Source organism: Ahaetulla prasina, chromosome 1 (assembly GCF_028640845.1).
Source record: "Ahaetulla prasina isolate Xishuangbanna chromosome 1, ASM2864084v1, whole genome shotgun sequence".
In the NCBI taxonomy this organism is placed as follows: domain Eukaryota; kingdom Metazoa; phylum Chordata; class Lepidosauria; order Squamata; family Colubridae; genus Ahaetulla; species Ahaetulla prasina.
Window position 1 is genome coordinate 295,497,901 of NC_080539.1, and position 225,351 is coordinate 295,723,251.

Consider the following 225,351-nt stretch of genomic DNA (forward strand, 5'->3'; position numbering starts at 1 on the left):
CATCGCCGCTACTGGCTCGCCTGAACCGAGGAGAACCGGTAGAAACCCACCACTGAAAGGGTCATTTTAATTCATTTTTCTGTACAAGGTAACACAATTATTTGGGAAGGGTTTGTTTTTTTTTACATTTATATCCCGCCCTTCTCCGAAGACTCAGGGCGGCTTACAGTGTATAAGGCAATAGTCTCATTCTATTTGTATATTTTTTTTTACAAAGTCAACTTATTGCCCCCCCAACAATCTGGGTCCTCATTTTACCTACCTTATAAAGGATGGAAGGCTGAGTCAACCTTGGGCCGGGCTTGAACCTGCAGTAATTGCAGGCTACTGTGTTCTAATAACAGGCTTCGTAACAGCCTGAGCTATTCCGGCCTTTTTGTCAAGAAGAAAGAGTTGATAAAGGCCACTGTTACTGTAATATGAAGTCTTGTTGCTCAATTTGCTGTAAATATGCTCTAGTCTTGTTTTTCTGTACAGGTAGTCTTTGACTTACAACAGTTCATTTAGTGACCATTCATAGTTACAACAGCACTGGAAAAAGTGACCATTTTTCACACTTAAAACCATTGCAGCAGACCCTTGGTTACGTGATCAAAATTCAGATGTTTGGCAACTGGTTCATATTTATGATGGTTGAATGCCCTAAGGCAGGGGTCTGCAAACTTGGACTTCAACTCCCAGAACTCTGGGAGTTGAAGTCTACAAGTCTTAAAAGAGCCAAGTTTGCAGACCCCTGCCCTAAGGTCATGTGATCAGTTTGGTAACTTTCTGATAAAGTCAGTGGGGAAGCCAGTCACTTAGCAACCATGTTATTAACTTAACGACTACAATGACTCACTTAACAACTGTGCCAAGAAATGTCATAAAGTGGGGCAAAACCAGGGGTGAAATGCTCCCGGTTCAAACCGGATCGCCAAGTCCGGTAGCGATGGCGGCGGATGGTTCGGAGAACCAGTAGCAAAAATCCCTGCCCCACCCCCACTCCCACCCACGGCCAGCTGAGCTGCATGATCATCAGAGGGGTTTTTTTTTTTACTTTTAAAAGCATTTTTTCTTTGGCTGAAAAAATGCTTTTAAAAGTTTTTTTAAAAAGCCTCTGATGATCGCGTGGCTCAGCTGGGATCGTCAGAACCCTTTAAAAGCATTTTTTCTACAACTTCTTCCACCGAACTTGGCCACGCCCACCCAGTCACATTACCCACCCACCCCCACCAAGCCACATCTACAGCACCAGTAATAACAAATTTTACATTTCACCCCTGGGCAAAACTCACTTAACAAATGTTTTACTTAGCAGCATAAATATTGGGCTCAGTTGTGGTCATTAGTAGAGGACTAACTTTACTACAGTTTTCATTATAATAATATATTGGCAGGGGCCATACATGACAATAAGCCATGATTGGCTAGGTTCACTCAATATATTAATACAAAATCAAACTATGGTATGACTTAGCAATGAACCAAATCACTATGCCAACCAGTTAATCTATCCCTTTAAAAACCCATATCAACACAAGTTCAGATCCCAAACTACTTGTCAATAGATAAGTTTGAACTCCGCCCTTATAATTGTAAATAAGATTTATATTTTAGCGCAATGGATGAATAGTACCAGGCTTTGACAAGCCATGGTTTAGTGTAAACTGTAAGACCCATCAGTGGCATTCCACAATTAAACATAGGCTTCAATATTTATCAGCATTTCCATTGTACCTGTATTTTTAAAGTATAATTGTTCTCCATTTATCATTTAGTTGCATCTTACTTGTTTATCTAGGATGGTTACTTGAAATTTATTTTATTTAATTTATATAGCAATAGCACTCAGACTTATATAATGCTTTATAGTATTTTACAGCCCTTTCTAAGCAGTTTACAGAGTCAGCATACTGCCCCCAACAATCTGTATCCTCAGTTTACCGACCTCAGAAGGATGGAAGGCTGAGTCAATCTTGAGCCGGTCAGGATCGAACTCCTGGCAGTCGACAATCAGCAGAATTAGCCTGCAATACTGCATTCTAATCACTGTGCCACCATGTCTCTTAATCCCTTATTCCTTATTATTTTTATAAACAACTCAAGGTGGTGAACATATATAATATTCCTCCCTCCTATTGCCCTCACAACAACAACAATCCCATGAGATGAGTTGAGAATAAATGGCCCAAGATCACCCAACTGGCTTTCATAGCTAAGGCGATGTTAGAACTTACAGTCTTCCAGTTTTAGCCTGTTGCCTTATCCACTATCATATGAATTGTTTAAACAAAGTCTCCTGTAATTCAGGTAATACAGAGGGAAATGTCAATACTAAACCACATTACAATTCCCTCACTACCTGCACCCAACTGTTAGATCTGATCAGTTTTCATTCTTAGAATTCACAACCAAATGCTCCAATTCACTATTCAAGTACTATTTTTTTTTGTTTAAAAATACCTCACCCAGAGTTTCTTTTTGTTCGAGCCATTACAATTTCCATGTGCTGCTGCAAATAGAGTGGCTGTGATTGAATGATGTACCTACGGTAACTGTGGTTTAATGAACTCAATTCTTCAAGCTTATATGACACACTGAACATTATTTCCATAAGTTGTGTTTTCACAATGCAAATTGTGACTGGCCAATTTATGTAACGCAAACATAGACGATGAGTTTTGGAGATGCAATATATTCTCACATTTATTTATGGGTGCTGCTAGGGGAAAATTCCACGCTAGGCAAAGTTGGGTTGTTTCTACAGACACCTCAAAATTTACTAGAGGAAGCTGGTTTGGATCAGGTTGATTTATGAAGTTCACCAGGAAACAAACAAAGCTTGATACTAGGAACATGCTGTATCCAGGTTGAAAAGCCTACGCTTATTGCCAATTATTTATTGAACATAATTTATGGCTTTAAACTGTAGCATGTGAAAAGACTTTATGTCAGAATGGCTAAAGAACCATCTGTTTTAACATAAACTTTATACTGGAGTTTAAATGTTTATATATTATTATATTGTTCAGCCCCTTGAGTACAGGTAGTCCTCAACTTACGATCACAATTGAGACCAACATTTATGTTGAGAATTTTTTTTTACCCCATTTTACGACTTTTCTTGCCACAGTTGTTAAGTGAATCTCTGCAGTTGTTAAACTGGTAACAGGGTTGTTAAGTGAAACTGGTTTCCCCATTGACTTTGCTTGTCAGAAGGTCGCAAAAGGGGGTCCCATGACTCCTGAACCCTGCAACCATCGTAAATATGAGTCAGTCGTCAATGCTTCCAAATGTAAATCACATGATTATGGGGATGCTGCAATAGTCAAAAGTGTGAAAAATGGTCACAAGTCACTATTTTCAGTGCTGGGAAGTGGCTCACCAGGCTAATGCAGCCTGTTATTAACACACAGCTGCCTGCAATTACAATTACTGCAGGCTCGAGTCCCACCAGGGCCAAGGTTGACTCAGCCTTCCATCCTTTATAAGGTAGGTAAAATGAGGACCCAGATTGTTGGGGGGGGCAATAAGTTGACTTTGTATATAAATATACAAATAGGATGAGACTATTGCCTTACACAATGTAAGCCGCCCTGAGTCTTCAGAGAAGGGCGGGATATAAATTCAAATTAAAAAAAACACTATTTTCAGTGCCGTTGTAACTTTGAACGGCCACAAATGAACTGTTGTAAGTCAAGGACTACCTCTACTCTGTAGGTAAAAAGTAGATCACAAAAATAAAAATAAAAAGTGTCAAGGAAAAAACAGCAGGAAGGGGACCTAAACCTTAATTTTCTGAATAGACCTGTTTTGGGGGTTTCAACCTTCACCTAATATGCTAGAGAGGAACAAAATTAGCTGACACCTGATTCACAAATCGAAAACTGGCTAAGAAAAGCCACAACAGCCTAGCATCAGCTGCTGCCCAGAAATACATGACCACTGGATCATTTTCTAGCACCACCTACTAGGTATGAAGTACATGCCTCATACTTGCCTCATACTTGCCCTATTTAATGTGGTAAAAAGAGAACCCATCCTATTTTACGGATATGGTGGAGAAGTCGCAGGGCAAACATTAGCTGGCCTTTTGGGGAACCATTTTCAGCAGCCATGTGATTTTAAGTACCATTTGGAAGACCTTTTTGCCAGCTTCTAGTTCAAAGCCAAACTCCCACACCTGTGAATGATGTGTGCTCACATCTGGTGGTTATTTCCCCAGTTAGGATTTCAAATGTGATGAAGGCGGGGCTCAAACCGTTGTCCTGTGACTTCCCCACCAGCTGGGAGTTTTACATTCTGAGCCGAGCTTCTCATTGTGCCAAAGATTTGTGTTTACATTTTCTGGTGGAACCAGATGGAAGGGCAGTTTTATTTCACTTCCCTCTCAACACTTCTTTGCTCACAAGGGGATATCATGACACCACTTTGTCTTCCTCATTCCTGAGAAATATAAACATTACTGGTTGAAAACACACCCTAACCATACTTACTTTTTTGCTGCTCCTCCAACTCCAGCTAGATTCCTGCAGAAGAATTACTGACTGACTGATAAGAATTTGGCTCCAGTATCTTTCGCAGCAGTTTAATATTCAAGGATCGGCACAGATAAATTTTCACATTCTAGAAAGAAATGATATTGCTCTTAAAGACATAGAAGCAAGCCAGGTGATTTTCTTCTGATCAGTTGGCAATTTTGTAAAAAAAAAAAATAGTAATGAACATCACTTAGCTGCAGTAATTTTCTGTGTGCTTACTTAGCTCCACAATAACTCTGCTTGTCGCCTTCACTTTGCACTGTTCTTTTGACGCATTAAGACATTTTTATTCTTAGCTTCCTAAGACTTTTGGAAAAGTGCTTGACAGTCCTGTTCCATCTGACTTCCTATATGCTGCAGAATGCTGAAAACTGGAAACAGATAATCATATCCTTTACCTCCCAGCTCTTAGATGTTGAATACAGTTCAAATGTTATTGCGCATTGTGTGCCCAGTCAACCCACTTTGCCCCTGATGAATTGATTGTGCAATTTAGCTTCCATTTCAAAACTTAGCAAAAGGTTGTATTTGACCATAAAGGTGGGTGGGATTATTTGGCACCATCATTCTACCTCATTGAACTTTCTTAAATGTGTGCTTAATGTTTGAGGGGGCATGTTTGGAACAGGTGGACTTCCAAATGCTATTTAATGTTTTGGAATAATACAATAAGTAAAAGGGACAGAGAAGAAAAGGGTTATGTTGGTACCCATCCAGCAGAATGAAGGATAGATTAGAAGAGAGGTGCTTAAAGGTTGAATTAGCCCCTTTTGGTGTTTTCTCTCAGCTATTTAATATTGTAGGCCGGAGGCAGGCTACATAATTTGGTATATCGCTGGGTTCCTGGCACTCAGCAAACTCCCCACCCCAATTTATGTATTTTATTCTTCTAATTTTTAAAAAAAGCAAATGAGAAACGAAATAATTTTTCCACACTTCAAGCAATTGCTTTCCTTAGCTTTTAACTCAGAATGTATTTCTAACCCTAGTGTATAAATCTTTGTTGCAGTTGAAGAGAACTGATCCTCCTAACAATTCCATTTCAGATCTTTTTTGACTAATCCTCTAATTTTTAACTCATTTTCCTCTTTAAAAAGCAATGTGACTGTGATGGAGCTCTAGAACAATTTCCCTCCCACTTACATGCCATTTGAAATGGTGATGGAGTCCTGGTTGCCAGGCAGTATAACTCTGCTTTATCCTTCCACTAAGTTTAGATCTAGAAGTCAGAGGGCAGATTGGAGAGAAGTGAATTTGACTTCTCAGCAAAGAGGGATTGTTCCAAAGTCCACAAAAAATGGCATATCCAATCTAAACTACGAATGGCAACATTAAAGCTTCAAGCCGATCAATATCCTTGAAGTTCAGGAAATACCTCTCCTAGTTGCTGTTATTTCACTGGTTAAATCTAGTAATATTTTGAATCTGTAATCAACAGTCACTCCTAAAATATTATAAGAAACCAGACCTTATGCTTATTAATGTGGAACCTGTATTTTGTTCATTGGTTTATGTATATAAATTTCTGTTTGACAGTACTTAGAATTCATCTCAACCTCAAAGGATTCTCAGTGACATATAATATCAAACAAAAAGAAAACAAACCATAATAAATAGCTAAACAATGACCACAAAAACTAAGATGAGATCCAAATAAAACTTTAGATTGGTACCTCCAATCACTCAACTGAATCTAAAAGGACATTGAAATAAAACAACCTTAACCTGTTTATGAAACTGCAGCAAGTTGCATTTTGTCTGTGGTTTGTTTAATAAGTGCCAATGGCCAGACTTGTATTTTAAGATATGATTAATAATGGATTCTTATTAATAAAGACTCAGACAACATTGTAAGGCAAAACTAAATAAAACCCAATGTGACTAAGAATAGGCATGAATCCAGGGATGAAATCCAGCAGGTTCTGACAGGTTCTAGAGAACCGGTAGCAGAAATTTTGAGTAGTTCGAAGAATGGCAAATACCGCCTCTGGCTGGCCCCAGAGTGGGGAGGGATTGGAGATTTTGCAATATCCTTCTCCTGCCATGCCCACCAAGCTACACCATACCCACCAAGCCACGCCCACAGAACCACTACTGCATGAATCCAGCTGCATTATTTTTTTAATGCACAAAGTATTACTGCAATTTTCAGCATTCAAATCACCAAATATCCAAGTCACAACTTCTACCCTGGGGTGGGAAATCTGAAAATTATAATCATAACATATCCAAGTCAAGGAAGGTTGATCTAATGCATTCTACTTTAAGCCTCAACAGTTCCTGTGCAATTCCCACATGGTCAGATAGTCCTTGACTTACCACAACAATTGAGACTGGAATGTCCGCGAGGGACCTCACTTGTGGGGTGCCGCAGGGGTTGATTCTCTCGCCCCTTCTGTTCAACATCTATATGAAGCCTTTGGGTGAGATCATCAGTGGCTTTGGGGTGAGATACCAGCTGTACGCTGATAACACCCAGCTGTACTTCTCCACCCCAGGCCACCCCAATGAAGCTGTTGAAGTGCTGTCCCGGTGCGTGGAAGCCGTACGGGTCTGGATGGGGAGAAACAGGCTCAAGCTTAATCCCTCCAAGACGGAGTGGCTGTGGATGCCGGCACCCCGATTCAGTCAGCTGCAGCCGCGGCTGACTGTTGGAGGCGAGTTATTGGCCCCAAAGGATAGGGTGCGCAACTTAGGTGTCCTCCTGGATGAACGGCTGTCGTTTGAAGATCATTTGACGGCCGTCTCCAGGGGGGCCTTCCACCAGGTTCGCCTGGTTCGGCAGTTGCGCCCCTTCCTTGATCGGGATGCCTTGTGCACGGTCACTCATGCGCTTGTTACCTCTCGCTTGGATTATTGTAATGCTCTCTACATGGGGCTCCCCTTGAAGTGCACTCGGAGGCTTCAGTTAGTCCAGAATGCAGCTGCGCGGGTGATAGAGGGAGCTCCGCGTAGCTCCCATATAACACCGCTCCTGCGCAGACTGCACTGGCTACCTGTGGCCTTTCGAGTGCACTTTAAGGTTTTGGTTACTACCTTTAAAGCGCTCCATGGCTTAGGGCCTGGGTACTTACGGGACCGCCTGCTGTTACCACATGCCTCCCACCGACCCGTACGCTCTCACAGAGAGGGACTTCTCAGGGTGCCGTCCGCCAAGCAATGTCGGCTGGCAGCCCCAGGAAGGTCCTTCTCTGTGGGGCTCCACACTCTGGAACGAACTTCCCCGGGTTTCGCCAAATACCTGACCTTGGACATTCCGTTGCGAACTGAAGACACATCTTTTTATTCGCGCGGGGCTGGCTTAAATTGAATTTTATTAAATTTTAAATTCTTATTAACTAATTTTAAATGGGGTTTTTAGTTCATTGTATACTTTTCAGGCCAATTTTAAAATAAGTTTTTTAATTGCATTTTAAATTGTATATTGTACTATCTGTTTTATTTTTGCCTGTAAACCGCCCTGAGTCCTTCGGGAGAAGGGCGGTATAAAAATCAAATAAATAAATAAATAAATAAATAAATAAATAAATGTCTATTGCTAAGTGAGGCATTGTTAAGTGAGGTTTGCCACCCTTGTTAGGTGAATCACATGGTTATTAAGTGAACCCAGCTTCGTCCACTGAGTTTGTCAAAAGTCAGTGGGAAGATTGCAAATGGCAATCACATAACCCTGGGACATTGCATCCACCACAAACCAAGTGTACAAATTTTGATCACGTAGCTCTGGGGACGCTATGATCGAAAGTGGAAGGACCAGTTGGAAGGAACTTTTTCAGACCTGTCATAACTATGAAAGGTTGCTAAACGAATGGTGATAAGTCTAGGACTATCTGTATTTCATTTCATTTGCTATCTTCAAGTCCAGGTTTTGAAGGGAGCCTGCAAATGGCCAACTCTTTTCAGAGCAGATCTCACACTCCCTTGCCAAAGATGGCTAGCAACCCAACCCACTGCTGAGTGATGGGATTCCTCCATTCCCAGGTATCCTCAGTTTCCATCTGAGACATTTGCTTCTCTGACCTGACCGAAGGCAGATTTGTCTGCTAAGGTTTTTTTGTACCACTCCAAAAGCTCTTGTTCTAAGATCAACACTGCAGCTTTTATCAACTGCAGCAAGAACATCAAGGGAAGAAAATGTCACCTCCAGGTGACTGGAAATCATGCCTTGCTCTCTCTGTTGGTTGCTTTGCTAATTAGCTCTTGGGTGTGCTGTGCAGGTGTCAGAGGAAATGTCACAGGATCAAAGACATTAATGAAATAATAGATTATGGATTAGCCCAGAGAAACTCTTGAACTTCACATATAGGCTCTCTTCCTGAGGAAAAAAACAAGATTATCCTGAACTCCCATAGAGCTTTCCTCCTCCAGCGTGGATAAATCGGAGCTTTGAATCAGAGATATAATTTGGATCTCTTTATCCATGAAATATTTACATTGTGGGATAACCATCCCAAGTTAAAAATAGCATCTCAGCTTGCTTTGCAGTGGAGATAAACTAGACCTCTTACATGATGACTTTGGATTAACTTAATTATGAGAAGACTGTTTCTAAAAGGTTTGCAAAATAATTTTAATGGGAAATTGATGGAATCAATGTTAATTATTTGTGTGATTCTGGAACAACGGATTTGAATGTCCTCACATGATAAATCAATGGCTATTTGCTTTACACAATTTACCATTTAGTAGCTATGATTTCAAATGAACTCAGTACAAGTAAAATTGCTGCATATATATCAGACAAGAATGTATTAATATGTTGCAGCTATCTCGCTCTTGGAGATGCACCTCAGAAGCTGGAACATTAATTCATATGATTTGTTTTTGTCCTATTGTCACATTTTAGGTAGACCTCAACAGGATTAATATAACTACATCAATCACATTGTGATAAGATGCACATGTTCCTCTTGGCTGCAAATTAAGAATTAAGAATCTAATAAGACATCAAGCATTGCGGCATTTGGGGCTATGAGGCCAATTGAATTATCCAACATTCTTAGAAGGAAAACTTTACATCTAATTTGTTTTTTTAATAAATATTTAATTAGATTCTTTTTAAAATAAAAGGGCAAAGAATAAGAGTTTCAACCAATATGGTTAATTTCTTTTGAAGTTGTTTGTAACATCAGCGGCCATAATTCATTTTTCTTGTTACTTCCTATTAATTCTGAACGTATATTATTTTGTTAATATTGTATGTATCTATACTTTGCTTCTGTTGAAAAGTTTTGCATGACAGTAGTTTCTTAAAGATTCACTTAAACAATAAAATTGATTTATTTAAAAGATAATGAAATAAAATTAGCTTATGGGATGATTGGAGTTTCTGGAATGCGCTTCTCAAATCCCATATAGTCCTTGACATACGACCACAATAGAGCCCCAAATTTCTGTTGTTAATGAGATGTTTGTTAATTGAGTTTTGCCCCATTTTACGACCTTTCCTGCCACAGTTATTAATTGAATCACTGCAGTTGTTTAGCTAGTAACATGGTTGTAAAGTGAATCTGGCTTCCCTATTGAGTTTGCTTGTCAGAAGGTCGCAAAAACTGATCACATGACCTTGGGACACAGCAACAGTCTGAAGCAGTGGTGGTTGCTACCGGTTCGCCCTGGTTCGGGCGAGCCAGTAGCGGCAGTGGGAGGCTCTGCCCATCCACCCGGATGTCATCAAAAATGCTGTGCGCATGCGCAGAAGTGCCATGTGCTCCCAATAGCGAAGCGGTAGTGAAGAAAATTGAAACCCACTACTGGTCTGAAGTATCAAAAAGTTGCCAACCACCTGAATTTTGAGCACATGATCATGGGGGTGGTGCAATTGTGAAAAACGGTCCTAAGTCACTTTTTCAGTGGCATTATAACTTTGAACTGACACTAAATCAGGGGTGTCCAAACTTGGTCCCTTTAAGACTTGTGGACTTCAACTCCCAGAGTCCCTCAGCCAGCAAAGCTGGCTGAGGGACTCTGGGAGTTGAAGTCCACAAGTCTTAAAGGGACCAAGTTTGGACACCCCTGCACTAAATGAACAGTTGTAAGTCAACTGTATTGATGGATCCTCTTGTCCAAATCTTCTTAAAACCTCCTACTAGAGGCTTGAGAGCAGATGCAAATTGCTCAGCATCAAAGAAGGCAGACAGTACTGCTGCTGTCATTTTTTTTTTAATTGGCTCTCCTCCTGGGCTTATGAAGAGCAGCCTGACAAGCAGACATTAAGAAAGTGAAATCTAAGCCAAATAAATTAGTGCTAAAATGAGAGCTAGAAACAAAGCTACAGCTGCAAGATTCAGACTGAAATCTGATTTCAAGCTTGCCAGGAGCAAATTCCCCTTTAATTCATTAAGACTTACTTGTAATCCAATATGGATAAGGTTGCGTTATTGGTTGTCTTGACTGATAGATAAATCAACTAGTCAAGCAATCTTAGGCAGCTTTATGCTGAAGTATATCTGTAGGGGATTGTTTTCAGAACATATTTGAGCATGTTTAATTGTATTCTGATTTTATTATATCCCTAATTAAGTTCTGAAAAGAAAGAAAATATTATACATCAACTTTCCTTCAACAACAATTTGATTCTTATTAGTTGAACTTTGTTCAAGCTCAAATATTTAAATGTACATTTTAAAACAAGATAACATGCAAATTGAGTTAAATATAAGTATTTGAAATGTATAGTTCACCCTATCCTGCTATCAGCAGAAAAATCAAAAGAACAGCAGCTTAAATGCCCATAGAAATTAAATATTCAGTATGATTTAAAATGAATATGAAAACTGTATAAACACTGTTAATATATAACGATGCTGCATAAACAATCACAGCCCTAACAACCAGATAAGCCAAATCATATTGCATCGGGTAATTAAATAAAAGGCAGGTGAATAATGAATCACAATATTAGTGGTGTTAGCAAACTCATAACTGCAATAAAAGGAAATAAGGAAGCTTCATGGATGTTGTAATTGAATCTACATATTTATAACTGAAATAAATATAGTTCTTTTTTGAATCTCACTGAAATAAATATTTTTCTTTTTTTTTAAATAGCAATAGCACTTAGATTTATATACGGCTTCATAGTGCTTTATAGCCCTCTATAAGCAGTTTACACAGTCAGCTTATTGCCCCCAACAATCTGGGTCTCATTTTATAGACCTCGGAAGGATGGAAGGCTGAGTCAACTTTAAGCCTGGTGAGATTCGAACTGCCAAACTGCTGGCAGCAGGTGATCAACAGACGTAGCCCGCAGTACTGCACTCTAACCACTGCACCACCATGGCTCATTAAATCCTAAAGCTCATATATTGTAATCTCTTAAAACAAGAAGGGTATGTTCTGTATGTAAGAAGCGAAAAATTGATCACTTTCATTTAGAATAAGCACCAAAATTTTATTAAAATGATCAAAAGAAATAAAAAACAGAACTCCCACAGACAGCTTTTAGGAAAGAATGAAGTAAGTATTTGCTATTCATCTACAGCTTTTTCTCTGAGTTGCTTTATATCCTATTACCCAGTTCTTGTGCTAGCAGAAAAATATATATCAGCACAATATTTGCTGCCTCTCAGGCACAAGGTGAGTGAATGGTGCTGTCTTTATGATGCCACAGGCACATTACAGGCGACAACTAATCGGTTCTCTTGGCTTTGTTTTGTTCTGTGATCAGCTTTGGGGAAAATATCCATCAACTGCACTCCTTGGTATTATGGGAAGGGTTGGGGCTGTGAGGAGGTAGCAATTTTTAACAAAGTTAAACAAGAAGCATCAACAAGGGTTTGCTGATGTTGGGTAAGTATCAAGCTCTCTTTAAATGCATCCTCACAAAAGCAGTCAGGCTAAAGCACAGCTGATTATTGTATTCCTTTTTGACACAGGTTTAATGCTATATTATAAAAAAGGTAGAGCCATGTTCAAAAGCAGCTTGGAACAACACTTGACAGCAGGAAAGAACAGCATTTCTTCATTTATTGTGAAGTCATAAACAGCCGGTTCTTTCTTTCTTCCACTTCCCTGGGTAATCCCCCCTTCTTGATCAGCAGCAGCTCTTCTCTGAGTCAGTAATCACCTTGGTCACCTGGAAAGAGGCAGAATCCAATTTGAAAGAACCAGACTTTAGACTGCAACCTAAAGCAGAATGAGCCTAAAAGACAAATCACAGGGTTTGGAGAGAAGGATGGAGGGAGGGTAGCTGTGCCAGCTTAAAATGGCCAGGAGATGCCACCTGGGAGTTTACCCTAGCAGTCATCTTAATGGTTGATATGTAAAATCATAACCACAGTGTAAGTACCATTGTTTGGTATATGTTTAAAATGTAGAATCCTATTTAACCTAGAACAGCTGAAGACAAATTTTAAAAGGCCTAGATATGGATTGAGGATGACACGAAGACAATGTCGTGAGGCCAATGGGTAGGAAAAGAACATGCTTGCTGGAATGTGCTTGTGCACATAAAGAAAAGCCCTAATTTGATTCCTAAACTATTTTGCAGTAGATATTCTTCATTTAAATTAACGAAAAAGGAAGTATTCTTTAAATACAATACTTCTGCAACGACTGCATATGGCAGTGGTTCTCAACCTGTGGTCGGTGGAATGCTGGGGAAGCGAGATGTCAAAGGGGATCCACGAAAACTTGAAGAAATGTTATGATTTAAATCTTGAGTTAAGTCTTGGTGGTCCATGGCTATAGTCCGTGGCCACAAAAGGTTTTTAAATGGGGACCGTGGTGAAGAAAAGGTTGAGAAACATTGGTCTATGGTATATTGGTTATGGTATTAGATTGATTCTTGGCAACTTCATGGGCAAAATCCTGCAGTTTTCTTGACAATTTTTCAGAAGTGGTTTGACATTGTTTTCTTCCTAGAGCTGAAAGAGAATGATTGGGCTAAAACCACCCACTTTGTATTGAAAAATAGGGCTAGAATTTGTGGTATCCTGGTTTCTAGCCTACTGCTTTAACAAGTATGCCAGACTGTCTCTCAGGCAGCAGTGGGTTTCAAATTTTTTTTACTGCCGGTTCTGTGGGCATGGCTTGGTGGGTGTTGTGTCTTGTCCGCTCTCACCGCAGCCGGGGTCTGCTTATCTGCTCCCGAACACGGAGGAATGTATGCCTCCCGGCCCCAGTTCTGGCTCCATGCCCAGACAAGCTGCAGAGGAGGGGGCACCTCCCGGTCCCAGCCCTGGCTCCATGCCCAAGCAGGCTGCAGAGGAGGGAGCATCCCCCGGCTCCAGCCCTGGCTCCATGCCCAGGCAAACGGAGCAGCTAGACCCCTCCCCCTCCTCCACAGCATGTGAGCCTGAGGAAAGTTTACTTCCAACAACAGCTGATTGGAGTGACCCTCGCATCAGAAGATTGGATAGGCGGAGGCAACAGAAGGAAGGGAGGGGCAGGCCTTAATGAGTGCTGAGTCATGGAGCCACACCCCATGGCCTATATAAAGAATCTGCTTTCTGGCAGTCTCTGAGTCAGGCAAAGTCGAACTTATCTTGCTGAAGTCACTTACTGGTCTCCTGCCTGCTCTGAGGACTTTGCTAGGACTTTGGGCAGAGCTGCAGAGGCAAGCCTGATTCAGATTTCCCTGACCCGGCCGTCAGCGGAGGAGTGGGACACGACAGTGGGTGTGGCTTGGGCATGGCAAGGGAAGGATATTGTAAAATCGCCATTCCCTCCCCAATCCAGGGGAAGGTTACTGCAAAATCCCCTTTTCCTCCCAATCAGTTGGAACCTGGAAGGCAGAGAATAGATGGGGGCGGGGCCAGTCAGAATTTTTACTACCGGTTCTCCAAGCTACTCAAAATTTCCACTACCAGTTCTCCAGAACTGGTCAGAACCTGCTGAAACCACCTCTGGTCTCAGGGGATACTAAATTAATACTTGGCAAATCCAATGTCAAACTCCTTCAGTTGCTTAGGGTCAGTCTTTATTTTTTAGCCCAAACTTATGCAAGGACAAAATTTGAGGAAATAACTATGTACCTTAAACTCTTAGAGAAAGATAGAATAGAACTCTAATAAACAAGCAGTTAACTTGAACCGGTGAAACTCACTGAAGAAGAATAGTTACTCTGGGTTGTTGTTTTTTTTCTTGACCCGGTGCTGCTGTAGCATATCACAAGGCATGCACTGGTGGGCAGAGGGCCATTTGGAGAGAAATGGCACCAGAAGAAATCATCATAATGAAGTTTATAGGGAACAAGCTATGCTTGACAAATTCAATCACCTTCCTTAATAGATTCTTCAACTCCTCATTGGGAAGATATTGTGAGTTAGGAGGCTTTCAGATACATATATCCCTATAGACATATTAATTTAGACAGGAATCTTTTTCCTGCAAATAAATTTCTGAACAACAAATGGCTCTCTCAGCCAAAGGGAACTGTGCCATCAATAGCACAAAAGTCCATCCTAGTAGAAATTGAATAACTGCTTTCCAAAGTATAGGAGTTTTTTAACTGGATTTCTAATTGTGGCAGGTGTTCACCAAATGAGAGTGTCTTTCTGGGCGACAGCAGAGATAATAAGGACACTGGCTTTTTAAGCTGCCTCTCTCCATCTCCAAACAAAAAAAATAAAATAAAGATTTTAAACAGTAGTTTTCACCACCCAGCAATTCTTCCTTGATTAATTTTGCAGGCTTCTATTGATTCTAGTCAGCAGATTATAATAATGGAGGCTATTTGTGGTATGACATTTAATGCAATCTTTCCATCAAGAACTTAAAAGTAACGTACAAGATTATTCATCTCCATCTCCCAGGTAAGAGCCATCATGAACATCTGAAGGTCACACTTAACGTTTCATGGCTAAGAAAGGCCATGGCTGAAGACCATTTTGTCTCCCTTTTCTAACCCCTACAGTTTAGTCCAGGGGTGTCAAACTCAATTTCATTGAGGGCCACATCAGGGTTGTGTTTGACCTCGGGGGGCCAGGGTGAACATGCCCAGAGTGGGCATGGCCAGCTTGACGTCACTTGTGTCAGGGGCGCCTGTGGGGGCCTGTGGTGCCTCTGCCAGAGAAAGCAGGCTCCTGAACTCCATTTTCAGCTGGGATGGACCTCCGGCAACCCTCTGGCAGTGAAAACGGAGCTCAGCCCTCCTGAGCTCCATTTCATTGGCAGAGGGTTGCAGGCAGCCATCCCAGCCAAAAACAGAGCTTGGGAGCCCATTTTCTCTGGCAGAGGCACCACGGGCCGATCCTTTGCTTTTCCAAGGGTGGCCCCGCGGGCTGGATCTAAGCACCCCATAAGCTAGATTTGGGCCCCAGGCCTTGAGTTTGACATGCCTGGTTTCGTCTATTAAGATTCCCATTCGCTTTGCCTCACCCAAATTGCCCCTGCATCCTTTGCAGGCTTTTTGCTCCACTATCCCACTTTCTGTGCTCCCATCAATCCTCCTTCTAGAGGACCCTTGGGAAAAGCACAAGAATGGCAGCCAGCCAGCGCCTCAACCCAATTCTCCATCTCCCCTGAGCCGTGTGCTTTTCATGGAAAGGAAAATATTTTCTTGGGGAAGCACCCAAGCCCTGCCTCAGAGCAGCCAGAAACAAGAAGGATGGCGACAAAGCAATGCAGTCATTTGGTTTCAGGCAGGAGGGGGAAACCCTGTAGAGACAATAGACGGGATGGGATGGGAATTCCCACCCAAGGGAAATAGCTTACCCTGCTGCTTCGGAACGACTTTTGCAGCTTTTCCACTGAGCAGCCGATTAAGTAAAAATCATTCAATGTAACTGCAGAAGACATTTGCAACCCCGCTGGTTGCAAAGCAACAGAGTAAAACCTATTGGTAAAAACTCAATTTTTATACCAAGTTTACACTGGAAATATGTAAACCTTGATTAACAACTTCTGACATACAGGACAGGTAGTCCTCACTGTACGACCACAATGGAGCCCAACATTTCTTTTGTTAAGTGAGACATTTGTTAAGTGAATTTTGGTCCATTTTACAATCTTTCTTGCTTCGGTTATTAAGTGAATCACTGCTGTTTGATAAGTTAACAACCTGGTTGTTAAGTGAATCTGGCTTTCCCATTGACCTGGTTCATCAGAAGGTCACAAAAGGGGATCACATGGGCGGGGGCAGAGGGGCACAGGGATTTTTGCTACCGGTTCTCCAAACCACCTGCCGCCATCGCTACTGGATCAGGTGATCCGGTCCGAACCGGGAGCATTTCACCCCTGCTTAGTTTAATACGCTGAGTGAATTTCAGCCATTACGTTTCAACAGTCCTAATTACAGCTTAGATTGATAGAATCAGTTGTGATTCCTAAAACTTGCTTAAGCAAGTCTGGCATAAGTCTAGTGCGGTTGCCTAGTCACCATCCCTTTCTAGCTCTAAAGCACAGGGAGGAATGAACAGATGGGGGAAGGAATCACTATTTGCTTTGGTGAATATGTTCTAGGGGACTTCCAATGAGCCTATAATAAAAACGCATTAAGCCTTAGGAGGAAAAAAAGTACAAAATCAAAATGTGAAATCACCAGCCAAAATGGCTCCCCTGGGTTAGCATATGCCAGGGGTCTCCAACCTTGGCAACTTTAAGCCTGGAGGACTTCAACTCCCAGAATGGCTTTCTGGGAGTTGAAGTCCGCCAGGCTTAAAGTTGCCAAGGTTGGAGACCCCTGGCATGTAATATGTGGATCCAACAATTGTCTATCTTTGTATCTTTCTACTTTGATGAAAGTTGATGTAGTTTTTGGACACAGAGGGACATCATCCATCAACTTGCTGCTAAATAATTTAGCTATACGGGTAGTCCTCGACTTACGACCACAATGGTGCCCAGCATTTATGTTGCTAAGTGAAAAATTTGTTAAGTAAGTTTTGCCCCATTTTACAACTTGTTAGGTGAATCTCTGCAGTTGTTAAATTAGTAACACGGTTGTTAATGTCTTCCCCATTGACTTTACTTGTCAGAAGATTGTAAAATATGATCATATGATCCCGGGACACGGCAAGCATCATAACTATGAATTAATCGTCACACAACTGAATGTAAATCACGTAACTATGGGGACGCTGCAATGGTCATAAGTGTGAAAAATGGTGACAAGTCACTTTTTTCAGCTGTTATAACCTCGAATGGTCACTAAATGAACTGTTGTAAGTTGAAAACTACTGTAATTCTAAATTGCCTAGGCTTAGATTCCTTCCTAGGCTAGTGGGTGACAAGATCTAGAAAACAAATTATGGAAACCGATCAGAATTCAAACTGAATATGAAGACCCCTTGAGGCAGGGTTTATACAATACAACTCGATGAATACATGTTTCCCATATTGAACAGTATTGAAACTGCAAATATGTGGATAGCTACTAGCAAGAAATTAAGAACAAAACAGCTCAGGCAGTTACAGGACCAGTCAGTTTATTTACTTAAATATCATTGCTTCAAGAGCGGTACTGGTTACTAGTGTACATCTGGGTGCACATCAAGGTGTTTTTTGTAAACCCTTCATTAATCAGGACCTGAATATCTTTGGGTCATTGGCTTCCCAGCTGGCCTGGCATGCCTCTTACCCCTCAGCGGCATCTCCATGCTGCGCTCTCCTCTAGGCCTCCTGAGGCAACTCACCTCCCTGATGGCAGTTCCTCCTTTTCATCCTGGCTGCTCCAGTATCCCAGCCAGAAATGGCAGCATGAAAACCACCGCCACCCCCTTGCTCCTCACGGTGGCAGGAACAGCGAGCAGGACGGACGGCTGCCCAGCCAGCAAATGATGCCCCGCTGCCCCGTGTGCCCGAGCCAGCCAGGCACTCCGGACCGCGGATGCATCAGTGCCATAGGTTGAAGGGCTGGGGCCACACAAGAAGCCCAGGATGGGGAGGCCCCCCAGCCTCCCATCCTGGCTGGCAGCTCTGCTCCCCTTACTCTTCCCGTTTTTGGCGCACTGGCCACCTGGTCTTCATGCGCATGGGAGTGCCAGAAACCAAAAGAGCAGCCACCCGGTACGCATGCGCACACTGGAAAGATGAACTTCCCATTTCTGGTGTGTGCATGCGCACTGGCCAGTTGGTCTTTGCGCGTGCATGCGTGCCAGAAACCGGAAGACCAGGTGACCAATGTGTATGTGCGCGCCGGAAACCGGAAGATCATTTCCCCACCATGCGCATGAGCACCTGGCGGCTGCACTTTTGGTTTCTGGCATTCCCACGCGCGTGAACACCAGCTGGCCAGCGCGCAGGAACCAAGAAGAGCAACAGGCGATGGCTCTGCATGCCACTTCTGGCACGCATGCCATAGGTTCGCTATAATGGGCCTAGTGCATTAGATTACATTTTTTTTATTTACATTTATATCCCGCCCTTCTCCGAAGACTCAGGGCGGCTGAGTTTTCCACAGTATTTTGTTTTTAATCTGATTACTGCACTGTATTGGATACCTACACTGCTCAGGGTCAACTCTCATTGGAGGGGCATAAAAACAGGGCAAATGAACAAACCAATAGAATTCTCTGTATCACTTTGCTGCCATCTAGCGGTCGTATGGATTTTTGCAACTCAGACCTGGCAATCTATTAATGTTATCTGGGGGTTGGTGGGACTGAGTCATGGGAGGAATTGAAAGCTTAGAGTTTGGCTGAATGACAAGTCACGACAAGACAGGCGGGAGACGTGGGAAGATTGTGTGTGGGGTTAGAAATATCAGGTGAATGATGGGCAAAACCCTGGAGAAAATCAGAAAAAGCAATGAACTATCACAAGACAGAGATTTTTTTTTAATATAAAAAAGAAGTTATTTTTATATGAAATCCTTGCTCTTCTTTGCAAGATTTTCTTGAGGGACTGTACAAAAAAGGCTCTCTTTTGCAAAACTCTGAACATATGGTAAGAGAAACGGGTGCACATCTGTTGCAGAAGGCACAGAGTAACTAATTCCCATATAGAGATAGGCAACTGAGCTTCATGAGAAGAATAAAGAAAGTGAAAGCTGGCAGAAGACAATTTGCTGCATTTCTCTAGTAGAGAGAAGCTTACAAGCAGAAGTGAAATTAATTTAGATGAGAAGGAATGCTAGGAACAAAAGTCACAGGAGAGCTTAGTGGTCAAGAATTCTCTATGCCAGGAGTGTCAAACTCAAGACCAGTGGACCAGATTTGGCCCGCGGGTGCTTAGATCTGGCTCATGGGGCTGCCCTGGAAACAGCAAAGAACTGGCCCGCAATGCCTCTGCCAGCAAAATTGGGCTCCAAATCTCCATTTTCGGCTGGGATGGCCTCCTGTAACCCTCTGCCAGTGAAAATGAAGATTGGGAAAACTACATGCAACCCTCCCGAGCTCCATTTTTGCTGGCAGAGGGTTGCAGGAGACTGTTCTAGCCGAAAACGGGGATTGGGAGACCATTTTTGCTGGCAGAGCACTCGGGCCACCACAGGCATCCCAGACACGAGTGATGTCAAGCTAACCACACCCACCCTGGCCACACCCACCCTGGTCCCCTGAGATCAAACACAATGAAATTGAGTTTGACACCCCTGCTCTATGCAGTTCTAATTAAGTGATATCCAATGAATTACACCATCTATCATAAACTGCAGGACTGCCAGGAGCCTCACTCTCCCAAATGCAAAGAAGGGAGAATCATACTGCGGCAGAGGTCATTTGTAATCACGATTTACCATTATCTTCTCCTGGCTTTTTTCTTTACACTTTCCAGTCTGACCTTTAACCCTGATATGAGTGTATTTCCTGCTATTTTTTTTCCACCCAAGTATTAACCAGGTTAATACCCAGCACCTCCAGTCACTGTGCTTTCTAAATCATAGCTTAGAACTTAGTGCAGCATGTGAACCCAGTCAAATGTAGTTTGTTCAATGTGGCTCAGTTTCAGCCCAAAATGTGGATTTGATTAGTTGCTGAATTCAGATAAATATAACTCAAAATAGTTTGTTTAATTCCATAAAGTAATTTAAGATGAAAAAAAAAAACCCTGGGGGTTGCATAAATACGAATCTGTGCTTTAAAAAAAATATCACCATGATCACATTGGTTATATTGACAGTAAAGACTATGCCTCCCTTGTGGAAAATATTTTACCTCAGCCAAAGAGTTAATACTGTATGGATGGCAAGACAGACATCATTATATAACTATTTCCCCTTTCTTCTGACTGTCTAAGGCAGCCTTAGACAGGTGCATAAATCCGTTAGGTTTGGTCATTTGAAGGAAGTGAGGTGATGACAGTAACTGGGAACAGAGACAGTAGTTGATTGGTAGGATTTGGCAATGTCATGTGGCAATGTCATATTTTCTGTGAATTCAAAAATGGGTGGGGAAGATTTCATCTCACCAGTGTGGAAAGACTCCATGAGAAAGGAAACAGAGTAATGATAGAGAAGGTTATGCAGCAAACCTCTACTTGGTTTAAGATAAATTATATAGTACTCCATAATTCCTTTGATCCAAAATCAGAGGGTTTATATGAAAGATTTTTGAGCAATTACACTTAAGCTAATCCCTGTCTTATAACAGAGTAATTGCAGCTTTGTAAAAAGAACGGAGGTAAATAGCTTTCTTACAGGACACATTAAATTGTGGTGAGCTATTATTTTTTAAAAAAATCTGTTTGCTCCCTCAAATAATCAAGCAAAATAACTGAACATTTGCTCTTTGGTGTTAGAAAATGAAAGTACATGGACAAGGAGGTGGAAGAAACAAGAACAAATTAGGACTGAAATTACTCAGAAGCGTGTTTGTGTATGGTGTTGGTGTGCGGCTTTTTTTTTTTTAAATTATGGGTGATTATCAGTGACACCATGGGCACCATCTTCATGACAATAAATACCCCTGACAGTGGCTCAACTATATTACACACTGCAATCTCAGGGGGGGAAAAACTGGGTTATTAGCTCTGGAGAGAATCACATTTAGCAAGCAATGCTGAATTGCTCTTGCAGTCAAGGAAAAATTGGATTTCAGAGCAAGATGATTTTGTCAAGGAAAGGGAGGGGAGGGAGGGAGGAAGGAAGGAAGGTAGGAAGGAAGGAAGGAAGGAAAGAAGGAAGGAAGGAAGGAAGGAAGGAAGATAGGAAGATCATTTGTTTTGCAGTAGAAGAAGCCCTGCAAAGCCCAACTTTCCCTTTTCATCATTTTGATAGAACCTTGGGATTATTTCTTTTTAAATTTCTTTGAATGTCCTTGTCAAAATAGGCTCAATATTATTCCAGTCTTACAGATGAAGAACTGGGATTACATTATAGTATTTGAAGAGAGTCCGGAAGAGGCCCTTGAGGGAAATAGGCAAAGAGGGCTGAATCATTCCTTAAGTCTGAGAAACAAGATAGCATTCAGAAGAGTTCAAGCACACTCCTCTCCGATTCGTATGGGTGTGGGGAGGTAAAGCACAATCAGGCTTGCAAGATTTCATTACTATAGTCTGTCATAATAAAGTATAGCTCTAATCTTCCTATGGAGTTGGTTCCCTGATCGGGTCTACCTTCTAGGGCTGATCGTGATTTACCTAAGGCTGGAGAATAAGTGAAATTCTTCTGTAGCTCATTTTCTCTGGTATTTCAGAGAGTTGCTATGTTCATATTTAACACTATACCATGATGTGTTTTGTTTGTTTATCCTTAGCCACCTGTGTGACTCCAACCAATTGTGGCTCGTTCATAGACCATGATTACACCAATGGCAATTTCCCAATATGTGGGACTCAAATCAGATATTCTAGCTTAGATATTCTTCCCCATTTCCAGGAGGAGCAAGCAGAACAGGAGGGACTGTGTATTAACAATTGAGACATGAGCTTTATGGCTCTTAAAGTTTGGTTTGTACATTTAACCTTCTGGTAGAATAAATGGGAGTGTTGAATGTCCTCCCTTGAGAATGAGCAAATGTGTGTGTGTGTGTGTGTGTGTGTGTGTGTGTGTGTGTGTGTGTGTGTGTGTGTGTGAAACCATTCCAGATCAATAGTGGAATTGTCATTTTTGTCTTCTCCACCTTAAACTTTCCAGATTGGGAGATTAATGTGGAAGCTATAACATCTGTCAAAGATGTGACAATAGTAGAAATAAAATGACTGCTGCAGTGATGAAATCCAATTTTTTTTACTACCGGTTCTGTAGGCTTGATGGGTGTGGCAGGAGAAGAATACTGCAAAATCTCCATTCCCACCCCATTCCGGGGGAAGGATATTGCAAAATCTCCATTCCCACCCCACTCTGGGGCCAGCCAGAGATGGTATTTGCTGGTTCTCTGAACTCATCAAAATTTCTGCTGGCGGTTCTCCAAACTGCTCAAAATTCCCACTACCGGTTCTCCAGAACCTGTCAGAACCTGCTAGAGTTCACCCCTGGTCTGCTGGTAATTCCCTGGGAGAAGAACAGGACAAGGTTTTGGAAGTCTGTTTTGCAGCAATTATGAAAATCGAATGACCACCCACTCTCAGCCAGCAGTCCTGGTCCTCCAAGCAATTCCTCTTCCTAGATCCAATACATTTAGCAGCTGTCTTTTGCACCATGTTGCTGGGCAACTGGATTTCCTGGCTGACTGGCTGATGTGCCATCAGGTGTTTAGTGACTTTTAGGGACCATATAGACAGATTTTCCCTAAGACAATCAGTCCCCAACCTGGCTCGTCAGAGACTTCCAAAGGTGCATCTATTGCTATTGCAATTTAGTCCATTCGCCTTGCTGCTAATTATCCTCTTCTCTTTCCTTATACGCTTTCTATCATTACAAGCTTCTCCAGAGAGTTAGGTGTTCACATAATATGCCCAAAGTAGACGTCTATGGAGATTCTCAATCATCCAAGTCATGGTTGTCCCAAAGGTGTTTTTTCAAGAGGCCACTGGACTTTCTGGGTTTTTTTTTCCTTTGAAGATGTTTCATTTCTCATTCAAGAAGCTTCTTCAGCTCTGACTGGATTGTGGGGAATGGAAGGATTTATACTCCTTGCAGACAGCTGGTCATTTGTATTCTTTTAAGCAAGTCATGGTTAAGGTCACTTGGAAGTTTATCTGTGTCATCAGGATCACCTGAGTGGTGCAAATGGGTGTGAAGTCCGTGTTATAGACTGGAGATAGATGTTGTTGTATCCCTCCTCTTCTGTTGAGAGAAGGCTGTTCAATTTTGACATGGATGGCCTCTTAACCACTCGCTTTTGTTGTTATTAGTTGCGAAGTGGTGTCCGACCCATCCAGACCCCATGGACAATGTTCCTCCAGGCCTTCCTGTCCTCTACCATCCTCTGGAGTCCATTTAAGCTCATGCCTACTACTTCAGTGACTCCATCCAGCCACCTCGTTCTCTGTCGTCCCTTTCTTCTTTTGCCCTCAATCTTTGCCAGCATTAGGCTCTTCTCCAGTGAGTCCTTCCTTCTCATTAGGTAGCCAAAGTATTTCAGTTTCATCTTCAGGATCTGGCCTTCTAAAGAGCAGTCAGGGTTGATCTCCTTTAGGACTGACAGGTTTGATCGCCTTGCAGTTCAAGGGACTCGCAGGAGTCTTCTCCAGCACCAGAGTTCAAAGGCCTCAATTCTTTGGCACTCAGCCTTTCTTATGGTCCAACCACTCACTAAAAGAATACAAATGACCAGCTGCTTTCAAGGAGTACAGATCCTTCCATTCCCCACCATCCAGTCAGAGCTGAAGAAGCTTCTTGGATGAGAAGCAAAAGGTCTTCAAAGAAAAATCCCAAAGTTTTCAAAGTTGCCTTTTGAAAAACACCTTTGGGATGTCCAAAGTACATTCATTTCAGCCTGTTTATTTGTGACTCAAGTGAAGACTATGGCTTGATTTGCTCCACGATCCACCAGTTGGCTTCCTTGGCTGGGTGCGGTATTTTCAGAGGTCTTCAACATTCAAAAGTGCCCACTCTCTTTCTGTCCTGCTTCTTCCAAGTCCAACTTTGAGTGTCTCGAAGGTGATTTTCAGGAGGCAACTGGACTTTCTTCGGGTTTTTTTCTTTTGAAGATGTTTCGCTTCCCATCCAAGGAGCTTCTTCGGCTCGTCTTCAGTAAGAAGCTTCCGCGGAGCTGAAGAAACTTCTTGGATGAGTGAAAAGCGAAACGTCTTCAAAACAAACAAGCAAACAAACAAGAAAGTCCAGTTACCTCCTGAAAAAGCACCTTTGAGACAACCATGTCCTGGATGACTGAGAATCTCTACACCAGTTTCATAGAGCGCAGCCGGCAAAACCGTGGCCCGAGCTGTTCTGATTTTGGCCGACCTGTCCTGGATCGGAGGGGTGTGTGTGTATCTCTTGAGCCCCGAACTTACTTTCTTCCGGGCTTCCCTTCTCCTATGGCTAGTCGGGTAAGGGTTAAGAACCCGTTTCCGCGTGTCTCTAAGGTGACACTGCAATCTTGGGTAGCGTGAACACAGCGACGCCCCCCCGCCACCTCTCTCGCTCGCTCGCTTTTGCCTGCCTCTTCTGGTCTCCGGAGCTGGAGGATCCGGCGCTTCGCTTGTTCCGCTTTGGCTCTTCTGCTGAGGGTAATTACCCGGAGGCTCCGGATTTGGGAGCCGAGCGTTTGGACCGGAGCCGCCAAGCCACCTGCACTCGCCTCTTGCCCCCGCCGCCGGCAGAGGAGACGTCGCCGCTTTTCTCGCTTCTTGATCGGGTTTTCTTCTCCGCGCCTTCCATCCCGAGCCCTTCTCGGACTAAAACTTCAGCCTTCCCTAAAGGGCTCGTTCGCGGTCCTTCTTCCAGAGCGCCAGAGACGCCCTGCCTGGGCGCTTATTCCATCTTAATTAAGTTTTTGGGATTTCATCCCCGCCGTCCCCGCAACTTGGATTCCACAAAGAGGGGAGCCGAAGACGAGGTTCTGAGTCGTCCCCCCCCACACCTCGCGCCTCACGAAAGGCTGCCACACGCCGGGCTGCCCCAAAGCATCCGAGATCAACCGGAGCCCCCGAGAGAGCCGGCGTGGGACGGGGAGGTCGGTAGAAGCCGAGCGCAAAAAGAGCCGCGCAAAGAGAATGGCTGAAGCGCCCCAGAATCGGAGCAGCTGGGATGCTGTTGAAGCCGGGGCGGCGGCGGCGGCCAGAGAGATAAAAACACCCCTGCGCAGGCTGGCCAGAGACGAATGGAGGGTCCTGGGAGCTGGGAAATCTCTGCCGTCGAGTCTGGGGCCCACCTTGAAACCCTCCGAAGTTGCAGCAGGTCCGTCTTTGGGGATGGACGACCAATTCCTGCACTTAGCGATCAGGAAGCAAGTCTCCTACAGGTAAGCTGCTGCACAGTGATCTGGGTCAGTCCTAATTTTAAAACAGACCCTCCTTCCTTCCTTCCTTCCTTCCTTTGAATGGTTTACATCTCAATACTCTTGGGCTTTTCCTGAAATAAATCCCGCTGACCTCATATAGCTCCCCTGCCATTTAATCTTACACACACACACGTGCACACACACACACAGGTTAAGTGAGAACTTTCTCTCATAACAGGGCTTGGTGAATACACTAGATTTAAGAGTAGCTCATAAATTCTACTGGTTGGCTAAATCAAGATAATAGCCTCCAGCAGCCATACAATCTGTTCCTTAGTTTTGTGTCCAGCATCTCTTCCACACTTAAATCATAAAAAGGATAGTAAAACTTCTGGAGTTTAGTAAATAGGAAACTGGGGATACAATGAGGTATGGAGGAGGGAGGTTGACTGAACAAGCAAGCAGTCTGGATTTACATACAGCTGGTGTATGTGTATGTAATACAGCTGGTGTATTACATAGAGCTTTTGACTCTTGGGTGATAAGGCTGCTGGCACTGATTTGTGTCTGAGCCAGGGATTGCCGTGTGCTCATATTTGTCTCATCTCCAGCAAAGCACTTTATTTCTTGGTGCCCAGGATAGGGAACCCTTTGTGTGTTTATACTTTTTATGTAAAATGTTGACAATACTAATATGCACTTATATTGTATGAAGGACTGTAGAAAACCCACCTGCACATTTTCTACCAAGATAGTGAATTGGAGTGATCAAGTGAGAAGAGCCCAAAGTGTGAAGACTGGAGAAATGAAAGAGCCTCATTTCTCCTGATATAAAGCAATCTGTTCATGTGACTTACAGAGCTGCATCTTGAGTTTCTGAAGGTGAAAATGTAAACACTTTGAGTGTCTCTGTATTCCTCATCAGGAAAGCTAAAAAGAACGCCAAGCTTCTTTGCTTTACTGTGATTAAAAAAAATATGCACGCATACTTACATTTAAACAACTTAAATCTACTTCAAAAAGAGCGGTACAACATTTTTTTCCATCTTGCACTGCGCTACCAACCCTCTGTGGTTATTATCATATAGCTGTTTTAGCTATTAATAACTTCCAGCTTGGCTGGGGAGATTGATACCGAGAGAACAGTTCTCTGTTCTGAAAATCTGGTCTGGTTGTCCATTTTACACAGAAAATAAGGTGGCTATGCTGACATTGGAACCTCCTGAGGGGCAGATTTCCCTTATTTCCTTCATTTAGCAAATGCAGATGCATTTTGAACTCGGACCTGATTTTCTGCAGAGTTGCACTTAGACCCAAGACCAGCCTGAGCCTTTTCTATAGATAGGATGACTGCTAAGGTAACTAAGGCGTTTGATCAGGCATTCTTGAAAACCGCCTTCTGATTTTCAGGATGTTAAGCAAAAGCCATTCGTTCAGCCGGGCTTTTTATTAACTTGGCATTTTAATTATCTGCTGCCCTGTTTCAGCTGTTGGGGGGGAGGGAATGGTTTTTAATTATTTAGATTGTTTAAACACTGATTACTCTGCTTTGAATGCTGCTGTCCAGCTACGATTTAATAATAATAATAATAATAGCCTTTATTGCCATTGTACATCATGTATACAATGAAATTGGTTTAGCCTCTACTGGTGCAATCCATAACAGAAAATATAAGACATTCTATCAATAAATACATTTGAGCCACGTTACACTCAGAAACACGCCAGTTGTGCAAAGAGTGTTGAGAAGCTTCAGCCAGGCTCCCCGTGTGAATTGCTATCCTACGCAATGGTTCAAGAGGCTAAGATAAAAGTAGCAAAAGAAGGGAGCTGTGATCGTTCGTAAAAATCTGGGACAGATTCCCTGGCCATTAACCCTCATTAATCAGCCTGAAACAACTTTTTTGGAATATGCAGCTGAACAGAGGGAAATGTTTTAAAACCAGAGAAAGATGAAATGCCATAAAATCCTGCCCATAAGAAAATTGCTCACTGAGACTCTGAAGCTGTAAAGGCATTCTAGCCTGACTATTATGCAGAACAATAGATTATCAAGGATTAATACGAAAAGAGAGTAGGCTTATTTTTCATAGCATTGTCACATTCTGAGTACATCAGCTGATAATGATTATTCAAAATTCTCTGGAAGAGAGGTGCAGTGCTATAGGGTTGGTTCTAGACTCTTATTTGCACTTGTTGACACTGGGTGCCTCTTTTTTCCCCCCCTATCTGGCCAAAGATTCTTTTAATGTTCTTCTGCCCACACCACTGCACCCTTGGTTTGCTCGGATCCGGATCAGTAACAGACTTTATGTGTGTCTGCTTGTAACCCAGAAAACATCTAACACGCTGATATCCTCCATGCCTTGCCATTTCTAGTTATAATTAATGCAGCGATAGCTGTTGAGAGTGACTCACTGAGTTGTCAGTCAGGACAAAATGTTCAAACTTTGTTTCTTAAACAGTTAAGAATAGATGCAAACACTTTTTTCTATAATGCAAAAAAGGCATACAATATCTGGGGGTGCTAAGCCCCATTTATAATACTCTAAGAATACAATGTGTTGGTCCATGGTGGGGTATCTATTATTAACACATGTTAATACATGGGAAACAATCACCTTTCAAATCAGAATATAGGAAAGCTTAGCATATTTGTCAATATTTTACCTACAATCAGATGAGGAAAATGAAACAGAGACAAGATGTTGAAGAGGTGTCTGTGAGCTTTTGGTCAGAGGTGGCTTTCAGCAGGTTCTGACCAGTTCGGGAGAACCGGTAGCAGAAATTTTGAGTAGTTCAGAGAACCGGTAAATACCACCTCTGACTGGCCCTGCCCCCATCTGTTCTCTGCCTCCCGAGTCCCAGCTAACGGGAGGAAATGGGGATTTTGCAGTAACCTTCCCCTGGAGTGAGGTGGGAATGGAGATTTTACAGTACCCTTCCCCTGCCACGCCCACCAAGCCACACCCACAGAACCGTAGTAAAAAAAATTGAAACCCACCACAGCTTTTGGTGTACTTCCTGTGTGCAGCTTTCAGAAAAATCAGGTTCCATCAAAAATATATGCAGAATGGTGACAAATTACAATTTGCTAGAATCTTCATTTGATTTCCATTGAGTAGACACATACATTACTCTGCATAGTAGGAGACCATATTTACAGCCCTTCCCGCCACTGCAGGCAGGCTATCACTTCCTGATCCATATTATTATTATTATTCCAATCCAGTCCAGAAAACATTCATAGAAGGACAATTGGCTACCATATCATGGGCGAATTGCGGGTGGGGTGGGATGGGGTGAGAGGGATTTTGGCCAATTCAGACTAACTTCTGTTCACATTTTACCCTCCTTCTCATATGGCTAAAGGGAGTGAAAAAAACAACACAACTGCATTTTTCATATAGCCTCTCTAGACTTAATGTTGAACACAGGAAAAGTAAGGATTAATAAACTTCAAGCTCAACAACTCTTATTATTCAGAAACAACCCCCACCTGAACCTAGTTAAGGATGTTGTAAGGAACAGGGATGTGGTGGTTGAGTGGCTAAGACACTGAGCTTGTTGATTGAAAGGTCGGCAGTTCAGTGGTTCGAATCTATAGAGGTGAGCTAACAGGGTGAGCTCCAGTTACTTGTCCCAGCTTCTGCCAACCTAGCAGTTCGAAAGCGCATAAAAAATGCAATTAAAAAAAATAGGAACCACTTTTGGGAGGAAGGTAACAGCATTCCATGCACCTTTGGTGTTTAGTCACATGACCACGGAGACATCTTTGGACAGCGCTGGCTCTTCGACTTTGAAACGGAGATGAGTACCGCCCCCTAGAGTCGGCAACGACTAGCACGTATGTGCGAGGGGAACCTTTACCTTTAAGGATTCCTTAAGTATGTTGTTGTGGCCCCATCCCTGAATACAACCATTATCGGATTCTTGACTGGTTCTTATTAGGATGCCCTCAGTCTTCCCTGTTCAATAGTTCAATGTTCATCAGCTGAACATTTACTGTGTATATTCTCTAATGCAGGGGTCTCCAACCTTGGTCCCTTTAAGACTTGTGGACTTCAACTCCCAGAGTCCCTCAGCCAGCAAAGCTGGCTGAGGAACTCTGGGAGTTGAAGTCCACAAGTCTTAAAGGGACCAAGGTTGGAGACCCCTGCTCTAATGGAATGTAGGAATGACCTTGGAGTCAGGAGAAGAGCCACATCCAGGGAAAAGTAGGATATGAGGCATCTTAGCTTAGACAAGGAATGTAGGCATGGCAAACATTTCTGATTAGATCATCTGGGCATGCTTTCTGTCTGGACTACCTCACAAGTTCACATATACCGTGTATACATTTTACAAACATACATTAATGTATCAGACACACATTTAGAAGTAATTACTCTAAACAGAAATCTAGCAATAGGATTCAATTATCAGGCTGCTACAACAATGCCTCTGCCCAACTGATCGTACGCTTGTTCTTTTTGCAATGCAGTTGATACATCTTAATGAGTAACTCCAAGGCTTTGTAAGCATGGCTTTGTAATTAAGCAAGGAATGGACCAGATAACCTTCAAGTTAGAATGTTCTTTGTAAAAGTTGGAAGATTATGCGCTTGACTTTACTCTCCCCTCAGTTCTGGGTTGGACTATTCCATGATTAATTCAATGTATTTTGAAATGTTTAGATCAAGGAATGGATTTCTTGCAAACATTACAGGTAGTCTTTGATTTATGACTGGTAGCTTAATGGCCATTTGAAGTTCCAAGTACCAAAGTACGTGGGGGTACTTATGACCTGGATTTGAAGTTCTGATTATTGCCCCCAACATCACATTGGGTCCCTGGCAATAATTATAGCTTTTTGCAGTGTCCTATGGTCACATGACCACATTTTACGATGGCCGAAAACTGGCATTTATTTTTGGTTTTCGACAAAATCACCCCCGTAGCAAGCTATTGGTTCACTTAATGTCTGTGGCATTCATTAATATGTTCATAGGCACAACTATAACTATAGATATAGTTCCTTTGACCTCTCTCCACACATCCACCACGCCGTTTCGAAGCATCCACGTATTTAAAATCCCCATTTTATTTGCTCCTCCACAGCGGGTGGGGTTAGTACTATCTATTTTATCTCTGATTAAATTAAAATCCCCAGCCACAATTACTTTCCCTACACTTTCATTCTCCAAAATTTTTGTTATTTTTTCAAGAAATTCTCTTTGTTTCTCATTCGGTAAATATAAATTAACAAGTGTCACTTTTTCCTCATTAAGATTTCCCACAATTATTACATATCTTCCATCCTCATCCAAAATTACCTGATGTTTTTCAAAATACACCCTATCTGATATCAATGTTGCAACTCCTCTGGCTTTTGAAGTTCCAAATGCTTTTTCATATATTTGCATACCTTTTATATACATTCTATTTGAATCTTCAGATTTCTGATGGGTTTCTTGTAGAAATAAAATATCTGGTAAATCTCTTTTAATCTTAAATTCCAATCTTCTTCTTTTAATCTGATTCCCTGTACCCTTCACATTCCATGACATTATTTTTATGACTCCCATTTAAACTGTAAATTTTTCAATCCTATCCCCGCCTCTTCCTTTCTGTGCCCAAAACCCAACATTAAACTCCATATAACCAACATTTAGCATAAAGAAAAAAATAAAAAAACCAGAAAAAGACAGAAAACAAAACAAACAATAGAAAACAAACAATCTTCTTCCCCCACATCCTCGTCGGTTTCGCCTCCATAAAGAGAATGGGGGAGAGGGGACGTGCCAATGTCCGGGTCACTTCTTTCGGGCTATCTATTTAAATTCGTCCCTCAAGAAAAAAGAAAGTGCACTGCACTCCACTGTACGTTTGGGTTTCCTATCAAATGCCATAACTGAGGGAGAACAATTTAAGAAGAGCTTTATCTAGAAGAAAGGACAATACTTGTTGAGCCTCTGTCTGTTCCACCTTCATGTATTCCCTGTTCTGCATCAGCAGCTAGCAAAAGGGGTGGATGGCATAAGCTTTTTACATAAAGGCTTTAAAAAGAACACCTTTGATAAATAAAGTTGGTGGAATTAAATGTTTCTTCCAGAAATAGACAGACTGTGGTGTGTGGAGGTGTCTCAGGCGGGTGGAGTGTGGGTTGAATGCACCAGGTTATATTTAGCACTTCCAGAGCCAAAGCTCTTAGTAAGAGTGGATTTACAAGGTTTATTGGCATCAACCTTTGCAGAAACTGTTGTGTTTGGAATGAAGGAGGTTTCATGTTTGTGAACCTACTTCCTGAAGTTTCAGAACTACCTTGTGGAAGGTAGTTAAAAAATAAATCTGGACTAAGGCTTCTCAGTCCAATTCCGTGTTCCTCTATATTACATTTTTTAAAATATATGCCATTCTTTGAAACAAAGCTTTCTCAAGGCCCCTTTGTAATCTGCAGATAAATGACCATTATAGGATTGTCATTTATCTGCAGCATTACAAAATTAAAAGCATAGAGGAGGGGTTGCAGTGGATGGATTTCATAAAACTAAAAAAAGTTGAACTGAGATTCAATTATGGCAAGGCCTAATTTTTTATTATGCCAGCTCAAAGATTGATCTAAAATTAGATATATTAGGGAGCAAAAACAGATTTAATTGAGATATCCCCTTGTTTTCCTCTTTTTAATTCAATTGGTAGATTTTTTCCATATAATGGTGGGCAGCACATCAATAGTATCCAGGAAAAACAATAATGTCATATAATTGTTTTTTGGAACTGCAAAGTTTCCAGCTGTCTCAGTTTACAATTCCTAAAATTGTATGCATGACCTTGAACTGAGAATCCTTCGGGAGAAGGGCGGTATAGAAATTGAATAAATAAATTATATGAAATGGTTCAACATATCTAGTGGCTATCAGGTTGGAGCTGGTCCAACAATTTTGAAATGCTAAGCCATGGTATCAAAGTCAAAGTGCATAACCTCAAAACAAGCTACACTTCTACACCTAAAGACCAACTGAATAACATGATTTTACATTTTAACAGAAATCATAGGACTGTGCTGTTAACCTGTGTTATTTTTTCTGTTTTATGACATTGTTGGAGTAGGATACTTGCTGTTCTGTTCCCACTTTATTATTTTATTATTCTTTAATAAATTTTACAGCTATGTTTGCCCTGCCTCTCATACATTTTTATGCTTTTTGCTGATTTGTTATTTTTTGTAATTTTACATTCCTACAGTGAAAGCTGTCTTATAAGGGCTTGGCAGTTAAAAACTGAAATAAAGGAATAATCTTGTAAAAGGAGATATTCTGTGTAAATAAGTTACGTGGTCAAATCAAACCACCAAACCTCCCCTGGCAGTATGAAAGCTGAACCTACAAATGTCCCAAATGAACAGATTTCCCCCTTTCATCATACTGTATGTACGTTGTATCTACATCTCCAAGATGTAGAGCTAAAACCCTTTCCTTATCCTTTTATAAACTTCTTTCATATTTAGGGTCAGTCACATAAGACATTAGGCATTCTTTCCCATCAGTTAAGACACAGTGTTCCATGCTAATGAAATTTTTATTACAATATAAGAGAATATCTCAATAATAATAGCAATAATTCATAATAAATTATTTATTCTGTGACATGCAAAACCAACTGTCTTACTGTGCCTAATGTTATTCTTTTCCAACTCATTCTTCATCTTTCCTTTTCTGCAGTTTTCTTTTTTAACACAAGTTTTTTTTTTAGAACCAAACTTCTTTTTACTTTTTATTCCTTGTTCCTTGGCATTTATGCTCATTATTTCATTCTCCATTTCTTTCCCTGAATTCCTTTCCTTTTCCTACCCATCTTCCTTTTCCTATCCATCTTCCTTTTCCTTTCTCTTTTTACTCTATCCTATTTCTTTTCTTTTTCTTCCCTTCTCTGCCCTTCTTTCCTTCCTTCCTTCCTGCCTGCCTGCCTTGCCTTGCCTTATACTCCATCTCCCTGTCCCTTGAATCAGTTCTTTCCAGATCATCATTCTATATACCATCTTTCAAAATTAGCTCTGAACTTCAGTTGCTTGAAACTCACTTTTGAGTTAAAAACACACATGCATACCATTCACAAGGTGAAATAATGGTGACAAGAGAGGATATTTTCTGTACTTTGGTCCTCTCAAAATCTCCCCTTCTACTTTTCTGTGCATAGAAAAGAAGTTTAATAGCCTGGGAGAAAAAGTGTTAAATTTGTAGTCTCAGAAGGCTGCTTTCATTTAAAAAAAAAAACAGCAGGGAAAATAACTAGATGTAAAACGTGGTTTGGCCCTTAGCTTTGAAGAACATGAAGTAGAAATAAACAGAAAACTATATTTGTGAGCCAATGTACGGTGCCTTTTCCAGATCACTGAATAATCATAGCCAGGAGCAATTATTCTTCATGAACTTTAGTGCCCTATAGGCAGAATGTACAATATAAAGTGTAATTGTGTGCTTGGATGCATCCTTTGAAATATCATTTTTATTATTATTATTATCTCTTTTATTCATTAAACATGATACTCAGTCAACTGAACATTTAAAAATAATAATAATAATAATAATAATAATAATAATAATAATAATAATAATAATAATAATAATAATAATATCTTTTATTCATTAAACATGTAACTCAGTCTCACTGAACATTTAAAAATGTATCATAAATACCATTGACTGGTGCTACTGGTTGATACGGGTTGCTGCCAACGTCCTAGGTATCAACCAAGTATCTTCTTAAAATATATGATGTTCCAAGTAGTGCAGTTTTTTGCAATTCCATTGGTGTTATTGCAGGTAGCTGCAATTTCTTGATCTGTTTTGTAAAATTCCTGGACATGGTACCAAGTGCCCCAATGACAGTGGGTGTCACTGTTACATGTTTCATCCATAACTGTGTAGTTTCAATGGCCAGGTCACAATATTTCATGATTTTTTTTCCAGTTCTTTTTCTTCAACTCTGGCATCTCCTGATACAGCAATATCTGTACACTTCGGCCCTCAACAATTGTGATATCTGGTTGTTGTTGTTGCTGTTGTTGTTGTTGTTGTTATATTTAGCAACGGGTCAGGAAACAGTAAGAAGATTTTTCTCTTCTCATTTCAACTATGTTTCCAGCACTTAATATAACTCCAAATCCATCATCTAAAAGAGGTCAATGACTTATTTACTGCAGTTCTGCAAGACAGGATTACATCTACAAGAGACTACACAAATAGATGGCAAGAGCAGCTCAATCATTCAGTCAATCATTTGACCAATCAAATTTATGTTACAACCATAGACCAGAATAAGAGAACCAATTTCTTAGAGATAGAGTGAGTTCTCCCTGGCTAGAAATGTTCAAGCAAAGATGGAATAGCTCTCTGTTGCATGCACTGCTTTGCCTCTATATATCCTACAGTGGGCTGGTCTGTATGTGATTTGTAAAACTCTCTCCAACACTTTGACTGTTAGGAATTAATGGGAGTCCTTTTTTTCCTTCCTTAAAGATCATAAAGACAATACTCGCCCCTCTCAACACATCCCTATATTAATCTTATTTATATACTAGAAAGTTCACTTGTGCAACCAGAGCAGATCTTTAGCTCCCTAAAAACCTACATAGCCACAGAATCCCATTTGTGTTTTTTGGACTCCAGCAACTCTACCACCAACGCTGCCTCAGTTTCTCTCAAACTGGCAACAAGCCCTCCCTGAACCATCTGGAATCTATCCTTACTGAATCCAATTCCTTTTCCAGACTTATGGAAATGTTTAGGATTCAGTTATTCTCCAGAGCTGGTGTTTTTCCAGTGCAGACAGCTTGCTACTTCATTTTAGCATCTGTTAGCTGTGCATCTCTGTTACAATAAGATCCTGAATACGTTTTCTTGAATTCGGTGAAAAAAAATTTCTTATTTAGGACTGCAACCTTGATGACATAGAAAAAGCAAAACAACAAATACATTTATTAAGGAATAAAATGAAATACTACTATGTGATGAAACGCAATGTTACTTATATTCCAATCCAGTGTTTTTCAACTTTGACTGCTTTAAGGTGTGTGGACATGCTGGCTGGGGAATTCTGGAAGTTGAAATTCACACAGTTTAAAGTTGCCAAGGTTGAGAAACACAGATCTAATCTTACACATTCAATTTATCTGTCAATAATTTGCTGTGAAGATTCCCCTATTTCATCTAGGTATAAATTAACACATGCATATTGTATGTATCAAAATATATGGTTTCTTTTGATCACTTTTTTTTTTTGCCAGTACATTTCTTCTTTTTTGAGAATGGGAAAACGCTGTCCTAATTTACAAGAAAGACCACAGGTTTAGCCAGATAAAATTTCTGAAAACTGGGCAGAAAAAATCTTCCACGCTCCAAAACCAAAACAAAATAAAACTCTTACTCCAAACTCAAAAAACTCTGCCAACTGTAATAAATTGGAAGAAACTATATTTACAAACCACAATGTACTTCTATTTCCTTTCTCATTTTGGACATTGTTTGCTATCACATTGTGCTCTCTTTCATATTCCGTCGCTTACAGATTTTTTTAATTCTCTGAGGATGTTATGCTAACAATAACCTACGTATGACAAAGAGATAGGATGGAGAGACACAAGGGAGTTTTTTCTTTTTATTGTTGTGCTTATTAGTTCTGAGGCTGTGTTGATGCTGTTATATGTATCTGTACTTTTCTGTTATTGATTGGTTCAGCATATTTTTTGTATAGGTATGACCAGGATGTGGTGCTTCTGCTGGGACCAATTTCTGCTGTTACCCCATAGGCGCTCTTTGTGTCCTTCCGGAGTCCCATTTTGACCACGGTGAAACTTATGGCATTTTATTTATGGACTGAGAGATGAGCTGCGAAAGCACATTGTCTGGGTCCCAGATGGGTAGCCAAGTGGAGCAGAGTAGATGCTTTATGGGTATAAGCTGATTAATAGTTTTTCTAGTTCATCCTTTCCTCTGAATCTATCAGCCTTTTAAATCATTTTAATCAGGCTTCCTAGTGCTGTCCCAGGAATGCTGGAAGTTCTTAGCCTGGTGAGCTCTGCCCAACTGAGTTACACCAAACGTAAAAATCTTTGTGAAGCTTTATTCTGTACAGAATAATTGATACTTGGGAATACATTCCAAATCAAGCACGTTGCCCTCTAAAATCTGAGTTCCTTTTATACAGAACAGAACAAATCCCCTTAAAGGAATATACAGTCATAAATCATTAGATCTCTTACTGCCTTTCCACTCCCACCATAGGAGTTGATAGGGATCTGCAATTACCTTGTTTTCTGTTTACTTCGATCTATGGAAAATATCCCATTATCCTGACAGTTTTCTCAGCTTTCATGTCCTGTTAGTTTGTTTCCTTGCTATTTTTATTTTCATTTATTTTTTACTACTTATCAGCTTTTATAACTCTGAGGGACGTGGTGGCCTAGAGGCGAAGACGCTCACCTCCCACTTGGAAAGTTGAGAGTTCAATCCAAGGCAACAGACAGATGTTTCTTTATCAGGGCGCAAAGAGAAAATACCTGCTGTAAACTCCGTGTAGGTGACAGGAAGGGCATCCAGCCAGTAAACACTCTGTTCAGTCTCTCTTCTGACTCCATCCCAATACAACAATCACAGGGCCATAAAAAACAACAACCACATTTTATAACTCTAATCTACAATTTGTTGTTGTTATCCTGAGATTTGTGTGCTCTCCCCTCCTTCTCTTTCTGGCAAGCTGGCTGTATCAAACTTGAGGAAACATCCTGTCTTAAATGTAGATGAATAGGCTATCATCATCTATCTCAGGTAAACAGAATAACAAAACAGAATAACAGAGTTGGAAGGGACCTTGGAGATCTTGTAATCCAACTCCCTGCTCAGGCAGGATACCCTATATCTGTGATGGTGAACCATATGTAGCCATATCGGTGAGCACACGAGGCTTAGGTGGGACCGGAAGTTGGCAAACGAGCCGTTTCTGGCCTCCGGAGGGCCTCCGGGGGGGTGGGGAAGGCCGTTTTCGCCCTCCCCAGAATCCTAGAAAGGCTCTGGAGGCTGGGTAGAGCAAAAAACAGGCCTACCATGCCATCGCAGGCCAGGAGCGGGGGGAGGGGGGGTCACGTGCCCATGCGTGGGGGCAGGGTGCATAGAATTATGGGTGTGGGCATGTGCACGCGCAACCAACTCCCCCCTGCCCCCCCCGTTCCTGGCACACAATGGCAAAAAAGTTAGCCATCACTGCCCTGTACACCATTTCAGACAAATGGGTTGTCTAATCTCTTCTTAAAAATCTCCAGTGTTGGAGCACCCACAACTTCTGGAGGCAAGTTGTTCCACTGATTAATTGTTCTAACTGTCAGGAAATTTCTCCTTAGTTTTGGGTAGCTCCTCTCCTTGATTAGTTTCCATCCAATGCTTCTTGTCCTGCCTTCAGGTGCTTTGGAAAATAAGTTGACACCCTCTTTTTTGTGGCAACTCCTGGTGATGAGTGTTGTAAGGCCAGAAAGTAGTTTGTTAATCATGTTTAGTAGTGAAAGTTACTCTACCATTACTCTAGCTTCTGTCTTCTGAAGCAGACAGGACTTCAAGCTGGTGGTTATCAAAGGTGAATATTAAATACAACAGCAGCTAGCTATCCCAAAGCATACAGTGAAAACTAGAAAGAAAAATAAGGATTTTAGCTAGCCAAATCTAGGAAGCCAAGATGTCAGTCAATTCCAAAAGTAAACATCTGATGAGCCAGATGTCACAGATACTGAGTTATTTTTCATCAACTTCTCCATTTCATGTATGGTTCTGTTGACGTCAGCCAGAGAGTTATTAATATATGTGCAATAGTGTGTATGCAGAAAGGCACATACTATCCTGTTAGCAGCGAAAACAATGTCTAAAGCTTGCCTATTCGGAAGTACCATCTGATAAATTTGTGCCTGTTCCTCATTTAGATCCATTAATGCTGTGATGGTTCTGCTGAATATGCTAAATATGTTTCCTAATGCTAAAATATTTCTGTAATTTAATATGACATCCATAGAGGGTATTAGTCCTCGGCCAATGGTTTTTCCTATATTTATTTATTTATTTATTTTATTTATTTATTTTATTTTTATACCGCCCTTCTCCCGAAGGACTCAGGGCGGTGTACAGGCAACAATAAAATACAAAACACCACAATATACAATTTAAAATACGAATTAAAAAACTTATTATAATTAGCCTAGAACCTTAAAATTTATAAAACCAAACCCCATTTAAAATTAGTAGAAAATTTAAAATCGATAAAATTTATGTAATTTAAAATTTAAAATTTAAAATTTAAAATATAAAATTTAAAATTTAGGCCAGCCCCGCGCGAATAAAAAGGTATGTCTTCAGTTCGCGGCGGAAAGTCCGAAGGTCAGGTATTTGACGTAAGCCTGGGGGAAGCTCGTTCCAAAGTGTGGGAGCCCCACAGAGAAGGCCCTTCCTCTGGGGGCCGCCAGCCGACATTGTTTGGCGGACAGCACCCTGAGAAGTCCCTCTCTGTGAGAGCGTACGGGTCGGTGGGAGGCATATGGTAACAGCAGGCGGTCCCGTAAGTACCCAGGCCCTAAGCCATGGAGCGCTTTAAAGGTCGTAACCAACACCTTAAAGTGCACTCGGAAGGCCACAGGTAGCCAGTGCAGTCTGCCGTGGGGCGGTGTTACGTGGGTGCTACGCGAAGCTCCTCTATCACCCGCAGCTGCATTCTGGACTAACTGAAGCCTCCGAGCGCACTTCAAGGGGAGCCCCATGTAGAGAGCATTACAATAATCCAAGCGAGAGGTAACGAGCGCGTGAGTGACTGTGCACAAGGCATCCCGATCAAGGAAGGGGCGCAACTGCCGAACCAGGCGGACCTGGTGGAAGGCCCTCCTGGAGACGGCCGTCAAATGATCTTCAAACGACAGCCGGTCATCCAGGAGGACACCTAAGTTGCGCACCCTATCCTTTGGGGCCAATAACTCGCCTCCAACAGTCAACCGCGGCTGCAGTTGACTGAATCGGGATGCTGGCATCCACAGCCACTCCGTCTTGGAGGGATTAAGCTTGAGCCTGTTTCTCCCCATCCAGACCCGTACAGCTTCCAAACACCGGGACAGCACTTCAACAACTTCATTGGGGTGGCCCGGGGTGGAAAAGTACAGCTGGGTGTCATCAGCGTACTGTTGGTATCTCACCCCGAAGCCACTGATGATCTCACCCAGCGGCTTCATATAGATGTTGAACAGTAGGGGCGAGAGAATCGACCCCTGCGGGACCCCACAAGTGAGGCACCTCGCGGCCGACCTCTGCCCCCCTGTCAACACCGTCTGCGACCGGTCGGAGAGATAGGAGGAGAACCACCGATACACGGTGCCTCCCACTCCCAATCCCCCCAACCGGCGCAGCAAGATACCATGGTCGATGGTATCAAAAGCCGCTGAGAGATCTAATAGGACCAGGGCAGAGGAGTACCCCCTGTCCCTGGCCCGCCAGAGATCATCCACCAATGCGACCAAAGCTGTTTCCATGCTGTATCCGGGTCGAAAGCCGGACTGGAACGGGTCTAGATAGACGGCTTCATCCAGGTATTGGGGTAGCTGTCGCGCCACAGCACTCTCTACAACCTTCGCCACAAAGCGAAGGTTGGAGACTGGACGATAGTTACCCAAAATAGCTGGGTCCAGGGAGGGCTTCTTGAGGAGGGGTCTCACCACCGCCTCTTTCAAGGCGGCAGGGAAAACCCCTTCCAACAAAGAAGCGTTGATAATCCTCTGGAGCCAGCCTTGTGTCACCTCCTGAGTGGCCAGTACCAGCCAGGAAGGACACGAGTCCAGTAAACATGTCATGGCGTGAAGCCTCCCCAACAACCTGTCCACGTCCTCGGGAGCCACAGGGTCAAACTCATCCCAAACCGGTCCAACAAGACGTGTCTCCTCTCTCTCGCTTGGATCATCCCAATTTCGGTCCAGACCGTCCCGGAGCTGAGCGATTTTATTGTATAGATAACCACTAAACTCCTCGGCACGTCCCTGCAAAGGGTCATCCCGCACCTCCTGATGAAGGAGGGAGCGGGTCACCCGAAACAGGGCGGCCGGGCGGTTATCTGCCGACGCAATGAGGGTGGAGGCGTAGGAATGCCTCGCCTCCCTCATTGCCACCAGGTAGGTCCTAGAATAGGACCTAACTAGTGTCCGATCAGCTTCGGAACGACTGGACCTCCAAGTGCTCTCTAGGCGTCTTCTCCGGCGTTCCATCTCCCTCAGCCCCTCAGAGAACCAAGGGGCCGGACGAGATCTGCGCCGGGTCAGAGGCCGCAAAGGCCGCAAAGGCGCAACACGGTCCAGGGCCCCAGCGACTAGTTCCTCCGTCGTGCCGCGGGCCAGATCCTCAGGGAATGGCCCAAGCTCCGTCAGGAACCTCTCAGGGTCCATCAGGCGCCTGGGACGGAACCAACGTATAGGCTCCGTCTCCCTGCGGTGGTGAGTGGCGGTCCGGAAGTCTAGGCGAAGGAGAAAATGATCAGACCATGACATAGGTTCTGTCACTAAATCACCTAACTCCAGATCATTTAGCCACTGTCCAGAGATATAAATCAGATCCAGCGTGCCTCCCCCCATGTGTGTAGGGCCATCATTTACTCGAATCAGGTCCAAGGCCGTCATGGAAGCCTGGAACTCCCGAGCTGCAGTCGATAACAAGCCGGCTGATGGTAGGTTGAAATCCCCCATGACTATAAGTCTGGGGGTCTCAACCGCCACCGCGGCAAGTACCTCATATGGATATGATGAGATGAGTTTATTAGGGAAAAATGTCTATGGAGATTCTCAATCATCCAGGTCATAATTGTTCCCAAGGTGATTTTCCAAAAGGCATCTGGAATTTCTTGGGATTTCTTTGGGGCTGTTTCTTCTGAAATCAGTCTTCGATCCCTATACTTCCTCGAGGTATTATGAAAATATCAAGTATCAGTGTGATACTTTGTACCACAAAACCCCAAATGCATTTGCCATACCAATTAGGAGGTAGAATTTTTAAGGCTTGTCACCTACCTAAGAACCACGGTCCTGGATAACCAAGTCCCAGAAAGAGGGCTCTGGCTTTTAAATGATGTCAATTTGGACTGCTTCATGGGCTAATTCACAATGTAAAAACATAATATGTGCTGCATAAGTCAGTTTTGTACAGTTTATTCCAAAGGGGCAAGAAACATGAACAATGCCATATCTCCTTTCAGGTGATGTTACCTGTTAAGGAACACCTTGAATAAATTCCAGCATAGGTGGGTCTTTTGGTTGCTAGTTTGCTTTTTTGGGTGAGAAAAGCATAATCGTGCTTTAGTTACGTAACGAGTCCCCAGAGCTAATAAAAGTTGGTTGTAATAGTTTCCTCAGGGCAGCTTTTTTATGCAAGTGGCATTTTGGGTATAGTTCTTTGGTAATCCTGTATAAATATGAACAATTCCTAATGGTTAAGTAAATGTTTTCTCATTCTTTACCTTCTAAAACCATCCCCTTTCCAGATTCTGATGATAGATGTACACATATCCAAAATCAGTATTGTTAGTCACCTTTGCCATTTCCTCAACAGTTCCAAAGTGATTGTTTCCGTTCAGGCTCCTAAATTTAAAGTCTACATTGAAGTCCCTATGGTTGTTAATATTGCCAACTTTATTCAGAGGCTTTCCGTAGACCCTTTCTATTTTGATCTTTTTTTTGTTTTGTTTAAATTAAAAACATCATACCTTCTATAGCAGAGGTCTCCAACCTTGGCAACTTTAAGCCTGGTGGACTTCAACTCCTAGAATTCTGGGAGTTGAAGTCCGCCAGGCTTAAAGTTGCCAAGGTTGGAGACCCCTGTTCTATAGAATATATTTTATTTATTTTATTTGTCACAACAGTAATATATAAGTATAAGCATGAAATAACTATACGAATTGGATACAATCAAAGGGAACATTAGGACAGGGATTTTAGGCACACTGGTGCTCTTATGCACGCCCCTTACAGACCTCTTAGGAATGGGGTCAGGTCAATAGTAGATAGTCTTTGGTTAAAGATTTTGGGATTTTGGGATGAGACCACGGAGTCAGGTAGTGTATTCCAGGCATTAACAACTCTGTTACTGAAGTCATATTTTTGCGATCAAGATTGGAGTGGTTCACTTTAAGTTTAAATCAATTGTGTGCTCGTATATTGTTGTAGTTGAAGCTGAAGTAGTCTTCGACAGGAAGGACATTGTAGCAGATGATTTTATGAGTTATGCTCAGGTCATGCCGAAGGCGGCGTAGTTCTATATTTTCTAAATCCAGAATTTCAAGTCTGGTGGCATAAGGTATTTTGTGATCAGAGGAGTGGAAGTTCCAACAGGACCTGGAGCAAGGGAATTTGGCAACTTAGGGAAAGTATATACTATCTCAGACTCGAAGTAAAATGGGGAAAGTCCTGGGACTCTTGAGAAGGAATATAGTAGCCTTGGTTTCCAGGACAGTGCCTCTTCTGCCCACTCTTTGCAGGTTTTGCGCAGAGGGGTCCTTGGTGCTCTCTGAACGGTTGTTTTCTTACAGACATTTCATTACCCAAATTAGGCAACAGCATCTGTCACTGATGATGTTACCTAGTTTGGATAATGAAACATCTGCAAGAGAACAACTAAGCTCAGAGAGCGCCAAGGACCCTCATTTTAGTCCTGAATGACAAATATTCTTCCTTATAGGTTTTGTTTAGATCAACATACGATAGAAACATGTACAGCATTACCAGTCTTGTTAATTTTACTTCACTAGCACTCACTATAATTTATTTTGATCTCCTCTCTATGAGTAAGACCAACTCTTGTTCTTCATAAGTGACTAATGTCAAGTGGAGGAAAGTACTGTATAATATGGTATCTTACAATGCAACAAGGGATGTGGTGACTCAGTGGCTAAGACGCTGAGCTTGTTGATTGAAAGGTTGGCAGTTCAGTGGTTTGAATCCCTAGTACCACGTAATGGGGTGAGCTCCTGTTACTTGTCCCAGCTTCTGCCAACCTAGCAGTTCGAAAGCACGTAAAAAATGTACGCCTTTGGAATTTAGTCATGCCGGCCACAAGACCATGGAGACGTCTTTGGACAGCGCTGGCTCTTTGGCTTTGAAGCAGAGATGAGCACCACCCCCTAGGGTCAGGAACGACTAGCACATATGTGCGAAGGGAACCTTTACTTTACAATGCAACACTTTGGGTTTGAAATCAAACCATTTTTTTAGTGTGGGCCTCTGTGGCTAACAGACTGGTAAGACAGTCTGTTATTAACACAGCTGCCTGCAATTACTGCAGGTTCTAGTCCCACCAGGCCCAAGGTTGACTCAGCCTTCCATCCTTTATAAGATAGGTAAAATGAGGACCCAGATTGTTGGGGGCAATAAGTTGACTTTGTATATAAATATACAAATAGGATGAAGACTATTGCTAACAAAGTGTAAGCCGCCCTGAGTCTTCGGAGAAGGGCAGGGAGACGGAGCCGATACGTTGGTTCCGTCCCAGGCGCCTGATGGACCCGGATGGGTTCCGGACGGAGCTTGGGCCATTTCCTGAGGGTCTGGCTCACGGCTCGGTTGAGGAACTTGTTGCGGCCTGGGAACGGGCCGCGGCGGGGGCCTTAGACCGTGTCGTGCCTTTGCGGCCTCTGACCCGGCGCAGGTCCCAACCGGCTCCTTGGTTCTCCGAGGAGCTGAGAGGGATGAAGCGCCGGAGAAGACGCCTAGAGAGTTCCTGGAGGTCTAGCCGTTCAGAAGCTGATCGGACACTAGTGAAGTCCTATACTAGGACTTACCTAGTGGCATTGAGGGAAGCGAGGCGTAGCTACGCCTCCTCCCTCATTGCATCGGCAGATAACCGCCCAGCCGCCCTGTTTCGGGTGACCCGCTCCCTCCTACACCAGGGGGAGCGGGATGACCCGTTGCAGGGACGTGCTGAGGAGTTTAACGGTTATCTATACGATAAAATCGTTCAGCTTCGGGATGGTTTGGACCAAGATTGCGGTGATACGGGTGAGACGGCTGAGGGTGGTCTTGGTGACATTTTATGGGATGAGTTTGACCCTGTTGCTCCCGAGGACATGGACAGGTTGTTGGGGAGGCTGAATGCCACCACATGTTTACTGGACCCGTGCCCCTCCTGGTTGGTGCTGGCCACGCAGGAGGTGACCGAGGCTGGCTCCAGGCGATTACGAGCGCTTCTTTGGTGGAGGTGTCTTTCCGGCCGCCTTGAAAGAGGCGGTGGTGAGGCCCTCCTCAAGAAGCCTTCCTGACCCGCTGTTTTAGGTAATTATCGTCCGGTCTCCAACCCGCCGCGGCGAAGGTTGTTGAGAGTATGGTGGCATATCAGTTTCCTTACACCTGGATGAAACTGTCTATCTAGACCTGCTCCAGTCCGGTTTCCGGCCCGGTTACAGCACGGAGACGGCTTTGGTCGCGTTGGTGGATGATCTCTGGAGGGCCAGGGATAGGGGTTGTTCCTCTGCCCTGGTCCTATTAGACCTCTCAGCGGCTTTCGATACCATCGACCATGGTATCCTGCTGCGCCGGTTGGAGGGATTGGGAGTGGGAGGCACCGTTTACCGGTGGTCCTCCTCCTATCTCTCCGACCGGCCGCAGTCGGTGTTGACAGGGGGGCAGAGGTCGGCCCCGAGGCCCCTCACTTGTGGGGTGCCGCAGGGATCGATCCTCTCGCCCCTTCTGTTCAACATCTACATGAAGCCGCTGGGTGAGATCATCAGTGGGTTCGGTGTGAGGTACCAGCTGTACGCGGATGACACCCAGCTGTATTTTTCCACACCGGACCACCCCAACGGTTATCAAGTGCTGTCCCGGTGCCTGGAGGCCGTAGGGGTGTGGATGGGGAGAAACAGGCTCAAGCCCACTCCCTCCAAGCCAGAGTGGCTGTGGATGCCGGCATCCCGGTACAGTCAGCTAAATCCGCGGCTGACCATCGGTGGCGAATCATTGGCCCCGATGGAGAGGGTGCGCAACTTAGGCGTCCTCCTGGATGAACGGCTGTCTCTAGAAGATCATTTGACGGCCGTCTCCAGGAGAGCGTTCTACCAGGTTCGCCTGGTGCGCCAGTTGCGCCCCTTTCTGGACCGGGAGGCCCTTTGCACGGTCACTCACGCCCTTGTGACGTCTCGCCTGGATTACTGCAACGCTCTCTACATGGGGCTTCTCTTGAAGGGCATCCGGAGCGTGCAGTAAGTTGAGAATGCGGCTGGGGGGGTGATAGAGGGAGCCCCTCGTGGCTCCCGCATAACACCCATCCTGCGCAGGCTGCACTGGCTACCTGTGGCCTTCCGGGTGCGCTTCAAGGTTTTGGTGACCACCTTTAAAGCGCTCCATGGCATAGGGCCGGGTTATCTATGGGACCGCCTACTGCGACCAGATACCTCTCACCGACCCGTGCGCTCTCACAGAGGGACTCCTCAGGGTGCCGTCAGCTAGGCAGTGTCGGTTGGCGACGCCCAGGGGAAGGGCCTTCTCTGTGGGGGCTCCCACCCTCTGGAACGAACTCCCCCCAGGACTCCGTCAACTTCCTGACCTTCGAACCTTCCGTCGCGAGCTCAAGACACATTTATTCATCTGTGCAGGACTGGCTTAGATTTTTAAATTTAGAGGGGTTTTAAATTGATTTTAATATTTATATTTGATATTTATATTTCTATTTTTAATAATTCGGGCGCTAGAATAAGTTTTTTAAGGATTATTTTAATTTGTATATTGATATTGATGTTTTATATGCCTGTAAACCGCCCTGAGTCCTTTGGGAGATAGGGCGGTATATAAATTCGAATAATAAAATAAAATAAAAATAAAATAAATGCAAAAAAAAAAAGTGTGTGAATCACATATTTAATGCTTGTCTACAACTCCTTAAACAGCATGCATCTTTTCCTGGGATGGCAAAGAATCACTTTAATAAATTTCAGACTGTACTAGATTTATGATCCTGCACACTTGAAGCACCTTTTAGCATATGATTCCACAGTGTTGCCACCCCAAATGTACAGTATATGCAGGAGAAGCGCCCCAGTATATCACACTGCCTGACACAAAGCACAAGACGGTGTTCTCTTACTTGAAAACTGAGGGAGCCAGGCTATTTAAACCAGATGCAGAGCAGCCCACGTGGAACACGTAGTTCTGACCTTCAAGAGAGCTGAAAGGCCAGGTGGCAGCTTCTGGTGCCCCATCTACACTTGCCTTCATCTGTTGTGTGAGGCAACTCCCTCACCCTTCCTCATGGTAGGGCCAACGCAGTTCTGCCAGGAAGCTTTCCTAAGCCCACTTGCAAACAGTTTTGTTTGCTGAATAATTTGAGGTAGTCGCCCCCATGTTTTTTATCTTCTCCTCTGACAGATGGTTTTCACTTGCTAATGCTTCCTTCTTCCTTTGGCTGGATGAGACTTTTTGAAGAGACTGAACACATGCAGGAACCAACACATGGTGCACATCTCTGTTCTGCTCTCTTCCTGCCAATTCCACCTCTTCGTTCAGCTAGTTGCCCTTTGCTTAGTAGTATGGTCTCTTACCCTGCATATGGCTGTGCTTTCTCCTCCCAGCTGGTGGGCACAGCTTCTTCCATGCAGCATTTGAAGGTATATAACTGAAGGTATATAAGTGAACAAAGGAACAATCTGGCTATTACATTTTAACCACTGACTGTAACTTGATGCTGTGTTGATCAGGGAAGCTTGGTACAAATATCTACAAGATTGCCTGGGTGAAATGATATGACACATTCTGAAGTATGTGCTTGCTGACTTGGCTGTCTGGACTAGATGAGTTGGATTCTGTGATGTATAATGTCACTTCACATAACCTGTAATAAGGTAACTGCCGCCTGGCTATTTGCAAATCCCATGAAGCCTAAATGAGTTTGTTTGAAAGATGACTTGAGAGAAGGCTCGATTAGAAAAGAATTTATTTTCTATGGAATGATCACTGTGTATGATGGCTGCACAAAAAATTGAAATCTCCAAAGTGTCCTACAGCATGCATCTCCAAAAAATAAATTGCTAGGATGTCTGCTTTTAGTCCTGCGTTGAAATGATCCAGCTTCAAGACTCCAAGTTCAAAGATTATAGGCTGATATGAATATCCAGTCTTTAAAAAGAATACTGATAAACAATAATGTTATTATTGTTTAATAAATCAAAAATGGAACATGTCAGTTTTAATAAAGGCAGAAACATTCTGTTCTAACCATCTTAGCAGTGTTGATTCAGGCATTGGCATTTTGCATTCATCCCTTCCCCATGTACAGTGGATGACCATATGGTCTCATCAGCCAAAGTTCTTCCAGGCTGCATCAATGTTCAACTTTTTCCTATTCTCTAAGGAAGGTTGCAGTTTCCATATCAGTAACTGCTGGGATAACATGGGGTACTTCAAAACATTTCAGAGTGCTACAGTCTTTTAACTATTGGTTGTCATAGTTAGAAATGGAAATCCTGCCCTTCAATGCACTTATAAGAACACAGTTTAATACTTGCAAAGAGTGAGATCATAATGTACACAATGTAAGCCGCCCTGAGTCTTCGGAGAAGGGCGGGATATAAATGTAAATAAATAAATAAAATAATATATTGTTTCATAGTTAAAATCATTTTACGCCCAAATGAAATGCTAAAGCTGACACATTACTCGAACACATCAATACAGCTTGTGTGAATGGTTCGGGATAGCTCAAAATGTCTTATTTGATATTGTTCTGTTTGCCTTTTGGTAAAATTGACATGGATAAAAATAGTAAAGAATACATGCATGCACATACACACTTGTGATTTCCCCTTCCATCAAGATAAGTACAAACAACTTCAATAATTTATTTCCTTCCTTGATATTTCAACAAAAGCTCTCTTCTTCACATATATCTCTTATCAATAAACACATTGTAAAGCCTCATCATTCAGTTCTAATCAGCAAAAGTCCACAAGAGTTACCAGAAATAACACACATATTTTAATCTTAATCAAATAAATAAAATTTTATTCCTTTATTTTACTTTTAACATAGTAACTGATCACTTGTCTAAAAATACAGCAAAAAAAATCTTTTCTCATATGCTATTTCTTACAGTATCTATAAACAAATCTTTAAAGCCTTACCCCTAGTCAAATAAAAGGCCATTCAGAGGCCAGAAACAACATATTTTAGTATTGATCAAATCAATAAACTGTGTAATCCATTTACTTTAAGAATCTTGATCTTTAACCTCTTTAAATAGTACCTCAAAAGATTATTCCCTTTATCTCTTCTCAGAAAGTCCTTCATAAGTTTAGCATATCCCTTTTGTAAATCCAAAATAAGAAAGATATCCAAGTCTGTCTTCTTATGTATTATTTGTGTGTCTTCTATAGCGATCAGTCAGCTTCATTTGTAAATCCAGTGTAGCATCTTTTTCCATATTATTCTTGCAACTTAACATTTTTAAATACACTTTTAGTTCCATATTCAAATCAGCCTCTGTTTAGTTCGATAAAATCTGTTCCTCTTCTATAACCTCCTCTAAATCCATTTTTATAATAACAGATAATCTGAAGAGTAATTTCTGAGCACATTGTTTCCAAATATCCTTGCATTCTTTCAAAGTCAGATATTTTTATTTCATTCTGTATTAATGAGTCTCTCTTCCTTCCTATTATAATATTTAAGCTTGTCTGTTTCTTGAATCCATTTATAACTTTTCAAAACCAATGTTCTAGTTTTGCTGTTTATTTTTTTTTAAAAAATATTTTTTCAAGTTCTTAGACTTCTTTTGTCAAGGATAGAAGGAAACCCACTTGCTATAACAAAACTTGCTTTTCTTAATATCCAAAAAGTCATTAACAAGCAATTTCCAGAAGAGATTAAGGAAGGAAACATGTGAACCTATGTCCATAAAGGCTCTGAACTGCAGCATTGGTAACGATAATGATTTCTGGGCTGACAGCACTCTAAAATCCACCAGAGATCACTGCCTTATGGTATCCTAGTGGAGAGCTGTTGTATGGAGCACTTATGGGTAATTATGGTCCTCTCCTTACACTAGAAAGGAATTCCAAGGTGCTGATCTATTTCCCAGCTCCTCATTCCACTGCAGTCCTCAGCTCCACTCTTATGGAGTCATCTTCAGTCCACTTATACTTCCCTTGAAGTCTAAGAATGATGTGTCTTACAAATAAAGCATTGGACTAGAAGCAAAACTGTCGCATCATACAGAGGACACATTTTTTCAGGTTCACTAGTGATCTGAAGCTTAGTTTGGAGTATATGTACTCCCTTATTATTTTTTAATCAAGGATTTGATTAGCATGAGGTGTCATAATTACAGAACCTTGCACTCCATCCCACTGACCTAGGAACAATGATGTAATGCTATTAGATATATTATGATATATTATTGATATATATGTTAGTTATATTATGCTCAAAGCTTTGGTTGCAAGGTAGACTTACCATTTTTAATACAAAACAGCTGGATTCATAGAACATCTAAACCAGATTAAGAAAGCATAATTACTGGACTCATAAAACATGCTATATCCAATCAAACAGACCATATGATGGCTTGGTTCGTATGAAAAAAAAAACCCACATAGGGTCGTTTGGTTCCTACAAGATTCAAAGAGTTCTCCAAATGCATTAAACTTCAAATTACACAATTCCATTTAATTTTATACAAGAATGTTTTGCACACACAGCCATTTACACACACTATGTATGTATGTATGTATGTATGTATGTATGTATATATGTATGTATGTATGTATACCAGCCCTTTAAAGTAGTAGACTGATACCATTAATACTAACACTATTTGGTAATGTTATAACAATAATCTTGCAAATCTGAAAACACACCTCTCTCCACTTGCCTTTACTTTCCAGGGAGCTAGGAAAGGTCTCTTCTGAGATGCATTTCATACAACCTTTCCTTCTGTGGTCAGATAAATGCCTCTTATCTGACCATTGCCTTGGCTGCTGCTTTTTCTCCTCCTGTCTCTCAAGGATACTACCACAGACCACTGAATATAATTGAAAGAAGGAACAATATTTGAGCATGTCAATTTTTTTAAAATTTGTGTGATACCATGATGTTATGCAATTATCACTTCTCTGGAGAGTTAGGTGTAAGAATCTCAAATTCTGTTTCACTACATACTGTCAATAGCTTTTTAAAAAATCATTAGATATAACTGACATGCGATACCAAGCCTGAAACAGTCTTGTGAGCCAGTAGCCATTGCAGAATATTACAGAAGTTACTGTTTCTATCTGATCAGTGATATCTTTAGAAAACTGCTATGATGCTGTAAAAATAACACATATATGGTGACATTATGACATAAATGGTGCTATATGTCTGATGCAAGTATATGAAGGTAATCCACGACTTAATGACTGCTTGTTCAGCAACGGTTTGAAATTGTGATAGCTGAATGAATGAACAGAATGAACTTAGAACTTGTACCCTACATTATGACTGCTGCATAACATAGGGTAAGGACTCTGTAAGTCCTGTTTTGCCTCCCACGCCCAAGAATCCTACCCCTTCCTCCCCATCCCGTCACCAATTGGTCACTTATTTATTTATTTATTTATTTTTTCAAATTTATATACCGCCCTATCTCCCTAAGGACTCAGGGCGGTTCACAGGCAGTTAAAATACATATAAATACAAATTAAAAAACAACAATTAAAAAACTTATTCTATTGCCTAATTTAAAAACAATATAAATAATAAAAAACCCCTTAAAACCAATAACTTTAAAATCTAATCCAGTCCCGCGCAGATGAATAAGTGCGTTTTAAGCTCATGACGAAGGTTCGGAGGTCCGGAAGTTGACGAAGTCCTGGGGAGTTCGTTCCAGAGGTGGGAGCCCCACAGAGAAGGCCCTTCCCCGGGGTGTCGCCAGACGGCACTGCCTAGCTGACGGCACCCTGAGGAGTCCCTCTCTGTGGGAGCGCACGGGTCGGTGAGAGGTATTTGGAAGCAGTAGGCGGTCCCGTTTTCAATGTTACCTTTTTCAATGTTACCTTTTACGTTTTCCCGGTTACCTTTTCAATGTTATAGATCTCCTTCTGGAACCAGGTGTTTCGCTGCACAACCTTCTCACACAATGGAAACTGTACAGCCTCATCGCAGAAGCAGATGCCATTTCAGAGCAGCCACAGTTAATCTGGACCACTTCCTAAATGGTGTCCACATCTGGAATACAACCTCCACTGTATAGGGAGGATGAGGGGAAGAATGAAGGTTCTTAAGTGAGCTGATCCCATCAGGACCTCGTTCAACAATCGTCATGGCTTGCAACTGTAATGGGCAGGGTCCATTATGGTCGTAAATTGAGGATTACCTGTAAATCATCGCATTTATCTGATCACATCTTCACCAACATTTTGTAATTTACTCCCCACTATCTTTCCTGCTGATACCCATGAGGGTTTTGAATTGAAGATTTGGTGTAATTATAATTTAGCTTTGGGTAAACACCCAGATTATTCATTCTTATTTGGGATATTGTTGAAATGATGACTGTATATTATAGTGGAAAGACCAGAAAAATATTTTTTATTTTAAACTGCTGCTTCTTTATATTCTACTCTGTACCTGCCAGAAACCTAGACAGCTTGGATGTATTTTTGTAGGGGTATGGAGATTCATTTGACAGAAAATTTTGACAAGGGTCTTTTGTATATAACATCCAAGAACATAAAAAAAACAATAGCATTTCAAGTTTTACATATGTGAATCCTATGTTTGGGGATTCCAGAGATGAAAATAAGTATAATCTTATCAAATGACTATCAGCAGGTATTTATTGCTGACCATTTTGTTTATGCTGATGAAATCTGAAGAAAGGCTGTAAAAGGCCTGAACATTTTCAGGGCATGAAAATAGCTGTTATTATTTTCCCATTGCCATTAAAAGAACATGCAGGTTATAAAATTCTGTGGTTTGACATTCAGATTATCCTTTCTGGAAGCAGCCAGTGTATTTTTTCCTCCCATTACTTCTCCTTGATCTCTTTCCTGTATGCTTTTCAATTCCACGTGGAATTTTTGGCATATCACATAATTCCTGCACATGCTACTTTTCTTCTGTATACTTAACATCCTATGAAATCTTGGAGATGCAATCACTATAGGGGTCACAACCTACTACATATGTCACTTCAATTTATTTTCATTATGTGAAGGTTGCAAAATAAAGTTAGCAGAAGCTTCACTTTCTTGTATATTTCCCATCTTTGACTCCAGTAGAGAGCTCTCAAAGAATGGCATATTCCAAAGGCAATAAAAATCAACAAAACAGACATAAAATCGTAAAATAACCAGAAACCAAACCAATGGGTAGCAATTGTGGCAAACAGAAAATCATAGAAGTAAATTACTTCTTCTAAATAAGGAATTGTTTGGAGACAAAAATTTCATAACCTGATATTACTCTGAGTTATTAAGTTATTAAGACAATGAACAAGGGCCCATCTGAGCACTGAAAAGTGAAATGTACAAGCAGTCTACATATTATTTATTTATTTCATCAATTTAATTGAGTGAAGGCAACCTTTCAAATATCCAGGTCCCTAACATTAATAAAGTGGATGGGCGGGGAGTGGGGGGGATAAAGCATTTGAAGAGGAAAAAAAGAGCAAGCAATACTTAATTCAGAAAGAAATTGTGAGCTAACCAAAGTACTATATTGTGAAATTGATGTGATAAGTAGAACTAGTTCCTAGCTGAATTCTAACTGCTGCATTTTGCAACCATTGAATTTTTTTTGGCCATTTTCCAGAAATAATTTGCACAGAGGATATTTACAGTGTTCTAGCGTAGATGTTGTGTTACTGTGGTGGTTTCCTCAAAATTGGTTTGGCACCATGTGAATAAAGGGTGAATGCTTTTTCAGCTTCTGCATATCATCATCCAGTTCTTCTCGCTTCCCCAAAGTTATGTATTAATTTAAAAATACACAGCTAAAAATGTCTTTGTCCTTTAGCTTTTCCACATCTTTTTTTTTCTGAAGTTAGAAAATATACAGTAGCTCTGAGGGAATAATAGCATTTTGAGTGGGTTGGTTACTTCTTCTGAAGTTCGAAAATATACAGTAACTCTGAGGGAATAATAGCATTTGAGTGGGTTGGTTTTGGCTATTGTTTTTGGCTGATGTTGATATTGGAAGATGGGGAAACAGCCACAATTATTGAATGAGTTTGAGTTGGCCATCTCTCCAATTCAGTTTCCCTATTTATAAAATTGGTAGAATAAGAGGTCCTCCTTCCATGCTCTTAAGAGAGTGTTGAAGAAAACATCCATCTGGGTTCAGTTCCAAGTGAGAACAAAGACACTGGAAACATGGAGGCTGCTTGGAAAGATGGTTTAATGGTGGTCAGTATCACATGGCTTGAATTCCTGAACAGAAAAGGGTGAGGTATTGTGCGCACCCTGGCTTTATGCTCTCTCTAAGCTTTGAACTTCCCAGGGCACAGGAAGAGTATCCTGATTGGTTGTCAGACTCCCAGGGGGTGAGGGTCTTAGCTAGCCTTGCTGGCTGATGTAATCTTCCCAGGTTCCATGTGGTGAGTTTCTGTTGCTAGATGGGTCCTATTGTGTTGCAGATGATGGTCCCATTGACAAAGATGGGGAGAATGAGTTTCTGCCTCTGGCCCATTGACAAAGATGGGGGGAGGCAGGAAGCTGCAGGGAGCTGCTTTGTCCTTAAAACATGTTTCTCCATTTCTCATCCAGGGAAATATAATATTCTGCCCTTTTTAATATTTCCTAAAATATTTCATTCTTCTAGGAGTGGGGTAGGTGCTAACTTCCTACAAGAGCAAACACCCTTAATTATCACAAAAAAGTCTTTACAACTCAGGTATTTATGGAAAACTTTCTTTTGCTGAAATGCAAGAATGTGGGTGGGGGTGGGAAATGGCAAACAGTGACTGACGTCAAAGAAAACTTCAAAAGTAGTACTGTATGCATAGACAATGACAGTCACAGTATTAACAGCATAGCCAAATGATTGCTGCTCACAGAACAAACATTTGGACATGTTGGTCTCTAAGATGCCACACACAATTCACTGCAATTGCTAGACAGCTCTGTTCCTTTAGAAACTATTGCAAGGAAGTTTGCAATTTGACCTATAGATTCAAACTACAGGGAAAGTAAATAAAAGTGTTAGCCCACTAAAAGTCTGTAGAGATTCTGTCATCCAGGTTGTAGTTGTCACAAAGGTGCTTTTTTTCAGGAGGCAACTGGACTTCTTGTGTTTTTTTCTTTTGAAGGCATTTGGCTTCTCATCCAAGAAGCTTCTTCAGCTCTGACTGGATGGTGGTGAATGGGATTTATATTCCTTGCAGAAAACTGGTAATCTGCATCCTTTAGGGTAGTTGAAGCATTTGGAGGTTTATCTGTGTCCTCAGGATCACCTGAGTAGTGATCTTGGTTCCTGTAGCCAGCAATTTTTTCCCCTCTGGAAACCCATTCCTATTCCCACACCATTCAAAAGGTGTCCATCCCAAATTGTTAATCCATTAGAGACGCGTGTGTAAAAGAAGAAGGTCTCGGGGGACCTGGCTGAGGATTTCTGGGAGTTGAAGTCCACAGGTTTATTTATTTAAATTTTTTAAATTTAAGGTCTTAAAGTTGCCAAGGTTCGAGACCCCTGTTTAAATTGTTGGTTTAGAACTGGGAAGAAAATGAAAATGATGGTTCTATGCCGCCTTGAGCTCCAGGAAGAAAGCTGGGATAAAAAAAGAAGTAGCATCGTGACCAGCCCCGCCAACCGTGGCTCATGGGACCTGTGGCCGTGCCTTAGAGGGCGCCAGGTTGGACAAGACTTCGCTTCGTTCTAGTGTGGCGAGAGGGCAGGACCAAAGCCCCTCTCCCAACTGGCCCTTCCTCCCTCAGAGGGCGTGGGACCCGGCTGCCCCGCTGCCTCTGACGGACGGGGCTTTACTGTCCTGAGGGGAGGATTCCGTCCCTCGTCCCGGAGCCTTCGTAACGGCGGGAACTTGTTCTCACTCGCCCGGGCTTGTGCAGAAGGCTTTCCCTCCGAGAGACTCGGGGCTGTAATTGTGCGGGGTGCGCGCGCGCCTATTATTTTCCACGGCTTGGGGCCGCGGCCGTCTTTTGGGGCTACTTGCTACGAGCGGCTACCTTTCGGGAAGCGCACAGAAAGAGGAACCGGACGGGGGAGAGAAGAGTGGGAACAAAGCCGCTGGCCCGAACTGCCGGACCGATGGCAGGGAGCTGGCGAGGCTCTGCACGGCCGCCGATGAGTCCGGAGCCCATCCGCGTGGGCGGGAAGAAGAAGAAAAACGCGAGGGGGACCAGGGGGGCCTCGTCCTTCTGAAGAGGACCTGCCGAAGTGGGCAGATGTGGTGGCATCGGTCTTGGGATGTTCCGCGGAGCCCCCCCGGGAAAAGCGCCGCTGCCAGGTACTTTTAAGCGGGGATGGCCTCGGCTGGTTTCCTTTTGCCGTCTGGGCTGACGCCCTGGTCTGCTCTCGCACGGGAGAGCTGTTGTTTACATCCTGCTATTGTAAGGCCCTTTGCCTTGCCATATTTCTTCCCCCACCCACCCCCCAACCTCCCTTCCTCTTCCTTTGGGGCCGTTCGCCGGCTGCGTGTAGGAAGGTAGGCCTGTTCAGCCGGGACACATGGAGTGGGTGGCCAGGCTGGCAAGCAGGCAATCTGTTCCTCTGGAGACAGGAAGGGCTTTAGCACATGGAAGCATAGTGGGATGCGGAGTGTTGGGAGAAGAAAGAGAGAAACTCCGAGGGAGGGGAGGCAGGAAAGTCTGGGGTCTTATCCTTATTAAGGATCCCTACCAGAATGAAGCGACCAAAGATTAAGTTGTTCCACTGACAATTAATCAGTGGAACAACTTGCCTGCAGAAGTTGCAAATGCTCCAACACTGGAAATTTTTAAGATGTTGGATAACCATTTGTCTGAAGTGATGCAGGGTTTCATGCCTGGGCAGGGGGTTGGACTAGAAGACCTCCAAGGTCCCTTCCAACTCTGTTGTTGTTGTTGTTGTTGTTGTTGTTGTTATTATTATTATTATTATTATTATTATTATTATTATTATTAAGAGCATCCTTCTTCTTCTTCTTCTTCTTCTTCTTCTTCTTCTTCTTCTTCTTCTTCTTCTTCTTCTTCTTATTATTATTATTATTATTATTATTATTATTATTATTATTATTATTAAGAGCATCCTTATACGGTATCTGTAGAGAATGGTACTATGGGCACCAAACTTCTTCCTCCCAAAGCAAATTTTTTTCTCTGTGGCCTCTGCGTGGTAATGAAGGGGAAGGAGTCAGTTCTCAAAGACTTTTTTTGCGTTGCAGAAACTGCTGTTATCTCCAAGGAACAGGTGTTGAGTTTCCTAGGTGCTCTTGTAGAGTGCACATAGTGGGGATGTTGAATAAGAGGACACCGTGATGTGCGTATAGTTTCTATTTTTGAAAACCACAGACCAAGACACAGTCCTGGAGTCCAATTGAAAAAAAGAAAGAAAACAAAACAGTCGCCTCCTTCAAAAATAGCAAAATGTTCAGAGCTTTTCGATAGCCAACCACATACTATACAGTATAGTCTCATTTCTCTCTTAACGTGCCTGTTTTGCTAACACACTGTGCTGTAGTTTTTCTCACTTCCCATGATCCTCTGAGGATGGCTGGATGTAAAGTTTTGAGTGTCCATGCAAATGGCACATGTTTTCAAAAACAAAAGTTATTTTCAAAAATAGTTATGAATTAGTGGAGGGCTTTGAGACAATCCCAGACAGCCTGGGCAAGTACAAGTACAATTAGAATAAGTCATTTAGTTGAGCCTAATGAAATATTTTAGGATTGAAATAACAAAGTTTAGTAGGAGAAAACAAAGCCATCTTTTCAGTGATATCAGGCTGTAGTTTTCATTCAATTTCACTCCATATTCTAAACATCCGTATAAATACTTATACAGATAAATCCACGTTAAGTAAACTGCAAAGTAATATCCGAGGCATTAACTCAGCCCTAATTCTAATTTCATTGGATTTTTACAGTTTGATTTTGCATTTTTCAAGGATATTGTATCTTAGTATATTGTAGGCCAAGAGCCTTAAGAGGTGAACTACAATAATAAAACAGCGTATTCAAATAACTTTGCAAATTTGTCCTCAGGAGCCGCATTTCCTCATGCTGGTATTAGATAGATGACCACACTAGATGAAATATGAAGGAAGGCTTTCTGTTCTGGAGCTCCCTCTTTGCTTCTCTTTTTTAAGGAGATTAAGAAGATAAATGTAGGAGTATTTGAATCAATCAGCAGAGGTTAATTTCTGCAAGGGCCAATCAATCCTTTTCGTTTATCTATTCTCAGTGGTTTACATAAGTTTCTTCCTGTTATTTTGTCTAGCTGTACTCTAGTATACCTTCTTGTTCTTCCTCTTTCAGGTATGTCCCTGCCTTTGATTCTAATTCTCCACATGCATTATTGACTAAATGAGTTTCTAGACCACTTTAAGTCATCTGACTCTAAGTGTGAATAAAAGCTATAACTAATGCAACAGTAATAATAGCACGCAACAAAACAAATGTGCTATGTAATTACAGTTGATAATTTCAATTAATCATAGAAAAAAACATTGTATCATTTCTGGCACTAGGAAATTTATGCGACTCAAGTTCCAAAGATCTTCTGAAACAGTCAGGTTTTATGAGCTTTCAGAATGGGAATTATCCTTGCCTTGTGGGACAAACTGTTCTTGATAAGGACTGCAAAATCCAGTTCATCACAAGATGGCTGAAAAACATTCATTTTTTAATGTTATTCTATACAGGTAGTCCTCAACTTACAACTAATGAACCCAAAATTTCCATTGCTAAGTGAGACATTTGTTAAGTGAATTTTGCCTCATTTTACAACCTTTCTTGCCACAGTTGTTAAGTGAATCGCTGTAGTTGTTCAGTTTCTAACACGGTTTGTTAAATGAATCTGGCTTCCCCATTGATTTTGCTTGTCAGAAGGTCACAAAAGGTAATCACATGGCTCCGGGTTACTGCAATGATCATAAATACATGTCAGTTGCCAAGCATCCAAATTTTGAACACCTGACCATGGGAATGATGCAGGTATGTAAAATGGTCAAAAGTCTTCTTTTTTTTCAGTGCCATTGTAACTTCAAACGGTCACTAAATGAATAATTGTAAGTTGAGGACTACTTTTAGTAACCCACCTGGGCTAGACTTCTATTATGGCTTCAATGAAACAAAAAATAGGATGAGCCCCGTGGGGAAGCAGCCTTTAGTCACGAGGGGATGATTAGCAGCACAAATACAGGTATTGTCAGCACCACTAGGTGGATCAGATCAGGAAATCAACTTCACAGAAAGACTAGAACCATGATGGCGAACCTATGGCACATGAGCCATATCAGTGGGCACGTGAACTCAGCTCCGGCATGCATGCGCTCACTGGCCAGCTGATTTTTGGGCCTTCTGGGTCCACCGGAAGTCAGGAAAAAGGCTGTTTCCAACCTCTGGAGGCCCTCCGGGGGTGGAGGCCATTTTCACCCTCCCTGGGCTCCTAGAAAGGCTCTGGAGCCTGGGGAGAGCGAAAAATGGGCCTATCGAGCCCACCATGCCAAAAGCGGGGGGAGTGGGGGTGAGGTCTCGCGTGCATGCATGGGGGTTGGGGTGCATAGAATTATAGGTGTGGGCATGCATGCACATGACCCCCCTGCACTCCCCCCCCTTATGCACGTGATGGTAAAAAGGTTAGCCATCACTGGACTAGAATTACTTCTGTTGAGATTGGTTATTACTACAAATAATAGAATCTCGCAAGTCTGGCTCTGCCCCCTTCTCCTCTTTCTCATATTCCAGTAAATCAGGGAAGTATCTGCCAGAGCTACTTCCAAATATTACTTCTTTTCTCAGGATTTAAAAAAATGTTTCAATCTCTTTTGCTTAGGTTGCATCTTTCTGTCATGGTAATTTCCTTACTTTCCGCAGTTGTGAATGAGTAAGAATAGAGTACATGATATTTCTGAGTGCTCTTATTTTGTTTATTATCGACCCTTTCCTTTTATGGTGGAAGTAGGAGATCACTTTGGCTGGGAACATATTTCCCCCTTGGATGTTGTTGCAGAATTTACTTAAATATGGCAGTAATTTCTGCACTGTACATGTAGATTATGCTCCTGCAGTCATGAATGCTCAATCAACATCACCAATGATTAGGAGAAAGTGTCTGGTGTTTTCTGATAGATAATTCACCTGTATGTATGTATTTGCCTATGTGGGAAACTTAATTTGTTGTAGAGGAAACATTATTATAGTTAAACAGTAATAGCAGGATAAAAGTCCTAAGCCATCATATGGTTTGTTTGGTTCTGATTTAGCACCAGGGGTGAAATCCAGCAGGTTTTGACAGGTTCTGGAGAACTGGTAGCGGAAATTTTGAGTAGTTTGGAGAATTGGCAAATACCACCTCTGGTTGGCCTTAGAAGTAGGGTGGGAATGGAGATTTTGCAGTATCCTTCTCCTGTCACACCCACCAAGCCATATCACACCATGCCCACCAAGCCATGGCCACAGAACCAGTAGTAAAAAAAATTGGATTTCACCACTGCTTAGCACAGTGTGTGATCCTAGCTAGTATGGGATTTTTTACCCACCATTAATGATTAGTACAATGTGTGAACCCAACCACTCCATTCTCAAGGAGCAAAGAAGGAGACATAGAAAGATTTTGTACTTTACTCTCTTCTTTCTTCCTATGCGCAATGTTTTGTCCTGGGTAAATAAGTTTGGAGTATTTGTCTTTGGAGTACCTAAGGGTTTGACAAGAAGATTTTGTAATGTTCTCATTTTAGAGGCAGAGTATAGGTTGTCCTCGACTTACAGTACATCTGGCAGTTTAGCAAGCATTTGAAATTACAACAACAACCCCCCCCATCAAAAAAAGGGTACTTACAATTCAATTCCAATGGCTGCCCCGTGATGTGACCACATTTTAGGCGCTTAGCAACCAGCCCACATTTACGGCTATTTGCAATGTCCAATGGTCAGGTAATTGTAATTTACAATGTTTTTGCCACAAACCAGCATCTACTTCTGGTTTCCAGAAAAAAACAGCTCATAGTAAACAACAGATTTGCTTAATGACCATGGTGTTCACTTAATGATCATGGCATTCGCTTAATAACCATGGCATTTGCTTTACGATTGCCATGTTCTCCTAATGACTGCTACAAAAAAAGGTTGTAAAAATAGGTCCAGCTGCTTACAAGTCCACTTTACGATTATCTATAACTTATGACAGAAATTTCCAGGCACAATTATGGTCTTAAATTGAGGAGTACCTGTATACTTGAAGTCAGTGATTAGAGGATTTTTAAAAATCATAATCTGAAGCTGGTGCCAGCCATGAATGTTTGTACAATAGTCTTGTGAGACACATTGTGTTCTATTCTCTCCACATTATTTTCACAACTTTAGCTATATCTACACTATAGATATATAGGGTAAATCAACTGAATATTGATACAGGAAGGTGGCACTCTATCGTGCAGTGAGACATCTCACATGTCTTACAATCTCTCAGGCAGCATATAGCACTTGATTATGTTCATGGATTAGCCTGTTATGTTTTCAAAATCATAGAGAGGTAAACAGGATGATACTACTTCACCAGTTATTAATGACTGCTTAATTGTAATGTAAGGTAATGCCATTTCATACATGCTCAAGCTCAACTAAATTTAAGATAAAATTTGGGTTTTTTAAATATAATACCATCTGCAGCATTTTTCTTATTTTAGTAAACTTATACTTTCCCCACTAGGTGGCAGAAATTTTCAATATTCTCTTTATTATTATTTATAACTGCTAATTGGGCTTGATAGCCAATTATTATTTTCAGAAAACAGCAAGATTCTTCACTTTGTATTCCACTAAGACAAAGTATCACAGATGTGGTATCTGTACTCTTAAACTGATTTCCCAACATGGACATTTTTCAGGAGAGTGGACTGTAGAGATTTGTTCCTTCCATTTTTATCGCATTGAGATGAGTGCCTTTTGGAAAGTAATATCCACTCATTCTTTGTGAACCATAATTTGAAAAGATATGAGTCCAATAATAAGAGATAAAGATGCCCTCAAAATGATTTCTGGTTATTACCTCAATATTCATGCTAGGGGTATTTTTGTCAATAGAACAGAAGTGTAATTCTATTATCCTCATCTTTGTTTTTTTACTTCCTATTCTAGCCTAAATCTAGACATGGAATTCCCCGATTGTCTATCATCCAAGTACTAATCAGGTGCAGCCTTCATAGCCCAGAGAAAAACTGACTCTCTCAACTGACTCTCTCTCTCACACACACAAAATGCCACATACAGCTTTGTGAGATTTTGTGTGTTTGTGTAGTTAGAGTGAAACACTACAGAAACATACCAAATCTCAGAAAACTGCACAAATATTTTATTTTATTATTTTATTTTATTTATATTTTTTAGATCTGGGGTCTCCAACCTTAGTAACTTTAAGGTTTGTGGACTTTAACTCCCAGAGTTCCTCAGCCAGCAAAGCAGGCAGATTGAGTTGCTCAATCTGGATAGATTGGATTGCAGGCAGGCAGATTCAGTTGCTAGCTGATGCAATTGATTGCAGAAGCCGAAGGAAAATGAGCCTGAAAGGAGCAGTAATTCTGTAAGTGGGGAGGAGGGATTGGGTGGGCCAGAGGAAAAAAAGATTTTAAAAGGATCCTCTGATGATCCCAGCTGAAGTTGCCTAATCACAGCACAGAAGCTCTTAACTCAGCTGGGATCGCCAGAGGAGCCTTTTAAAAGCCTTTTGTTTTCGGCCGAAGAGGTTGTTAAAAAAAAAACTTTTAAAGGGTTCTGATGATCCCTGCTCAGCCCCGCGATCATCAAAGGCTTTTTTTTTTACTTTTAAAAGCCCTTTTTCGGCTGAAGAAAAGATGCTTTTAAAAGTAAAAAAACCCAAACTTCTGATGATGGCGCGGCTTAGCTGGGACAGGAGGTGGGGCCAGGGATTTTTGCTGCCAGTTCTCCGAACCACCCACCGCTATCCAGGAGCATTTCACCCCTGGCTGCTTACTGTCCACGATGGCTAGTTCAGAGTCAGGAACGCAAGCTGACCCAAGTTTTCAGAGGCACTCAGCCAACCATCGCTGCTGGAAAGCGGCTGGCCAGGAAGCCTCCAAAAAGGCTTTTTTGCCAGCCGCTTTCTCCTCAGGCTGCCACAAAGTACTGGCATATTCTTTGCACATGCGCATTGACTTGCAAGGCAATGGGATGCATATGCACAAAGAACATGGCAGTGAGGAACATGGCAGCCGGGGAACCGGTTCAGGGGTGTGGCCGGCCAGCCAGCCATTACTACTGGTTCTCCGAATGCCAGCAGATTTTTACTACCGGCTCTCCCGAACCGGAGAGAACCGGGAGCAACTCACAACTGGGCTGAATTCTAGTCCCATCTTAAGCATGAAAAACCACCTGGGTGACTTGGGACAGCCATTTTCTCTCAGCCCAACTCACCTCAAAAGATGGTTGTTGTGAGGAAAATAGGAGGCGAAAGGAGAATTAAGTAGGTTTGCTACCTTGAGTTGTACAGGTAGTCCTCAACTTACAACAGTTCATTTAGTGACTGTTCAAAGTTACAATGCCATTGAAATAAGTGACTTATGACCATTTTTCAACACTTACAACCATTGCTACATCCCCATGGTCATATGATCAAAATTCAGATGCTGGGCAACTGACTCATATTTATGACGGTTGCAGTGTCCCGGAGTTATGTGATCCCCTTTTGCGACTTCCTGACAAGCAAAGTCAATGGGAAATCCAGATTCACTTAACAACCATGTTACTAACTTAGCAACTGCAGTGATTCACTTAACCACTGTGGCAAGAAAGGTCATAAAATGGGGCAAAATTGACCTAACAAATATCTCACGTAGCAACAGAAATGTTAGGCTCAACTGTGATCATAAACTGAGGACTACCTGTATATGAAAAAAAAGGTGGAATAAAAATCTAAACAAGCAAAAAAAAACCCAGAGGGAAATACCAGCACAATTAGATCAAGATTCGTAAGGTTTGCAGAAATAATAGTAAAATAAACCAAAATAAATCAAAATAACTAAGGGGACAATTACTCAAAACAAGCTGGTGAGTTTTAAACATATTCTATAGGACTGTGCAGTGATTTGAAAGAGGTGTTAAAAGCTTAAATGGAGTACCTGTGACCCATTACTGCAGTTAAATCTCTTTCCAAGCTGCACACTCTTAATGCTACTATCCAGCTCAAGTGTTGTTTTAAAAAGATAGAAAATCTTGGATACTCTGGTTGATCATTAAGACAGCATTCTTGTTGAGAAATCAGGATTACAGTGTGAGATTTTGTTTAATCTATTTTGGAAAAGTAAAATATCCAGAATGAAAGTATGGTGATAAGCAAAATCCCTAACAAGGATTTCTGCCTGAAATCTATATGTTCATTCTGAAATTTAGAGTATTTTATTTATTTATTTATTTATTTATTTATCACATTTGTATACCGCCCTATCTCCCTAGGGACTCAGAGCGGTTCACAGGCAAATAAAAAGGTACATATAAATACAAAATAAAATAACAATTAAAAAACTTATTCTACATAGCCGAATTAATTAAAAAGAACAATATAAATAATAAAACCCATTAAAACCAATATAAATTTAAAATCTAGTCCAGTCCTGCGCAGATGAATAGATGTGTTTTAAGCTCACGCGGAAGGTTCGGAGGTCCGGAAGTTGGCGAAGTCCTGGGGAGTTCGTTCCAGAGGTGGGAGCCCCACAGAAGGCCCTTCCCTGGGTGTCGCCAAGCGGCACTGCCTGGCCAACGGCACCCTAAGAGTCCCTCTCTGTGAGGCGCACGGTCGGTGAGAGGTATTCGGTAGCAGCAGGCGGTCCTGTAAGTAACCCGGCCCTATGCCATGGGCGCTTTAAAGATAATTACCAAAACCTTGAAGCGCACCGGAAGGCCACAGGTAGCCAGTGCAGTCTGCGCAGGAGAGGTGTCACATGGGAGCCACGAGGGCTCCCTCTATCACCAACAGCCGCATTCTGAACTAACTGAAGCCTCCGGGTGCCCCTCAAGGAGCCCCATGTGAGAGCATTGCAGTAATCCAGGCGAGGGCGTCACGAGGCGTGAGTGACCGTGCATAGGGCATCCCGGTCTAGAAAGGACGTTCAGGTTTAGAGGTTGTTCGATCTGTACGGTAAGTGGGAGAGGCAGATATGGCGGGGAGGGCCGTGTCGAGTTATGGGGGCACGTGTTCGATGTCTGAGAGCGATCACGTGCTCCGGCCTCAGTCCCCACCCGTTCCTCGGTGGCCATGATCCTCAGAGCTTGGATCTTGACTGATGTTATGTAATGCCGGTCCGTGGTTAATAAGGCTCCCTGATTTGTGATCTTATTCAGGGGGTCCGCGGACCTCATGGGCATTACGGAGACCTGGTTGGGCCCTGAGGGGGTCCCCTGGTGGAGATGTGCCCTCAGGCTTCCGAGCATTTCATCAGCCGAGGTCCAAGGTAGGGGTGGGGGTGGCGGTTGTTATTAAGGAAGATCTAGAGCCGAGGAGACCACTGTTCCTCAGATTGCGGCTGCGAATCCCTCTGTGTGCGTTGGGGCTATAGGAATCAGTTGGGCTTGGTGATCGCGTACCTGGCTCCTTGCTGCGTGACCACAGCCCTGCCCGAGCTGTTGGAGGTACTGGCTGCTGTGGCGGTTGAGACCCCAAACTTATAGTCATGGGGATTTCAACTTGCCATCAGTTGGCTTGTCATCGGCAGCTCGGGAGTTCCAGGCTTCCATGACGGCCTTGGACCTGATTCGAGTAAATGATGGCCCCTCGCACAGGGGAGGCATGCTGGATCTGATTTATATCTCTGGACAGTGGTTAAATGATCTGGTATTAGATGATTTAGTAACAGAACCAATGTCATGGTCGGATCATTTCTCCTTCGCCTAGACTTCCGAACCGCCATTCACCACCGCGGGAGGCGGAACCTATCGGTGGTTCCGTCCCAGGCGCCTGATGGACCCTGAGAGGTTCCAGACGGAGCTTGGGCCATTCCTGAGGATCTGGCCCACGGCACGACTGAGGAACTGGTCGTGGCCTGGGAGCAGGCAGCGGCGGGGCCTTGGACTGGGTCGTGCCTGCGGCCTCTGACCCGGCGCAGATCTCGTCCGGCCCCTTGGTTCTCCGAGGGGCTGAGGGAGATGAAACGCCGGAGAAGACGCCTAGAGAGCACCTGGAGGTCCAGTCGCTCCGAAGCTGATCGGACACTAGTTAGGACCTATTCTAGGACCTACCTAGTGGCAATGAGGGAAGCGAGGCGTTCCTACGCCTCCACCCTCATTGCGTCGGCAGATAACCGCCCGGCCGCCCTGTTTCGGGTGACCCGCTCTCTCCTACATCAGGAGGTGCGGGATGACCCTTTGCAGGGACGAGCCGAGGAGTTTAGTGGTTATCTATACGATAAAATCGCTCAGCTGAGGGACGGTCTGGACCGAATGTGGGATGATCCAAGCGAGGGAGAGGCACGTCTTGTTGAACACGTTTGGGATGAGTTTGACCCTGTGGCTCCGAGGCGTGGACAGGTTGTTGGGGAGGCTTCACGGCACGACATGTTTACTGGACCCGTGCCCTTCCTGGCTGGTACTGGCCACTCAGGCGGTGACACGAGGCTGGCTCAGAGGATTATCAACGCTTCTTTGTTGGATGGGGTTTTCCTGCCGCCTTGAAAGAGGCGGTGGTGAGACCCTCCTTAAAGCCCTCATTGGACCCAGCTATTTTGGGTAATTATCGTCCAGTCTCAACCTTCGCTTTGTTGCGAAGGTTGTAGAAATGCCGTGGCGCGACAGCTGCCCCAACACCTGGATGAAGATGTCTATCTAGACCCGTTCCAGTCCGGCTTCCGACCCGGATACAGCACGGAGACAGCTTTGGTCGCATTGGTGGATGATCTCTGGAGGGCCAGGGACGGGGATATTCCTCTGCCCTGGTCCTATTAGACCTCTCAGCGGCTTCGATACCATCGATCATGGTATCCTGCTGCGCGGTTGGAGGATTGGGAGTGGGAGGCACCGTATATCGGTGGTTCTCCTCCTATCTCTCCGACGATGCATGAGCAGTGTTGACAGGGGGCAGAGGTGGGCCGCGAGGGGCCTCACTTGTGGGGTCCCACAGGGGTCGATTCTCTCGCCTGCTGTTCAACATCTACATGAAACCGTTGGGTGAGATCATCAGTGGTTTTGGGGTGAGATACCAGCAGTGCGCTGATGATACTCAGCTGTACTTTTCCACCCGGACCACCCCAATGAAGTTGTTGAAGTGCTGTCCCGGTGTTTGGAAGCTGTACGGGTCTGGATGGGGAGAAACAGGCTCAAGCTTAATCCCTCCAAGGCGGAGTGGCTGTGGATGCGGCACCCGATTCAGTCAGCTGCAGCTGCGGCTGGCTGTTGGAGGCAGTTACTGGCCCCAAAGGATAGGGTGCGCAACTTGGGTGTCCTCCTGGATGATCGGCTGTCGTTTGAAGACCATTTGACGGCCGTCTCCAGGAGGGCCTTCCACCAGGTTCGCCTGGTTCGGCAGTTCGCCTTCCTTGATCGGGATGCCTTATGCACAGTCACTCATGCGCTCGTTACCTCTCGCTTGGATTACTGTAATGCTCCCTACATGGGGCTCCCCTTGAAGTGCGCTCGGAGGCTTCAGTTAGTCAGAATGCAGCTGCGCGGGTTATAGAGGAGCTACGCGTAGCTCCCATGTAACACCGCTCCTGCGCAGACTGCACTGGCTGCCTGTGGCCTTCGGGTGCACTTTAAGGTGTTGGTTATGACCTTTAAAGCGCTCCATGGCTTAGGACCTGGGTACTTACGGGACAGCCTGCTGTTACCACACGCCTCCCACCGACCCGTGCGCTCCCATAGAGGGACTTCTCAGGGTGCCGTCCGCCAAACAATGTCGGCTGGCGGCCCCAGGAAGGGCCTTCTCTGTGGGGCCCCCACTCTGGAGCAGGCTTCCCCGGGTTTCGCCAAATACCTGACCTTGGACATTTCGTCGCGAACTCAAGACTCATCTTTTTATTCGCGCGGGGCTGGCTTAAATTGGGTTTTTAAATGTTGAATTTATTAATTTTAAACGGGGTTTTTTAGTATGGTAAATTTTAATTGCTGGGCTAATTTAATAAGTTTTTTAAATCGTATTTTAAACCTGTATATTGTATTGTCGGTTTTATTATGCCTGTACACCGCCCTGAGTCCTTCGGGAGAAAGGCGGTATAAAAATCAAATAAAATAAATAATAAATAAATAAAATAAAAAAGGGGCGCAACTGGCGAACCAGGCGAACCTGATAAAAAGCTCTCCTGGAGACGGCCGTCAAATGATCTTCAAAAGACAGCCGTTCATCCAGGAGGACACCCAAGTTGCGCACCCTCTCCGCCGGGGCCAATGACTCGCCCCAACAGTCAGCCGCGGACTCAGCTGACTGTGCGGGATGCTGGCATCCACAGCCACTCTGTCTTGGAGGATTGAGCTTGAGCCTGTTTCTCCCCATCCAGACCCATCGGCTTCCAAACACCGGGACAGCACTTGATAGCTTCGTTGGGGTGGCCCGGTGTGGAAAAGTACAGCTGAGTGTCATCAGCGTACAGCTGGTACCTCACACCGAAGCCACTGATGATCTCACCCAACGGCTTCATATAGATGTTGAACAGAAGGGGCGAGAGAATCGACCCCTGCGGCACCCCACAAGTGAGGCGCCTCGGGGCCGACCTCTGCCCCCCTGTCAACACCGTCTGCAACCGATTGGAGAGATAGGAGGAGAATCACCGATAAACGGTGCCTCCCACTCCCAATCCCAATCCATTGAGTATGTCAATGACATCTTGCATAGTAATGTTAAGAATTACGTAATGTTCTATTTTAAAATAAAATACATTTGATTCTAGCTGCAGAATCTTAAAATAACTTTTTTTTTTTTTTTTTTTTTTTTTTTTTTTGTTTACATTTATACCCCGCCCTTCTCCGAAGACTCAGGGCGGCTTACAGTGTATAAGGCAATAGTCTCATTCTATTTGTATATTTTTACAAAGTCAACTTATTGCCCCCCCAACAATCTGGGTCCTCATTTTACCTACCTTATAAAGGATGGAAGGCTGAGTCAACCTTGGGCCGGGCTCGAACCTGCAGTAATTGCAGGCTACTGTGTTCTTAATAACAGGCTTTACCAGCGTGAGCTAAACCGGCCCTTCTTTGAGAGGGTGTTGTAATTTCAAGTGATATTGCTTGATATGCTGAGAATGCATCTATGTTTACGTAATATCTAGATGTTTTTGAAAAGCTTTGTGGTTACACAGAATTCCTTTTTAATTTCCTTTTATTTATTCTCTGCAGGCAGTGATTCTCAGCATTCTACTTGGTGGGAAATGTAGAAACCAGAATGTACAATATAATCAGGAAAAATTATTCAACAGCCAGGCATCCACTCCCACTATATGACAAATCCATTTAATGTACCCTGTTACAGTGACCAGATTAGAGGCTTATACAAAATGCTTGATAGTTTCCTTTCCTGTGATATAGACTTGTGTGCTCATCTAACAATGGTACAGTCACCTTTAACAATTCCAGTTTTTCCTTCTTACTTCACAGAGTTGGTCTTACCTCACCTTCTCAACTTCAACTTATAAACTATATTAATATAAAAGTATTCCCCAATGCTCTGACTTAGGATGTGTAAAACATATTTCATTTGCTACCTATTATACTTGTACATGTTACATGTAGATATGATCCAAGATGTGTTGAGAAATATGGGCTCACCCTCCTTTTGTGCTTATCACCTATCCTCTTTTGCAATTATTTCTCTCTTTCTGTTTGCACTTTCCATTAGCACTTTATTTCCTGAATCCCTTTCATATCTGGGCTTCCTCTTGTTCTCTTTGATACCAGCTTCTCTCTTCCAATAAGAGCAAAGAGAGGAGAGCATATATCTCTATACTTTCATTTGAGGAAGAATGGTGTCTTTGTTTATGCTGATCCATGTTAACAGTATTTTAAAATATATCTCTACTACAGCCCCATTTTTCTCTCACTGCTGTATTTGAAAAATCAGGAGAGATGTTGAACTGGCATTTCTTGGTTTATTACTTACACTTCAAGTAAAAGAATGGTTACTCAGCAACTAGTGACTACAGAACAAAAGCAAGTTAATCTATAGTCATCAAAAATGAGGAGTCTGGTAGCCCCAGACCTACTATGTAGGAATTATTAGTCTGAAATAGGAACATTTTCCCCATCCCAATTTAAATACTACATCAGTCCAGTTACTCCAATACATTTGATGAAGCTTATAGAATAGAATAGAATTTTTTATTGGCCAAGTGTGATTGGACACACAAGGAATTTGTCTTGGTGCATATGCTCTCAGTGTACATAAAAGAAAAGATACGTTCATCAAGATTTATTGCCTTTTACAGTAATAACATGTATTAGTTTGAAAAGGTGCTACCAGATTATTTCTTCTTTCAAGAAGCTGTTGGATGCCTGTTCTTTTTCTCTAGTTGCAAAATTATGGCACAGTCTGCCCTGCTTCTCTCTGGATTTATTCTTGCTACGGCATCTTCCCATTTCACTGCATTTCATCTTGTTTGAACTCGGAAATGGGCAGAAAGACAGACAAGCCAGTTTTCGGAAGCCAGATAACCTGAAGTCATCAAGATCCCCAATCCCTGGCTTTACGACAACTGATTAACGTTCCCCTACACTTTAAAGGAGGGCAGCAATAGAAGGACGCTATCTCCTTGCCTATCAGAGTGGGACACCATAATTTAGGACAGCACCAACCAAAGCAGGATAGGAATTGGCTACAAGGTCAGTCAAGGTTATGTTTGCCTGGCAACTCTTCCAACTCTTGATGGAAATTCGCTCCTAAACCTCTCAAGGTAAATCTGGGAAACTGTAACTCACGCACCACTTCTACACGTCTTCCGTGGCTCTAATTTATCTGGTCGCCTCAGTTGTTGCACGAAGGCGGCCGGGCCCGAGTATTGCAATGCTTTCTAGGAAGCGGCAGATGGAGCCACTATCCCGCCTTTTCCCTTACAGCAACAAGGAGGCAACTTCCCGGGCAGCTATCTGGGGTCCTTAGGCGCTTTACCTTGCTTTGTATTGATACTTCCTGCACGGCTCTAATTTCTCGGCGAGGCGCGCTGGGGATCGAGTAACTTGAAGGCGAGCATGCACCACCCGCCTCGGGGATACGCTAGTCTTTGGCACTCTCGTTTCTGCGGCTGCTTCGAAGGGAGGCGTCCCGGATAAGCCCCTGGCAGAAGGAGCGAGGGCAGCACTTTCCCTTCTTCCGCCCGCCTGCCTTGGCAGAGCAATGAGTCCCGCGTTCGAGCGAGAGACCGACACTGTCCTCGGGGCTTAAATCGCTGGCTGCTCGCCCCCGCGAATATGACTGGCCCTCTCCCGAGCAGGTGAGGGGAGAAGCACCACCAGCGGGGTTATGGAGCTGCACGAGGTCAACGAAAAGGGCTCGAATGGCGGGGGTGCCTCTGCTGCCGCCGCCGCCGCCTCTTCCTCCGTTGGCTCCAGTTCGCCGTCCACCGCTAGTTCGGAGACGTCCGTGTGCCCGGAGCCGGACAAGATCTCCACGCTGGGACGAAGGCATAGCAAAAAGAGGTTTGGGCTCAAGATCTTTGGGCGCAGGTGAGCGAGAGGTGCGACCCAGGCTTTTAAAGTGAGCTAGTGTGAAATGGGATAGGAGGGCACACTACTAACGCATGGTTCTTCACCACACAGCAAATCCCCCCAAAAATATGTCCAGGTAGTGGAATAAAATGGTTTGGCTAGTTTGTGGCTCACTTGTGTGTTGTGCAAAAGTTACTATCTTTTGAGTAGTGGGAGTATCAGTTGTTGTGACGCGCGTGGATGTTTTCCAGTCTGAGCCAGGTGGTGAAGCTCAGTTGACAACGCATGGGTTACTTCGATGGACCCCAAAACACGCATATACAGACTCGGGTATATTTGCTTAGATATGAAATAGGGATTCTTGTCTGTGCTACGTTTTTGAATGTAATTAATAGGTATCGCCAGTCGGATAAATAAAGTAATGATTCAGTTTGAGAGAAACAGCACTTTTATCTTAGGTGTAAAAACAAAAAAAACCTTAATCCTGTGTCATTCAGGAATGTAAAATTTTGATTGTCAGCTGTAATGATGAGAATGTCATTCTTCCTTTTCACCCTTCCCCTCCAATTCATTTTAGCTCATTGGGCTAAGGTTTAGTCTCTGATCTCAACCAATAATGCTATTTTTCTTTTGGTAGGAACATGGGCTGGGTATTTTTGTAATTAGTTAATAGTTTTCCGTGGGATTAGGATCTGCCTCTCCTTTCCCATACCCCATTTACTCATCTTCCTCTTTGCCCAATTTATTGTTGAATTAAGATGTGTTTATAAATACAGACTATGGGGTTCCCCAACCTAAGGCCCTTGGATGGATTGATCAGTAGTTCCCATCATTTACGTTCATAATGGAAAATATAAATAGGAGATGACTGAATAATCCAATAACAAAGTTAGATATAAATTCTAGAACAAAATGTTTTGCTAGTACTTAATTTGAAAATGGTGATTTAGATTTGCGTCTGTTTCCCTCTGTAGCACAAGGAAATACAGCAGTATCCAGATATATTACTGAGGTATTTGCATTTTGTTTCTGCTGTCCTTTGACCATGCTGTTGCATACCTTTCAACATTATAACCACCTTTCCGACAATCAGAAATTTGGTATGTAATCTTTTGGTAGCTTCTTGGAGTTCTATGCCACACATTTAATGTTAATGTGTAGCATTTAATATTAAAATTATTTTGCTTTATACAGAGAGAGTCTAAAGTTTGAGGGAATTCATAATTCTTTAGTTTGAAATATTATTTCTTTAGTATTGAAATATTTCTTGGATCAAAATAAACAAAGTTGAATTTTTTTTTTTGGCTTTTCAGCCAATAGTGACAGGCTTTTGAATTTTTTTTAAAAATCAAAACATTGTGGTTTGTTAGCTACAATAATTATATAAACTTTGTCAGAGAAGGGAACTAAAACACTCTTTCATTGATAGTATTTTTGCAAATACAGACAAGTACAGTGTTAGCTGAATATGATAGGACACTTTATGAAAGATCAGCTGCACTAATCCAAATGTTATGGGAATGACATTTTTTATTTATATAAAGAACCAGTACTTAATGTAATAGAAATGTGTGTAGTCAAAATTTATATTGTAATTATTGTTATAATTTATATTGTTATAATTTATATAGTATAATTAATCTGCGTATTCTATCACACAGTGCATATGTATTTGGAATTACGGAAGAAGTCACAGTAGGAAGTGACTTTTCATTTTACAGAAGGGGACTCCTGAAGCTTAGAACATTTGGTGAACTCAGAACACATATGGGCTACATTGATTAAGAAAGTGAGCCAAGCTTGTTAGGACAGAATATACAGATGGGAACCAAAATAAAATTCAAGCAAAGACAGTGAGAAGGGTACAAGAATGTATTTACATGTCACATACACCAGGCCATCACAATTTATTGAGGGGAAGAGGCCATATGGAAAAATTAAAAATCCTTGTAAGCAGCAAAGAGATACCTTGAGTACCGATCAGCAGCTAGTGGAGTAGAAGAAGCACTAGAACTGAGCATGGCAGCAAGGCTTGGAGGTGCTTGACTGTGTATTTTGAGCTGGTGGCAGCGGCTATAAATTTACTATTTTAAAAAGTCACCAAGTTTTTATGCAGGTCTGACATAACACACAGCAACACATGCACAGAAGCATGAAAATGTGGAGGAGTTGGCATTACAACTTGGTCCCCGTTCTTTTAGAGGCTGTTATCATTTGGCAAAAATTACCATTATGTTTAGGGCTTCCATCTACAATTCCAAACATAGGTAATGTACAGGATGTCTAAAAATAATTTCATTTCCAATCCAGAGACTGGAACTAAACAAATTAGCTAACAGGGCTCACTTAATATCCTAGTCTCAAAGCCTTAACAGATGAGTACAGGCAGGAAAGTTTTGCTGTCTCTGTTAGAATTGACGATCTGGACTGAACTCACTCAAATTCTCCTTGTCCAAATCAGTGGAATGCATATGTGTACACATTTATAGAATTTCCCTTGCCCAGTATTACTGCCACTGAAGGCACATTTGTGCAAAATAAATCAGCACTAGATAGAGGAGAAACAAGGGCTCACGTTGTTCCCAATGGTCAAAGTAGATCTCAGGTGGGTAGAATGTGGTGCTAGCCATGTTCTCCCACCATCTCCGTAGCCAACTTTTAAAAAGGAAATGATGCATGAATTACAGTTCTCCCTTCCAAAAGAAGCCATTGTTTTGTAATTTCTGAGATTTGGTGGAAGGGTAGCAGCGTTCCATGTGTCTTTGGTGTTCAGTCATGCCAGCCACATGACCATGGAGACATCTTTGGACAGCACTGGCTCTTCGGCTTTGAAATAGAGATGAGCACTACCCCCTAGAGTCGGGAACAACTAGCATATATGTGCGAGTGGAACCTTTACCTTTACCTATGTTGTTTTTGAAGTAAGAAAAGCATGGCAGACTTGATTCTTTGGCTTATACTAAAGGCATTTCTACTCAAATAGAAATATGTGACAATGATGAACAGCTATTTTTGTATTAAATACTGTTACAAAACTTGCTTAGTCTAAACTTTAGAAACATTCTGAGGGTGTGAATCTGGTTCATTTGCCCCTGAGCTCACTGTTCATTCTCATCCAGAGCCCATTTAGTAAATTTAGGAAATAGCTTTACTTGTGGAAATGGATTGAGGATTAGGCGTTTGTGTGGGTAAAGACTGTGTTACATTTTTTCCTAGCGTAGAATAAATCCAGCGTAAGTAGATGACCTGAAAAACATAGTAAGCATAATTTGTCAAATCTAGTAGAACCAGTCCTACATTGATGGATCGCTGGAGAATAGTTAGGAGAATTTAAATTCCTAACAGGTCTTTCATTTCCCACGTCTAATTCTTAAAGAAAGAGACTTTTCCTTCCTATCCCAGCAATTGCTTTGCTAGTCTTATAGGGACTGAACATAACCAGGGCACCCATATTAACTGAGATACAAAAAGAGTCCTTGATGAATTATTTCTGACTGGGACTGCTGCTGTTCTGGTGTTATACCCTGTATGTCCTAGTTAGGAGTACTGCCTGATAAGATAATGAACAGAGATTTTTCCTTTATGATCCTTTTTGGTATAATTAGAACAAGGCTAATTAGGTCTTCTGTTCCTAAAGTTTGAATTGTGCCAAGGCTTAAAGCCAATTATGCTCTCTTATTTGAGAAAGCTGGTACTTGATAAAGAGAACTTTGATATTGAAGACAGTTACAACTTTTATTAAATGCAACAGAAAACATTAGTTTTGGTTTAGTGTAAAAGTGAAGATATTGGGATAGAAGGTTGACTGGTTGCTGTTTTCTGTAGCTGAACAAGGGTCTGGATTCCCATCTTGCATACATTCCTTGCATGTCACATTCACACCAGAGTCTATACAGCCTGTAACCACACCCAACTGTTTCTAGGACCAGATGGCTGATTCTTGCCTCAATGTGCCACCTATTAATAAAAGATAGGAGAATATGTGAACACTATGTAAGAGTTAGGATGTGAATAGGTGCAGACTCCAACTGTTGCCAGAATCAACTAGCAATCATTTTTTGTCTCACTACTCTGTCTGTTAACTGAATATAAGTTACTTCGTTCATACAGGAAAGTCTCTCTTCCTTTTGCTTATAGGAGATGCCTGTCTAACAGAATTATAAGTCTTTGTCCTTTTTCCTTTCCTTTCCCATCCTTACCCTGCCATACTCGGCAATGTATGACAGTTGCAAATAACCGTTAGAGAGGCATCTAATGAGATCCCCAAATTAATACTACATGAACTAAATACGTGTATTCCTTGGTTAACAATGGTAATTTGGATCGGAACTTCCTTTGGTAAGCAATGCGGCTGTAAAACGCATGGCCATATTAGTCCCAGTTGACATCATAAACTGGATCCCACCTAGTTGTTAGATGAGGGCCCACCCCAATCCAAGCCATTCCATCCTGGCCCATCCCAATCCAAACCATTCCCTGTTCCCAGTTTTGAGCTATGGTAAGGTATTCAGTTCCTCCCTCCCATCTATCTTTCTTCCCCCCCCCCCCCCGGCCCCATCTTTGCCCTTTTGGTCATCCTGTATTCTATCACCACCAGGGAGCTACCAACCCTGTCAACCAGCTTTGCCATTGTTTTCCTCCCATTGCTGACAAGGCACGCCCAGCATGGTCCTTCACAAAGTTGGCCATCCTAGACTTTTTTTCCTCAGGCGACATGTGCCTTTAGATAAGGGTCAGTGGTGGGTTTCAATTTTTTTTACTACCAGTTCTGTGGGTGTGGCTTGGTGGGCGTGGCATGGCATGGCATGGTGGGCACTTGGAAGGAGAAGGATACTGTAAAATCTCCATTCCCACTCCACTCCAGGGGAAGGTTACTGCAAAATCCCCATTTCTTCCTAATCAGCTGGAATTTGAGAGAATAGATGGAGGCAGGGCCTGTCAGAATTTTTATTACTGGTTCTCCTAACTAATCAAAATTTCTGCTACCGGTTCTCCAGAACTGGTTAGAACCTGCTAAAACCCACCTCTAGCCCTTATCTAAACAATGTATGGCCTTCCTGCTAGGGTTTGAAGCCTTCCAAAGCCTCATGAGATGGCCTCACCCCAATTTGGACTGACAGGAGCTTAGTGCAGGGTTGTCAAAAAGGGGAGGGACAGGTACATAGGAAGATTGCAATGCCCCTGTGGTCATAAGCAGGGTGGATTTTATTCAAGCCGATTTAAATCAAGGCTTGAATAAAGGCTTGATTTAAATCAACTCAATTTAAATCATAATTTTTAAAGAGCAACTATCATCTCTGTCCTGCAGCAGCTCCTCCTCTGACCCACTGTTGACTTACCGACAGTCCCAGTATTGCAGAATATACAGCCTCATGCTACATAACTAACCTCCATTTCATGCTAAATAAATTAAATTATTAATGTATCTTGAATAGAAAACTATATTTAGATAGATTTTTACTCCAAAAGCATTTTATTAAAATAAATTTGATAAAAATAAAAAAAATCTGATTTAAATAAAAATCCATTTTTTAAAAAAAATCATCGATTTTTATCTCCCCTGGTCAATAAGCGTGGGTGGGCTGCCAAGTGCCTGAAATTTGATCATGTGATCAAAGGGATGCTGCAATGGTTATAACAAATTGTCCTAAAAGAATGTGAGAAATGGTCTTATCCTAAGATATTGTGGAAATCCTTTGTAGCTTCTTTAGAAGATGCCCAGAAAATATATTTGATAAACTGAGGGTTAAGACACTTGTGGAGCAGGCTGTTTTAATCATTTGTCTCTGGTTTTATCCTTCAGTCTCACAGGCCTTGGTAGATCTTCGTGCACATTCTATTTCACAATGACTAGGATTGTGAGACTGATCCCAAGGTCACTCATGTTCTCCTTGATCTACATTTCTGCAGCTGAAATAGGCTATTTGGAAAGCTGAGGATTGTGGATTGCAAACTTTTGAGATGGTGTTAGCCCTAAGGACTAAAAAGAGAACTCATGCCTTACACCCTGACACCTGAGGTGGTGACAAAACAGTGGACTGAAGATTGGAGATACAGTATTTCAGCATCTCAAAATGGACAAACCAGATTCATATGTAGCTGCCTTATCCACTATGAATTTGGAGACAACACTTTTGTTTCTCACTTCATCAGCATAGGTGACAAAGTGAGAATACAAAATAAGAGTGTAAATGGCTCGAGAGAAACATGTGGAGAAACAAGAATTCTAGGTGAAAAGGACAGTGGCTAATCAACCAGTAAAGACAAAATCTTTTATCTTTTTGGCCTTTTAGCTAAGAATAGGATAAGTGATACCCTAATGAAGAGATGGATATTGTTTCCTGCGACTATCCTTTTCATCTTATACTTTCCAATCTTGCATTCATGTAAAAAAGAACCTTTGTATTATTCATCCCAGCAGATACTGTGAATGTATTTTCTGTTTATCAATAGTTGCAAAATTCGATCCATCTTAAAATTCTTCAGCAAGTAGTATTCAGCTAGGATGTTTCTGGCAAGACACACGGAAAGTGAACCTAAGGTATTCTAAGATTATTGTGGTGTTGCTGCTTTAATTTCACTACCATTTCACTACACTGACGGAAGACCTCAGTGTGGGAAGCTGTTGCTGTAGATTAGAAGTGAGCTGTAATTTCAGCCTTGAGGGTTGTAATTAGAACCCAGAAAACAGTGGCCTGGTATCTGATTAGCCTGTCAATGATATATTATGGCAAACGACTGGGCTTGAATAAAAGTCATGATGGCTGTTGGCCAACTTTGATATGTAACATATTAGCAGATATTTAAAGAAAGGCTATGGTGAACTTGCCATTGTGACATATGAAAACATTATAAATGCAGTAGTATAAATATATTTTTGGGCGGCTGACGCAAGGAATCTTCAGTGGATTGTGATATTCGGTTAATTTGCCTTTTCATTGGTCCTAGTTTTCCCTTGGTTACATATATATTAGGCCCTAAAAAATCCACAGGTGCTTGCGAAAGATGCGGACGTATGTGTGATGTTCTGAAAGGGTACATGTGCGTATTGCCTTTATTCTGTATTGCCCTAGATTATATGATTAAAGCTCATAAAAATATTTAGTAGTAAGAAAAAGCATAATAAGGGTTTACCTTTAAAGAAGGAATAGTGATTCTTTAATCAAACCCCTGTGGGTGATTGAGTCTTGTTATATTTTATTTATTTATTTATTTACTTATTTATTTTATTAAATTTCTATACCGCCCTTCTCCCGAAGGACTCAGGGCGGTGTACAGCCAAAATAAAACACAGAATATATACAATTAAAAGAATTTAAAAAGAACTATTACTGTGCGGCCGATTATTAAAACATTTAAAAATTTAAAATATTATTAAAACCCCAATTTAAAAACAACTATTTATGCCAGTCCTGCTTGAATGAATAAATATGTTTTAAGCTCACAACGAAAGGTCCGAAGATCAGGCACTTGACGTAAGCCAGGGGGGAGTTCGTTCCAGAGTGTTGGTGCTCCCACAGAGAAGGCCCTACTCCTAGGGGCCGCCAGCCGACATTGTTTGGCGGACGGCACCCTGAGAAGGCCCTCTCTGTGAGAGCGTACGGGTCGGTGGGAGGCATATTTTATTCCTAGGAAAGGTTAGGTTTGGTGCAACCCCAACTCGAATGAATAAAATATTGCCAGGAACTATTAAAAGCTGCATTTGGAAGATTGACTCTTGCATTATGCCACGTAACTTTTTTGTCTTTGGCCTTGCGTTTGAATTAGAGGAAGGATGGTTTTGTTCTGTTTCCCATCCCTCCAGCCACAACCGAGAAGACACGCGAGCTGACTATATCTGCCAGCAATTTATTCCTACGACAGATATCAGTTCTGGCAACGAACCTGCGATTGCCTGCCAAGTTCTCTTATCTCCTCAGAAGCCAGCGTAACTGCAGTTCGTTGCTGGAGCAACCAAGAGTTCAGAAATAAACAGAAATCCAGAAGCCAAATTCTTAGTCTCGAAATATTGCAGCCAAAGTTTCCAAGAGTCAGTTTTTGTCCATCACTAGAAGTTATAGAGCAGCTCCTCCTGCTTTTATACCGTGTGAGGTGTGGCTCCGTGACTCAGCACTCTTTAAGCCTGCCCCACCCCTTCTTTTGTTGTTCCCGCCTCTCCTTTCCGCGATGCCTGGGATTTAACCAGGACTGATTGTCAGCAGCTGGGTCTTGAGGCATTGCCGGGGAAGGGGAAGGTGCAGGAGAAAGAGGCCTCGTCATCTCCTCCACCTGGCCTGCCTCTGGAACCTGGAGCGGAGCCAGAGAGGAAGGTCCTGCAGAGGGAAGCCTTGTCAGCTCTTCCCCCTCACTCTCTGAGTCACTCTCTGCCAAGAGGCCAGGCTCGGGAGCCGAAGACACAACAGGTTTAGCCTCCTTACTTCCCATTTTCCTTTAGAGTAACCTACCTGAACCTTCATCCAGACCTATTGTACTAGCTGCCTGTTGCTGTCTAATGAACTTATTAGCAACTTACCGTAATTTGGTGAGAGGGGACCTTACATCTAAATTTATGCGGTATGTGGGACTAGAACTCATGATCTCCTGGTTTCTAGTCTGATGCCTTAACCAGGGCACCAAACTGGCTCTTTTTTCTGCATTACTGTAAATTTACTAAGAGTTACATGCATCATCTCTCCTCGCTCCCACCCCCTCACCTCCCACCCCCTTTGAGAAGCTATCTTTGTCAGGATAATTATTAATTTTCACACCCTGATAGTAACTCAGAGAAGCACAAACTACATTCAGAGTAGTCCATATTTGCTCTTTTATTTCATTTTGATCTCTTGAGTCGAAGGAAAATCAAAGTAATTTCAACCTACTTTGTGACTGTTTGTCAGGATCTGAGCTAGAAAATGGAAGCCAATGGTTTCTGTTTCTGTTTCCTTAATGTACACAGTGGGAGTCATCATTCATCACTTCCTTCTCTTGAAATGTTGCTTCCAATAGAATGCAATGCTGGCTATACAGTAATGTCCTAATAAATATTGGAGTCTTTTCAGAAAAGGAACGTTTAGAGAAGAGCAATGTATTATATTGCATTTTATTTTATTTTATTTTTATAAAGTGAACATTTGCTCTAATAAATCAGACAAATGTGAAGTAACTTGTCTCAGCAAGTTATATATGGTTCTCAAAAGATTTATCTGATTAAAATGCAATTGATCAATTAAGATTCTTTAATGCAGGGGTGAGTCCCTTGTGATCTTCAGTCTAATTTCAAACTCTGCAAGAGATGAGTTCAGCTCTCTGGTGAGATGAGAACAGGATGTGTGAGAGAGAAGAGATGCCAGTCCTCCCACTTGGTTTGCTATCTAAAGAGTTCCAAAATAAGAAACTGTTGTAAACGTTAATAACATGATCCATATCAGAAATTAGTTAGAATATGCTGCACTGTTTCATTTATTTATTTAATAAATGCCTTACAGCAAATTTGCTTTTAGAATAGATAGGTAGCATTCAGATTAAATTCCTTGGAGGCCCCAATGGAATTAACAAATATTAAATTAATTCTTATGACTGTGCCATTGATTTCTGTTGTTTTACAATTAATCTAATTTAAGCAAAGATGGTTAGGTACAATTGCTTTTTGTAATTCTAGATATGTCCTTCAAGAATGAGAAAAAAGGGACAACTTGCATTCCGTAGTCACTCAAAAGGAAATACTGTATTTTAATCTTAAATAAAGAACGTATCTTTGAAATACAGAACAAATAACAAACCAAACTTCCAACTCCTCCAGTGACTAGATACAGCCTTGCACACAAAATGACCCCAATTGTTTCTTCAGAGGGGCTGTATTCCTCAGCCAAAAATGTTGCTTGCCTTTCTTCTAACAGATCAGTCATTTTTAGCATCCTTCCTCCCGCAAATCTCTGGAACCAATTTCAGTAGTTTTATTGCAGGGCTGGGTGCCATGCCTTCTGTGTTTCTGGATTATAATCTTTTCATCAGGATCACTTTTTTCTGGACGATGGCTGTTCTTACTTGAGATGAGAAGCCTAGATGCAGCATCTGGAGGCTTCATTGATGTGGTAAACCTAGCAGCATGTACTTGCTTCAGATACTACGATTTGATGCATAAGGAAAAAATTAATTATGCTGTTTCATATACGGGGGTGAGAATGGTAGAAGCTGTGAGTGAATGCCATAAAAGGAGAGTGTTAGAGAGTTATCATATGCAAATAGCTTACATCTGCATATCAGAGTTGCTTTTCAAAGATTAGATATGTAGGAGTTATATTTCCCATGTTTTTATCGAATTTTCACTAGTAATGCTTAAACATTCATTGTCTTTTGCTTCCCAGTATTATCTTATTTTGTTTTTTTCTGTTTTAAGGCCCAGTTTTGTCTTATTCTGGCCTAGGTACTATTTTATGTTCTTAATTATTGGTTATTACTGAGTTTTTAGTAATATCCTAAATACTAATCTCATTTAGTAAAAGGATAGAAAGAAGAAATGATAGAAAATAATTGTAATGATGATGGATGTTCACTTGAGGATTGATGTACTTTTATTTAAACCAATATCCAGGATTAAATGCCAAGTATAAAAGATAGCTAGTTTGCAGTAGCAGTTAAAGGCATCAGGCTAGAAACCAGGAGACAGTGAGTTCTAGTCCCATCTTAGGCCCAAAACCAGCTGTATGATCTTGGGGCATTCTCTTTCTCTGAGCCCTAGGAAGCAGGCAGTGGCAAACCGCTTCTGAAGTCTTGCCAAGAAAACTGCAAGGGTTTGTACAGGCAGTCCCCAGGTATCAAAACATTGGCTCAAAGGCAAAAAAAAAATGGGGGGAGGGGGGAGGAAGAAGAGGAAGAAGAAAAAAAGAAGAGAGAAGAATAAATCTGTGTAGGCAGGGTATGCAAATGTGGGAGCTGTATTTAAAATAACAAAATTGATCTCTCTTTCATTTTCATGTTCATGTATTGTATATGGGCAACTGGGTTGGTAGGCACTACTGCATCTTATGAGGCAGACTTGGGGAATTTCCAGTGGAACTATCTGTCAATTCAATAATTCCATTTTTCATATTGAGTTGGATTGAATTACTAAAGTAGAATATGCAACGAACCCGTTTGTTTGTCAGCAAATATCTCCAATATCCACAGTTGGGAAATGTAACTCCTCCTCCTTTATTTTGTACTCTTCTACATTTTTCTAACTTTCTTATCTTTATGAGCTCCACCCTTTCTAAGCAATGATATGCAAGTTCACTTGATTTCCAGTGGTTATCTACAGAAGCCTTTATAGTCATTCACCATTCAAAGCACAGGCTGCACCTCAACCTCCCACAGATGACTGTGGGTCCACCTTAGTATATATATGGAATTAGCTGTGGCCAGCCTTGATTAGGTAACATTTAACTGATATGTGAAAGTGACAGGCTTTGGTTATAGGGCAATTTTGTGACAGTATGAGACCCAGCCAAAATTCTGAAATTTTATTTAGAAACTGATCTGGAATTACAACCGTATCCTTTTAGTCATAAGACAGCCAGCATATTCTAGTGCTAAGACGCCAGACTAGAGATGATGGGACACTGGTTGTAGTCATCCCTTCATCACAGAAGCCAATTCTTTGGACCAGTCATTCTATCTTAGCCTAGAATGGAAAGTTGGAAAATAAATCTATCTACCAATCTGCTCTGGTAGATTATGGTCCATAACCTTCACTGAAGAATCATTCATCTTGCAGTGGATTGATTTAGGCTAATAATAATAACAACAGTAACAACTATTACTACCTTCATGTCATAGGTTTAATTATGATTGGAGAAAAGCACTAAAAGTAAGTAGGCAAGCTAGTAATAAAAGCAGATTATTTTAGTGTATCTACTGATGTTTAAGTCTGTGTGGGAATTCAGTTAGGTTTAAATTTTACCTTGTCTGATTTATGCTTTCACCTAAATCTGCCACCCAACCAACATAATCACAAATTTGGATAGTGTACATTAAATAACTTCCCCCCCCATCAACAATATGGAAAATTTAAAAACCATTCAATATTAACAAAAAATTATAAACTGACATATTAAGGAACATGTAGCCAGCACTCACTATTTGTTAACCCAATTTGCCCAGAGGAAAAGACAGGTTTGTAAAGCTTTCTTGATCTCTAACAGGGTCAGGGCCACTCAAATATTTGGGTAAGGTAGGGGTGGGGATTCTTCCAGTGGCCAAGTTCAACAACCAAAAAGGCATGCTTCCTAGGTCCAATTAGATGAGGTAACCTCAGAGAGGATCCTGTGAGAAAGTGTAGGATGGAGACAGGTTGTGCCACAAATAATATGTAGATGGTAATCTATACCCAGAATTACACACAGAAGTCTATTGGGAGCTATAGCCAGAAGTGATGGTGTTACTAAGGAGCTCCTATAATTATCTAATCCATAACATTCTGGATCAGCTGCAGTTTCCAGATGGTCTTCAAGGACAACCTTATGTTGTAGTAGTCCAATTACAGGATGACGATGGTGCAAGTGAAGCGTCCTGGTGGTGCAGTTGTTAGAAAGCAGTATTGCAGACAAACTTTGCCCACAGCATGGAGTTTAATTCTGATGGGGCTTAAGGCTGACTCAGGACAATATGCTGGCATTATTGTAAACCACCCTAAGAGTGCTGTAAGCACTGTAGGACGGTATATAAGTCTAAGGGCTATTCCTAAATGATCTAATCCTGGGATGGATTGTGCAAAGGCCCTTCTGGCCACAGCTACCACTTGCTACTTAAGCAGTAACAGAGAGCAAGAGACATTCCCCTCCCACAATTGTTCACCAGTTCTGAAGGTGGGGGTTTACAATCACCTTCAAAACCAGTTGTGGAAAATCTCCAGTTCCAGTTTCAGCAATGCATCAAACCCCCAGCCATTAAGTCTTGCTAAAATTGATTTGTAAGTCTGTTCTTCCCCATTTAGGCCTCCAGAAACTAGGAAATAACCTTGACCACATTACCTGGTTGGCTTGGGACAGAGATATGTAACTCTGTATATGATCACTTCACTCTGTGCTGGTTAATGACTTTACCTACTGGTTTCAAATAGATATTAAGCAAAATCAGGAGCAGAGTAGTTCCCTGAGACACTCTGCAAAGGCACAGGGAGTAGAACTCTGAGGCATCTCCAAAGTAGGGATTTAGGGGTCTTTCCTTGCCTTTTTTTCCAACTAATGGGTGCTGTAGATAGAGCTGCTGCATCTGCAAATAGTGGATGTAATGCCTAGAGTCGCTGCAAGTTGGGTGGCATAAAATTTAATAAATTGTTATTATGGTTTGTTGCAGTCAGCCAGATGCTTATATTGGACTTGGCTTACTGAGTCCTTCCCAGGGACCTGGCATAGGCAGATGTTGTTTTCTGGTATTAAAGGTGTTGTTGCAAGTTGTTCCAAGTAAAGTTGCCTTTTGCAATTGACTGATGGTAATTTTGTCAATGCTGATGGTTTTCAAGTGGTGCTCCAGTTGTTTTGGGATTGCATCCAAGGCATCTATTACTGTTGCTACTACAGGTAGCCCTCAATTTACGACCACAATTGAGCCCAGAATTTCTGTTGTTAAGTGAAACCTTTGTTAAGTGAGTTTTGCCCCATTTTACAACTTTTCTTGCCACAGTTGTTAAGTGACTCACTGCAGTTGTTAAGTTAGGAACACGGTTGTTAAGTGAATCTGGTTCCCCTATTGACTTTGCTTGTCAGAAGCAGATCAAATGACCCCAAGGCACTGCAACCATTATAAATGTGAGTCAATTGCCAAGTGTCTGAATTTTGATGCTTCAACGGTTGTAAGTGTGAAAAACAGTCATAAAGTCACTTTTTTCAGTGCTGTTGTAACTTTGAACTGCTAAATGAATTGCTGTAACTTTGAACTGCTAAATGAACTGCTTTCTTTTGTCATAATCATTCTACTTCTATTTGCAAATCTTATTGTATTTTGTGATTTTCTCCTGTTCTTTCTCTTCTATTCTGCTGTCTCCAGGTTCTGCCACATTCACTGTCAAGACATTTATTATCAACAGTTGTTAAGTCTGGGGTGTTATGTGGCAGGTGCTTGTCAGTTTCAATTCTAGAGTCCCGGAGTATTTATTTATTAGTTCCTTCTTAATTTTCTATTGCTTTGTTTATATATTTATTAGTCCCATCAGTTCTTGCTGGCAGGCAAATGCTATTTCTTGCAGATCTTCCAATGCATCTTTGTTGCTACTTTATGGTGCTATTGTTTGTAGTCAGTCTACGCAATTTTCTTGCAGCAGCTAACTAGGTGATCCACTGTTTCTTCAGCTTCTTTGCAGAGGTGGCATTTATTATCTATTGCTGTCTTTTCTATTCAGTCTTCTTTCTTAAGGCTTGATCTTGTGCAGTCAAAATTAACCCTCTATGTCTTTCTTCAGTTTTCCTGCTCTTATCCATTACTGTACCAGGTCTTGTTATCTACTTTGCCTGCTATATTTTTTAAGTGACATATCGACATGAAATACTTTGCCTTGTCATGTCTCTTTTGTATCTTTCATTTGGTCTTTCTTGTGGGAAAAAACTTTGTTTGCCATAGGCTTGTATAACATTACAAAACCTCTTTGTCTGTGACAGGAAGTTTACAAGGGCTTACTTAACTACACAGGTTTGTAATGTTCCAGTTCTTCTTATAATGATTTTTTATAACATTTAATGTTAAAGAAACATTTATCCATTCAGTTCTTAGCAAAAAACCTGTTGTTCCTTGCTAACCAACAAAATAAGTTTCTATATCCTGAACTGTGTGTTTGTATTACCGGTAGTTAAAACATGATTTTACCATGTTACACAATTCTCATTATGTATCAACTCTGTGTGAGCTACCATGGTGTGTATTGCATACTAAACTCAGCGAATGTGGCTGGAGAAAACATTGCATTGGCTTTGATTCACAGGAATTTTGTGGGTCTACCTGAGAACCATTCCTTAGAATAACCTTTTTCTTTTAATCAAGATAAAGATAAGAGTATAAATACACCAATAGAGGTTTTCTGTGTGATAACTAAAAAAAAATCTTATCAGAATGTTTTTTAATATTTGATTTTATTAACCCCCATACTGGGATATTTGTACAGAGCATCAAATTAGGAGATGAGTCCATATATCTGTTTATAAGTCTAAGCTAAGTAATATAATAGGTTTTATCGCTATATTAAGAACAGTCTGTTACTGGGCAGTCTGAAACATTATTTAAAGCTAAGATAATTCTGATACATGTTGTCTAGATGAGATTCTGTTTCCCAAGATGGCGCCGACGAAGGCTGCCTCGGTGAAATGCTCTCTAATTGTTTCTTTATTTCTAATTGTTCTCTGTGACTCACTACGGATTTCCTACTCACGAGACCATTCTGGAGTATGCATAGAATATTGCCAGTACAGAATGGATACTAGGTCAGAGGATAGACACAGAAATATTGAAGGGAAAGGATTTTGACTGTTTTTAAACCAGGAGCCTTTTAATCCCTGACCAGAGTCATAGTTTATTGCCACAAGAACATTTTGCTCCAATACAGAGAGCTTCCAATGAGTTTCCAGAGCCAGGGTACCAACATAAAAAATATGCCTTCTACAATGTAGTGTTCAGGAAATCAGTTGTTCTTTTTCTGCCCTGGAGACCGAGATGGGAAAAAGGAAAAGGCAGCTTCCTCTGAAGTCAGAGCTGCTGTAACTTGGATTCCATCACTTTGACAACAAGCCTATTTTTGTACCTTATAATTATCTGAAGGGAAGTTAGAATAATTGGCTGCAGTGCTGATTGAAGGAAATGCATAGTACATGTCTCTCTGGGTTATTACTTAGTAATGCTTCTAATTGTGCACTTGCAAGTAGTGAGGATAAAATTGCCTTTTGAGTTTTGCAGTTATCCTGGAGGTGAGGAAAAATGGAAATTAATTTCCAAAAGAGAAATTCAGGGATTGATTTTCATTTGCATTGAAAGGCAATGAAGATATAAAACTATAAAACTTTTACAACCATTAATGACAGGATAGACGATTTTTCTGCAGATCTAAGAACATCTCTCAGATTCTTAATACAGGAGAAACACACTAGTAACCAGATAAAGCTGTTGTGTCTTCAACAGTATTGCAACTCAAGATTTTATCTTTTGTATGATATAAAAAAAAAATAGAATATAGCAATCTTTTCTGACCTGAAGACATGCAAATCCTGGGTTTCTCATTAGTGGCCATACTAATTGAAAATTTTGAGAGTTTACCTCCAGATATGGTTAGCATGTAGGTTAAGGGAGGCAAAGATATGATATAATCTGTCCTCATGTCTTCAAAACAGATGGTATTGTAAGATGTAGGAAGCCCTAGTGCAGCGCTCTGCCATAAAACTCTTAAGCAGCCTTGAATAAATTAAACTCTCAGCCTAATCTGCAAGCTTATTACCTGGCTTTGAGAACAGGACAAGAATAAAAATGAAATAAATCAAAACACCTGGACTTTTCTTTCTTGCCCTCAGTTCATTTCAGTTTCTAAGTTCTGAATTAGCTTTGTATGTCATCGGTTGTTACAAATTAAGACTCTTGCAAGAGATCTAAATAAGAGTTGTGAGAAATCAATGGTGGTTAAAAAAAAGATCCCCCCCCAAAAAAAAAGTTTCCGTTCTCAACACCCTTTAGAAGATGGCAAATGCCATCTGACTCTTGTGGTGATCTATGAACTGAACTGAAGTTTGTAGGTATTGTTCATCAATGATCAAATGAAACTGGAGTTAACTGTGCAGACTTGCAGAAAGAGAAAAAAGGGAAATTCCAGTAATTCCTGCTTGTTCTAAAATGTGGTTTCATGGGGTGGAGAACAGTTGAAAAGGAGGTGTACAGTGCTTTAATGACACCTGAAACATTTTTTTTTAAATGACTTCTTTTAGGAATCTTCTCATTGATGCATTATGCTTACAAAAAAACAACATGATTAAATTGATGGACTGAGAACTCTTTTGTTTTCAGAGCTGATTAACAGGTTTCTCTCTGTGTTGTGATGTATTTCAGTCTAAAACCTCACATTTAGATTTTTCTAGTAGGATTATATTGGCATCTATATTGTCCGTGATTTAATATTGCTTATACCTTCTGCAGCGTCTGAAGAGTACAACAAGTAAATATAGCTTAGTTTCCTTCTGTACTAGCATTCAAACTATTTGAGTGTTAACTGTCAGGAGACATCTATCCACATCTCTACTGTATTATATGTTGCTAATGATGGGGCACATTGACAAGGAGAAAACAATATGAAATTCATAAAGCACCAAGGACTTTATAATATGATGTTTATAACTAGTGCAGCATTTGTACTCACATGAGGCCTATCTGGCATGACCTATGAGTCATTTGGGCATCTTATCCACTTGAACAACACTCACGTTCTAGACTGGATAACTCTGGGAAGCAGAGCATTTGGGCATCTTATCCACTTGAACAACACTCACGTTCTAGACTGGATAACTCACGTTCTAGACTGGATAACTCTGGGAAGCAGAGCAAGTGCGTGATGGTACTTTGTATTTTATTAAAAAATGAAATTGTATATCAAGCTAAATTCTACAGATTTTCCTCAATGTAATTTCTTAATTCATCTGTTTGTTTTGTGTAATTAGTTTATACTATACTATACTATACTATACGAATACTAATACTATTTGTATTTGTAAATTTGTAATTTGTTTATACTATACTATACTATACTATACTATACTATACTATACTATACTATACTATACTATACTATACGAAACTTATAATACTAATACTATTTGAAACTTATATTTTTTGTGAATCCTCTAGACCTTATTGATAGAAGTTTTAAGCTTGTGAAGCCAAGAGGCCTAATTTTTTTTCAAGAGTAATGCATCAAAAATATATAACTTCTTAAACTAATTTGTAGTGGTTTATTCTTGTTAGTGATCGTATATGCAGAAGTCATCTTGGTGGAGAAAGGTAGAAAAAAGGGGAAAGTTTGTGAGGTACCTGAAATGATCTTTATTTTTGGACGTGCAAAAAAACAAAACAAAACAAAGAGACTTTTTGATCTTTAAAAGCAGATTCTAGGATGAGCTTTGGTGCAGTTTAGTCTTGGGTGGGCACAAAGAATGTAGAACCTGCTATAGTTAGAATATTTATTGAGGAAGACTATGGGTAAGATTTGTTGGCAGTTTGAAACCCAAGTGCCATGTGATGGGGTGAGCTACCATTCATGCCCCAGCTCCTGCCAACCTAGGGCTTTGAAATCATGCAAATGCAAGTAGATAAATAGGTACCACTTTAGCGGGAAGGTAGCAGCATTCTGTGAGCCTTAGCATATTGTCTTATCAGCTACATGACCACGGAAATGTCTTTGCATAAAGCTGACTCCCTCTGCTAGGAAACAGAGATGAGCAGACATGACTGGACAGGGGAAATATTTACTTTTTTATGGGTGGAAGTTCTAAATTTCCTAGTAAAATAGAGATTCAAGTTTCTGTGACAGTCATGGCACATATATCATGTTGTTTAAGAGTGAAAAATAAATTTTAAAAAAACTTGGTATTCTGAGACTCCTGCATTCAGAACAGGAATTTAATAAGTATTTGTAGCTGGGACAGAAATAAAAATATTGGGCAAAATAAACCTAAGGGGGTGCAGAAGGTGACATATTATACACAATTTAATTCAAATGTGCAGTAATCATGTTTACAAAGTGTTATGGATATACAGGAGAAAGTGTGAACGTTGTGATTTATGTTATCCAGATAAGTAATTGAGCTGTATGTGAATGTTAGCTATTAGGGCACAATATCAAGTAACATTGGCCAGCCAGAATATTATTTGACACATTAAAAATGCAAAAGTGTGTTTGTGGGTGCATACAGTTGGGGATTGTTATGCTGAATTTTGCGCATGGTAATATATTTTCTGCAGAATATGAAGATTGCTCAGCATGCCCTTGCTCGGAAGGTTGAGCCAAAAGAAATAATTAGCAGCAGGTACAATCTTAGAGGAGAAATACTATGTATGGGCTTCCTTTTTTTAACTCACTGTGTCTCATGTACAGGAGCACAGCTTCTAAGGAGAGTTCTATATTTAGCTTTCAGCTATCCTCTTCTGGAGCTCCAATTTCTTTTTGTGTTTGTGTTCCCAGGTGACTGAGAGCTATTACTAAACTCAAATTTATGCCTCTTCACTTGGGCTGTAATCTGGAGTTCTGCCCTTCCTAAAGGTTGCTGCTTTGAATATGATCAGATTAGCTTTGGGTAAAAGTCATTGTCTCAGACAACCATCATGCATGCTTTATCTGCCCCAGTTGCTCAACTAAAATTTGATAGTTTGGGTCTTTGATCTTGCCCTGCCTATTATGTGTGAATGACCATTTATTTCATGAAAGCCTATGTCACTTCTTCTATGTTCCAGCAAGCAAGGCCAGTGATTATATGAACTGTAGTTAAAAACAAAATGGTGGTCTCAATACTGTGTTATCTTTTACACAGTATATTTAAATAACCACTATTTGGGGAGATGTAGGAAATCGGATAGTGATTTGGAAACAGGACGAAACCACTTATGCCATTTGACTCTCGGACTTCAAGGAATGAACAACATTTTCCTTCGGGTAAAATTGCTCTGTAGAAGGGGTAACTTTTCTTAACAATTAATCTTACAGTATCCTTCGGATTGTATAGTTTTACAGATAATCCCCAACTTTCTTTAGCTACTGTTTGAAGCTATAAAATGTCATGGGGAAAAAAAATAACTTTAAAAATCGATTCTCACTGATCACTGCAGTGTCCCTGGTGGTCACCTGATCACAATTCAGGCACTTGGCAGCTAGCAGGTATTTGTGATGGTTGCAACATCTCATGGTCACATTATTGCCATTTGCAACCTTCCCAGCTGGCTTTCAACAAGCCAAGTCAGTACGGAAGCCAGCAGGAAATTGCAAGTCAATTCACATGATGCCTCACTTAATGGCCATGGCAAAAAAAGTTGTAAAATTAGGTGCTGTCATGATGTCTCACTTAATGATTACACTGCTTAACAATGAATTTTCAGGTCCCAATTTTGGTTGTAAGTCAAGGACTACCTGTATTTATCAAGAAGCACCCAGGAAGAATCTCAGCAGATCATTCTAGCTGGCCCATTATGTTGCTCTTTTAGAGGTAATACATTACTTCCTAGATGTAATGTTATCATAAAACTAATTATCATTTGTAACCATTATGATACGTATTCCTTGAGAGCTTTACTGTACATTCATAAATTTTTGTAAGCTGTTTTAAAGTCAAATAAAATTATACTTATCACTATATCCCTTAATAGCAATTTTATTTTTTGATTATGTGCTCTGTGAAATTATTTCTATATATCTGTACTAAACATTCCACTATTACACTAAAAACTAACCAATCCCTGATTCTAGTATTGTACCTCTTTTTATACTTAATGCTTTCTAGCATACTTACATTTCATCATAAAATAATCTAGGTTCTTGGTCACTTGGCTGCCTGTTTCTTTCCATTTTCTAAGCTCCCAAATTGGTTGTTACAGGGAAAAATAGAAAGAGGAATAGATCCTTTTATATTATTTGCTTATACAGAATTTTATTTGTTTTGTAATACATAACCCTTTTGGGGATTTTTGCCATCCCTTTGTTTTAATATCATTAAATTACCATATCCAATCCATTTTAACGCTCAACCCTAAAACCAAATATTTGTAAATAAAGTAATAACGCAATCCTTATTTCAGATCCTTGGATACCTATTGTTTATAACCTTCAAGAATATACCACTTGCATTTGTATTTTTTAATCTGTTATCAATTCATAACAGATTGCTAAACTAGTTCCAGAATCTTTGGCAGCACTGAGAGGTATTATCAAAAATCTTTTGAAAGACCATGTAAAATTATTATTGGATTGTTCTTTTACACAGGCTTGCTGACCTTTTCAGGAAAGAATCGTCACTTAATCCTTGCAAAAGCCATGTGGATTTTTCTTCTGCAAAACTTGTCCATTTTGCTTGATGATTTTATTTTATATATATAATTTTGTTGGCGGTGGTAATCTTCATTGCATCTTTTATTTTGCATATTTTTTTATTTCTTCAATTTTGTGTTCCTTTTTGTTTTCTTCATTTGAACAAGTTATCTGGTGTGTGTTTTTTAAGGAAATGCTTTTTTTGTAAACAATTTCCTGAACTGTTGTTAACTATGCTAGTCATCTCCTGGACATCTGATATAACTCCTGACCTGTGGTATATTTTCTGGCTGAACTTATATTGTAATGAATTTGATCTATTACTAAATGTATTGAAGAAAATTGTTACTTTCCACATCAGATCCTTTTCTACTAATATTTTTGTACTTGGTATTAAGTTTACTGTTGCCTTCCATTTAGTCATTTCTGTGCTTAGTATATTTAAGGCACAATGGTTTAGACTATCTGGGAATCTTATATTTATTTTAACTGGAACTTCCATATATCCAGTCTATAAGTAAAACTGTTATCCATTTCAAGATCATCCTGAACCTTCTGACTGGCTAGAGTCTGGCATTTGTGGAGGAATTAGTACCTATAACAGTGGTGGCAAACCTATGGCACGTGTGCCAGAGATGGCACACAAAGCCATCTCTATGGGCACACGAGCTGTCGTCCCAGCTCAGCTTCGCAGTGCATGTGCGCTCGCTTCCCGCCAGTCAGCTGGTCTTCGGGTTTCTACTGTGCATGCAGGGAGGCAGGGTGCATGTGGGGGGAGCGTGCATGCACAGGGGGCACATGGGGCACACACACAAGTGCGGGGGCAGGGTGCATGCGGGGGGCGCATATACATTGCATTTTGGGGGTTCACCCATGCTTTGGCCACTCGGTCCAGAAAAGGTTAGCCATCATTGACCTATAAAGAAAAATAGTTTAACACTTAGTACTGATGATGTTATGTAGTTTGGCTAATGAAACATCTGCAAGAAAGCAACCAAGCTCAGAGAGTACTAAGGACCCCTCAGGAATAGATACATTTTGGTATTCATTGGATATTGAACCATCTTTGACATAGAAAAGCATTAATAGATTCTTGTTTATGCTGTCTGTGTATAAGTGTGTATGAGAGGTTTTTATCTAACACTGAGTAAATCCCATTAGTTCTCTCAATTCTCTCTCAATTGTTGTTATTCCTGCTATATTTATTTACTTATTGGATTTATATGGCCACCCATCCCACAAAGGTGATTCTTGGTGGCTCCTAATATAAAAAATAATAAAAATATACAACATATAAAAGTATAAAACCCATTGGCAGCTGGAAAAAGTTACAAATCCACAATCCAGAGCATTCAACCTAACATTAGCAGGGGGCTCCATTCCATACCCAGAGCCCCAGCCTCAAGCACAGAGAGGGTGGTCAACAGGAATAAGGCCAGTTTGATGTCTGAAGGAATGATATTCCAGGTGTGGGGTTGCCATGACAGAAAAGGTTCTTCCTGTATTTATAGGAAAATAACTACCATATAGTGAGGGTTATAAATATATGTAGTTTTGTGATCCTTTTGTCTTTTTCCACTCCCCGAACTGTTTTCAAATAGAGCTACAATTGCTTATAAATTCTGGATGGCTGCTGTAAATCTAACCATGGTTCTTTGGAATAGAAGATGCTGTTTAGTTTACTTACCCAAAGAATGTTTTTCCATTTCTTGGTGTATTTTTTTCTTTTTTGTCTTAATGAAGGATTAGGTTTTAAAGTATACTTTTGAGGAGGTTTCATTGATAAGTGTCTCTCATTGTAGAGTGCTTGTCTGATGAATACACCTGTTATGCAAAATTCATAATTATCCTATCAAAACACGCGCAGACATATCAGGCGTTTCTTGTATATCTTTTCAAGTCACTTAAAATAACTCCATTGTAAATCATTAGTTGAAGTGCAAGTATTTTTGTGTTAAAACAAACAGAAGTAGAACAAAATCCTGGCTTTATCTAGTAGTATGGGGCAATATAAAATGTATTTTATAGTAAAGCAGGTTGATGTACTAGGATGGTGCTTTTTCCTTCTCTACATTATATTAGATTAAAACATTGTTTTTATTATAGAATAAAGTGTCTCCTTTCAAAAGGTCATAAATATCTGCTAACTTGTTCTCATTTTGCTTCCTGTGATATTTTCAGTTAGGCCAGTGACATGTTCTTATCTTATTACTTGTACTGTGAAACAAAAAACTTTCCTAGGCTCAAGAGCAGTGGAAAATGTTAAATGTAGAGAAATGGACATCCTGCATGGACATCGTGGGCAGAATTCTGTCCAGTGTGCTCCATCAAGCCTTTGTCTCTTATGGTTGGTAAAAGTAATAAAATACTGCGATTATTTTGGTTGTGTTGCCTAAACATGCAGTACAAGCAAAGAAAGATCCCTTGCTGACTGGAGAATTCTGGGAGTTGAAGTCCACACATCTTAAAGTTGCCAAAGTTGAAAAGCACTGGTATAAATATATATTCGGCACAGAGATAACTTTTCCTCTACATTGTTTTCATATGTATGTGCGTGTATTTGAAATCTGAACCATAATGCAATCCTTATTTGCAGCAGCAGCAGCAGCAGCAAGATTGCTGCAGAAAGTGATACATCCAGACTAAAAATAAACTATAAAATAAATTATATTTTCAAAGGTGACTTGTCTTTCGATTTCTCGTGACAATATTGGTGCTACACTGGAATAGCTCCTGCTTGAGATTCAATCTCCACCCTTTTGGCCTCCCAGAAAGCCATTAAAACTTGGCTTTTCCCACAATGCTGGGCTAGGATGGGGTTGAGTCAGGAGGCTAATAGTCTGGTTGATCTGGTGCCTAATGGGAAGGGTGGTTCTTTTTCTCCTTTTTAGCAGTTGTTGTGAACTGCCTAGGATCATTATATGCATGGGTGGCCATAATTATAGCAATCATCATCGGATGATAATTTCATTGCAACCTGCCTGTCAGACCCTTGTAACAACAAATGCGTTAGCTGTTAGGTCACTATAAAGAGTGCCTTGGTCTACCTGCTGTGACGCAAGTGGTATCACGATCACTAGAGAAGGCGGTAGAAGCTTTTTGTGTCATTGGGTATTTTCCTGCATGGTTCTGACATGAAGGTTGTGCCAATATTGCTGGAGCAATTTAAAGGTTTAGATTTAAAGATTCTGACTTGCTGTTTTAGACCTCTGTCAAAACTTGCCTTTAGAACAATTTCATGAAATTTCCCTGAAATTTCAGGGAAATCCAATAATTGCTGCTGCTCAATTTCCCCCTCATTAATCTGTTAGGACAGTACTGTTTGCCATTTTCTGTAAAAGGCAGGGACTGGTTATGTAATCTATTAGTACAGCGGTCTCCAACCTTGGCAACTTTAAGCCTGGAGGATTTCAACTCCCAGAATTTCCCAGCCAGCAAAGTATTTTCTGGCTGATATGAGAAATATCACCTTGCAGAACATGCTATTTCCAGTGATTTTCCTTATCCAGTTTGCTCTGAAACAGATACCTCATTTTCAGGTGTGGAATATTTTTTAAAAAAATCACATTCTGCATCTATTTCAAGGGATTCTTCCTTGTTTATTGGATGGCTTTCATTGCCATATCCTTTAAGAGCTGTCTTCCTAAACAGTAGGGGCAAATCTCTGTTTCATCCAAAGTAACTAAAGCAGTAATCAGGATCAAAGACCGTTGCTAAAGCAGACGTGTATAAATTCACATATAATCAGGCATTCCAGTTTTAAAACTGACTGTTTGTATTCATATCTGCACTCTCTTGCTGCAGACTTTTTAAAAACCTTTCTATATGCCCTACGGACTATCTGCTGCCATTGCTAATGGTCACTGATGAGCTGTAAATGCACTTCTTCTAAAGCTATTCCTGGCAGTGCCAGCTAATGGCAAACTTTAGTCATAATATAAATATGGCCACAAACCTGGCCAAGTGCAGTCTGATAAATGATACGCTGAGGCCTTTTCCAGAGCACAAAGAGTGCAAATCTACAGAGCCCCCACCCCCATATTTTTTTTCAGAATTTCTTCTGGTGAGACTGTTCAGAGGTTCAAATAGTGTGCATCTGCCTGTCATTGGTAAGCATTTTAGCCAAAGAGGATATACCAGATATCTGACTTCCATTTTCTGTGCTATTACAGGTAGTCCTCAACTTACGACCGCAACTGAGCCCAAAATTTATGTTGCTAAGTGAGACATTTGTTAAGCAAATTCTTCCCCATTTTACCACCTTTCTTGCCACCGTTGTTATATGAATCACTGCAGTTGTTAAATTAGTAACACGGTTGTTAAGTAATCTGGCTTCCACATTCACTTTGCTTGTCAGAAAGTTCATGACCTCAGGACATGGCAGCCCTCATAAATATGAGACAGTAGCCAGGGATCTGAATTCTGATCATATGACATGGTGTTTCTGTGACAGAAAAACTGTCATAAGTCATTATTTTCAGTGTTGTAACTTGAAACGCTAAATGAACTGTTGTAGGTCAAGGACTGCACTTACCAAAAGGGAAACACATGCAATTTGAATGTATTTTTATTTTGCCATGGGTTCTTTTTGCATTTCTTTTGCATCTTTTGATTGATTGTATAGGTTCCAGTAATGTAATTGCTTTTCATAATTTTATTTAAAGCAAGGGAGAGCCATTCCCTTTTCTTCAACACACGTGGTTTTCCCCTGGGCTTTCATTTTTTCTTCTTATACAGTTGTTTTTTTTCTTTAAGGACATGCTATCAAGAAACATCTAGCTCAGTTTTGTCCTATTTAATTTCATATTGTGATGAATATTTGAGGCTCAATTTGCATAGATGTATGATACATAAATCAAAGTCTGGTTTATTTTATTTTATTCAGCAAATAACTTATTCAGGAATTTCTAGTTGTAAAATGTTCTGTAATGCAGTTAAGCTAAGAAAGATGAATGCATTCCTCTTAAGTACAGTTTAATTTTAATGTTGTTGGATTAATTCCCAAGACAGGCAATACATATGCAGGCTTTGTGTTTATATATGTACAAAATTGGAGCTGTCTACCTGCAAAATGATTCAGAATGAATGCATCTGCTGAAGATGTCAACTTTAATTTTACAGTAATGGTTCTAGTCCATATGCTGCAAAATAAAACAGGCAGTGTCTAGTGAATCATCAAAAATCAGGGGTAATGTGAAACAGATTTAAAAGTACAGTACTGGAGTTTAGTACTCTGAATAACTCAATTCTGTACTTTTATCTTCTTCACCTTGTTCATGTTTTGTCTCAGGATTCTAAATTATTTGGAAATAAGATGGGATATGAAGAAGAAACATCTCTTTATTTACTGTACATCCGTGTGAATAAATGGATTCTTTAGTACAGTGTGACTCTTTGGGCTATTGATTTACCTATAGTCATTAAACTTTTACTGCTGACATAGTCTTCTACAAACTCAGTGTTTTCCAATTCAAAATCTATTGTGGACCTACATTATTCACAGTTGTCCTGGAAAAACAGGTGGAATATAATTGAGTCTTTCCCAAAGAAAAGCTGCTGCCACCAGTTGTGTGTATATCTCAGCTGTTGTGAATCAGCTCCATGCAATCACATTCCAGAAAGAGGTAAACTTCGAAAGAGGCTATAAAAATTTCAGAATTTTTTTCCCCAGAAAATCAACTGTCCTTGATGACTTATGGGAATGAAATGCTTTTCTCCCACTAGAGTAGAAGCCCACATATTTGGCTCAGGAATTCTGGGAATTGAAGTCCATAAGTCATAAAAGAGCCGTGGTTCCCCCACTCCTGCTAGAGGAACAATAATTTCACATGCCCTTTTTTCCCCCTGAAAGATCTGTCAAGGGTACATAGCCTACATAAATTTATTTACCAGAAATTGGTCTTATGTGAATTTGCAAAATAATTCTTATGAAAAGTATTTGTAATGAATTATTCCTAAAATTATAGGAGCGTATTTTTTTAAAAAAACAGAATAAATGATGTATAGTATAATGGATTGATGTTTATATTAAAATTTGTAGCAATTCTGATTTTATATAAATGCAGATTTTAATATATGTCTAGTAGAACATTAAATGATTTGTTTAATTGAAGGCTATAAAAATTCACAATTGTTTCTAAGGGATTTAAAAAAAATTAGCTGTGTATCCCAGCTTTGTTCAAGAACTCAAAGAACTCAAAGTACAGGTAGTCCCTGACATGACTTTAATTTAGCCCAGTTCTAAATCATACCAGTCGTTAAGTGGGTCAGCACATGACTAGCCTGATTTGACGATATATTTTTGTGTAAATTGTTAAGCAAACACCTGGTTGTTAAGCAAATGCCACAGTTATTAAATGACCCCATTGTTTGCAATAGCCATTTTTTTTATGGAAACAGGAAGTAAAGGCTGTTTTCTGGCAAGAAAAATTATAAATTGGGAAGTCATGTGATTGCAGGACTCTGCAAATGGCCATAAATGCAGAATAACAGAGTCAGAAGGAAGCTTGGAGATCTTCTAGTCTACCCTGTGCTCAAGCAAGAGACCCTACATCAGGGGTGTCCAAACTTGGTCCCTTTAAGACTTGTGGACTTCAACTCCCAGAGTTCCTCAGCCAGCTTTGCTGGCTGAGGGACTCTGGGAGTTGAAGTCCACAAGTCTTAAAGGGACCAAGTTTGGACACCCCTGCCCTACATCATTACAGATAAACGACTGTTCAGTCACTTAAAAACCTCCAGCGATGGAACACTCACAACGTCTGGGGGCAAGCCATCTGTTTTTTCTTGTCCTGTCCTCCAGTGCTTTGGAGAATAGATTGAACCTTTCCTCACTGTGACGATCCCTCAAATATTGGATCTTTCATGTCACTCTTAGTCCTTCTCGTCATCAGATTTCCTGCCACCATTCTTCATATGTTGTAGCGTCCAGCTCCCTAATCTTTGCTGTTCCTTGCTGCATTCTTTTTAGAGTCTCAACATATGTTTTATATTGTGGCGATCAAAACGGATGCAGTATTCCAAGTGTGTGCTTACCAAAGCAGTATGTGGTACTAACACTTCATGTGACTTTGATACTATCCCTCTGTTGGTGCAGCCAGGTGCCAAACACCCTAAAGGTGATCACATGACAGGGGGCAGCCATGGGGAGTTTAAAGTTTTAGGTACCATTTAGGGAGTCCTTTGTAAGTTCAAATTGTTGCCAAGTGACTGGCCTTTAAGCAACGATTACATCTAGAGGATTACCTCTGATGATGTTACCTAGTTTGAGTAATGAAATGTCTACAAGAAAACAAGCAAGCTCAGAGACCACCCCATGTTAACCCTGAGCTACAAATATTCTCCTTTATTATTACCTCTAGAGTGTTTAGCATAGCATACCTCTTCCTATTTTTCTGTATAACAACAATTCTGTGATATGAGTTGAACAGAGAAAGGGTGGCCCAGTGAGTTTTTATAGCTGGAGTAGGCCTGAATGTTGGCTTCTTTGGTTTCCAATACTTTAAGCAATAGCAATAACACTTAGCCTTATATACTGCTTTACAGTGCTTTACAGCCCTCTCTAAGCGGTTTACAGAGTCAGCATATCGCCCCCAACAGTTTGGATCCTCATTTTACCCACTTCGGAAAGTTAGAAGGCTGAGTCAACCTTGAGCCTGGTGAGAGTTCAACTGCCAAATTGCAGGCAGCTGGTAGTCAGCAAAAGTAGGCTGCAGTACTGTACTCTAACCACTGCTCCACGGTGGCTCATGAGGTTTCCTTTTGGAACATAAGGCAAAGTACACATTTTAAGGTTGAACAATCAAGGCAAAACAAGGAGCTCTAAACTAATAATGTTTCACTAGCATAGAGCAAATGCAGATTGCGTAAAGACAAAGACTTTGGGTGATTGGTGAGCTCTACAGAAAAAAATTTTTTCCAGTGTACCATGTTTTGCCTTGGTTGTTCATCCCTAAAATGAACATTTATTGTTAGTAATGAGTAAAGGGTCCAGGATTCAATTAAAAGGTAGCAATATTGTCCAAGATTTTAATTTTTCAAACAAGATTTGTTTGATAAAATATAAAGCTGTTTTGAAATAGCCAGTATTGGTTATGGCCTTCACTGGAACACAAATAGTAGGATTTTGAAAGGTATTAAGTGTGTCTATTTTTTCCTCCTTCTTTTTCATCACCCTGTTAGACAAACTAAATTCAGAATTATTATTCTCCACAAAATAATATACATTGGCTCTCCTCTGCACAATCAATATGAGCATGTCAGAATATTGAATTTATTCCTCAGCTTTGTATCAAATAGCATCTTTTCAATGCACATAATGACATCAGACAGTTGGTTTTTTTTAGGTCTATGTGAACTTTTGGGTATTTATTATTTTAATGTATTCAGATTTATTGAAAAGAAAGTGTAGTGCAGGTGGAATCCCTTACTCCACAGTAGTATTTTGTCTGATCTTTGATAGCTGTGTTCTGCACTGGAAATAATTACTTTTCTCACATATGGCAGAAAAACTTTTGAGGTTGATAGATTATTGTAGTTTAAAGTACTGGAAACTATTATGGCAGTTCTGTTTCAGAGTTACTTTAAAGAAAGACATCTAAATTATTTTCTTTCTTTCTCACAAAATGAGAAAAACAAATCCATAGGGACTGTGTTCATGTAACAAGCTTATTCTGGATTCTGAATTAACAGATTTTCCCAGTTTGTGCAGTACATTGAAATATTAACTATAAACTAAGCCATAGGCACAAAGAAAATTATACACGTTAAAAAAATCTCAGCCAAGGTTATCACTGATTTGGTTAATACAACCATATGTGTGAAACTTAATCCAGGATGGTTCTGTATAGAGCAGGGTTGTCAAACTCAAGGCTTAGATCCAGCCTGTGGAGCCGGTTTGGAAATAACAACGGACCAACCCGTGGTGCCTCTGCTAGCAAAAATGGGGCGCAGGCAAGGTGCACATGCTCCCTCTGCAACCGTTTTTGGCCTCCGGAGTTGTCCAGGAGCCTTCCAGGCCCAAAATGGGACCTCCAGAGTCACCCAGGAGGCCTTCCAGGCCCAAAACGGGACCTCCGGAGTAATTCAAGGCCATTCTTGAATCAGAAGGTTATAAAAGGAAGGAAAAGTAAATATTAATGAATAATATTTTACCTTTCAGGCTTGCAGAATTCTGCTACTAGCTTATGCCAATAATTTATAGTTCTAATCTTCCTATGGAGCCAGTTTCTTGATCTGGTCTATCTCTCATAAGGTGATCCAGTAGATCAAGTAAGCATTAAAAAAACAAAATCACAGAAATGTACGCCAGCCTATTTTTATAAGTTTGTAAAACCATGTCTGCGGTCCCGTGTCATGCCCACCATGGCTACGCTCCTACCCACCCCCACCCGGCTCTCCAAGGTCAAACCCAATCCTGATGTGGCCCTCAATGAAATGGAGTTTGATACCCTGGCCAATTAGAGCATAATTGGCTATAATTGAGACCATTGCCCCATTACCTTATTTTACAATTATATATGAAACTATTTGACAGCCTTAAGAGTTCGTTATGCTTCTTGTTTCATTCATTCATTGATTTTGTTTCCTGAGAGTTCAAATACCTCAATTCTGCTCCAGAGTCCGGAGACTACAGACACTCAAATCCTTTTTATATCTATCGATTTTTTAGCTCATTAAAGATTGTCTTATCTTAGAATCTTTCTTTTGCTAAAGTTTGTTTTTTTCCTTTTTGATTTAATAAAACTTGGTAGTTGACAGTGTGATATAATTGTTAGCTCAATGAGAGAAATACTTTGGAGTTCCAGCTGTTTACTTTCAGTACAGATGGCACCTCCTTGGAGAAATTCTCAGCCCAGGACTTGTTTTTCAGGGGAATGGAATATATATATGCAATTTGTCTTCTTTCGTGAAATTAAATATCTTTGAAAATTGGCTAATTGGATTTTGAGATTATTCTTTGCAGAAGTAATGAGCAGATGACAGTAAACATAAGTCTCTCCTTAGTAGGCAATCTCTTTGTCCTGGAGGCTACGTATAAATATAAAACTATCACGTAGCACAGGGAGACAGGGCAGTGCTAGCATAATATCACAGAAATGGGTACAGTACGTATTTGACCATCTCTGTATTGTTGCTTTAAGTAATGCAGATTGTATGCAAAGGTCTTATGGATCTTATAACAATGACAATATCTATAGCTAATCAGCAGAAAAATTGCAGCATAATATTAGACTATCTGTAAGAGCCATAAAAGGGGACGCAGTGGCTCAGTGGCTAAGACGCTGAGCTTGTCGATCAGAAGGTCAGCAGTTCAGCGGTTCGAATCCCGAGTGCCACGTAACGGGGTGAGCTCCCGTTACTTGTCCCAGCTTCTGCCAACCTAGCAGTTCGAAAGCACATTAAAAAAATGCAAATAAAAAAATAGGGACCACCTTTGGTGGGAAGGTAACAGCATTCCGTGCGCCTCTGGCATTGAGTCATGTGGACCACATGACCACGGAGACGTCTTTGGACAGCACTGGCTCTTTGGCTTTGAAACAGAGATGAGCACTGCCCCCCTAGAGCTGGGAACGACTAGCACATATCTAGCACATGCGAGGGGAACTTTACCTTTACCTTAAGAGCCATAAAAAGAGATGGTAGCTAAAAGAGTTTACCATCTCATGCCACTTTCTATGAAGAATGCTTTGGTAGCATCCATTACGCACTGGTTAACTTGGAACTGTGAATGCCATAACATTCTCCCTTTCGGCAACCAAGAGTATGCAGCGAATTTGGGAGAAACCAGTAAAGTTCCTTAGAGCTGGTTCTTCCACTGATGACTGGCCAACCTGATGCTAGTAAGTCACAACATTTTGCAAAACAGTACATTTCCTTCTCTTATCTATAAGCCCAGTTCCTAATTTGCAAAGGTTGCCTTTTAATCTCTAGATGAAAACTATTAAGACCCATGAACTGTCAGCTCTCCACTAGGTAGATCAGACCAGAAAATCAACTCCATGGAAACAGCAGAATTATACTTTATTGAGTTTGGTTATAACAGAATTTTGAAAAGTCAGATTGCGCATTTACCTCCCTTCTTTCTCATATTCCACTGAATCAGGAAGGTCCCTGCCTGAGCTGCCTCCACGTATTATCTTGATTCTCAGGTTTTAAAAAAATGCCTTAGCTCTTTTTGTCGTCATAATGATTCTTGCAGATTTTTGTCACTGACACTTTTCTTACTCTCTACCTGGGTAAATAGATGATATTCCTCCCCTTTGAGGAAATATGGTTATGACAGAGAATTTTATTAACTTATTAGCCTTCATCTGGTTTTGGTTAAAATAGTTCAGTCAAATTGAAGTTTTAGTGCAACATTGGGATTAAAATCTGTTGTCTTAACTAGAATTCTATATATGTTAGAGATGGAACTTTTTTGTTGATCAAAAGCAGTCTCACTAGTTTGGTTTTGTTTGTACAAGCTCTGGTTAGGCAATGCTTCAGGGTCACTTCATACAGTGGGAGGCCTGAGAGCTTGTCCCAGTCTATTTGAATTACAGTACAAATCAATATCAGTGGCATGGATGATAACCAGCAGAAGTTGGAACTGGTGTAATGATCAAAGCGGGGTGGGGGAGTTTACCATCTTCTATTAGAGTGGCCACCTGATTCCCCTGTGGACTCTTTGCTATCTGGGTCACATGCCCAGGTTAAAAGAGGTTTCAAATGTGTCAACAGAGCCGCTGGTAGATGTTACTTTTTCAGCAAGATCTGTTCAGCGGGTAACTGGCTCCACCTGGTGGCGAGAAAAGTGTTTTCCATTTCTTCCTATTGACTTTATTAACTGCTACTGCATTCTGTGTTGGGTTTGGATTTATTTTATTTTATTTTATTTTATTTTTTTTATTTATTTATTTATTTATTTATTTATTTATTTATTTATTTTGTCACAACAGTGTATATAAGCATAAGCATGAAAGTAGCTATATAATAATATATAAGCATATATATATATGTTTTCTGAGGTTTTCACGGGTGTTTGTATATAGGTCTTTGGTTGTTCGGGTTTTCTCCCGTGTAAAATTTTTCTCCCGTGTAAAAATATGTGTATATATATATATATATATATAATATATATATATATATATATGTATATATATATATATATATATATATATATATATATATGTATATATATATATATATATATATGTATATATATATATATATATATATATGTGTAGGCACATTTGTGCTCTTATATAAGCATAAGTATGTAATAACTATATTAATCGGATATAATGAAAAGAAACAATAGGACAGGACATGTTTGTGCTCTTATGCATGCCCCTTACAGACCTCTTAGGAATGGGGTGAGGTCAATAGTAGACAGTTTTTGGTTAAAGCTTTGGGGATTTTGAGAAGAGACCACAGAGTCAGGTAGTGTGTTCCAAGCATTAACAACTCTGTTACAGAAGTCATATTTTCTGCAATCAAGATTGAAGCGGTTAACATTAAGTTTAAATCTATTGTTTGCTCTTGTATTGTTGTGATTGAAGCTGAAGTAGTCTTCAACAGGAAGGACATTGCAGTAGATGATTGTATGAGTTAAACACAGGTCCTGTTGAAGGCGGCGGAGTTTTTCCCCCCGAAGGGAAAAGATTACAGTTCTTTATGGCCTGTTTCAGCAACTAAATTAGGATATTAATTGATCATAGTGGATTAATTGTTCAAGTTATAGTTATTGTGTCATGGCAATAGATATGGAGCAAAAATATAGTCTTTAAATATGATGCACCGAGTTCATCAGACAACATCTTAGAAGGGGAAAATATTCTTTGTGCAGCAGAAGATACCATTTCTCATTAAGTACTTTTTGTCCAGTTTTTGAAAATACAACTTTCAGTACATAATTGGGAATAAAATGTTCAGGAATGATTAATTAATCTAAAATTTTCTTTAATCCCAGATTTGTGATGGGTAGTTTGTAATCCTATTACATATAAATTTGAAAACAATCCCATTGAATTGCATAGTAGTTCTGGATATTTATTAGCATTTTGCTATGAATACTTCCATTAGAGTCTTGCCTGTATGATCATGTAGCAAAAACAAAAGTAAATCAAAAACAAAACATTGATATAGATAAAAGGCAGCATTTCTTAAGAGTGCATAGGAAAACTGCTTCCATTGGTTACCGTTAGCTTACATATTTTTAAAATTCAAGCAGGATAAGATTATCAGTGTTGTGGGTTCAGAGGTATCATGATTGGCCGCTATAAAACAAACCACTGACTAGATAAAGTAGGGAGGAGGAATCTTTTTATATCAGCCATATATCTTTGTGGGAATAATTCATTGGAGGCTGTGTATGGCAGGGGTCCTGAAAGTTGCATCCTGCGAGCGGCGGGCCGACATGCACATGTGCGTGCAACTCCTCTCGCAGGAGTTGCAGGCTGGTGCATATACGAATGCGCGCCATCCCACCACTCACTTGAGTGTAGCTACACACGCATGCGCACTGGCCCATGGCTCACGCAGCCCGGTTCCCCTCTCACACACACCCCAGCCGGGCCTCCATGCCATAAAGTTTGGGGACCACTGGTGTAAGGGACTGAAGCCAACAGTGGGTGAGACAGAACTAGCTATGAACCATCTTTTTCCTTTGTTTTCCTTAACCATTCTGCTCTTCTTTGCCTTTCGTCCACTTGGAGGTTCTGTTATCGTTTGAATATCTGAACTAATTTCAAATGAGGTTTTATTTGGTAAAATAAAAAGTTGGCAGCCCACAGCCACATGTAGCTCCTCACAACCCCCCTGGCCTAGCCTCACAAGATAATGTACCAGATGGCCCCTGACATCCCAGGATAATGCACCAGATGGGCCTTCCTGCTCCCTTTCTTATCCTGAAGTCTCAGTGCAACAAAATTAAAAGACTGTATGTTATGTTAGCAGATGGCCTCTTTTAACACTTCAGAAAATTAGCAATTGAAGGTGTAGTCCTACCGTTTCTGGTGTTGGTCACCTCTAGTTTAGGAGTGCTTATTCGGGAGTATTTGGAGTAGGGAACAACAAGTCTTAATTCAGAACAGAAAAAGGGAATTGTCTGCTGATTTGTACTCCTTCTGTATTTTGTGTGTAAGTGTATACATGCATGTGCTCAAAGAAAGAAAACAGTGTGTCATAATAAGGGACATGACTTGGCTATGCTGACTTATCTCTTTGTGTTCCCAGACTCCATCTGTCTCACAGGGATGTCCTGTCTTGTCCTCAGGGCAGCCAACCTGGTCATTGGGGAGTCCACAGGATAAAGCACAGGCCAGCAATATATAAGTATGTGGTATTTTTACTAGCTTGCCCAAGCTTTGTAATGCTGCTATCTGTAGTTCCAACTATTGCTGAACAAAGCTCTGCACCCCTCTAGAACCTTGCACTAATTGGGGGCTTGGATCCAAAGACGCTTTATGGACTCTGCATATCTTGCTGGCTTTTGGGTCAGACCACAGTATTCAGCGCCAGAGTTAAACGTGCAGATTTGAAGTGTGTGTGCTTTATGTATGTACATTTTTTTTACATGTGGAATTATGTTTGCATTCATGATTAATTGATTGTTAAGGATATTTTATTGGAAGATGCTTAATTCATTTGGTTAATGTTTAAATTGATATTGTTCATTAAGTTCTTTAATCAGTAAAGGAGAATAGTCGTTCAGGGTTGAAATGGGGGCTCCTTGGTGCTCTCTGAGTTTGATGTTATCTAGTTTGGGTAATGAAACACCTGCAAGAAAATAATGAAGCTCAGAAAACACTCCTCATTAAGTTAATTAGTAGTCATTAAGTTTTAAGTTGGGTTACTGAAATACAGTGAGCTTTATTATTTAGGACTTTTTTCGTACATTCAAGATGATGTTTCTTGGAGTGACTTAGAGGAGGTCAAAGTGGTACAGTATCTTGTGGTGAGCAAGTTTTTCATGCTGCTAAGGATGCTGAAAAACGGTTTGACTTGAACCAGAACGATCATGATTCAGGACTTCACTTAGTCAAAGCAACAAAGATGATTAGGGGACTGGAGGCTAAAACACATGAAGAACGGTTACAGGAACTGGGTATGTCTAGTTTAATGAAAAGAAGTACTAGGGAGACAAAATAGCGGTGTTCCAATATCTCAGGAGTTGCCACAAAGAAGAGGGAGTCAAACTATTCTCCAAAGTACCTGAGGGTAGAACAAGAAGCAATGGGTGGAAACTAATCAAGGAGAGAAGCAACTTAGAACTAAGGAGAAATTTCCTGACAGTTAGAACAATTAATAAGTGAAACAACTTTCCTGTAGAAGTTGTGAATGCTCCAATACTGGAAATTTTTAAGAAGATGTTGGATAACCATTTGTCTGAAGTGATGTAGGGTTTCCTTCCTGGGTAGGGGGTTGGACTAGAAGACCTCCAAGGTCCCTTCCAACTCTGTTATTGTTATTATTATTATAAAGAAACATATTGACTGGATTTGACTGGATTGCTTCATTCCCTCCATCTCAACCTTCTATTGACTTGCCTGTCAGTGGAAGTCCAAAGAATGCCACAGGGAGATTATGGGAGTCTAGAAGGCAAACAATAAATCCAAACATTTTTCAACCCATTATGGAATCACATACGTTCCCTAGTATTTCGGAGAGGTGTGGCAGTAAAACAGCTGAGTTAATTTCTAGGGCAGTGATAGCTAACTGTTCTGTCCCCACCAACCACAACCAAGCAGACATGCGAGCTGACTATATCTGCCAGCAATTTACTCCGATGACAGATATCAGTTCTGGCAACGAACCTGCGATTGCCTGCCAAGTTCTCCTATCTCCTCAGACCAGCGTAACTGCAGTTCAGAAATAAACAGAAACCAAAGTCTTAATCTCAAAATATTGCAGTCAAAGTTTCCAAGAGTCAGTTTTTGTCCATCACAAGAAGCTATAGAGCAGCTCCTCCTGCTTTTATACCCTGTGGGGTGTGGCTCCGTGACTCAGCACTCTCTAGGCCTGCCCCTCCCCTTCTTTTGTTGTTCCCGCCTTTCCTTTCTGCGATGCCTGGGATCTAACCAGGACTGATTGTCAGCAGCTGAGTCTTGAGGCATTTACTGGGCGGGGGAAGGTGCGGGAGAAAGAGTCACTCTCTGCCAGGAGGCCCGGTTCGGGAGCTGAAGACACAACACTAACCTTTTCCAGACTGAGTGCCCAAAGTGTGCTCACTCCCGAATCCCCAAAATGAAATGCGTGCGCGGCCTCCAGCATGCACTCCACACCCACGCATGCGCGGCAGAGACCTGATGACCAGCTGGCTGGTGGGAGGTGCACACACATGCGCGGCAGAGCTGAACTAGGGTGACGGCTCACGTGCCCACAGAGACGGCGCTTGCATGCCACCTGTGGCACGCGCGCCATAGGTTCACCATCACAGTTCTAGGGTACAAATGATAGAAATTTTGTGATAAGCGAAACCAAACAGAGGTGTAGTATTATTAAAATACTTTTTTCTGTGGATAAGACAGTAGCAACTCTATCCTCCTTTTTTGCTATCCTAGTATCAGCAGAATGCTAATAACCAATAGCAATTAAGATCTTTTCATAGTTGTTCAGGTATTGACTGAATCTTAGAAAGTCCACTATAACCAGTGTGCATTGTATTTTGTAGGTAAAATCATATTCATTTGGATATGCCATCGTGCAATCAAGCCAAAGAATGGATGCAGATTAGACATGATGTGGATATATTGCTTTAGATAGCTTTCAGTTTGTGTCAAATATGCAGGGTATATTTCTCAAAACTTGCTTGGCTCATAAAAACAGTAAATCTTGCTGTTTTAAAATCCAATGCTAAAATCTGTACTGGGAAAAAAAGATTTGTGGTGAAGATATCTACTGCCAATGTTAAACATTCATTTTTTAAGCATGATGACGGAAAAAGAATTAGTATCTCAGCTTCTGGCAGCCTCGAAGGAAACCAGTGCTTTAGATCTGTTCCAATCTGCTTTCCAAACAAGATTCAGGATGGAAACAGCTCCGTGTTTATGCCAGGAAATGGGCACAGGGGAGTATTTCATCTGCATCTTGTTGCAATTTTTTTTTTAATGGTGTAAATCATAAATCCCCCTAGATCACCTTTTCTCTGATAACACAATTCTGTGCTTTCTGACAGTAGCAAGTCAATCGAGGCCCTGTTTTAATGGTCTTTGGATTATATGATGCTGCTTGTTTTAGTTCTGTGCCCTACCTTTTTATTGTATTACAAAGCTGCTAGGGAAAAGTTATAGGAAAGCTTGAGTTGCAATTTCATCGGCGTGTAGAACAGAAAATAAAATCAATGCTACAGAGCTCTAATGAGATGTTGAAATTTGCAGTCCCAATACATCTGGAGGATATCAGGTTGCGAAAGACTTAAGAGTTATCAACTCTTTCCACTTATGACTGTATGACTGTAACTTTGTTGCTGGCAATCCTTATGATTTATATTGATATATTGACCATCAATTGTGTTGTAAATGTTGTACCTTGATGAAGGTATCTTTTCTTTTATGTACACTGAGAGCATATGCACCAAGACAAATTCCTTGTGTGTCCAATCACACTTGGCCAATAAAAATTCTATTCTATTCTATTCTATTCTTACTTGGGCCTTGAGAAATAGTGTTGGGAGGTGTAATGCTCAATATTAAACACTAGAGGGAGAATGATCCTTTTCAGCTATAGGGATCTTTTTGAGAGGTTAGTTTTTAATGAAAAGTGATGTTGTTGTTATTGTCTTCAACAATATAGTGTTGAATATAGTAAGCAGTGTTTTTATCTCACCAATTTGGCTATGAGATATGAGAGAGAGAGAGAGAGAGAGACACCCAGAGAGAGATCATATGCATTGCATTACATAATTTCACTCCATTAATCATTGTTTCCTTTCAAGTATTCATAGCTAATCACACCTTTCTTTGTTCTTTCTTCATTTAATAGTGTCAGGTCATTGTCAGAATGATTCCTATGGGGGGAAATCCCTGCAGATGCCTCCCTGGGAAGAGAGGAGGATACTGCTGAATTCCTTTGTAGAGCACAGCACCTTCTATAGCATTTATTCATTAGCCTCTACGGTGACACTCAGCCTTGCTTGCTCTCAGGGGGAAGTTCGTTTAAAAAGGGAAGCCATTAATGAGAACTTGCCTGCTTCCCTCCTGGGAGCTCCCAGTTATTAGGGTCAATACAGTTAACCCAGTAGCACCTGCACTAGTGGCAGCTGTCAGCTAGTCAGGATTTTGCTGAAGCTAGAAAGACATTATATTCCAAGTTTGGTTTGAGGAAGGGGAAAAATATTTTCAAGCAATGGGAAAAGAGTCTATACGCTCCTTCTGTTGCTGGAGTATACTTCATCATCATATTGGAAGAAATGTCCATCTGGGTTCAGTTCCAAGTGGGGAGAAAGGCACTGGAAACATGGAAGCTGTTTGGAAAGATGGTTTAATGATGGACAGGACCGCATGGTTTGAGGTCCTGGGCAGTCGAGCACCAGGGTGTGTGTGTGTGTGTGAGAGAGAGAGAGATTTATACCCTTTCTTGGGCTTTGAATTTTAGCTTCCTGTTCCTGTGGCAAGCTATTGGCTACTGTAGGGGTCATAGCTAACCTTATAGGTTTTCTGACTCAGGCTTGGTTGAATTGTGCTGGGTGATGCAATGAAGTTAGGGGACTGGAGGCTAAAACATATGAAGAACGGTTGCAGGAACTGGGTATGTCTAGTTTAATGAAAAGAAGGACTAGGGGAGGCATGATAGCAGTGTTCCAATATCTCAGGGGTTGCCACAAAGAAGAGGGAGTCAAACGATTCTCCAAAGCACCTGAGGGTAGAACAAGAAGCAATGGGTGGAAACTAATCAAGGAGAGAAGCAACTTAGAACTAAGGAGAAATTTCCTGACAGTTAGAACAATTAATAAGCGGAACAACTTGCCTGCAGAAGTTGTGAATGCTCCAACACTGGAAATTTTTAAGAAGATGTTGGACAAACATTTGTCTGAAGTGGTGTAGGGTTTCCTGCCTGGGCAGGGGGTTGGACTAGAAGACCTCCAAGGTCCCTTCCAACTCTGTTGTTATTATTATTATTATTATTTTATTTACACAAAATGACAGTATACACAGCAAACAAGATAACTGCTGGATTTCGTATCACAGATCACTAGTCGAACACTTCCCAAGTGTTTAGGACTGCGTGATGTATCGGCGAATTATGCGAGCAGATCCCAGTAAGCTGGCCTTCTGCAGCTGACCAATGGTGATCTTGTCAGCGCCAATTGCTTTTAAGTGCTTGCCTAGGTCTTTAGGCACAGCTCCCAGTGTGCCGAGTACCACTGGAACCACCTGCACTGGTTTATGCCAGAGTCTCTGCAATTCAATTCTCAAATCTTGATATTTTCAAGTTGTTTCTCATCGATTCTGCTGTCACCAGGTATAGCAATGTCGACTATCCACACTTTTTTCTTTTCCACAATCGTGATATCCAGGGTATTGTGTCCCAAAACTTTATCAGTCTATTCAGAAATCCCACAGTAGTTTTGCATGCTCATTTTCAATCACTTTTTCAGGCTTATGATCTCACCAGTTCTTTGCTACAGGCAGATGGTAGTTGTGACACAAGTTCCAGTGGACCATCTGAGCGACTGTGTTGTGACGTTGTTTGTAGTCGGTCTGAGCTATTGTCTTACAACAGCTCAGTATGTGATCAATTATTATTATTATGACAGTATACACAGCAAACGAGATAACTATGCTAGATTTCAATTATTATTATTATTATTATTATTATTATTATTATTATTATTATTATTATTATTATTATCATCATCATCATCATCATTATTATTATTATTATTATTATTATTATTATTATTATTATTATTATTATTATTATTATTATTATTATTAGGCTTTGGGCTATTCCTATTATGGCTGAGGGCTAATCCTACCTTTTTTGGATCTTGGGTGAGGGTATTTGCTTATGAATAGACCTAGACCTCTGTCTCTTAAGTGCTGACATCTGCTGTGGGCTATTGAGGAGGGTGGGGGCTATTAAGTCTGCTTCCTGCCTAAAAAAACATGTTTCTTCATTTCTCATCCAGGGAAATATAATATTCTGCCTTTTTAATATTTCCTAGAATATTTCATTCTTCTAGGAGAGGGGCGGGTGCTAATTTCCTACAATCCTTCAGAGAATTTTTGCTTAGGTTTTTCTCCCCCTAAAATGCACATATTGTGATGTGGTCCTGTTTATTTGCTCGGCTCCTCTTCATTGTAGTACTGGCAGCATCATCCTGGACAGAAAATGAGTTTATTGAGGAAAAGCTGCCTTTGATGTGCAAGAGTGAAAAGCATTGTTCTAGCTTAATAGTTCAGAGACCAGCACATGATCTAGTTGTGCTGTTGAACCAAGCCAGGCTTGTCTTAGAAGGAAAAGTTTCTCACTTGCCTTAAATATATTTTATGGGGGTGACATTATATTGCTAAGGTGGAATGGACTTACTGTATTTTTCACTGTATAAGTCGCTTTGTTGTTAGTTGCGAAGTCGTGTCCAACCCATCGCGACCCCATGGACAACATTCCTCCAGGCCTTCCTGTCCTCTACCATCCTCTGGAGTCCATTTAAACTCATGCCCACTGCTTCAGTGACTCCATCCAGCCACCTCATTCTCTGTTATCCCCTTCTTCTTTTGCCCTCAATCTTTCCCAGCATTAGGCTCTTCTCCAGTGAGTCCTTCTTTCTCATTAGGTGGCCAAAGTATTTGAGTTTCATCTTCAGGATCTGGCCTTCTAAAGAGCAGTCAGGGTTGATCTCCTCTAGGACTGACTTGTTTGTTCGCCTTGCAGTCCAAGGGACTTGCAGGAGTCTTCTCCAGCACCAGTTCAAAGGCCTCAATTCTTCGGCGCTCAGCCTTTCTTATGGTCCAACCTTCACAGCCATACATTGCAACTGGGAAAACCATAGCTTTGACTATATGTACTTTGGTTGGCAGGGTGATGTCTCTGCTTTTTAGTACGCTGTCTAGATTTGCCATAGCTTTCCTCCCCAGGAGCAAGCGACTTTTAATTTCTTGGCTGCAATCCCCATCTGCGGTAATCTTGGAGCCCAGGAAAATAAAATCTGTCACTACCTCCATTTCTTCACCATTTATCTGCCAGGAATTGAAAGGGACGGATGCCATGATTTTAGTTTTCTTAATGTTGAGTTTCAAGCCAACTTTTGCACTCTCTTCCTTCACCCGCATCAAGAGACTCTTTAGTTCCTCTTCGCTTTCTGCCATTAGAGTGGTATCATCTGCATATCTGAGGTTGTTAATATTTCTTCCGGCAATCTTAATTCCAATTTTTGATTCATCTAGCCCCGCCTTTCTCATGATGTGTTCTGCATACAAGTTAAATAGGCAGAGTGATAGTATACAGCCTTGTCGGACTCCTTTCCCAATTTTGAACCAATCAGTGGTTCCGTGTCCAGTTCTCACTGTGGCTTCTTGACCCGCATACAGATTTCTCAAGAGACAAATAAGATGGTCTGGTACTCCCATCTCTTTAAGAACTTGCCACAATTTGTTGTGATCCACACAATCAAAGGCTTTAGCATAGTCAATGAAGCAGAAGTAGATGTTTTTCTGGAACTCCCTAGCTTTCTCCATGATCCAGCGTATGATCCAGCGTATAAGTCGCACTTCTCCCCCAAAAAAGTGGGTAAAAATTTTGGTACGTCTTTGAATGAATTCAGGCCTGCTTTTGGCTACCCGAACTGTCTGCGTGTTGCATTTTTGCCCTCCTCGGCCCCCAGAAGTACTCCGCAGACCAAAAATGGATGCGATTTTGGTGAAAATGGGATATGCGGAGGGTTCAGGAGGCCAAAACATTGGCCTGTTTTTTATCTGCAAAGTGCTTCTGGGGGGCGGGGAGGGCAAAAATGGGATGTGTAGAGGCCAAAAAATTTTTTCTTGTTTTCCTCCGCTAAATCTAGGTGCGTCTTATAGTCCAGTGCGTCTTACAGTCCGAAAAATACGGTACTCAAGATAGCTGAAAACAATAAGTTGTAATCCAATACATCTGGACGGATCACTTTGAGCAAGAGTGAGCAAAACTGTTTTGTTTTCTGTTCAAAGCTATATGTAGTTTTATACAAACCAAATGAATTTGCAAGACTAGAATTACCACTTCATACATTTCTCAAATAAATGATTAAACTGATTAGTTGAACGAGTCTTCATCTGTTGACTAAAGTGGCATATGAATAACAATAGTGATTCAAAAGAAAGAAACTTCACGGTACTTGATTTTTAGAGAATGTATAAATGGGGCCCTATTCCTCCCCTGCTGTTGTGACCCAGGCCCAAGTAGTTATTACCAGACACAATCAGTCCTAAACAAACATGTTTTATTAGAACAGCTAAGAATTACTTCATTCTCAGCTTAGTCCAAATTAATTCCAAAACAAGTCCTTCAGAAAAAGTCCTTCCGCCTTATCAAAAACCTTCGTCTTCTTTGGCACCCTGCCAAAGGCTTTTCTTGGCAAAGCCCCACGAAGTTCAGAAACAAAAGACACCGAATAGAAACAGATGTAGCAACATTGCTTTCCTACAAGGAGCCCAAGAGCCGTTGCTGCTCTTTTAAGCCTTATGAGAGTGACTAATCATCTTCTGGCCTTACCCCGAGTCATCCTTTTTGCTTCAGCTGCTCTTGCCTTCTGGCAGCTGTTCACATGCGTGCACTAGAAACAGGCTCCTCCTGTTCCTCTACCTCTCTGCTATCCGCCTCTGGAGGCTCTGGAGTCCGTGCATTTCTCCTAGATGGCCCTGGCCCCATCTCTGCCTCCGATGCAGAGCCCTTGTCCGGGCCTTCCCCTGACTCCAGGACTGGCCCATTGTCCTCCCAAGCCTCCTCACTGTCTGACTCTGCTGCTAGCTCCGCAGACTGCTGGTGGACCACAACACCTACCCCAACAGAAGATGACTCTCGAGGTGTTTAAATATTTAACCATTGCAAGTTTTCCAAGTATTTATATTATAAAAACTTGTTCAAATACTCTTAGGGTTTATTTGCTTGTTAATCAGGCTGGGAGTCTTTAATTTAAGTGATGAAATCATTTAAATATATTGTATTTGATCTATACTTATGTTAACTGTTTGGAATTCTCTTTTTTTCTTGCTGCTTGTTAGGACCAAAGGAAATAGTAGACCATAACCTACTACTAGATAAAGTAGAAAAATGTGGGTTAGACAGCACCACCACCAGATGGATTCGTAACTGGCTGACCAACCGCACTCAACGTGTAGTCCTCAATGGAACTACATCCACATGGAGGGAAGTATGCAGTGGAGTACCCCAAGGCTCTGTTTTAGGCCCAGTACTCTTCAACATCTTCGTCAATGACTTGGACGAGGGGATAGATGGGGAACTCATCAAATTTGCAGATGACACCAAGCTGGCAGGAATAACCAACACTCCAGAAGATAGGTTCAAGATACAGAAGGATCTTGACAGACTTGAACATTGGGCGCTAACTAACAAAATGAAATTCAACAGTGAAAAAAGTAAGGTTCTACATTTAGGCCAAAAAAACAAAATGCACAGGTACCGTATATGTGGTACCTTGCTCAATAGTAGTACCTGTGAGAGGGATCTTGGAGTCCTAGTGGACAACCATTTAGATATGAGCCAGCAGTGTGCAGCAACTGCCAAAAAAGCCAATGCAGTTCTAGGCTGCATAAACAGGGATAGAATCAAGATCACGTGAAGTGTTATTACCACTTTATAATGCCTTGGTAAGGCCACACTTGGAATATTGCATTCAGTTTTGGTCGCCACGATGTAAAAAAGATGTTGAGACTCTAGAAAGAGTGCAGAGAAGAGCAACAAAGATGATTAGGGGACTGGAGGCTAGAATATATGAAGAACGGTTGCAGGAACTTGGTATGTCTAGTTTAATAAAAAGAAGGACTAGGGGAGACATGATAGCAGTGTTCCAATATCTCAGGGGTTGCCACAAAGAAGAGGGAGTCGGGCTGTTCTCCAAAGCACCTGAGGATAGAACAAGAAGCAATGGGTGGAAACTGATCAAGGAAAGAAGCAACTTAGAACTAAGGAGAAATTTCCTGACAGTTAGAACAATTAATAAGTGGAACGACTTGCCTGCAGAAATTGTGAATGCTCCAACACTGGAAATTTTTAAGAATATGTTGGATAACCATCTGTCTGAGATGGTGTAGGGTTTCCTGCCTGGGCAGGGGGTTGGACTAGAAGGCCTCCAAGGTCCCTTCCAACTCTGCTGTTGTTATTGTTATTGTTATATGGAACATTCAAAGGAGTTCATAACAACCAGGTTTCTTTATATTTGGACACTGAGCATCATCACTTGAACTTGGATGTGTTAAGTGTACATTATTAAAGTCTAATTTTAATAATGTTCAGAGAATTGAAGAATGGAATAAGAACCAGTCTTAACTCTCAAATCAGCATGCGTGGAATTGCTGTCTTAGATTTTTATTTGCTTATTTCCATTATCACTTGTAATGATTTCCAAAACAGAAAGTTTTCAATGGAACGGATAATATGTTGCACAGTGTAACTTGAATGCTTAAATGTGTCTTTGAACATATCCCAAATGTTTGGAATAAACTCAATTTGTAGGGCAGCTTTTAAAAACTAAAGAGATAGGATTAAAAAGAGACAGCCTGTGACTGGCTATGCCATATCCTGTATGCTAATAAAAATAGCACAGAACAATCCTCTCCATCTGCTACATATAATTAAAATATATTTGTTGAATGTGCGTGTTAAATCTTTTTAAAAAGTGATATTATATAAAAAGTACAATTCCTTTGAGCCAACCTTGTTTAAAGCTATTGTCTTGCACTTATTCATGCTCTAAAATAAGGCCAGTTCTTTCATGAAATTAGCAGTGTAGTTACTTGCATGTGGACTGTGGCAAAAACAACTGCAGCATCTTTGACTGTAGGAGATCAGATGCAAATGAATATATGACAGTTTTTCCTTTGCCTAAAAGAGTGTAGTTCTTGTATTCTATCAGTAGCTGGTTGTCCTGGGGGGTGGGACCCATGCATTTTTTGAGAATGACATCTTGGCCTTCATATCTGGGAAGTTGTTTCCAATTTGCATTTATTTAGGGAATCATTTCTTAAGTCCTATGGAATTTTTTTTCTTCTCCAACACATACAACTGATTTAAGAGATGAAAATGTAGTCAGTCTCTATCCAACCTATGAATGTTTTTTTAAGGAAAAGAACTAACTTTAAATTTACCTCCAGGCTAAATAAGGTTAAGGAGCAATTGAAGAATTAATGGATTTTTAAGGGAAAGTGTTCAGCTAAGAAAAAAAACCCTCAATCACTTATTTTAATATTTAATATTTATTATCTCCCAGGTTTGGTGCTATGCTGGGATACTTGCCTTCCAGAGCTGAATGAATACGCTCTATGGTAGCACCAAGTAAAAAGATGTCCACTATAACTGTTTTCTTTTCACAATGCTATAATCTGGGAATTCTTATTCTGTGGAACTGTTATTCTTCCCACCTTTTTCTCCTTCCTTTCCTTTCATTGCATAGACAATAGTAATCCTGGGAGGTAAATCCCGGGGAGAAGCTTTTCTTTTAGTGGAAAGAAATTGGAGGAGTAGGTATGTATGTCACCTTGAGCTTTTTGGAGAAAGATGGGATAAAAATATAACAAATACAGTTCTTTCTGAAAGGAAAGTGGGTTGATACCTCAACCTTCACAAATTATTTCTATTTTGTCCTTCTCTAATAGTGGGAGTATTTATTACAGGGCTAAATTGAAAATACAATGATATATGTATGCATGAACTGTGCTTCCTTAATTTGTGTTGGATTGGATATTAATAATAGCATGTTTGTAAAACCATAATAATTTTTTTAAGTCTAGCATATACATAGGAAGTCAGGAAATACTGAATTACTTTACTGCTGGAATATAATTATGGTTATTGCAATTAAACTATTGTGCAAACTGCGATGGGCACAGTCCCTATGATACTAATCAAGTCAGTATGCAAATAAATGTAATTGTGAATAATTACTGTAGATTTCATCTTTTTTTCTAAATTACATATGAATTAACTTAAAATCTGGGGCTAATTGAATAAAATATGATCTAATAAAAATGTTGACAATATACCTATTTTCCACTGGTTAATAAATTTATACATTTTTAAAGAAAAAATCAGTCCTTTTCAGTATGCATTATACTGATTTCTTGCTTCTGTTTGTTAACAAGGATTTAAGCATTAATTATTTCTCAGAAGTGTTAATTATAAACTCATGAATTAATTTTGTGGTAATGTATCAGTTCTTTCTTTAGGTGCATAGCTTAAGGTCCCAGAGTCACATGGAGCCTGGAGAAGTCTTGGGAAAGCCCCCAAGGACTCCTAAGTTCTTTACAGCAGGGGTCTCCAACCTTGGTCCCTTTAAGACTTGTGGACTTCAACTCCCAGCAAAGCTGGCTGAGGAACTCTGGGAGTTGAAGTCCACAAGTCTTAAAGGGACCAAGGTTGGAGACCCCTGCTTTACAGTAATTTGTAACATGACATAAGAAAATGATTAAATGCCACATATTAGAGCAATTCTACTAATTGTTTAATTATAATGAAATCAAATTAAATTATAGTTTTTGTCTTAATTCCTCCAAGTTTTGGAGTGTGCTCCTTTAAGTCCAGTGCTTAAAGGCCAAGTATGCCTCTTAATACTGAAAAGTTGCGTATTCTACTGCTTTAGGACTAAAGGCTATCTTATTTTATTGTGCTTTGCTTTATTTTTTTGCAAGTATTGGAGGGGGGGTTGTTTACAAGATCACCACCAGCAAACAGATAGCAACTCACTGAAGGTTCAGATAGTGATTTGCAATGTTTAGCAACAAAGTATTTTTAATTAAGGTATGTAGATTATACATTCGATAGATTGCAGTACAGAGTAAACATAATTTTTATATGAACTGGGAAACAAAAAAAAATTGTATGACTTGCTTTATTGCAATATTCGCTTTATTGCAATGATTTGGAATAGAACCAGCAATATTCTCCGAGGTATGCCTGTGTACTAAAAATGTTAACGGATATCATGGATTCAATTAGTGTTTTATGGGTTAAAATTTATGATGGCTGGGATGCACATTTTCTTCTCGATTGTCTTTGCTACAATTTATTTTAACCAGGAAAAAAAAAATTCTAGTATCACTTTTTGAATTTTATTAGACCTTTTAAAAAAAAAAAAAGCCCTGTTCTTTTATTCTACTCAGGAAACCTCTTTCTGAAATTTGCATGTTGATGAGTCAACCACAGATCTGTTTACCCAGCATAATCATCTTTCATTTGGGGAAAAGAGGATGGAGGCTCTGAAAAGGTCAAGTGAAAGCTTGCTTATGCCAGCTTTGGGAGTCACGTTGCTCACCAGGTCCACAACCTTTTCTTCTTTCCAGATGCTCAGGGAAATTTGCATGGAAACCGTCCATTTTATAGCTCTGTGGGTTGTTAGGGCTTGCTGTAGAGTTCTCAAGATGTTTTGAGCTGCAGTTCCCAGAATTCCCAGCTGGCACAGCCAACACATCATGAGAACACTGAGATGAAGAAAGATGAGATATAGTAATTTGCTTTCGCCTATCCCAGGGGTCTGCAAACTTGGCTCTTTTAAGACTTGTGGACTTCAACTCCCAGAGTTCCTCAGCCAGCTTTGCTGGCTGAGGATCTCTGGGAGTTGAAGTCCACAAGTCTTAAAAGAGCCAAGTTTGCAGACCCCTGGCTTATCCGATTCTTTTTTTTCCACCTCTGTGCGCCTCAAGACCCTAAACAAAAGTAGTATGAGTTACAGCTTAGAAAATTTAAGAAAATATATTTGTCTGATATATTTAAATGTATTTAAAAACATTCCAAAGCAGGTTATCTAATAATAAAAGACAGGCATTTCCTCTTCTCAGGCTTCCAGTCTAAAAAGACATGCCACAGATGGAAAAGGAGACAGAAAGAAAATGAAAATAACGTCCCATTTTTAATATATCTTTTTTTAAAAAATTTGAATTTATATCCTGTTCTTCTCCGAAGACTCAGGGCGGCTTACACTGTGTTAAGCAATAGTCTTCATCCATTTGTATATTATATACAAAGTCAACTTTATTGCCCCAAACAATCTGGGGTCCTCATTTTACCTACCTTATAATGGATAGAAGGCTGAGTCAACCTTGGGCCTGGTGGGACTTGAACTTGCAGTAATTGCAAGCAGCTGTGTTAATAACAGACAGACTTAGTCTGCTGAGCCACCAGAGGCCCTCTTTATTCCTGTTATTTCAATTGTGATTGAAGTAGGTTACACAGGGAAGCTTCATTGTCGCCAGTGAAAATGTCTGCAGCAAGTAGAGATAAACATTTTTCTAGCTGCGTTTTTTTTCTCACAAGACGACTGTCTCAGTGACAATAAGAAGTCTGCTCAGAATTCCAATATCTTCCATTTTATTTCCTTATCTCAGAATTTGAAAACGGAATCTGAAAAATGGCTTTGTCTGAATTGGGAATGAGTTAATTACACTACTCTAATTTTTTATGAACATCAGGAAAGGACCTGTATCCAACTTAACATTTCGCTTGATGTATTTTCTTTTCACTAAACTGATTCATGTGGATCATTTTAGATTTGCTATCTTAATTAAATCTTTCCCAATATTAACCTGCTGTATTACATTTAGAAGTCCCTTTTTTTTCTTGAAGTCTATCTAAGGCAGTGGTTCTCAACCTTTATAGTGCTGCGACCCCTTTAATACAATTCCCCACGATGTGGTGACCCCAACCATAAAATTACTTTCGTTTTGAATTTATCGCGCCTGAAGCCATATTGGCTAGCGATCTGAACTGCTTGCGATTGCCTTGAGGACGGAGGCATTAAAGCGGAGACTCCTCCCCTATTAAGTTTATCGCACCTGAAGCCAGATTAGGCTAGCGATTGGGAGTGATTGCAGCTGGCTTGAGAGGGAGACATCAGAGCAAAGATTTCTCTCTTTTTTAATTCGTGGCGTCTGAAGCCGAATTCGGCTAGCGATTTGAAGAGCCTGCAGCTGGCTTGTGGAGTCAACCATTGGAGCGCGATTCTTCGACTCGCAAGTATACTTCCCATATTTCCGATGGTCTTAGTCGACCCCTGGCAAATCGTCATTCGACCCCCAATGGGGTCCCGACCCACAGGTTGAGAACCGCTGATCTAAGGTGAGATGGATTGGCTACAAGGACAGGGCATTCTTACTGTGGTATTGCCATTTGAAAAACTCTACCAATGATACTAGCTGACAATATGTTTACTTACAAGAGTTTTAATTCTTATTTAATTTTGCCATGATGGCACTTAGGGTAGCTCTGTTGATATTATCAACAACTTTTATTGTTTTACTTTTTTTAAGCTCTAAGAATTGTTTATTGTTTTTTTAAGACCCATAGTGAACTGACCTGTAAAAGGCAGTATAACATGATTTAAATAAATTAATAGACCATTTCCATCTGCTGTTTCTCTGGGTTGTAGCATACTTCCTTTTTTAAACATAACTTTACTGAATTTTCAAAACTAATAAAAAAACAAAATAATGGAAAAAAGTAACATTACTTTAATTAACCAAGAGAGAAAGAAGAATTAAAGGTGTAACAGGAAAAGAAATATAAGAAAAAATATATAATATTTTTATATAGAATAGAGGAATTTAGAAATCTATAGAATATATCTTTTTTTACACTTCCTTTTTTTAATAAGCAAAAATATTATGTTCCTGAAACTGTGTTAGCTGGGATATGAAAGATTGTTTGCATCCTGCACTGGCAGCCTTCATTAAAGGATTTGAAAATGGCTTTTGGCTTTTTACTACCGTAGCACCATGTATCTTCATCTGGTATTGTTTATTCCTGTATAATGATAACTGCTCTAGAGCTGGATCCATCTCTCTTCTTAGGTTAATGATTCTCTTTACCAGGCTCACCAGTGGAACATGACCATGGTAATTGCTTGAATGGCTAACATTTTCTCCCTCTTGTATTTGGTAGAGCAGGAGGAGAATGAGAACTTACATGCTGTCCAGTCTGTGATAGGTTTAGCAGGTATTATTATCTAGCTAACTATCCTAGCTAACATTACATGGTGGCTTTTTTTGCACATAGCTTATTTATGAGCCGCCACCCCCCTCTTTTTCCTTTCTTAAATAATAAGGTACATTACTATAAATTATCTTGTGCTAATTCTATTCTATTTAATATTAATTCTATTAAATTCTATTCTATAAATTATCTTGTGCTTACTCTGTTAAAATAAATAGCAAAATTGAATAAACCTTTGCTAAACTATAGCAGTCTTTTTTCCCAAATGAATGTCTCTGGCAATATGAAATGTTTAAAATCTGAGTAATAATTTGTCTCCAACCACTCAACTTCTGTTTGCTAGATTGTTCTGCATTCTTGGAACAAATGTGATTGCAGCACATACTTCAGGGTTACTCAGAATTTAACACCACATATCTCTGATAACATCCAGTGCTTCACCCGCACATTATATAAAGATACATTCACATGCATGTGACCATTGCCTTCTCCAATAGGAAATTCAGTGCATTGGATTTGATATTCGGAATCGAAATAGTAAGATGAATAATGTTACCATGTGACACCCCAGATTTACACTTAATACTTAAGAGCAGATGCAAAATTGTGCCTTTCTGAAAGCAGTATGAGGAGAAGAGGGAACATATTCAGAATCTTTTTTGGGGGAGGGGGAGATGCATTGCATCCTCTTGTACTTCATGCATATGTTAACAGGCTATATTGCTGTAATGCTGCAACATGCAAAGCAAATACACTTGCAGCATGAAGGATGTTTCCAATTGTTTTCTCTTAAAAGGCTGAAAAAATTATATGGGGTAATCAATAGGACACTGTAATATTTAGATACTGCACTACAGATTATTCATCTGATTTTGAAAAATATAAGATTGTTCAGCACTGTACATAAAAGGTAATACATGTGCGGAGAGGCCCATGTGGTTTTTTTTTTCTTATCAAAGAATACCAAAGTTTTTATATTTATTTAATAAAGAGGGAAACTTTTGAGAAGAACACTGATAAAATAAACATACTGGTGAAGAAGAAAGAAGCAAAAAGTTGGAAAAAAGGGGAAATAAAGCTTATTTGAGAACACTTTTGTGCACATTTTACTAAATAAGACTCATACAAGATTAATTTGTGACAGTCTTTGATAGGTTTAAAGAATATGCATGTATCCATATATTTAAAAATCCAACCATATAAATATTTGATTGATGAAGTGGATGATAATTCAAGAAAGCTTTTGTGATAATATGTCCATCTTTAAGAATGTGACCATTGTCAAATAAGATGAGTTATCTCTATAGAAATGTATTACAAATTATCCTTTATCCTTTTCCCACCTAGAACAGAGGTCTTCAAACCTGGCAGCTTTAAGACTTGTGGACTTCAACTCCCAGAATTCTCCAGCCAGCATAGCTTCAAGTTTGAAGACCTGTGATCTAGAATATGCTGGCACACACTGTAATCCATGTTTTCATTGTTGAGAGAAATGAACCAATCTGCCCCAAATAACCTGCAAAATGAGTTGAAACATCAGAAGAGAGAAGAAAGGGGGAAATACCCCAGGCCTTCAGGGAAACCTGTGCTCTTCCATGGCATTTTGGAATTGGAGGAGTTGCTGCTGCAGTGGTTTAGACGTAGTTCATCTCTATCACTTATTCTGATGATAGAAAATAAAATATTAGTGCAGTGTATTTAGAACCAAGAAATAATGTATTAGGATGTGTTGCTATTTGGGCTTGTTTCCCCCCCCAAATAGAATAATTTATCAGTCTGCTCATTTTCAAGATAAAGAGGCATCACTGATAAGCTTTCCATTCCTGCCCCTTCTAGCAGTAGCCTTGCTTGCTAGTAGCTGCTGTCATTGAGAACAGGGTCTGTTTAAATGGAAGAATTGCTCACAGGAGGAGCGAAAATGAAACAGGAGGATGACCTTTTACTGAAGCAAAATCAGGTCAAGATACAGCACTATTCATAAGGAGGAAAAGCAGATATTCAACACAAGAAGAATTAGCTAAGGAGGATTTCATTTCTGTCTTTACAGTTTTTGATAGTTTTTTTTTCTCACTTCCAGATATCTTGTATGCACACGCACCCCTTAGACTTTCCAGTATAGTCTTTCAAAACCAGGAAGATTTTGCACCCCAAAAGCATGGAAGCAAAATCTTATGATATGTAGTCCTGGGAATTAAGGTTTTTCCTTTGTATCGCGCAATATCTGCAAAGTTTATTATGACATGTTTCTGGGGGGATATGTGGCATTATTCTCTCTCCCTTCCTCTTATGTTTACGTTTCTGTATTAAGCAGGAGCAGACAAAATATAACTAATCTGATCTTACATTAGCACAGCTCTTGCATGTAGTCTTTATTCAGCAAAGACAGTTTGCCCCAGCTTAGCCAAGATCAGTAAGCCTGCACGTCTCCGGCTTTCCATTCCCGCCCCTTCTAGCGGTAGCCTCCCTCACTAGTAGCTCTTGTAAGAGGAAGTGCTCTTGGTTGTTTTAAAAAAGAGCTGTCATGATTTGCAGCATGGGGAGGAGGCAGCTGGATAAACAGAGACCTCTCTTTCCAAACTAGGACTGAATCTCCACAGGCTGGCAGCCTGTCCTCTTCCAGTGGCCCACACTCTTCACCTGCAGGATTTCTCCTTCAGCTTCGGATCAGGTCATAAAGGCTCTGCCGGTCCTTCCTTCTTCCTTCTTCCCTGCTTAAAATTATTTGCTAGGTTTGCCATTCAAGGGTGAGGAAGTATAAGCAACTTCACTTCCTTCCCTGCAGGGGAACCTGGGGCAAGGGAATTTAGCTGTGATCTGAGAGCAAAGAAGAGGTTATCCTTAGGGGTAAACAATGCTGGCTTAACAAAGTTTCGGGAAAGGGTGTGTAACTACTGAAGAGTAGTACTGTACTTGTGCCCATTGGAGTGTGCTGCTTGTTACATTTGGAAAGGAAAGAGTATTCTCTATTTTGTTTGTCTGGTTCTTTACCTGGCTTTCTGAAAAGACTTTCCAGTGCTGATGAAGCATGACAGTGAAGTGGTGTGCAGCTGGTGTCACTATTGTTGTATAGAGCGAACCTGTTAAGCGTGTCACAATGTTCTAAGATGTAGGGAGACTAAAGTTAATAACAGATTACGGTGCTTGTTTTTCAAATTACATACATTGTAAGGGGTTTGTTTGTACCTGTATCCACATTGGAAGACCTTAGTTTATCATCAGCCAGTTCACTTTGGCTTTTTAAAATGCTTGCTGCATTTTCAGCATGCTTCACCAAACCGAAAAATTATTTGTGAGGCAAAACCTAGTATGCTGTCAACAGGGCTTGTTATGCATCCTGATTAGGTTTTGAATCTTTAGATAATATCAGTAAGGAAGAGAATGCTCTTTGGCTCAGGAAAAGTTTTTCAGGATATAGTCTAATTTAACTTTGGTAACCCATGTTAGCAAAACTTGTTTGTATCTTTTTCTTAATTTGTACTGTTAATATGCTGACCTAGAATTGCAACTGGCATTTCTTTCCTGCTAGCTCTCTAGATTCTGTGATGGGAAGGCTTTAAGAACCCTCAAAAACATTTTTTCCTCTGTCATATCAAATTCCATACATCAGAAATTTTAGACAGAGAATGTCTAATTTTTACTGTGAGATGCGGTGTATATTCCTAAGGCAGAAACCAAAAGTACAGAAATGTGTTTAACATTTAAACTTCAGGTTAAATTCTTTGTGCGCCTGCTTGAGATTGTTGCCACGATTTCTAGACAGCCTGCCTCCTCTTTTTAACCTGACTTACATTTTTCAAGTTCCACTTTAGGTACAGTATCTGAAAAATATTTCAGTCTTTCCAAAGTTACACTAAGGAGAGGTTGGCTTTGTGGTAAAACCTGGATACTTTTTGCCAGTAAGGTAGCTCAGAATTATCTTTGACAGCTGTTTAAGTGTTTTAAACATTATGATTTAAATGTTTAAATCACAGGTTCTGGCAAGCTACATGTCTCGCCATTAACTATTCTTTGTATCATGAAGTTTTACCATGAAGTTTTCTCCATGCGATGGATCAAGCAACTTTTTTCCATGACCCAGCAAACTCAAAATTACAGTGAATTTGAAGATGATTACAGCTTACCACATGGGTGTGGCACTTCAGCAAGTAGAATCGCTTAAGTGGCCTTTATAACCATAATCATGTGCTCAGTCTTTAGAATACCTGTGTTTGGTCTGTATTTTGTCCCAACAAGACCATTCACGTTTTAAATTTAAAGGTTTTCTAAAGAACAAAATGAAGTGTCCCAGTGATAGACCAACATTTGATTCAACCTGAATATCTGACAATTTTAATCCTCATGATGATATATGGATACCTGACTCTGACAACTTACTCAAGCCCCAAAATAATTAGCGTTCGTGCTAACAGTGACAACATTTCATAATTAAGCTAAGGCTTCTTTATTAGAGCACCTAGATATAAAATGAAATTATATTTATGTTATTTTTAGTAATCTGGTTAAATAGGCTTCCTCTCAAACGGAAAAATACAGTACATTATAGCATTTTTGTAATAACTCAGGAAAAAATACTTTATGAATCAAATGGAAGACCATCATTAATATTAACACGATGATTAAGATCCATGGGATATTATGCTGCGTTTACAAAGACTTTTTAAATTCCATCAAAATGAGGGCTGTACAATGCTCTTCTGAGAGCAGATGTTGCCACAGAGAAGGCATAGATATTTGTATTAGCCGGGGATGAGAAACAGTACCAGATAATGGATTGCAAAAACTCAAGATGACTACTTAATGGCAAAAAGAGTATTGCCATCTAGTCTTGGTATAGATTTTTGCAGCCCAGATTTGGTAGCTGTAGGCAGGGTAACGTTACTGTTGGGCAATAGGAAAGCTGATAGGGAATTTTGGTTCTGTTTCTCAAAGGAACACAATTCCTCTCGAAATCAGATCAACCCCAACCTTCTGACTTTTCAGAAGAGTTTGAAAATCCGGGTCCGTGCCTAAGCCCAGGACCTGGGTGTGTAACAGAGCCCATCTCCTAGTTGTGCTAATGGCTGTCTTTACGGATATGTTCCTTGTTGATAGGAATTATCCTTTATTATTGCTCTACGTTCCATGCTGCTATTGAACACTGTCAGAGATTTGTGGTTTTTAGTCATGCATCTTCCACTCTATGCAGTATAGCTTAATTGATCAGTTCTTGCAGTACTGTGGGCTTATTTGGTGGAGGGACAGCATAAATAGCATTGTTTAAAATATGTCACTGGATACATTTAAATCATGTTTTGCCGACTGTAAATAGTTCCCAATGAGATATTTGAATGTGCATGAATGTGAAGAATGTTTTTGTTCTGCCAAGCAATATGTATCAAAGTTGAGACTTTGTGCTAGTCTAATATAATATTCATGGTACATCAGTAAGGAATGAAATTGCAGAACTGGCAGTTATTCCATATTTTCCATTTTGTTTTGACCGTTGAATCTGATCATCAGTGAGTCCCACAATGCTCTAGTTATGGCAGAGCAAAAGTGTATTAATATTCTGTGGTGGTAGACCAGAATCAGTAAAATACTTAGACTGAAGACATCTATGATTATTGAGCAAGAAGCAAATAATTATATTAAGAACTGTTTGCCGGGCTTTGAGAGAAGATTATTTGATGCCTTCAGCATTCAGAGCACATAGGGAATGCATATGAAAATGCAAAAAGCTTAGAAGTTGTATTATGAGGCGTGGGATTTTTCACCAGCAGTCAAGTGATGAGTGGCTTTGTAGCTGGTGTAGCAAAGATGTCAGCAAAGTACATATACTGACCTTCCATGGGTGCTCAATATATACCTTACCAAGAATTGCACTGTAGTAGTTCTTGCAGAAGAGTTACTTCTGCAAGAGTAACTCATGAATTACTGGTCAGCGAATTAGTGTGACCATGGTTCTTTATCTCTCTCACTCTGAGAGAGGGAGGGAGGGGAGGAGAGAGAGAGAGAGAACCTTTGAGTCAGTGTTAATGGATTCGTAGTTTCTGCTGTTTTCTTCACAAGGTCTGTTTGTACCCCACCTTTATTATTTTTACAAATAATTCAAGGTAGAAAACATATACAACAAACCTTCCTCTTCTTGTTTTCTCCACAAAACCAATCCTGTGAGATTGGTTAGCCTGAGAGAGTGACTGGCTGAAATCACTCAGCTACTTTTCAGAAGTAGTTTGCCATTGCATTCGTCCTAGGGCCAAGAGGGAGTCGCTGCTTCAAGATCACCCATCTGCTATTACCCAGACCCAAGTAGGTAGTAGGAAACTCGTGAAGAAAAAAAAACCCTATTCGAACAACTGAGAATTACTTCATTCCCAGCGTCGTTCAACTCAAAATAAATGCCTCCCAACACAAATTCCTCAGTTCTATCGCAAACCTTGGTCCAATTAGGCAAATTGCCAAAGGCCTTTCTTGGCAAACATTTACAAGTCACAAAAATAAAGGCAAGACGTAGACAAAGCAGAAGACGAAGCTACCAACGTTGTTTTCTGGTAAAGCTCAAACGCCAGTGGTGGTCTGTTTTAAGCCACATCTCTTGGCCCTATTTCCGAGTTGTCCTTTTTGCTTGAGATGCTCTTGCCTTCTGGCAGCTCTTCTCATGCGTGCATTAGGGACAGGCTCCTCCTGTTCCTCCGCCTCACTACTATCAGTCTCTGGAGGCTCTGGAGTCCTTCCCGATGGCCCTGGCCTCACTTCAGCCTCATCGCTGTCCGCCAGCTCCGTAGACTGCTGACGGACCATAAACCATCTGAGTTTATGACTAAACTGAGACTAGAATTCAGAGACTTCCGGTTTTTAGTGTGGTGCCTTAACTATTGCACCAAAGAGGGTCTCATACAAATATTAAGCAAGTGTCAGACTGGCCCCAGCTTTGCTCCTAGGAAAGAGCGACCCTTGACTCCATAGATGTCAAAGTACATCTTCTTCCATAGAGAAAAGGTACTTTTACTAGGGAACCAGGTGCAGCACAAGTGAGGCAAGCTCTGAGAAAAATCTGCACAAAAATCATACATTGAAAGCAATCCCCAATATCCAAATCCCACCCCTCTTTGGGAGCAGTCCAATCATGTCCCGTTCCGATATTTTGGGAACCAAGGGCCCCTGGTGCTGTTGTAAATTCCTTTCACAGGATCGGTGTCCTTAAAGGCAAGAAGATGGCTCAGTTTGGCACCTGTGGTTCCTGTTAGGTCATACTCCCTCAATTCCCACAGCATTCCTTCACACCTCCAGCTCTCTTCCCCTCCCAAATGCCCCCTCCTTCTTGGTTATGGCAGTTGCTAGTGAGTTTCATAAAAAGTGAAGATCAAGGGAGGAGGAGATGGAGAGAGAGAGAGAGATTTGTTTAAATTGTCAAGCCCAAGCTGCCAGAGCCACACTTACAGAATTCAAGCTAACTAGTTTATTAAATTCTACCCATAATATAGAAATCTGTTTGCCTTCCCTTGGGAACAGAAAGATAAGGTTCCATAGAACCTAGGATAGGTCAGTCCTGGATGCCGTTGTAGCGGCACTTGCCAGTGATCTCCACTTTATTCCTCCTCACTGCTGGGCTGGGCATTTCCCAACAATTGTGAGATTAAGAAAATAAAATGCTGTCCATCAGTAAACTTTTATTTATTTATTTTTAATCCCGCCTCTGTTTTTCATACACAACGCAAGGTATACTCCTTGCTCCTATTTTTCTCACAACAACCCTGTGAGGTGAGTTGGGCTGAGAGACAATGACTAGACCAAAGTCATTCACTGTTTTTTCATGTCAAAAGTGGGACTAGAACTGATGGATTTTTAGTGCTGCACCTTAATTACTACACCAGATTGGCTCAATACCTTGAATAATAGGACCAGATTTGGTCTACAAAAATAGAGATAACTACTAGATGGCAGCAAAAGTTACAGAAAGTTGGACTTCCAGAATTCTTGATCAAGAGCAGGGATCAGCAACCCATGTGGCTCTTTCATCCCACTGCTGCAGCTCCCTGTTGGTCAAAATATGCATCACAACTGCCAATTTGCGACACCCATAGATGCGCAGTTTATTAAGCTTTTCGACCCCCGGTAGGCCAACCGTGGATAAATCCAAGAAAAGAAAAATTTCAGAAAAAACATAATCTTTAATTCAAATATATATGCTAGTTTTGTGGCCTCTCAGGAAATAGTCAGGCACGGAAAGAGTTTTGTGGCTCCCGGTGTTTTCTTTTCTGTGGGAAATGGGTCCAAATGGCTCTCTGAGTGTTTAAGGTTGTCGATCCCTGATCAAGAGGGAAAGTCCTAGTGATAGAAAATTACCTGTCGCCAGCTGCTGCTGCTGGTGGTGGTGGTGACCATGGTCATATTCATACTCTTAGCCTCTCAAAAATTCCTACAGACCTCATGGAATACTTTTTGAATACCTGCAAAAAGCTCTTAAGCTTTTGCAGTTGTCTGTTGCTTGTCTGCATTTTTACAAACCGGATCAGGTTATGTGCCTTTAAAAGGTAGTTTTACAATCCTGATTTTCTGTTACAAGTAGTGAACTGGCAGTCACAAGCGAGCCCAAAATTTATGTTGCTAAATGAAACGTTGGTTAACTGAGTTTTTGCCCCATTTTACAACTTTTCTTGCTATACTTGTTAAGTGAATCATTGCATTTGTTAAGTTAGTAACATGGTTGTTGAGTGAAACTGGATTCCCCATTGAGTTTACTTGTCAGAAGATCACAAAAGGGGATCGGACACTGCAACTGTCGTAAGTATGAGTCAGTTGCCAAGTGTCTGAATTTTGATCATGGGGATGCTGCAACAGCTGTAAGTGTGAAAAACGGTCATAAGTCACTTTTTTCAGTGCTGTTGTAACTAAATGAACGGTGTAAGTTGAGGACTACCTGTATTTCTGTGGAACTTTCTGTTTTTTCTACCATCTTGTTACAGTACCACAACCTGTACCAGGCTGTTCCATTTCCATCCCATGATATACTGCCCAGCCTGCCTAGCTAATTGTACTCGTCTCACTTTAACCAATTTCAGTACTGATTGAATGTAAGTCTGTATTAACATAGACCTGGAAGAGTAACATTGGTTTGCCTCTTCTAACAGCATCTAATCAGCTGTTATCCCTAATTGCAGAGATTGGGACTAGATAGTTTTTTCTGTTTTAAAGGATATTTAAGTCATCATCTGAATATCTGCTTTTCAGATGAACGAATTCTTTGCCCTGTTGTCAATAAACCTATTTTTCACCTCATCCATTCAAATACTTAGGTTACAGTTGCCACCTTAGTTTTACTAACTCTTTTGAACTCTGGCTAGAGAATAGAATAGAACAGAACAGAACAGAACAGAACAGAATCTTTTATTGGCCAAGTGTGATTGGACACAGAAGGAATTTGTCTTGGTGCATATGCTCTTAGTGTACATAAAAGAAAAAGTTCATCAAGAATTCTAAGGTACAACACTTAATGATAGTCCCAGGGTACAAATAAGCAATCAGGAAACAATCAATATCAATATAAATCGTAAGGATACAAGCAACAAAGTTATAGTCATACAGTCATAAGTGGAAGGAGATGGGTGATAGGAACAATAAGAAGATTAATAGTAGTGCAGACTTAGTAAATAGTTTGACAGTGTTGAGGGAATTATTTGTTTAGCAGAGTGATGGTGTTTGGGAAGAAACTGTTCTTGTGTCTAGTTGTTCTGGTGTGCAGTGCTCTGTAGTATCGTTTTGAGGGTAGGAGTTAAAACAGTTTATGTCTAGGATGTGAGGGGTCTGTAAATATTTTCACAGCCCTCTTTTTGACTCATGCAGTATACAGATCCTCAGTGAAAGGCAGGTTGGTAGCAATTGTTTTTTCTGCAGTTCTAATTATCCTTATTTATAGTTAGAAGTGGTATCTTTGGTGCTGTCTGAGTGTGGTTGTTGGCTTGCAGATGTTTCATTACTCAAGTTAGGTAAAATTGTCAGTATGAGTGAGTGTGAGGCTTGCTCTTCACTTATGTAGAGTAGCTTGATCTGCCAGTGTTGGTATGTGTGGATTTTTTTCTCTTTGTGGGCACGCTACCAAACAAAGCAGTAAAAGTAGCTGTCATTCTTTTTATTTTATAAGTAAGTTTATGGAACACATTTAGGTTGCAGGAACATTATTGGAAATAAAGATTACACTGTAGCCAGTGCTTTGTTTGGTAAAATAACAGGTGCTCATCTTTTAAAAATAAAATAATTGTTTTTTTTATAAGAAAAAGCCAAGCGGAGCAAACCACCAGTAAATCATCAATGGATGTGTTTACTGGCACTGTTTGGTTCTATACCATTTCATCTGTGGTATAGAATTATTTCTTAGGGTTTTTTTCATAATTGCACTACTGGGATCAATTTCTCTTAGCTGAAAGGTAGAAATATACTATAGCATCCAGGAAGAGTGGGTATAAATAATTAACAGTGTATCTACAAACAGCATTAAAATTAATTAAATGTATATACTGCCTAAAAACTCAGAGAAGCAGTCCAAGATCAGAAGTTGTTGAAAGACCTGGCCCATAGAATCACCGAGAGTTGGACACAATTGAATGGATCCCATCATCATCATGACTCCCAGCAATTCATGGGAGTTACTTGGATACACACACACACACACACACACACACACACACGTACACCAATGCTTCCATGTTGAAAAGATTAGCCAATGGCATCACCATTGCCCTGAGGACACCCAGTTGGGGGTTCCTTTCATGTCCCTAGCAGGAGCTGGAGTGAAGGAGGAGAGCTCAACCCTGCTTCATGGCAGCTCTTGGATCTTCAACACAGGCTTGCTAACCTCCTGCCCAGCATTCGAGCCACCTTGCTTCTTGGTTACTTGGATAGTAAATTTGAATTTGAACAGATATGCCTGAATTTCACACCGGCTTTCATGTTCATGCATTTTCAGTTTAGCAGTATCTAAAAACGTTGTGGCTGCTACTGCAGAGTTTGCTTATCACTTCCCATAAGGCTGTTACATGCTTGTTGATTGACCACACACTCAAACCGGAGGTTTTTTGGTTAGCTACTTAAGAGTTCCAAATCTGAATGATAGTCAAATGCCCCTATCAATGCTTCAGGAGTCAGGAGTCTTTATGTTCAGGAGTTTTTATGTTGCATTATGTATGGCTTCATGTTCTCATGCCAGGTAGATGCATGTGGTTTATGACTCATAGACCAAATAATAGGGGAAGTAGGTGACAAATTATTTTAAGACTTGGGGGAAATTCCCCGTGAGTAGTGTGTATGTACTTCTTCCCAAGCCACCATCTCTCAGAGTGATACAGGATTACCTACCCGTAATCACATAAGCAGTCTATTTAGTCTGTTGTGCTGCATTTGATAAGACCTAGCAGTTGTAGCAAGGGAGCCCTTCATCTTTCCCAGTGCTTTTGATTAATGGAACATCGTTAAATATAGTATACTTTACTGGCTGAATAAGATCAAAAGCTGCAATAAACATTAAAATCAGCTGAGTTAAAATAAAAAGGTATTTATGGAGAAAGGGGAGAGATGAAGCAGCTGCATCTATAAGAAAAGACATATTGAGATGTCAGAAGGGTATGGGAGTGAGTACTTCTGTGAAAACATGAACTCACGAAAAAGTTCTGTATGTGAACTGTGTAAAACTTGGAGTGAAATTCCTGGGTACGCTTCCCAAGCCTCTGAGTTGGCCTCTTTAGCATTCTGATGGCAGTGATAGTGAAGGAAGCCTATAATACCCTTGTGTCAACTGTAGCAATTATTAATAGTTCTGTACTTTTAGCAATTTCTGGATTCTGGGAATATTATAATTGATATTATAGAGTAAAATAAACTTTAAGCTCCTCCTTTGCACCATTGTACTATGGAGTCTCATTTCAGAGAAATACATGTGCAACTGTGAGAAATGAACTCTCCTTTAGCCTCTCTTAATCTAAGCCAAAAATAGAAGTGTGTGCTTTATTGTAGATTAAACAATAAAGAGGAGCTCTTCTTTACAATATTATACAATATTCTCCATGATACTTCCTGGCACCAAAGTAGGCATGTCTGGGCGCAGCCTTTGTAAAAATTGCTTGGATGACTTGTTCCAGAGTTCCAGAGTTGGGGTTACTAGACCCCAGTGTGTATTCACAGGGAAGTATTGGATAGATCAGGGCTTGGGCTATAACTCTGTTCAATGTGGGATATTCTTGTTTGCAGGTCTTTATATGCTTCAGAACTATAGTGAGCTTTCTCAGCTGGGACAGGCCTCATTCAGCCTTCCATAAATAAGGAACAGATCCTGGAATCTGAAGAAGTCTATTGTTGCAGAAATGTTTCCTGTTAGAGCCCTAAAAGGAAGGAACTTTTCTTTAAATCAGGGGCGTCCAAACTTGGCAACTTTAAGACTTGTGGACTTCAACTCCCAGAATTCCTCAGCCAGCTTTGTTGAGAGTTGAAGTCCATAAGTCTTAAAGTTGCCAAGTTTGGACACCCATGCTTTAAATGAACTGACCATTGCTAGATCCTTCTGTCAAGAAAACATGTCCAACTAATAAAGCTTATCACCATACGATTAGCAGATAAAAGGCACTTTGGTTTCAAATGCAACACTAGAAATCAGAAACAACAGCCTTTAGAGGCTTCTGTGACTGGAAGCATGTTTTTTACTTGTGATTCACTCGGGTGTTCCAAAATGAATGAAATAAAATATTCTTATTTCTGCTGAAAAACTTGCCCTGCGGATTAGCTGTATTATCAGTAAATGTGAGAGGCGGCTATTTTTGGTGAGATGAAATGACAGCTGCCACATAATGGCTTCTTTTCATGCAAACGAATATTCATGATAACTGCAGTTGCAGATATACGAAGGTTATCATTCTGTCACATTAATTCTGTAGATAGGCAAAACATAACAAGAACTCTTTTTCATATGGAAAGTTAATTATAAATAAGCTTGGGTTTTGTCCCCCCCCTTTTTTTTTTTTTTTGCCAACCAGATATAGCAAAATTTGGTAAGAATTCTAACTTGTTCATGGGAAGCTGACACTAAAGACTTGCTTGTTTTTTGTAAAGCATTCACTCATTAATTCCAGCACCCACAACTTTTCACTTGTTTATTCATCATGTAAATAAGGCCATATATTTGCCATTGATGTACGAATATGGATTTGTATGCACTATAAATATTCCAGAGTAAAGAGAGAGAGTATGGTTTTATCTTTGAACTACTATGTTTAGTTGACATTCCAACTTTGCTTTCTGTTGTCTGCATAAAAAGTTAGCTATCCTGATCTTAGTTTTTATTTTATTAAAATCATGCTTATTCTGTTATAAGAAAAATGGGTATACAGTTTGTAAATGAGAAGCACGTCAACAACAACAAAAAAGATCTTCCCGAAAATAAGCCTGAATGCTTATTTTCAAGCCCAAAAGAAAATAAGACCTCTGTGTGTGTGTGTGTGTGTGTGTGTGTGTGTGTGTGTGTGTGTGTATTTTGATTGATTGTATAATGCATAAACATTATCTGTCTCCCACCTTTTTTGCAATCTGGAATGTTGCTATTAAGACCAGCAGGCAGATTAAATAAGGTCCTTCAAGTCATGCCCATTGTTGCTGATTTTATGGACACATTCATGTTCCACTTTTCTATGATGTCTGGTATGTTTAAGGGTATTGCAGATATATAATATATATTTGTGTTTATAGTTGCAAACAGCCCGTTTCCTGACTTCCGGTGGGCCTGGAAGGCCCGTTTTTCGCCCTCCCTAGGCTCCAGAAGCTTTCTTGGAGCTTGGGGGGGGCGAAAATGCCCCCCCCCCCCGGCCCAGGCCTCCAGAGGCCGGAAACATGTTGTTTTGTTCTTCTGCCCTTTAGAACTGTTAGCTGGCCAGCAAAGTATTTCATAGCTCTACGTTATGTTGATTTGCCTTTTAAAACTGAAGATAAAAATAGCCAGTTTTCTTCTCTGGCATAGGAAGTCCTCAATTTACAACTGCAGTTAAGGCCAGAATTTCCACTCATAAGCAAAGCAGTTGTTAACTGAATTGTACCCAATTTTATGACCCTGGTTGCCATGGATGTTAATTGAAACCACTTCCCCCATTAAACACAAATGGCAATCTCGTGACCCCATCATAAATATGATGCGATCATCTTAAATACATGCTGACTGTGGGGATACTAACTAAACTTGAAGGTTTTGCCCATTCTAATTTACAGATGGTTTTTTTAAAAAAATGTATACCAAACACTCCAAACCATGAGTGGACAATGTACTGTAGTATCTAAGGTACTAAGTTGCCCAGAATACCCTTACATAATTCCATAAAACCACAATTTTTTAAAAAATTTTTAATAAAAATGTCTAATACCTGATATTTTCCAGAATATTGCCAAACTTTTGTCAGTTCTCAAGAGTAAAATTGCTGAAATCATCTTTGGACATTTTAAAACTCATTTTTATTTTTTAATGCTCAATCTCAACTCTTGCTTTATGCATTCCCAGAAATTTACGTATTTTATTTTTATGCATTCCAGTTATCAATTTTATTTTAAGGTAACTAGATAACATATTTCCTATTAAAATTGCTTATTTTTAAACTGAGTTTTTTATTATCAGCTTTTTACAGTTTTGTTAACACTGGACAGTTGCACAAAACCAACAAGGAAATTTCTACTTCCAAGTTTATATTTTTTTAATGTTAGTTTTAATCACCAGTTTTGTGAACAAGGAAAACAGCTGTGTTGCCATAAAACCAATTAATAATCTTGTACTTTCTGAAGGACTGAATGCTTATTGTGGTTTAAACTTTTGTCGATTCTGTTTTGAAGATGGATAGATTGTGTTCTAGCCTTATTATTCCATAATACAAGTATAGATCATTAGCAAGAATAGGAAAATATAGGTGTCATTTTGTACATATTAGGAGTTTGTTTTGTACACGGTTACTAGAATTTAGATAAAAGCAGGTGTTCTCAAATGCAGTGATTCTAAATTTCCAAACACTTCTAGTTCATGTTGAGCAACCACAACTGGTACTGGCAACTCGGTCATTAAGTGAAGCAGTCATTAATGAAATCACAGCTATGCTTATGATCTTATTTCATAAGCTGAAATAAGGGTCATCAATGTGAGGACTGGTCACAAAGTTAGAACTGAGTGAAATGCCATTGGCTTTTCACCAGTGGTGAAATGTAAAATTTGTTACTTCAGGTTCTATGGGTATGGCTTGGTGGTGGTGGGGAATGTGACTGGGTGGGCATAGCCAACTTTTTTTTTTTAACTTTTAAAAGCATTTTTTCTACAACCTCTTCAGCCGAACTGATCCCAGCTGAGTTAATTAATATTTTAATTTCGTCAGAGGCTTTTCTTTTCTATTAAAAGCATTTTTTTTTGCCTTTAAAAGAAAAAAAGCGTCTGACGATCAGGCAACTCAGCTGGGATCATCAGAGGAGCCTTTAAAAACATTTTTTGTACAACCTTTTTGGCTGAAGAAAAAATGCTTTTAAAAGCCTCTGACGATCCCAGCTGAACAGCGCAATCATCAGAGGCTTTTTTTTTTTTACTTTTAAAAGCATTTTTTTGGCTGAAGAAAAAATGCTTTTAAAAGTAAAAAAAACCCCTGATGATTACGCGGCTCAGCTGGGCATGGGAGCGGGGCAGGGATTTTTGCTACCGGTTTGCCGAACTACCTGCCACCATTGCTACAGATTGGGTGATTTGGTCTGAACCAGGAGCATTTCACCCCTGCTTTTCACCATCATTAACTGTGAAAGGTTACTCTATAAGCCAGTCACCAAACAAGGAGTTTGCATACTCAACTAGATATTAAACCAGAGAACAGCAGAAATAGGAATTGTGCTGCCACTAAAATAGCTGTAGGTAGAAGAGCACTTTCTCTATATGTTAATTATTGTACAAATAACAAAGGATAATAAATTCTTGTTTCCATGACTCATGTATAGTTCACATTTTCAGTTCGAACTGTGTAAATGGCAGTTTTAATGCACATAAAATGTGAATCAGCAACTTTTTAAACTGGGAATATAAAATATGGAGTATGGAAAAATAATTGCCTTTTCCATATAGGCATTCCTCTGAAAATAGAAGCTTAAACACTTGGAGAATTCTCCAATTACTACTTGTACTATTTTTCAAACTTAGAAATGTATGCAATCTGAAGGAACAATCATCCATTTTGACCACAATGTGATGTTCTAATACATTGTGGAATTGCTATTTATATAATTGAATATGTCTGAATGTTTGGAATTCTTCTTATTCCTTTCCTTACTGTCAAGAGATCTTGGCAGTTGCTTCTCAGATTTCCCATGCTACAGCTTTGCCTCATTTCCAGTTTGTCTCAGATTACTTCAGTTATATCAACATTGTAAAATGAGCTTTTTTTTTCATTAAACAGAAAACATTTGGGTTTTCCTTGGACAGCTGAAAAGCATAAAACTGATTCAGCTGATATATTTCTGTCCATTTCACCCAAGCTGTTAAAAAATTAAAAAAAGGGAAATTAAAAAAAAAAACTACACAAATGCAATGGATGTCAGTTTGCTTCTGGGTACAATTCAAAATATTGATGATCATCTTTAAAGGCCTTTGTGGCATGGGACCGGGTTACCTGAGGAACCATCTCATCCTAAAAATGTCAACAGATATGTTGGAGTCTTAATGGACAACCAGTTAAATATGAGCCAGAAGTGTTCAGTGGCAGCTAAAAAAGTCAATGCAATCCTAAATTGCATTAACAGGAATAGAATCAAGATCAAGTGATACTAATACCACTCTATAAAGCCTTAGTAAGACTTTAGAATACTGCATCCAGTTTTAGTCACCACACTATAAAAATATATTAAGACTCTAGAAAAAATGCAGAGAAGAGCAACCAAGATGTTTAGGGGACTAGAGGCTAAAACATAGGAAGAATGGTTGCAAGTACTCGGCATGGCTAGTCTAAGAAACTGAAGAGAAGGACCAGGGGAGACATGATAGTAGTGTTCCAATATTTGAGGGGCTGCCGCAGAGGGGAAGGAGTCAAGCTATTTTCCAAGGCACCTGAAGACCAGACAAGGCATGGATGGAAACTGATCAAGGAGAGAGATCCTTATTAATTATTATTGTTGATTGACAGAACAATAAACCAATGGAACAGCTTGCCTTCAGACGTTGTAGGAGCTTCATCACTGGAGGCTTTCAAGAACAGATTAGACTGCCATTTGTCAGAAATGGTGTAGGGTCTCCTGCTTGGGGAAAGGGTTGGACCAGACGACCTACAAGGTCCCTTCCAACTCTGTTAATCTGACCCATCCCATCCAGTCAGATCATCCCAAACGTGCTTCTTCAGCTCTTGGATGAGAAGTGAAACGTCTTCAAAGAAAAACCAGAAAGTCCAGTGGCCTCTTGAAAAAGCATCTTTGGGACAACCATGATCTGAATGACTAAGAATCTCCATAGACACCTAGTTAGATAGTTTGATTGACGGGATCTAGGAAGAAAGCCTCTCTGCCATTGCTCCTGCCCTTTGGATCATCTTACTCCCACTCTCCTGGCCTCCTTGCTCTATCGATTAGTGTGTGGTGTGTGTGTGTGTGTGTGTGTCTGTCTAAGAGTGCCACACAACCGTGGGGATCGCTGGTAGCTTGAGGGCGTTGCCTCTGCCTTGATAACTTTTTAGCCTTGTTAACTTTGACTTTTATTTTTCAACTGTGCTCAGTCATGTTTTTATTCTATGATGTTGTTTATAAAGCACTTAGAGTCACTTAGGTGAGATGGGTGATGTAGAAATTTTAGAAATTAGGGTTAGGGATGTAATCCAGTCAGCTTTCCTGTTGAGAAGGTGACTTTGATGCTTTCGTTATATGATTATATGCAAGGTCAAGAGAGTGTATTTTACATGGATCTGTTTTGTTTTTTATGTGTAAAGTGAACGGCCAAATTTGTGGTATATGAGCGTATCTGTCACTGTGAGAATTACCGACACCTCAACCTCCTGCTTATCTGCTCACTAAATTCTAAAAAAACCCACATGTAGATGAACTGAATGTTATTAGCATGCATGAAACAGTTCTGTAATTTTCAGTATCCATTAAGTTTCCTTTTCTCAGAGCTCTTTCAGTAATCAGCTTCTTTCATCCTTAGTGTTTATGATGAACTGGATGGTTTGGTTGCCTCAGTGTCTTGATATTGCACAGTTTGGAGAGTTTTAGAACTCCAGGTGGCTGGCTTTTTAACACAGAGCTGTATATGGCTTTAAAAATTTGATTAATGCTTGTAACCATTAAGGAGCTGTAGCCGAAGGTCTGGAAGTCTCTATTATTAGACATTCAGGAGTACTTTAGGGAGTTGGATGGGAAGAGTGAGCCCCACATTTAAAACGTATACTTTTTTGTTAACAGCCCCTAATCTCCATGGAATCCTTTTTCAAAAAGCACTTCAGGAGGAAGATTGCATCATCAGGGCCCCAACGCACCAGTGTGGTGGCCTTGCCTGCGAGCAGAGCAAGGCGGCGTTCTGTGGTAGGTCTGCCTTCTACCATACTTGTGGAACGCCGGCGCAGATCCAGTGCTCAGCTGCAAGAGATGTCTTGCTTGGGCTCCCAACGCAAGCGTAGGTTGTGTTCCCGGAGGCGATCTAGTACCACCACCCCTTGCATGAGCCCTAGATTCTCTGTCCAGAAGAAGCGCGGGGGCCATGTGCACACCATAGATACTCATCTCATAGGGCCCTCTTTGCTGCTAGCCAGTCTCATCCAAGTGTACAAAGATGAAGAAAGGAGACAGTCACATTGTACTGAAAGCTCCAGCTCAGGGTCCCCTAAAGATGGGATGGTGGACAGTGACTGGAGTGAGGAAGCACTCTCCTCAGGATCTGAAGGAGCAGAGTTTGAAAAGAAGGAACTGCAGACTGAGTGCTCACTATGTCCCATTCCCCCAATCCAACACGTTCCCGATTTAAGAGCTTTCCTACGAGACCCTTATTACCTGCGTCGCAGATCCTCCCACCTCCTTCCTGCAGAATTTGTGCACAGCAGAGCAGCCTACGGGCTTCAAGGCCGCTACAGATACTTCAACCAGCGGCGGTGCTCAGGTGAAACGCCCAAGCCAAGTACTTTGCTTCAACCATGCAGTTTTGAAAGGGCTGCCAGGAGGTGGAAGGTGCCTGTCAGAACCAGTTGGCTGCCATTGAGTACCCATAAATGCTTGGGAGTGGATCCTGCCCTCAGCCGCTGTGGCAGTGACTCCTCTGAAGGCTGCAATGCCCTTTTGACGTATGTATGGCTTATAGGTAGTTTTAAAATCATTTGGCTGGAGGTGATGAGGGGGGAGGGGAGAGGAGGAGGGAGGAGAAGCTATGGCAGCAGGAATGCTCAATCAGATTCATTACTGTTGGAGACTGAATTCTATTTCCAAAGAGTTTGAGTTGAGTGCATTAATGAGAGACTAACCTGTCCAATCACAATAAAATAAGTATCTGAATCTGACATTCCTAAGACTAGCATTTTACTAGCTGCCTTTATCCTTGCTTTACATATTTTCTTGTTCTGGTCAAGAATTTCAGGTGTTGTGGGACTGCAATTCCCAGAGTTGCTTGAGTATTGACGGCTAGCTGGGTGTTATAGCAGTGATGAAATCCAGGTTTTTTTACTATAGTTCTGTGGACATGGCTTGTGGGTGTGGCAGGGGAAGGATACTGCAAAATCTCCATTCCCACCCCACTCCAGGGGAAGGATACTGCAAAATCCCCATTCCCACCCCACTCTGGGGCCATCCAGAGGTGGTATTTGCCAGTTCTCCGAACTGCTCAAAATTTCTGCTAACCGGTTCTCCGAACTGCTCAAAATTTCCGCTACTGGTTCTCCAGAACCTGTCAGAACCTGCTGGATTTCACCCCTGTGTTATAGTCTAGACATCTGTAAACTACAAAGATAGAAAAAAAATCAAACTAGAAATTAAAAGTCACATGCAATGTTAACTATTGTTTTTAGCTTTTAAACTATGTTCTTCCCCCCCTCCCAAACAACTTTAAATAATTGTGCTTGAGAAACAATAGGAAATTGGACTCTGGTTCATCTTCTCAAGGCCCTTATAGCCTGTGTAATTGCATATATTATGGTCTTTTTTTTCCCTCTAGCCTTTTGAGAAAAATGATACTCTATCCCAGGAGTAACTTTTCTTGGGATTGGGCTCACAGAACACACTAATTATAATTAGTTAAGGACAAAGTAAGTGTATGGTGGAAACCCCATAGCTCAATCAATAGTTGAGAAATAGAATTAACTTTTACCACAAACAAGTTCTTCTTGTGCAAATACTGTAACTCAGACAAATGTGGAATAGTTTGTAAACTGCCTAGTCAGTCATTCAAGAAAAAGGAGCTGATAAAGCAAGGTTTTCCAGCCATGGATGTTCCTAGCACCCACAGAACAAGCCTTTCTTGTATGGATTGGCTGCAGCATCCAATGAAAACTTTCTAATACTAGTTGGTTGTAGCACCAATGAAGCCAATAGCTGCTTGCCTGGCAGTGAGAATGGGGTTAGTAAAGCCACGCTGCTACTTTCCTGACACAAGAATGCATGACATTACTAGGCATTTATCAGAGGAAGTGGGGGGCTCTCTGTTCCCCCAAATACTAACTTTTGAATCAGTAGCAAAAGTATGTTGACTGAATTAAACAGGTTGGGTATACATGACTGTGGAGCACTCTTCTTTTTTTTAAAAAAATGCCTTATTTAGCATCAAGGTTTTAAATATAATATATATAGTCTGTTTTGTGTAAACAAAATGCCCTTACAGCCACTCTTCTTGTCTTTCAGAAAAGCCATTGCCAAGTCGGGACTCCAGCACATGGTAGCCCAGCCAACCCCCACATTCGCCTTAAGAAGTGACTCAGAGAGGGAGATTCGTAACTCTGTTGATTGGAGTGTAAGTTCCTGTCTTGGGTGAAAGAAAGAAGAATGGGTTGTTTCTGTAACATTAGCTTGGCTACAACTATCCCCACACAGTTGGCCTTTAAGGGTAGAAGCAGAGAGTATCTTTGACCACAGTGTGTGTCACAATCAGTTTGCTTGAAATAGCAATAGCACTTAGACTTATATACCGCTTCATAGCACTTTACAGCCCTCTCTAAGCGGTTTACAGAGTCAGCATATTGCCCCCAACAATCTGGGTCCTCGTTTTATCGGCCTTGGAAGGATGGAAGGCGGAGTCAACCTTGAACCTGTCAGGATTCAACTCCAGACTGTGGGCAGAGTTAGCCCACAGAGAATACTGCATTCTAACCACTGTGCCACCAGGGCTCCTGATGAAAGTGGAAGCAACATAGAGAAGTGGATGCATGATGATGTCCCATCATGTGGTTCCTGTGTGATTCCCATTTCTCTGTTGTAATAACGCATCACCAGAAAGATGCATCCCTGGTATGACTAAGATAATGGGCCTCTTTCCAGTTCATTATGAGGCTGAACTTAAGAAATAAGTAAGTCCTTTTACCGGAGTAGACCATGATGGAAAACTGGGCAGGTTCTAAACCAGTGGTTCCCAAACTTTTTCAGTCCACCGCCCCTACAAACTCATCCTCGGTGCCCCCACCCCTTATAAATAGCATTGTTCGGAATAGCGGTTTGCACGACCCACTGAGGAAGATAGTAACAGTAAAATTCAAAACTGTAACAATTAATTGCACATTTATTCAAAATCCAATTTAAAAATCTTTTGTTAATTCAACAAAATTGTTGAACATGATCCAGTGATACCAGGTTTTCAAAATCTGATAGTCATTTATCAAGAACCTTAGTAACTACTAACATAGTAAACTCAGTAAAATTTAGTAACCACTGGCAAAACAGAGCAGCACGCACGAGGCTTAGCGTGGCTACCAGCGTACGATACGCGCAGGTGCAGGAGGTGATGGGGCGAGTCGGGCCAGAACCGGAAGTGCTCAGCTGACTGGCAGCCAACAGAGCCCCAGGCAGAATTGCGCCCTGAGAGGGGCCCATCTCCAACACTCCTCTGCCACCTCCCCTTGCCTCTTAGTGCCCCCCTGCTGCCCTCCTTGCTTCTTAGCGCCCCCCCCAAGTCATCCCACCACCCCAAGGGGGGCGGTACCGCCCACTTTGGGAACCACTGTTCTAAACTAAGCGTAATTTTGACTGGAGTTCTAAATTGCCTCTGTTTTTCAGGAAACTGCAGTTTATGGGGAGCACATCTGGTTTGAAACCAATGTCTCTGGGGACTTCTGCTATGTGGGGGAACAAAACTGTGTGTCAAAAATGCTGGTAAGTTTTGTAAGAAAATTGCTACTGTCTGGTAAACGTCAAAAGTATGTGAGACTATAGCACCAGCTAGTGGAGAAATCAGACACCTGAAAGCATAGAAATATGTTTGAAGTGTTCAGACTGACGCATGAAAAAAAGGAAATATGCTCATTTTACTGAATTGATTTACGCTTTATATGTTGTACACACCTCTCATGACTTAGAAAGATTTATAACAATTCAACAAAACATTATTTTAACAGTTGCTAAAATATCACACAAATAAAAATTCCAAAATTATAACAACAACAACAACAACAACAACAACAACAACTATTATTATTATTATTATTATTATTATTATTATTATTATTATTATTATTATTATTTAATTTTTATACCGCCCTTCTCCCGAAGGACTCAGGGCGGTTCACAGCCAGATAGAAACCAACATACAATACAAATAAAAACACTGATAAAAAACTTATTAAATTTGGCCCCTAAATTAAAATACATATTTTAATTAAATATTAAACACTCTGGATGAATAAATAATTTTAAGCTGCTTCCTATGTGCTAGCAAAGAAGAGCCTCCTTCAGCACTAGTACCACTTTGTTCTACAATACAAGCCCCATCACACACACACACCCCAAAAAAAAACCTAAATTCCATATTGGTGTCAAATGTTCTTGTGGCAAGACTTGCCAGATGGGTGGCAAAGTGCACAGAGACCTGAATAGAAATATTTGTTTCTATAGGAAGCTTGGACTTCAGTCATGTAAAGTAAGATGCATCCAGCTGATATGCAGCCATTCAGGATCAGTGCTGGAACCAATAAATCTTTCATTTTGCAAGACTGCTTCTTAAGGAAATGTGCATCCTTCTGAATCTTGAAGTAAATCCATAGATGAGCTATCTTTTCTGAACTTCGCTGCAGCCTATTTTTGCAGTCTTTATCATAAGTAGGAAAGGAAACATAAAACTGAGAACTGCTAGCATATTGCGGACATCTTGCTCTAAACTGTAAAGGATTCTTCCAGTGATGCTAGTATTAATTGTTGTTGTTGTTAGCTGCGAAATCATGTCCGACCCATCGTGATCCCATGGACAACGTTCCTCCACACCTTCCTGCCCTCTACCGTCCTCTGGAGTCCATTTAAGCTCATGCCTACTGCTTCAGTAACCTTCTTTTGCCCTCAATCTTTCCCAGCATTGGTTCTTCTCCAGTGAGTCCTTCCTTCTCATTATGTGGCCAAAGTATTTGAGTTTCATCATCAGGATCTGGCCTTCTAAAGAGCAGTCAGGGTTGATCTCCTCTAGGACTGACCGGTATTAATACTTCTTTATAAAAGCCCCATGGTTTTACAGTTTCGGTAAAATCTTCAGTTTTTATTTATTTATTTATTTATTTATTAAATTTTTATACCGCCCTTCTCCCAAAGGACTCAGCCAAAATAAAACACAATATATATACAATTAAAACCAAAAACCAAAATTTAAAATAAAGCATATTACAAAAAGGCCAATATTTAAAATTTAAATTTAAAATTTAAAAATTTAAAACCCCACAACAATAAAAACCCAGTTTAAAATATTAAAAAAACATTATGCCAGTCCAGCTTGAATAAATAAGTGTGTTTTTAGCTCACGGCGAAAGGTCCGAAGATCAGGCACTTGGCGTAGGCCAGTGGGAAGTTCATTCCAGAGCGTCGATGCTCCAACAGAGAAGGCCCTACTCCTGGGGGCCGCCAGCCAACACTGTTTTAATTTCCTTATTCTATACGAGTTGTGAATTTATGTTATTTCGAGTCCTCTTAGTTGCAAAGGAAGTTTCACAGCCTTTTCTGCAAAACTCTCAAGGGAAGAAGAGTTTTATCTCAGTGGGAAATGGGCATGGAGAGAATTTTGCCAAAATCTAGGAGTACCTCTGGTAAACTGTTGTCTAATTATGGATTCATAGGGAATGTTGTCCTACCCCCAAAGTAGCAGTCTTCTCCCCCCTCCCTCCAAATTGCCAGCCCAATTATATTTTAGCAATCTTTTTTTCCCTTTTATTTTAACAAGATAACTTTCAAAACAAGAATATCTTATAGGCTTAGGGAATGTAAAAGGTAGCATATGCAAGCCAGGCTAAGATCCCAGACCACAGAGTCACAGATATTCCAGTGACCTTTTTCAGCATATCATCAGGGAGATGGAACATGAATGTCTTGCTAGGAGCCAAGAGAATGGTGGATTATGTCTGGGCAACGCCAAAGACAACTCAGAATCCAGAATAGCATCTGATCTGATCTGATCTGAATTTATTTCAAGTCTCAGCTGTCCTTCACAGCAGACCAGAAATTTCAGATCTGCCTGTCTAGTGTCGTGTGAAATCCCTGTAGCCCTTGAAAAATTCTTGATTTTTTTAAATGATGGTGATTGTAATAATGATATGTAGCTCCAAAAAAACTACTCTAGTATAAAATAGTTGCTTATATATGGGAGAAGTATATATTAGTCCTCTAGGAAGGACAGCACCCTCTCCGCTAGAGTTACAGAAAGCTCTTAAAACCTGGCTTTGATCCCAGGCCTGGAGTTAATGTATTATTGTATTTTCTGGATCCTGTTTTGTTTGATTTGTATTGCTTGGGAGATGATTTCAGTCTGGGCTGTTTTGTTATGTTTTATCTGTTTTATAGATTTTTTTTGTTTTTGTTTTGTATGCTGTCCAGAGTCTATTGGAGTTGAGTAGCTATAACAAGCTTGAATAAATAAATAAGATTAAAGGTGGAACTGCTGCCCATTAAAGATTAGATGAGCTACTACGGTATATACCAGCCCACCTGTCTAGATCAATATAAATGTGTACAGTAAAACCTCAATTTTACAAATCATTTGCAAGAAATAGTGCCTGTTGTAGACAAATGTCCATTAAATATGAATTTAGACAATTGATCTACTTTGCATTATCTGCCTAATTACATCAGTTGTCCCAGCTGCTTCAAAACAACAATCTATCCATTATTAGAAATGGAGACCAAACTAAAATTTTGTTTGTGGCATCCAACATTTGCTGAATGAGTCTGTAAAATTGTTGATAATCCTATATTGTTGATAATTATTGATGTTGTTGATAATTCTGAATGTTTATTTCCCTCCTAAAATCTCACTGTGCTTTTTGCTGAATATTAGATGGCATTTTTTTCTCTCCCAGAATTTTTCTTTAAAAGCAGAAGCAAATTTTTGCAGTTCCCTACTATTGCACATTCTTGATCTTAATCTCTCTCAAACAAATAAATTATTCTAAATATTGTGTGCATGTTCATATACAAAACAAAATAAATATGTACTATGCAGTTTTAATTTTTAAAAAGTGAACGTTCGTGAAAAGTAAGATTTCCTAACAAAGAAAAACATGAGAAAAGTAGTTAGAAGCCTGATGTTTGACTGACAGTCTTCATTTGATGCATTTAAATGTTTTAATTACTTTGCAACTTATTCATTTATTCTGTGATGCTTGAAAAGTGACATCCAAGTTAACAGAATTATGAATGTATTTATTTATCAAAAAGACTTTTATGGCCACCTCTTAAAACACATCTCTGGACAACTTAAACCTGTTTGGGGGATTACAATCTAATTCAGATTTGTCTGCCTCTTCTGAATTCTACTTGATTCATTATGATCAAGCAATGGGGGAAAACATTGTGCTCCATATCTCAAGTCACCTTGAGATGCCTTCCTTGCCTGACGTTTATATAGGGATGGAAATATGCAGACTTAAAAAAATGGCTTTGATCTGCAAGGTTTTTTATAGGTTGGAATTTATTCCATTGAATCATTTTTCTGGATAATTTGCAATCTTCTCAGGCACCGGTTGATGGTATAAATATTATGTTTCCTTTGTTGCAGCAAAAACCTATGTCCAAGCGAAAATGTGCAGCCTGCAAAATTGTAGTCCACACACCCTGCATAGAACAATTAGAAAAAGTGAGTAGACCATCATGAAAAATGCTCTGCTGTATTTGATTCCATCTTGCCACAACCAAAATCTGAAAAATACTTACCTAATAGGATAAATTCATAATTCTTTTGTTTTTAATTCTTTGATCCTAGCTTAGTATTCTGAAGGCCTTAGATTCAGTTAAATCTAAATTTATTTCAATCTAGACATTACCAGTTAAATAATCCTGGTTGGAGAACTGGGAGGTACTACTGTATTACTGCTATTACTGCTATTTAGAGAAGAGTGTAGTGATCTAGACGAATTCAAATTGCATATCCTATAGTTATATATATCCTATATATTCTTCTGCATACTTTTTCATTGAAGCTATTTAGAGGGAGGAATGACAGAAAAATATATATCAAAATAGACTGTTATTCATAGGATTAAATCTTCCTCCTGTTAAATCCTCAGATTAATTTCCGATGCAAGCCTTCCTTTAGAGAATCTGGATCAAGGAATATCCGGGAGGTAAGAACTGCTTGAACTAGTTAGGATTTTGTAGCATTGTTGAAAGTGGGGGATTTTTAAAAATATGCAGCTTCATCCCAATGCATTTAAAATATTTGGCCTAAATTTGAAGCAGAGAATTTGTAGCAAAGTCTAAAGCTGTACTTTTCCATGAACATAAAATATAAATATGTTTTTGGAATAGAAAGGCTACTATGATGCATGCCTTCTTATCTTCGAGAATATATATTCGTATAGTGAGAAGTAATGAATTTTGTGCTAAGCAGTCTCTCTGGTTCAAAAATTGCATATGTAGTAGTCATGGATGGATTTTCTTAAAGAAAATAATAAGATACCAGCTATAGGAATAAATGAATAAATGCATGCTATCTGGTTAGTCATTACAATTGTCCATTTTTAGAACTATTATATGGTATTCATAAACTGAATCTGTATTAATGACCTACTTTATAAATATAACATTTCATTAATCTTATACTTGATATTTTATTAGAGTAACCTGTGAATTTTTATAAGAATAGTGACTCTGAAAGTAAGTCCAACTTTGCCACAAAAACAGTTGACTTTTTCCAGTCATTAGATAGCGTTTATTCATCTGCATTAACTCTGTTTTTTAAACTTATTCCAGGGTGTTAGTTCCCAAGCTATATAATATGTTTCATCAACAATATTGACAGAATCTTTGCATGGTTCTGTATTTGATGGATGCTGTTTAAAGCCTGCAGAAACCATATTGTACCTTCCTTCTTAAAGAAAAACGGGTCTAAATGTGACCAGCATTTTGTGCAGCCAAGTAACTGTCTTGGAAGTACAAGGTAGAAAAACCCGAGGCAGCATCTATTCTTGATAAGAAAGGCAGTGCTTGCCTTTAAACTTGGATGAAGAACAAAAGCCATCTCCCTGAACTAATTCCTAAGGTCATTTATAAAACATTTCCCCTATCTCCCAACAAGAACTGTGAATGGTATCTAATGCCTGTCTTCATTTGCCAGTTCTTACCGGAACACTAACAGCTTAATATTTAGCAGCACTGAAAGCTGTTGTGTTCCTTTCTGTTCCTTTGTTTCTTTTTTCCTGAACTCACTCTTCTCTTTCTTTGTAGCCTACTGTTGTGCGGCATCATTGGGTACACCGGAGACGCCAAGAAGGGAAATGTCGACAATGTGGAAAGGTGAGGAAAACAGTGCATATATGTATCAAGATCTTATCAAATTATCCCGGGGGTGGGTGGGGGTTAGTGTGGAACTGGTGAGAAACTATATAGGACTTGCATCTTCGCATAATATTCATTATTCTACCAAATAAAAATTAAAAAGATGCTATATACAGTGTGATTGATTTTTATGAACTATTATCTTTCTGACTTTGATAAGTTTTTTTCCGCATACCGTTTAACTACATATCTGGATTGCACCACTGATTCATTGGTGATTTGTTGGGTTTCCAGAAGTTAACCTTCAGAAAGTTCCAGAATCATGTAATCAAAGGACATTTGTGTACTAAATTTATAAGTATATATCTGTTGCAACACACAAGAATATGATTATTTAGTAGGCTTTATGCTTTTCACTGTAATGCAAAAGGAAAAAGGAAACATGAATAATGCTTTTGTTTTTTCCTTCGTCTATCCAGGGTTTCCAGCAGAAATTTGCCTTCCACAGCAAGGAAATTGTAGCCATCAGCTGTTCCTGGTGTAAGCAGGCAGTGAGTGCAGCATGCATTTGTTTACCAAGATATTATTCTCCTTTTCTCTACCTCCATTTGCCCCAGAAAATGATGTGCTATTTATTGAAGTTTTTTTAAATTAGTTTTTGCGTCATGATTTTACTTGTATATATATGGTTTTATCATTATAGGTTCTTGGCTGCAATATTTCTCCTTTAAGGAGAAAAGTGGAGGAAAAATAATGTTGAGAACAGATCTCTTCAGAATGGGGGAAATGAGGAATTAAAATACAAGTCATTCTTGCTTACCAATGACACCTGGAACCAGCTACTCTGGTCTCTAAGCATCACAGCTTCTAAGTGAAAAATTGTGTGACTGCACAACTTAGAAACTTACTTCTGCTTCCATTGTTAAGCAAATCACCACAGTAATTAATTGGAATATCGTACGATGGCGATTTCTAATTTCGCTTCTATGCTCTCTTTTAATTCTGCTTCTTGAAAGTCGATTGTGAAGCACACAAATGGCAATTAATGTGACCATGGGATATAGTAGTGGTTCTAGATGTGAAGATTGGTTGCAAAGCTTTTTTTTTCAATCATTGTAACTTTGAATAGCTATTAAATGAGATACTATAGTTAGTAAGCGAGGATTACCTGTAGTATCTGAGGTGCCGAAACTAGTCACTCACTTTTTACTTTCTTATATATTTCCCGAGATTATTGTTGGCTTGACTGCTAGTAAAAAATATCTGAATGTAGTATTGTAAAATGTAGTATTTTTTTTTGTGGGGAGAGAGAGAGAGAGATGCAAAGCTAATTGTTCTCTTCTCTGACATAGGAGTGTATTTAGAAATGTAACTCCTCACATGGAAATATAAAAGAAATTCCCTAGCATCCTGAAATGGTACCATCTTTCCCACCATCTCAGCAGTCTTCCTGTAAGGTTCAGGCAGACAAAACAGGAACTATAAATTCTCAGACCAGGCCAAATGTACAATGACTTTCAAAAACTTCAAGGCCACTAAGCACTGAGCCAAGTTTCTGGTTATTCAGTAGGGCAGGAGGAAGAAACTTCAAGTTAAAATTCCTGAAGTCTTTTTCTTTGCATAGCAGTGGATAATAGACTATTGTGTTATAGCTTTATTACTGTCTGTTCTAAATATTCTAATCCAGTTGAGCTACATCTGAGAGTTTTCATCCAAGTCAGGCCCAGGAATTGTGCTAAATCATGAATCTGAGTTTAGGATGATAAAACCTAGCATTTACATCTGATTTCCAAACCTTTCTGCTTACAGGAGTACACTACTCCAATATTGGAAACAGGCTCATAGAGGCAGCGATTGTTCGTAATCAGTTATGTTCTTTTGCTTCTTTTCAGTACCACAGTAAAGTTTCATGCTTCATGCTGCAGCACATTGAAGAGCCCTGTTCACTGGGGGCACATGCTGCTGTTGTCATCCCTCCCACCTGGATTTTGCGTGTCCGTCATCCCCAAGTATGTTGCAGTTTTAGGTTTTCTTCATCCCAGTGCAAATTTCTCCCCTAAATCCATTTATCCTTACTTAGGCCCAAGCCCTTCTGTATGTGTTAAGAGCAACGCTCAAAGTTCCCAGCAGAATTCAGGGAATTGCAGTCCTAACACTTCTGGAATGTGGAGGAGGTACTTTAAATTAACTCCTGATTTACATGGTTTGTTCTTTCTGTCCCCCTCCCTCTTCTCTCTCTAGAACCCTCTGAAGTCAAGTAAGAAGAAAAAAAGGACTTCCTTCAAACGGAAATCTAGCAAGAAGGGACCTGAGGTCAGAGATTAAGACTGAGAAATTGAAAGAATACAAAGAACAAAATGATGAGCAGGAAGTCCTAAAGAAACAATAGAATAAAAAAAAATCCTAGGAAATTGGCTAATGATTTTGTACTTTTGAGCATTAATTTGCTAGGCTAAAATGGGGAAAATGCCCTTTATTTTTAATACTGAAGTCTTACATTCATTTTAGTTTACAAAATTGCTTCTTTGATATTCCTGGGCCATAAGTCCATCTAGGAGGCTGTCTGAAAGCCCTTCAGGCAAGTGAGTAGTGCAAAAAACTACCTTCTGTTTTCTCCCAGCCAGACCCTAATAAAATATTTGCAAACCAGTAACTTTTCCTAAAGATTAAGGAAAAGTAGTCCAACAGAACTGAAGCAAATTGGACAATGCCATTTAGCACAGAGGTGAATAACATATGGCTCTCCAGATATTGCTGGACTATGAGCCCAGTAGCCTTTATCAGTGGCCAAGCTGGGATGAGACTTCTGAGAGCCATAGCAGGGTCCTGTTACCACCCCTTGGTTATTATGCTAAATATTAAAAGAGGATACAGCCAGTGGTGAAATTCAAATTTTTTTACTACCGGTTCTGTGGGCGTGGCTTGGTGGGCTAGTGCAAAATCCCCATTCCTTCCCCACTCCTGGGGAAAGGAAATTGCAAAATCTCCATTCCCACCCCACTCTGGGGTCAGCCAGAGGTGGTATTTTCCGGTTCTCCAAATTACTCAAAATTTCCGCTACTTGTTCTCTGAACTGCTCAAAATTTCCGCTACTTGTTCTCCAGAACCTGCTGGATTTCACCCCTGAACATACCTTTCTCTAAATTTGCGGTAAAACTGCACTATCCAGCTTACAGACAGTGATAAAAAAAATAGCCATTCCTTATAAATATGTATTAAAAACAACAAAGGCAGCTGATTAATAGTGTCTTGATTCCAGAAAATATTAAATGTTTTCATAGAAACAAGGATTATTTACAGTTATTGATTACAAAGGCTAGATGTTGTTCCCACAGAGCTTGGTTGCTGGAGAACAGGGGGATATCACTGCACTTATGTTTTGTTTGTAAGCATCCTTACAATGTCTAATTGACTAATTTAGACATAGAAAGCTGAACAGGGTAAGACTGATCTTATCCAGTATAGCTGTTGTATTTCTTTAAATATTTCTAGCTCCGCTCAGATATAAAGGTCTATGGATATTTTGACTTTCACACCAGATAATCCAAAAGGAGGTTGTTTATTGCTTAGAAAAATTGAGAATTGGAAGTCCAAAAAGGAAGAAAAGCTAAAAACAGTTTTTCTGATGAAATGTAGATGCCTGGCTATCTTTACAGTAGTTCGATCACCATCATTTCCATGTTTCTGGTTCTTGTTTTTCTAGACCTTGACATAAAAGGCAAGAAAGATCTTCTTTTCTACAAAAATAAAACCCAACTATTGTTCATATTCCCAGTCAAACCTAGCACTTGCATTTGTTCCATTTTTTGGTGGTCAAAAAGGTACAAGGAATTTAGTGACTATAACATCATGCATGCAATGTAAATCCCATAGGAAAAACCTCTGGTTTCTTCATTTGTCATTCTGTAATTCATCTTTTTTAGGAAGGAAGATGGAAACCCTTTGTTATCAAGCCCATCCCAGCACCTCTCATGAAGCCGCTGCTTGTGTTTGTGAATCCCAAGAGTGGTGGGAATCAGGTAAAATTATTTATCTGGTATTATTTCTCAAATGCCATTGGCTCTCTGTTAGTCTTCTTCAGTATATTTTCTTTCATTCTTTTAGGGAACAAAGATATTCCAATCTTTTATGTGGTATCTCAACCCTCGGCAAGTTTTTGATCTCAGCCAGGGAGGTCCCAAAGAAGCGTGAGTAACAATTAAAAGAGTCTGAACCTCACACAAGTACACTTGCAATTTCCAGCTGACACAGACAGACCTGAAATCATTGGGAAAATATTTTTTATATTTGCCTTATAAAATAGGCAGCGTGGCACTTTAGAATTAGAAGAGTGAATGATCTTAAAGAGTACTTGATGAGGTGACATTGTTGAACTTCTAAATGTAGATCTCAAGGCCATACAGCTGAGATCCCCATACAAGTTATTTTCAACTGTTTAAATTAAGATTTTCAAACATTGTAATTCATGCTGTCTCCTAGCTACTGAATAGTGCCCAATAAAAGGAGAAATGCTGGTATAAAGAGGAGAAGAAGAAATAAGCAAACCTACGGAGTGAATCAAGCTAAAAGAGTTTCAATTCTTCCAGGGGAACAAACAAGCATTGTGGCTGAATTTTCAGTTGTCCAGGTTTTCCATTCTATAATAGTGTAGGAATGAATTTTATCTCTTTAAGAGAGTCTGGGGAAGTATAGGCTTAGTCCAGTGAATAAGGAAGAAAATCCCTGAATCCCTTCTTCTTAGACCAAGCCTGTATCCCCTGTTATCATGAGGACCCAGATTGCTGAGGGCAATATGCTGGCTCTGTAAACCACTTAGGGAGGGTTGTAAAAGCACAGTGAAGCGGTATATAAGTCTAAGTGCTATTGCATGGAAAGCGCATGGTCCATGTGCTATTGCTACATGGAAAGAAGGATCAGATAAATGCTCTCTTTTCCTTTAGGTAAAGAGGAAGACTGCTTCATTATATAAAGTATTAGAATTACTGCTCTCTGCTTTTGCAAAGACAGTTTGCAAAGGAACAGATAAAGAATAAATCATTCCTTATCATTGCTGCTCCCAAGAAATCTATTATGTACAGGAAGAGACAAGGAACAATTGTTTCCTGTCATGTTTTGCATGCACATGCCCTTATGGAGAGAGGAGCAGGGTTGGTAAAAAAATAATAATAATAAGGTAGACTTTTACCAGGGTCTCTGAAGACTAGAAGCAGCTATTCTATAAATTACATCTGGCTTTTGCACTGGAGCTTCCCCCTTGCCTGCTCTAAATGGTGTTCTGAAGTGGGGTACTAAGCATGGTACTGAAATAAGCTACTTCAATACATTTTCTAGCCATGCCCCTTTCTGCTCCTTGGAAGAAGAAAAATCTTATTCCATTAAGCTAACAACCACAGAGAGAACATACACAATTCAAACCACAAAACCTTTACTCCCTGTCACTCACTTTTCATTACTTGGGTATGCACAGTGGTGGGATTCAAATAATTTAACAACTGGTTCTCTGCCCTAATGATTTCTTCCAACAACCAGTTCACCAAACTACTCAGAAAGTTAACAACCGGTTCTCCCGAAGTGGTGCGAACTGGCTGAATCCCACCACTGGGTATGCAGCTTCTTTCAGCTAAGGAGTCAAAGCTGAAGAATTATTCTAAAGAAACGTTTTTTAAAATTATTTTTCACTTGAACTACATATCATTTCTAAAAATAGCCTATGGAAATGTGTACTTCCCCCTGATATATTTTTTTTTTCCGAGGGGCGGGAGGAATGAGGTTCAAAGATAAAAATAAGTGATGCTCACTCTGGGTTTTGTGCAGGTTGGAGTTGTATCGTAAAGTGCACAACTTACGGATTCTGGCTTGTGGAGGAGATGGCACAGTAAGTGGCTATGTCCCCTTTCCTATGTGATAAGCTGTGATAAGGTAGATCTGTATCAGTAGCAGAGCCTGGGTCAGTATCCAGATAGTTTTGTTGCATTGAGTTACGTGTGAGGAATTGTCCACCAAATTACTTAATACAGCCATATGCATTCAGAGCCCTGTTCAAGGATACAGAGCTCTTTACATTTTACCTAAAGCACTAATGCAGCTATGTATTAGAGATGGACATTTCGATGAGCACTGTCTATATTACTGGTTGGTTTATATTAGTTCTTGGCCTAATTCTTTTTTACCTCTGGAGGATATAATATTTCGATATGCTGTGGCCCTGCAATCCTGTCTAAATTGTCATCCTGTCTAAATTGTAAATCAACAATTGTAACAAATACTGCTTTTAATTGATTTTGGTTAGTTGTTGGGTTAATTGAATAAATAGCATAGCCCCTGAGAAAGCCTGCCATCTTTTGTAACTCTTCTTTTTATACTTATTGGGCTGGCTCCTGTGGATATATATAAAAAATGCAATAAATAGCTGAAGCAACTGAGCAGATATAGGAAATTGCAGCCAAAATTCTGTCTGAATCTGTTATGTCTTTCCTGACTGAGTAGGTGGGATGGATCCTGTCAATTTTGGACCAGTTACGCCTGAACCCTCCACCTCCTGTAGCCATTCTTCCTTTGGGGACAGGAAATGACCTAGCAAGAACACTGAACTGGGGCGGGGTAAGAATTTGCCAATTCATTACAAGTTTAGTATTTGGCTATGTTCCAAGTCAGCACCGTGAACAACGCTAAGTAGATTGAAGGGAAGTTATTTGTTTCCATTACCTTGTCTCAGTTCTCACACAGAACATGTCAATCCACAGGGATATACTGATGAACCGTTGTCAAAAATCCTGTCTCATGTAGAAGAGGGAGAAATTGTGCAACTTGATCGCTGGAATCTACAGATAGACCCCAAACCCGAGGGAAATCCAGACGAGAAGGATGAAACAGCCACAGATAAGGTGAACTCCAGAGCTATCATCACTAAGTTAATAGTAATGTCATATCCAGATAGATCAGCTGCTCACTCTCACATCCGACATGTTGTACTTTATAATTTATTCCATAATGGTCAAGTATAATTAGATACGAGTTAAATATAATGAGAAATATTCTGTGACATCACAGAAAATATACCTTGCTCCCTAGCTAACGTTAATGAATTGTGTAAGTGAGACAACAGGAAGAAATAAATTATAAAAATGGTGGGAAAAGGATCAATAAACATAATCTATATCCAATAAAATAGATAATCTCTAAAATCTGCCTTTGTGCTTCTAATGTGCAATGATTACACTGTCATAATTCATCGTAAGTGCAACAGAAGAATAGAATTTTCAGTTCTGTGTTCAGCTGTAGGAAGGCTAACTGTCATTTCCTAGTTAGATCAAGTGTAAGCAGTCAAAATGATAACACATTTTCCATGTATAAATTTTATTTGAAGCTGCCTGTTTGTTTGTTTGTTTATTCATTTATTTATCAAACTTGTTTGCCGCCCATTTCACCCTAGGTGGCTTACAGGGAGTTACTGATGCTACCCAAATCTTTTTCTATGAAACAGTGTCAGGTAATAATAATATATCTCCACTGAATAGCTGCTATAAACAGAAATTGAGTAGATAAGGGATAATAAATTGAAACTGTTGTCAGAAAAAGTATAGAAATTCATTATGATGCAATCTGGTGTGCTTCTGGAACCAAATGTCTCTGGTTTTCAAGGTTGGGATAACAGATCGTAGCACCTTTTTATCAAGAAGAGAATGAGGTTGTCCCTCACTCTCCCTGACTAAATTGAAAAGTCAGAAAGGCAGCATACTAGGAATGCTTTTGTTGAAATAAAGACCTCCATGTGATATTGAGCCTTAATAAAGTAGATTTCCAGATTTCGTGGTCAGCAGCTGTATTTGCATCCAGGTATACAAAAGGACAACTTCCCTTCTGTTCTGGGACTGTGAGGTTTAATGTGAGAGAGAAGGGGCTGGAGTCACTGTGAATGCCCTGCCTTCTCCCCGGTTTAAACCTCCACCTGTTGTTCTGAATGCTATTGTGAACAGAAAAACGGTATGTGTATGAGAAGAGGATATGCTTTAAGCCAGGGGTCTTCAACCTTGGCAACTTTAAGACTTGTGGACTTCAACTCCCAGAGTTCCTCAGCCAGCAAAGCTTTGCTGGCTGAGGAACTCTGGGAGTTGGAATCCACAAGTCTTAAAGTTGCTAAGGTTGGAGACCCCTGCTTTAAGCTATTGCCAGTTCTTCATTACTTTGCTCCAACTCTGGATGGGGAGAAACAGACTCAAGCTCAATCCCTCCAAGACGGAGTGGCTGTGGATGCTGGCACCCCGGTACAGTCAGCTGCATCCGCAGCTGACTGTTGAAGCAGTTAGTGGCCCCAAAAGAGGTGGTTCGCAACTTGGGCGTCCTCCTGGATGGACGGCTGTCCTTTGATGAACATCTGGCGGCCGTCTCCAGGAGGGCCTTTTACCAAGTTCGCTTGGTCCGCCAGTTGCGTCCCTTCCTTGACCGGGATGCCTTATGCACAGTCACTCATGCTCTGGTTACGTCTCGGTTGGATTACTGCAATGCTCTCTACATGGGGCTGCCTTTGAGGAGCACCCGGAGGCTGCAGTTAGTCCAGAATGCGGCTGCGCGAGTAGTAATGGGAGCCGCTCGTGGCTCCCACGTAACACCACTGCTCCGTAGTCTGCACTGGCTTCCTGTGGTCTTCCGGGTGCGCTTCAAGATTTTGGTTACTACCTTTAAAGCGTTCCATGGCTTAGGACCCGGGTACTTACGAGACCGCCTGCTGCTACCCTATGCCTCCCACCGACCCGTACGCTCTCATAGAGAGGGTCTCCTCAGGGTGCCGTCCGCCAGTGTCGGCTGGCGGCCCCCAGGAGTAGGGCCTTCTCTGTGGGAGCATCGACGCTCTGGAATGAACTCCCCCCTGGCCTACGTCAAGTGCCTGATCTTCGGACCTTCCGTCATGAGCTAAAAACATACTTATTTATTCAAGCGGGACTGGCATAATAGTTTGATTTTAAATTGGGGTTTTATTAATATTCTTAAATATTTTAAATTTAATTTTAATTATTAGCCGTTTTTGTAATTTTGATATGTTTTAATTTGTTTTAATTGTACATATTTTGTATTTTATCTCCGGCTGTACACCGCCCTGAGTCCTTCGGGAGAAGGGCGGTATAAAAATTCAATAAATAATAATAATAATAACTTGCCCTTTCAAAGAACTTCCCATTCTCTGGAGTTTCAGATTCCAAAGGCATCCTTAGAATTTGGGGAAAAAGGTAGGTTGGAGTAAAAAAACAAAACTATTTTCCTTTTGAAGCATGACTTAAACATGAATATGTGGGAATAGCTAGTTTGGCTCTAAGAATTTCTTCTCATTGTTTAGAATCACTGTGACTTAAGAGTATCAGAGTTTCAGCTAAAACAGCTTTTGTGAGAATCTCAGGAACACATGATTTGGTATTACAAGTAGTCCTCAATTTACAATCCCAATTGAGCCCAGAATTTATGTTGCTAAGTGAAACATTTGTTAAGTTAATTTTGTCTCATTTTATGACCTTTCTTGCCACATTTTTTAAGCGAATCACTACAGTTGTTAAGTTAGTAATCCAGTTGTTAAGCGAATCGGGCTTTCCCGTTGACTTTGCTTGTCAGAAGGTCACAAAAGATTGTCTCATGACCCGGGACACTGCAACCGTTATAAATATGAACCAGTTGTCAAGCATCTGAATGTAAATCACATGACGATGGGGATGCTGCACCGATCGTAAGTGTGAAAAATGGTCTAAGTCACTTTTTTCAATACTATTGTAACTTCAAATGACCACTAAACGAACTGTTGTAAGTCAAGGACTATCTTTATATGGTATTCTCATTGAGAAGTTTCTGCATTCAGAATTTCATTTTCATCCAATAAATATTAGAAGAGACTTTAATAGATGAAGGAGGTGAGGGTTTATATTCACAGTTCTTAACTGCTTTTTTTATTCCATATCTGTATACCAACTAAAAAAACTCATTCTATCTTTCACTCCTGGGTTAAGTGTTCTGTTTGTCTCTTTCAGCTCCCTCTTGATGTCTTCAACAATTACTTCAGCCTTGGTTTTGATGCTCGAGTGACACTGGAATTCCATGAATCTCGAGGTAAACATCAACATTTCTAATACCGTCAAAGCAGTGGTGAAATCTGAACCGGTTTACTACCAGTTCTCTGGCCGCGCATATGTGCTGTGTGTCAAATGCGCGCTGCTTGCACAGTACACACCAAACGGGAGCTGCTTGTGCGGATGCGCAGTGCACGCCAAAAGGAGGCTTGGGAAGGTAAGTAGAACAGCGTGGGGGAATCAACTGTGATGCGCAATTTTGGGAATCTTTTTAAAAACTTTTTAAAAGCATTTTTTACTACGGGCTCGGGCGAATAGGTAGTAAAAAAATGTTTTAGAAAAGTAAAAAAAAAGGCTCCAACGATTGTACGGCAGAGCTGGGATCATCGGAGCCTTTTTTTTTACTTTTTTAAAGCATTTTTTTACTACCTATTCACCTGAGCCAGTAGTAAAAAAATGCTAAAAAAATTTTTTTAAAAAAAAGTTCCTACAATCGCGTGTCGCTCAGCTGATCATTGGAACTTTTTTTTTTTTTTTACATTTTTCTCTACCAGTTTGGCGAACCAGTAGCATTTTTTTATTACTGGTTCAGGCGAACCAGCCCAACGGGTAGCATTTCACCCCGGCGTCAAAGCTTACGCTTTGCAGATTATGTTAGGGCTGGGCTGATTGCTTGAGAAATGCTTACAACTTTGACTATGGAGGAGCTAAAATCAGAAAGCTGTACTTTAATTTATAAGCCCAGGGAAGGAGGAAAAAGAAAGTGATTAAGAATTGGAATGGGCTCAGAAAAATAATTGATGCCTTTCCAGGAGTAAAGATTCATATTGTTTGTAATACTAGTGGGAGGGATTCAGCTTCCCGAGAAGCAGTGACTCATAATAACAGATCATTAACTTCTTTCTCCAGAGGCCAATCCAGAGAAATTTAACAGTCGATTTCGGAATAAAATGTTCTATGCTGGGGTAAGTTCATCAGGGCACACGCCCCAGTCTGCACTTTCTACTTTTCTCTTGATATGTATGCCCCGTCCCCCACAAAAATACTTATTATTGATAGCAACCTTTCCCAAGTTGGCATCTTCCAGATGTGTTGGAATCTCATTTCCCTAGAAATACCAGGAGTCCCACTCTTCATACATGTGAAGGCATTCTGAGTTGGGAAAAGGTACTATTGGTTTCCTTTGGAATTGGATGTAGGAAAAAAATACTTTATCTGTATTGAAAAATCTGTATTGGTACAACTTGATTGACATTACCAGAATTTGAGTATGAGAGAGAGAGAGATAATTTGGTTTGTGTATATGAGAAAATAGTTTTCCTGCTTTGTCTGGAAAAGAAGTTTGAATTAACTCTGTTGCAATTAGTATTGAGTTAAAGTTTTGTATGGAGTATTTTTTTATGTAAAATAGGTGAAGATTGTCAGCATAATGAAAGAAGAATATTCAGAAATGTTCAAGTGCAATCAGCTTACAGGAGAAAGTGGTTTACAGCTTTTCCCTTTCTAAATGTAGTTTTGCTACCTCCGGTAAGGTGGCAAAGCTATGAAGGGGCTATGAAAGTGGGAGACATTGTGCAATGTAGCTCAGCACTAGATTCAGCCAGGGAGTGAGGATCATGGGATGGGACTTGATTATGCCCTTAGAAATTTACCCAAATCCATGTATAATAGAGACTAGGTACCATCTGTGAAGTAGAGAACAGAATGAAAGATGGTAGTGTTGGATAATTGAATGTGCAACATTCCTACTTAAACAGATATCCTACCCTGCCATTTTCACTGAGATTTAAAATGAGGTAATTTGCTGAAATTTGCCCTCACAATCTTCCCTTTCTGTTTAGAACCAGGTAGGCAACTCTGTGAACTGTTTCACTTTTTCTTCTATTTGTAGACAGCGTTCTCTGATTTTCTCATGGGGAGCTCTAAAGACTTAGCGAAACACATCAAAGTGGTGGTGAGTATCTTGCGATACGGATGGGTTCTTTTCAGTTTATTGGCGAAACAAGGTTATTGGCCTTCGTCTCATGACGAAGTTGGTTATTATGGAAAATATTGGGAGAATAAATTATTCCCAGGCCAAGTCTCAGGCAAGAAAAATTTGGCTGTTCCATAGAGTGGAGAAGATTTGGCTTGTCACTTCTTGTCTGACTGCTTATTCTCTTTTTTTAAAAACAACAACAGTGTGATGGAACAGATCTGACTCCCAAGATCCAAGATCTTAAGCCTCAATGCCTCGTCTTCCTAAACATTCCAAGGTGGGCTATTACATTCACTGCCAAAAAAAACCAAAAAAACTCATTTTTATGCTGCATTCCCAATTTTCTAAACCCCTCCCTGTGTTTTCTGTTGTAGCAGTTCATTTTTCTCCCTTTCTTTTATGCATAGGTACTGTGCAGGCACTATGCCTTGGGGCAACCCTGGAGAACATCATGACTTTGAACCCCAGCGACATGATGACGGCTGCCTTGAAGTCATTGGCTTCACCATGACCTCGCTGGTGAGTAAGCCCAGCAATTCTGACTTTTCACTCCAGTCTGCCTAAGGAGCTATATTGTTGAAGTGCATCCATTAATAAATTTCCTTTGTACTCTTTGGGAGCATCAAAGCATTACTGACAGGCACAATAGAAATTTATTGTATTGTACATTTCAGATTACACCCAGAATAGCTGAGATGAATTAAGTAATCACAAAATATAATTAATAGATAATTATATCTAAGCAGGATGTTGTCTGCTCAACAAATAAAGGGTTGATACTGCTCTTACCCAGGGTTGAAATGCTACTGGATCGGACCAGATCACAAAATCTGGTAGCGATCATGGCTTGGTAGTTCGGTGATCCGGTAGCAATGGCGGAATAAAGCTCCGCCCACTCGCCTGGGTGTCATTACTTCCTGGTTTTAACCAGGAAGTAATGTGTTTTTTACCTCCTGCGCATGCGCAGGTTTTGCGCATGCTCAGAAGGTCTGCACGCACATGTGATGCGCACAAGCAAAGCGAGCGCACGCAGTGCATGCACTTCTGAGCCAATAAAGAAGGTAAGTAGATTTCACCCCTGAGTAAGAGCAGTATCAACCCTTTATTAGTTGAGCAGACAACATCCTGCTTAGGAGTAAACAATGGAACATTTGGTTTCTGCAATTGTTGATTTGGGACCTATTTCTATGGGGCATAAAAAGGCTGTAACTTTTTGTCCCTTGCTCTATTCCAGATCTGAACTGGGCCTTCACCACTTTCATTTTGAGTGGCTAAAACAGGTTCCATTCTTTTCAACTGTACTTCATTTTGCAATGGAAATTGTCAGGACTGCCCAGATTAGATTAAAGCCACACATATGGAATCCACTGAGATTAAAGCTCAATCAGGCTACGTCTTCTCCCTGATCTTCGGACCTTTAAGCGCGAGCTCAAAACTTTCTTCTTTCACCAAGCAGGGCTGGCCTAATGATAAATTTTAATCGAGGGTTTGTTAGTGGGGCTTTTAAGGGGTTTAATTTATTTTATAACTTTATACACTTATTTTAATTACTCAGCTTATTGAATTAGATTTTTAATGAATATTGTATTTTAAATTTTTTGGTATTTATGTTTTATTTATGCTGTACACCGCCCTGAGTCCTCGGAGAAGGGAGGTATAAAAATTTGAAAAATAAATAAATAAATAAATAAACCACATGTGCTAGCAATTTACGTTGTGTGAAGATGTGACATTGCATTCGTGCAAAATAGTAATGCTAGGACTGAATTCATATCAAAATTCAACAGAAATCAAAGGGTTAAAACCTAATAAAAGGTCCTGATAAGGATGCAGAACACCTTGCTAGTTAGATCCTAAATGTATGAGTTTGCAAATGGTATGTCTGGGGATATATGGCTAAGAAATGCTCCTAAGACTTTTGAGCATCACTGTTACATTACAACTCCATATACCATTGGGAGTCAGCTGCAGCACTTTGGGTCAGTGGGGTGGAAACTGCAGGCAAGCCAAGCTCTCTGACACATTCAGAGAAACTTTCTGATGGAATGAGCTAGGCCCCAATAAATTATTGTCTCAAAGCAGGTGATTTGTTATGTCCAAAAGAGCAAGGAGATTAGGCTACGTGTCATTTTACATTTCTTTCCACTTGTATAATTCTATGACAAATTTCATGTCTCCTGCATTACATTTTATGGAAGAGTATCAGAGGTGGGTTTCAGCAGGTTCTGACCAGTTCTGGAGAACCGGTAGCAGAAATTTTGAATAGTTCGGAGAACCGGTAGTAAAAATTCTGACTGGCCCCACCCCCATCTATTCTCTGCCTCCCAAGTCCCAGCTGATCGGGAGGAAATGGGGATTTTGCAGTAATCTTCCCCTGGATTGGGGAGGGAATGGAGATTTTACAGTATCCTTCCCCTGCCACGCCTACCAAGCCATGCCACATCTACAGAACTGGTAGTAAAAAAATTTGAAACCCACACTGAAGAGTATCTCAGGCCACAGGTTGGATCATGCTACTCTTCTGCATGTACAAAGGTTCTTCAGAATAGATTGAACTGAAACCCATTTTGAGACCCAGCTATATATGTTATCTATTAGCATGAAGTATATATAATCCATTTACTTCACCTTCTTCTTTGTTCTCTAGGCAGCACTGCAAGTGGGCGGCCATGGAGAGCGGCTGCACCAGTGCCGGGAGGTGGTACTTACCACATCCAAAGCCATCCCCATGCAGGTGGATGGGGAACCTTGTAAGCTGGAAGCTTCCTGCATACGCATTTCACTGCGCAACCAAGCAAACATGGTGCAGAAGACCAAGAGGAGAAATTCCATGCCTCTATTGAATGAGTATGTACCATAGGGAGGATCTCCAAAGCTTTGGTACAACCAAGAAAGAAGTTCAGAGTATTCAGCTTTGCTACAGTTTCTGTTGGATTTTGATCATATCCCAAACTCAAGGCTCAATGTCAGGGAAGGTTCTAAGGCTATAAGACAGTTTTATAGCTCTCTGAAATTTTAGTCAATTATTTTAAATTTAATTTTGAGTATTCATTACTTTATTTTAAATAGGTTCTTATGGCAAGTTGGAAAACATTATTAGGTGAAGACTGTATATAGCATTATGAAATCAAAGAGAATTATATTCAGTAACTATTCTCTACTTCAATTCAATTCAATTCAAACCTTTATTGTCAGAGTACAACATGTGATACCTTGCATTCTCCTGCTCCCCATTTGAAATAACAATAATAGAGTGTCAATATTACTCTTCCTATTTAGCCTTATCCCAGTAGTACAAACGTACGCAGATAGGCAATACAAATTGCCTATCTGCGATAGATAGGCAGTAGAGCTTATCTTGTCCGGGTGAGTTTTTCTTCAGCAGCTATCAAACATTTCTCTCAGGGTGGATCTACATGTGCAACATGCAGCTGTTGACCATGCTTGTTCACAACTAAGAGAAGTTTGTTAGAAACCTGACACATTGTTAGAAACATGCTATTGTTATCGCCTGTTATTCACCTTCTCAATCAGTAGTATCTCCTCTTCCTTTTTTTTTTTTTGCACACAATAGTGTTATCCTCTCTAATTTTCCAAACATATATGCTTCCTTTTTTCAGTCAACAACCAGTTCCAGAACGGTTAAGAATCCGTGTAAGCCGAATTGGCATGCATGACTATGAGGCACTTCATTATGACAAGGAGAAACTCAAAGAAGCTTGTAAGTAATTAGGGGATTTGTTTAAATAGAAAAGCCAAGCACCCTCCAGAGGAAATCTGGAATTTTCAGCTGTTTATTTATTATTGTACCCACTTTCTCTAAGTATCTGGCAAGTAACTAATGTTAACATAAGACCTCTTTTGGCCTTTGTGATACATTGTAATACTGAATAAGATAAATATTAAAAAGGCCTTGCATCAGAATGTGAGGAATGGCACACTTTTAGAAAAAGCGTTTAGTCCACAATGTAAATCCCTGAAAATTTTCCCACATAGAGAAGTTTTTCCCCTCAGAAGTGCTGATGAACTAGTAATTTCTCAGGGGTTTATAAACCAAAGTAAAATACTTGGCATACTGAGCAATCATAACAAATATGGTTAGCAGGCAAAAATAATTGCTTTTTTTTTTAATTTTACAGCCGTGCCTTTAGGAATTATTGTGGTTCCAGGAGACAGCGATTTGGAATTATGCCGGACCCACATTGAAAGGCTTCAAGAGGTGAGTTGCCAGAAAAACTATTTTAAGGAAAAAGTTCAATCTTGCTGCACTTATGACTCGTCAGACAGCATACCTCAGTCATATTCTTACTTCAGTAGTTATCTGTACTTCTATAATGATAATGATTTTCTTCTTTTGAAGTTAAAAGCAAAAAATACATAAGGTGATATTCTTGTTGCCAGTTGACTGCACATAGAAGAAAAAGGAAGAGCCTTATTTTTATTTAAATTCACCATTCTTCCTCACACGCTCTGGCAAAGAATTCAGACTGAGCTGTAAAAATACCATTTGTATAAAGGAAATATGTGGACAGAACAAATCCAGATGAGGTCACTGATTTCTGAGAGAGGCATGGCAAACTGAATATACCTTTGGAATAACAGAACTGAACACCATGATAGAAATCAAAGAACCATGAGGGTAGTAGACCAGTTTTTCAGAACCTCTCCAGACAAGGAGAGGACAAGAGATCACTCACTTGTGTTCCAGACGGCAGCTCTTTACAAGGAGACTAAAGAACAGCGATTTTAAAAAAAATTAAAGGGAAAATACAAATGACAGCCAAGACAAATACCTTGAAAATGTTTTCTTACTGGATCTACAAAAGAAGTTTTTAAATCCTTGAAGAAGTCTGTGCAAGGGAATAAAGAATTAGAAAGAGAAATGGAATGCTTTGAATGAATTCAATAATAAGACTATTAGAATGAAATGGAGGAATTTAAAGTTGGCGTATTTGTTCAAAGTTAAAATAAGACATTTATTTGCAAAGTTCTGGCAACCCTTTACAGACTTTTTGCCATCACCAACATTGAAAAGTTGATATTTATATGCATTTGCTTATAAGTAAGGGATGAGATATGGTATGAAGAGATAAGTACCTATAACCTTATAGGGGGGTGAAATTGTCTATATTGTAGTATAGGTTGGAAGTCACTTCTTTGTCTTTTTCTTCTGTTTATTTTTTCTTTGTACTTTTCATTCTTTGTTATTATTTTCTTTCTTTAAGCTTAGTTTGTATTAGTTGTAACTATTGTGATCAAAATCCTTAATAAGAATTATATGTAAAAAAAAGAAAGAAATCCAACTAGGGTATGCAGCATAATAATTTAATTATCTAACTACCCAAAGAACTTAATTGATAGGAGATATGTAAATATCCATTATAAATAGATAATCTAGATTATAATACTATAATATTATAATCTAGAGAGCTAACTACTCAAGAGAATGGATAGGGGAAAATAAGTACATATTTATTCTCATATCATTTAATATCCTCAAAAAAATATTCCCAATGAAGTAGAGTCAAATGCTTTCCACAATGAGTAAATTCTCAAATCTAGAGAGAACTTCAGTTGGGAGAGGTTTCTGAATGTTAATTTGTCTTCTTTATTTTGCCCTAATCTAAAAAAACCATCATAGACCTGCCTTTATGTCTAAGAGAAGCTTGAATTTAAAATCAGAAAATATTTACAAGCAATATTCCAAATTCTTTTTCAACAAAATCATTCTGCTGTTTTCCTCCTTTAGCTTACAGTTTGAATGTATGGTAGAGCCTCCCTGTCTAGAAAGAGCAGCTTTCTCTTACTTGGTGGCTTCAAGTAATTTTCCTATCCACCTCAACTAATTGCCATTCATCTGGGACACTGGAAGGTTGCTCTTGAAACTAGATTTACAGAAAAATATAAAATAAAATGGGTATTCGTTTACTTCTAACCCCTTTCCTTTCTGCTCTCTCTTTCTTACATTCTGGAATCTGGATTCATTCTTTGTCTAGTACTTGAGTATCAACCAGATAATGCAGATGTTTAGGCTAGAAGAGTCCTGAAACTTTAGATCTCTCAGTTTCTTCAGATAGTTGGGACTTTTATAGAAAGGAAGAGTTATGAAATTGGTTCATTTAGTGGCAGCATATGATAGAAGCTGATATAGTGTAATCCTTGAATTACTGGGATGGTATTTTTGAGCACTTTGACTTCTACTGTCAGTTCCTGTCTTCAAAGTCTCCTTATGATTTGAGGCATTTATCATAGATATAACACACACCTGCAAATCTCAGTGAGAGCTTATCAGGGGGGTTGGGTGTGTGTGTGCTGTCAACATTTCAGAAGTGTTTTGTCATTGCCTCCTTCCTAGGGCTGAGAGGGTTCCCAGCTGGTCACCCAGCTGGTTTTATGCCTAAAGTGGGACTAGAACTCAAAAGTCTCCCACTTTCTAATTTGGTATCTTAACCACTACACAAAACTGGATCTCTAATGAAGTTCTTCATTACTGTCATGGTAATTCAGTTCCTTCCCTTTCCACAGGACTTCCCTTCTTGCACTTCCACTATTCAGAATCTATTTCCTCAGGTGTGTATCTTTTTCTCTCTTCTTATCTGTGAGTCCTTTTTTTCCTTCTGTTGCTTCCATAATGTGTGATTAGCTTGCATCGGTATCTGTTCAGTGATATTTGGGGCATGTTTGTTGAGTTGTACAACTTTATGCTCTAGTATGTGTGCTAGTAGTATTTGTTAACATACATGCACTGAGTCTACCTGGGTTATATAGATAAGACAAAGAAAATGGAAGAGACAGTAAGCCTAGATGAAATAGGAACACAGGGGAATTGGTTTTTTTATTGTTCATTTATTTTGATCCAGGAGGGAGATGGAGCCAAACCAAAGACATTTTCATGCCAGAAGCTCTCCCCCAAATGGTGCTTCCTAGACTGTGAGTATATATGACTGTGGTTATTTCAGTATCTATAAACTTTAGAATCAAAGTGTGGGAACTGTTGCATCAAAATTTTCCCATGCTACCATCTTGGGAAAGTCTTGCCACTAACACTGGCACTGTGGTAGAAACTGTTTCTATAATAGGGTTTTATTTTCTTTCATGTGGAAATTATAATAGCGTTCTGCTGCACCTTTGGAAATTTTTTTTAGTTCTTCATTTCCTTTCCTATCGATTTTTTTGGGGGGGGGCTATTCTTGAATACACACGAGATAGAAGGACCTCTTTAGTATTTAATGCAGGGATTACTGAAACATTTGATTATTGAGTGAAATACTGCCTGGGATGGTTTAATTTTTGATTCTTGCAGGAGTATTAAGTGCAATACTCTGCAAGAATAAAAAATAAATCATCCGAAGCAAACAGCTGACAGTCCTCTGTGGGAATTGAATTTTTAAAGGGGAGACTTTCCAGGGTTTTTTTTTTTACCTGATAACTCAGTCTTTCTTATTGTAACTTAAATTCCTCGTTCCATGTCCTAAACTCTGGAATGAGAGAAAGCTGGTTTTGATTTCCATGTGATGTCCTATCATATATCCCTCCATTGTCTGGTCTTAAGGTTAAATCTAACCACATTTTCAATCTGTTTCTTGTCTTCTGATCATCTTCATCATCCTCTCTGAATCTGATCTGATCCAGTTTCTCTGAAATGGCCTTAATGTATTAAACCCAGTACTTGAAATGAAGTAAAACCAAAACAAAATAATTACGTCCCATCACTTAAAACTGCCTTGGTTATTTTTTGCAGAAACATCACCATACTGACTCTTCTTTGGTTTACAGCACAATACTATTCCAAATTCTTTTGCATGAGTAGAAAACAAAAGTACAGTTACAGTATACTTATAGTGCTTGTACGCATTTTATATATGTCTTTTTATGGTATTAGGTATCCTGCCTAATTTTGTTTCTCCTTCTAAGCCCTTCCCATGCTGGTGGAGGTATAAGTGTAATTAAATTTAACATTTGGTGTTAGTGATAACAGAGCTGCTACATTTGGACTGCAATAATCCATAGTGGAGACAAGAACATACAGAAAACTTTATCTGTGAAATGATCAAGTGTTCTTGATTTTTGCAGTTCAGATATGGTAGCCCTGAATTTGGTTTAATTGGTTAGAGAGCAGCATGAAACATGAACAGGTGCTTAATAGATATTATGGATCTCTATGAACTAATTAAGGGACAAAAATACTGTTTTAAAAAGTAGATGTGGGAAAAAGTGTTTACTTACTGAGTAGAGAATATTTTTGCCTGAGGCGAGCACTATTTTTAAGAAAAGATATCTCAATCTATATGCCAGCAGCAGCAAAACTGGAATTAGAAATGGACTGGACAATCCACTCACCCTTTCCCCACCCCTCTTTCCCTCCAATGGACAGTAAAGTAGCACCATCAAAGCAGGAGGCAGCTTCAAAATCTCTTTATAAGTATTGTGTAAAATACTTAGATATCTACAAACATAAAATAATCTACCACGTTTCCCTGAAAATAAGACCGGGTTTTATATTAATTTTTGTTCTAAAAGACACATTAGGACTTGTTTTCTGGTTAGATCTTATTTTGGGGGAAATACGGTACTAAATGTACTCATTTGGCTGACAATCTTAACTGGGGGGTAGGGCTTATTTGGGGGGTAGGGCTTATATTACGAGCATCCTGAAAAATCATGCTAGGACTTATTTTCCAGTTGGGGCCCCGTAGGCTTTCTAGCTCATTGCTGTCATTAGACAGAAGCCATAACTCACTTTACTCTGTCATTGCAATTCACTTAAATCATTTAAGTTCTAGATCACTAGGTGATTAAAGCCATTCATTTAAACTCCAAGTTAGGGAAAGGCTATTTCTGAGCAACAGAACCTGTGCTTTGTTTGTAGAATGTCCTTGGTTCAGTTCTTGACATCCCTAAATTAGAGAGAGCACACTTATGCCTGAGTTAAAGAATTAATAGCAGTCATTATACAACAGTAATATTTTACAATATAAATATTGGGATCCATTTAGATGGATTAACAGCATATATAAGAAGGTGTTTTGTGTTTCAGAAAAATAGAACCTTGGCTTCAAGGAAATGTCTTGAACAAGCTTCATTTTCATCCAATTACAGAACCTTTTGACTATCCAAAATTTTCTATCCAAAACTTCTAAGGAGTTTCTATCGTTGGCATCTGTTGCCATTTGTCCATGTTGGACTGTTAACTCTTGGGATAATTTGGGATAGATAAGATGTTTTGGTAAATTTTCTACAAGTTGATTACAATAATAGTTTCGTAACAGAGGGTTTTGAAACTTTAATGTTGGGGTTTTTTAAATTGTTGTTCTTGTTAACTATTTTATCATTAATATAGTTGATAGATGGCAGGTTAATAATTTGCAAATATATTTATTAATTTAAAATTGGGGGGGCAGTTTTGCAAAGGGTGGGAAGCTAATATTGTAGTAATGTGTTAAACAGTATTTGACTGGGGGGATAATATGTCCATATGTGTTAGAGTTTTTTCTTTTTTTATATGCACTTTTTTAATGTCTTGTTTTTGTGTTTTTAATTTTTTTTTAAAAAATTGGAGTTTTGTATTTTAAGTTTATTTGAATAAAAATAAAAAGAGGGAAAAAGCTAACAGAAGTCATTATAAAACAGTGTTATTTTACAGTATAAATATCGGGATCCATTTAGATGGATTAAGAAGAGTATATATAAAGAAGGCTTTTTGCGTTTCAGCAAAATAGAACCTTGGCTTCAAGGAAATGTCTTGAACAAGCTTCATTTTCATCCAATTACAGAACCTTTTGACTATCCAAAATTTTAGGAAGGAGTTTCTATCGTTGGCATCTGTTGCCATTTGTCCATGTTGGACTGTTAACTCTTGGGACAATTTGGGATAGATAAGATGTTTTGGTAAATTTTCTACAAGTTGATTACAATAATAGTTTCGTAACAGAGGGTTTTGAAACTTTAATCTTGGGGTTTTTTTAATTGTTGTTCTTGTTAACTATTTTATCATTAATATAGTTGATAGATGGCAGGTTAATAATTTGCAAATATATTTATTAATTTAAAATTGGGGGGGCAGTTTTGCAAAGGGTGGGAAGCTAATATTGTAGTAATGTATTAAACAGTATTTGACTGGGGGGATAATATGTCCATATGTGTTAGAGTTTTTTCTTTTTTTATATGCACTTTTTTAATGTCTTGTTTTTGTGTTTTTAATTTTTTTAAAAAAAATTGGAGTTTTGTATTTTAAGTTTATTTGAATAAAAATAAAAAGAGGGAAAAAGCTAACAGAAGTCATTATACAACAGTGTTATTTTACAATATAAATATCGGGATCCATTTAGATGGATTAAGAAGAGTATATATAAAGAAGGCTTTTTGCGTTTCAGAAAAATAGAACCTTGACTTCAAGGAAATATCTTGAATAAGCTTCACTTTCGTCCAACTACAGAACCTTTTTGACTTATCCAAAATTTTAGGGTGGAGTTGCCATTTGTCCCTGTTGGACGGAATGATGATGCCTGAATTAGATTTTCTCCTTGGCCAGCAGATGGCTCTACAGGAAAAGGTTGAGGAAGATAAAGCAGTTCCACCACAATTTAGCTAAGGATTCCCAGAAACAGTGAATACCAATGAATATGCTACATTGAAATTTACCTTTTGTGCATCAAATTCAATTATAGCTTTTTGGAGGGTGGTGGGGAGTAACAAGAGAAGGCAAAGTAATAACAATTGTTTTCATTATTTTTTTTCCCCCCTTGCTGGGCCTGTGACCCAACCAGCTGTGTTTTGCAAAAATTCCCAAGTGCTCCACAGGGCAGCAGAAACTTGTTTACAAACACAGTTTTGTTCCAACTTCTTTCCCAGCTGCAATTTGCCCCCTACCTGAAGGCCTTCCTAAAGCTTTCAGCTGCACTTTTCACTTTTAGTAGCACGCTTCAACTCTTTTTAAGGTTTTAGTTTAAGCAAGACTCTGAGACTCTCCCACAGGCTCAGACAATAGCAGCTTTTGTCCCCCTGTAGCAAAGCCGGAATAAGTTCCCAAACACACAGGGAGCAGTTTGCATGGTCTTTGGAGTCTGTTGATGCAGCACATCCCTCCGGGCCTCCCTTCAGTAAGGTTATAGTAGGCAATTGGAACAAAGCCCTTAAGAGATCTAATAGATGGGGACAACATGAGTGAGATTTAACCAGGATAGATAGTGGAGAGTGCAGAATGTAAAAACGGACAGGCCACAATCAAGACTGAGGAGGACGCTGGGACAGATTCATGTCACTGCAGGTTCTTTGTATATAATGCTGGTAGATTGAACTTTATTCTGTATTCTTCCTTCTAATCAAGGTGTGTAAGAGAGAAAGCAAGAGCGATTCATTTCACTGCCGTCATCTGCTTTCCTCCTGATTCCATTTATTTGCTCGTATGTTCTTCATACTTCTTAACTGCCCATCTCCCCCTCCATTCCCTTTTCTCTGGGTTTTTTAAATCTTTTTCTATTGCTACTCCCTCAAGGAACCGTAGGATAGTAATGTCCTATCGGTGTCAGTAGCTCAGTTATTAGCCTCTTGTTCACTGCATTCCTTCCTTATTCACAAGGAATAGAGAAAATAGTTCTTCCAAATGTACATCATTGTGCAATCTTGTTCCCAAATAAAGAAATGAAATCACCAACTCTGATGCGCAACATACAGGCACATGGACACATTTCACTATGGGATCCCAGTGAGAAAAGGCCATCTCTTTTGTGCCCCTATATGAGGATCCTGTTCCCAGATATTGTTGCTGCAGATTGTTTTCTCTTTTTCTGCCAGTTTCCCAGCAGCATGTTCCAAATAGAGGAAAATGTGTCAATGGAAAAAAAAAAGCTGGAGTGGTATTCAGGGGCAACACAGGCTCATTAAAATGGTTGAATTACTGGCCTTCATCAACAGCTCTGCGACTGTAAATCTCTCCCCGGGACAGGATAAACGAGTCTCTTTCACTCTTCTAATCTGCTCTGGCTTGTGTCGTGAGCTCCCCTCCCTTCCCCATCGCTTCTGCTCTATTCCCAAAGAGAATTCCCCAGACTTTCTAGGGCCCAGCCATAGCAACCTCCCCTTGTCCACAGCATTCTGCAAACCCAAAAGAGGTAAGGAAAGGTCTTTAAGTCCACAATATTTAGTCACCTGGGCTGTAGTTTCCTAGCTCAACGCTCTCTTATGCCTGGAGCCTTGGTACAGAGGATTAGCGATTCTCATCTGTTTGGTGTCAGCAATTCCTCAGGGTGAAATTCACTTACCTTCCCTACTGGTTCGCAAATGTGTGTGCGTCGCGCATGCGCAGAGGCTTAAAATCATTGCAAAAAAATGACATCATGATGTCCGCACAGATGAGCGGAGTCTCTTGCAGCCGCCGCTACCGGTTCACCCAAGCTGGATAGAACTGGCTGAATTTCATCCCTGCTTCCCCTACACTTCCATACAGCTCAGCCACTCGCTCCCGGCCTTTGGATGCATTGGAAGTTCAACATATCAGAAGGGCCACAAACTGGGAAACTGGGTACCTCTATATTTTCTTTATAACCCAGCCATGCCTTTTGAGTAGCAGACAGCAAATTCCCCTGTTGTTGGAAGGCAGAAGATAGCTTTCTAACATTCGCAGAAGCATTATCAGAAAAGGAATTGCCTTAGTATCATGGCTTGTATCCTATCTACTTGCTACTCTACCTTAGCCTTTGATGATAGGTGAAATGAGTCAGGAGTCTTCTGGAAAAGAATTGGAAAATCATAGACTTTTTACATTAGACAGCAGCAAATTATTTACCTAGTTGCAGTCATATTCCGAAAGCCTACACAAAAAAACACAAAATGTTTGCCTGCGTTCCCTTACATCATCCTAATGGGGCGGGGGCAGGGATGAAATGCTCCTGGTTCAGACTGGATCCGGTAGCGATGGCAGTGGGTGGTTCGGAGAACCAGTAGCAAAAATCCCTGGGGCCCCCCATGCCCAGCTGAGCCACGCGATCATCAGAGGGTTGTTTGTTTGTTTGTTTTACTTTTAAAAGCATTTTTTCTTCAGCTGATCGTCAGAGCTTTCAGTAGGAAAAATGCTTTTAAAAGGCTCTGATGATCCCAGCTGAGTTGCCTGATTGTCAGAGGCTTTTTTTTTCTTTTAAAGGCAAAAAAATGCTTTTAAAAGTGAAAACAAAAGCCTCTGACTATCAGGCAACTTAGCTAGGGTTGTCAGAGCCTTTTAAAAGCATTTTTAACAACCTCTTCGGCCGAAGAGGTGGTAGAAAAAAATGCTTTTAAAAGTTTTTTTTTTTTTTAAAGTTGGCCAGGCACACCCAGTCACATTACCACCACCCCCAAGCCACGCTCATAGAACCGGTAGTAAGAAATTTTATATTTCACCACTGGGGGGGGTATGCATCCGCTGATCTTGGTGGAGAATAACATGTATGGTAAAGCATTTAGGAGCAGCCAGTTCTTGCTTTATTCCTCATGGAAATTTTTTATGTCACTTAAGCTGTCAAAGATGGGAGTACCTCCTGCTAACATGAATCCCTGGCACTCAATGGATCTTATTTAATTTTAATTATTCTTTCATTGATTAGCAGATAATGATGATAATAACCTATCGGTTTAAATGTCAAGATACGAAAGTGAGTTTTAACAATACATTCAGCGTGACGTCCACATGTGTCACACCAAGTATACTTTTAAATGAATGCGATTTTGTCAAAACTCACTATACTCAGCACACGCAAACATGCATCAAGGAAAAAGAAAGCACATTTTAATGAAGCTGTTTTTTTATTTGTACTCAAGCATGACTAAAAATAAGAGAATAATTTAATCTGTTTACTTTAATGGAGTAAATCATGTTTCATCAAAGTGGCTAACATTGCCAAGGCTATATGTCAGGCTTATTGTATTCAGCATTCAATTATGGAATACAGCCCTGGGCTCAAAATTCAACATCTTCCAATTGTCTCTTTGGAAAGGCAAATTCCAGGGCTTGTGGCTATATAAATATATGGGGAAATAGATAGACAATGTCAGTTAAATTATTGAGAAAATGAATGAAAGCACTTAATATCTTGCTGGGATTCTGTATAAATACCAAGTAACTTATGTATTTGTTTTACAGCAACCACAGCAGACCGTTTTTATAGAATAGACCGTGCCCAGGTGAGCTTTCCTTTGTTGTCCAAAGACAATAAAAAAATAAAAAAGTATATTTTCATGCATTTTATGGAATAACGTATGATTTTTGGCATGCATCTTCATTTTTGTTTTTAAAATATTCTGTACTGCAGGATTAACTGAATGAATTCTTCTTCAGAAATAGTTATTATCTCCCGCTAGATGTTTTGCTGTTTATTTTTGATGTATTTATATAGAAAAAAACAATTGCAGTGGTTTGCTGCATATTATCGAATGATATCGATTGAGGTCCTCACTAGATAATAATGGTAGAAAAATTAATTCTGTCCCTAAAATTATGTATCTGTATATTTCCAGGAACATCTTAATTATGTAACAGAGATCTCCCAGGATGAGTTGTTTGTGTTAGACCCAGAACTGGTGCGCACTCAAACAGTGGGCACATCTGCCATGCCTGATCTTGTTGATGTTCCCTCAACACCTACAAAGCAACACCTTCCTCTCCCAATTTCACCACCATCTACACCAGTCTCCAGGTGAGGCTGTCTGCTTGGGGACTAGAGGTAAGAAAGACCAGGCTAGATTAAGGGAAGGACCCCAAGGAAAAATAGCTTAAGGTTTTATACAAAATGGGGAATGAATCTTTGAATTGGGATAGGGGGGCTTATTTGTCAGCGCCATTAAAAATACCAGGCCATGAAATCAACTCCACAGGATGAGATTGACTTGCAAGTCTGGTTGTGCTATACCTCCTCCTCCTCATTCTTGTAGTTCAGTGTATAACAGAAGTATCAGCCTGAGCCACTTCCAAAGGTTATCTGAATGTTCTGGACTTTAAAAAGTACATTAGTCCCTTTTGCCTGGGCAACACCACCTGTGTCAAGCTTATATTCCTTACTCTCTATACCCATAACCTCAATAATTGGAATATTGGATAGTCTATTTTAAATTTGAACAGAATGGCACAGTGGTTCATACTGGGTGAACAAAGCCAGGATGAGAGGATGTGAATTCCTAAAAAACATCTTGGATCAGCTACTTACTTCAAATGACTTAATTCTTTAAATAGCACAAATCAGAATTACCAATCTGTAGGATCTTCCTTTTCTATGTGTTTGATTCTAGGCAAATAGAGTAGGAATTCTTATGGAAGGGAGGGATTTGAATAGAAAGGACTTGTTTTTCAGCTTTGAATCTTTCTTGTTTTGTTCTTCCAGCTCAGCAGTGGACAGCAGCCAGATCTTTAAAGGTGAGACCTTGGGTTCACTTTCTGGCCTTGCGGTATAATTTGTTTCTAACTTTTTTTTTTTAAAGCAAAATTTTTTATTTTCCATAATAATTCCCACAATTTGACCAGTGTACAATACAATTACTTATCCAACAATCGATCCTATACTCAAATTATACTCCATCAGGGCTGCTCAACCGCCACTCCCTCCCTTAATTCTTTCTACCCTTCTCATCCTTCTTCGACTTTCCCCACCATCCTTCTCCTCGCTTTCCTACTTCCCCACCTCTTTCCCACTTCTCACTACCATCCTTTCTAACCCTCTATCTTCTCCTTCTTCTCCTCCTCCTATCCTTTCTTCTCCCTCCCTTCTTTCCTACCTACCTCCCTCCCTACCTACTTTCTTCCTTCTTTACTCCTCTTTCCTTACCCTTTCCCTTCGGGAGTGGTTACCGAGCAGTCCCGACTTTACACCATTCCAATTGTTTAATTCTACCATTATACCTGTACAATGGCAATCAATCAATTTATAATCTTCCCCTTCCCCCCCCCCCGCCATTTCCCCCCTCCTCCCCCCACCCCCGAGACTTCCCAGAACAGAATACAGGGTATCGTAACTAACAAACATAATCTCAACTTTTTAAACTTTTTTTAGCATAACTGATACAAACTTTAGAAGTGAGAAGCATCAATGCTGTGTCCAGTTCAGGGGTGGGTTTCACTTACCTTTGCGACTGGTTTGCTTCACTCGCGCGAGCACCGCTTCTGCACATGCACAAATCGTATTTGATGGCGGGTGGGCGGAGCCTCCCACCATCGCTGCTACCAGTTCACCCAAACTGCGGCAAACCAGTAGCAACCCACCACTGGTCCAGTTATATTTATTTGAATATTCACACTTAGGGAAAGAAATTTGATCAACAATGTGCTTGCTTCGTGAAGGTGAAATCTCACATTAGGACATGTCCAGATTTGAAAAGTGCTTTAATGCAGCTTGCAGTGGAGTTTTACTTTTAGCACCTGTAGGTGATGTTTACATATAAGAACATTACAGAATTACAATGATACAAGCAGGAGACAGGCTAGAGCACTGTGCAATGTGTTCTAATGCAGGAAAATTAAAGTTTTATTCACCCCTGCTACAACAGGAATGTAAAGTGGTTGGAGCCCTACTTGGGGAATTCTGCTTGGATGATTGTTTTCAAGGCAAGAAGCATTGGCTTTGCATCCTGCCTTCCTCAACTCACAACATTTGGGAGAAAATGTCACAGTGACAGAAAGTTAATCTTCCACCTGTAGCAGCATGGGATGCAAGGAAAAGCGGCAGGATTAAGGTCTCTACATCTGAGCGGTGCATTAGGTGTGAGATTTGGTGTTGCAAGAAAAAGAAAACAGAACACTAGCAACCTGTGAAGATCAAGGAATTTCACAAGTCTCATGCATCATCCTGTATACTATATCTATGTCTATAAAATTGAATAGCTAAGAACAGTGAAGTGTAAACAGTGAAGCCCTTGGTGCTCTCTGAGCTTGGTTTTTTTGTTTACCGACATTCCATTATAGGTAACATCATCAGTGCTAGTGAATGTGGGTTTTGCTCCCTGTTTATATACAGTAAATTACCCTGCCAGTGTTGGTGGGGGTGCTGTTTTCTCCCCATTATTTCAAGTAGAAAACAATACCCTAGTCAAGGAATCATCATTACCACTGAAGTTGTGTAATAAACAGGATCTGCAAGCAAACAAACAAGCTCAGAGAGCACCAAGGACTCCACAGTTCAAGCCATCATCTTCTATTGAAATGTAAACAATAGAACATTTCCTCAGGAAATGGTGAATTTGAATAAATTATCTTGCCTCCACAGCAACATATATTGTGCATCTAAATTTGGGGGGGCCTTATCTCTTCCAGACACACTGATGGAGCTTACATTCCATGTCAGAAAAGTTTACATACATAAAACCAAATTTTGTTGATTATTTCTAACATGTAAATTGTGGATCCTAAGACAGGGATTCCTATCACTTTCTTCTTCCTGCTGTATATATATACATACATACACAAACGTATTTTTACACACACACACATACACGTATGTATATATGTATGTATATAAATAAATATATATATATATTGCAAGAATAGTGGGGGATCCAATTCAGAATCTCCACAAGAAGAAAAAAGCTGTGCCTTTTCTCTCCCTTTTGACACTAGGATTCTATTCTTACTTCTGAATAAGTTTTAACAATCGCAAGCTTCCCTCTCCTGATTAAAAGCTCTAGAAGTTTTGGGTTGAAACTTGTCTGATATTGATGGAAGTAAGAGTTATCCTAATGAACCTAGCAGTACGCAAAAGTCACAAGCAATTTTATGAGGTTCTCTGGATAATTATCTCTGTGTTCATTAGCCAATTTCTGTCCCTAAGCAGAATTATTGTCAGCCCACTCCCCCCCTCAGTTGCTGTTTCTTTGGCATTTTTCTTCCTCACATGTCTTGCCATCTTTTTGTCAACTACTTCATTTTGCACTCTGCTGTCTCTTCTTTTACAGATGATGCTTTGATAGATGCTGCCAAGAATAACGATTTCTCCAAGGTAACAGCTCTGTTTGGGCTAAAATCAAGCTGCAATGTTGAGAAGAATTTAGTGCCTGTGCCACAGCAAGATCATTCTTAGTGGTTTTATTTAGGGTTGTATGTAACCGTTCTATTTGCGTTACTTCTCAGTCTCTTCCCAATCTCTTAGTGGTGCCACTTGACTTGTTGATTTCAGCTTCCTTGTTATCCTTCATGTGCAGTGCAGATTTCCTTTAAGCCAGGTGGCCCTTTCATCCAGTGAATTCCTCATAGGCTTATTGAGGGCCTCCTGCTTCTGTCAGAGCTGTACTGTGACACCTAGAAGGTATGAAGAGAATTGCGATTAATTTTCCAGTAAAGGTATTTAGACAAGTCACAACTTAAAACTTTCAGTTCATCAACTCAGACAGACTTCTAAGAACTCGAATGAATTCCAGTTGTATGGATCCATCATATCTATCCAGTATTCATTTACAGTACAATCAAGAGTGTCCTAACACAGCATTTTCTACTTTATGTGGATCGATGGGTGGGTGGGTATTATTTCGTGTTAGTTTTGACTCCTGGCAACTTCATGGGCAAGTCCCTACAATGTTTTGGAACTGGTTTGCCATTTCCTGCTTCCTAGGGCTAAGCAAGGGTGACTGAGCCAAGGTTATTCAACTAGTTTTGTGTTTAAGGCAAGACTAGAACTCACAGTCTCCTGGTTTCTAGCCTGCTGCCTTAACCACTAGACAAGTTACTTCAGCAGTACTAACTAATCCTGCTGAATTCAGATGAAAATTCTAATTCCAGCTACTTGTCCATAATGATCTCTGCTAGAAATCATATGTTGGATGTCCTCTTCGTATCTGTTTTTTCAGAATTCAGGGCAATTTGGCACAGGGTTTTATATTCAGTGTCAGAAGTAGCTATAATACAGCCTTTATTACATTGTTTTACAGGGAGATTTAGGATGTGTTCCTTAAGCCAACCGTAAGTTAAAACAGTGCTTGCTGCAATAAAGAGAAATAAAAGCCCATCAGATTACTCCATTAATGTCTCTTAATAGTATTCTTATCCTCTAAGAAGATAGAGGATAAGAAGACAGGAAGAATTGTGATGAAACTGAGTAATTACTATTTATAGTGCATTAACTCTTTGGACCCTTGTAATTTATGAGTAGGATGTTCACTTCAGCACTTGTGTGAACCTCTGTACTTTTTATGCTCTGCAGCAATATTTTTCACATTCCATTTTGGTAATATTCTTTTTATTGATCAAAATAGAGCTTTGTAGTTCTGGTGCATCAAGATCAATCCTATGCCTGGGCTTGCATACTACCTTATTTCAGGGTGAAGTGGGTTAGATAATGTGTGCTTCGGTGTGTTACAGGATGGCAGCCATTATCTTAGCATGGTGTATAACTAAGGCATTTCACCATAACATTGTTCGTTTTTTGGTCCTAGCAAAGTATGTGAAAGAAAATAGTTTTTAGTTAACCCAGATTTAGCAACCAGTGAATAGAGCAGAAGAGACTTGGCCATTCGACTCTCTTGGATGATAAAGTAATGCCTTTGATGTGGATGATGTAGCACCTGATTAAGTCCACCTGCCAGATGTCCCTCACTGTTACCAGCACGGAAGTAGGATTTGGCTGCAAATGTACTCTTTTATGTGAAACAGTGAATGCAAAGAAGAACACTATCTCACAGATTCTCTAAATATATCAGATCAGCTGCCTCTGATTACATCCAGTAATACTCTCTTTTGAATGGGAGACTGAAACATCATTTTGCTGGAAAGGCCTTTTTAATTGCTTCTGGCTCATACCACAATCCAAGTGATTAACTGTTAACTTCTTTTTCCAGTAATCTCCTTTTGTTGCTGCTTGTTTTAAACTTTTGTGTAAATTGCTTTGATTGAGGCTTACCTCAATAATGTCTGTATTGTGGCTGATTTCAAGTGATTCTGTGTTGCTCTAGTTCAAAGAATTGCACAGGACTGGCAAAGACTTGATGATGCGAGATCCCACAGGCCAAACTGTCCTTCACCATGCTGTCAAATCAGGGAGTAAGGAGATTGTGAAATACATAATTGAAAACGGTAAGTCAGGTCAGCAAAATGGATGACCTTCTTAGCTGTGATTGTTTTAATCAGTCATCAGTGTAAGACACTAATTAACAAGAGCAATAGATTTAAACATACTATTTTTATTTTGGATTCTTACTGTGTTGTATGGCTGTGTGTAACGCTATCTGATTTCAGCCTTGAGACCATGTTACTGATATTTTTCTAACATTAATTGAGGGTTGCCACTTAGAAACTGGTTGCCTGCCCAGTCACAAAACACTCGTCTATCAGAAAGCCAACTAGTAATATCACTGCCCAGTTACCTGTAGATTTATCCAGTGCTCTTCACTATTCCAGTTGATTATTATCTTTTTCTCTGACCAGATAGGCAAGCAAAGCAGCTTTCTGATATCCTTGTTTTCTGAGTGAATCAGTATAAATCAATATGGCAATATGACAACCATAAATTTTGTGAAAAGAGCCAGTCTAGTGATTAAAGCACCAGGCTAGAAACCAGGAAATGGTGAGTTCTGGTCCTGCCTTAAGCACAAAAGCCAGATGGATGACTTTGGGACAGTCACTCTCTCTCAGCCCCAGTCATCTGACTAGGTTGTTCTTGTGGGGAAAATAGAAGGCAGAAGGAGTATTAGGTATGTTGCGTTACTAAAAAAAGCAGTAAAGATGGGATATAATTATATAAATAAGTAAAATATATAAAACAGATTTAGAAAACTAAGTACTAGAAGATGAATATTGTCCATTTCACAGAATGGTTTCAGTATTTATGAGAAATGCTTATCCCACTTTCTCTATAGTGGAAAGAAAATAGATTGTCCATCAATTGTAGAAGGGGAAGATAGTGGCATGGATCATATCATGCAGATTGATCTTGTTTTCTCTCTCTTTCTTTCTCTATTCCAGCTCCTGCAGAGATTTTGGATGTGGCAGAAGAAGAGAAGTAAGTCCATTCTAAGTTATGGTGGCAGAAAATCACAAGGGAACTTGTATACTGTTTTTTTCCCAGTTGACCCCGCTCTTTATATATGGATGCATGTGTATTTATGTATTCATGTGTTCGTTCATTTATTCATTCAAATTTATACGGCCACCCATCCCAACAGTTGACTCTAGACAGTCTTGTATGTGGGGAAGGATAGTTCAACCTTGCAGTCTGTCTGTTGTGTCTTGCCCGCCCTCAGAGCAGCCGGGGCCTTCTTATCTGCTCCCGAACACGGAGGAATGTATGCCTCCCGGCCCCAGTCCTGGCTCCATGCCCAGACAAACTGCAGAAGAAGGAGCACCTCCCGGCCCCAGCCCTGACTCCATGCCCAGGCAAACGGAGCAGCTAGACCCCTCCCCCTCCTCCACAGCATGTGAGTCTGAGGAGGGTTTATTACCAACAGCTGATTGGAGTGACCCTCGCATCAGAAGATTGGATAGGCGGAGGCAACAGAAGGAAGGGAAGGGCAGGCCTTAATGAGTGCTGAGTCATGGAGCCACACCCCATGGCCTATATAAAGGATCTGCTTTCTGGCAGTCTCTGAGTCAGGCAAAGTCGAACTTATCTTGCTGAAGTCACTTACTGGTCTCCTGCCTGCTCTGAGGACTTTGCTAGGACTTTGGGCAGAGCTGCAGAGGCAAGCCTGATTCGGATTTCCCTGACCCGGCCGTCAGCGGAGGAGTGGGACACGACACTGTCCTTTGGGATCATGGCTTTGAGACAGAGGTGGGTTTCAGCAAGTTCTAACCAGTTCTTGAGAAATGGTAGCGGAAATTGTGAGTAGTTTGGAGAACCGGTAGTAAAAATTCTGACTGGCCCCGCCCCCATCTATTCTCTGTCTCCCAAGTCCCAGCTGATCGGGAAGAAATGGAGATTTTGCAGTAACCTTCCCCTGGATTGGGGAGAGAGTGGAGATTTTACAGTATCCTTCCCCTGCCACAACCACCAAGCCATGCCCACCAAGCCATGCCACACTCACAGAACCGGTAGTAAAAACATTTTGAAACCTACCACTGCTTTGAGAGCGGTCATACTGAATAGATTGTGTTGTAAGCATAAATGCTTATGTCTTTTTAAAAAAAGCCAAGTAGAAAGTTACTCTTTTTCCTCATCCCTGTCCTCTATAATTCCAGCTTTCTCTGCTGCTTAGACTTTGAAAGAGGGTTTGTGTCTGTGGATCTATTTGCAGAGGCAGTGGAAGCTTTATTTTCCTGCCAGCAGTTCCACTTGTAGAAAAGGTGAGCAGCCTGTAGGTCATCAGAGAATCCTGGTGCAAAGGGATTACAGAAGAACTTCAGTTGACCAGAAATCTCCACGAGTCAGTTGTTCCTGCATAACTTTCTTTCTTGATGCCACATTCACCCTCAAGTTGTTGTTTTCTCCAAGTAGCAATTTAAAAAAAACCAACAATGCTAAGTCTGACTTGTTAGGGAGGACTTTCCCTCTTTGTTGTCTGTCCTTCAGCCTTTCTTCCTAGCTGATGTAAGAATCCCCTTGATCCCCTTGTTTTACTAAGGCCATGCAAACTTTAACATACAAGAACCTGGTTCCAGCCAGGGCCGTGTGGGACCTTTATGTCTTGTTTACCTTTTGGAACATAGCAGAGGAGGGTACGTACTTTTGATCCCAGTTCTCCATTTTGATCTTCCTGTTAGTGGCGAGACGGGTTTGCATCAGGCTGCAGCGCTTCATCAGCGGACCATCTGCCATTACATAGTGGAGGCTGGAGCTTCACTGATGAAAACAGATTTGCAGGTAAGAATTTCTTCTTCCCAATGGAGCATTGGGAATATGTGATGGGGAGTGAAATGTCTGTGTTCCGTTCAGAATCAATAACAAATCTTTTTATGTAGCAGAGTAGTGTATCCACGAGGAAGGATGACTCAAGTTCGGGGTCTCCACCCTTGGCAACTTTAAGACTTGTGGACTTCAACTCCCAGAATTCCTCAGCCAGCTTTGCTTTGCTTTGCTGGCTGAGGAATTCTGGGAGTTGCCACAAGTCTTAAAGTTGCCAAGGGTGGAGACCCCTGCTCTAGGTGACTTCCCATCCCGCTAGCTAATTAATCTTTCAGGCTGGGGAATTGTAAATGTGCCGCTAACACACTGTTACCGACACTTAAGAATTGTGTTAAATGTATAAACCAGACTTCCCTCCCCCCCAAAGTCAGAACTGGAATTCATGTCAGATGAGAATTCTGAAAGCTGTAAATCCCATCACCACTTGGGAGTTATACCAGATTGAGTAGATCAAATGGATCTTGAAAAAGTGCTGGCCAGGAAGGAAATGAATTATACTCAGTGTATTAGATGAAGATGGATCTGGTAACAGTCTGCTGCATTTAAGATAACAGCTTGGCAAATGGTTTTGTCAGATCTCTTAAACTGCCAATGTTGCAGGGGGTTTCTTTCTCTAAATGTAAATCCAGAACACCTCATTCCCCCCTCCCTTTTTCCTTTTCCTAGCTTGGTTACAAAATTGCCTAACTGTAATGTTTTCTGACTCTCATCACATTGTCAAACTGTTGCTAAAAATGTAATCACTTTTAATATCAGAGAGCTACAGAATCTTCAAATATAGAGATCCACGGTCATAGCTCTATTTTAATAAGGGGAGGGGCTTAAAGAAATAATTGAAGATATTCTTTGGCACCGAGACTCCTAGTGGCTGACCTATCATATATATTTTCTGATGAATTGTCTTTATGCTCAAAGTAGTTGTGATTTGAAGCTGAATAGTAGTCATACCCAATGAAAACGCATAGTATCTCATATTTGCTTAGATTCTCAGGACCCATGAGTTCATTTAGCTAGAATAGATCCTAATCTATATATACAAAAGCGAAAGCCACTCACGCATTAATCACGAAATCTCCAGAACCGTAAAGCCTACAAACTTGAAATCCATATGTTCCTCTTGGCTTCTAGGTGCACACTAAGAAAGGATTTTTCAAAATGACTAGTATTTCCTATATTATCATTAACATGCTCTGATGCTTAGGAGTTCTACTCCTTGCCCCCACCTCAAAAGAAATCTGTTCCAAATGCAAAACACAAGCAGACGAGTTTCACTTTCAGTTTTACTTTCACAGCAGCAAGCAGCTTTACTACACAACAGTTGAGCTAAGCCACTCCCGGCCTCCTTCCTGTTTGAGTTTCCAAACACCCCTCAACTCTCAACTCTCTCACAAACTGACATGATGCTAGCCAGATGAATACCGATGGATGCTGCAGCCTGGGACATTCTACTCCCCCTCCCACTCTGTTCCAACTGCCAGCTGCATTATATTAACACACTCTGATGCTACGGAGTTACATATGCTACATTAAGTTTCAGGCTGCAAGTGTCAATTTATCAAGCCCGAGCACATAGTTTTGTAGCGAAGCACGAGCGTCCAGCTAGTGGACTATAAAAACATTGGAGCATTTCAAACAAGTGATAAAACCTTTTGCCAACCCCATTTAGATTTCTGTAGCCAGTTCTGGCAGCTCCTTGAACCTCTAACCTTTCATCAGTGACATGGACATTGACCAATGTGACCAAACAACAATTGCCGGAGTTGGACTTGAAATGGGCAACCATCAACCATTTTAAACGGAAAAGGGTCCATGTGAGATTGCGCTATGAAAAATAGTTTGCAAAGTAAGATTGTCCCTTTTCTTCCTCACAGTTGTAAATGCCCTGCATTGGTGCCTGCACTGAAGGGGGCTCGAGTTCCTGACAGGAGACACTACTGAATCTGTGATTTTCTTAATATAGTTTTCGGCATTTGGAACAAGACCTGGGGGCAACACAGCTAGCGCCAATGTTCCATACATTTCAATGTGTCTTCCTAACTTCCTGCCAACTGTTGAGTGCTCATGCTGTAACGTGGTTTAATGTTACCCATGCGGGGAGAGAGTGTACAAACCTTCTTTCTGAATAAATGCCAGCATGCATCAAATACAAGTTGTTCCCTGTTCCTTAAACAAAATAGTGAACTGGATGAAACATTCTGTTGTGTCTTGCCCGCTCTCACAGCAGCCGGGGCCTGCTTATCTGCTCCCGAACATGGAGGAATGTATGCCTCCCGGCCCCAGTCCTGGCTCCATGCCCAGACAAGCTGAAGAGGAGGGGGCACCTCCCGGTCCCAGCCCTGGCTCCATGCCCAAGCAGGCTGCAGAGGAGGGAGCACCCCCCCGGCCCCAGCCCTGGCTCCATGCCCAGGCAAACGGAGCAGCTAGACCCCTCCCCCTCCTCCACAGCATGTGAGCCTGAGGAAAGTTTATTTCCAACAGCTGCTGATTGGAGTGACCCTCGCATCAGAAGACTGGATAGGCGGAGGCAACAGAAGGAAGGGAGGGGCAGGCCTTAATGAGTGCTGAGTCATGGAGCCACACCCCATGGCCTATATAAAGGATCTGCTTTCTGGCAGTCTCTGAGTCAGGCAAAGTCGAACTTATCTTGCTGAAGTCACTTTCTGGTCTCCTACCTGCTCTGAGGACTTTGCTAGGACTTTGGGCAGAGCTGCAGAGGCAAGCCTGATTCGGTTTTCCCTGACCCGGCCGTCAGCGGAGGAGTGGGACACGACACATTCTGGATCACAGTCTCCAGCAGCAGGGGAAGATGCCTTGGAGACCTGATTTCAGGTTCAGTTTCTGTGCATTTGGGAGAGTGGGGTGTCTCTCTGCTGCTATTCTTGTTGCAAGAGGAAATAGACAGTTGAATGGAACAAAAAGTGTAGTGATTAAAGATGCTAAACAATGAGATTGTGAAGGAGCATCCTCTGGGTTGTACCTGCGTGTGGAAATTGTAAATGACTTCACACGTGTGCTTTGCTTCTAGCTTTGTCCTTCACTTGGAGAATGACTTGGATAGGAATTTTCAGGAACTGGATATGTCTATTTTTTATGAAGAGAAGGACTAGGGGTGACATGAGAGCGATTTTCCAATATCTAAGACTGCCACAAAGAAGAGGGGGTCAGTCTAGTCTCCAAAGCACCTGAAGGCAGGACAAGGAGCAATGGATGGAAACTGATCAAGGAGAGATTCAACCTAGAAATAGGGAGTACTTTTTTGACAGTCAGAACAATTAATCAGTGGAATGACTTGCCTGGTGCTCTGGAGGTTGGTAAGAAGAGATTGGACAGCTTTTGTCTGACATGGTATAGTGAATGATGGTGAACCTATGACATGTGTGCTGGAAGTGGCACGCAAAGTCATCTCTCTGGGCACGTAAAGCCATTGCCCGTTATTCTTGCAGGTTCCGGTGCCCCAGCCAGCTGGTCGTCACGCATACGGGAGCGCCAGAAACTAAAGAGCAGTGGTCCAGTGCGCATGCGCGTACCGGGAAGATGATCTTCCTGTTACTGGAGTGCACACGTGTGCTGGCTACCTGGTCTTCTGGTTTCTTTCGCGCATGCGCACGTGAAGAACAGCTCGCATGCCCAAAGATGTGGAGATGGGATCCCGGCGGTCGCTGCCTAGGGGAGAGAGCTGTCAACCAGGACGGGCGGGCTAGGGCTTCCCTCCCTCCCCGCCTGAATGGGCTTCTTGTGCAGCCCCAGCCCTCCAGCCCACGGTGACGTGCATCCGCAGTCTGGAGCACCTGACCAGCTCGGCCGCCCCAGAACAGCAGCAGCAGCAGCGCTGCTTGATCTTGGTGGCGGGCGAGGAGCGGGTGGCGGTTCTCTTCCAGAATCCTGGCCGCAAGCTGCAGGGTGAGAACCGCTGCGCAGCCCCAGGAAAGTAGCAAGGGCAACGCTGCTTGTTCTCGGTGGCTGGTGGGGGGGAGTGGTGGTTCTCCTCCAGAATCTCAGCCACAAGCGGCAAGGTGAGAACTGTTGCACAGCCCTAGGAAAGTAGCAGGGGCATCGCTGCTGCTTCTCAGTGGCAGGTGAGGTGTGGGGGTGCCAATTCTCCTCCAGAATCCCGGGCGCAAGTGGCAGGATGAGAACCGCTGCACAGCCTAGGAAAGTAACAGGGGCATCGCTGCTTGTTCTCGGTGGTGGGCGAGGGGTGGAGGCTCTCACCCTGCCGCTTGTGGCTGGGATTCTGGAGGAGAATCGCCGCCCCCCACCTCGCCACTGACTGGGAAAAAAGCATCGTTCCCCCTGCTACTTTCCTGGGGCTGTGCAGTGGTTCTCACCCTGTCGCTTGTGGCTGGGATTCTGGAAGAGAATTGCCACCAGCTCCTTGGCAGCCACCAGGAAAAAAGCAGCACTGAGAAAGCAACGTCTGTCCGGAGCCAGGGTAAGAGACGCACTGGCCAGGAAGCAGGTGCGCTCCCATGGCAGAAGTGGCGGGGGGCTCTGCTGTCTTGTTCTTGGTGGCGGGCTGGCGAAGGCACTTCATTGACACTGTTCCAGTGGCACCCCCTGCAGCTCATTTTTGGTCCCAGAAAGCTTCAGGGTGGCTTGCCAAGCCCAAAACAGGTGACATGGGGTGCAGCTCGCATGCGTGGGGAGGTCACGCATACATATGCAGTGAGAGCAGGGGTCACGTGCGCCCGTGGGGGGGGAGTGGGGTCACATATACGTGTGGAAGGGTGGGCCCATGTGGGGGCATTGCATTATGGGTGTAGGCACATGAACGCCCGACCCCGCACTCCCCCCTGCTTTTGGCATGCGACGGGAAAAAGGTTAGCCATCACTGGTATAATGTCTCCTGTTTGAGTTGGGTGTTGGAGTAGAGGCAGTCTTCAACTTACGACCACCGTTGAGCCCAAAATTTCTGTTGTTAAGTAAGTTTGCCCCATTTTATAACCTTCCTTGCCACAGTTGTTAAGCGAATCACTGCAGTTAATAAGTGAGTAACTCGGTTGTTAAATGAATCTGGCTTTCCCATTGACTTTGCTTGTCAGATGGTTGCAAAAGGGATCACATGATCCCGGGACACAGCAAAGGTCATAAATATGAACCAGTTCCCAAGAGTCTGAATTTTGATCACATGATTATGGGGAGATCATTACTATGCAAAACAGTCATAAGTCACATTTTTCAGTGCCGTTGTAGTTTTGAACAGCCATTAAACAAACTGTTGTAGTCGAAGACTACCCGTAAAAGACTTTCAAGGTCCCTTCCAACTCTTACTCTGTAAATTGTGTAAATAAGGGGAGGAAAGTGAAGCTAAGAACTTATCTCTATCTCATCTCTATCTATAGCTATATAGCTACATCTCTCTCTGGCTGCTTGTAAAGGAGGCCCTACATATCTGTATCCCAGTATACTCCACTGAGATACAACTAGCCATTATCTCTGAAAATCATTTTGATTAATTGGATTCCTTCCTTCCTTCCTTCCTTCCTTCCTTCCTTCCTTCCTTCCTTCCTTCCTTCCTTCCTTCCTTCCTTCCTTGCTTGCTTGCTTGCTTGCTTGCTTGCTTTCTACTAGGAGGTGAGGGCCATGGTGGGAGACTTGTTCTCTCCCACTTTCAGTTCAGGCGGGCAGCTAGCCAATTTTCCTTGGCCTTTCTCAGCAGTGTGTTTGTTCAGTACTGGTGAAGTGTGGGGGTTGTGAATGAGAGGGAGGGAGGGTTTGTGCTACGGGGGAAGAAAGGGGAGTCATGGCTGAAAACTGTTAACAGATTTAGTTTTTATGGAGTGCAGGAGTTCATTAGCGGACACAGTCCAGATGGCTGCAGTCCGTTCGTGAAATATGAGCTTCCTTGGGGATTCTGGAGAACTAGTAAGGCTGTGAGGATGATATTTCAGGGCCCTCCCCAGGCATATACCTCACCCAGCCAGCACCCCCACACTCCTCCTTACTTTCTCAGAATGAGTAGACAAGCTATAAAGTTAAGAAACACAAGCTTATGTCAAAATTTCTCACTTTCCTTGTTTACACTCTTGCAGTGTGAGGATATGGAAACACAGGCTCCCCCTCCTAATATCCAGTAAGGGGAACAGAGTGAGTATAGAAACAGGCCCTTGAGGACTTATTTAGCTGTCAGTTGCCAATCTTCCAGAAACCCCAAAGCTTCCCATCCAGGCAGGCTCTTCCAGTGTTATGGCTTTTTCCCACATCTCTTGAGGCACGACTGGAATCTGTGTATCTACAGCCCTACATTTGGGGCTCTTTTCTTTTCAGGACTGCATGTGAATACAGATTACTTAGGATAACTAGTAGGTGCATCTAATATAGATATCCTTATTTATGGGAAATAGTATGCACAGTTCACAGAGTTCAAAGTTGATGTGGAAGGTCACAGAGGCATTATTATTATTTTTCATTGTAGGGGTACATCTGTAATACAAAAAAGGGAGAGAAATATGCCTTTTTTGCATTCATTTGTCTCATGCCCCAGTGTACAAATATAGTGTGTGTGTGTGTGTGTGTGTGTGTGCATGCACTTATCTACTTATTTGTTTATGAGACAAAGCAAGACCTAGCAGCAGCCAAATGATCTGATGTTTCTGTCTGTGGGAGTTACATGGAGCCCGAAGTTAAAACGTAATGCCTATAGCTATGTAAATACTATTTACAAATCTATGGTTTTTTAAGAATACATTTTCCACATTCGTACCCAAATTCGTTTGTTTTAAAATCCTAGATGAGACTGTTAACCCCTCAAATTGCCAACCATTAGGTGGGCCAAACATCTAATGGATCACAACAGAGTTGAAGAGTTCAAAAATGAAGAGGAGAGTGAAATTCTGTGGTTTCAAAGAGTTTTGTGCTCCAGTCTCCCCTTTTGTTTTTATCTTCTCACAGGGAGACACACCCAAGCACAGAGCTGAGAAGGCAAATGATCCCGACCTGGCTGCCTACCTCGAAAATCGACAGCACTATCAGATGATCCAGCGGGAGGATCAGGAAACAGCCGTGTAGCGCTCAGCATGCCTTCATCGTTTCCCGGGGGTGGGGGCAAAGAAGCCGAGTAGCGCGGGAACCTGGCTAGCCTTTTCTTGAATGTCCATCACACAGAGGATCCAGAGTTTTCTGTTTAGGTTTGGCCACGGTGCTGTTATTTATTTATGTAGTGGGTATTGAACAATGCTGACTGCCACATCCCTCACCGCCATCACATTCCATGGATGGATACCTCTGCCTGATATTTCATTCCTATCTGCTTCCAAGTTTTCTTGACCCTCGTCGCTGCTGCTCTCAAAGCAGGAAAAATACTCCCTTCTAGCTATTGGTGGAGCTCCATTTCAGATATCTGCTCCATTCCCAGGCCACCGTTGTGCAACCTTATGTTATCTCCCTAAAGGCAGCATCTGCAACCCTTTTTAGATCCTCTGAAGCTTCATCCCACCGATTCTGCTGATTTCCCAGCAATAGGTATTGTCTTTCTCAATAGTTTCAACGGAAGCAATGCCCGTCGTCTCGGTATATTCTATACTGGAAGTTTGCTAGCACAATTTTTGAGAAGGCATACAGAAGAGACTCGTGTTTATTTGCTATAGCCCTTTCTTGTTATTCAGGCACTGTAGTATTCAATTACTTGTGTAAACTCTGGGTGACAGTCACATTGACAAGCAATCCAAGTAGCCAAAGCAAGCTATGGACTTGGTTTGCATCCTCTCAGCACAATATATCCCTCTTCCTCCCTTTCTTTTATTCTCTTTACTATGTTGACCCTGTACTGCAAGCCCACATGCTGTAAAGGATGTTTATATATCTTGCAAAAACAGGGAACACCAGGTCAAATCCCACTCTTTCCCATTTAAGCTGCTGCAAGCTGAGTTTTGAGACTGCCGCACTAAATGTTTTGAGCAAAGTGCCTCCTCTCCAGGTTTCTTTCCCCCCATCTTTTCTCTCTCTTTCTGTTCTCATATATTACCTTTCTCTGCTTTTTACATTCACCGGTTTAGGAAACAGTAGCCAGTTGTAAACATATTCGAAATATGTTTGGAAAGCTTGGAGTTTGCTGAAAAGGGGAGAGAAATCTCATCCGAAAAGGCCATTGGCACTTGCCATACCTCAGGACAGAGCATTATCAGTACGGAAATTACCTTTTCATTTTAAGGAGATAGGAGTAACTATAAAATGCATCACTATAAAGCGAACTATTCCTATCAACTAGTGTTAATGGCACATTTTTATCCAGGGACTTGTACTGATGGTAGTAGTAATGAATGGAAAGGTTCCTGTACAGCCATCTGATTTCTTGCCTAAAATAGAATGGTCCCTCCAGTTGGTTCCTAGATTCATACATAGGCACAGGATACCCCACATCAATTTATAATATTTTGGTGCACAAACTTAACAATATGCAAGTCCTATGGGCACAATTGGAGGCAGATCCTAATTATCATCCTGAGATATTTTGTTTACCCAAGTCTCCCATCCTAACTGTCCCCTTTTTGGGGGGAAGGGTTGTTTCTAAAGCAAAGCAACCCAAAACTTCCCAACCCTTAATGTTCAGAGAATGTGAAATATAGTCAACCTGCGTGTAGATTGAATTGATAACCCAACTGATTCGCTAAAACAGGGACTATGTGAAATCCAGCTGTCATGCAGTTGAGTTTACAAGCATATAAACATGCTGTTCTACCTGAACAGTTCAGATTAAATAATTTGAATGCTCTACCTGGTCAAGAAGGGTGGACTGAAACCAGACCAAAGTTTTTTTAAAAAGAATTTACATCTCCAGTGTGGGCAAGAATTCTTCTGAATCTGATTGAGACTATAGGTTCTGTTCTGAAACTGTTGAAAAATAGGTGGCTTTCTAAGGACACTGGATCACAAATGTAATGACCCACAGAAGAAATTTTTGTGCACAAAATATATTTAAATTGGGGCATCTTAAAAGAACAGGAGAAGCAAGCTGCTGGTGAAATCAGCAGTAATTTACCAGGGATTATCTTCCATAGATGGAAGAGTTTCAATTTAGAAAGAACAGGCTTTAAAGTCACGATTCTCCGAATTTTAGGAGGCCCAACAAGATTAGAGTCAAGAATTTCTTACATGTCACTCAGATATGTAAGAATATCCAGATCTGACTAGAAGCTTGTCCTCCTTCAAGGCTGAGCTTGCCTGCCTTCTGTATTTTAATGCTTTTAAGATTGGGATGTTAAATATCTCTGATAGCATCCGAGACCTGAAAAGATAGCCAGGTGTCCATTTGGGAGCTGGCTTTTTCCAGCTGGTTGTGTCCTTGTCCTTTAAACATGGCACTAAGCAAAGGATAATACTCCAAAGCAGCCTGCACTCTGAGCAAAGGTCCCAGGCAAGATGTGAATTGTTCTAAATCAGAAACACTTGTCATCTCTTTGACATCACCCCTCCTTTCCTCTCCAGAGATGTGGTAAAACAGCCAAAACATTTGGGCACCTGAGGGTGGTGCTGACTCACAGCTGTACCATATCAAGCCTAACTGGTTGGATCAGCTAGATCAGGGGTCTCCAAACTTGGTCCCTTTAAGACTTGTGGACTTCAACTCCCAGAGTCCCAAAGCTTTGCTTTGCTGGCTGAGGAACTCTGGGAGTTGAAGTCCACAAGTCTTAAAGGGACCAAGGTTGGAAACCCCTGAGCTAGGTCTTTGGCCTTGTACAGCCCACTGCTGTGCCTATAATGGCGACTTCCCATCCTGCATGACATGGCTATATTGTATGTAGGTCAACTGAAGAGAATGCCTCATTGCTTTGCTCTAAACTAGGAGAGAGTCATGCTCTGGATTTTTAAAATTGTAAACATTCCTCTATATATACAAGCTGGCTCCCTAAATGTGTTTTATAGCCCCATAGGTCTGCTATCTTCTCTTCCTCCCTTTTATATGTCTTCTTAAACTTTGTACAGGTAGTTCAAAAGCACACTGTTTCCTCATCTCTAAATGTTTGTTTGTGCATGTGTGTGTGTGTCCTAAGCTGAGTTGCTGTGCAATTCAAACCTTGGCTTGTTCTACTCCAAGGGGGAAGGAGTGTGTTTGAGAGTGTTTTTCCCCCTGTGCAATACCTGATTCCCATTTCCTAGATTTGGACTAGTAGGACACTTTTGGTTTGATTGTTTTGGTTTGGTTTGTTTGATTTTTTTTAAATGTAACTACATTGGAAGCTTGTGCTTCCGACTTTCTCTTTGACAGTTTAAATGTTTTGTTGAGTTTTGCCATTAAAATAGAAGGATGAACATTTTACTTCCCCTCTCTTATTTTTTTTTTTCAAAGCACATCCCTTTCTCATACATGGTGTTTATAATAAAAAAATATATCCTTTATTCCCTTAAAAGGAATAGCTAACCCCATTTTGCAATTCTTATGTATTGGAAATTACTTTTAAGCATAGATGAAAACCACAGAAGGAACTTAGCTGCCCTCTACTCAGTTTTTGCCTTCACAAAAGATGGATGAAATGGGCTCTTAGCAGGTATTTTACCTTTTTTTTGCTAATGTTTCAAATAGTATAAAAAGAAAACAAAACGTGACATGACAATGACTTTTTTTTTTTGCTTCCATTCTAGCACCAGTGCTGAATTACAGGTGCTGGTAGCTAGCTGTTCCAACAAATAATCCAACATTAAAATGTATGCGTGCTTGGTTATTTAACATACTGAATAGTAGAACCTCAAGAAGACTTCCTGAAGGAAAAAGAGTCATCTTCAGGTGTTTCAGGAAATGCAATTGTGCTGGTGTATTGTGACATGGAGTTTGTACTAACTCAACAGAGGCAGGGGTGTTTCATGACCTTCAGGTAGACCTGGGGTTCTGAAGAACAGTCATATAAACCCTGAACTGGATTTCAAGAACTGGGAATGGATAACCTTTTCAGTTGAAGTAACTCCCCTCCGTCATAAAGGGAGATTTTATAACACCATTTATTTAACCAGACTCAGAAATACAGGTTTACAACCTACAGTATGCTCATTTTCTGCCCTAAAAACTTCATTCATATACATAGAGTCATGTATAATTATTCAAATTATTCAAATCAAATGTTCAGTTTTTCTTATAACTGTGGTATATACACACATCTCTCTATCTCTCATCTGACCCAGCAGTCTGTTTGGATTCCTTCTTAAATAGTGCAAAAATACTGTTACTGTTAGGGAAAGCCTGAAAGCATTCCCTTCTAAGTTTTGCCATCCTCACAGATAGGTGTTGGCATATGGTCAGGGTCAGACAGACACAGCCCCACCCCTTTTTTAAATTAGTGAAATACATTATTTTTCTTATTATTTTGTTCTTTAAAGGTTACAGGGGTTGGTTTGAGTAATGTGGTGGTATATTCAGCAGGAAAACTGGAATTTCTTAGCCTCTTTTCCAATTTTGTGGACAATTAATAAAAGATGGTATGAAATGAACAAAATTAATTGTGCTGTGCCTCAAATTACCCCGCCAATTACTTTTTTGCCACCTGATTTGGGGTGCTAGAATGGCTTGTGAAATGTCCTCCCTTTGTTAGATGTTATCTAAAAAAAAGAAGGAACAAATGTTTTAAAACATTTAAAATGTTTTCCCTTCAGCAGAGAAAAAGTTCCACAAAGATTTGTTTTTCTACGATCAAGAATGCATTTTTAAAATATCTTTAAAAGCTTCAATCTTGTTGACATCTTGGAATATTTCTGCTTGCGTCCAATACTTTCATCCTATACATACAAATCCTAAACATTTTTTTTCTTGAATAAATCATGTGTGGTTCAGTAGGACTTATTTCTGTATAAATTTACTTCAGAGTACAACTGCAATTCAACACTCGAAACTAAGGGAGAGGGACAGTCTCTTTTTAACTGAGGTGATTAGTTCTGTGCCTAGAAACTCCCTGAGGGCTATAACATCAATTTTATTCTGGCAGGGTTGCAGGCCTCAAAAAGAGCCTTGCATTCATAAACCAGACTTTCCTTTTCATTCATCACAGACTTAATACTTGTTCATAATATCTCCTGGAATTTTTAATCGGCAATGTTTCATTTGGAAACCCTAAAGCAACCCTTTTGGGCATTTGCACTACAGTGTCCATAAACCGCCTGTTCCAATCTACTAAAGACTTGGTGGCTTCAGAGTTGAGGTCTGCTTTTAATCTACAGTATTACATTTTCACTTGCTGACTCATAATAGGGAGGGGAGTGATACATCTTTTCCTCTTGATTTTTCTCTTTGTAGGCAGATAAATACCCTGAAATCCATATGCAAATGAATATTCTGAGGAAAAATTCCTGATGTTAATTTGAGGTGTCCCTTTAAAGCAGAGTGCTAGACATGGCTATCAAAAGGCTTGCTATTCCATAGCTGCACATTCCATCTTAAAAGTTTGATCAAATACAGATGCTGTGGCTTTAAAGATCTGCCACCCTGGTCCCTCCCCCTTTCTCCTTCTCCAGTCTTGCACTCAGTTTAGCATTATGGGGGGTGGGGAAAGATTCTGATGTGCTAGAAAGTTTGCACACGCTACTGACATGCTTAATCGACATTTTAGAATGTGCCACTGTATCAATACACATTGATCAATCTGGGGAAGCTGAAAGACAACATATTTTTCACTGATATTTTGTTCAATCTTTACCATTTAATGTTACGATGTGTGTAATACTGTAGGTGTCAGGGACCAATCATATTTGAAAAAATAATATTGGCTCCTAAAGAACAGATGGAAGTTGGTGCTCATTTACTAACTAGTAAGAGCTGGCAGAAAAGTCCACGTAACTTGTTCCTTGTACCAGAGGTCGGTTTCAGCAGGTTCTGACCAGTTCTGGAGAACCATTACCATTGCCACAAAGAAGAGGGAGTCGGGCTGTTCTCCAAAGCACCTGAGGGTAGAACAAGAAGCAATGGGTGGAAACTGATCAAGGAAAGAAGCAACTTAGAACTAAGGAGAAATTTCCTGACAGAACAATAAGTGAAACGACTTGCCTGCAGAAGCTGTGAATGCTCCAACACTGGAAATTTTTAAGAAAATGTTGGATAACCATCTGACTGAGATGGTGTGGGGTTTCCTGCCTGGGCAGGGGGTTGGACTAGAAGCCCTCCAAGGTCCCTTCCAACTCTGTTGTTATATTATATTATATTATATTAGTGGAAATACTGAGTAGTTTGGAGGACCAGTAAATACCACCTCTGACTGGCCCCGCCCACATCTCTGCCTCCCGAGTCCCAGCTGATAGGGAGGAAATGGGGATTTTGCAGTAATCTCTTTGGGGAGAGAATGAGGATTTTACAGTATCCTTCCCCTGGATTGGGGAGGGAATGGGGATTTTACAGTATCCTTCCCCTGCCATGCCCATCAAGCCATGTCACACCCACAGAACCAGTAGTAAAAAAATTTGAAACCCACCACTGGGTTTGTGACTAGATTTTTTCTTCCCTAAACCCTGGAAATGCATGTGCTGGGAATTTCTTGGATGTCTTTTACAATCTCAGTACTTCAGGTAATGTCACTGGGTGTCCAAAATAACCAAGGGTTGTGTGGTTACTGTACCTCATCCCCTTCAGTTTCTGAAGCATTCTTGCGCTCCCCAAATCTTACAGTTGTAAAATGTCTCGCTGGTCATGGGGAGAGAAGGATTCTGGGAACCAACAATCTTAACTACCTTTTCCTGTATCCTTTGCTTGCTTTGACAGTGACTGACTCCTAATCGGCTCCATCAAACTTCCAGTGGCTTCTATTGAGTAGAATTATTGTAGTAAAGTGAAGGAAGCCATTATGAAAGAATTTGAAATGCAAGCCTATTTTAAACAGAAATCAAGCTTTGAATTCTTGTGCCTTTTCCTCCCACATAACAGCTAGAAGCCATTTTGGTGGGGATGGAGCAAAAATTAATCGTTTCTGTTTGTTTTCTAGTTAGGATAACAAGCCGATTTGGTATTGGGGTTGTTTGCCTGTGACTGTGAAAACTTGCTTTCCACACTTTCTCCCAGCATTCCTTCCAGTTGGGAAGGGTCTTGTTTCACATTGCCAGAGAACCCCAGCAGTTGGCACTGCGTGCCTAAGTCTACTGAGGATGGAGGGTTTCTGAATGGACTTCAACTCTGCTACATTATGGAGGGGCTCAAAGCCCGTGCCATCACTCAGCTCTACCACCTCTGCAGGTCTCACTGGATTCTTTCTTCATTTCTTAGGTTGCTCTCAAAGTCTCTTAAGCTCCTCTTCCTGCTGATATGCTAATTAACTTATGCACAGGATTCAGGGGACTCGTCCTTCCTGGTTCCCAAAATGAACGCAGTGGGAAATTGTTACTTTGACTAGAATGAATAAACAGGTATACTCCAAGGAGCAGGAAGAAGCCTTATTATCCCTACTATCTAGCCAGAAGAGGTTCCTTTTTGCTCCATCTCTGGTAACCAAGTATACATGGAACTCAGCAGCTCATGATTTATTGCAAGCAACATCATCATAAAGGAATGTAAACCACTGTTTAGCTGCAGGCAAAGAAAAGAAGAGCGCATTGTGTGCTATGAGTGAACTAAATATTGTAACAGTAAGGGGAAAAACCACTTTAACTTAGCGAAGATGTCCAAATTGCCATCAGGTTTTCTATTTCCTCTGTGGTCAATTTACTGGGAGGATGGAATTCTGTTCTCATAGGATGATAGCAAGCATTCTCTAGGGAAAACTGTATCAGTCTTCAAAAATGACATTGCGTCTCTGAGGCTTACCGCAGGGTTTGTGAAATTGTGCCAGGGAGACTTTTGAGGTTTAGGGCAAAACTAAGTGGGGGGGGATGGTGAATAAATTAGTATTGAAGGGAGAGAGATGGAACCACCCAAGCCAAGCTAATCAGCACAGAAGGGCAGCATGCCAGCGGCTTTATTAAGGCTGGAAAAGTTACCGTAAACGAACGGCACAATAGGCTTGGGAGAGAAACAAGAGATCAGAGCTCTCCTTTTTCATATCCAGGATACAGAAACCAAAGCTCACTATAATTATTGCACTGACTGAAGGAATAGCACATCTGTACAGATGTTATTTAAAGTAAGACATATTGTTAGCTTATATCCTATTTTCTTTAAACTTTGCAGGATTTAACTCCAGACTGATTTTTTTTTTAAAGCCCCATCTCCTTGGGTCTATCTACCATTCTAGCAGAGCCAAAAAGTATCCTATTTCAACATTCCTGTCATCAGTCATGAATGTCTCTTCTTTCACACAATGAAGCTATAAAGGTGGTTTTCCCAAGTCTTGAAATACGTTCCAGTTTTTCTTTTTCATAATGGTAAAATTACCTTTTATCATCCTGGATATCTTTAAAGGATATATCTTTCACTTTCCTAGTTTGGGGTCGGGGTGGGGGGGAATGGATGGAACTATCCTTCAGCTTCTAAAGGTGAATAGGCTTACTAAAAGAGCCAATGCAATTATCGGCTGCAGCAGTAGAAATGTAGTTTCGGAGTCAGGAGAATAGTTCCACTCTGTCCTGCATGGTTCAGACTCCACCTGGGTTATGATGTCCAATTCTGGGCACATTTATGAAAAGGTTAATTAGAACAGCTGCAAAGCAGAGGAGCAACAATGTTTGAGGGACAAGAAACAAAAACTTATCAAGAGTAATGCAAGTGGGTATGCTTACCCTCCAGAAAGACAACTGAGGGAAGACAGAGCAGTTTTCAAGTCCTGTGAGATTAAAGAGCTGGTTTAATGCAGGGTCTGGGAATGGTGCTGGGTTGGAAATCAGAAAATTGCAAGTTCTAGTCCTTCCGTCCGTCCTTTAGGCATCAAAGCCAACAGTGACTTTGGGCCAGTCACTCGCTCTCAGCCCAATCCACCACACAGTCTGGTTGTTGTTGGGAAATAGAAGGTGGAACCATTATGTATACTCTCTTGAGTTGTATAAATTAGACAGGATACATTTTAAAAAATAAATCCACACATAAAAAAGCAGACTTCATCTGAATTGCTCAGGACCTTAAAACTGATTGAAACATAAGGAAGGCAAATTCAGGTTGAAAGTTAGTTAAGCAGTTTGGAAACAGAACCAAGTACTATAAAAAGTAAACATATCCACTTCACTGGACATATTCAAATTGAGTTAGCTGTTTGGAGTCCTATACCTAATAGGGAGTTGGACATGATTAGCCTACATGCTCCTTTCCAAATATACAATTGAAAATTTCAAAAGGTAAATTTTCAACATTTGCAGAAGACCTGAAGATGAGGGAAAAAATCATACATAAATCAGAACGTTTACATATTTCATTCAGAAGTAAACAGTCTCAGTGCTAAAACACTCCCTTCTATTGCTAAGGTTCTTTGGTCTAATCTAACAAAACGTTTGCCAATAGAATTGTGCACGGTTCAGATCAATCCTTTTCAAGATATTTTTATCCTGGAGGAACCTTTGTGATCATTTTCAGATCAAGGAAACTTCTGCATAAAATGGGAAAAATATTCACAATGCAATGTAATTATAACCTGTATAATCCACACTTGACAATGTTTATAACAAAACTGCAAGTGCTAGTATTGTATGGTGTGCAAAGATAAAAACACAATGTTTTTTTCATCTCAACATCTTGCAGGATCCAGGGGCTCCACGGGAAACCAGTTAAAACTAGCTTAGCTATACTGTACGGTGATTAGGAATTCCTTCCACCTTCCAACATTAAATTATTCAGCTCACGGTATACTGACTTCAATTAGTGTACCTCAACCTTGTGAACTTTAAATTGTGTAGACTTCAACTTCCAGAATTACCCAGGAGAAACACTAGATTTGATAATTTTGTGCTAAATGTTTAGGATTTTTGATTTTCATTGCAAGAATAATGATCTAAAGGATGTGAAAATGCTCTCTCTCTTTCTCTCTCAACCCCCCCCCCAAAAAAACCACAACCTCATTATCCATTCTCTCATTTTGTCATACAATTGTTTTCCCTTGGTCTTGTGCTGAGCTTGGAAGTTATCCACTCCTACATAATCATACTACTTTGACACTCTAATTGTCAAAGTGTGCTATATAAAAACTTTCTCAGTCATCTAGTATGGCCTATTCTAAAGCTATTTCTTGTTTTGGTGATGCCAATCTTACATGCATAGAGGGAGGAAAAAGAAAAGGAGTCATTCTCAAGTGGGGTATAGTATAATATCAACTTCTCTTGGTAATGTTGTTTATGGCCCGAAGACCCAAAGCTAGGTAATAATTTTCATCAGTGAGTGACCTAAATTCCTGTTGACAAAATTTAGCCTTTTAAATACTTCCCATTTTAAGTCTCTGAAAATAAATAGCTTCTAAATCATGGCTGCTCTTTATAACTGAAACATTATGTTTCTAATCTGAATTAACACAAAATATAGTTGAATGTAGGGACATGGTGGCTCAGTGGCTACGATGCTGAGCTTGTCAATTGAAAGGTCGGCAGTTCATTTGTTCGAATCCCTAGTGCCGCATAACAGGATGAGCTCCGATTACTTGCCCCAGCTTATGCCAACCTAGCAGTTCGAAAGCATGTAAAAAATGCAAGTTGAAAAATAGGGACCACCTTGGGGGGAAGGTAACAGCTTTCCGAGTGTCTTCGGCATTTAGTCATGCCAGCAACATAGCCACCAAGACTTTTTCGGACAGCGCTAGCTCTTCGGCTTTGAAATGGAGATGAGCACCACTCCCTAGAGTCAGGAACGACTAGCACATATGTGCGAGGGGAACCTTTACCTTTACCTTATAGCCAAATGTGATATTTGAATTGCCAGCATTGAACGTTTATCAATTCTCACTTATATTGAATGACAGAGGGGTTTTTTTAAAAAAAAGCAAAGTGATTATTAAAGGATGAGCTGAAGCTTTATATACAACTGGATCAAAGGACTTTTGATGTGTGTATGGACATACCTAGTGAGTATACATGCACAGACACAAACCAGTCACTGAGATGAAGAGATGGGAAAATTAGCACCAAGTGAATTAAAAACAGATATGGCTTGACAAAACATTTCCGGTGTGAAGCATCTCACATACTTCTTAATTGTTTTAGCCTTTTCTGCACAACCTTCCAGAGTAGATGGTTTCATTTCTCACCATTAAGTCATTTCTGTGGTATGGCATGATTCCCACACTCTCCTGGAAGCTCAGTAGGGGAATGAGATCCATTATTCCCTCAGGGCCAGAGAAAAACAAATGGATCATTCCCCCAAATCTTACTCAGGTCAGTGAAATAAAAAAGATGGAAAGAAGCAATCAGATCAAATGTAAATAATAATAATAATAATCACAAAGCATCAATCTTCCTGAATTCCACTTAATTTTTTGATGAAAAGAAACAAAAGGTGTTTGTAGAGTGGGTAGATTATCTGTATAGGATTGGGAAAATAGAAATTCAGATCACTAAATATAACTATTAAGTTATTTTTAGACAATTTCTATCCACTTAATGTATACAGAATATGTCACACCCTGTAGAGAGAAATTCTCTGAGGGAGGGCTCCGGTACGATCCAAAAGTTTGAAAGACTAAACCTCTGAGACTAAACACTTGCTGGAAGTGTTTTTGCTTTAGCAGAGTAACATCTGCAAAACACCCATCTGCAAAAACAAATCAGTTAAAAAAAAACATTCATCCCAGCAGGCCAAATAACACCTGGAAAGGAATGGTCTTTGCAACTCTCTAAAGCAGGGGTGTCAAACTCGCAGCCCACAGGCCAGATGCATCACACACTGGCCACACCCACTTCCGGTTTAGTGAAGGGGGAAAAGTTGTGATACATCATGTGACAACGCCCCTGATCTATTGGGACTAAAAACAAAGGCCTTGCCTACGATGGCACCTTCCCAATGGAATGTCATTCCCCTGGAGATAAGACTGGCACCCACCTTGATACTTTCCTGGAACACCCTAAAACCCCATATTGAACCGGAACCAATCAAATTACTGGTTGGTTTGTGCTTGTTGCTGGGGGGGGGCGCGGAGGAGAGATTAGGGGTTTTATACTGTGCCTTTTTAATATTGAAAGCCACCCAGAGTCACTATGAGATGGGCAGCTATATAAATGTAATAAATATACAAAAAGGAGCAATACTATGAAGCACAATGTAGTACATTAAAAGTTCACTGTACAGATAGTCCTCACTTAACATCCACAATTGGGAACAGCAATGCCAATGTTAGGCGAGGTACTGAAGTGACAAATCGTGTAACCATGTGAAACTTACATCAGGCCCACTGCAATTGTTAAGTGAATCACCCAGTCATTAAGTGGGACAGCCCCATAACCAGACTCTAATTTTACTAGCAGTTTCTCCATTAACTTGTTGGAAGCCAGTTGTGAAGCTTGCAAATGGTGATCATAGGACTGTGGGGATGCTACAATGATTGTAAATCACATTAGCTGTGAAGCACCCAAATATTGATTGCATGATCACAGGGATACTGTGATGGTCACACGTTCAAGTTCAAGTCACAAAGTTACTTTTTTAGAACTTTGAACTGTCGCTGAACAGGGAAGTCATTAATTGAGGATCCCTTATACAAGGCATCAGATCCCAAGGCTATGTTTTCAATTTTTTCCAGCAGGGTAGTATAACAATTTTACCTGTTTCAGATAAAATCTGAGACAAATGACCTTTCAATGGGAAGACATTCCAATGGGCTGGTCCTATAGGAGAAAAATAACGCTTTCCAACTTTGACTCTTCCAACCTATCAAAACCAGAGGAAAATCAGTTGCTTCTCTCAGCTTGACTGAAATGGTTGGGCCAACTCTAGGGGGGAAATGTAGTTCTGCAGGAAAGCCATAAAGAGAAGATAGTTTAACTATTTAAACTGAATAAGTGATGCACACAAAGCATGTAGATGCAGAAATGTAAATTGTTGTACAGTTTTATAATCTCAAGAATAATCCACATATGAACAGTATAATGGAGGAATGTAGGGTTAGGGTTAGGGTTAGGGTTAGGGTCAAGCTCAAGGTTTTGTTTACAAAACCACAGAAGTAATAAGATCACTTGAATTACAATTCAATTCAATTCAATTACAAATCAACCAATGGAACAGCTTGCCTTCAGAAGTTATTCATCACTGGAAGCTTTCAAGAAGAGACTGGACAGCCATCTGTCAGAAATGGTATAGGGTCTAACCCTAACCCTAACCCTTCCACCTCTGTCATTGTATGTTACTCTATGCAAGAATTCTCATACATTTGGAGATTTGCCATGAACTGCCAGAATAAGATGCAAATTCCTTCCTAAAACTGAGGGCTAGTAAATCAGATGTGAAGATGCTTGTTGGCAACTTTTCTACTATTTGTAACTATGCTCCTCTAAGTTGCTTTGTTAGGATTACCAGATCTGGACTGCAAAAAATCCAGGTATTTCTTAAAGATATCAAAAATTCTTAGCTGCCAAAGAGCAGTCTCCCACATTTGACTTCTACTTTTTATTTACTTTTTTCCACACTTATGCTTATATATACTGTGTGACTAAATAAATAAATAAATAATAAATAAATAAAAAACTTTTCTGCGAGGGAAAACCTGGGAAGAGGCATTTTAAATCAAACATATATTAACGTTTTGTGCAGAAAGAACGTTTGGTACAGTATCACTAAAGCAAATTAATTAACAATCGCAGTTCCGGAACCTTACGGAACAATCAACTTCTCTTTTTTAATTTAAAAGAAAGTTGTACAAAACTTTTCTGCAGGTCATTTCAAAAAAAAAAAGAAAAAAGCCAGGGAAAACATTTCTCGGTGCGATGTTCGCAGCAGCTTCCCACATTCTTCATACGGTAAAGAAGACAAAAGCGTTCAAAAGATACCGAACAGCTAAAACGATACATACATCGCACTTCGTGAGAGAGAAAAAATCAAACTTTTGGGGTCTGCCGGAAGAAATCCCGAGTGGGGGGGGAGGAATTTCCAGACTCTCAGGAATTGTCAGGATGCGTTACCACACGAGGAAAAGAAAGAGAAGGCATGGCGCGAATTGAGGTCGGGTCACAGCTTGGGATGGGGGGTAGGGGGGGCTCTTCAGCGACCGGACCCAGCTTCGCCTCGCCCTCTGGCCGCTTCGCCCCTTTTGTCCCTGGAGCGTCTCCGCGAGGGAGGCGGAGCCTCGGCAGTAACTTTGGGCTCTCCGCCCCCCCACCCCACCCCACCCCACCCCAAAGCACCTTTTGTTGTCAGCTGGGCGTGACGTCAGAGGCCGCCGCCGCGCCAGGCAAGGTTGGTGTCCACATGTGACCAGCTGAAACTAGTTTGGAAGACACAAAGGGAAAGGAGAGGGAGATAAGGGAGCAAGATAGCCGGGCAGGCGGTGGAGCGGAGCCAGTCGAGCGGCCGGGAAGCACGAGGCAGCCTTCCGGGGAGAGACAGACCCAGGACCGCGCGCCACTTCAGCCCTCAAGCATCCCATTCATCTATCCATCCATCCATCCAGGCAAGTTCGGAGGGCGAGTTGCCGCGCGCAAAACTTCGGGTTGGCTGGGGAGGGGAGGGGGGACAAAAGAGGGGGGGAAGGAGGCAGGAGGCGCCTCCGAGTCTTCGCTCCGTGAAAAGAGCAGCGGCCCCCCCCCACCTCCCATTCCCGGACCCCCCGAAAGGGCAGGCCGGGCTGCGTTTTCGTCCTGTCGGCGCCCACCGTTTCAAGGGTTCCTCGAACCTGCAGCCCCCGGACGAAGCTGCGTCCACCTTAGGACTCCTCTTTCCAGCTCGGCTTCAATTGCAGGCTTTCTCCAAAGAGGGTGACCTCGGTTGGAATGGGTGTCCGGGAGGGGCCACGAATTGAGGGGTGGGGTGGGGGCGCCTTCCCCCCCCCTAAATTTCTCTGCACCCGTCAAGAGTCTCTACGGCAGATGATGCTCCGTTAGCCGGGAAGTCCCTTCCTCGGAGCAAAGGTGACTGAGCGGAGGGTTGGGAGGACCTGTTGGATTTCGACTCCGAATCCCCCCTCGGGATTGGTTTTTCCCCCGTCCTGTCCTCGGTTTTTGTTTTTTTTTTGTTGTTGTTGTTGCTTTTTGTTTTGTCCCCCTCGGCCTTCCGTTAGCGTTTATGGTATGGGGTGTAGTGGCGCGCGGGTGGGCAACTTTTTTGGCGGGCCAAAACTTCGTTTCCAGGCAGAGCTTTCTTTGCGTGGGGTATTTGAAGACTCTCAGGAAGCCACCTGGATGGAGCTGCAGAATGTCCCGCATCGTCCTAACTAAAGCACCCTCCCCCCCCCAACGGGAGACTGAGCAGCCCACCTACCTCTTTTTTAAAAAATCGGCTGGGTGGGAGGGTGCTGAGAAAAGGGTTGGAATAAAAACATCCATTTGCTGGGTCCAGTCGAGTCATTGTTCACCAGCCTCTGCCTCCTGATGTATTTTCCTTACTTGGTTACTTTTCTCCTCTGCACCAATTTGGCTTGAGCCAACCAGGAACATCGTTTTTCCTTGGACCTTCTTCTGCAACTAGTTGATCAGGAAGACCTGTGGCTAAAGGGGGGGTGCCTGCACACACCCCTAAAGTGAATCTGGAGGTTCTGTTTTCCGAACTTGTGGGTTGATTTGAAATGTTTTGTTACCAGGCTAGATAACCTCTTCAGTGGAGTTTAGCCTCTAAATTCCACTGAAGATTTCGCTGGTAATAAAATGTTCAGAAACCAACCCACAAGTTCAGAGGACAAACCTCTTCACCCGCATCCTATACCCGCATCCTATACCGGAGCTACAAATATTTATCACTGTCACAAGGGTGGTAAAGTCTACTGTATAAGAACACAAGGGTGGTAAAGTCTACTGTAGAAAAACATTTTTGCAGGTTTGAGCATGGCCTTAGCCCTAGCATTTTGTTTCTTCCAGTGGCCAGTCCACTCCTCAACAAGAAATGAATATGTACCCTTTGCCAACATTGTTCCCCTACAATTGGTACTTGCTCCCCCAGCTCAGAGATAAAAGTGAACCTTCAAGATGAATAGCTCTTGACAGACCTGGTCCTTAAGAACTAGACTGTGAATGGATTTTAAAGCTTTGTGTTTAAATCTGTGTTAAGTGCCTTTTACATCCACTTCTGAAGTACTGCATCTGAATTCTTCTGCTTTTGTTACTGCTAATTATTTGGGCTAATGCTGTAAATGGTACTTAAAAGTGGAGAGTGGTGTATGTATTTGGGAGGGAGAGGGGGTGTTCCTGGTAACTTTTTTAGAATAATTTTTATTTAAGATTTTTTTAAAGGAAGATTAAAAACTAATACAACATAATACAAAATAAGAAAAAGAAATTAAAGAGAAAGCCAAATGTGCAAGGAAGGAGAAAAAGTAAAAGTAAAAAAAAAGCTTTTAATCTTCTTTACACAGTTTATAAGCACAATCATAAATTTACCTCTTATTCTAACGTTATACCTATTTTATTTTTATAATGTCTCCTATTAATTATCAAAACCATAAATCACTTTTTACATGAAAAATCCATAAAGGTTTCCAGTCAGTAATAAGCAATAAGTAATATTGGGGTGTAAGCATTTGCAAGAAGTGGTATAATCACAGAGGAACAAGGGAAGACAAGTGACAACATGCGTCTTGTGACATCAGGGTACAAATCTCATTCATGTACTTACATCAAACATAAAGCAATTAGGTAACATGGGATTTGCATCTTAACATTACTATAAACGTGTTGTCATTTTGGTGTAATTTTGAGTTTTATTTCAGATTCCTTCCAGGTTTAGCAGTTCTAAATCAATTTAAGCTATGAACTTTCGCTTAGACAAGCCCAAAATATTTTATGCAGCAAGGAGAAATTTCAAGGATTGTTGGCATTTCTCCAGGATAGGCCTCCTAAAAATCTGGTTGCTTAACTGAAAAGAAAAGAAGTCCTGACTCACCACGGGACTGCTAGAACTTGAGAATGCAGGCACTTTGGAAGAAAGTCCTTCTTTTTTTAGCTGGGCTAAAAAAAATGACAAATTCTTGTATCATTTTCAATGTAGAGAAGGTGAGTTGGGTGTATTTCACCCCATGGCAGGTTCCAGGAAGGAAGTATCCTTACACCTTGTCCCATAAACATACCCAAATGGTGTGTTCTTATTATGGAAAAGAAAGAGGGTGGCTGTATTATGCCTTCGTACAGGGATCTCTAATGTTGGCAACTTTAAGCCTGGAGGACTTGAACTCCCAGAATTCCCCAGCCAGCAGAGCTCCAGGCTTAAAGTTGCCAACATTAGAGACCCCTGCCCTAGTAGACCTGAGTTTGCTTAACAGTTTGCTTAACTCCAGGTCCTTACCTAACTCCAGGTCCTTACCTAAGCTTAGGTTTAATTAACATGGGCAATTCGTTTACAAACAATGATAGTATTGAGATATTTGGTTGTTTATCTTTTGCCTCGCCTCTCTTTGAAATCATATCTTAATAATATGCTTTCATGTATTTCCCCAGACTGTTTTTTGATAATGCACAGTTTCAGGGTTCCACTTGCCTCTGATTGCGGGTGGAGGAAAGGAAAAGTACAAAATTAGATTAGCTCCATCCCTTTTGACATTCTGGAAGGCCCTCAAAACTTGGTTATGTTGCCAAGTCTAGGGCTCCCAGGGAACTGGAGATATACTTAGATGTCTCCATTCTGGTGGTGGCCACTTTCATTTCTCTTCGCCTAGGGGTTTGTAGATTTGCTTTTTATATTGTTTCTTTTTTAATGTAGATTTTTATAGTTTTATACCAGTGGTTGTTGTATCTGTGGTTTTATCTGAATGCTGTATGCCGCCCAGAGTCATTTTTTACTTTTTTTTTCAAATTTGATTAATAAATAGATACATCAGAAAATATTCCATCATATTATTTTCCTGGGTAATGTGTCTAGGGCTAGGCAATATTCTCACTGATCAAAAAGATGGGTCTGAGCAATCCAATGATAATACCCTATCAAGGCCTTCTCCAATCCTGTATACCCCAGATGTGTTGGCTTGGTACAGCAGTTTCCAGTATTCTCAGCCAAGTTGAGGAGGCCTGCTAACAAACCCGTTTAACTTCAAAGGCTCATTGTGCAGTAATAATTATTTTTTCTTCAGATCTGTATATCAGAAATGGAGTATAACCTATTTTTATTTTCATTGCATAACCCATACATTTTCTCTCCTTACATGCCGTCTGGAGTTTTGATTGTCTTATGGGATATTTTGAAATGGCAATGGCTAATTTACTGAATTCATGTGAAGAATGTTGGTTCAGCTTATCAGAGAGCCATGCAAAAACTGTTGGATGCCACCTTTTATGTGCTAGGTGGCGGGCATGGTAATTGGAGGAAATGAGCGCATATGGTGGAAAGTTTAGCTATGGAAACTAGATGCAGCAAAGTTTGGTGCTCTTCCTAAGAAAAATGCAATGCTGTGCATCTTTAGAAGTAAGTCACGTTAACTTCAGTTGAAAGTTACATTTCCAAATTTCCAGCTCTTCTTTTTCAGGCTAGTGGAAATTCATTTAATAATAGTGAAATAATTTATTAGGATTTAGCTTTGTGAGATCACTGCAACCCAACGATTATATGAAAAGGAGAAACTCTCAAGTGGAGCTTAATTCCTGGTGACTGCACAGACTAGAGGAGATTTGAGGTGGCCGACAGGGCCTTATTTTGAATGATTGTATATCTTTGAAAGAACAGAGGTGAAGAAAAGGAAAGGGCTGAGAAGAAAGAATAGTAGGAGAAAGTGGTAGGAAAGGCAGACTCTGAAGCATCTCAAGAGACCTCCAGGGGAGAGGGAGATCAGGAGTGGGAAAATGGAAGAACACTGCACATTATTGAGTTGTCCTGGGCTCCAGAAATTTGAGAAGGCTGCAAGCAAAGAGTGGGGAAATGGGCAATTTTGCATGTGTTTCACTAAAGAGAAGGAGTAGCTAATGATTGGAAGGGGGTGGGGGCCAGGATGGAGGAGAGACACACAAAGAGAAACAGGTAAGACAGGACTGGGGGAAAAGATGCAGTTGTTCTCAAAATGGAGTAGGAGAAAAAATATCCCAAAGAAGCCTGAACAATTAGGGGAAACACCTATTCTTTAGATTCCCTGTAGCTGCCAAGTGTGTGACCATATATTTTAAGAAAATTGTTCTGGAGTTTGCCTGTTTTTATTCCAAATTGTTAAAAAGATTCTGAACAAATATATGTCACCTAATTTAGAAAAGTCTCCAAAGTATTTGTTGATTCTAAAATATTCTGTCAATATATCTGAATATAAGAGAAGGTAAATACCGGTATATAGTTGTGAAAATGAATTTACTTTTTCCCCACCCTGGATCAACAGAATCTGGATTTTTTTCCCCTTTCCTACCATTTTTGCTATATGCTCCCCATGGCAAATTGGATTATTGGGGGGAAAGAGTAAATGTTACACTTACAAGTTTCATTTTTTTTAAAAACCTAGAAATATAAGATCTAACAAATAGAACACCAGGTAAAATATAGACTCTTTAAGAACAAGTTGTATTAAATACATATCATCAAACTGTCCTTATAGTTTTACTCTACTGTAAAAACACAATAGTTTCACAGAGATGTTAGTGGACGAGGAAAGAACAATAGCATAAATAAGTAATGAAATGATAGCTGCAGGTGTTGACACAATAGCAATGGTTCTGGTTCTAGTTCCAGTTAGATATGTCGATTCCTCAGTTGCAGAGCGGAAAAAAAATCTGGTGTTCCAGTAACAAACTGTATATTACCCAAAGTTCACCTGAACTGAACCTGTCCAAAAAGAGCTAAATTAGACAGGTTCTACAGAATGTCCTAGAAGCATTACAGAGATCTTATTCTAATAAAGCCGCATTTATAATCTTGCTGTATATGCCCCTGATGGCAGAAGCTCCTGAAATAAATGAGTTTGTTCAGCAGCCATTTTGTTGGAGGTTCACATTATGTTTCCAAAATTCAGATGTGCACGCGAGTCTCAAAAGCAGGATTAATGTGTTAGCTTGGGATGTTAAAACTTTCACTTCATATTCATACAAGTCCTTAAAAGCCACCATGTTTAATCTAGACCGATGATAAATAAAGCATACGTAAAAACATGTCTGTACTTAACAGCTTACTTTTCAAGTTTATATTTTTACATGCTTGTAGATCAACCTTCTGAAATCTACCATCTTCAGAATGTGTTGAGACTCCCCAAATTCCTAGCTATTTTGGACAAACTATTAGAATTCTGGGAGTAGAAACGCACATAACCTAAAGCAGGGGTCCGCAAACTTGGCTCTTTTAAGACTTGTGGAATTGAGTTCCTCAGCCAGCAAAGTTGAAATCCACAAGCCTTAAAAGAGCCAAGTTTGCGGACCCCTGGCCTAAAGCAATGATTCTCAAACTGATCCATGGTCTCCAGCAACCTTCCTGCATTTCCTGCCAGCCAGCTGCCTAGACCAAAATTTGCTTGTGTTTCAGTCTCTGCTTCCTCACATATACTACCAGTCAGCCATTCAGAAAAATGGAGCAGTGGCTGAAAAATGGTTCAACGAAGTATACAAGTGAGTCTACAATTATCAGTAGCACTTAGACTTACATACCCCTCCACAGTGCTTTATAACACTTCTGAGCAGTTTATAATGTCAGCATATTGCCCCCAACAATCTGAGTCTTTATTTTATCGACCTCGGAAGGATGGAAGCCTGAGTCAACACACATTGCTCCAGGTTCAGTAGTAAACAAGTGTACTGAGCAAATAAATACTAAAATTCAGAACAGTTGATTTATTGGAACCTGATTGAAAAAAAATTCTCCATTTTTGGGAAACTTAGACAGATTCAACTTCCTGCAAATCTCTCTCGCTCTCCCTCTTTGAGATCAGCAATGGGTGCCCCATTAAGAAGGATGTTGTCTTTTCTTCCCACCAATTTCTTAATCTGATATTGATTTATTCAGTATGCAGGCTATGATTTTTGCTAGCAGTGAAGAACCTATGTTCTCCAAGAAGGCATTGCTGATGATGTCTCCATATGTTGGGAGAAATTAATCACACAATTAAACACTTGTCAAGAAGACAAGTCTGTTGGCTCAAAGGACTTTAAAAGGTGTTAACTTTACTCTCTAGATTTGCAGCCCAGATCTGTAATGATTTAGTCAGAAGTGAATTTATTAAATTTAATACAAGAGTTGCAGCCAAAGTCTGTAGAGCCCATATGAAAGAATTCATTGCTTGCCTAAGAATTCATCTGATTAAGAAGATGTGGTGAAGCAAAGTTGTGTTTGAAGTAGCACCTGCAGCAGATCTTGCTTGCCAAAATTGACTGGGCAGAGAAAGTCCAAGCTAAGCTCTTTGTTATTGTGCTTGGCACCTGCAACCCCATTCCAACATCACTCGAAGGTTTTCTGTGGACGAAGTCCAGGGTTACTCACATCTTTAGCAATCCTAAACGTTGCCAAAGTATGTCTCAACTTTCAGCTTCATCTCAGCAAGAAAAAGCTAGTAGGAATTAAGTATGCTCTAAGATGTATTTATACTAAAAGTTTGATGAAGGAAAATATTGAGTCATTTGGAAAAGGGTAGTCCCAAGAACACTTTTTATTGAAAAAATAATAAGTTTTGAAGGAAAAGAAAATGGGTAATAGCGGATTCATTAGATTTTTGTTAATATTAATCTTCTCAGATGATTTTATTTGGCTGCACTGATCTTTATATTGTAGAATGCATCAGAATAACTTCCAAAATTTTAATTTTAATTTTCTTGGTTTGCAGATAGATCATTTTATTGTAATAATTACAGAAATGAAGAAGAAAAAACCTTGCCTCTAAAAGTGAAACGATAAAGGAGATTGTTTTTTGTATTCGTGCCCTTTTTCCTTTCACTGAACACAAGGTGAAATTTGTGACTGTAAGCTCAATAATATTTTAAGAAAAAAACTGTAATTTCTTATGGTTCGTGATTATTGTTTCTTTTTTCTTCACTTTGGTGAATTCATAGTACCTTGAGTCCATTATTTATTCAAAATTATTGAAATATAATGTAGAAAATGTTATCTTGAATTTGTTGCAAGTTTGATCAATTAGAACAGTAAAGGTAATGCGAACCTGATGTCACATCCCCCAAAAGTTTCAGAAGACACAAAACTCGACGTGACAGCCTGCATTTGAAGGATGTAAGATGTTTTTCAACATTCTGGAATGAAAACAGTGCTTTTAAAGATTGCCTAGGCAATCATTCCTCTGCAAAATAACTGAGTTCCTATACTTCTCTGCCCATAATATGCTTATCTTTAGCATACCTTCTACAGTTAAATAACTTAGTTCAAATAAATTGGTCTTGCTTTAAGTCTGGTTTCAGGCAGTAGACAAATCCCATAAATAAGTAAAATAAAAATTATTTTCCTTTCGTGGTTTTACCTGCCACCTAGTATGTACATTTACATATTACTTAGATTTGTTTTGTTTATCATTTAAAGATACTACATTCTGTTTTCATATAGCTGGGAGATCAATCTTGTTTCCAAAATAATTAATGAAAGCAGAAGAGACACATTGTTGAATCTGGAGAGAAGGGTGTTTTGTTTTGTTTTTTTGCAGGCAGAAATAAAAGTCATGTAAGATTAAGTATTTTCGTGGAGAGTATGGGAGCAAGAAGAGTGGGTTTTTTCTGGATTTTGATATGGTCAAAGAAAGATTCAGGCTGAGGTATTTCTTGCCTGTGTCCAGAAAAAAGAGTTCAGGAAAGCACAGTACCGTAAACCACTGAAGCACCATTGGAACATTTAATAAACAAGAGTCAGGTGGTAATTGGAAGATGATAAAAATCAAGATGATGGTATAAAACTAGTTGTACTCCTGAGGGTGCTGGGTTTATTATTTAAAACAGGGATCTCCAACCTTGGTCCCTTTAAGACTTGTGGACTTCAATTCCCAGAGTTCCTCAGCCAGCTTTTTAAAATACAAGCCAAGTTCAGACATTCATCAAAATCTTCATAAATCATGATACTATGAAAATGTAACATTAAATCACTCATGTTCCCCTCTGCTCCTTAATCAGTTTTCAATACTTTAAAAGCATGACTTGTATTCAGACATAGTTCTTTCTTATATCCATACCAAATAATTGGAGTAGAATGCCCATTAAAAAAATTGGCAAAATAAGCCAAGATTTATCCTAATCCAAGGCTAAATCCCTGGCATCCAAATTGATATAGAACTATTTTCCTCAGTTTGGTTTTAAGAAATTTTGCCTTTAATGGAAGATGGTATTGTGATGCCAAAGTAGGTGTGTCAGAGATGGAAACCCAGAATTCCATTTTTTGTTCCTTCCTAGCAAAAGTAAGTTTGGCATGGGGAAATCTGAGTGATGAAAGATTAACTGAAAATAAACAATGTTTCTTTGCTTGTGGTAAATTATGTTGTCATCACAGCCAGAATAAGCTTTTTATGCTGGAGGAAAAGCATATATCAACTGCCCAAGGTTTTTAACAAGCTAAAGAAAATCGGATGGCATCTCATGAATTTTTTTGTTTGACCTTTGGACAACTAGTTAAAACATTCCAAATCAAGGACATAGGTACAGTTGCCTTTTTAGATGATTATTTTCCTCCTTCCTTGTCTCTAGTTGCCATCATACCTCCTCCTCCTCCTCCCCCCTGTGTGTGTGTGTTTGTGAAGAATCCCACAGGGGGCATCAAACTCCTTTATCTGGAGAACCTGGAAAAACAACTTTCCAATAATTTTTCATAGTGAAAATTATTTAAACAAAAACAACTGGAAAGATTAATATCTTCTTGTGGGGTACAGATATGATGCAGAGAATCAGGGCATCTTCAGGGAGTGCTGAAAACATTAAGATGGTGGTTGCAGTTCTAAGGACCATCTTCTTTGTTTTTTTAAACAAACACTCTTCCCTCCTCCCCATAGATATTCCAGTTCAGAAGCACTGTCATGCCTGCATTGCAAAACTAATGTGAGAATTAGTCAAAAGGAAGTGTTCCTCCGATTAAACAATCCGGCTAATACATTCTCCCAGACTTACTGTGTTCACCAGGTTTTTTTTGTTTTTGTTTTTGCAGGATTTCAACGTTTCTCCCAAAGGAAATATATATCAGAAGACAACCTCTGTGTAGGGCATGTGGTGTTTGAGGGCACAAAAAATTAAGTGACAAAATCCATGGAGCTAGAGCAAATCGAGGGCAATAACAAAATGTGATTTTTTTGTGTGGATTGAATTGCTCCCTGTGGTATTTAGGAATAAGTCACAATTTGAAAACAAACCTTTGGAAAGGCCATGGGCATTCCAAGCCTTTGTTTGGCTGGATGTGGCCCTGGGGCTAAGAGGTCAGCCCTCTTTTTTTTTAAAGATGGGCTGGTATCCAGAGGAAACAATGAGGCCAGCTTGTTCAGTGCCTTGTAAGCTCCCCGGACTGTGGCCTTTCATGGCTTGTTGCATCTAAGAAAGAAGTTAGCAGACCCAGACTTTAGCGTGTCTATTGTTGGACATTGCAATCAGAGCCTAGTTCAGATTCAGGCTCCTCCTCTTAAGGCTGATCTGCTGCCCTTGCTTGAAGGGGGCTTTGAAGAGAGTTTGCCTGGGCTGTGTCCTAACAGGCACTTTGCTCTCCCTCAGGGGATGTTTCTGAGCTGAATGGGAGGGGGTGGGTGTCTGCCTTCAGCCTGTGTAATTCTCTGTGACAGGTCAATTCAGAGGGAATCTGACAACTTCTCAGCATCAGGTGCAGCCAATGGAGCCTCAGTAATGAGGTGACCTGCTCTCTGCAGGGCCTGCCTGAGAGGGAGGGGGGATAGTTGAGGAGGGAGCAAAAGTGCTGATTGTGGGATTGATTCCTTTTTAGCCACCTCTCTTTCCCCTCCACTGAGCACAGCAGGCTTCAGCCCGGTCTCTCCAATGGTGGAAACGGAGGCCAAAGACTCTCTCCAGCAGGGCTGTGAACACATTTCCAACTTACTTTGTCTGAAATGCTGTTTAGGGTCCACTATCCCCTACTTTCTCTGCCCTTCCCCACCCTCTCCACTTCATTGCTTGGGATGGGGAGAAACACCGATTAAATATCCTGTGAGCGCATATAATGAAAGACATGTGCTGGTTAGTTTCTTCAGCTTACTGGATACCTCTAGAATAGTTGGGAGCCTTGAAAGGAAATATGAAATAACCCGATGCAAAAAAATGGAAAGCCCTCATCCTTCTCAGCACCTTACCAGAAGTTTGGATAGAGTTTCAAGCAGACCTCTTGGCCAAGCCCACCATTTAACCCTTGCCTGAAGTCAGTTTCATAATTAGTATCTATTCAGCACTCTGGATTTAGTAGTTGCGTATGCCAAGTGAACAACTGGATTGGGTATGTTATTTTAAAAACAAAATACAATTCACTCCTGTAGCCCTCCTGGTGCTTTCCAGATGTTCCTGGGTTGCCCTCTTCAGTTCCCAGCTGTATTGCAGGAGGACACAAGCCCCGGGAAAGCTGAGCTCAGAAAGCATTCACTCAGTTTGCCATCATAGCCTTTTTCCTAATAGTGCTTAAAATGAATAAGCAAAAAGATGCAGTTGTGCATATTATTCCTTATTTTATTAAATTTCTACTTCGCTTTTTGCTGATTCATGGAGTTTGTATTTTATAATCAAAATACTAAGTGGAGAACTTGAAAACTTTATTTGACAGAGTATTGCCCTTTTTTTTCAGTGGTTATTTTTTACCACATTGGAGTCCCTGAATCTGGAATTGAAATTAGCCATTTGTAGCAAAGGATTGCAGAGTTACTGTAATTGGCTTAATCAAGCAAAATCTTAATGACCATGTTTCTGCATTCAGGGAGCAAATTAAAAGGCTTCATGTCATATATTGGTCATTTTCATGCCCCTGCCATACCACTGAAAAACCTTGGGAAAGAATGCCTTGCCTGTTACAACTTCTGTGCAATTAAACAAAGAGTTTTGTTCCCTGATTTATCCTCACATTTTCTGTTTGTGTGGGAGGCCCAACCGAAACATTTTATTTTTCCTTTTATATTTTATTCTTCAATCCGCTGTTGGCTGTCCTGGGTAAATAAGAATTAAATCTGCACCCATAAATTGAATCACCATTGTGGAGTTCCATGTATATGGGAAGTTTATAAATCTGTTAAAAGAAGAATGACTAAACCATGTTTGCTGAAATAAGTAGTGGAGGAGTTGGAAGAAAAATGAAAAGTAACAATGTAAATGTAAAGTAACAGTAAAAAAATGTAAAGTAACAGTAAAAACAGTAAAAATGAAAAGTAACAGTGGAGGCCATCACTCTGCTAAACAAATAATTCCCTCAACACTGTCAAACTATTTACTAAATCTGCACTACTATTAATCTTCTCATAGTTCCCATCACCAATCTCTTTCCACTTATGACTGTATGACTTTGTTGCTGGTAATCCTTATGATTTATACTGATATATTGACCATCATTTGTGTTGTAAATGTTGTACCTTGATGAAGGTATCTTTTCTTTTATGTACACTGAGAGCATATGCACCAAGACAAATTCCTTGTGTGTCCAATCACACTTGGCCAATAAAAAATTCTATTCTATTCTATTCTAAAAACAGCCTGTGCATCATAGCATTGTGCATGTATGCCATTCCTCTTCTTCGTGGGATGTGTGCGCACATACACAATTTGGTGCGACGCTTGTTTCCATAGGCTCTTTGTTGGGATATGGTAATAGGATGACATTAAGTGAACCAGCAGGGGGAGCAGCCTGCCTTCTAAAGCTCCCCACGAGATCTGATTGTGATGAGCTTTTATTTTTAATCTTCTGTTTTAATTCTCAAAACTGCCTGTCAGGGTTTCTTTTCCCACTCTGGATTCTTTTTGAGATACATAAAGGCTCCATGGCAGCAGAGATCTCCCCAGCCTCAGGAGCTTTGGCAGGGACGAGGTGGCCTGCTGAGCGCTAGATAAAAGAGACAGTGGAGGAAATCAGGGGACAGTAGCAGCCATGGAGAGAAGTGGGGAGTAGGGCCTCGCTATGTCCAGCCAGCAGACCCCACCCAGCTTTCCAAAAGTAGGGGCAGCATAAATCCCTTTGGCAGGTTTGTTTTTCCCAGTTTTCCACTTGGTTGAGCCACATTTAAAGTCTAGGAAGGCCCGAGAGGGGATGCTGTTTGGAAATTGGGGATCTTTTTTTCCATCCCCTGGGAAGCTGCGTTGGAAAGGCCCCTTACCTGGATCTTTAAGACACAGCTTGTCATAGTGAACGGTGTTTCCATTGACAGGTGTCCCCCTAAGAATGGTGTGTGAAGGTGTAACGTCTTGTGAGGCTTCCAGGGACAACACAAACCAAAAAGGAAGCCCAACTGAGCAAAACAGAAAGCAAGGACAGGAGAGAAAGAAACTAATAACTAATAGCATTGTGATGTAAGCAGATAGCTCAACCAGGAACCATTATATAGTCCTCAGTCATTTACCACTGTCTTTTGCAGCGACATAGTAAAGATATTCTATAGGCAGCAACTTATAATAAGAACTAGTTTGGATACATACTAGAACAGTGATGGCGAACCTTTGATGTCCCCACATGCTGGCCTGCGTGCTGGAAGTGGCACGCAAAACCATCCCGCGAGGCATGCGGGGCCCCGCTGGCCTTCGTGCGCACGGGAGCGCCGATACCTGGAAGGGCAGCGGTCCATCACGCAAGCGCAAGCCAATACCTGGATACCAGCATGGAAGTGCGCCCAACAAACAGCTGGCCATCATGCATGCATGCAACGTCAACCCAGAAGATCGGGTGCTGGCCTGCGCATGTGTGACGGAACTCCCTCTTCCAAGTTCCACGGCCAGCTGACCAGCGCACGTGTGATCACAGGAACACAGAATAGGAGCCAGCAAGCCGCACATTCTTCATGGGATGGTTTCGCATGCCACTTTCGGCACATAATCCCATAGGTTCGCCGACACTGTACTAGGATAATATGTTTGGTAAGAACAAATTTAATTCCTGTAACTTAATGGACTTCTGCTTTGTCTACTGAAGTCAGAGGCACATATTACAAATAGGTAAATGATTCTACAGGATTTTGAGGAAAGCTATGTAAATTAATATCTTATAGCAGATGGCAGCATCTAATTGACCTTGGCTGATCTTGAAAAAGTTGAAGCAGTACTTGGATTAGGAGACTACTTGGAAATCCAAGTCGTAGGCTGGACTGGGAAGACAAAAATATCCCGGAGGAAAAGGTGGCAAATACTGCTAAGAAAACTGTATGGCTACAATCACTAGGGTCAAGCTCAAGTGGAGGACATGTTACTCTTTTAGGTTAGATTAAAGTAAAACAAATACAAAGGAGTGTAATAGAAAAAACACTTACATATTGTTGCAAAAAATATTCCTAAAGAAGTATATAAAGTCACCAACAGCTAATATTTATCATTGGAGAGAAATTAAAATTCCCAATTATTTACCAATAATATCATCTGCACTACTTATCAAAGGGGAGGACGTAATTAGTCTTTTGCCTAAATTGGTTTTTAGAATTATGTAAATTTATGCAAAAAGTGGTGATGTTTCAGTAGAGGTATTTTTTTTTTGTTTATTTTGAGAAGGAAACTTCTCTCATCTTAAAGCATCTGCTCCTGTTCTCTTGAATGAAAAAAAGCTAAATAGATTATCCCAGTGCAAAGTTTAAAATGCTAAGAATTCACTAGCAAATCAGAGCTTTAAGGAAATTGGATGAACTTGAAATGGCAGGGGTTTTGTTTTTACAAACGTCCTTTTTCTCTGAATTTAATTACAGCTTGAATTACTGATTTGTAGCATTTGATGTGTTTCCTGCTGTGGCAATGAAGTGATGAAGGGAGCTTAACCTGTTGCATGTTTACATTCCAGGCTACATAAGACTCAGAAACCATGTCAGCAGAAAATCATATCCCTCCCCTTTGTCACATTCCTCCATTTTACTAGCTCTTTTTGGGGGGGATTAGAATATATATTTATGCCAACAGTGATTTCAGTGTTTTTCCTCTTACAGAATGCAGACCCGTGGACTCTTTCTCCTTCTGGTTTTTATCCTTCTGGCTGTATCTTCAGAAGCAGGCAAGAATAAGAAAGGTGAGTGTCAGATTTGATTGGTAAGTCCCTATTTAGAGTTGGCTATTTTCAGAAAATATCTTTCAGTGGAGCTTTCAGAAGTGGACTAAAAAGTACAGACAGCAACATTTTTCTTCTGCGTGCTAGACTAATAACCAGGAGATGGTAAGTTCTAGTTCTGCCATAGGCAAGAAGTCAACTGGGTACCTTTGGGCTCATTTGCTCTCAGTCCTAGCAGAAAGGCAACTGCAAAGGGTTTCCCAAAAACTGCTGCCATGCAGTCAGTGGACTTGGTACTAAGTTGAAGGCCCAAAAGAGCCTGCCATCCTATTTTAGGTGAAGAAAGACAGGCTACTTTTAATGGTTCAGAATAGATTATATGAAAAGAGAAGACTAATTCTTGTGAGTCTGAAATGACTGCCTGTTTTTTGTGCAGACAAGGCCAAGAAAAATGGTTCCGATTGTGAGGAATGGCGCTGGGGCCCATGTATCCCCAACAGCAAAGACTGTGGCGTGGGATTCCGTGAGGGAACTTGCCATGATGAGACCAAGAAGCTCAAATGCAAGATCCCATGCAACTGGAAGAAGGAGTTTGGAGGTGAGCGTTCATCTGGTTTAGAGGAAGACTCCGGGAATGATGCAACAAACTTATCAAAGTCTCAGGAAGCCGGCCAAGTAGTTTTCAAGTTTAAATGTGAGAGAATGAACCCAAACAATTAATACCTGCATCATAAGTCAGACCATTGCTTACTTCTATGCAGTTTCCATTTGCCTTGGTTGGCTCTGATAATTGGCTTCTTCCATCACTTCTTGTTATGCTTTCATATTAAAAGCATTTTAATCATATTCTCTGGCTTCTGAGGCCAACTGGTCTTTTCAGAAAGAAATTATTTGTAATTTCTGGCAGCTGCAGTTCTTTTACCATTTAAGAATATAAGAAGATTCCCTTTGTCACATTAGCCAAGCAGTCCTGATAGCTCTGCGGTGGATGGCAGTGGTTCATGAGTTTGTGAAATGTGTACTCATTTCCTGGGCATCTGGGTTGTTTCTTATTTTAGAAAAACTGAGGGGAAGTCAAGCTGTTGTGGATTCTGCATGTATCTAACTGTTCTTACTCTCTCTCCCCATCACCCCTAGCTGATTGCAAGTACAAGTTTGAGAATTGGGGTAGCTGTGACCCTGCAACAGGTCTGAAGGCCCGTTCAGGTACTCTGAAGAAAGCTCTTTACAATGCTGAGTGCCAGGAAACTATTCAAGTGACTAAGCCCTGCTCTCCCAAGACCAAGTCAAAATCCAAAGGTCAGTCTATTTGTAGAAGACTATTGGTAAAGCCTTTGGTGCTTTATTTTACATGCCTGCTAGGTGATACAAGAATGGAAATGGAGCATTTAGAAGGCTAGGAATTCATGGGTGGCTATCCTGGTTGCCAGGCATGGTTCTTCCTGTAATTTCTTAGGGTTCCTTCTGCCCAAAAAGATTCTGGTCTGTTTTGCACTCTCCTTAGTGTCCATTAATGTCCGTGGCCAAGTTTGTTTATAATGTACTTTGAAGAGCTACAATGTACTTTGAAGAGCTACAATGTATTTTGAAGAGCTACAAAATAGCTCTTCAAAGTACATTATAAACAAACTTGGCCAAGGACCTTTATGGATACTAAGGAGAGTGCCCATGGCAAAGAGTGCACACCAGTCGTAGGCAAACTACTACAACCATTGTTGCTAAGAAAGCAATATGGATGAGCCCATATTGTGCCCAAAGGCTTGAGGATACTCACGATCCTCATCTCTTCTCTCTATAGGGTCTCCTGGGGGCATAGTGAGAGCTGGAAAAGATAAGGCAAGCAACATCACTAGTCCAGTTCCAATGCCCAGAATTCCCAATTGGCATTCTGGTATTTGTAAGTTCTCCATATCTGTTGGGCATCAGTGGGGGGAAATGTAAAGTAATTCAAACATCTTAAATATTCTCCCACAGAAATTGGGAGTGCAGGAGCCCAAAAAGTGTGGCCTTGTTTACGAGCCAGGATAGCCAGAATGGGTCAGGTGATCTGTAATCATTTGGCAACTTTGGAAAAGCAGATGCTGCAGTAATATTAACCCTGCCAACACAAATAAATTATGCTTTCTTTGGCTTTGGTGTAGATTATGCGAACCCTGTGAGGGTAGCTTGAAATTATTATTTATGGGTTTCTTGTGTTGGACAGATCCAGCAAAGTGTGTTTTATTCAATATCTGATTTTTATGCAAATCATGGGTTGGCGTGTTGCAGGAATATACTCTTCATGTAATATGTTGTGCTTTATGTTCTTCCTCCTTGTTTCATACAGCCAGAAAAGGAAAGGGGAAAGACTAGTATGATGGATACAGCTCCACCATCTTCAGGGCATGGTGCCTGAATCCACTTGGACACACGCCACTTGAAGCTGCAGCTTGGCCTCTCCCAGCTTGGCAATACTTTGCCAAACCCCATTATTCTTCAGCCTGCACAGCCTTATCTTTAACTGCAATACCGTTTCTAATCACTAGTTTTATAGCGAGCAAGCCCACCCTTTCCTAAAGAAGGTGTTGCTTGCCTTTCCCTTAACTTCTTCTCTTCTACCTCTCGTGTCCTCTTTTCTCTCTGTGTGTCCCAGTATCCTTTGCTCTGGTTTGCATCCCTGAATGCAGCGCGATGTTTGGAAATGGGCTCAGCTGCAAACAGGCTCTTCACCTCTAGGGTTCTTTGTCCAAGCCAAATGACTTTTATGGCAGCCTCTCGCAGTCTTAGCACAATGCCTGTGGTTGGTCCATGTAGCTTCATCCGGTCATAAGCCAAACCTTTCTTTAAGGCAGCCAAGGAAACCCTTTCAGGGAATGAGAGGGGATGCGAGAGAAATTACAGCAGAAATGGGATGAGGAACCTTATCTGCCTTACCTCCCTAAAAGAAGCACTGTAGGAAAATGCAGGCCTCTTTGGTATCGCTTCTCACTCCCTTTCCCACGGAAGAAGTGCCTACTTCCTGGCATGCACACACCTTCCCCTTCCCCCATCTCTTAACGCACATGTTTCTTGATAGACAGCCTTCCATCTGAGGAGCAGCACAGCTGGATAACCTCACTGAGCTGTGCTTGCTTGCTCTCTGCCCACAAGGCAGAACTTGCCTTCCTTTTGGCATCAGGAAAGGATCCCTCAGAGCCAATGAAGCTGGTTCCCTGTCTCAGTCCCCCCCTGTGTCTGTCTTCCTGCTGGGATGCTGTGGCCTTTTCTTCCTCTACTGGTGCTGGGTAAGCCCTCTCTGCTTTTCACAGTCTTCCCCACCCCACTTTTATTTTCCAATAAAGATCTTTTTACAAAAAGAGTCTGTTTCCCCTTTGGGTCCTGTTTGTAGAGTTGCTAGTTTGAACAAGGGAAGGACTGGCTGTATACAAAAGTAGCAGCAGGTAGAAAACAGTGGATGTAATTGGTGTACGTGCATATTCAGTATCACCGAAGGAATGTCTGTCTAAACCTGACAACACTGAATAGCCCAGAAACTGCCTGACAAGACTGTTTGGAGGGACAGAAGGACCTTGCTGTCTACACAGATTTCCTTGGGGCATTTTTTAAGCAAATGAAAGTCAGGTATTCTTATCGATATAGGTAGACCTTGGTTTATGATGGCAATTGGGACCAGAATTTTTGTTGCTCAGTCTTAAAGTATGTTCTTTTGCAATGACATCAATTAGCAATAACAATTTCAGCAGTCCCTGTTGTCAGTTATCAAGGACTATGTGGGTCATTAAGTAAGGACATTGTGGCAGTAAAGGGGGAAGGGGTGTTGAAACCACATATCAAACAAGCAGGCTGGTGGGTGGGTGCTGTCTGGGCTGGCACAATGGAGTGTGGGCAGGCGCAACAGAACAGGCGGATGTGCAGGTGTCAGACACAACAGGTTGTGAATGGGTGGGTGCCACTGGGTCGCCATGGAGTATGGGTGGTAGGAACTATAGAGTATGGATCTCTGTGCCTGGGGGCTCCTTAGGAGAAAAAGCCATGGAAGCAACTTGCAACCTCCTGTTGCTTCCCCATTGACTTTGCTTGTGAGAAGCTGGCATTGACATGATCCCAGGATGCTGCAACAATTCTAATTGCAAGCTGGTTGCCAAGCATCTGAATTGTGAT

At 40.6% G+C, this 225,351-nt stretch overlaps 3 protein-coding genes and 1 long non-coding RNA gene across 17 annotated transcripts; 2 read left to right on the forward strand and 2 right to left on the reverse strand.

Moving 5' to 3' along the window:
• The first annotated feature begins 55,644 nt into the window (after positions 1-55,644).
• Positions 55,645-195,590, forward strand: DGKZ (diacylglycerol kinase zeta). 13 transcript variants are annotated; one of them, XM_058161757.1, is made up of 35 exons: positions 71,372-71,471; positions 72,428-72,465; positions 106,657-106,755; positions 115,623-115,997; positions 143,386-143,494; positions 144,751-144,846; positions 148,721-148,798; positions 149,229-149,285; positions 150,388-150,456; positions 150,918-150,989; positions 152,331-152,447; positions 152,680-152,751; positions 154,362-154,457; positions 154,543-154,625; positions 156,253-156,313; positions 156,925-157,038; positions 157,182-157,322; positions 160,449-160,527; positions 161,397-161,452; positions 162,379-162,441; positions 162,669-162,742; positions 162,873-162,984; positions 165,113-165,312; positions 166,086-166,186; positions 166,605-166,684; positions 168,991-169,035; positions 169,326-169,395; positions 176,579-176,619; positions 176,953-177,131; positions 177,813-177,844; positions 180,373-180,416; positions 182,362-182,482; positions 183,371-183,407; positions 185,105-185,204; positions 192,138-195,516. In XM_058161757.1, the coding sequence occupies exons 5-35, from the start codon at positions 143,417-143,419 to the stop codon at positions 192,252-192,254; spliced, it is 2,685 nt and encodes an 894-aa protein (XP_058017740.1). In that variant the 5' UTR covers positions 71,372-71,471; positions 72,428-72,465; positions 106,657-106,755; positions 115,623-115,997; positions 143,386-143,416; the 3' UTR covers positions 192,255-195,516. The 13 variants fall into 13 exon arrangements, 11 of the variants coding, with proteins under 11 accessions (XP_058017734.1, XP_058017737.1, XP_058017732.1 ...); XM_058161756.1 differs by lacking the exon at positions 115,623-115,997; XM_058161751.1 differs by lacking the exons at positions 71,372-71,471; positions 72,428-72,465; positions 115,623-115,997 and adding an exon at positions 55,645-56,129 and having other exon boundaries at positions 192,138-195,518.
• Positions 112,670-114,516, reverse strand: LOC131188495 (uncharacterized). The gene is made up of 2 exons (XM_058163801.1): positions 113,364-114,516; positions 112,670-112,744 (listed from the first exon to the last, which is right to left on the reverse strand). The coding sequence occupies exons 1-2, from the start codon at positions 114,321-114,323 to the stop codon at positions 112,670-112,672; spliced, it is 1,035 nt and encodes a 344-aa protein (XP_058019784.1). The 5' UTR covers positions 114,324-114,516.
• A 1,169-nt stretch (positions 195,591-196,759) lies between the features above and the next one.
• Positions 196,760-206,474, reverse strand: LOC131187461 (uncharacterized). The gene is made up of 3 exons (XR_009152560.1): positions 206,391-206,474; positions 200,865-201,068; positions 196,760-198,107 (listed from the first exon to the last, which is right to left on the reverse strand). It is a non-coding gene; the product is annotated as an uncharacterized LOC131187461 (long non-coding RNA).
• Positions 206,475-206,487: 13 nt separating this feature from the next.
• MDK (midkine) lies at positions 206,488-224,538 on the forward strand. 2 transcript variants are annotated; one of them, XM_058161759.1, is made up of 5 exons: positions 206,488-206,656; positions 221,153-221,232; positions 221,648-221,809; positions 222,349-222,510; positions 223,542-224,538. In XM_058161759.1, the coding sequence occupies exons 2-5, from the start codon at positions 221,154-221,156 to the stop codon at positions 223,604-223,606; spliced, it is 468 nt and encodes a 155-aa protein (XP_058017742.1). In that variant the 5' UTR covers positions 206,488-206,656; position 221,153; the 3' UTR covers positions 223,607-224,538. The 2 variants fall into 2 exon arrangements, with proteins under 2 accessions (XP_058017742.1, XP_058017743.1); XM_058161760.1 differs by having other exon boundaries at positions 206,496-206,656; positions 223,538-224,538.
• The last annotated feature ends 813 nt before the right edge of the window (positions 224,539-225,351 follow it).

Coding starts and splice junctions, on each gene's coding strand:
- MDK (XM_058161759.1), top strand. CDS start 221,154: ATGCAGACCCGTGGACTCTTTCTCCTTCTGGTTTTTATCCTTCTGGCT. Junction 221,233..221,647: donor AGCAGGCAAGAATAAGAAAG/GTGAGTGTCAGA, acceptor TTTTTTGTGCAG/ACAAGGCCAAGAAAAATGGT. Junction 222,511..223,541: donor GACCAAGTCAAAATCCAAAG/GTCAGTCTATTT, acceptor TCATACAGCCAG/AAAAGGAAAGGGGAAAGACT.
- DGKZ (XM_058161747.1), top strand. CDS start 141,151: ATGTCTTGCTTGGGCTCCCAACGCAAGCGTAGGTTGTGTTCCCGGAGG. Junction 143,495..144,750: donor GTAACTCTGTTGATTGGAGT/GTAAGTTCCTGT, acceptor TCTGTTTTTCAG/GAAACTGCAGTTTATGGGGA. Junction 148,799..149,228: donor GCATAGAACAATTAGAAAAA/GTGAGTAGACCA, acceptor TTAAATCCTCAG/ATTAATTTCCGATGCAAGCC.
- LOC131188495 (XM_058163801.1), bottom strand. CDS start 114,323: ATGTTTTGGCCTCCTGAACCCTCCGCATATCCCATTTTCACCAAAATC. Junction 112,745..113,363: donor AAGGTTGGACCATAAGAAAG/GCTGAGCGCCGA, acceptor TTTTCTGTCCAG/GATGATGCTGCCAGTACTAC.